Raw genomic sequence first — 288358 nt, 5'->3', positions numbered from 1 at the left:
TGGAGTTTAGAAGCTTGAGGGCTATCTCACTGGCACTTACAGAATACTGAAAGGCCTGGATAGAGTGGATGTGGAGAAGATATTTCTACTACTAGGAGAGACTAGGACCTGAGGGCATAGCCTCAGAGTGAAGGGATGACCCTTTACAACTGAGTTGAGAAGGAATTTCTTTCGGCAGAAGGTGGTGAATCTGTGGAACTCATTGCTGCAGAAGGCTGTTGAGGTTAAGTCATTGAGTGTCTTGAAGACAGAGATAGATAGGTTCTTGATTAGTAAGGGGACCAAGGGTTATGGAGAGAAGGCAAGAGAACAGGATTGAGAAACATATCAGCCATGATCAAGTAGCGAAGCAGACCTGATGGGCTGAATTGCTGAATTCTGTTGCTATATCTTATGATCTTCTGGTCTTTGTCTCAACAAGAATACTTGGGTCATGTGTGTTCAGTACATAAACTGGTCTAAGTACCCAAACAATATCTCAAACACCTTAGACCAGATATTTAGCATACACAGAAATGCTTCAGCTGAAAGTAGGCACCTCCAACTGTGCAGCACTCCCTCTGTCTGGCACTGCAGTGTCAGCCTTAATTTTTGTGCCAAAACCTTGGAAAACAGTATCTAAACCCACAATCTCCTAACAATAACAAGGAAGTATGAGCTATGAGCTACCAATGCATCACATTCCGCAGCAGCCATCTATAGCTGATGGCAAATGGAAAGTGTGAAGGAAGACTCTGACATTTACTCCAGATCAGATTAGTACTCTCCACTGAACCCTGGCTGACACTGACAGCACACTAAGATACTCAAATATCTGAAAACCCCGAAAACCTGGCATTAGAACTCTGCAGGAAAAAAAGGCATGATTGAAGAAATCTGAGTAGTGGGGAATGGCCAACCACAGGAAGTATGTGAAATCAAAAAATGTGGCACGAGTCAACTCCTTCTATAAATAAGTCATTTTCACGTAGGAACAAAAAATATTTATACACAAGTTCTGCATGATATAAATAAAAAATTTACAAATATAAAAACATAAACATTTAGGGCCACACATACATTATTTTCCTTTTCCTTCCTGGCTTCAGTGTCACTGCTGAAAATTTCTATTTATGGTTGAATCACAGATCTGTCTCATTTCTACTTTGAATCATCATGTTTGGTGGCTGTTTATTTCTGAAGTCAAGGACCAGAAACCAAGATGGTGGCACTGGCAAGGTAGGCAGTGTTAAAGCTTCTGGGTCCAGTCCAAGTGGTCAATTCCTCCCTTCTTTTGTTACCCTTTTTGTCTTCTTTCTTTTTCTTTCTTTAATTTTTTCATGTTGGCGGTGGCGGGAAGCTGACATTGTGGAGGAGGGCTGCCAGGGTGGGACTCTTTGCGAGGTGGTGGCCTGGCATAGTAACAGAGCCAGGGACTCCTCATTGTGGCAGGGCCAGAGCGGGGACTCCAGGCACAGGCAAGACGGGGGTTTCAGTAGAGCCAAGGACTTCTGGTTGTAGTAGGCCTGAAGCGGAGAATCCAGGTGATGTTGAAGCTGTGGCGGCAGTGGAGCCAGGGACACCTGGTTGTGGTAGACCTGGAGCTGCGGTATCCTGGTTATTGGTGAGGCTGTGACAGTCGAGCCAGGGGCTCCTGCTTGTTGGGTGAGTGTGGCTCCAGCACAGGGTGCGATATGGGCAGCTCATTGGTGAGGTGGGCCCAGTGACAAAGAGAAGGCACCTGAAGAATGGCAATATGTGACATTGGTGGGTGCGGTGTAGGCAGCTGAGGGGCGGTGGCACAGGTGTTATTGGTCAACCAGCTCAGGGCTTAGGACTCATGGTGGAGGCGATGGAACAAAGATGGACTCTCTCTTAGCTTTATGTTTTTATTAAAATATTCAAACAGCGCCAGATTGTGCTGACAGTTGAAGCTTTTCACTGTATTTTACTGCATTGGTCATTGAAGAGTATAAGTGACAATAAATTATCATTCCTTCAGGATCGCGGCTGACACCAGATACTTCATCAGTTTTTGAAAAAGCTATTCTTGGGATGTGGGCATCACTGGGTGAAGCTAACACTTACTGTCCAAACCCTCAAGTGCCTTTAAGAAGGTGTTGGATAAGCTGCCTTCTTGAACCATTGGAGTCCGTGTGGTACATCCAGGTGCTTTTTCTCTCTCCAGTGGTTTGATAAACTGATCAACATAGGCCATACGAAAGGTGAGGGGTCAAAACTGTTGCAATGGATCTGGAATCAGGGAGGGGTCAGCCGTCTGAATTATAAGACTCATAATGTTATAATTATACTTCCTCCCAGTAAATATACAGGTGCGCAATTGAATGTAAGACAATTGGTTAACAAGAAACTATATACCATTGAACTAACATCGCTGTCAAACTAGGGATCAAGTCACACTGAAGTCATCTGATCATTAAACAAGTCTTCATAAAGAGACGAATTTGAAACCAAAGCCTAAGCCAAAACCAAAGCCTTATGAAACTTAAGCATTAAGATGCAGTGTCAAGGCCTGGAAATATTGTACATATTTTGGATTTGAATTCACCAAAGTTTAGATTGCAAATGCAAAATAGTGAATGCAAGAATTACCTCAGCTTTTAACTTTTACTGAACGTGATATTAGCCAAAAAAAAATAGCCAATCCTATTTGGAGTAAATGTCAGACTCTTCCACCAAACTCTCCATTTGCCATCAGCTACAGAAGGCTGCTGCAGCACATGATGAATTGATAGCTCACATTCCCTTGTTAATGTTTTGCTTATGCTAGGAAAGGAACCATTCACATTTCACCAACCTTGGAACATCCTAATACACTTCACTGTCAGCTTTGTCCTTTTTCAAAGTAGAGCCACAGTTTTAATGCAGAGAAACACAACAACATTCCACAAATAGTGACCTGGCTAAATGACTGGGTAATCCATTTGACAGATGCCGTAGCAGAAATAAATAATGACCACATCCCCGTTTTAAACACGGACTGCATAGCTCTTTCATAGAAAGGCAGAAATTGCTGCACTTTTAAATGCTCACAAATTGTCATCGAGTACACAAAATTTGTGAATGATTTATGATAGATTAGATTAGATTACTTACAGTGTGGAAACAGGCCCTTCGGCCAAACAAGTCCACACCGCCCCGCCGAAGCGTAACCCATCCATACCCCTACATCTATATCTACCCCTTACCTAACACTACGGGCAATTTAGCATGACCAATTCACCTGACCTGTACATCTTTGGACTGTGGGAGGAAACCGGAGCACCCGGAGGAAACCCACGCAGACACGGGGAGAACGTGCAAACTCCACACAGTCAGTCGCCTGAGGCGGGAATTGAACCTGGGTCTTTGGCGCTGTGAGGCAGCAGTGCTAACCACTGTGCCACCGTGCCGCCCACAATAGGCTCGCATGCAAGTTGGCGAACCGATACAAAATCTGACAGTATCTTGATTCTAAATCTTTATTGTTGACAGTGGCATTTCCTTTGTTCTCTGCTCCAATCATTGTTGCTTGCAGCTTTGGCAATAGATGGTCATAAAGTCAGCTAAAAATCAAGAAATCCAAATTCTATGAAGATGTTTTGAAGAAGAGTCAAACTTGACTTGAACCATTAACTTTGTATCTATCTCCACAGATACTGCCAGACCTGCTGAATTTCTCCAGCATTCTAATTATATCTGGCATGAATTAACCATTTATGAAAGATGTTTAATTTTTGAGGGCGTGAATGCATTTGCATGCATTTATTGTATGCAGTAGTGAAAAGGAGCAAATATTCATAGTTTCATTATTAATTCTGATGAATGCTTTTTCAAGTAAAAATGCATAGAGGTCCATGGAGTGTTTTCTGCCCCTGAAAACGTGGTCCACAGATGAAAAGTTGAAAAAAACACTACATTGAAAGGATTCATAGAATCCCTGCAGTGCAGAAACAGGCAATTCAGCCCTACATGTCCACACTGACCTTCTGAAGAGTAACCCAACCAGACCCATTCCCCTACATTTACCCCAAACTAATGCACCTAACCCAGACCAGGAGTTACAGGGAGGTAGTCACTCCTCAGGTACAAGAAAAAGGCAGGTGGGTTACAGTCAGGGGATGGAAAGGGAACCGGCAGGCAGTGCAGGGATCCCCTGTTGCCGTTCCCCTCAACAATAAGTATACCGTTTTGGATACTGTTGGGGGGGGATCTTACCAGGGGAAAGCAGTGGAGCACAGGGCTCTGGTACAGAGTCTGTCCCTGCTGCTCAGAAGGGAAGGGGGAAGAGGAGCAGAGCAGTAGTCATTGGGGACTCCATAGTTAGAGTGACAGATAGGAGGTTCTGTGGGGACGAGAGAGACTCACGGTTGGTGTGTTGCCTCCCAGGTGCCAGGGTTCGTGATGTCTCTGATCATGATTTTGGGATCCTTAAGGGGGAAGGGGAGCAGCCCCAAGTCGTGGTCCACATAGGCACAATGACATAGGCAGGAAGAGAGATGGGGATTTAAGGCAGAAATTCGGGGAAGTAGGATGGAGTAGGTGAGGAATAGGGAGAGAGAGGAGTTGAACATGTGGCTACAGGGATGGTGCAGGAGGGAGGGTTTTCAATTCTTGGATAATTGGGGCTCTTTCTGGGGTAGGTGGGACCTCTACAAACAGGATGGTCTTCATCTAAACCAGAGGGGTACCAATATCCTGGGGGGAAATTCGCTAAGGCTATTGGGGTGGGTTTAAACTAATCCAGCAGGGGGATGGGGACCAAAGTTGTAGTTCGAGTATAGAAAAGGTTGAGAGTAGGGACGTCCAAAATCAAGTTTCAGGGACGCAAGATGGCACCGGCAAGCAAGTTGGTTTAAAGTGTGTCTACTTCAACACCAGGAGCATCCAGAATAAGGTGGGTGAACTTGCAGCATGGGTTGGTACCTGGGACTTCGATGTTGTGGCCATTTTGGAGACATGGATAGAGCAGGGACAGGAGTGGTTGTTGCAGGTTCCAGGATTTAAATGTTTCAGTAAGAACAGAGAAGATAGTAAAAGAGGGGGAGGTGTGACATTGTTGGTCAAGGACAGTATTACAGTTGCAGAAAGGATGTTAGGGGACTTGCCAACTGAGGTAGTATGGGCTGAGGTTGGAAACAGGAAAGGAGAGGTCACCCTGTTGGGAGTTTTCTATAGGCCTCCGAATAGTTCCAGAGATGTAGAGGAAAGGATAGCAAGGATGATTCTTGGTAAGAGTGAGAGAGACAGGGTAGTTGTCAAGGGGGACTTCAACTTTCCAAATATTGACTGGAAACACTATAGTATGAGTACTATAGATGGGTCAGTTTACGTCCAGTGTGTGCAGGAGGGCTTCCTGACACAATATGTAGACAGGCCAACAAGGGGCGAAGCCACATTAGATTTGGTACTGGGTAATGAGCCCGGCCAGGTGTTAGACTTGGAAGTAGGTGAGCACTTTGGTGATAGTGATCACAATTCTATTATGTTTACTTTAGTGATAGAAAGGGATAGGTGTATACTACTGGGCAAGAGTTACAGCTGGGGGAAAGGCAATTACGATGCGATTAAGCAAGATTTAGGAAGCATAGGATCGGGAAGGAAACTGCAGGGGATGGGCACATTAGAAATGTGGAATTTATTCAGGGAAAAGCTCCTGAGTGTCCTAGATAAGTATGTACCTGTCAGGCAGGGAGGAAGCTGGTTTATGAAGGAAGTGGAATCTTTGGTCAAGAGGAAGAAGAAGGCTTATGTTAGGATGAGATGTGAAGGCTCAGTTAGGGCGCTTAAGGGTTACAAGGTAGCCAGGAAAGACCTAAAGAGAAGAGCCAGGAGGAGACATGAGAAGTTGTTGGCCGATAGGATCAGGGTAAACCCTAAGGCTTTCTATAGATATTTAAGGAATAAAAGAATGACAAGAGTAAGATTAGGGCCAATCAAGGATAGTAGTGGGAAGTTGTGTGTGGAGTCAGAGGAGATAGGGGAAGCACTAAAGGAATATTTTTCTACAGTATTCACTCCAGAAAATGACAATGTTGTCGAGGAGAATACGGAGATACAGGCGACTAGACTAGACTGGGTGGGATTGAGGTTCACAAGGAAGAGGTATTAGAAAACCTGCAGAGTGTGAAAATAGATAAGTCCCCTGGGCTGAGTGGGATTTATCCTAGGATCCTCTGGGAAGCCAGGGAGGAGATTGCCGAGCCTTTTGCATTGATCTTTAAACCGTCATTGTCTACAGGAATAGTGCCAGAAGACTGGAGGATAGCAAATGTGGTTCCCCTGTTCAAGTAGGGGAGTAGACAACCCTGGTAATTATAGACCAGTGAGCCTTATTTAAGTTGTTGGTAAAGTGTTGGAAAAGGTGAAAAGAGAAAGGACTTATAGTCATCTAGAAAAGAATAATTTGATTAGGGATAGTCAGCACAGTTTTGTGAAGGGTAGGTTGTGCCTCACAAACCTTATTGAGTTCTTTGAGAAGGTGACTAAACAGATAGATGAGAGTAAACTAGTTGATGTGGTGTATATGGATTTCAGCAAGGCGTTCAATAGTTTCCCACAGTAGGCTATGGTACAAAATGCGGAGGAATCTGATTGTGGGAGCTATAGTTTGGATCAGTAATTGGCTTGCTGAAAGAAGACAGAGGGTGGTGTTTGATGGAAAATATTCATCCTGGAGTTCAGTTACTAGTGGTGTACCGCAAGGGTCGGTGTTGGGTCCATTGCTGTTTGTCATTTTTATAAATGACCTGGATGACGTCATAGAAGGGTGGGTTAGTAAATTTACAGAAGACACTAAGGTCGGTGGAGTTGTGGGTAATGACGAAAGATGTTGTAGGTTACAGAGAGACATGGATAAGCTGCAGAGCTGGGCTGAGAGGTGGCAAATGGAGTTTCATGTGGACAAGTGTGAGGTGATTCACTTTGGTTGGAGTAACCGAAATGCAAAGTACTGGGCTAATGGTAAGATTCTTGGTAGTGTAGATGAGCAGAGAGATCTCGGTGTCCATGTACACAGATCCTTGAAAGTTGCCACCCAGGTTGACAGGGTTGTTAAGAAGGCATACAATGTTTTAGCTTTTATTAATAGAGGGATCAAGTTCCAGAACCATGAGGTTATGCTACAGCTGTACAAAACTCTGGTGCAGCTGCACTTGGAGTATTGTGTACAGGTCTGGTCACCGCATTATAAGAAGGATGTGGAAGCTTTGCAAAGGGTGCAGAGGAGAATTACTAGGATGTTGTTGGTATGGAGGGAAGGTCTTACGAGGAAAGACTGAGGGACTTGAGGCTGTTTTCGTTGGAGAGAAGAAGGTTGAGAGGTGACTTAATAGAGACATATAAGATAATCAGAGGGTTAGATAGAGTGGACAGGGAGAGTCTTTTTCCAAGTATGGTGACAGCTAGCACAAGGGGGCATAGCTTTAAATTGAGGGGTGATAGATATAGGACAGATGTCAGAGGTAGTTTCTTTACTCTGGGAGTAATAGGGGTATGGAATGCTTTGCTTGCAACGGTAGTAGATTTGCCAACTTTAAGTACATTTAAGTCGTCAATGGACAAGCATACGGAAGTACATGGAATAGTGTAGGTTAGATGGGCTTCAGATTGGTATGACAGGTCGGCGCAACATTGAGGGCCGAAGGGCCTGTACTGCGCTGTAATGTTCTATGTTCTATGTTCTATTATAGGCAATTTTAGCAAAGCCAATTCACCTGACCTGCACATCTTTGGATTGTGGGAAGAAATCCACACAGACATGGGGAGAATGTGCAAACTCCATGCAGACAGTCACCCGAAGCTGGAGTCAAACCTGGGTCCTTGGCACTGTGAGGCAGCAGTGCTAACCACTGAGCCACTGTGCCACCCCAGATTAGAGGTACTCAATTAGTTTGCCAGTAAAAGAACAGCCAAACAATTGCTGTTTTGAATTAATAAGAGAACTCACATCCTAATTATAATTAGCAAGTTATCACATTGAGTATTACTGCGCACTCACCTCCCATGAAGGCTATTAAGGAATTCCCTCTTAATCCCCTCCACCTTGACTCTCCATATACAAAAGCTTACCACTTCAACAGCTCCTTTGACACATACGGTATAAATGCAAATTTTTTGGATTACATTTTGCTCATTACATCTCACAGACTTCCCAGAAACATGACATGTTCTTGGATATGTTACACAAACAATATCTCTTGCTGAATTCTTAAAAACAATGCATCTTACAGTGGTTCGTTTATAAAGACTTGTGATTGAAACTTGTAACACTTCTATCATTTCAATCTCAAATCAGGATTTCTTTTATGTTTACAAAACTACCATTGAACAGGATTCTTAGACCAAGGGATATATGTTTTTAGTCAAATAGAAAACAATTAGAAATGACACTGGGCACCTTTAATTTGATACGGTAAGTGAACATAGGTAAAATTTGACATTGAAGAGATGAAAAAAAGACATGCTATAGCACTGTAAATCCTCCAAGGTGCTCCATATGAGTATTATAAAATGAAGGAACATCGACATTTTGGGCAAAAGCACTTCCTCAGGAATGCCTGAAAAGTTGATTTTCATGCGCCTCAGAAGCTGCCCGACCTGCTGAGCTTTTCCAGCACCACACTCTTTACTCTAATCTCCAGCATCTGCAATACTCAGATTCGCCTATTATAAAATGAAGCATGGCACTAAGCCACATAAGAATATAAGTCAGATCATCACAATCTTGTAACAAGATATAATTTTTAAGGAGTGTTTAATGGAAGAAAGTGAGGTAAAGAGATGGAAAGATTTAAGGGGCCGAGGCAACAGAGGGAAAGGTCACAAATTAAAATCAGGAGTGCGCAACAGTCTCATAACTTATTTATTCCTGAGAATTATCCTGAGCATCAACATTCATTGCTCCACATATGCTTGGTAATTGGAAAATAATGTCACATTGCAGAGTCTGTTCATTTCATGGCTGTTGTTATGTCAATTTTAAAAACGTCTATAAGTGGTACATAACTCTTACACAAGATGGCTAACATTAGTTGCCCTGGAAAATTTGATATTGCACTATATTCTTGAACAATTGAGAGTATTTTGGGTACTTGGTGAAAAAATTATGTCACTGGCTATTATTTATTTTAGTGCAATCAGACATTGCCTTACAGGGAAGAGAGGGCATCGTTAAAGATGACCGCCACTCTTTTGATTGAAATGCCCACGCAGGGTGGACTGATTGTCATGTTTCATCACATGATCACATCACATCACATCATCGAGTTTGTAAGAAGGCCTATGGAATATTATCGTTCATTAGCAGAGGGATTGAATTCAAGAGTCGTGAAGTGATGTTGCAGCTGTACAGGACTTTGGTTAGGCCACAGTTGGAGTCCTGTGTGCAGTTCTGGTCGCCTCACTTTAGGAAAGATGTGGAAGCTTTGGAGAGGGTGCAGAGAAGATTTACCAGGATGTTGCCTGGAATGGAGAGTAGGTCGTACGAGGATAGGTTGAGAGTTCTCGGCCTTTTCTCGTTGGAACGGCGAAGGGTGAGGGGTGACTTGATAGAGGTTTATAAGATGATCAGAGGAATAGATAGAGTAGACAGTCAGAAACTTTTTCCCCGGGTACAACAGAGTGTTACGAGGGGACATAAATTTAAGGTGAAGGGTGGAAGGTATAGGGGAGATGTCAGAGGTGGGTTCTTTACCCAGAGAGTGGTAGGGGCATGGAATGCGCTGCCCGTGGGAGTGGTAGAGTCAGAATCATTGGCGACCTTTAAGCGGCATTTGGATAGGTACATGGATGGGTGCTTAATCTAGGTTAGAAGTTCGGCACAACATCGTGGGCCGAAGGGCCTGTTCTGTGCTGTATTGTTCTATGTTCTATGTTCTATGTTCTATGATAACTTACCTTCAATATCCAATTCCATGCGACCCCCGTTCTCCAAGAACCAATTGGACCATAAGAGGGCTCCAAAATACATGGCTGGATGTCCTTGCACCCCATCTAGGACCATTTTTATATTGCTGCAAAGATAGGCATGTTGCTGAAACCTTTCATCTAGCACTCATCAGGACAAATATAAAAATGTCAAATTGTAAACAATTACAACAATTTATATTACAAGATCAAATTACCAACCCATCAGTACACCTCTCTCTTATAGTATGACATTAATGATTGGATCAACGGTTTATATTACGAGAGAAAAGGGTGCTTATGGGTTGGTAATTTCACTTTGTGAAATAAACTGTCGTGATTCTTTGAAATTTGGAATTCTTGCATTTATAAAATCATGAAGGACATTGATAGTGTGAACAGCCATGTTCTTTTTCCAGGGTGCTGGAGGTCATTGGTTTAAGGTAAGATGGGAAAGATTTAAAAGGAACCTCAGAGGCAATTTTTTCACACACTAGATGGTGTGTGTATGGAATGAGCTGCCAGAGAAAGTGATGGAGAATGGTACAATTACAACATTTAAAAGGCGTCTGGATGGGTACATGAATAGAAAAGGTTTAGAGGGATATGGGCCAAATGCTGCCAAATGGGACTAGATTAATTTAGGATATCTGGTTGCTATGGAGGAGTTGGACCAAGGGGTCTGTTTCTGTGCTGTACAGCTCAATGATCATATGACTCTGAGTGTAAGATGAAAAACCTAATTGACAGTTCTCTGTAATCATCAATACTCAAGTTCTGCATTACCAAACAAATAACTTGATAGCTGATAGAAAAACACATACAAAGAAAATTTTTAAAGTAGGAAACAATTTCATTTTAATAGTCCAATAGTTTCCTCCTATGTTCCTTATTGAGATGTCCTGAAAAGGATTAATCAGCTCAATCCTGAGTGATTGAGACAGAAAGTCAGACAGAAACAGAGAGAGACACATGTACATACATGCACCTATCCATAAATAGGCTTTAAATAAATACTTAATTTTTGCCAAAGAATATATGGCATTAATAAAGAGCTGGATTAGTGGTGCTGGAAGAGCACAGCAGTTCAGGCAGCATCCAAGGAGCAGCGAAATGAGTAGGAAATAAAATTACACTTTATCTAAACCCATATTTTTGTCTTATAAATATCAATTAACAATTTTAAAATATTTAGGTGTAGCCAATAAGAGGCAAGGTTTGGCTTGCAATTTGCATCCTGTAGTAACATTGTTGAAGAGAAAGTGAATCTGTAGCAATGGGACTCCCCAGAGGGCGCCTTTGTGGAATATGCAAAATGGGATATTTTGATGAAACAAAATAGAAATGTCAAGAATTGTTACTGACATTATAGTATATCTGCCTTGGAGAATTTTACAATTGATGCAATTCCCTCTCCACCTAATGAAATATTGGAAGAGATTTTTTAAACTGTGATATTCCAAAATTTGAACATACCGCTCTTACTGTTTTTTTTCATTTTCTCCTAGTTGATTATGACCCAATGACTTGGTAATATATATATATATTTAATTTAAATTTCAGACTCACTCCATCAAATCTGTATTATTTCTTCCATGGACCTTGCTACATGAAATCCATGCTCCTGATTAAAAGACTTCCCTAATGCCTGTGCTTCATTGCCAAGGGAACTGGGCTGTGGATTGGTAACTAAGTCCTAAATGCAGTCAAACACAATGACTTGTCCTCTGAAGCATCCAAGGTGTGATTATATTTATTATCAATTCATTTCTTGTTTATAGTAAATGTAACCAATAAGGTGCAAGAGGATAACTAACTTGAGACTTCCTATGCTGGTGGCTTACTTAAGGAGCTTTCCTGGTAACTAGGTCACTGAGCAGAATTTGAACATAACATCCAGACTCAGTATTTTGCCTCGGAGAGTGCAGATCTGTCAATGAAAAACCCTGGATCAATTGGCAATTTGCATTAAATTCCCCCAACAGCTGCTACTTGTACTTGTTATGTCAAAAGGTATAGGGCTTGGGGGAGGGGTAGGGTTGGGGGCTTATGTAAAAGAGATTGGGTTGCATTTTGTTGCTATTAGCCCCTTTTCCTCTTTTATTGTCATTTGTTTACAAAAGCAATCACTGCACATTTATTTATAAAAACACCAATAATCCTTAACAAGTTTAGGGATCTAATCTGCTTTTGTGCTCCATATGCCTGCTTAGAGCGCTGACATACAACACAGCCTGTGGTTACCAAGTGTTAGCTCCTGACGACCCACACATTAATCCTCTGGGAGTGGAGGATGGTGGAATTACGGGGGAGGGTTTTGAGTCAGTCAACCATCAGCTTTAGTTATACCTTTCAGTACCTTTCATGGGAGCTTATTGCTGCTACTGTTTCTTCTAAGAGAGAAAACAGACAGAAATTTTATTTTAAAACACAGCTTTTCATGTTAGATTTTGCAAAACCAAAGTTGAATTGATAGACAGAGTTGGATTGTGAATTAGAAATCTCGAACTCCAACAAGAATGTACGTTGCCTGCACACACACATGAGCATCCCACCCCCAGAGATTACAAACACACACACACAGACACACACACACAGATTCTCCATTAGACAGGCAGAAAAATACACTCTCCCTAGAGACAACCAAGAATAGCTTTTGATGATGCAGACAGAGATTACAAAACCAAGAACAGGCTTGCTTTCCTCCTATGGTCACTATATAGTTACCCTTGTATCCAAATTAGATAAAATAAATACACCGATGATGACTCTTTTCTCCACAAGTATATTTTACATATAAAATTTGTAAATGTAGACTACAAACATTTCTGCTTAAAAATTCCAATAAGTGCAATAAAAACCAAATTGCCTCCATAAAGAATGTTTCACAATGACATACTTCAGTACAATAGTAATACTGTTAATATTTATAACATATATTCTATATTGTGCAAGTGGCCAAGGACAGAGCATTTCAAATTAAATATGATACAAATTTCAACAGATTAAATATTTCTTTACACCAATGTGTTATACGCAGGGATACATGTTGCAATACATTTTCAATATTCCAGCTGTGAACAATAGATAGCCCTTGTTGGGCATATAGCCCAAGGTATTTAACATATTTCCAACACCTTGGTATAGCATGTCTGAAAGGTCTGAGACATTGACCTTTCCCTGTTGTACTTCTGTGGCAGCTGTCCAAGCTTTACTGCATCCCTCAGCATGTAGTACTGGACTTTGGAATATGATAGTCTGTAATATATGGTCAAGGACAACTCTTTGCATTGGACAATCAACAGGTTTTGCACAGATCAAAGGGTGTCTGTTACTGAGTTGATGGGCCTCCAGTGCAGGGGCATGGGGATGAATGCCGTCGATCAGGGTTAGACGTGCTCGAGTTTCTTCGTCCAGAATGTGCACAGGGAGAGCTCTGGGCTCCGCAGCCTGAAGGGAGAAGATGGCTTGGTAACAGCATCACATTCTGACATCCTGAGCAAATCCTTTTATGTCAGACTTTATGAAACAAAGCCCACAGAGAGCCTGGCTCCCAGTCGTTCCAGTACTCTATCTCAGAGGTCTTAGAGGACAGTACATGGACAAGGCTGGACCAGCCGTTACCTCTGGATGAGCTGACCAAAGCCCTCGAGTCCTTAGGAAAGAATAAAACTCACAGAAGCGATGGCTTACTGGCCGAGTTGTATTTAGCTCTGTGGAACTTGATTGGCCAGGATCTGCTGGAGGTGTATGACACTAGGCTCCTGGCAGGTAGCATGTGCGAATCTATAGGAAAGGTATCATCATCCTCATCTATAAGGGGGAGAGGGAGGATGTTAGTAATTAGCTACCTAATAGATAGATTAGGTGAAGTTGAGAGCAGGACAATTTTTAAAAAAATTTAATTTTACTTCCTTACATAGTCATTGTGATCATTATCATCATCTACCCCCAGCACACCCAAACAAAATCTAAATCTCTCATTGACTTGTTGGTGGTACTCCATCCTGTCTAGAATTGTCTACAACTGTTTAATACAGTGGTGCCATCTCTGTTCCCCACATCCTATGATACTGCACTCAGGATCACTTCTTGCTTGGTTAAATCAATGCTTTGCTGCTTCTCATCAACGCTTCTTCAGATTTTCCGCTGTTATAAGATCTTAATTGATCTGCTCTACTAAAGACTGTCACTTCTGACTTCCTGTCTCTTAATTTGACCTTCAGTCCTGCTTTTAAAGTCAGCAGTGTTTTTGTCTTGTGTCTAGAGTTGAACCACTTTTGATGCTTCTCTTTGTTGTTGTGTTTCTCCATTTATTTTGCTTTCTCATGGTCTTGGAAGGTTGTGTTTGGCTTGCGGTTACACTTCAACACTAGTACATTCATTTTCAACCACTGTGCCATGAACAGTTTGGCTGTTGAAGGCCAATTATTCAATGGTGATATCTGTAACTGAGTACGGCTAGTGTCCAGTATGCGTTCTTACAATCAGTGACTTTAAGGCCGTGTCCTACTCATCTGCCCACAACCACCACCTCTCTCCTTCTCCATTCAACTGCGCACGAAATGGAGAACTTGTCACACCCAAAGTGAACATCCTGGAATTCTCTTTCATTTTGTAATGGAAATATGTTTTCAATGAGGACTAAACACATTTTCCCTTTGAAGTCAAACAAGTTTATTGCTAGCCTTCACCATGACCTTTCTGGAAATATTCAGAATATGAATGGGCTCTGTTGGCACTGGATTTTTACAGCACGTGGAGGGAACAGTTATTAGCTCCGAGCACAGTTGTATTGGCTCTGTCACTGATAATATGATCCTGTTTTCTAACTGATATTTAACCTTTTCAAACAGAGGATGAGGAATGTTCTTGGGAATGTACAAACAAATAGGCTTAGGAACTTGTTCTGGAGCAAAGTGATACTCTGCTTTAATTTGCCTAAGCTTCCAAACAGCTTTGGAAATTATTGCCAAATGCTTTCCCATTTTAATTCTGCAGCACTGTATCAACTGTCACCCAGAGACTTAGCCAAATGCATGCAATCTTGCTTAATAATGAAATGTTCTAATTCTTCAGCATATACAACGTTTCACTGATATCTTGTCCTTTATGACCAGGTTTCAAGGTGATTTGGCCAGACACGTGGAGATCTCTGCCTCCTGGAGTTAGAAAGTTTATGTTGATTGATTGAACCGACATAGTTTTCAACCATAGCAAGCTATATGCCAGCAAAGAAACAATTGCTCCTGTGTCGAGTTTAAATTCTATTTCATATGTTTGTAACTTTAACCATTTAGGCTGCTTTTGGAGTATTGTGTGCCATTTTGGTTGCCACACTACCAGAAGGATGGGGAAGCCTTGGACAGAGTGCAGAGAAAGTGCCTGATTTCAAGAGCACTGTCTATGAGGAAAGGTTAAAAAGACAAGGATTGTTTTCACTGGAAAGATGGAGGTTGGAGAGGAGACGCTGATAGAGGTTTGCACAATTAGAGTCATAGAGATGTACAGCATGAAATAGACCCTTCAGTCCAACCCGTCCATGCCGATCAGATATCCCAACCCAATCTAGTCCCACCTGCCAGCACCCAGCCTATATCCCTCCAAAAGCCTCCTATTCATATGCCCATCCAAATGCCTCTTAATGTTGCAATTGTACCAGCTTCCAGCACTTCCTCTGACAGCTCATTCCATACTCGTACCACCCTCTGCGTGAAAAGGTTGCCCCGTAGGTCTCTTTTATATCTTTCCCCTCTCACTCTAAACCTATGCCCTCTAGTTCTGGACTCCCTGACTTCAGGGAAAAGACTCTGCCTATTTACCCTATCCATGCCCCTCATAATTTTGTAAATCTCTATAAGGTCACCCCTCAGTCTCCAACGCTCCAGGGAAAACAGCCCCAGCCTGTTCAGCCTCTCCCTATAACTCAAATCCTCCAATCCTGGCAACATCCTTGCAAATCTTTCTGAAACCTTTCAAGTTTCACAACATTTTTCCGATAGGAAGGAGACTTGAATTGCACGCAATATTCCAACAGTGGCCTAATCAATGTTCTGTACAGCCGCAACATGACCTCCCAACTCCTGTACTCAGTACTCTGACTAATAAAGGAAAGCATACCAAACGCCTTCTTATGAGAGGCACAGATAGAATGTATAGTCAAAGGCTTTTTCCCAGGGTTGAAGTTTCAATTACAAGGGGCCACAGATTCAAGATCAGAGGGGAAAGGTTAAGGGAGATGTGTGAGGGAAGTTTTTCCACAAAGAGAATGGCAGGAGCCTGGAACTCACTGTCAGAGCAGGTGGTGGAAACAAGCACGTTGGTGACATTTAAGTGGCATCTGGATGGTTACATGAATAAGGAGGGAATAGAGAAATACGGACCGAATAAGGGCAGAAGGTTTGTTTTTTAGTTTAGTTTGGGCATGATGATGGGCACAGGCTTGGAGGGCCAAAGGGCCTGTTCCTGTGCTGTACTTCTCTTTTGTTCTTTGTAAATTGACGGTCCAGAGTCTGTGCTTATTCTCCTTGAACCCACCCAGGAATGCTGTCTTGACTTTTTGTTCCTTATCTTTAATTTCTTGAATATTTTTCTTGCTACATGCTTTTCATTATTCTGGTAATTTTCTTTTTGAAGAACTTTACTTATGTTTGTGTGTGTTGAAGATACTGTGGCTCTGAAGTACTTTTTTAATGTTGTCCAGTTGGTCACATTGAAATACACTCAGCACTCACTGCCGAGCTGTTGTGTTACTTTGACTTTCATTTTGAATGACCTAAATTGGTTAATGACTTAGATTCCCATGCCCTCGGCAGGTATACAGGAGGGTGACGATGACAACATGGACCCTATCCATCCAGTCTTGTCATGGAGTCACAGAGTCATACAGCATGGAAACAGATCCTTCGATCCAACCAGTTCACACCGACCATGTTCCCAAACTAAACTAGTCCCACTTGCCTGCATCTGGCCCATATCCCTCCAAACCTTTCCTAATCATGAACTAATCCAAATGTCTTTTGGACATTGTAACTTGTACTTACATCCAGCACTTTCTCTGGCAGTTCATTCCACACATGAACCAGTCTCTGTGTAAAACAAGTCACCCCTCATATCGTTTTTAAACCTTTCTCCTCCCACTTTAAAAATATGCCCCCTAGTTTTGAACTCCCTCACCCTAGGGAAAAGACCCTTGTCAATCACCTAATGATGTTATAATCATGATTTTATAAACCTCAGTAAGGTTATCCCTTAACCTCCTACAATCCAGTGAGAAAAGGTCCCAATCTTTCTAGTCTAATTTTCTATCTCAAACCCTCCATTCCCAACTACATCCCAGTAAATCTTTTCTGAACCCTTTTCAGTTTAATAATATCCTTCCTGTAACAGGGTGTTGATAAATGCACATAGTACTCCAGAAGAGGCCTCACCAACATCCTGTACAACATCAACACGACATCCCAACTCTGTTACTCAAAGGTCTGAGCAGTGAAGGCAAGTGTGTTAAACACCTTCTGAACCACAAATTTCAAAGAATTATGTGCCTGAACCCTTCAATCTTTCTGTTCTACAACACTACCCAGGGGCCCACTATTAATTGTATAAGTCCTGTCCTTGTTTGTATTACCAAAATACAATATCTCACATTTATCCAAATTAAATTCCATCTACTACTTCTCAGTCCATTGATACAATTAATCAAGATCTAGAATCCCTTGATGTTTCCTCTAAGTTTTGGGTCTAATTTCAGCCTGTGTGGTAAATTGGATTGCCTGCTTTAATGCCAAATTCTCCAAGGAATGAAAAAATACAATTACTTCGCATCTCTCACAATGACTATAACATGATATGAGACCTCCTCTCATCATTCTCCTCTCCAAGGAGAACTGACCCAACTTCTTCAATATACCCTTGTAACTGAAGTTTCCCATCCCAAGGATCATTCTTCAAAACCACCTCTGCATGCTCTCCAATTCATTCAAATCCTCCCTATAATGTAGTATCTAGTTATATCACCATTATTTGCATATTCCATTCTCCAACAAAGTTCACCCCAGTCTCCTTTTCCAGATTGGCCGCATCAAGATCAATGTGATGTGATTCTGGCAGTGTAGGAAGATTCTAACTGTAAGGACCTTCCGCATCATCAGCCAGGCTGTGTATTGATGCTTTTTTGAACTTTCATGTGGTGAGATATTCTGCCAAATGACTTAATAATTTGTTCGGGGAGATAGCAATGAATCTGTGTCCACTGGTTGCTGAATGGGCAGCATGCTGCTGAGTCATTTCAATGATTTCAGCATCCAGCTATCGCTAACCACACTGTTGATCGACCCTCACCCCATACATTCAGTCAATGTTGTGTATGGTTAGCACTTCTTGAAACTAGACTGAACTGGAGCAAGTTCAGGCAGTCATGCAAGAATGGAATCTGGTCTTTGGAAGTTTGAAGAATGCTACAACATGGGAGGTATCTTGTAGCAAGGTTATTTAATCCTGCTCTGGAGGAATTGTGATATGCTCCAGGTGACATGTTTAGAAAGTTATGGGCACAGGTAGCATGTGGGTGTCAATGCCAGGAGTCAAGCCTCATGGTCCTACCTGCAGCACTGCAAATAGTTCAATGACCCCATATGAGTGGCTAAGGCCAGCAAATGCATCTGCAGAAACCATCCCCTATCAATTGCACCATTATTCTTAAACACAGGTCAATGTGCCAAATGCCATTACGCACCTACCAACACTCTCTATTGTCCAGGACTCATTTGACTTTATCTCAATCTCACATTCTTAACATTATAGCAGGATCCATGCCCACAATTCACAGGTTTTGCAAACATTGCCTGCTGTTCAAATACTTATGTCATATAAATTTCACTGACACGCTTCTTTAGTTGTTCTTTGTCCTACAAGTAAAAGCAAGAGCTGACTGGAGGGTGACAGAAAAAAAAATCTCCATGAGAATTCAGATTCAAGTCACCCAATTAGACTACAAAACATTTACCAATTAACAAGCACTGCTCACCAGAGGCAATAACAAAAACAAAGGAAAGGTAGGAAGAGAAGGGGAGGCTAAATTAAGATTGAGTTGGAGGGAGAAATAATGCACGCCAACCCCTGCGGTGTCCACCTCTCTCCAAATACATGTTACACATTGAGTGTTTCCTCTCCAATAAACCCAGGCATGAATGTAGCCAGGGAAAATGAGCAGGCAGTTGTATACTATGACCCCGCCATAGTCTGCTGCCAGGACCTAGGAGCAAACTCATGTGGAGGTCCTCCAAACTGCCTGTGCCACTCCGCAATGGATAAAAACATCTTACACTGAATACCACCACCAAGGGATCTATCTGACATATTAAACAATGAATGAATTACTAGCCGTGTGGTAATGACAAAAAGGAAAATGAGGGGAAAAGAGTGGGACTAAATCAAAGCCAAATCCACAGCAGGAAAGAACATTAGAATGAATGCTGCTAGGCAGCCATCAGTGTAGGGCCTCAAATTGGGCCTGCTGCTTCCTAGTTCTGCCTGCTGACCTTAATTCGGATGGGAGTCCCTGAAAATTGCATTTAAATTTGTTGCTTCCCAGATGTCCAAAGATTTACAGATTGGGTGGATTGGCCATGCTAAATAGCCCGTGATGCCAATGGATGAGCAGATTGGGTGGATTAGCCATAGGAAAATGCAGAGTTTTGGGAATAGGCAGAAGGGTTGGGTCTGGATGGGATGCTTTTTGGAGGGTCAGTATGAACTCAATAGGTTAAATAGCCTGCTTCCGCACTGTAGGGATTTAAAAAAAATTCTAAAAGAAAGATTTTGTCACAAGCAAAATGACTTTCAACTTCTCAACATCGAGACTCACAATTCCAGTAGGAAATAAGGGGGGTTTTGGGGGTGGGTGGGGGGAGGGGGAAGGGGGGGGATGCGGGGGGGGGGGGGGGGTGGATGACAGTGGTGGAGGAAGAGAAAGAGAGTGAGAAGGAGAGAGAGAGCAAGCAAAAGAGAGATAGCGAGAGAGAGAGAGAGAGAGAGAGAGAGAATGATCTGAGTTTCTGTCTGGAATTAAGGCTGAGGTTAAATGATCTCAGAAAACTTAAGCTCTAGGATTGGATCACCATGTCCGAATGCATAATTTGGACTTTTAAAATCACTCATGGGACATGGGTGACCCTGGCTGACTAGCATTTATTGTTCATCCCTAATTGTCTTTGTGGTGGTAAGCTACCTTCTTGAACTGCTGCAGGTTGAGAAATTGAGACAACTGAATGATTTGCTAGGCCATTTCAGAAGGCAGTGAAGAATGAATTACATTGGTGTAAGTCTGGAGTCAGATATAGACCAGACCAAATAAGGATGACAGATTTCCTTCCCTGAAGGATATTAATGAGCCAGATCGGGTTTTCCAACAATCAACAATGGTTTTATGGTGCTCAGTAGATTCTTAATTTCAAATATATTCTTTTGAATTCAAATTCCTTCATCTGCTGTGATGGGATTCAAACTCAGAACCACAAAATCTCTCTTTAGCTGAGTTTCTGGATTAATAGTCCAGTGATAATATTACAAGACTATCATCTCCCTATATCACATAGCATGTTGACTCTACTGCAATGTTAGTGATACTTCACAAACATTGATCATCCTTGTAGCCTGAGTTATGGATTGTTTTCACTTATCATCTTTAATACTAATCATTAGATTTGAATCGATTGTTAGACACCATAGATGAATGTGTTAGAATGTTCCCTTTTAAAAATTTTAGATTTTAATTAATGCAATTTTTGTTTTATTGAAGTTTTGATTTAGAACAGGCATTATAAGGAGTGGAATTGGAAAACACAGAAAAGTGCAAGACTCAACTGTTGAAAAGATCATTAATTTTAAGTGGTGTCTTCACAAAGAGGAGGAAAGAATTAATTATATGTGAAACGTTTGTCGCTGTTTGATTCCTTGCCATATCTAGTTTCCAAAGATTTATCTTTCATTAATACCATGGAGCATTTGATAAAGATACTGTTAAGGGTTTCCATGGCAGGTTTCAGGAATTTGAATGTTAAAACACTGTTTGTGTACATCTGAAGATACAACTTCCTATCAAAATTGGATAGGTTACTTGTAGATAACTTCTTTAAGTTACACATATACATCATTGCCATCTCCATATTTCTAGACAGCAGAACATTCTAATTCCCAAAACCATTACATCCTGAAATTGGAATATGTATGATTTTTATTGAGATTATGCAATGGACTGGGGAAGATGGCAACTCATTCATTTTACAAATTCATGCTACAATCCATTTTCAATAAACTCAAAGTAGTGACTGATGCTAAGGATAAAGTTCTATTTGTGACACAATCCTCTGTTACCTCACCTCATTGATCTTAGGGACCATTAACACAATAGTACTGGATTGGTAGTCCCAGAGCGTAGATAAATGCTCTGGATGCATGGGAATAGAGATTATGGCATAAACTGATTTCACAACCTAACATTATCACAGTTGGTTGCTTACCAGTTCTCAATTTGATTAACAGCTGAAATGATTATAAAGTCTTTGACATGGGTCTATGAATATAAATGAGTCCTTTGTAAGGGATTAAACAGTTGAAGATTCAACAATGAGGATTTTTTTTCCCCAAAACAAGAAAGTCATTACAGACATTTGGAAAGTCATATTTCATCTTGGCCTGGATCCTCAAATCAGTTCATGGTAGAAATTAGATTAGTTGAGATATTTGGTGTTAAGCAGTGGGTGAAGCAGAATGGATTTGTAAGAACTGGCAATAAGTTGACAACAGGCTATAAATGCCCAGGGGTGAGTGAAGGGCATGATTTGTCATGGATGGGTCATGGGGAATGTGTGGGTGTAAGAGGTGTGGGGCTACAAGGAGTTGTTTTGTATTACTCTTATCTTTGTAAATCCCAGAGCCCTGAAGCTAGGCATTCACGCAGCACCATCTCCTTATCTAACAGTCAACATGGCAGCCTCTTCAGTTTCTGGCCTCTGCAGCAATTCCCATTGACACTTGCTCCCCTGATTGAAAATGATAACATATGGTACCCTTTTTTCTGTGTCAGGTTTGAAGATTTGAGAGTTTTCGTAATGTTCATTTCACATTTCATGATAAAAGAATATATTCAAAATATATTGTTTATCTCTTCAAGTGGTCAATCTGTTGTAAAAACAATCCACTATTTCACGAGCCACTTCAAGGACAGAAAATCCTTTGAAAACCTCTTAAAACTGTCAATCAAACTATATATTCAGCCTGCCCTGCAGAAATTGGACTTTTAAATTCAACTAATCATTCATGATAAGCTTGGTTGTATAGGGAATAACAAACCTTGGGAAATGTACACAATGAAGTCTATTGAAAACCCTTTGTTTTTTGAGCAACACAAGACATCCTATCAATGAAAGCAGTCCAGGTACAGGTGGGGCTTATTTTTCTTCTCTGTGAAAGTGCTTTTCATTTTACAAAGACTCTAGACATTTAATTTGTTTCAGATTATTACACTAGAGATTCCAAGTATTGTTTTTGTTAGAATGCATAAGAGCACTTCTCCCAATCAGAAAGTTACAAATCACACAACACCAGGTTATAGTTCAACAGATTTAATTGGAAGCACTAGCTTTCAGAGCACCGCTCCTTCATCAGGTGGTTGTGCAGTGATTTGTAACTTTGTACACCCCAGTCCGACATTGGCATCTCCAAATCAGGATCCCAATCAGAAATGTATTTCAACACTACAGAATGCTGATCAATGTTGAACTTACCTTAGCAGATCTTTATAATCACGGCAGCAAACTCATATGTAACTTTAATACAGCAAATAACTATTGTTCGTGGCTGTTTTAGTTTTGGTACCTTACCTGGAACTAGAGGTGCCCTGAGATTCATACTGCTTCTGAGGGGCCGTGAAGCTTCCTACTGAAGAACAGACGCAGGTCTCTCAGCCTTTCCTCATAAGACCTTCTCTCCAGACCAGTCAACATCCTAGTAAATCTCCTCTGCACCTTTACCAATGCTTCCACATCCTTCCTGTAATGGGGCGACCAGAGCTGTACACAATATTCCAAGTGTGGCCACACCAGCGTTTTGTATAGTTGCAGCATGATATTGCAGTTCCGGAACTCAATCCCTCTACCAATGAAACCTAACACACCATATGCCTTTTTAACAGCACTATCAACCTGGGTGGCAACTTTTAGGGATCTATGTACATGGACTCCAAGATCCCTCTGCACATCCACACTACCAAGAATCTTTCCATTGACCCAGTACTCTGCCTTCCTGTTATTCTTCCCAAAGTGCATCACCTCACATTTAGCTGCATTGAACTCCATTTGTCACATCTCAGCCCAATTCTGCAGTTTATTCAAGTCCCCCTCAACCTGTAACATTCTTCCAAACTGTTCACTACTCCACCGACTTTAGTGTCATCTGCAAATTTACTAATCCATCCACCTATTCCTGTGTCTAAGTCATTTATAAAAATGACAAACAGCAGTGGTCCCAAATCAGATCCTTGTGCAGACCACTAGTAACTGGACTCCAGACTGAATATTTTCCATCAACCACCACTCGCTGCCTTCTTTCAGAAAGCCAGTTTCTAATCCAAACTGCTAAATCACCCTCAATTCCATGCCTCTACATTTTCTCCATCAGCCTACCATGTGGAAGCTTATCAAAGGCTTTACTGAAGTCCATGTATACCGCGTCAACTGCCCTACCCTCATCTACATGCTTGAACCTCCTGCACCATTCATCACGATCATGGCTGATCATCCAACTCAATAGCCTAATCCTGCTTTCTCCCCAGGACCATTGATCCCATTTGCCCCAGGTGTTAATTCTAGCTACCCCTTGAATACATCCAATGTTTTGGCATCAACTACTTCCTGTGGTAATGAATTTCATAGGCTCACCACGCTTTGGGTGAAGAAACGTCTCCTCATCACTGTCCTAAATGATACACCCTGAATCCTCAGACTGTGATCCCTCGTTGTGGATGCACCCACCATCAGGAAATCTTTCCTGCATCTACCCTATCGAGTCCTATTAGAATTTTATAAGTTTCTATGAGATCCCCCTCATTCAAGAACTCCAGCAAAAATAATCCTAAACGAGTCAATCTCTTCTCATACGTCAGTCCCACCATCCCATGAATCAGCCTGGCAAACCTTTGATGTACTCCCTCGAGAGCAAGAGCATCCTTCCTCAGAAAAGGAGACCAAAACTGCACACAATATTCTAGGTGTGGCCTCGCCAAGACCTTGTGTAACTGCAACCACGTATCCCTGCTCCTATACTCGGAACCGCTCGCTTTTGCCTTCCTTACCACCTGCTGCACTGCATGCCTACCATCAGCCACTGGTGCACAAGGACCCCCAGGTCCTGCTGAATACTCCCCGCTCCCAATTTACAGCCATTCAGGTAGTAACCTGCCTTTCTGTTATTGCTTCCAAAGTAATAACCTCATGTTTATCCAAATTATACTGCACCTGCCATTGATTTGCCTACTCACCCAACCTGGCCATGTCATGCTGAAGGATCTCTGCATCCTCATCACAGTTCACCCTCTACCCAACTTGGTATTGTCTGCAAACATTGAGATGTTACATTTTGTTCCCTCATCCAAATCATAAATATATGTTGTGAATAGCTGAAATAAAAGCACCCAAAGGAAACCTGCACAAATGTGGGGAGAATGTTCAAAGTTCACACAGTCGCCCAAGGGTGGCATTGAACCTGGGTCCCTGGTGTTATGAGGCATCGGTGCTAACCAGTGCCTTGGAGTACTGTCAGCAGATCTGGGCAGCACATCTCGGGAAGGTACTTTAGCCTGGTATGGAGTTCATTACAGGTTTATAAGAATGATACTTAGACTTCAGGGATTAAGTTACAAGGAAGGTTTACATAAATTAGGTCAAAATTCTCCCGAATTTAGAAGGTTAAGAGTGATCTGATCAAAGCCTTCAATATATTAACAGGATGGGTGGAAATCCATCAACAGCTTCAGAAGCAGGTACAAGATTTGAAAACGACACAAAAATGTAGATATTAAAGTCTTCAAGATAAAAACAGTCTACAGTCCTTACATCAATGAGACTATTGTTTCTCTATCTGCTCTGCTCAACAAGCAAATGAGGAATTCAAACCACAAACAGATCGGCCATGATCTTATTGCATAGGGAAACAGGCTCCAGAGAACCAAGATCCTACTTCAGTTCCTAATTCCTTCAGTTCGAGCATGCTGACTCAGTGGTTTGTACTGCTGCCTCATGTCACCAGGGACCTGGGTTTGATTCCACCCTTGGATGACTGTGCGTGTGGAATTTGCACATTTTTCCCATATCTTTGTGGGTTTCATCTCACAGTTCAAAGATGTGTGGGTTAGGTGGTTTGGCCATGTTAAATTGCCCATAGTATCCAGGGATTTGCAGTCTCGGTGGATTAGTCATGGTAAAATGTAGGGTTATGGGGATAGAGAGGAGGGTTGGGTCTAGATGGGAAAGTTGGTGCAGAATCGATGGACTGAATGGTCTTTTTCTGCAATTATTCTACTTCACATGTCCCTATAATGTAGCACCTTTCATTTTCCCTGGACATACCACTCTTTTGTTTGTTCACCATATACACCATTGTACAAAATGTTGCAGACAAATTTGCACACAATATGAAAGCAATGTGATACTGACTAGGCAATCAGTTCTTGTAAAACAAAAACAAAAATTGCTGGAGAAACTCAGCTGGTCTGGCAGCATCTGTGGAAAAAAATACAGAGTTAATGTTTCGAGTCTTACAACCCTTCTTCAGAACTTATGTTTCCGTTTGTTTTGGAGTTTCCACATCTGCTGGTCTTTTTTTTGTAATCATAGAATCCTACTGTATGAGAACAAGCCATTTGGCCCAACAAGTTCACACTGACTCTCTGAAGAGTAACCCACCCAGAGCCATTCCCCTACCCTATTACTCTACATTTTCTTGACTAATGCACCTAACCTATACAACCCTGAACTCTATGGGCAGTTTATAGAGTCATAGACATGTACAGCATGGAAACAGACCCTTCAGTCCAACCTGTCCATGCTGCCCAGTTATTCCGATCCAATCTAGTCCCACCTGCCATCACCTGGCCCATATACCTCCAAACCTATTCATATATCCATCCAGACGCCTTTTAAATGTTGCAATTGTACCAGCCTCCACCACTTCCTCTGGCAGCTCATTCAATACACATTTCACCCTCTGCATGAAAAAGCTGCCTCTTAGGTCCCTTTTATATCTTTCCCCTCTCACCATAAACCTATGTCCTCTAGTTCTGGACTCCCCCCGACCCCAGGGAAGAGACTTTGTCTACTTATCTATCCATGCCCCTCAGGATTTTGTAAACCTCTATGAGGTCACCCCTCAGACTCTGACGCTCCAGGGAAAACAGCCCCAGCTTATTCAACTTCTCCCTACAGCTCAAATCCTCCAACCCTGGCGACATCCTTGTAAATCTTTTCTGAACCCTTTCAAGTTTCACAACATCTTCCCGATAGGAAGGAGACCAGAATTGCACGCAAAATTCCAACAGTGGCCTAACAAATGTCTTGTACAGCCGCAACATGACCTCCCAAGTACTGTACTCAATACTCTGACCAATAAAGGAAAGCATACCAAATGCCTTCTTCACTATCCTATCTACCTGCGACTCTACTTTCAAGGAGCTATGAACCTGCACTCCAAGGTCTCTTTGTTCAGCAACACTGTCTAGTATGGCCAATTCACCTAACCTGCATATCTTTGGACTGAGGGAAGAAACTGGAGCACCCAGAGGAAACCCACACAGACACAGGGAGAATGTGCAAACTCCAAATAGACAGTCACCCAAGGCTGGAATCAAACTCGGGTCCCTGGCGCTGTGAGGCAGCAGTGCTAACCACTGAGCCACCATGTCTCCCCTTTCTTATGATGTTGGCTGAGGAGGAAGTATCAGTGAATACTGGGGATAGCTGTTTTGCTCTTCTTCCAAATAGTGTCGCAGGACATTCTTTGTGCTCTTGAGAGGGCAGTCTGACCCTGGTATAAGATCTCATCTGAAATATGACAGTACAGCACCCTGCTAAGTACTTCATCAAAATGCAGTCTCTGTAAAGGCACAAAATCCATTACAGATAGTGATGTTGACTCATAGCCAATGGAAAACATGTTTCTTCTCAAGGAGAAGAGGAAGCTTTAGGATTAATTAAATGCATGCCCTATAGTAGCTAATTCACACTGACCTCTTCATTTCCAACTGCCGCCAGGACATTAACCGCTTCAACCTGTCTACCCCCTTCCCCCACTCCAAACTCTCACCCTCACAACATGCAGCCCTCCAGTCCCTCTGCTCCAATCCTGACCTCACCATCAAGCCAGCAGATAAAGGGGGTGCAGTGGTAGTCTGGCGCACTGAACTCTACACCGCTGAAGCCAGACGCCAACTTGAGGACACCTCTTCCTACTGCCCCCTCGACCATGACCCCACCCCCGATCACCAAACCATCATCTCCCAGACCATTCAGAACCTCATCACCTCAGGAGATCTCCCACCCACAGCTTCCAACCTCATAATCTAGGAACCCCGCACTGCCTGGTTCTACCTCCTTCCCAAGATCCACAAGCCTGACAACCCTGGCTGACCCATTGTCTCAGCCTGCTCCTGCCCCACTGAACTCATTACTACCTACCTTGATACTGTCCTAGCCCCCCTGGTCCAGGATCTCCTCACATATGTTCGAGACATCACTCACGCCCTCCACCTCCTCCAAGACTTCTGTTTCCCTGGCCCCCAATGCCTCATCTTCACCCCCATGGATATCCAGTCCCTCTACACCACCATCTGCCATGACCAGGACCTCTAAGCCCTCCATTTCTTCCTCTCCCGAAGTCCCCAACAGTACCCTTCCACCAACACTCTCATTTGTTTGGCCGAACTGATCCTCACCCTTAACAATTTCTCCTTCGAATCCTCCCACTTCCTACAGACCAAAGGGATAGCCATGGGCACCCATATGGACCCCAAAGATGCCTGCTTCTTTGTTGGCTATATAGAACAGTCCACCTTCTGTAATTACACCAGCACCTCTCCCCATCTCTTCCTCCGCGACATTGATGACTGCATTGGCGCCACCTCGTGCTCCTGTGAGGAGGTTGAGCAATTCATCAACTTCACCAACACATTCCACCCTGACCTTAAATTTACATGGACCAACTCTGACACCTCCCTCACCTTCCTGGACCTCTCCATCTCTATTAATGACGACCGACTTGACACCAACATTTTTTACAAATCCACCGACTTCCACAGCTACCTGGATTACACCTCTTCCCACCCTACCTCCTGCAAAAATGCCATCCCGTATTCCCAATTCCTCCGTCTCCGCCTTATCTGCTCCCGGGAGGACGAGTCCCACCACAGAACACACCAGATGGCCTCCTTCTTCAGAGTCCGCAATTTCCCTTCCCACGTGGTTAAAGATGCCCTCCAACGCATCTCGTCTACATCCCGCACCTCCGCCCTCAGACCCCACCCCTCCAACCGTAACAAGGACAGAACGCCCCTGGTGTTCACCTTCCACCCTACCAACCTTCGTGTAAACCAAATTATCCACTGACATTTCCGCCAACTCCAAATGGACCCCACCACCAGGGATGTATTTCTCTGCCCACCCCTTTCTTCCTTCTGCAAAGACCATTCCCTCCGTGACTACCTGGTCAGGTCCATGCCCCCTACAACCCACCCTCCCGTCCTTGTACCTTCCCCTACCCACCACTGGAATTGCAAAACCTGCGCCCACACCTCCTCCCTCACCTCTATCCAAGGCCCTAAAGGAGCCTTCCACATCCATCAAAGTTTTACCTTCACATCCACTAATATCATTTATTGTATCCATTGCTCCCGATGCGGTCTCCTCTACATTGGGGAGACTGGATGCCTCCTAGCAGAGCACTTTAGAGAACATCTCTGGGACACCCACACCAATCAACCACACCACCCCGTGGCCTAATATTTCAACTCCCCCTCCCACTCTGCCGAGGACATGGAGGTCCTGGGCCTCCTTCACCACCGCTCCCTCACCACCAGACGCCTGGAGGAAGAACGCCTCATCTTCCGCCTCGGAACACTTCAACCTCAGGACATCAATGTGGGCTTCAATAGTTTCCTCATTTCCCCTTCCCCCACCTCACCCCAGTTCCAAACTTCCAGCTCAGCACTGTCCCCATTACTTGTCCTACCTGCCTATCTTCTTTTCCATCTATCCACTCCACCCTCCCCCCCCGACCTATCACCTTCATCCCCTCCCCCACTTGCCTATTGTACTCTATGCTACTTTCTCTCCACCCCCACCCTCCTCTCATTTATCTCTCCACCCTTCAGGCTCACTGCCTGTATTCCTGATGAAGGGCTTTTTGCCCGAAACGTCGATTTTACTGCTCCTCGGATGCTGCCCGAACTGCTGTGCTCTTCCAGCACCACTAATCCAGAATCTGGTTTCCAGCATCTGCAGTCATTGCTTCTACCTGACATCTCAGGAAGTCTAAACATCAGGGCTATAAGGAATGCAAACATAGTTAAAGCTCCAGTGAGCATATTGGAGCAGAGAGGTTATGTTTATAATCCAGAAACCTGCAATAATGATCAAGAAATACAGGTTTAAATCCCCTTAAGGAATTTAAATTCAGTTCATAAAAAAGTAAACCTGGAATAAAACATTAGTATCAGTAAATTCATGAAATTATGATCATGAAATTCTAGGATTGTGCTAAAATCTTCTGTTTCATGAAGGAAGGAAATTGCTTCTCTTACCTGGTGTGACCTACAAGTGGCTCTCTGAAACAGCCTAGTCAGCCCTAAGATGTTAATGGGATGAGCAACAAATGCAGTTCTTGCTGATTACTTTCACTTCCTGTGAATGATTTGAGAAATACATGGAAAAGAGCCAGACTATGTCTCCACTCGATTTTAATGGGTGGCATGTCTGGTTTAGACCGGTGCACAAGCAGTTCAAATATCCTGACAGGGAGAGTTTTTAAAAAGTATAGAAGCCCTACATTGTGGAAACACGCCATTTGGCCCAACACGTCCACGTGGACTCTCCAACAGCACCTCACCCCTATCCTATCCCTGCATGTCCTGTGGCTAATCCATCTAACCTAACCATCATTGGGCACTAAGGGCACTAACAGCCAATGCTGCTGACCTGCACATCTCTGGACTGTGGGAGAAAACTGGAGCACTGGAGGAAATCCACACAAAGACGGAGAGAAAGTGCAACTCCTCACAGACAGTCACCTAAGGGTGGAATTGAATCTAGGTCCCTGGTGACCACTAAGCCACTGTGCCACCCCTGCTCATAGCTGAGGCCATGCTCATTTTAACCCCTTGGCCAGAACTGCCCTGAAATTGGTGGGAGTGAATCAGAACCTAGTGAATGGGAGCAAAATTCAACTCAGTTATTTTATCAAAGCAACCAAGTTAGTAAATTGAATATGATTTGTCTTTAACAAGTCCATGCTGGCTTTCATTTAATAAACCTTACTTTTCAAAGTGTCAATTGATTTTGTCCCAGATTAATGTCTGTAAAAGCTTGCCCAAGACAGAGGTTAAGCTGACTCGATTGTAGTTCCCAGCTTATCTTCCTTTACTGTTATGAACAGCACTCTAACACATTTTTTCCAGTCTTTTGACACCACCTCCATGTTCAAGAATGTTTGGAAAATTCCGGTCCGACACAATTTCTCCACTATGTCGTCCTTCACTGTAACATTGGCAGCATCTCCTTTAACAAAAACAGATGCAAAATGTTTGTTCGGTACCCACATCCCCGTTGGTACCTATGAGGCCCACCTTTCCTTTGACTATTAAATGAGTTCAAAAAGACTTGTGATTTCCATTTTATATTATACACAAATCCATTTCTCTGGTCTCTTTTGCAAACCTTATTTAGATCATGCCTCCATTGGTGATTGAGCTTTCAGATGTCTTGGTCTCTAATCTCTAGAATTTCATTCCTAAAAGTTTCCAGCTCTTAGCACTCTACTACCTTTTACAATGCCTCTTAAAACACACATCTTCAACTGATCTTTTGATTGTTTGGGCAATTTTGCCTCCAGCAGAGTGTTTTATTTGATACAGCAGATGCTTCTGTTTTCTCCCATAATAAAAGAAACTAGGTGTGGATCTGATAGTATTAAGGAATCCCACAGGCATTTGTTACAACTACAATGATGTCCCATCATTACATTGCTGAGGCGCACAAAGAATGGTCTCTTTGAATATTTCCTCATAGTGCTGGGTACCAAATTTTGTTTGATAACACTCCCAACAAATGCCTTGGGAATTATACTGTGTTAAAGGTTCTATTTATATACACACTGTTGTTATTACCCTCCCTGGTTACTTCTTTTTCTTATACTGCAGATCTCCATGTCTGATCTTGCCAGAATCTCAGGGTTGGAATACCCATATTGAATAGTTCTGATGTATAGCAGCATCAGCAAAGACATATCTATGGTAACTGACTTAACAGAGTATGGGCAGGAAAGCTAATGAAGAATGCTACAGCATGCTATCGGCAGTGTTTCTGGTGGATCACCCACCAAAAACTTCAGAACTGAATATAATTGCCTCACCTCTCACCAGACCAAACAATTCCTCCATGTTGTACAAGCACCCTGAGTCAGAATGAACAGTAGTTTGAGACATGAACACAAAATCTAGACTGATGGTCCACAGTAGTACAGAGGTAATGCTGCATTGTCAGAGACGCAGTTTTTAAAAAGATGAGAGGTGGATATATATAAGTTCCAACAATATTATTGATTGCAGAACCCTTAGGAACATTGAGATACAGAGGGATCTGGGTGTACAGATCCACAAATGCCTGAAATCGCCAGTCCAGATGAATAAGATGGTCAAAAAGGCATACTGCACACTTTCCTTCATCGGCTGGGGCATCGAATATACAAATTGGCATGTTATGTCACAGCTGTACAAAACTTTACTGAGGGCACATTTTGAATACTGTGTGCAGTTCTGGTCACCACACTCCCAGAAGTACGTGGATGCTTTGGAGAGAATACACAGATGTTTAACTAGGATGTTGCCTGGTCTGGAGGATTTTAGTTATGAGGAAAGGTTGCTTAAACTCAGATTAGTTTCACTGAAAAAAATGGAGGCTGACGGATGACCTGATAAAGGCCTACAAAATTATGAGGAGGAATAGATGGAGTAGATAGTCAGAGACTTTCTCCCAGGGTGGAAAGGTCAACTACAAGAGGGCACAGGTTCAAGGTGAGAGAGGGAATGTTTAAGGGAGAAATGCGAAGAAAAGTTTTCATACAGAGGGTGGTAGGTGCCCGGAATGCACTGACAGTGGGGATGGTGGAAGCAGGCGTGTTAGCAATGTTTAAGGCGTAACTTGATAGACACAAGAACAGGAGCCAAATAGAGGAAAAGAAACCAGGTATGGGCAATATGTAGTGGGTCGAATGGATTAGAAATTGGCACAGGCTTGGTGGGCCGAAGGGCCTTTTCCTGTTCTTGATTGTATTGTACTTTGAAGAAGAGTGCGTGCCCTGGAAGCTGTTATTGTTCAGCCGTCATCACTGAGAAAACCACATCATTGGATGGTTATCATGTTGTTGATTGTACATGTTTGCTGTACACATATCTGATAGGAGAAAGTGAGGACTGCAGATGCTGGAGATCAGAGCTGAAAATGTGTTGCTGGAAAAGCACAGCAGATCAGGCAGCATCCAAGGCGCAGGAGAATCAACGTTCCGGGCATGAGCCCTTCTTCAGGAAGCCCTTCATTCCTGAAGAAGGGCTCATGCCCAAAACATCAATTCTCCTGCTCCTTGGATGCTGCCTGACCTGCTGCGCTTTTCCAGCAACACATTTTCAGTGCGCAAATCTGATGTCTTGTTTCCTACTTTACACTCACTACTACACTTCAAAAGTATCACTGTCTGTAAACCTCTTTGGGATTTGACATGCCAAAAGGACCCAAACCAACTTTTACAGATGCACCATAGAAAGCATACTATCCGAGTACATAACAACCTGGTCTGGCAACTGCTCTGCAGGACTGTAAGAAACTACAGAAGGTTGTGTGCATAGCCCCAGATCACCACGCAAGCCAACATCCCATCTATGGGCTCCATTTATGCTTCTCTTTGCCGTGGAAAGACTGCCATTATAAAGACCTCTCCTACCCCGGTAATACTCTCCTACAACCTCTTCCATCAGGTAGAAGATACATAAGCTTGAACACACACACACACACACACAAACAGCTTCTTCCCTGCCCTTATTAGACTGATGAATGGGCTCTAACTTCAAATAATATTGCTGTGCGGATCCTGTTATGCACACCTCTTACGCAGTGTAACCTGTATGCTTTACTCTGTGTAAGCACCCTATGATCTGTATGTTATTCCTTACTATGATTTGCCTGAACTGCTTGCAAAATAAAGCTTTTCACTGTGCTTGAATACATGTGACTACAATAAATCAAATAAGATATTTGAAGTGTGAGAAGATCTATATTATTGCAACAAAAACAGAAGTTGTTTCTGATTTATAGCATCCGCGATTCTTTTGGCTTCTTTATTATTGCAACACTGTCTTCTTTACATGATTGTTGCTGGATTCCTATTTCTCACCAAATACTGCTATATGGACTTCAGTAAGGTGTTCGATAAGGTTCTCCATGGGGAACTGGTTAGCAAGGTGAGATCTCATGGAATACAGGGAGAACTAGCCATTTGGATACAGAACTGGCTTGAAGGTAGAGGGCAGAGGGTGGTGGTGGAGAGTAGTTTTTCAGACTGGAGGCCTGTGACCAGTGGAGTTCCACAAGGATCAGTGCTGGGTCCACTAATTTTCGTCATTTATATAAATGATTTGGATGTGAACATAGGAGGTATATTTAGTAAGTTTGTAGATGACACCAAAATTAGAGGTGTAGTGGACATGAAGAAGGTTACCTCAGATTACATTGGGATCTCAATCAGATGAACCAATGGGCTGTGAAGTGGCAGATGGGGTTTAATTTAGATAAATGAGAGGGGCTGCGCTTTGGGAAAGCAAATCTTAGCAGGACTTATACACTTAATGGTAAGGTTGTAGGGAGTTTTGCAGAACATAGAGACCTGGAAGTGCAGGTTCATATCTCCTCGAAAGTGGAGTCGCAAGTAGATAGGATAGTGAAGGACGTGTTTGGTATGCTTTCCTTTATTGCTCAGAGTATTGAGTACAGGGGTTGGGAGGTCATGTTGCGGCTGTACAGGACACTGGTTAGACCGCTTTTGGAATATTGCGTGCAATTCTAGTCTCCTCCCTATTGGAAAAATGTTGTGAAACATGAAAGGATTCAGAAAAGATTTACAAGGATGTTGCCAAGGTTGGAGAATTTGAGCTATAGGGAGAGGCTGAATAGGCTGGGGTTGTTTTCTCTGGAGCGTTGGAGGCTGAGGGGTGACCTCATAGAGATTTATAAAATCATGGGGGCATAGATAGGGTAAATAGATGAAGTATTTTCCCTGGGGTCGGGGAGTCCAGAACTAGAGGGCATAGGTTTATGGTGAGAGGAAAAAGATATAAAAGGGTCCTAAGGGGCAACTGTTTCACGCAGAGGGTGGTGCGTGCATGGAATGAGCTGCCAGAGGAAGTGCTAGAGGCTGGTATAATTGCAACATTTATAAGGCATCTGGATGGATATATGAATAGGAAAGGTTTGGAGGGATATTGGCCAAATGCTGGCAAATGGGACTAGATTAGGTTGGGAAAACTGGTTGGCATGGACAAGTTGAACCGAAGGGTCTGTTTCCATGCTGTACATCTCTATGACTCTAACTTGACAGGGTGGGGTTTGAAATCAAAACATGTGTTGCTGGAAAAGCACAGCAGGTGAGGCAGCATCCAAGGAGTAGGAGAATCAACATATCGAGTACAAGCCCTTCATCAGGAATATTGGGGGGGGAATGGGGGCTGAGATAAATAGGAGGGTGGGGCTGGATAGGAAGATAGCTGGGAAGGCGATAAGTAGATGCAGGTGGGGGGTTGATGGTGAAAGGGCAGAGGAGAGGGTGGAGCAGACAGGTGGGAAGGAAGACGAACAGATAGGGCAGTTCAAGAGGGCAGCGCTGAGTTTGAGGGTTGGATCTGGGATGAGGTGGGAGAAGGGGAAGTGAGGAAACTGCTGAACTCAACCTTGATGCTGTATGATTAGTTGGTTCCAAGGTGGAAGATGAGGCGTTCTTCTGCCAGGCATTGGGTGGCATGGATTTGGCGGTGGATGAGGCCCAGGACTTGCATGTCTTTGGTGGATTGGGAGGGGGAGTTGAAGTGGTTGGCCACAGCGTGGAGGGGTTGTTTGGTGCATGTGTCTCAGAGATGTTCTCTAAAATATTCCACACGTTGGCATCCTGTCTCCCCAATGTAGAAGAGACCACATTGAGAGCAATGGACACAGTTAGATGAGGTGTTTGAATGTGCAGGAAAATCTCTGCCAGATGTGGAAGGATCCTTTGGGGTCTTGGATGGAGGTGAGGGGGGAGATTTGGGCACAGGTTTTACCACCTCTGGTGGCAGCAAGGGAAGGTGCCATGAGTGAAGGGGGGCATTGGTTGCAGGGGGCGTGGACCTAACCAGGGAGTCGTGGAGGGAATGGTCTCTGCAGAATGCTGAAAGGGGTAGGGAGGGAAACATATCTCTGGTAGTGGAGTCTGATTGCAGGTGGTGGAAATGGCGGAGGATAATACACTGTATCTGGAGATTAGTGGGGTGGAAGGTGAGGGCCAGGCAATTCTATCCTTGTTGCAGTTGGAGGGTTGGGATTCAAAGGCAGAGTTGCGGGAAGTGGAGGAGACGCGCTGGAGGGCATTGTTGACCACATGTGAGGAGAATGTATGGTCCTTGAAAAAGGAAGCCATGGAGTGGAATTGCTCCTCCTGGGAGCAGATACTGTGGAGGCAGGGGAATTCAGAGTAAGGGATAGTGTTTTTACATGGGTCGGAGGGGGAGATGGGATAAGGTGTTGTTGAGGAAGCCATAGGAGTTGGTGGGTTTAATGTAAATGTCCTTATTGAGCCGGTCACCAGACGTGGAGATGAAGAGGTCTTGGAAGGGAAGGGAGGGGTCTGAGATGGTCCAGGTGAACTTGAGGTCAGGGTGGAAGGTGTTCATGAAGTTAATGAACTGTTGAACCTCCTCATGGGAGCACGAGGTGGGAGCATGAGTGTGGGAGCATGAGGTGGTGCATACACAGCCATCAATGTAGCGGAGGAAAAGGTGGGGAGTGGTGCCGGTGTAACTGCAGAAGATAGACTGTTCCATGTACCCGACGAAGAGGCAGGCATAGTTGGGGCCCATGGCTACCCCTTTGGTTTGGAGGAAGTGGGAGGATTCGAAGGGTGGGCTATGAAGGTTAGGGGAGGATGTGCCATCCTTTCTTGGTCCTGTACATGTGCTTCCAGGTATGCAGCAATGTGGTTAACTCTTAATTGTCCTCTGAAATGCCCAGCAAACCTCACAGCATAGGGTCAATTGGAAATGGGCAGCACATTTTGGCCCTGACAGCAATATCTATGATCAAAGAAAGAACAAAGGAAAAAAAACTGCAGAATATTTTTCCAGAGTTTTCTTTCAGGTTCCCAGCATTTCTAGTACAGTGCAGATACGCAATCCTTTATCCAAAATTCCAAAATCTGAAAAGCTCTGAAATCCAAAATATTTTGTGGAGTGTGGAGCATCATTTTGGCGTGCAAATAGGTGATCCAACTGCACACCCACTCGAACTGTGTGACTCAGATGTGATGTGGCGGAGTGGCCCAGCACTGGCAGGTGTCAATTGTGTCTCAGTGCTCATACTATTTGCATGTGCATCTGCTGTTAGGTAGTTTTTTTATTTTACTGTGAAAATAACATTTATTCTAAAATCCAAAAATTTCCAAATTCTGAAAAACAGCTGGCCCCAAGGATTTCAGATAAAGAATCGTGTACCTATATTTAGCTACCAGCCAATTGCTAGTTTATAAGAAGGATTCCCCAGTACATGAACGTGTGCCCATTGCAAGCATCAGGCAGCTCAGTGTCAATTCCTGCACTTGATAAAATAACAGACTTAGCACAATAGAAATAACAACAGGCAATCACGAGCATGGCACTGTACCTTGTGCAATGAGAGGTCGGTTGATAATCCAGGACTGGATGCCATGGAAGCTGGACAATGTCACTTATTTTAATATTCTCATGGAAAATTTGGTCATCAGGTCAGCACAGAGCAGAAAGAATTACCCAACCAAACTTGCAGCCTCAAACTTACTGGCAATGCGGGTCAGTTTTAAAAAAGCTGTATGAACATTCATGCAAACACTAAAGAAGACTCGGCCTCCTCTACCATTCAGTCAGATCACAGCTGATCCAATAAGAGCATTGGATGCAAGAACTGCATTAGGCTATTCAGCCCATTGAGCCTGCTTCACATGGCTGATATATTTCTCAATCCCACTCTCCTATCACATCATTTGTGTTCTGAACAACATTCTGAAGAATGGTCCCTGAACCTGAAACACTCACCCTGCTTTCTCTCCACAAATGTTGGCAGACCTGCTGAATTTTATCAGCAATTTCTGTTTTTGTTCCTCATATAACAAGCCCTTCATTCCTACGATCATCCTTGTACACCTCCACTGGACCCTGTCAAGCCGAGTACATGCTTTCCTAGATATGGAACCCAAAACGGCCTCAGCAGTACATCATTGCTCTTGTATGCTAGCCCTCTCAAAATGAATGTTAACATTGCATTTACATTCCTAACTGCCAACTGAACCTGCATGTTACTCTTAAGAGAATCCTGAACTAGGTCTCTGAAGTCCCATTGTGCTTCAGAATTCCGAAGCCTTTACCCAATTAGAAAATAGTTTACACCTCTATTCTTCCTAATGTTTCTCACATTGTATTCCACCTGTCACTTCTTTGCTCACTCACTTCCTCAAAACTATCTACCTATCATCTACAAACTCAGTAATAATGCCCTCAGTTCCTTCATCCAGATTGTTAATATATAACACAAATCTTAGAAATGACTGAGATCAAGCTAACTGGCCTGTAATTTCCCATCTTCTGCCTGCCTTCCTTCTTAAATAGAGATGTTATATAAACCATTTTCCAGTCCTCTGGGACCCTTACTGACTGCAGTGATTCCTGAAAGATCAACACCAATGCCTCCAAATTCTCCCGAACTATCTCTTTCAGAACCTTGGGGTGTAGTCCATCTGGTCTGGGTAATTTATTCACCTTTCTGCTTCCCTCGCACCATCTCCTTGGTGACAGCCAGTGCACTCACCTCTGTACCTGATTCTCTTGAAGTTCTGGTATCTTACTGGTATCTTACACCATGAAGACTGATGCCAAGTGCCTATTCATTTCCTCTGCTATTTCTTTGTTCACCATTATTACTTCTGCAGTTCATTTTCCAGTGGTCCAATGGCCATTCTCACCTCTTTCTTACCTTCCAGATGTTTAAACAAAAACTCTTGCAAAATTGTTTTATATTACTACCTAGCTTACCTACATATTTTATCTTCTCACCCCTTATTATTTTTTTTTAGATGCCCTTTGTGGGTTTTGAAATGTTTCCTAATCCTCTGGCTTCCCACTAATCTTCACCACATTTTTCTTTTGTTTTTATGTCCTTGTCGGGTCATAGTTGCCTGATCTTCCCCTGTGTATGTTTCTCCTTCCTTGGAATGCATTTCTGCTGTGCCTCGCAAATTACCCACAAAAACTGCTACCATTGCCACTCCACTGTCTTCCCCATGAGATTCCACTTCCAATCAACGCTGGCCAGCTCCTCTCCCATCTTTGTAGTTACCTTTATTAAATTATAATACCACCACATCTGATTCCATCTTCTCCCTATTAAACTCTAAGGTGAATTCTATCTTACTGTGATCATTGCCCCCTAGGGTTTCCTTCACCTTAAGCTCCTTAATCAAGTCTGCCTCAAGTTGTAAGTCCAGTATGACCCTTCTTTAGAATTGAAGGGGTCTGGAAATGATGTTTTTATACTGTTACTAAAGGGGGAGGAGGAGTGAGTAGAAATGATGTGCCCATAGAAAAAGGCAAAGAGAGTATTAATGGTGGTAGAGGAGTGATACAGATGCAGACTAGGTGTTAATTATAGGTATTAATGGGTAGGAAAGCAAACTCATGCAAGCCATGGGGTTTTTTTCACCTTCAGCTCCCTAATTAGTCTGCCTCAACACACTCACCAAATCCAAGTTAAAAATCACACAACACCAGGTTATAGTTCAACAGGTTTATCTGGAATCACTAGCTTTCAGAGTGCTGCTCCTTCATCACGTAGTTGTCCAAATCCAAAGTTGCCTGTTCCCTGCTGAACTCTACCACAAGCTGTTCCAAAATTACATCTTGTAGACATTCCACAAATTCCTTTTCTTGAGATTTGCTACCAACCTGATTTTCCCAGTATATGTGCATACTAAAGTACCCCCATGATTATTGTAATAGTCCCTTTCTTACATGCTTTTTCTATTTCCTGATTTATTTTCTTCCCCATATCCTGACTACTGCTCGGAGGCTCACATCAGGATTTCTTTCCTTTTGGAATTCCTCAACTCTACCCACACAGATTTTACGCCTTCCGGCTCTATATTCCCTCTTACTATCGACTTAATTTTAATCTTCAATACAAACTCATTTAGTTTGTCTTGTACACTGCTTGCATTTAAGTATTAAATATTGAGGTCCCCCGTATATATTGTAGTCGTGCCTTTCATGCATGTCTTTTCTAGCTCCTGATTTATTTTCTGCCCCACATCCTGACAATTGCTAGGAAGCTGTAGATTTGTGTGGCACATTGGCTCAATAGTTGTCACTGCTCACCAGTTTCAAATAACCTCCCTTCCAATCCCTGTCATTTTCAGCCGCTAGCTTGAGAGAGTTATAAATTCAATAGTTAGGGAACAGAGTTTACAGCAGGGTACAATAATAACTTTAGTCTTCCCCATACTGAAATGGAGGAATATTCTGCTTATTCAGCACTGATAAACTATCTGATAATGTAGCAACAGTGAAGGAATTGAAAAAGACAGTGATGAGGTGGAGTTGGGTGTTGTTAGTATTGGAGTGAAAATTCTTGAGCAATACTCTTGGATCAGGCTTTGGAAAGGCAGCATTTGGCTGACGAATAGGAAAGGTCAAGGACTGGTTCTGAGGGGATCATGTCAGTTCACAAGGTCTGTGAAGGGACAATTCATGGCTGCATATCATTGTGATGTAACTACAGCATCTTCACCCGTATTAGAAGGTTTTGGGTTGGACACTCAGTGAAGATTTGGACACATTAAGAACACAGTACTGAGACTGTAGCTACATTGTCACTGGCTCAGGATTTCAGATGGGAGGCACTCTTTGCCTGTTCAGCTGGGGATGTCAAGATTAGATTAGATTAGATTAGATTCTCTACAGTGTGGAAACAGGCCCTTCAGCCCAACAAGTCCACACCGCCCCTCCGAAGAGAAACCCACCCAAACCCATTCCCCTACCTCTGACTAACGCACCTAACACTGTGGGCAATTTAGCATGGCCAATTCACCTGACCTGCACATCTTTGCATTGTGGGAGGAAACCGGAGCACCCGGAGGAAACCCATACCGACACAGGGAGAATATGCAAACTCCACCCAGATACAATTTAATAGGACCAGGTTGTGCCTCTGGTGTCTCGGCTAATGCTCTTCCTTCAAATAATGCTTAAAAATAAAGATAATAAAATCTGGAAATACTCAGCAGGTGTGGCAGCACTAGGAGTTTCTTTGCTACATGTGATGCATCTTAAAATGAATGATCAATTAGTGTTCACTTTTTTTTTTGGTGGCTGTGTGATCTTTGACTACATAAAAGTGACCATATACTTAGAGTCATAGAGTCCTACAGCATGAAGACAGGTACTTTGGCTCAAACTGGTCCATGCCAACCGAAATGTCCATCCACACTAACCCTATATTCCTGCACTTGCATAACATAACACTGAAATCTCCAAGGACATCATAGCTGCTGTCTTTAAGTAATAATTTCCTTTCTGTAGGATGGGGTCTCCAAGACGAGGGGTCATTAGGGGTGATGTCAGGAAAAGGCTGTCGAAATGTGGGAATCTCAGCCTCAAATACAGCTGTGGAGTCTGTGAACTGAAAATTCCTAAGCCAATGATGAAAGGTTGTTGCCCCAAGATCACCCTGATTTTTCACTCTCACTAGATCTGCTGCGTATTTCCTGAAGTTTTCATTCATTCTGTAGATTTCCTGCAGTTGTATTTTGGTTGTAAGCTTATCAGGTGCAGGCAGAAATGTGGATTTGAGGTTACAATGAGGCCAGCCCTGACTTTATTAAATGGCCTACCCCTGCTCCTTATTTCTATGTCCAAAACAGATTGAGTGGTGAAATCAAATGCTGCAAAATTGGACAATCTGTTCCCATTAATCCAGCAGAGGAAGAGTTAATTTTGAGCAGCGCTAACGGCTCCTGTAGACTGGCAAAGGACAAACTTTCATCTCTACTTGCTCTGATCAATACCTATCACTGTGGATTAATTATAGTAAAAAGTGCAGAGCCTGTGGCTACTAACCAGAGAATATTAACAGTTCCCTTAGTGATTTCTGGAACCTGAAAGATTTGTATAGTGCTGGCAGCTCGCATACATGGCTGCTTTCCAGCCTGACTGTCTGTGCAATCAACAGTGAAAACTATGACAATTTGAAATGTATTGACATTCTGGGAACATATAACCATTCCGCAAACTGCCTGGTTGGTTAACTATCTCCTGGCACCAGAAGGAACTAACCAACAACCTCATTCATAAATCAGAATTGGAAGCACTTACTTCTTTCACCTGTGGTTTCTATGATTCTTTGCCATTTAGTGGCCACTCTTTTTCAAAACTATTGATCTACATTCCACCACTTAATCTCAAAGGCCTGACAGTATTGATACTCTGTACAAGCATCCTTCCACACCCATACATTAACCCTTTTAGCATATCCTTCTCTTGCTTTCTCCGTCATGGGCAGTTTAAGGCTCTCGGAACAGCCAAATTGAGTCTGGTTGAACTTGATGCTAACTGCAAACAGCCATGCTAAGTTTGGGTTTCCCACTGCATGATCCATGTCCTGCCCTCTGCTCCCTAGGTCCTGTTGATCAAATTCAGATGTTAAAAATGTGGGTGAGACCTCTACACCTGGGTCCTGCTCACTATTTTTAAAAGTCTCTGGAGTTGGAAGAGATGAAAACACCAGGGACTTTCAAGTAATTCCTCTTCAAGCCACACACCATCCTGACATAGAGCTTCATCACTATTTCTTCACTATTGCTTACATAAAAACCTGGAATTCCCTCCATAATGCATTAAGTGTAACTGCATGACATGGACTTTGGTGACTGGTGGTAATCACTACTTCCAGAGCAACCCAGACAAGGCAATAAATGTTGGTCTTGCATGAGATGCTTATATCCTATGAACATTTTTTTTTTAAATCACCCATTGGTCACTTCGAACAGAAGTCTGAAATTTTGCAAGTAGTCTTGCAAAAACTTTCTGAAAACCATGTAATTTTGCTTAAGGGGAATTAGTAACTGTCATTCTAAACATGAAACTGATTGTGTTGAAACACACAATTACACCAAGTCAAGCAAATACTTTGCTCAGTTTTCTTTCCACTGAAGTGGGTGATTTGGTAACAGAAAACTGATGGCGGCGTTTTGTTCCCCAACACCACAACTCAAACAGTAAAGCAACTCAGGCCAGAAGAGGACATAATATTGTAACTTCACCCAAAACATTAGTGGACAATAACTGAAACACCTTTACATTTAAAGTGAAAATGCCAAGTGTACCATCTGATTAACAATTGGATCTTTAATATTCTTTCAGGCTTGAATCAAGAAGGTAAATGACACTGGAATTGAGAATGTGGAGTCTGAGGTCATGACAACCCATCCACTTACTAAGCTTTACAGGAAAGATTGCTGGTTAGAAATGATAAGACTTGGCTCATTTTTATTTCTCTACATCTTGGTTTGACTGTACCTGTACCTACTGTCACCCTGGCTAGCTCATTGCACATCAAAGTTTAAATATGTTCTCGGTTAACTTATTCATACACTACACAGGACAGTAACTTGAGCCATACATCATCCATTTGGTCATTTAATGATAAGACAAATATCGAATTTTCCATTTTTCACCTCAGATTTCCGGTAGAGTTTTGCCTTTACAACATAAATACAAAGTCATGATTTGGAGATGCTGGTGTTGGACTGGGGTGTACAAAGTTAAAAATCACACAACACCAGGTTATAGTCCAACAGGTTTAATTGGAAGCACACTAGCTTTCGCAGCGTCGCTCCTTCATCAGGTGGTATTGGAGCCCTTCACTACCACCTGATGAAGGAACGACGCTCCGAAAGCTAGTGTGCTTCCAATTAAACCTGTTAGGCTATAACCTGATGTTGTGTGATTTTTAACTAAATACAAAGTCTTTTTTTTAAAACATGTAATACACCACTGAAAACTTTGGACTGAAACCTCCCAGCCCTTGAACATCATGGCTAGTGAGAAATCAGTTGAGAAAATATATTCTGAGATTGGAAAAATGGGATTATCAACATTGACGAAAGGAAGTCTGATTTTCTCCAGAAGGTTTTGAAGGCCAGCCAAGACTCTCGCACGGAAGTGTTGATGGGTCTGTTGGAATGCATTGACTTCTAATTGTTGCCCATTCTCACCTCATTTATATGTAATTTGCTATTCTCAAATGCTGCAGAGAGGGACTATACAGTAGTCGTTCCTGATATGAAAGCCTTGGTGGTATCTGGTGTTCCAGCTCCCTGCTTGCTCCTGTATTGGACCTCCCTGTATTCACATGGGTAAAGACTGCCTGCAACACCCCACTTCACATCCCCCTATTCATCGAAGTTTGCATCAGACAGATACCAGCCTCACCACATCAACATGGCACATTGTGGCTCAATTATGTTACACGTCACTGCTTCAACACTGGAATTTTGGAGCACACCAATAACTGACATTGTGATGCTTACTTACTTCTTTCATTTGTGATTCTTTGACATTTAGTGGCCACTCCTTTTCAAAACCATTGGTCTATATTTCGCCACTCAATCTCAAAGGCCTGACAGTATTGATACTCTGTACAAGCCTCCTTCCACACCCATACATTAACCCTTTTAGTATATCCTTCTCTTGCTTGCTCCCTCATGATGCTAGTGCCAGGCCACTTTACATACAGGGTGGGGCATCAATCTCAGGCATTGGAGTACGGTGCAACTCAGGAGTGTGTGCCTGCTTCTTTAGGTCCCACTCACTTTGCACTTACATGGATGCTCACAGCATCTCTTCCTTGCCATTTTACGCTTTGTAACCTTACTGTGAAACTGTAAATTTTAAGTTTGTACTTCTATACTGCCTTGCTTCGTAGAGCAGGCACAAAGACAGGCAGCACATCTTGTCTGCTAGCATTGACCAGTCAAGGAGGTGATGGTCATGCCAATCTTACACATACTTTGTACCAGCAGATTTGTGCTTCAGCCAAATGGCTGAGTCCCAATCTCTAAAACAAGTATAGGAGAACTGTTGTCAATCAGGAGGCACTGGCATAGTAACTCAAATATGTTGTCCAATCTCGGTACAGGACCTTGAATATAACTGCTTGGGGCATTCAGGGCCGGGGTTATGTGTCATTAAATTCCAGGTAGTGTCCAGTACTACCAGCCTGGGAATATGTGCTAAGTCAGTCAGGGATCACTGAGAATCAACCCTTAGATCAGTGAAAGTGTTGGTCAGCTACATGGAAAAAAGAAAGGATAATTTTTGGAGTGGGGGGTGTGGAGATGGGGGTAGAGGTCACGTAGATTGACAGGCGGAGCCTGTGACTCACTATGTGGAGTGTGACCAGTATTGCCTTCCATCCTCATTTGAGTCGCTAATGCACAACAGCAATGACAACTGGCTACCATCACCCAAGGAGAGGGCAGAATAAGTGCTTATTTGTTGCATATAGGGAGCAGACTAAATTTGTGAGTGACATCAAGGTGTAATTGCATTAATAAAACGTTTGCACATTATATCTGTAAAATGAAGACGTCTGTAATCATAGAATCCTTCACGTGAACCGTGTGCAATGACTGCTTGTATCAATTACAAAGCTGGCCACAGGCAACCTTGACCATGACATTGGCAATTATAAATTGTCCATAGTCACCTCTGTCAAGCAGCATAATCACAGGTGACAATGAAAGTGTTACCTGCAGATCACATTCGCAAAGACAATCCAAAGTGTCATAGGACACACAGAAGGCCCTGGAGTCTTCTGTTATCAATATCATTTCCTCAAGGTTTGTGAGGCGCAGTATTGCTGTAGACTGGGCCAGCATACTGTCACAGAACAATGCCATCTGTAGGAGCAAGACTTGTGACCTGAAGGGCTGGGTGGCCGTCCTAACTCAGTGTTCAGTAAAGTGATGGTTGCACTAAACTTCATACAGCTGGCTCCGTAGAGGAGCCATCTATGGGGATTTCTCAATCTTCAACCCACAAATGTACAAAAGCTGATGAAATTTGTGCCAGATCAGACCACTTGCTCTCGTTTCCCCTGATGCAGTCAGTGCTGTAGCCTGGGCAATGGGCTTTGCCAACATGCAGTGTCCCAGGCAAGACCCCAGGTTTGAATCCTGAATGGTGAAATTTGAATTCAATAAAAATTCAGAATTGAGAAACTAATGATGACCATGAAATCATGCTCAATTGTGAGGAAAGTCCACTGGCTTTGCAAATATCCCCTAGGGAAGGAAACTGTCATCTTTACCTGGTCTGACCTACATATGACTCCAGATTCACATCTAATGTGTTTGCCTCACAACTGCCCTCTGGCAATTAGGAGGGCAGTAAATGCTGGTCTTGTCAGCTATACCCACATCCCGTGAATGAAATCAGAAAAAAACGCTAAGAGAGGAAAGCTGCGCTGTGCAGCCATGACTGATGACACCACTCTGGCTGAGTGGAGCTAAAATGTAGCCCATTCTTCAACCAGGTCCATTGTGGAGCAGATGATGGGTCTCCTGAAAGTGAGGTTCTGATACTTAGATTGGTTTGGAGAGACAGTACATTTCAGTCAAGCTGTGTTGATTAAGCAGGGTACAGGGCGCCAGGATTAAGGATGTGATGAGTGCTGAAGAGCTGGGAGAGCAGCAGCAGTCTTCTGAGGATCAAGATGAGGACAGGAGGAGAAACATCACCTTCATAGAGCAATGCAACATTGGGTGCAACAAGCCAGGCAGGACTAATTTGACCCCCAATTTCAAGTTGGGTGTAGTGATCATTCCTTGACGGTAAATTTGTTGTTACTCAAAGGCAAACAGTTCCTGTCAGTTCCCAGAAGAAAATTCAGTTTTTCCTGGTTTGTTATTTCTTTGATTTCATCTTGCTCAATAAAATTTAGTAATTTCAGCCATTTGAAGGCTTTCCGACAAATGATGCTTCCACATTGAACAAAGACAAGATTTTATGCTGCACTGGGCATTAGGAAAAGAGTAGCTCTCCTTTCAAACATGCTATAGGTACTAAGGACTCTTAGCCTGTGTAACTTGATTCTTATAGTTGCTGATGTTGTGACATTCAGACTTGATGTAAAAATACATTTCCGAATGTGAGATTGCCAGTGACCCATACCATCTTTGTGCCCTCAGAAGCTTTTGTTTTTCCGTTTCCTCCCCCTCCATGTCTAAGTATACTGTGAAGGCTATTCCTGACTGAATGTGATTAAATTGGTACATAGTTGGACTTTAAACATGGCACAGATGGCATGAATCCTCGAAGATCTCACCAACATCTGGTACTCCTGTTGCTGGTGAGCACATAATGGTGATAGTTGCAAGTGTGGTGCCATAGGGGACATGGTGCAAATGTAATGACGCGAATAGCAGTAAATTACATGAGAGAACTGGCTAGGGTTCATGAATAGAAACTGTCCATGAAACTCCCCAAAATTGACACTTTGTCAAATTTTAGTAAAATCCAATCTTTAATTTCGTTAGTTCGCAATCCCTTAGGAATGAAAGCTTTTTTTTGCCTTACAATTCAAATTCCTACTCCCACAATCATTCCTGTCTTATTTTGTCTTTATGTACATCTCTATGACTCTATGTACATGGATAAATCTAGGAGGAGACAATTTAATTATGATTTGTATTTCAATGATATACGGATGCTACATGAATCAATTGCCTTACCTTCTTTAATTGTTCTTCATGAACAAGAATCACAATCGCCAATGGACAAATCCCTGAAAACCTAACATAATTCTTAATGATAGATTTTACAATAGACAACATTTTCAACAAAATACTTTGCCATTTGCTGTGCTGTCATGTTTTAAATTCCCTGAAATCCAGTTGTGTTAGTGTCTATCAAATGCTCGCAGGTAAACTTGCCAAAGTCCCTGATGAATTTTATAGGGAGCCTACCTCAAGAAACAATTGTAACACAATGGGTTTTTTTGTGAACACAGTTCATAAATCCCTGGCTGTGAAGAGCTGCAGGGAAGTCTAAAGAAGCCATTAATATTAGTCATCAAGCCTCCTGATAACTGTCCTGGCAGCTATTCTATACGGAGACGTATCCACTGTCCGAAAGGGGAATTTATACTGATTGGTTCACTCTTGATGAATCATGACAGGCTTCCTTTGAGACAGAATTACAAAAAAACAGTTCATGCATTGCCACAAGGTGCACATCTTGCTAGTATGACAATCCAGGCCAGTGCACAATTTGACCTAAAAGAAGGACTTATATTGATATAACATCTTTCACAATCTCAACATGTCCCAAAGGATTTTACATCCAGTAAATTATTTTTGTAGTCACTGCTGCAAAGTAATAAATGCAGCAGCCAATCTGTACACAGCGAAATCTCTAAAACAGAAATGTAATGGCAACATAGAAAAAAATTGTCTTTGTTTGAGTAATGAATATTTCTCAAGATACAGGGGAGATCACTAACGGCCCAGTAGGAAATGGTGGCAGGTGGCAGAATCATGTTGCGTAGGTGGGGAATCTCATTGTCTGGCTAGCCAATAATCTGTATTGTCCATTTTTGGGAAGGCAGACAGGCATTGTGCCTCCTGTGGAATCAAGACCTTAGAGCTGAAAGGCGAGCTGCCAGTCAATTAATGACCGGTACTTCTTCAACACAGCAGCATCACTGAAAGTAGTCACCTACGGAATGTCATGACCAGAGCCCCCAGGAGCAATGAGAACACAAAGCAAAAGTAAGTGATGGAATGGAGGTCGAGGAGAAGTTGGGGTGTGGGGGGCATCGTAGGCTTCAGCAGCAAGCATAGAAAGGGCAACTCCCAGGGCCTTCATCTGACTATGCTAATTGCCCTAAATTGAGGAAACTCCTCTCCTGCCAAAGTGACAACCTGCCCGCACAGTTTGACCTGTCAGGTGAGGCACATGATACCAGGCTCCCTTGCACCAAGGTTAACCGCAGCAGTGACAGATGAGGCCCTTAAATGGTCGCTTAGGGGTCTTAGTCACAGCAAGTGAGGAGATCAACAATGGGTCTTCACACCCTGTATGCCACCATTCTGTCTAATTCTGTGTGTTTTTTTCTATTTTATTCATAGGATGTGGGCATCACTGACTAGGCCAGCATTTATTGCCATCCCCAATTTGCTCAGAGAGGACTTTAAGTGTCAACCCCATTTCTGTAGATCTGGAGTCACATATAGGACAGCGATTTCCTTCCTTAAAAGGCATTTATGAGTCAGAAGAGTTTTTGACGTGACCACAAGTTCCACGTTCATCATTAGACTCATTATTTCTGATTTTTTAGTAAATTTAAATTCTACCATCTAGCATACCAGGATTTGAACCCTGGTTCTCTGGATTAATTGTTGAGCCAATAATACAACTGTGCCATTATCTCACCTAGGGAGTTGTCTTTCCCACCTCTAAACTCGCTACAGGAGATGTAGTGGATTTTGCCTAGAAACTCTGTTTGAAGAGTAGATAATTAGATTCTTCACTGTAAGACAGAAGCAAAAATACTGCAAATGCTGGAAATCTGAACCAAACACAGAATGCTGGAGAAACCCAACAGATTTGGCAGCATCTGTGGAGGGAGAAACAGAGTTAATGTTTCAAGTCTGGTATGACTGTTCTTCAGAAGTGAAACCCTGAGGGCACTGAGAGTACAGAATGTACTCTGGGTGGGTGTTTAAATATCCATCACTAAGAATAGCTCAGCAGCACTATGACTAACTAAGTTTGTTATATTGTATAGGAGTAGTTAGTGGACTGGATCTGCAGCAATTGGTGAAGAAACCAAAAAAAGGAAAAAATATAATTTCCCTCATCTTCGCCCAGCTGCCTGCCGCAGATTCATCAGTCCATGACAGTAAACAAGTGACCAATCCAAAGTCCTTGGGGAGATGCTGCCCTGTCTTCACATTTGGAATACCTTCCCCCCACCCCCCCCCCCACCACCGTCTCCCCCCCCCACACCAACCCCCATTGCACTGTGTGATAGATTTCAAACAGATCTGCAGCTCAATACTGAGGAATCTATCAGGTGCAGAGGGCCCTCACCAGTCGATTGTACTCCAATACAATCTGCAATCTCATGGCCCAGCATATCCCCCATTCTACCATTACCATCAAGCCAGGGCATCAACTCTGGCTCAATGAAGATATTAGAAGGACATGTCAAAAGCAGCACTAGGTATCACTTAAAAACGAGGAGAAAATTAAGTGAATCTGCAACACAGGTCCTAGGGAGTGTTGCTGAACAAAAGAGACCTTGGAGTGCAGGTTCATAGCTCCTTGAAAGTGGAGTCGCAGGTAGATAGGATAGTGAAGAAGGTGTTTGGTATGCTTTCCTTTATTGGTCAGAGTATTGAGTACAGGAATTGGAAGGCCATGTTGCGGCTGTACAGGACATTGGTTAGGCCACTCTTGAAATATTGCATGCAATTCTGGTCTCCTTCCTATCGGAAAGATGTTGTGAAACTTGAAAGGGTTCAGAAAAGATTTACAAGGATGTTGCCAGGGTTGGAGGATTTGAGCTATAGGGAGAGGCTGAACAGGCTGGGGTTGTTTTCCCTGGAGTGTCGGAGGCTGAGGGGTGACCTTATAGAGATTTACAAAATTATGAGGGGCATGGATAGGGTAAATAGACGAAGTCTTTTCCCTGGGGTTGGGGAGTCCAGAACTAGAGGGCATAGGTTTAGGGTGAGGAGGGAAGGATATAAAAGATACCTAAGAGGCAACTTTTTTCACGCAGAGGGTGGTGTGTGTGTGGAATGAGCTGCCAGAGGAAGTGGTGGAGGCTGGTACAATTGCAACATTTAAGAGGCATTTGGATGGGTATATGAATAGGAAGGGTTTGGAGGGATATGGGCTGGGTGCTGGCAGGTGGGACTAGATTGGGTTGGTATATCTGGTCGGCATGGACGGGTTGAACCGAAGGGTCTGTTTCCATGCTATGCATCTCTATGACACCGAACCACTTGTGTGCCAAACGGCATAAGTAGCAAAGGAGAGACAAAGCTAAGTGATTCTGCAACCATTGGATCAGATCAAAGTTCTGCAGTTCTGCCACATCCTGTCATAAATGGTGGTGAGCAATTAAACACTCACTGGAGGAGGAGGCTCCATAAATATCTCCATCTTCAATGATGGAGGATACCAGCGCAGCAGTTCAAAAGCTAGGGCTGAAGCGTTTGCAACAATCTTCAGTCAGAGGCACCAAGTGGATGATTCATTTTGGCCTCTTCTGTCAGTCACCTGTATTACAAATGTCTGTATTCAGTTAATTTGATTCACCATCACGCCATGTGATATCAAGAATTGGATGAAGGTATTGATAGTGCATGGACTGTGTAATATTCTGGTAAAAGTACAGATGATTTGTGCTCCAGAGCTCACCATTACCTCGGCCAAGCTCTTCCTGCCCAGCTATAACTCTGGCTACCCAACAATGTGGAAAATTGCTCAGGTGTGTACAGTACACAAAAAAAAGACAAATCCAACTCAGCCAATTGCCAGCCAATCAATCTACTCTTATTATCACTGAAATGATGGAAGCAGCATTTACTTCACAACAATCTGCTCATGAATGCTCAGGTTAGGTTTCACCAGGGCCACTGAGCTCTTGACCTCATTACAGCCTTTATCCAAACATGGACAAAAGAGCTGAATTCCAGAGAAAATGTGAGACTGACTGCTTTTGTTATCAAGGCTGCATTTCACCGAGTGTGGCTTCAAGGAAACTACAGTCCTTGTGAATCACGGAAGACTCTCTACTGGTTGCTATCACATCCACAAACATTCACTCCTTTGACCACTGATGTTCACAGGTAGCAGCAGTGTGTACCATCTATAAGATGCAGTTCAGAAATTCTCCAGGACTCCCTTGACACCAACTTCAAATGTCAAGACCACTTTGACCTAGAAGGAGAAGGTCAGGAGATATGCAGGAACACTAGCTCCCGCCCCCTCTCCCACCCCCACAAGACACTCATCATCCTGATTTGGAAAAATTATTTGGTGTTGCGAGGTCAAAATTGTGGAATTCACTCTCTAACTGTATCTTGGATATACCTACCAAAATAGATTGCAATGATTCAAGCAAACAGCTCACCACTACCTTCTCAAGGGCACCTGGGAATGAAGAATAAATGCAATGAAGTCTATGTCAAATGAATGAATACAAAATAGCTTTAAGACTTGTCCTTGTAGACTATCATAATTCATTAGGTAAAAAAAGAGTACTGCAGACGCTGGAGATTAGAGTCGAGTGTGTGGTGCTGGAAAAGCACAGCAGGTCAAGCAGCATCCGAGGAGCAGGAAAATCGACGTTTTGGGTAAAAGCCCTTCATAGGAATGAGCTCACGACTATCGACTCTCATAACAAACACTTGATTATCACAATTCATTGTCAAATCTTATACCAACAATTAGATCTCCTGCATCCTAATAAGCCCTTTACCAATACTCAAAAATGTAAATTGCTGGAAACGCTCAGCAGATCTGGCAGCATCTATGGAGAGAAATCAAAGATAACATTTTGGTTCGAATGACCCTTCCTCAGACCCTTCCTTTTCCAAGAGGCCTAGTTTGGTGTGAAGAAAGTTCTCATATGTACAAGATCAGTAAGGGCTAGTAAGACCATTTTCACACCTCCCTCTCTCTGCAATGCTATCAGAAAAATGGTTTCTTGCCACATTTCAAATCCTTATACTGCTTAGATTCTGCTTTAATTTTACCATTTTAATTAATGGATTAATTTTGTGATTTTCTTTACTGTGTTAATACCCAGTCTGAATTAACATTAAGTTATGGTCTGTCTCAATTGTACAGCTAAGTTAGGCAATTAATCCTTTGGGTAAGTGTATGAATGTTAACGGTATGCATCTACGTCATGAAACAATTTTGAATCTGGCAGTTTTGTTGGGTCGGACAAATGGCATCTCAATTTGGGTTACATCACAGTTATGAATTTGCCCAAGGGATTTGCCTTTTTTTTTATGATGTGGTGGTCTGAACCATGCCTCAAATTAGCCAGTCTGCATAATCTCTGCAGAGCAACATGAGCCTTTTGGTTCACTTAGCATCTACACATCGTACTTGTTTGATCCTTGTTTCTTTGTTAAAGCCCATTTGTAACCATGATGTTGAATGTTGACACACAACTGATTAATTACTACACTCCCATGGTTAAGCAAAGTCCCATTTGAACCATCCTGCTTGTAGCAATTTAAATATTCAAGGCAAGTTTACACTGCATGCCTTCAGATACAATAAAGCACCAAGGAAATGATTGTTTAATTGTTTGCTAAATATTACGTTTAGTAAATTGTATGATAACAGATGTAATAGATTCAATATTTATTTTCTGAATGTAATGTTCTTTCAACTTTTTGCTTTTTACATACAGGAATATTAGGCCAAGGTGTGAATAAGAGTGTTTAGTGCTGAACTATATATCTTGTCAACTTTAATTAGGAGGTAACTTAAATTTCACACATTAACCAGAAACAATTGATTATACTCAATTAACCAGCACAGTCCCTGGTGCAGACAGGAATGAATTGAACACATCAAATTGTGCTCTTCTAATTTACTGAACATGTTTCTGTGTACAGTCAGTAAATTGCTTCAGCAGACTTTCAATATTTTATGATTTGAAGGTCAATGTGCCTGATTTACTTTATATAAAGGCATTCATCCCTTACCTTTTGCCATCTTCAATGATTTTATATTCATGTACAATGACTCCTCCAGTGCACTTTTGAACTATCACACTCCTCATGGTGATCACTGAAGGACAAGTGGGCATAGCCTCAAAATTAAGGGGACTAGATTTAGGACTGAATTGAGAAGGAACTTTTTCACCCAGAGGGTTATAAGTCTGTGGAATTTCCTACCCAGTCAAGTAGTTGAGACTTCCTCGGTAAATGCTTTTAAAGCTAAGATGGATAATTGTTTGAATAGTAAATGAATAGATTAGCCATGATGTTGTTGAATAACTAAGCAGACTTGAAGGGCCAGGTGGCCTACTCCTGCTCCTGTTCTTATGAAGCATGAATATGATTAGGTTAAATTCCCTACAGTGAGGAAACAGGCCCTTTGGCCCAACAAGTCCAAACTGACCCTCCAAAGAGTAACCCACCCAGACCCATTCACCTACTTTTTACTAATGTACCTATCACTATAAGCAATTTAGCATGGCCAATTCACCTGTCCCCCACATCTTTTGGCTGTGGGAAGAAACCAGAGCATGCAGATATAGGCAGAATGTGCAAACTCCACACAGACAGTCACCCGAAGCTGGAATCAAACAGAGGTCCCTGGTTTTGCGAGGCAGCAGTGCTAACCACTCAGCCACTGTGCCATCCCTATCTGAAGATTTAATCCCTGCTTGCTGAGTTGGCTTACCTTATTTTGGGTTGTGCTATGGATGTTTCATAAAATCATAACGTCTGGAGGGAGTCCAGAAAAGATTTACCAGGATGTTGCTGACAAAGAGGGTTTGTATAAGGAGAGGTTGGATGGGCTGCGACTTTTCTCACTGGAGTGATGGAGGTTGAGGGGTGACCTTGTAGAGGTTGATAAAACCATGATGTGTAAATAAAGTGCGAAATTTCAAAACTAGGGGGAATATTTTAAAGGGAGAGGAGAAAGATTTTAAAAAGATATGAGGGGCAACTTCTTCACACAGAGAGTGGTTTGTGTGTGGAATGAACTTCCAGAGAAAGTGGTGGATGCAGGTACAGTTACAAAATTTAAAAGACATATGAATACGTATATGAATAAGAAACGTTCGGAGAGATATGGGCTTGTCCTATAATAGTAGTGTTGTCCCAGTCGAACCCATGTTGCTTGTCATCCGTGTGTGTGGCTACTAAGGATAGCTGGTCGTGTCGTTTCATAGCTTGTTGTTGTTCATGGATACGGATCATTAGCTGTCTTCCAGTTTGTCCTATGTAGTGTTTTGTGTAGTTCCTTTTGTGCAGCTGGAACGGACAACCAGAACTGCAAAAAGAGGAAGAAGAACACCTCTACAATGTATTCGCCAAAAACGGATACCCCGCAATTTCATCAACAGATGCCGAAGGGAAAGACAACAGAATGAGGACATGCTGCAACCCAAAGGACTAGCCACGTTACCATACATCAAGAACAGTTCTGAACTGACAGCCAGACTACTACGACCACTAGGACTCATAACAGCACACAAACCAACAGCCACTCTCAGGCAACAACTCACCAGGACGAAGGACCCGATACCCAGCATGAGCAAAACCAATGTAGTGTACAGAATCCCATGCAAGGACTGCACAAAACACTACATAGGACAAACAGGAAGACAGCTAACGATCCATATCCATGAACACCAACTAACTATGAAACAACACGACCAGCTATCCTTAGTAGCCACACACGCAGATGACAAGCAACAGGAGTTCGACTGGGACAACACTACTATTATAGGACAAGCCAAACAGAGAAGAGCCAGGGAATTCCTAGAGGTATGGCACTCATGCACAGATTCTATCAACAAACACATCGACCTGGACCCAATATACCGGCCACTGCAGCAGACAGCTGGAACTGACAACCGGAAACGGCAGAGACAAACCACTATAAATGCTGGAGGAAACAACACAGAAGCGCTTCACAAGAGGCTCCCAAGTACTGAGGATGTCATTTAGACAGGGGACAAAATGTCTGCTACACAAATTCCCAGCTTGGCAAACAGAACCACAACAACGAGCACCCGTGCTACAAATCTTCTCACAAACTTTGAACTCTGGGATAATGTTCTGTAATTTATATCAGTTAAACATAATTGCATATGTTGATCTTTTTCATGTGGGATAGATGATCATTCTTTTTGGAGTTGCATCTGAGTAACAGTTAAACCCAATGATCTCCACTGTTTAATTGTTAATTGTTAATTATGCTCAGGTTGAATATATTAATTCCTATCCTCCGGGCTGAGCTTGTGAGACAAAATACAATTCAATGATGTGGATGGAACAGTGCATGCTATTTATGAAAAGAAACTGCTGATCCTTGCATCTTGTGTTGATGGGATGTATGTTTTTATTCTCATAGTCTTTGAGGAGACTAACATATATAAGCACCACATTACAAGCTGCATAATTAGCAAAATTTGACAGCCTTAAAGTTGATTGGAAGTACAAATGTTGTGAGATTGAATTGTAATTGTTGACATCAATGCTCTTTTGCATGGGTAAAACCTGATTTTAATTGTTAAAATCTATCTCCTAGCACTGTAATAACATTAATCTTGCAATAACTATGCAAATTGAGCCATCACTCAGTTGATCATGCTTTTATTTCTCAGTCAGAAAGTAGTTCAAAGAGTTCAATTCCCCTTTCTGAGATTTTGCCAATTTGCCTCATCCAATCTCTGTGAAGGTTAAAATTTTCCATGAATATTGCAGTGCCTTGCTTACAAATGTCCAATTATTTCTTGATTTATACTCCGTCCTACATTGTAACTACTGTCATGAGGGCAATAAACTATTCCATTCAGTAACTCTTGTCCTTTGCTATTTCTTACTTTGAACCAAACTGACTCTACAGTTTGATCTTACGAACAAAAATGATTTCTCATTTCTGTCCTGAACATAGCCTTTGATACCAAAGTTCCTTCACCTTTCCTCGATACCTCTTGTGTTTCTGAAATATCAAAAGCTCTTTAATACTCATTATATATCCCATGACTTGCTGTTTTCTGTAAAGACTTTATTCCATTCTCCCAGTTCCTCCAACTCTGTTGCATCTGTTCTGCCAACTTCGATAAGGAGGCCTCCAAAATGCCCACCTTCTTCCTCAACCAAGGATTACCCAGCACTGTAGTTGACAGGGCCCTCAGCTGAGTCCACCACCTCACTTTTCTCCCACAACAGTAATAGGGTCCCCCTTGATCTCACCTACTATCCCACCTGCATCCACATCAAGAGAATCATTAGCTGCCATTTCCATCTCCTCCAGTGGGATGACCCAACCAGAACACATTTCCCTCCCCGTTCTCTTGTCAGCTTTCCGCAAGGACCGTTCCCTCCGGAATATCCTGATCCGCTGCTCTTTCACCCCCAGCAACACCACCCCAACCCCACCATAGCCCATGCAGTGCTTCACCTGCACTTCACACAATCTAGGGTGAAAGTAGGTACTGCAGATACTGGAGATTAGAGTCAAGATTAGAGTAGTGCTGGAAAAGCACAGCAAGTCAGGCAGCATCTGAGGAACAGGAAAATTGACATTTCGGGCAAAAGCCCTTTGTCAGGAATGGTTCAGGCTTTTGCCCAAAACGTCGATTTGCCTGCTCCTTGGGTGCTGCCTGACCTGCTGTGCTTTTCCAACACTACTCTAATCTTGAATTCACACAATCTAGTCTACTGCATTCGCTGCTCACAATGTAGTCTCCTCCACACTGGGGAAAGGAAATGCAGACTGGGTGACTGCTTCGCAGAACACCTACATTCTGTCGACAAAAAAGACCCTTAGCTTCCAGTTGCCTGCCACTTTAATACACCACCCTGTTTCCTGGCCAACATCTCTGTCTCAAGCAGGCTGCAGTGCTCCAGCAAAACTCAGCACAAACTGGAAGAACAGTATTCATTTTCCGCTTGGGAATTCTACGGCCTTTTGGACTGAATGTCAAGTTCAACAAGCTTAGGGTTTGAGGCACCTTCTCCCATGTCTTTACCCCAACCCCCATGCACTACGTTTGTTATCACACAATTTGCTATTACCCACAACACCATCGTTAGCACCAATAGTCCACATTAGTAGCTATTCATTCTCCTAGGCTGACCGTGGTCCATGCTTTCTCTGTCCAGCTGTTCTTCTCTCTTTTGGGCTCTATCTCCACCTATTGTTTCGTCCTTAACCCCTGCCCCCACCCTATCTTCTGCATAAAAACAAATCTTTTCCTTGCTACCATCAATTCTGAGGAAGGGTCACTGGATCTAAAATGATAACTGATTTCTCTCCACAGATGCTGCTGTTTTTCTTGTTGATTATTCAAGATTCGATTGATGTCAATTTACAACCCTGTCACTGTAAATGCTATTGTATCATATTAAATTATTTCTATTTGTGCTATCAACTCAACCACCATGTTACAAAATCTGTATTAATTCAATTAAAGTGCCTCTCATTTCTCTTTCTTTTTAAACAATTTTCACTTATTTTGAACACTCTGTGCCTACCCTTTAGTTATCATAATCCCATTGTGACCTTAGACTATTGTTTTGTCCTGTAACTTTCCATATCTCCTATCACCTAAACCCTCCTACGCCTTATTTAGTTTGAAGCACTCTCGACATCCCTGCTTGATCAAATTTGTCCTCACACAGTTCCCAATGCAGGCGAGGGCCATTCCAAAAAGTTATAATAAAAAGAACCCGAAAGAACTGCGGATGCTGTAAATCAGAAACAAAAAACAGAAGTTTCTGGAAAAGCTCAGCAGGTCTGGCAGCATCTGTGAACAGAAATCACTGTTAATGTTTGGAATCTAGTGACCCTTTCTCAGAACTGCCCAAAGTTATAACTCCCTCTTTCCACAGTAATGGCACCAGTGCCCCATGAATTTAACCAATTCTATCTCCCAAATTAACTTTTACTTTGTTTCAAAAAAAAAGTAGATAATTTTTATGAATAAAGTATGAGTACATACACAGGTTCTAAATCATATCTTTATAGACATTGCAGAGAAAAAAAACAAATAAAGCATTTGAACTTTGAAATTTCTCAGAGCTTCTCCACAGTTGCGGAAAACCAAGGCATTTTCTATTTATGCAGGAAACTACTTTTGTTCAATTTGAGGACTGACAGGGCCTGACAACTGAACGGACACTCATTATAGGCTCCCCACCATGTCTTGGCGGAAGATCTCCAAGCTTTAGTGCATCCCTCAGCACATAGTCCTGGACCTTGGAATGTGCCAGTCTGCATCACTCAGCTGAGGTCAACTCTTGACACCAGAAGATCTTGGGCTAAACAATCAATTCCCTGACTCACAAGATTCAAGATGGTGCTGTTTTGCGAACTGTCTACAGCAAATATTATTCTTACAACTCTTTTAAGCATTCTGCTCTTTGAAACCTCAATTCTAAGTCTATCAGAATTGCTGGCTCTCTCTGCAACTTTTCTGTAACCACAACATTGTATTCTATTACCCTAACGCACTTTGTCTGGTATGATCTGCCTGTAGTGCACCCAAAACAACACGTTTCACCTTGATACATGTGATAATAAATCAAATCAAATCAAATCTTATTTACTAATTTGCTCATAGTTCAGATAACAATATAGAGATACTATGTTTAATTATACTGGCAGCAGTATAGCTACACTTTTAAGAGATTGTTAACCCTTTTACGCCATACAAGTAATACTCATTTTAATATATATTACTGGACATATTCCTTGCTTTTGCTTACAAATCTACCAACATTGTGGCCAACTCCTGATTTCTGCATGTTCATCCTATAACTGATTTTATCAGCTCTGTAGCTTTTGCTTATGATTGAAGGGTTTGATGCAGAATTAGCATGGATGGTCATATTGTTCTTATCATCGTACTGCTGGGAGAAGTGTTTGCAACTGTGTCACCTCTTGTCTTTGTCTGGGCACATTGGACATTGGGAATTTGGTATAGATGGTCCACGAAGCATTCTGAACTAATCTTCAGTGCTTGACTTGAAGGATGTTTATCGACTTTAATGTTTTTCGAAGAGAGGTGGTATTCAATGAAGAATCGTGCCATGAATTTTTATATTTTATTAAAATCATGGGACTTGGGTTTACAGAAAACAAGCATCATGGCAGTGATGTATTGATGATGTAGACATTTATTCTGATGCAGATACTTTCAGGAATTATTGAATAAGTGCTTCTCTCATTATGAGATGCTCTTTGACATTGTGGAAGAGCTAATCATCATAACTCTGCAAGCTGTTGTAAAATAAGTTCTGCTGAATTAACAGCACTGTGATTGACTCAGTCACCAGGCGTATTGTAGAAAAGGCATATTGGAGAGCGGTGAAATGCCAGAAGCAACAAGGAAGGAGATGGGAGTGGGATTACATGGATAATTCTACCAAAGAGCCAGAGCAGAAACAATCTGCAGAATGGCCTCCTTCTACATTCTATTATTCTACAATTTTAAATTTCAATCAGAATTTGCTGTTTGAATTTAGAAGTAATCATTTTACTCCATTTTAAAAATTAGTCAGCAGTGAAAATCGAACCTTTATAGGGCAAGTTCCAAAGCAACTGAAATTATATTTTGCAAATGAGAAGAAGTTGCCAGGTTGCAGCCTGAAACTACCATCAAAATTTGGCTTTCTATTATGTTTTGGGAATGGCAAATCCTTGCAGTCTGAATGCGGACATTAGGGATTATAATATGCTTGTTTATACCTCAGTAAAGTATAAAATCAGAAATAGCATTGGGATTGCAGATGCTGGATCTGCTGACTATCTGCTTTGTGATTAATTCATATGTATCAGTTGTAAAAGATTGGTCACTACTCCATTGAGTAAACAAACCAGATGGCTATTAAAAGATCTTAAAGTAAAATAGCTCACTATAACATAGAACGTAGAACATAGAACATAGAAAAGTACAGCACAGAACTGGCCCATGATGTTGTGCCGAGATTTAATCCTAATGTAAAATCTAGTAACCTAACCTACTCACCCCTCAACTAACTGTTATCCATGTGCATGTCCAGCAGTCACTTAAATGTCTGCAATGACTCTGCTTCCACCACCACAGCTGGCAACGCATTCCATGTATTCACAACTTTCTGCGTAGAGAACCTACCTCTGACGTCTCCTTTATCCCTTCCTCCTAATATCTTCAAATTATGGTTTCTCATACCAGTCAATCCTGCCCTGGGGAAAAGTCTCTGGCTATTAACTCTATCTATTCCTCTCATAATTTTGTATACCTCGATCAGGTCTCCTCTCTTCCTCCTTCTCTCCAGAGAGAAAAGTCCGAGCTTATTCAACCTTTCTTCATAAGGCAAGCCCTCCAGTCCAGGCAGCATCCTGGTAAACTTTATTTGCACCTTCTCCAAAGCCTCTGTATCTTTCCTACAGTAGAGCAACCAGAACTGGACACAATATTCCAAGTGTGGTCTTACTAGGGACTTGTAGACCTGCAGCAAAACCTCGCAGATTCCCCTGTTAATGAAAGCCAAAATACCATATGATTTCTTCACAACCTCATTCACTTGGGTGGCAACTTTGAGGGATCTATGTACTTGCACACCCAGATTTCTCTGTTGCTCCACACTGCCAAGAATCTGTATTTAATCCTATATTCAGCATTCAAATTCGACCTTCCAAAATGCATCACTTTGCATTTATCCAGGTTGAACTCCATCTGTCATTTCTCAGCCCAGCTCTGCATCCTGCCTTTGTCGCACTGCAGCCTGCAGTAGCCCTTTATACTGTCAACGATACCTCCAACCTTTGTGTCATCTGCAAATTTACTCACCCACCCCTCAATCTCCTCATCCCAGTCATATATAAAAACTACAAAGAGCAGAGGCTCAAGAACAGATCCCTGCGGTACCCCACTATGATCAAGTAAAAATCATTAATATTTAAAACATATGGTCAAAGCCCTGGGTTTTAGGCAGAATCCTGCACCTTCAAAACTTAAAAAAATGAAAGATAGAATGAGTATGTGGGAAATACACAATGAGCAGGGCCTGGGAATGGAGATTGCTATCTGGGACTACTGTTCAGCCTGGTCTCCCAATTTATATCTCCTCTCCAAAAGACAGTCAATTGAAATCAACAGACCCTAGCCTGAGACAACTTTTTTAACCTCGGGATAGCCAGCACAGGCAGTATGAGGCCTACAGAGATAATGGACATTCAATCTCAATCAAAATTCATTCACACATATTCTAACCATTGGAAAGCCAAAAATCATACAGCGTCAGGTTATAGTCCAACAGGTTTGTTTGGAAGTACAAGTTTTCGGAGCACCAAATAAACCTGTTCGACTATAATCTGATGTTGTGTGATTTTTAACTTTGTCCACCCCCGTCCAACACCAGCACCTCCTCAACATTGGAAAGCCAATTAACTTTAGAAGAGAATATCAAGATAAAACTGCTAGTCCAATCTGACCTGGGTGTGGGAGAACCTTTTTCAACAAGAAGCTTCTGCATGAACAGCTTCCCCACGGGCTTCCACCTCTAACAAGCAGCATCCAAACCAAGACCCGCACAGGCCAAACCAAGAACAGGGAAGCCAAACCAAGGGCCTCATCGGAACAAAAGACATCTGAATGGGGGAAACCAATTGAGAGCTTCCCAAACAAGAGCTACCAGACACAGGCCTGCTCTGAACCTAGAGAACTATTGGCAAGAACCTCAGCAACTGGATCCACTTGAAAACCACATTTGGAGTGGTGAGCTTGTGTCAGTGGGACCGTATTCTCATGAAGGGCTTATGCCCAAAATGTCGATTCACCTGCTCATTGGATGCTGCCAGACCTCCTGTGCTTTTCCAGCATGACAATTTTCAACAGTGTTGTTACAGTATATATAGTATATAATATATTTATTAGTACTACTGTTCTCTGTACAAGGGATATTGCCAATTTCCTTGTTTATTGCATTTACCTATTTTTCTTGTATTAAACTTACATTTTGTATTTAAATAAATGCAGAGATGCTTTTGCGCTAAAACACCAGTCTACTGCCTCTTCATTTCACATCAACTAAATAGGTTCAATGTCCAAAACCAGGGATCTGGGGATGACTCGAACCACTTAAAAATCAGAAAACAACTAATTGCAAACCAGAACCCTACAAATACAAATTGTTTCTCCCAATCAGTTGAATTTTACATATCTATAAAAATATTAGGCGCAAGCGATACTTAATCAGAATGGAATTTTATTTTGGCCATTTGTTTTTGTAGTTCCTAATACCCTCCACTATGCTCGCGACATTGTTGTAATTGTTTTTACATTAAATTGTGAGATAGTTTTCCATTGGAGGATTGGGGAGCACAAGGCTCTAAATTTATGTTGCTCATCACCACTATCACCATGACAACACATTCGGGCTCATCTGTCTATCAACAAACAAGTTTGAACACATCAACCCAACTGTTATGTATGTCTAGGTATCATCTGTGGTTTACAAGGATAGGGTTCTTACCACTGTCTCTGTAAGTTGTTTGTTCAAGTCTTATTCCAGAGACCTTGCCTGACACTATTATATAGGCAAAAGCGAGGACTGCAGATGCTGGAAACCAGAGCGGTGCTGGAAAAGCACAGCAGGTTAGGCAGCATCCAAGGAGCAGGAAAAATCGACGTTTCGGGCAAAAGCCCTTCATCAGGAATAGAGGCAGGAAGCCTCCAAGGTGGAGAGTTAAATGGGGGGGGGAAGGCTGTGGAAAAGGTAGCAAAGAGTACAATAGGTGAATGGGAGTGGGGATGGAGGTGATAGGTCAGAGGGGATGGTGGAGTAGATTGGTGGGAAGGGAGATTGGGCAGGTAGGACAGGTCATGGGGACAGTGCTGAGCTGGAAGGTTGGAACTGAGGTAAGGTGGGGGGAGGGGAAATGAGGAAACTGGTGAAGTCCACATTGATGCCCAGGAGTTGAAGTGTTCCAAGGCAGAAGATGAGGCGTTCTTCCTCTAGGCGTCAGGTGGTGAGGGAGTGGCGGTGGAGGAGGCCCAGGATCTGCATATCCTCGGCAGAGTGGGAGGGGGAATTGAAATGTTGGGCCACGGGGCGGTGAGGTTGATTGGTGTGGGTGTCCCCAAGAAGTTCTCTGAAGTGCTCTGCGAGGAGGCATCCAGTCTCCCCAATGTAGGGGAGATCACATCGGGAGCAACAGATACAATAAATGACATTGGTGTATGTGCAGGTTAAACTTTGATGGATGTGGAAGGCTCCTTTAGGGCCTTGGATGGAGGTGAGGGAGGAGGTGTGGGCGCAGGGGAGAGTGCCAGGAGGGGAGGGTGGGTTGTTGGGAGGCATGGACCTGACCAGGTAGTCATGAAGGAAATGGTCTTTGCGGAAAGCGGAAAGTGGGTGGGGAGGAAAATAGATCTCTGGTGGTGGGGTCCGTTTGGCACCCTGACATTGTTATATGTTCTATCTTTTAGGTGAAATTTTAAATTCAGACCTGTCTGCACTCTCAAATCGTGTAAAATATCCCATGGCACTATTTTAAAAAAAAAGTAAGGACGCTCTCCTTGTCTATTGTTATATATACTGTGTTATATTAAAAAATACAGTGAAACAACGGCAATACTTCAGTACTTAGTTGGCTTTGAAGAGCTTTGGAAGATCCTGTGATTGTGAATGGTGTTAGCTAAAGATAGTTTTAAAATGAATATTGGAGAATAAAAACTTGGGCAAATGTTTAGTTTTTAAGTGCCTTACATTGGCAAAAGATTCCATCTTTAGTTCAAGTGCCAGATTGGAACAAGAGAAAAAATGTGGCACCCCCCTGCCTCAGATTCTTGCCCGAAAGTGGAATCTTATAATATGGAGGCTGCAAGGTTCTCCCTGGCCAGGAAACTCTTCTCGTCTTACTGCCTGCTGTGGGTATGTTGGATAGATTCTCAGCTTGATAATCTACTTGTTTGGCTGCATCACTTTCAAGTCCTGAAGTGGAACATGAACCCAGAGTATCTATCCCAAACGTGGGAACACGACTACTGCGCTACATGATCTTGTATTAAAAATATATTTTATTGTAGGCAACAAATAATAGTACATTGGTAATTTCACAATGGATATTGTTATGGACCAGACCAAGCTCCCTTAAAATATACAGAGGAACCTCGATTATCCGAATATCAATTATCTGAAAATCGGGTTATCTGAAGGAGATCTCGAGGTCCCGACAGAAACATTACGTCAAAGACATGTGTCCAACACTGATCGCGTCTTTTGTTTAGTGATTAAAAGTGCTGCTGAGAACAGTCCCGGACTGATGGGAGTGCAGGCACCGTCTCTAAATAACTGACCTCCCACCCTCTCTTGCTTTCTTTCCACACTTTCCCTGGAGTTCTACACTGGGGTGTATTCTAAACCCCCTTCCCCAGATAATCTCGCTAACATTGTCCTGTTGCAGTAAAAAGGTGTGCACGTGTATGTGTGCGCGCAACTCACCTCCCAAAAGGTGGCAGCAGCGGCAGTCTTGTTGTCCAGTCTGGCTGCCCTGAAGAGGAGCCGGGGGTGGAGGAAGTTGGAGGTGGGGCCGCCGGGGGTGGGTTGGGGGGGGGGGGGAGATGGAGTGGGCAGGGGCAGCGTTGGGGATGGATGGAGGCACAATATTTGGGGCGGGCCGGGGCGTGCGGGGGTGGACGGGGGAGTCACAGTGTTGGGGGCAGGCAGCAGGCAGATGGGGGCATGGTTTTGGGGGCGGGCAGGGGTCAGTGTTGGGGGTGGGTGGAGGGCGGACGGGTGGGCAGTGTTGGGGGCAGGTGAGGGGGCGGTGCTGGACGGGGTTTGGGGGTGGGCAGGGAGGCTGCGTTTGACAGGATTTGGGAGTGGATGGGGGGGGGGGGGGGCAGTTTTGGGGGTGGGCAAGGGCTCGCGCGCACTGTGCTGCTGCTAGTGTCCTGAACAGGGAACAGACTTAATAGAAAATTCCAAGCCCCAGATGAAAGGCTTTGAATCAATTAACTGCATAATCAATTATCCGAACAAAATAGTGCTCCCCTACATCTCGTTCAGATAATCGAGGTTCCACTGTCTTAAGAAGCTAGTATAGACCATAACATTTTCTTATTTTAAAGTTAAATATAAGGCATTGCATTCCAGATGCAATTTGATTGGTCAAACTACTTAAAAGCTAAACACACTTCCTTTTTACACTACAGTTAAAACACAGACAAAATAAAAATAAAATGATTTGTTTAAATGTAACTATCAAAATGCTTAACAAATGAAATGAATATACATACATTAACTACTAAAAATCAGCTGTTCCAATTTGGTAACATCCAATAAACATAGCCTTGGTAAATTCAGTAAAATAGATTGCAATTCTAGCAGTAGGAAGAGAACCCCAGCTTTTAGCTGTAACAGAGAGGAATAGGAGCTTCCACATCTCGTGTTAAGACTCCAACAACTGCTGAAAGCTAAAACTAAAAATCCTGGTTCTGTGGGAGCATGACCCCACCCATTCACGCTGCTTCCAATGTTCCAACTTAAAAAAGAACCCAAAGCCTCACAACCTGCTTACTTTATTGACTTTGAGCTGACCGTGCATTACCCTGAATTATATGTTCAATAATCCCTTCTCCGCTACTCTCAATGCAAGAGAATTTGAAAGACTAAACTGAGAAAGTAACTTCTTCCTCATCTCCATTTTAAATAGGAGATTGTTATTTTTAAAATGTGCCCCATAGTTCTACATTTCCCAAAGAGGAGAAATATCCTCTTCATATCCATGTCCTATCAAGACTCCTGAGGATGTCACATATTTCAATGAGATCACCTCTCTTTCTTCTAAAGTCCAGAATAGGCCCAATCTTTTCACCCAACATAATCACTTTATCCCTGGAATCAGTTCAGTGAATCCTCTCTGAACTGTTTAGAATTCATGTATTTCACAGCTCAAGTAAGGAGACTAAAATTGTGGATATTACCCCAGGATGTATGAAGGTTGTAATGTATCACATCTATTAATTCATCCATTCAATTTCTAATGTGATCAGATTTAGATATGATATCTTCTCTTTAATCACATACGCTCATAAAAATGCATAACCTGTAAGTTGCACTCTGCTAAATGGAGAGAAATGGCTTTATTGATCAAGGATGTTTTAGAAATTTAATGAGAGTGACTGGTTAATGGAATCTGTACTGGTGTGCAAAATTTTACACATTGATTTTCTTTTATTGCAAAGTAGTTTAATGAATATCAATTTTGGAGCAGGACATGAGGGCACTAGGCTTAAAACACTGGGAATAAGAAAAGTTGTGCAATTCCGATCGTTCCTGAGGACTTAAAAATTTAATAAGGCATTTTGCAAATGTGCTCACTAATGAGTGAAGAATGACTTGGCAGAAGATCCAAACCCACCGCCCTGTGGCCGAACACTTTAACTCCCCCTCTCAGTCCGACAAGGACATTCAAGTCCTGGGCCTCCTCCATCGCCAAACCCTAACCACACAATGCCTGGAGGAAGAACACCTCATTTTCTGCTTTGGGACCCTCCAATCACATGGCATCAATGTGGATTTCACCAGTTTACTCATTCCCCCTTCCCCCATCTAATCCAAGATCCAACATTCCAACTCAGAACTGCCCTCATGACCTGTCCTACCTGTCCATCTTCGTTCCCACCTATCCACTCCACCCACCATTACCCCCACCTTCATCTACCGATCAGACTCTCAGCTACCTTGCCCCCAGCCCCACCCCCCCTCCCATTTATCTCTCCAGCCCCTTGCCTCACAAGCCTTATTCCTGATGAAGGGCTTTTGCCCGAAATGTTGATTCTCCTGCTCCTTGGATGCACCACACTCTCGACTCTCAATTACAAAACTTCTTTTGTCTTCAGCCTCAGGATATGGGTGTTGCAGGAAAGTTTAGCATTTATTGTCCAAACCAAGTCGCCCTTTAGAACATGGTTGGGCTACAATCTTGAATCATAGCAGTCTATGCAGCAAAGATGCTCTCATTATACTGGAGGATGGTGAGTTCTAGAATTTTAACCCAATGATGGTAAAGGAACTTTGGATATATGTCCATTTTGGGTAATGTATGAATTTAGAGAAACCTAGAACTGGTGGTGTTATCATACACCTGCTGCTCTTCTCCTTCAAGATTGGGATGTGTTGCTGAATGGAGGACAGTGAACTCAAGCACTTCAGTTAAAGTAGATGCGTTAATAGTAATTTACCAAAATTCACTGCACTCCGGGTAGGATCCGGCGGACTGGAAGACAGCAAATATCACGTTGCTGTTTAAAAAAGGGTGTAGGCAAAAGGCAGGTAACTATAGACCAGTTAGTTTAACATCTGTAGTTGGGAAAATGCTGGAATCTATTAAAGATGAAATAGTGAGACATCTGGATGGAAAGGGTTCCATCAGGCAGATGCAGCATGGATTCAGGAAGGGAAGGTCATGTTTGACAAACTTACTGGAGTTCTTTGAGGAAGTAACAAGTGCAGTAGATGGAGGGGAACAGATGTATGTTGTATACTTGAATTTCCAGAAGGCATTTGATAACATACCACATGAAAGACTTATCCATAAGATAAGGATGCATGGAGTTGTGGGAATGTACTAGCATGGATAGAGCACTGATTAACCAATAGAAAGCAGAGAGTTGGGATAAAAGGGTGTTTCTCTAGTTGGAGATCAGGGTAAGCGGGGTGCTGCAGAGGGGTCTGCAGCTGTTCATGATACATATAAATGAGTTGGAAGAGGAGACAGAGTGTAACGTATCCAAGTTTGCCGATGACACTACATTGAGTGGAGGGACAAACTGTGCAGAGAATGTGGACGGTCTGCAGAGAGATTTAGATCGATTAAGTGAGTGGGCCAAGGTCTGCCAGATGTAGTACAATGTTGGTAAATGTGAGGGAGCTCCAGAGGTTAGGCCCTATGACTATGGAATGCAACAGAAGAACAAAGAAAATTGAAGATCTTAAAGTCAATAAACAAAAGTCACAGTCATGATGAATTAGTGGAATTATATAAGACAAGGTTTTCAATTTGGAAATAAAAATAGTAGGTCAGAGTATTATTTAAATGGTGAAGGTTTGCAGGATGCTGTTGTGCAGAGGGACTTATAAGTGCTCATACATGAATTGCTAAAAGTTGATTTGCATGTGTAACAGATAATCAGGAGGGCAAACGGAATATTGGCTTTCATTGCAAGGGGGACTGAATTTAAGAGCAGGAAGGTTCTGCTCTTGTAGAAGGTGTTGGTGAGGCTGCATTTGGATTACTGTGCACACCTCTGGTCTCCTTACTTGAGGATGGATAAATTGGCTTTGGAGGTGTTGCAGAGGAGGTTCATCAGGTTGATTCTGGAGATGAGGGAGTTACCCTATGAGGAGAGGTTGAGCCACCTGGGACTGTACTCACTAGAATTTAGAAGAATGAGAGGGGATCTGATGGAAACATGTAAAATTATGGAAGGGATAGAGAATATAGAGGCAGGCAATTTGTTTCCACTGGTGGGGGAGACTAGAACTAGGCCTCAACATTAGGGGGAGTCTATTTAGCACAGAGATGAGGAGAAACTGCTTTTCCCAGAGAGTAGTGAATGTATGAAATTCTCTGCCCAAGGAAGCAGTAGAGACAGTTTCATTAAATATATCCAAGACTCAGTTGGATAGGTTTTTGCATGGTAGGGGAATTAAGGGTTATGGGGATAATGCAGGTCGGAGGAGCTGAGATGATGGATAGATCAGCAATGATCTTAATGAATGGTGGAGCAGGCTTGACGGGCCAAATGGTCTACTCCAATGACTATGCTATTTGACAACATCACATTAATGGAACAATGTCTATAGCCCATGATTTAATCCATTCTTTCACAATGAATGAATAGTTGATCTTGAATTCTGAGTTTTTTTTATAGGCACTTTGAGGCTTCTATCATTTGACTCTGATAATAATCAAACCCAATTCTTTGTGGGGACTGAATTAACTTGAACTCAGTTTTTCATGCATGAGACTACTGGGTTTTTATTGGCATGGTTAAACCTTATCTTACATGCTTCCACTAATTTATCATGACTGTGACTTTTGTTTATTGATCTTGAGTTTTCTTTGTTCCTGTTGCATTCCATAGTCTAGGGCCCAACCTCTGGGACTCCCTCCCCAAAATGTTCTTCCTATCTGCAGCTCTCTTAATTTATGCCACTCTTTTAAATCCCTCTCTTTGACCAAGATATTAGTGTTGTTCAAATATCTTTTCATGTTGTTCATTGTCAAATTTTGTTTCTTTAACAACGCTACATGAAAGTAAATGCGTGTTGTTTACATGTTGAAAATGGAACAACCTTTATTGGAGCAAGATGTCTCTTTATGGATTATGACTAATTACTTATATTCTTCACACTGTTGGTTGCCTACAAGATAGCGACTATAACTGTTCACTGAAGTAATTGTCATTTTCTTCCCCATTTCAACACTTTTGTGAGTGGCACCTTGAAATCATCTGGAATCAGTGAAGTTAAAGGATGTTATGACCTTCACAGACACTAGGTATACTGTACCTTTGTCGTGCTTGGCTGCAGATTCCTTCTTAGTGCAGGTTGTTCTGCTATAATGCGTGTTTCATCAGCACAAATTGGCTATAACGCGATTGACGCATTGTGTCCTAGGACAAGCCAAACAAAGACAAGCACGAGAATCCCTAGAAGCATGGCATTGCAACTGGAACTTTATCAACAAACACAACTACTTAGACCCCATCTACCACCTCCTAAGAAAAAGGAATAGGAAGTGACTTCACCGCAGGGAATGACATCACTAACCTAAAAAAATCCAAACATATAAATAGAAAGCAGGACTTGTCAGCAGTGTTTTGCCTGAGGTCCTCTGAAGATGTTACCTAGATGTGACAAAACATCTGGAAATGAACCTTCCAGCTCAGCAAGCAAACCTACATCCAGCATTGTGGATGTTGTTTAGATAACATGAACTTCCTAATGAACGGCTGTAGAGATTTTCCATACTGATCCCCACCCTACAGCGGGGTTTTCTATTGCGGTTTCCCATAGTGTGATATTTTTATAGCATGAGGTTGCAGAGGAACAAAACTGTCACGTTATAGCAGAACGACCTCGACATGTCACAACAAACTCAACACAGGCACTTGTGAATCATGGACTGTAGAGGTGCTGGAAATCGGCCATGGAGAGATAGAATGACTTAAACATAAATAATGCTTTTCTCAACCTCTGGACATCCAAAGTGCTTTAGAACCCTCTAAAACAGCCCAAAAAGCCAGTCGCTCACATCAAACAGGTAAAAGGATGTCTCCAGGTAGACATTGCAGTGATTTACAAAGACTTTTCAAGGGCCAGTAAGGATGGGTAATAAAAACCTGCTTACTCTATAATGCCCACATTGTGCATGATTAGTTTGATTTAGCTAACAAGATGGTGCAAGGAGAGTTTTTGTTACTTCTCGTGTATTTTGCTGTAATTTCAGAAACACAGCAGTCTGTTTTCACACAGCAGGATTTCACAGTGTGATAATGGTCAGATAAAAGAAAAAGTCACTGTTTAAACTGTTTGAGTTCAAGCAGAAAGCCTATTAGCATTTTGTTTCTCAAAGTAAGGGGTCACAACATTGAGAAGAACATATGGTTTTCTTCAGAATACAGCAAACAATCAGGGTGGCACGGTGGCTCAGTGGTTAGCCCTGCTGCCTCACAGCACCAGGGTCCCAGGTTTGATTCCAGCCTCAGGCGACTGTCTGTGTGGAGTTTGCACATTCTCCCCGTGTCTGCGTGGGTTTCTTCCCACATTCCAAAGATGTGCAGGTCAGGTGAATTGGCCATGCTAAATTGCCCATAGTGTTAGGTGCATTAGTCAGAGGGAAATGGGTCTGGGTGGGTTACTCTTCGGAGGGTTGGTGTGGACTGGTTGGGCCGAAGGGCCTGTTTCCACACTGTAGGGAATCTAATCTCTTATATTCACCTGGCATGAAAGGCAAAGACTTAGATTAACATCTCGCCAAAAGGATGGTGCCTCCAACATTGCAGCATAGTGTCAGTCAGGGTTTTGTAATCAAACTATGAAATGCACCACCTGTCAGCTGCGATTAGCCCATCAATTGTGACGCAAACATTAAATAAAGATTGATGGTGTACCTGAATCTGCTACTTATTGCAGTTTCCCTTTGCTTGAGGCCAGTTAGTTCAATGTTCCTTCTCTTCCACTCATTCCGTAGGGAAACTCACATCAGTCTTTATAGACAAGGCCAAGAAAGAAAGCAAGAAATTTAACAATTGAGATATAAATTCTCCTTATAGTCATCAATGAATACACTTTTAGTCTTTGATTCCTTTTATTTATCCAGTCTTAGGATATGCATTGCTGGAAAGGTTAACATTGTTTCCTACTCCTCCTTGAGTTGGCCCTGAAAGCATTATGGTGAACCTTACTCTTACACCAATACAGTATTGTATGGCTTGTTATGACCAGACACAGAGTGGTACATTAGCTTCCCTCTTTTCAAGGTTAAGTTCTATCTAGTCTCCTGTTAGAAATGAAGGGAATGCATTAATACACTCCTTGTGAGATGTTTAGAGGACATGCTTATTACAATAGAATAGTTGGTGTGCAGTATGTAAGATGTGAGGTGTGGTGAACTGAAAGAACCACCTGATGAAGGACCAGCGCTCCAAAAGCTAGTGCTTCCAAATGAACCTGTTGGAGTATAACCTGATATTGTGAGATTTTTAACTTTGAAGAATGAAGGTAGTGTGAAGAGTGATACAATGAGTTGAGGAGGAGATTGAGTAGTGAGACAGGAGGTGTGGGCTGATTGTAAAATGTTACCTTTTATTTCTCATTTGATAACAAAAACTATGTCATTGAACTTATCCCAGCATTACATCCTGGGAACTAAGTTTTTGGCTTTGATCTCCTTGCAAACTCTTCCCCCTGGGATTGTAATTGTTATTTGGAAGGTTTTCAATGCTTAGGAGGATAGGAATCTCCTTGTTCTTATCAGCAGATTGACCAGATCCACCAATGGAGAGTACACAAGTGCTCTGTATCTCCACCTTCATCAGTCTGCTAAGTTTTCAAACTGTCTACTGTTAAACTACACTCTCCATCTTGTTAGAAACTGATCCAGGAAGACATTCTGCACATCTATTACATAGGCGAAAGTGGGTACTGCTGATGCTGGAGATTTGAGTCAAGATTAGAGTAGTGCTGGAAAAGCACAGCAGGTCAGGCAGCATCTGAGGAACAGGAAAGTCAGCGTTTTAGGCAAAAGCCCTTCATCAGAAAAACCCTCATTCCAGATGAAGGACTTTTGCCCAAAACATCGATTTTCTTGCTCCTTGGGTGTTGCCTGACCTGCCGTGCTTTTCCAGCACTACTCTAATCTTGACATGAAATACATACCAATTCTCTGTGGAGGAATCCAGTAGGTCTCATTCCCGGTTGCATCCTTATAGCCTGACAAATTTATTTCCCTCAAGTGCATATCCAGTTTCCTTTGGACATCAATATTGATCTCCACATCCACCATCTTGTGCATGGCAGGTCCAAGAAGTGGCATCAGAGGTGTCTGATTTCTCATCCACATCCCAATGAGCACAATCAAATTTTCCAGGCTCACTCTTCAAACTCTGCTCAGGTGGGGAGGAAGAGGTGAGTTGGGCAAAGTCGGGTAATACTGACTTGTAGCAAAATGTAAAATGAGTGATCAGGATTTGGTGGATGGTTTCATGTCTCCTGACTTTACTTCCATTGCCTGTGATTCACTTTCATCCTTTGCACTATCAGACAGTCAGAATTATGTTGTCTCTCCGCCCTTTCATGTGCTTGGAACAAAGCCACATCAAATTATGGGTTAAGCATTCAACCTGGATGCACATGATATTGTACAAAAGCAAGTATGTTGATTTTTTTTCTTGTATAAATAAAATCTTCGGACAAATAATTTAAAATATTGCACAGGATTTATTAACTAACTAATTTCATTTTTTTTTCTAGTCAAATTTTGGAGAGTTGACATTATTTTACTCAGAAATTTCTCAAGAGATTCCTTTCATTTTGTGGTCAAAGCACACACTGAACTAATCTTCAATTTTTGTGAAAGATCTGTTTAGACTAATTGCAGTGTTAGTCTGGAGACAAAATCCAACTTAAAAGAACAGCATAGTTATTATCAATTTTTTTTAAGTGGAAATTTCTTTTGGGCAAAGAATCTCTATAATTTCTTTTCAAAATAGAAACATGTGTGCTTTGATTGATCGTTTAAAACTTTAATTTGAAAGCACAAGGTCAACAGTTTTAGGCTGCAATCTTTTAATCACCTCTCTGTGGCACTTTTCACAGTTGGATATATGCTTAAGATATTTTAAAAAGTCACAAAGCAGAGAAAAAGAAGTGGAAAGTATATTTTTAAGATGTACCACACGATTCTATTATGGGCAGGTTTCTTGCGACAAGGGTTAGATTGTGGTATCTTGGGTTTTTTGCTATTTGTTACATCTGTGATTTACCTAATTTTGCATTTACCAAACTGGAACTTAGAAATAAAGCTTCAACAACATTCCCTGTTGGATGCCTTGACTGCTTTTCTATAATTTAACTGTCTATTTTTCTGTGCCATTAACATCTAGCCATCTGTAACAATGTTAAACTTAAATACCTTAAGAAAATGACAACCAGAAGCATTCGTATGAAATTCTCCGACCAAGAGAATACCTAAAATAAATTCCTGTATCCTTAAATTATCTAATTATAGCTATGTTAATGCATTCCAGAGAAAGAAACATTTGGATTGAGATAGACCCCCCAGAGCCTCAGAGTGTCCTAAATCACTTTACACACAAGGAATTATGTTTGAAAGAGCAAATTCTATTGAAATGCAGGAAATGTGGCAACGAATTTACTTACAGCAAAATCTCACAAACAATTGCATGACAATATCCAGATCATCTGTTTTACTGATGCTGATTCAGAATTAATGTTGGCCACAATACTAGGGATAACTCACCAGTCGTCAACATATACCCACAGCATCTTTTACATTTACTGGAGTTCATACATGCACTTTGGTTTAATGTTTCCAAGAGTGCGGTACTCACTTATTACTCTAGAAATTATAATTACGGCATTAAATTATCTTTATGTATTTTTTATTCATCTGTGGGATGTGGCTGGCCAGTATTTATTGCAAGTCCTTAGTTGCCCTTGAGAAGGTGGTGGTGAGCTGCCTTCTTGAACTGCTGCAGTCCACCTGCTGTGGGTTGACTCATTAGAGAGGGAATTCCAGGATTTTGACCCAGTGACGATGAAGGAATAGTGATACATATACAAGTCAGGATGATGAGTAGCTTGGAGGGGAAGTTGAAGGTGGTAGTGTTCCCACGCATCTGTTGCCCTTTTTCTTCCAAATGGAAGTGGTTGAGAATTTGGAAGATGCTGACTGAGGATCTTTGGTGAATTTCTGCAGTGCATCTTGCAGATAGTACATACTGCTGAGCATTGGTGGTCAAGGGGGTGGATGCTTTGTCCTGGATGGTATCAAGCTTCCTGATGTTGTTGGAGCTACACTCATTTAGGCAAGTGGGGGTATTGCATCACACTCCTGACTTGTGTTTTGTAAATGATGTCAAGAGTGTGGTGCTGGAAAAGCACAGCAGGTCAGGCAGCATCGGAGGAGCAGGAGAATCGACATTTCGGGCATAAGCACTTTATTCCTGATGAAGGGCTTATGGCCGAAACATCGATTCTCCTGCCCCTCTGATTTCTTTCCTCACTTTCTTCTTGTAGATGATGGACAGGCTTTGGTGAGTTAGAAGGTGAGTTACTCGCTGCAATATTCTGAGCCTCATGTAACTACTGTGTGTATGTGGGGAGTCCAGTTGAGTTTCTGGTCAATGATAAGCCCCAGAATATTAACAATGGGGGATTCAGTGATGGTAACACCATTGAATGTCAAGGGGTGGTGGTTAGATTATCTCTTATTGGTAATGGTCATAGCCTGGCAGTTGCTTGGCATATGTGTAACTTGCCATTTGTCAGCCTAAGCCTGGATATTTTCGAGATCTTGTTGCATTTGGACATGGACTGCTTCAATGTCTGAAGAGCTACGAATGGTGCTGAACATTGCACAATCATCAGATAACATCCCCACTTCTGACCTTATAATGGAGGGAAGATCATTGAGGAAGCAGCTGCAGATGTTTGTACCGAGGACACTACCCTGAAGAACATCTGCAGAGATGTCCTGGAGTTGAGATGACTGACGCCCAACAACCATGACCATCTTCTTATGTGCCAGGCATGCATTCAACCACCAGAGAGTTTGCCCCCAATACCCATTGATTCCAGTTTTACTAAGGCTCCTTGATGCCACACTTTGTCAAATGCAATCTTGATGTCAAGTACTGTCACTTTCACTTCACCTCACCTTCAGAATTAACCTCTTTCATCCATGTTCAAGAGGGCAGGAGTTGAGTGGCCATATATTTTTGGCTACTTTTGCACTGTTCACATTTAGAACATTTCACCTCATGGGAAAACTGTCTTAAAGGACTGAATTTTAGGTTTTGTTTTGGTTAAGTGAACTTTAACAGCCCAGTGTCCCAAAAAGATCAATGACAGTCACTGTACTGTACCTACCTCCCACTAATACTCTTGCTCTTCCACGCCCCCTCTCACTATTGCCTGCATGATCTTCTTTCACTTGGTATTGCTCCCACCCATCCCAATCTCTAACACCACTAAACCTGCAAAACTCACTCACTCACCCAAGACCCTTATCACCTAGTGACCACTTGCGCCAGCACTAACAGCTGAGCCACCCACTATCTCATTACAGGAAAATTGCACGTAAAAGGATGGAAAGAGCCAAGACAGTTGGCAGGTTCCTCATCCACTATCTCATCTATTTTTTAAATGCACATTAATGTCTCGATTCCATAATCCCAAAGGCCACTTGATCTCTGCCAAAGACCATCAAAACTCTTCAAAAGAGTTCCCCAGACCATATTGAAAAGAGTACTTCAACTCTGTAAAATGGGACCTTACTCTTCAAAGCACTCCAGTGCATTCAGATTACCTTCTACAAGATGTAAACTTCACAAATTCAGGAAAAGGTGGATGAACAGGCTGGATTTTGGAGATTTACAAATTAGATCTGACTGAAGGCAGACTCTTTGACTCTATCATTCACAGCTGTGCAAATTACAACTTGCCACATTGAAACACCTCCTCACCCATTACCTGTGAGGGGACCAGGTTTGGCCTCTTGCATCATTTTTTCCAGAGGTTGAACCTCCCATATTTTTAAAACAGCATAAAGTCAAGCATAACTTTATGCTTGGTCCTGATAATTTGCTTAATACCAACAAATTGCATTTATGCAAAGTATGGATAATGTTAATAGAAACTGTAATTTGGCCAAATAACAGAATAATTAAATGACAGCGGTCATTTGGTCCTTTATTAATGTGCCAACTTTTTAATAGAAGTATCCAATTAATTCTGGCAGGGCCCTCAAAATTACAGCAGCATGATGTGTAAAAAAATGTTTCACCATGCCACCTTTGTTCCTTTTGCGACTGGCCTTTAATCTACATCCACTGGTTACTGACCCTTGGGTCATTGGAAACAATTTCTCTTGATTTACTTAGAGTGAACTAATTGGAATGAAAGCTTGCTCAAAGAAATTAGTTTGAGAAAAGATTTTAAAAGAGGAGACAATGTTTAAAATGATAATGGTTCACATCCCACATTAGACTTTGGTTTGATATTTAGTACAATAATAGATCTGAATTGTACCTTGACTTGCATACTCAAGCATCTTGTAGTGAGAGGAATGTGGGGAGGACAGCACAAAACTATGCTGAAGGACAGAAACCATTGTGAATATAGTTCTGCTCAGGAATAATGAGTAATGACAGCAAGTAATTTGAAGATTTCAAAAAATGTCATTTCAAATTATTGTGCTTCCTGTATTCTTATATAATACATTAGAGTAAGGGCACCTCATCTTTCAATTAGACATTTTACATTCTCCCATCTCAACATTGTGGTTATGATCTAAAATAGTAAAAACCATTCTCAACAATAGATACTGATTATGATTCTGGTGTTCCTCCCTCCTTTAAGTTCCATCCTTTTTTTTTCTAGGTATCATTTCCGCTTGGTCTCAATATGCTACGGTTCCACAAAATAACACCTCAAATTGAGACAGTTTTCTCACAGCTATATGCATTTTCCAGTCCAAAATACTGGAGGAGTAGTAATAGTTCTCTACCTGGCTTAGAAGGAAACAGTACTTACATAATGTTTGCCTCTCGATGGCTGGATAAATATAAATAGAGGTTGCTAATGGACAACATATACATGATCACAGTGAAAATAGACAATTAATATTTAACTGTCATCATTTGACATTAATACCTAAGACTTTGATAAATTAAGAAAACAGTTGATAAAAATGGACACCACGGTCACTTGACAAGCCCAGACAATTCACATGGAATTTACAGAATTGGCCACTTTGAAATGATCATTTTAATTATGAAGCACTGAAACTCAACATGGCGAGAGGAAATGTTCTTGTTTCGCTCACGATTGATAATGACGTAATTTGGAATGAACAGCTTCAAGCGTGGAGAGTTCAGTTAAGAAAAGTATGTGGAGCTCAACTTAAAATGTCTAAAAAAACCTAATCTCAGATGATTGCTCAGAGCATCAAAGGGAAGAGAAAGCAACGTGGACTGACAAACAGCAAGAATATAGAATGCCTTTTTCACTACCTCCATGCCCCTTTCTCAATTCCAATGTTAGCAAACCTGTACTGGTTAAAAAAAAATCAATTTGGGGGAAAAAAGCTCAATTGACTGAGAGATCAAAAGTATTTGCGAACTTCACCATTTGTGAGGGAATAGGGTGATAGCTAAGTTTTTTGGGACTTTGAGTTGTAAGATTGAAATCCAAGACTTGAACAGTCCATGCCATCTCTTGCCTGTATTAGATCCTGCTCTCACCTTCTTGTGGGCTGAATACCTTAAGATTTTCTTTGCGTTTGTTGGCATATTTTATTTATTATCAGGTTATATAGTTCCAATCACTTTTGCTAAGAAAACCTTGATTTGGCTCTGCTTCATTTTGTTCTGGTTAACTAAGTTTAATTAAAGTGTAATAGCTGTGTGTTAAAAAAGGAAAAAACATAATGTATTCATCATGACTGACAGGGAGGGTTAAATACAAGAGAGCTGTGACCTCTCCTCAACTGGCCATAAAAATGTTCATGATGAAAGAGATAGGTACGATGATGCATTAATAAATTCCAGATCAGATAGGCCTGTACATTTAGGACAGTCACGTCACATCACAAAATGTGACAACTGGTACAAAAGTACAAGAATCACCTTCAGTTACCGTCTTTGAGTAAATGGAGTGTAATGTAATCAATTAGCTAATCAATCTTACTTTGTTTGGCTAAATGCCAATTCACTGAGTTTTTTGGAGGGTTTTTCACCGCAAGGCTGAGTGAGATTTGTCGCAGTATCTTAAACTCAATGGCGTTAACGACTTGTCTACTCCGATGGTATCCCCCTTGCTTGACTTAAGCCCCATCTTACCATGCACAATTTCTGCAACAACTCGCTGCTAGGTAGATATTAGACAAAAGACCAGCACACCTTGAGCCTGTGCCATCTTTAAAATGTGGACCTGTGCATCTGGATGAGTATTAGCATTCCAGTAGTACCCCTCGTTGGCAGAATTATGGAACAGCAGCCATAAAGCTGAGCGAATTAATGGATAATGCTAGCATGGCTGACACCTCCTTGTACATACATCTTCATTCTCTTGACTTAGTTGCTTGTTAATTACTTAGCCTCATAGTTTACCCATGCTAAGCTACATTCCTCTTGACGTCACAGCTATTCTGCCCCCAGGGTCCACTGGAGAACACAACTTGTCATGATCCAGTAGAAGACAGTAATCATAGAGTCATAGAGATGAACAGCATGGAAACAGACCCTTCGGTCCAACCCGACAAGATATCCCAACCCAATCTAGTCCCACCTGCCAGCACCCGGCCCATATCCCTCCAAACCCTTCCTATTCATATACCCATCCAAATGCCTCTTAAATGTTGCAATTGTACCAGCCTCCACCACTTCCTCTGGCAGCTCATTCCATACACATACCACTCTCTGCGTGAAAAAATTGCCCCTTAGGTCTCTTTTATATTTTTCCCCTCTCACCCTAAACCTATGCCCTCCAGTTCTGGACTCCCCAACCCTAGGGAAAAGACTTTGCCCATTCACCCTCACTTTTTGCCCTCCTGATTTCCTTCTTAAGTATACTCCTACTTCCTTTATATTCTTCTAAGGATTCACTTGATCTATCCTGTCCATACTTTACATATGCTGCCTTCCTTTTCTTAACCAAACCTTCAATTTCTTTAGTCATCCAGCATTCCCTATACCTATCAGCCTTTCCTTTCACCCTGACAGGAATATACTTTCTCTGGATTCTTGTTATCTCATTTCTGAAGGTTTCCCATCTTCCAGCCGTCCCTTTAACTGCGAACATCTGCCTCCAATCATCTTTCAAAGTTCTTGTCTAATACCGTCAAAATTGGCCTTTCTCCAATTTAGAACTTCAGCTTTTAGATCTGGTCTATCCTTTTCCATCAGTATTTTAAAACGCATAGAATTATGGTCGCTGGCCCCAAAGTGCTCCCCCACTGACATCTCAGTCACCTGCCCTGCCTTATTTCCCAAAAGTACGTCAAGTTTTGCACCTTCTCTAGTACATACACATACTGAATCAGAAAATTGTCTTGTACGCACTTAAGAAATTCCTCTCCATCTAAACCCTTTATACTATGGCAGTCCCAGTCGATGTTTGGAAAGTTAAAATCCCCTACCATAACTACCCTATTATTCTTACAGATAGTTGAGATCTCCTTACAAGTTTATTTCTCAATTTCCCTCTGACTATTAGGGGGTCTATAATACAATCCCAAGAAGGTGATCATCCCTTTCTTATTCTCAGTTCCACCCAAATAACTTCCCTGGATGTATTTCCGGGAATATCCTCCCTCAGCACAGCTGTAATGCTATCCCTTATCAAAAATGTCACTCCCCTTCCTCTCTTGCCTCCCTTTCTATCCTTCCTGTAGCATTTGTATCCTGGAACATTAAACTGCCAGTCCTGCCCATCCCTGAGTCATGTTTCTGTAATTGTTATGATATCCCAGTCCCATGTTCCTGACCATGCCCTGAGTTCATCCGCCTTCCCTGTTAGGCCCCTTGCATTGAAATAAATGCAGTTTAATTTATTAGTCCTACCTTGTCCCTGCCTGCCCTGACTGTTTGACTCACTTCTGTTCTCAACTGTACCAGTCTCAGATTGATCTCTTTCATCACTATCTCCCTGGTCCCACCCTCCCAACTTATTAGTTTAAATCCTCCCAAGCAATTCTAGCAAATTTCCCTGTCAGTATATTAGTCCCCTTCCAATTCAGGTGCAATTCGTCCTTCTTGTACAGGTCACTTTGACCCCAAAAGAGATTCCAATGATCCAAAAATGTGAATCCTTCTCCCATACACCAGTTCCTCAGCCATGCATTCACCTGCTCTATCCTCCTTTTCCTGCCCTCACTAGCTCGTAGCACTGGGAGTAATCCAGCTATTACTGCCCTTGAGGACCTCCTTTTTAAATTTCTGCCTAACTCTCTGTAATCTCCCTTCAGAATCTCAACCTTTTCCCTTCCAATGTCATTGGTTCCAGTGTGGACAATGACCTCTTGCTGGCCTCTCTCGACCGTGAGAACATTCTACATCCTCTGAGGCATCCTTGATCTTGGCACCAGGGAACCAACACACCATTCTGCTTTTTCTCTGCTGGCCACAGAAACGTCTGTCTGTACCTCAGACTACAGAATCCCCTAACACAATTCATCGCTTCGACGCCGACGTACCCCTCATTGCATTAGAGCCAGTCTCAATACCAGAAACTTGGCTGTTCGTGCCACATTCCCCTGAGAATCCACCACCCCCTACATTTTCCATAACAGCATACCTGTTTGAAATGGGTATATCCACAAAAGACTCCTGTCCTTGGTGCCGACCTCTCTCACCCTTCCTCGAGTTAATCCATCTATGTGACTGTATCTGAGACATTCCCCCCTTCCTTTAATTGCCATCCATCACATACTGTTGATGTTGCAAATTCCTCATCACTTCTATCTGTCTCTCCAACCAATCCACTCGATCTGATAAGATTCGCATCCAACAGCATTTATGGCAGATATAATCCACAGTAACACTTAAACTCTCTTTAAACGCCCACATCTGACAAGAAGTACATATCACTGTAAAGGCCATTTTTGCTCCTTCACAATCTACAGACCCAGAAAATAACACCATGGCATGGTGGCACAGTGCTTAGCACTGCTGCCTCACAGTGCCAGAGACCCAGGTTCAATCCCTGCCTCAGGCAATTGTCTGTGTGGCGTTTGCACATTCTTCCAGTGTCTGCATGGGTTTCCTCCGGGCGCTCTCGTTTCCTCCCACAGTCCAAAGATGTGCAAGTCAGGTGAGTTGGCCATGCTAAATTGCCTGTAGTGTTAGGTGAAGGGGTAAATGTAAGGGAATGGGTCTGGGTGGGTTGCTCTTCGGAGGGTCAGTGTGGACTTGTTGGGCCGAAGGGCCTGTTTCCATACTAAGTAATTTAATCTATTCCTCTACAAAACACTGCACCATGTTAAATTAATAGTTATAGCTTACATTTTAAGTTTAATCAAGAGACTTGTCTCCAAAAACATATAATCAAGAAAGAACCCACTGTACTCACTACCGCAGCCTTTCTATTGGACAGACTTAAAACAACGATTAACTTATTTGATTCTGTGCTGTGAACTTCGCCCAAACTGGTTCCTCCAAGATTAGTTGTGAAATTCACTTTGTTAATTTTCTCAGACGCACTCCGATGTCCAGCGATACATGAATTCAAAAACAGCAAAGGCAGTAACTGTGCAGGTTCTCTCTCTCTCTCTCTCCTGCACTGTCCTCATCTTGTGCTCCCTTTGTCTGTTCTTCTCCCTTTTAAAACTGCTGTTGTTTTGACTTTTTTCCCCCAAAGTTCCAAAACAATGCAACAGCAATATGAAACAGGAATTGCTGCTCCTGGAATTAGAGGAAATCACCTCCAGCACCTAAAATACCTCAAAAAAGGAGCAGCTGTTACAGCTAGAAATTTTTCCTGCCCTCCATCTTGGATTATCCAGATCTGAAGACTGAATAGAGCCTCAACACATGTTGATTAATATTAATTAATAAACTAGTGAGAGTCATCTCTGCTCCATTTAAGAGATTGTGCCCTTTCAACAGACAATCTGTAAGCTTCACATGGTCAGGAAGGGGACATGACATCTGGGAAGACACATAGCCTGATTGAAGATCTAGTTTGGAGATTTAGAAGGCAGTGTGGGAATTTGGTGTAGAAGGGAACAGCATTTTGCTTGCTTTTTGGCTCAGTTTGTAAGTTTTTCTAAAAACAGAATGAATTGAAGCGCAGGATCAAGGACCCAGAACTAAAAAAAGTGAGATCACAGGAAAACTCCACCTGCATGATATGGGAGCTGGTGAATCTATACTGCTGTTCAGAGTGACCACATCCATAGAAATTATTGGCTGCTTGAGGAGCTCCATCTCAAAGTTGATGAACTGGAGCCTGAGCTTTGAACACTGCAACATGTCAGGGACGGAGGGGCGGAGTTACCAGGATACAGTGTTTCAGCAGGCAGTCGTACCACTTAGATTAACCACCTCAAATTCAGTCAGTTGTCAAGGACAGAATGGTGTGACAACAAGTGAGACAGAAAGAGCGATCCAGGAAGAAGTGCTGAAGGAACCTTGGCCCTTCATCTTTTCTAACAAGTTCGAGATTCTTGCTTCCTGTGTGGATGAGAGCAGGGCTGAAGGGAACGTGAGAAAACTGACCTTAGTATTGTGGTACAGGAAACAATTTAGGAGAGGTGAGAAAAGAGAAATGTAGTTGTAATCAAGGATAGTATAGACTGGGGAATAGACTCTGTTCTCTGTGGCAAAGATCAAGAGTCCCAAAGGCTTTGTTGTTTGCCTGGAGCTTGGGTCAGAATCGTTCATTTGGGGTGCAAAAGAACTTGGAGTGGGAAGAATAAGATCTAATTGTTGTGGTCCACATAGGTACCCATGATATGGGTAAAAAAAGGAAAGAGATTCTGTTGAGGAATATGAGCAGCTCAGGGCTAAATAAAAAAGCAGAAACATAAAACTAATTTCTGGATTATTACCTGAGCCACGACAAATGAGCACAGAGTTAACAAAATTAAAGTGATAAAAGCATGGCTTAAAGTTTAGTGTTGGAGAAGTGGGTTCAAATCCATAGGACATTGACGCCACGACTGGGGAACGAGGTAACTGTTTCAATGGAAACCAAATCAAGCTGGAACTAGAGTCCTGGTGAATCACATAACTAGGGCTGTGGATAGGGCTTTAAACAGAATAGTAGAAGTGGGGGATTGGTTCAGTTGCAAGGACAATTATTGAAAAAGTTAAAGGCAGGAAAGGGCTCAGGAGAGATTATTAAAGTTTCCAGAACAAGTAAACGGACAGAAAGTGTGGAAAGGCTCAGGAATCTAACTACAAACACAGTGGATAAGGGGGCAACAGTCACTGCAGGACTGACTGTGTTTTACTTAAACATACGTAGTATACAAAACAAGGTTAATTAACTTGAAGCACAGATTGAAATAGACAGGATCAATGTTCTGGATACCACAGAGATGTGTTGGAAGGGGATCAGGGCTGGGAACTAAGTATCCAAGGATATGTGTCCTATTGAAAAGGCAGGCAGATGGGCAGGAGATGCGTTGCCTTGTTGGTAAGAAATAAAATTAAATTGATAGCAAGAAGTGATATAGAGAGAGAAGGTATAGAGTCTATGTGGATAGAGTTGAGGAACTGCAAAGGGAAAAAGATCCTGTCACGTGATATGTACAGGTCTCCTAGCAATAGTCAGGACGTGCGGAAGAACATAAATTAGGAGGCAGAAAAGACATACAAGAAAGGCATTATTAAAATAATCATGGAGTCTTCAATTGCAGGTGGACTATGAAAATCAGATAGTGGATCCCAAGAAAAGGATCGATGAGATGGATCTTTGAAACAGTTTGTTCTAGAGCCCACCAGGGAATAGGCAATTCTGGACTTGGTTTCGTGAGGTATACCTGATTAGAGAGTTTAAGATGAAGGAAATCCTTTGGGGCATTGACCATAAAATGATGCAATTCACCCTGTAGGAGAAACTTTAATCAGACGTAATGGTATTACAATGGAGTAAAGTTAACTACAAAGACATGAGAGAGGAGTTGGCCAGAGATTGGATGGGGAACCAAGCAGGGAAGATGGTGGAGCAGCAATGGCAGGAGTTTCTTAGAGTAATTCGGGGAGGCACACCAGAAAATCATCTCATGGCTGACAAGGGAAGTCAGGGATAGCATCAAAGCAAACGAGAAAGCATGCATTGTGGTGAAGATTAATGGGAAACCAGAGGATTGGGAATCCTTTAAGAACCAGCGGGGACAACTAAGAAGCAGTAAGGGGGGAGAAAATGAAAAATGAGGGTAAGCTAATTAGTAATACAAAAAAAAAATTGCAAGAGTTTATTTAGATATTCATAAAATAAGAGAAGATAGAGGCAAGAGTGGACCTTGGGCCACTGGAAATTGAGACTGGAGAAGTAGTAATGGGGAACAGAAAAATGGTGGAGAAATTGTACAGGTACTTTGCATCAGCTTTCATATTGGAAGATAACAGTAGCATTTCACAACTTAAAAAGAGGTGAGTGTAATGGTGCTGGGTAGGATGAAAGGTCTGAAGGTAGACAATTGCTCAGACTGGACGGAGTGCACTCAAGATTCTGAAGTAGACAACTGAGGAGTTTGTGTAGGCATTGCTGGTGAGCTTTCAAGTAGCACTGGAGTTAGGGAGGGTCCTAGAGGACTGGAAAGTGGAATACTGGAGGGCCTCCCACAGATAGGTCTGAGCAGTGGAACCACATTTTCAGCAGCCCATTATTCTGATCAACAATAGCCCTGGGGAATGTGCTGCACAAGCTGAGTAGCCAATAAATTACATCAGCAAGGGAGGACCTATAATACTTCGAACCCCTTCCTTTCCCAGGCCCATATCAACCATGGAACTTACCACTGCATTCAGTAAAGTCCATTGTCATTCTTAACTAACATATGATGCAGCAATGTTCTCGTTGTCCCATAGTACTCTTGAAAGTTCCACAAGTTAAGGGGGAGTTTTGGCCAACATGTACCTCTTTTCAAGTCATTGCTACTAACTGCTGCTTCTCTGAGATGCCTTGATTTTGCCCCTGTCACCATCTTTGTCTGCACATCTACAATTGCATCTGCTTCTCACCCTCAAGCTTGATTCCCCCACCGATTTTTGGCAGCATTCTCCCTGCTGCCCCTCCAGGTGATCCCAGCACCCTCCTCAATGATCACTGTATTGGTACCCTGGACTTTATTCACTCCAGACTTCTGATTGACTTCAACATGCAGTCCCAAAACATGACTGACCGCACTTTGACCACTGTAATTACAGGTCCCTAACTGGTAATATTGCAGACTGTTGGAGCTGATCCTGTAGGACTGACTTTGGCCCACTCCCCAGTCTGTCATCAAGCAGACCCCCTGAGCATGTCCAACGCAAATGGATGGCTGACTGTGGCCAAGTCCCTGCATTATTTGTAGATTGTAGTGTTGATTGACAGTGGCTGACAGCTACTATCTCTTGACTGTACTGAAGATTCGTCTCCACCCACATTCAGATGTCCATTTGGCTGAATGAACATACATGTGTTTGTCTCTCAGGCAGCTAGCTCATGCTGTAGGTGTTGTATTGACATCTCGATTTGCTCTAGACCAAGGTCTCCTCCACCTATGGACAGATCCCAACCGATAAGCATGACAGCAGCCAGTCTACGCATTTGCGCAAAACAGCATGTTAGTACAGCAGTCCTGATCATAGTTAGGTTCTGGCCTACGTGACTATGCGCTAACAGGCATAGTGCAGCAAGGCAAATCGAGGCATGACTTTGGCCGGTCTCCTCTTCCTAGTATGAAACTCACTTTGCCACTCGGCTGATACATAACAGGTGCAAGGTGTTGCTGCAGATATTGAGATTAACCTCACTGGCCTTAAGATCTATTTCTGCCACAAATCACACAATTGCTTATGTCATTAAGGTCCCTATAAGGTTCTGCAGGATGAGCATGTAATGTACAGTAACATGAGTAAACACAGACTGTGCGAAGTTGGTGATATTGCAGCCTTGCAAATACTTAGTCTTGTAACTAAGCTGTAAAATATCAGATTTGATAATAATCTGACTCCTTGTGGTTGGTGTTGCTTGGGTTAACTTATATAAATCTATAAACTGCATCACAGTACAACAACAACCTGCATTATTTAGTATCTCTAATGCATCTCAAGCTGCTGCATGCAAGTGTTGTCATTTGACTCCAAGCCATAACAGGAAGACAAGTGACTGAAAACATAGTCAAAAAGCTAGTATTGATTTAAAGTAAGATGAAGAAATGGAGAAACTTAGGGTAAACTTGAAAAAAAACTTTTTAAAATGAATCATTGAGAGTGATGGAGCAATGAAAATTGTGTATGTGCAATTGGTAGTGTGTAGTGATCTTGGAAGATTCTTGGGCTAGAAGAGGAGATACATAATAACGAAACTGCATCAAAAGCACAATAACTCATTGGAATTAATTCCAAGTGCAGAATTATAGATACGAAATGATCTGGAATTTGACAGATGTTGAATTATTAGATAGCCTATTAGTCTGTCTTTCATCTCCTAAAGATGATAATTCATCAGTGCTGGCAACCCTCCATTACTCTGTTTAGGTAGCCTATCCTTACGATGAGTCTGAGTAATGAATATTGGGCAAGATAGCTGCTTCTGTGGGCCATTCCTAATCCTGATTCTCATGTACGCTCAACATGCATTTTCCAGGAAGCTGTGTAGGTTATCCGATCATGATACTTTAGTTGTGCAGAATATCAGGAAGAGCACTGTGTGCGTAAACTACTGAGGATTGATTATCATGAGAACATGACAGGCAGGATACTGAAAGAGAGGAACCACAGAATAGGTTGTTAATGCACGGTGTCTGAGCAGAAGCAGTTGCAAAAGAACAAAGATGTCACTAAATTCAGGAGCAGGCAAACTGTACAGCTCCTACTGCTGCACTGGCAAATACAGCAAAGCCCAGGGAACAAACCTGTGATTGTTCTCAACCATAGAGTTTATTGCACACAAGGTAGTACATTTATACACTAAGCCAACTGAAAGTCATTCAATTATGAAATATTTCTTGGTATTTTTAACCTACACTTTATGGCTGGTATGAGTGTTGTTTGTAGTTTGAAAAAATAAGATAATAATTACTACATTAAAATGTGCGTCAGCATTCTTACTATGATTCATATTCTTTGCAGTTTGAATTAAAAACAGTAGCTGTTTTCACAACATTAAAAAAATTCATTATCTATTGTATTGATTTGCATTCTCTACTGTTCCATTGCCGGTAAATATGTTGAACTGTAGCAAATACAGGTCTCTATAAATAACTTGCCATGAAACAGTTGCCATGGTAACTATAGGCCCGAAGCCTCCGTGTGATTTATAGTGTTGATGCGTTTTGATGGAGTGAAAGGAAAACTGGTCAATCCTCATCGTAAATTGCACACACAAAAATCCTGACCCTCAGAAATACCACACCACTCCTCCCACGAGTGCAATTCCTGTAGAACTGGCAATGTACTATACACTGAATTTTTCGAGACCAGTTTATTACCATGGCAAGTCTGCTGAGAAGCTTATTTTTATAGAAAGGTTATATGTGAGATATGTTTGCTAAATTAGCAAATGAAAGGGCTTAGAAATAACATACATTCCATTGCTCTATGTCCTCCCTAAGAATGTGTGCAAATGGAGCAGCTACTGAGTTCAAATAAACTGAAGGGGACACAATGGTAAACATTGTAGTTTGTGTCCCATGTAAAAGAGCATAATGTTATATAACAAACTGCTTATTTTCTGATTTTTTTCCCTCTGGTATTTACCTCTACTCAATACCAGCTGGAGGCTTATTATAGATTGAATAATTAATATTTATTCATTACATATTTAACAGCCTCATTCTAAACATTCTCTTTTGACTGCTTTGGGTTCTAAAATTCTGTACCCTGTAACTTTCTCTCAATTGCTTTCTCAAACCAGAGTTGTTTTACTTTCTGTGGTGAAAGAGTTATCTGGAGTCCACGAAAAACTGGCTCACTTGCAGACTTCACTATAATGCAAAGTGACAAATCATCTTGCCTGTAATCCATCCTTTAACCCATAAGTGCATTGTGGCAGCAATGTGAATCATTACGTGAGCTGTAAGATGACTGATGTTGATTTTGTGCCCACTCTAATTTGGTTTTAAACAATGCAAGACTTGCTCTTAAAAAGCACTACAGGGGCAGGACATTGGCTCAGTGGTCAGCAGTGTTGCCTCACCAGAGCCAGGGACCTGGGTTCAATTCCAGCCTTGGTGATTGTGTGGAGTTTGCATATTCTCCCCATGTCTGTGTGAGTTCCCTCCCACAGTCCAAAGATGGGCACATTAGGTGAATTCTAGAATCCATTCTTATGGATGAGATTTCTAAATTCTTGGAAGTGCAGAGTCGAATTAGAACAAGTCAGCATGGATTTAGTTAGGGGAGGTCGTGACTGACAAACCTGTTAGAATTCTTTGAAGAGATAACAGGTAGGTTAGATCAGGGAAACCCAGTGGATGTTATCTACCTAGACTTCCAAAAGGCCTATGATAAGGTGCCTCATGGGAGGCTGCTGAGGAAGGTGAGGGCCCATGGTGTTTGAGGTGAGCTAGTGGCATGGATTGGGATTGGCTGTCTGACAGAAGGCAGAGAGTTGGAATAAAAGGTTCTTTCTCGGAATGACAGCTGGTGACAAGTGGTATCCTGCAGGGTTCAGTGTTGGGGCCACAGCTGTTCACTTTATATTTCAATGATCTGGATGAAGAGATTGGGGGCATTCTAGTGAGGTTTACCGATGATATGAAGTTAAGTGGACAGGCAGGTAGTTCCGAGGAGGTGGGGAGGCTACAGAAAGATTTAGACAGTTTAGGAGAGTGGTCCAAGAGATGGCTGATGAAATTCAATGTGAGCAAATGCGAGGTCTTGTACTGGCAAAAAAGAACACAGGCATGGACTATTTTATAAACGGTGAGAAAATTCATAAAGCCAAATACAAAGTGATCTGGAAGTGCTAGTACAGGATGACTTTCAGGTTGAGTCAGTGGTTAGGAAGTAAATGTAATGTCATTTATTTCAAGAGGACGAATATAAAAGCAGTGACGTGCTACTGAGACTTGGTAAAGCTCTGGCCAGGCCCCAATTAGAATACTGTGTCCAGTTTTGGGCCCCACACCTCAGGAAGGACATACTGGCACAAGAACGAGTCCAGCGGAGATTCACAAGGATAATCCCCGGAATGGCAGGCCTAATATATAATGAATGGCTGAGGATCCTGGAATTGTATTAGTTAGAGTTTAGAAGGTTGAGGGGAGATCCAATAGAAGCTTACAAGATAATGCATGGCTTAGAAAGAGTGGACGCTGGGAATATGCTTCTGTCAGGCAGTGATACTCGGACTTGTGGGCACAGCCTTAGAATTAGAGGGGTCAATTTAGAACAGAAAAGAAGAGACATTTCTTCAGCCAGAGTGTGATGGGCCTGTGGAATTCACTGCTACAGAGCGCAGTGGAGGCTGGGACGTTAAATGTCTTCAAGGCAGAGATTGATAAATTCTTAATCTTGCAAGAAATTAAAGGATATGGGGAGAGTGCGGATAAGTGGTGTTGAAATGCCCATCAGCCATGACTGAATGGTGGAGTGGACTCAATGGGCCGAATGGCCTTACTTCCGCTCCGATTTCTTATGATCATGTGGATTGGCCATGCTAAATTGTCCTGCAGTGTCCTGGGTTGTGTAGACTATGGGGGTTAGCTATGATAAATGCAGAATTATGGTGAAAGGTTGGTGTGGGGGGGTGGGGGGGGGGGGTTGGGTGGTGGTATGGTTGTAGGATGTTCTTTGGAAGGTCAGTGCAGACTTAATGGCTGAATGGATTCTACCTGCAATATAGGGATTCTGTGACTGATCATTATTGGATATTTCAAATAGCTGAATCTTATGTTTTTGTGGATGTGAGCTGTGTCAAGTTTTTTGGAGGGTTTTCACCATGAAGCCGAGAGAGCTTTCTTGCTTTATCTTACCAAACTCATCTCATTAATTACCTATCCAGTTCTTCCCACATGCTGTTCCCAGAACTACTCGCTACTCAGAGGCTACACACTGAGCAACCAGCAGTTCTTGTGTCAGCGCCGTGTCTAAAAAACTGCAGTTCACTGACATTCCAAAGTTGGGTCAGAGGAGGTGGTGCGAAGAAGAGTCCTCTTCCCAGAAGACCAGCTGAGGAGGCCGTGCAACCATACCCTGGCTTCTTAGCCCATGATCATCAGCCAGGTCAGTGCTGTCTCCGCAGTAAGAGTGCCGTAAGAAACTCATTTACATTCTTTGCTCTGCTAGGGTAAGTACCACACTTTTCTCTCTGCAACCTCACACTCACTATCTCTGCTACAGCCTCCCTGGAAGACCCTCTGCCACTCTCACTATTGCCTGCAACATCTTCCCTCACGTGCTCTCACCCCAACCCAACCCTCCCATCCCCTTTAAAGCTGCCTGCCCTAATCATCCACCGACATTTCTGCCACCTCCAAAAAGACCCCACCACCAGGGATATATTTCCCTCCCCACCCCTTTCCGCCTTCCGCAAAGACCGTTCCCTCCGTGACTACCTGGTCAGGTCCACACCCCCCTACGACCCACCCTCCCATTCTGGCACTTACCCCTGCCACCGCAGGAACTGTAAAACCTGTGCCCACACCTCCTCCCTCACCTCTATTCAAGGCCCTAAAGGAGCCTTCCACATCCATCAAAGTTTCACCTGCACATCCACCAATATCATTTATTGTATCCGTTGCTCCCGATGCGGTCTCCTCTACATTGGGGAGACTGGGCGCCTCCTAGCAGAGCGCTTTAGGGAACATCTCCGAGACACCCGCACCAATCAACCAAACCGCCCCGTGGCCCAACATTTCAACTCCCCCTCCCACTCTGCCGAGGACATGGAGGTCCTGGGCCTCCTTCACCGCCGCTCCCTCACCACCAGACGCCTGGAGGAAGAATGCCTCATCTTCCGCCTCGGAACACTTCAACAGCTTCCTCATTTCCCCTTCCCCCACCTCATCCGAGTTTCAAACTTCCAGCTCAGTTACTGCCTCCTTGACTTGTCCGACCTGCCTATCTTCTTTTCCACCTATCCACTCCACCCTCTCCTCCTTGACCTATCACCTTCATCTCCTCCCCCACTCACCCATTGTACTCTATGCTACTCTCTCCCCACCCCCACCCTCCTCTAGCTTATCTCTCCATGCTTCAGGCTCATTGCCTTTATTCCTGATGAAGGGCTTTTGCCCGAAACATTGATTTCGCTGCTCGTTGGATGCTGCCTGAACTGCTGTGCTCTTCCAGCACCACTAATCCAGTATTTGATTTTCAGCATCTGCAGTCATTGTTTTTACCTTGCCCTCAGTACAGCCTACTTAGTTTCTTTGCACTCCTCATGACCATGACATACTCAAAGGAAGGCAGTCATGTCACTGGACAAGTAATCCAGAATCACTGGTTAGTGTTTTGGAGATGTCCCAGTTTGAATTCAATAAAAGTCTGGAATAAAAAGCAAACCTAATAGCATCCATTTAACCATATCAATTTGTGACAAAAACTTGTCTGGTTTACTAATGCCCTTTAGAAAAGGAAATCTGCTATCCTTACCTGATCTGGCCTGCATGTGACTAAAGACACACAGCAATGTGGTTGACTCTAAACTACCCATTGGGGATGGACAGTGTTGGATATCCACATTCCGTGAACGAATTAAAAAATACTCTCACTTGCAGACACATAGACCCCTTAACTAAAACCATCCTGACTGGATGTTTGAATGCAGCCAGTTTCCTGAACTGATATTGGAGACTGTGCTTGGTCTACTGTGCTGGGACCCCCTGACCAACAGATGCCCCCATGGACCTTTTTGAGGACTACTCCCCAAACATTTTGAGACACTTTGAGGCTTGCTCCCCATGCAATGAGTTTGCTATTAAGCTGCTGGCCTATGGATTCGGTGTGAGATTGTTGTAGCTAACTGCCCTATAGACCCCCTTGACTGAAGGCTATTGACCAGGAAGGCAAGTTGTGTGTCTGCACTAACTGACACAGCAAGGCAAGCCACGGATGGTTTAAGCATGCAGGTAGATGCTAAATAAGTAAGCAAACATTTCCCATTAATTAACAACTCACAGCTGCTGAGCAAGAAATTCACCACATTATTTGTCAAAAGCACAAAAGGTGCAGTCAGATGCTCCTGTTGTATAGAAAGGTGTCACTGGACTTCTCATCTGACTCTGCCACAAAATTTACCCGTATAAGATTCTGCCAAAAATATTTTTTCAAGTGCCATCACCGTTATAAAGGGGAAAAATGCATCAGCCAAGTTGTGCACAGTAACCTCTCACAGGCAACCATGTGATAGTGACCAAATAATCTGCTTTTGTGATGTCAATCAAGGGTTACAAATCAGTGAGGATTATATCATCGCTCTCTTTCAAAATGGCACCAGAGAATACTTTATATCTATCCAAACAAGTAAAGGGAACCTTCAACAATTCCACAATCCCACTGTTCTTAAAATTCAGTAAAGAGCAGGAGTAGGCCATTCAGCCCGTTTACTCCACCTGTTATTCAATGAGATCACTGTAGGTTTGATAATTCTCAACTCCACTTTCCTGCCTTATCCCCATACATCTTGATTTCATTGAATAATTAGAAACATGTCTGTCTCAGCCTTGAATATACTTGCTGACCCAACTGTGACAGCCCTCTATGGTAAAGAATTTCATAAATTCACCACCTTCAGAGAACAAAGTACTCCTGACCTATCTTTAATGATGATGCATTATGCTGAGATTCTGTCCCACAATAGGAAACAATCTCTTTGCAAGTTCAATGTCAAGCACCCTAAGAATACTATATGCTTCAATAAGATCACCTCTCAATCTTCTGAACTCTAATGAGTACAGGTCCAACTTACTCAGCCTCTCCTCATTAAATCCCCACGATATCCAGTGTTACGAATTGGGAGTGAACCCCTCTGTTAATTAAAGCACTAGAAATGCTCACCTCATAATCTGTTGAAGTATGAGTGACAGAGAACTCCCAAATTCCACTACTTAAAGAAAATAATATCAATTTATTCTTTAACTCTAAAAGTGAACATTATGCAACAACTATTCACAACTCTAAGAACCCCTTTTCTCTTAACTGTTTATAACCCACATCTAACTCGATAACAATATGCTGTTCCAATAAACACTTACTTAAAAAATTACATTAATTGCAAAACGATATAGTGGCTGTTGTCTCCGATGTCTTCCTTCTTTCAGTTGAAGTTGTCCCTGGCTTGTCTTTTTCCTTATACTGTGATAATGTTTCATACGAAAAAGGTACCTTTTGAGTCTTTCTCGATGGCCGTTACTCTGTCTGACTTTCAAACTCCGTTTTTTTAATACCCCCAATATCAGATTGTCCCATTGGTTTGATGTTGGCAAAAACAATAAATTCAAATTTGATTGGGTTTTAGTATCCTGAGGCATAATTTAAACTGATTGGTTAAATTTGAATTGTTGTCAAAACAGCAACCAACTCAGGCATAGATTTCACAGCGAAATGTGACATATTTTAAATTTCCCAGTACACTCAGACTGCCAGCTAGTCATATGACAGGTGCTTGTTAGGTGCCAGTGCAAAATAACATTCACTCTCTCTCAAAAGTACAGTACATGCCTTCAACTTCATAACACCAGGATCAACTGGTTTGTTTCCAATGCCAGCATATCTTTCCTCAGAGAAGTGGAACAAAACTATCCCAACTGTAATCTAGACAGTCCCTTGCATACTCTTGCCAAGACTTCCTTATTTTTATACAATATTCCCTTTGTAATAAAGGCAAACATTCCATTTGTCGTTCTCATTTCTCACTGAATTTAGGTACGAGCTTTGTGTGATGCATGCAATTAAAACCCTGAACCCCTCTGTACTGCAGATTTTTGCTGTCTTTGTCCAATTAAATAACATTCAGCTTTTCTATTCTGCCTGCAAATGAACCACCTCACATTTTTCCACATTATATTCTGTTAAGTTTTTTTTCCCACTCACTTAACCTGGCCATATCCCTCTAAATTCCTTGTGACACTCTCACTACTTAACTTCCTGCTGATTTATGTTATTCACAAGCTTAGTGATAGTACATTCACTTCCATCATCCAATTCATTAATATATATTGTAAATAAGTGTGGTTCAGCACCGATGCCTGTGGTACTCCACTAGTTACAGGTTGCCATCCTGAAAACACGTCCTCATCCCAACTCTCTATCTTCTATTGGTTGGTCAATCATCTATCTCTGCTAATATACTACCCCTAATACCTAATACCTAACACACATTAAGTTACTTGAGTTATCAAATACCATTTGGAAAACCAAAAATATTACTTCTACTGGTTCTCCTTTATCTCACTTGCTTGTTACTTCCTCAAAGACCTGCAATACACTTGTTAGGCATAATGTCCCCTTCATGAAGCCATGCTGACTCTGTTAGCTGATATTGTGTGTTTCTAAGTATCAGTCTTGATTTTTGTGATCAAACCTTGTATTGAGGCAGAACCATGTGACTCCGATATAAAAGTCCTACCAATTGTGCCATGGTTGACACACAGTAGTTAGTGATGTCTTTCTGCTTTTGTTTTTAAATCCTTTTGGCTGTTAACTTGCCCTGTGCCTTCAAATATCCTCCTCCTAATCAGGATTTTGATACAGCACAATGACATTAACAATGAACTACCAGAAAAGCAAAGTGATAACTGTTGTGAAGCCAAGGTTAGTCATATCACTTCCAGTATATAGTCACATACAACTTAGGTTTGGATTGCAAATAACATAATTCCAGCAAGGTGCAAAGCTACATTTCAGATTCAATAGCACTGCTTCATGGGTTTTGAGCTGTTCTGCCTCCTTTCAATAGTTGCAAATTATTCTTTCTTCCAGACATCTCAACTCATGTAAACCAGTTGCCTAGTAAGTGCATCTCTGTCCATGTGAACATGCTGTCCTTTCCTCAGTGATGGCAGTGTGCACAAGATACATAACAGAAATTCACCAAGTCTCCTTAGACAGCACCTTCAACCCTAGCTCCTCAGTTCAATGTAAAAAACTCTCATTAAAATTCCTGTTAGTAAACAAGATCTTAAATCATTTCTTGCACTGTGCACAGAACAAATTTAAAATGAAACTAAACCATGTCTCCCCCTTCTTAACTCTCAAAATACAATTGAAAAATTCAACCTCAAGTTATATATTGTTTTTAACAGCTTGCTCACAGCCCTGCTGCTGCATATCTGGAGATCACCTTGACTTTGCATCCTATTTGCATTGTTACTGGGAAAGGGGAAATCCCTGCTCCAGAAACCACAAGATCTTCTTCGGAACTTTCTTCAAGCTCCGTGGAGAAACATCATTAACCCTTCTAACCCAACATATTTATGTCTGTTTGATTGCATGTTATATGAAACTGTCTGATCATTGCTGCTGCTATATTTTTTATCTATTTTGATTGTATGGTGCATCACAAATTGTGAATGGATGCAATATCATTTCTGATGCAATTTTGCTGATAATTCAGGGATGATTCCTTCGTGTTTTGATTTCTAACCCCTCTATTTTCTGCTCCTTTTCATTGTTCCAATGTGACACTTATTTGCATTGAAAGCCCATTTAAAAATAAGCTACAATTCTGTTTGAGCAATAGATTCTCCACCAAGTGACATTAGAAAAGGCCACATTGCTTTTGCCATCCAAAGCAAACATCACTACGTTTCAAAGATATAAATCTCATTTACACCAATGATTTTATGCTCATCTAAGGCTAATATAATTTAATAAGTCTCTGCGGTAAACCGCTAGTTTTAGAAGATGCTGGTATGAACATGACAAAACATTGGATTTACATAGTCTTTGGAGAGTATTTCCGATAGGTCATGTCTAAAAGACGCATTGCACCTTAGTGTTACTCAAAACATGCGTTGAATATTATGATTAAGTAACTATTGCAAAATGGCAAACATTTTTTAATTGATTGCCTCATTATATGCTAAGATTGTTATGTTCCTTCTGCTGTTCACATTGTTTGAGCTGTATTTCACGTGGCCAAATGAGAACATACACAATTCTGAAAAAGTACAAATGTAAGCAAATATTAATAATGGACAAACAAATCCAGAATACCCTGGATGAAAAAGGACTTAGGAATTATGAAGAAGAAAATATGACAGATCTTAGACAGAAATGCAATGGAGAACCCAAATGAATACAAAATATTCACAAAGTCAAATAAGAGAAGCCAAGATGGACTATTAAAAAGACAGGAAGTTAACGAAAGAATAATTCTAAAGTCTTCTATAAGCACAAACAGGGTGATAAAAGGACAGACTGAGATTTGAGTATAAGGCAGGGGACATGGCTAAAGTACTTAAGTGAATATTTTGTATTTGTCTTCAACAAGGAAGCAAATGTTACTCAGGCCGCAGTGAAAGTGGAAGAAACTCAGACACTCGAAGGGTTCAAAATTGATGATGTTGAGGAAGAGGTATGCTGTTGTTAATTAGACTTGACGTGAAATGTGGTAGCCATGGGCACACGTATGGACCCCAGCTATGCCTGTCTCTTTGTTGGCTTCGTAGAACACTCGATCTTCTGTAATTACACCAGCACCACTCCCCACCTCTTCCTCCCAGACATTGATGACTGCATTGGCACCACCTCGTGCTCCCCCGAGGAGGTTGAGCAATTCATCAACTTTACCAACACATTCCACCCTGACCTTAAATTTACCTGGACCATCTCGGACATCTCTCTCCCCTTCCTGGACCTCTCCATCTCCATTAATAACGACCGACTTGACACCGACATTTTTTACAAACCCACCGACTCCCACAACTACCTGGATTACACCTCTTCCCATCCTACCTTCTGCAAAAATGCCATCCCGTATTCCCAATTCGTCCGCCGTATCTGTTCCCAGGAGGACCACTTCCACCACAGAACACACCAGATGGCCTCCCTCTTTAGAGTCCGCAATTTCCCTTCCCATGTGGTTAAAGATGCCCTCCAATGCATCTCGTCCAGACCCCGCCTCTCCAACCATAACAAGGACAGAACGCCCCTGGTGCTCACCTTCCACCCTACCAATCTTCGCATAAACCAAATCATCTGCCGACATTTCCGCCACCTCCAAAATGACCCCACCGCCATGGAAGATATTTCCCTTCCCACCCCTTTCCGCCTTCCGCAAAGACCGTTCCCTCCGCGACTACCTGGTCAGGTCCACACCCCACCCCCCTACAACCCACGCTCCCATCCTGGCACCTTCCCCTGCCACCACAGGAACTGCAAAACCTGCGCCCACACCTCCTCCCTCACCTCCATCCAAGGCCCTAAAGGAGCTTTCCACATCCATCAAAGTTTTACCTGCACATCCACTAATATCATTTATTGTATCCGTTGTCCCGATGCGGTCTCCTCTACATTTGGGAGACTGGACGCCTCCTAGCAGAGTGCTTTAGGGAATATCTCCGGGACACCTGCACCAATCAACCACATCGCCCTGTGGCCCAACATTTCAACTCCCCCTCCCACTCTGCCGAGGACATGGAGGTCCTGGGTCTCCTTCACCGCCACTCCCTCACCACCAGACGCCTGGAGGAAGAACACCTCATCTTCTGTCTCAGAACACTTCAACCCCAGGGCATCAATGTGGACTTCAACAGTTTCCTCATTTCCCCTTCCTCCACCTCACCCTAGTTCCAAACTTCCAGCTCAGCACTGTCCCCATGACTTGTCCTACCTGCCTATCTTCTTTTCCATCTGTCCACTCCACCCTCCCCCCGCCCCCAACCTATCACCTTCATCCTCTCCCCTGCTCACCTATTGTACTCTATGCTACTTTCTCCCCACCCTCCTCTAGCTTATCTCTCCATCCTTCAGGCTCTCTGCCTTTATTCCTGATGAAGGGTTTTTGCCCGAAACATTGATTTTACTACTCCTCGGATGCTGCCTGAACTGCTGTGCTCTTCCAGCACCACTAATCCAGAAAATGAAATATGGTCCAGATGAGAAGCATCCAAGGATATTTAAAGAAGGGGAAATTGCAGATCAAGGCATCCACCATAATCTTTCAATCTTCTGTGGACATGAACATGGTGCCAGAGGACTGGAGAAGTACAAATATTCTAGTTGTTTTGTTGTACTGATTTTGAACCGATATTGAGGCCCTTGGTTTTCATGATTTATATTAATGATTTAGATAATGGTGCGCAGGGGTTGTAAACTGTGAGGGCAGTGCAAAACTTCAAAAGGACATATTCAAGTTGTTTGAGTGGGTGCCGGATGTAGTTCAATGTGGAGAAATGGGAAGTGACATATTTTTGTAGAAAAGACATGGAAAAATAAAGTTAAATATGGGCACTACTGTAAAGGTGGTACAGGAGAAGAGATACCTGGGTGAATGTGCATAAATCATTTGGTGGGAGTAACTATGTCTCCCACAGGAGCCTTGCCTGGCTAGTTACCAAGGCGATAGTTTTAAAATGCATTTTTACTTACCATTTTGTTGGTCGTGCCTCTTTGCTGTCCTCACCACAAACAGCAGCAGTGATCTCGCTGGCTGGCTAATTCGATCAATAATGAGAGAAAACGCGAGATGGACGTTGATCCACGGGCTTCTCAATATCCAACATTGATGAGTGTCAATGCAAAGAGAGAATTGAATGGTGTCTTGTAAAGATCCACTTCAGTCTGGATGAGCTGCGTCCCAGGTAAAAGTATCCTCCCTGCAGTATCATCGGTTGAAGCGATCCATGAAAAATTGGATGCCACATAGAAGCCAGTAAGGCCATCAATATCAGTAAGAAATCTGCCTCTACACAGATGGAAGAGACAGTATTGAGCCCACAAAGACTTTTTATTATCGCCAATACAGACTCCGCCCCAGAGGGCCCGATGTGCCAGTAAGTGCTGGACACATGTTATGGAAGGAGATATTGGGGGTGGGGGAGGTGGAGTGCAACCAACAAAGCATCTTTCAAATCACGGCAGATGCTGGAAGTCAGAGTCCATAAAACGTGGAGCTGGAAAGGTACAGCCAGTCAGGCAGCGGAGGACCAGGAAAGTTAATGTTTCAGTTGGGACTCCTCATCAGGATGCCTTTCCAGCTCCATATTTTATCAACACGTCTTTCAGATGTGAACCTTCTATATTGGTAAACATAAATAATTTCGAGGTCAGTGAAGAAACAACAAAAATGATGAATTGTACAGAACCAATCGTTACTGAACCAACATATGACTGTGCTAAAGTGACAGAGATCTATTATCTTGTAGATGGGCTTTTCTGTTTGCAAATGAATTACTCTTTCCCACAATTGGTTGTTTTTGTCAACATCTCTTGAAATGACATCAAATTAATTAACTGCACTAAGTGCAGAAAAAAGGGGGGGGAATACGATTCTTATAGCATGGCATTATGCTGAATGTGATGCTCAGGTGAACAGTTAGGAGCCAACAGCTGCCACGTATGTGAGCTTAAATGTATCTCCAAGATTGGCCTTGGCCGACACAACACTGTAGGTACCTGGAAGTATGTTACCAGAAGCACTTAGAAACAGTCAAGACTTGGGAGAAGAGGTTATGTATGGACAGAGGAAGAAATACAACTATTCCTCCAACTAGAGCAAAGATTTACGAGACATAAATTTATTAACAAGGTGATCTTGAGCATCCTTATAAGTAAAACATGAAGTTTCAGACAAGCGTAGGGTGTTGCAGAGATCCCACATGGTAACACAGACACCACCATCTGATGAGCCTGCAGAGGGTAATTTAGATGACAGATCCTCGTTAGGATGCTGGGACCCAGGAGGGAGAGTCCCAAGGACAGAAAAGGACTATTTGCCCAACAGCCAACAACACGTCAGGACATTAATGCCCAACTTACCCAAGCTGAGGAATTACTGAGTAGGAAAGGAGACCCTGAGGTCAAAGCAAGGGGGCTGGGGCTTATTGAGTGTATCATTAACCTAGTATGAACTGGAAGCGACTTGAACAGATTGGACCCCAGATCAAAAAACCGGTGATTCAAAAGGCATAAGAGAGGTAGGAGAAAGGTAAAGGCTACAGGACAATAGGTGAAAAAATGACTAAAACTCAGAAATTCGATGCTTTATAAAAAGGACAGGCATCAACTGGCTTACCAAATCTTACAGATTTCTGCTATTTCTCTATGTCTTCTCTTGAAAGTAGAGCTTGAAACACATTAAAATTATCACTGTCAAACAACAAGACAAATATTAGCCCTTTTTCCAAATATTTAGGTAGGAGAGAGGAGGGTGAACCAATGTACCCCACATAGATGAGAAAGAAGTCAATAAGGCCACTTCAAATGTAAGGCCAAGATGGTAAGATATTGGAGGATATCCAGGAGATCCATTTGGAAGATACTTCATGCTTGGTCTGTCTTTACTGGCAATGGATGAGATTGTGCACTATTTCAGACTCTCTCAAAATAGAACATAGAAGAGTACAGCACAGAACAGGCCCTTAGGCCCACGATGTTGTGCCGAGACTTAATCCTAATGTAAAATATAGTAACTTAACCTATGCACCCATCAACTCACTGCTATCCATGTGCATGTCCAGCAGTCACTTAAATGTCCCCAATGACTTCACTTCCACCACCTCAACTGGCAATGCATTCCATGTATTCACAACTCTGCGTAAAGAATCTACCTCTGATATCTCCTTTATGCTTTCCTCCCAATATCTTCAAACTATGACTTCTCGTACCAGTCAATCCTGCCCTGGGAGAAAGTCTCTGGCTATCTATCTATTCCTCTCATTATTTTGTACACTTCCATCAGGTCTTCTCTCTTCCTCCTTCTCTCCAGAGAGAAAAGTCCGAGCTTATTCAACCTTTCTTCATAAGGCAATCCGTCCAGTCCAGGCAGCATCCTGGTAAACCTTCTTTGCACCCTCCCCAAAGCCTCTGTATCTTTCCTATAATAGGGTGACCAGAAGTGGACACAATATTCCAAGTGTGGTCTCACCAGGGACTTGTAGACCTGCAGCAAAACCTCACAGCTCTTAAACTCAATCCCTCTGTTAATGAAAGCCAAAACACCATGTGCTTTCTTAACAACCCTATCCACTTGGGTGGCAACTTTGAGGGATCTATGTACTTGCACACCCAGATCCCTCTGTTCATCCACACTGACAAGAATCCTGTATTTAATCCTATATTCAGCATTTGAGTTCAACCTTCCAAAATGCATCACTTTGCATTTATCCAGGTTGAACTCCATCTGCCATTTCTCAGCCCAGCTCTGCATCCTGTTTATGTTGTGCTGCAGCCTGCAGTAGCCCTCTATACTATCAACAACACCTCCAACCTTTTTGTCATCTACAAATTTACTAACCCACCCCTCAACCTCCTCATCCAAGTCATTTATAAAAACTATAAAGAGGAGAGGCACAAGAACAGAGCCCTGCAGGACCCCACTCAACACTGACCTCCAGGCAGAATACTTTCCAACTACAGCCAATTCTGAATCCAGACAGCCAAAACTCCCTCTATCCCATACTTCCTGACTTTATGAATGAGCCTACCATGGGGAAACCTATCAAATGCCTTGCTGAAATCCATATACACTATATCCACTGCTCGAGCGTTATCGACCTATCTTGGCACCTCCTCAAAGAACTCGATAAGATTTGTGAGGCATGACCTGCCCCTCACAAAGCCATGCTGACTGCCTTTAATCACACTATGCTTTGCCAACTCGTCATAAATCCAATCCCTCAGAATTCTTTCCGCAACTATGCTGACCACAGACGTGAGACTGACTGCTCTGTAATTGCCAGGGATTTCCCTATTACCCTTCTTGAAAAGTGGAACAACATTCAATCCTCTGGTACGACTCCTGTGGAGAATGAGGAGGCAAAGATCCTCACCAGTGGCTTAACCACCTCCTTTCTCGCTTCCCGGAGCAGCCTAGGATAAATCTGATCTGGCGCTGGGGACTTATCAATCTTAATGTTTTCCAAATTTTCTAGCCCATCATCGTCATCAATCTTGATCTGGTCAAGACTGTATCCCAACTCCTCTAAGTTTTCATCTACAACAAATTAGATTAGATTAGATTACTTACAGTGTGGAAACAGGCCCTTCAGCCCAACAAGTCCACACCGCCCCGCCGAAGCAGAACCCACCCATACCCCTACCCCTACATCTACCCCTTACCTAACACTACGGGCAATTTAGCATGGCCAATTCACCTGACCTGCACATCTTTGGACTGTGGGAGGAAACCGGAGCACTGGGAGGAAACCGGAGCACCCGGAGGAAACCCACGCAGACACGGGGAGAACGTGCAAACTCCACACAGTCAGTCGCCTGAGGCGGGAATTGAACCCGGGTCTCCGGCGCTGTGAGGTAGCAGTTCTAACCAGTGTGCCACCGTGCCGCCCAAGGAAATTCTCTTTCCTTGGTGAAAACCAAAGCAAATAACTCATTTAGGGCTTCCCCTACCTGCTCAGATTCCAAGCACAAGTTCCCTCTGCTATCCCTGATCGGCCCTACCTTCTCCCTGATCATTCTCTTATTCCTCATGTATGAGTAAAATGCCTTTGGGTTCTCCCTAATCCTTCTTGCTAAGCCCTTATCGTGCCCCCTCCTGGCTCTCCTCTGTCCAATTAGAGTCATAGAGTCATAGAGATGTACAACATTGAAACAGACCCTTTGGTCCAACCTGTCCATGCCGACCAGATATCCCAACCCAATCTCGTCCCACCTGCTAGCACCCGGCCCACATCCCTCCAAACCCTTACTATTCTTATACCCATCCAAATGCCTCTTAAATGTTACAATTGTACCAGCCTCCACTACATCCTCTGGCAGCTCATTCCATACACGTACCACCCTCTGCATGAGAAAGTCGCCCCTTAGGTCTTTTTTTATATCTTTCCCCTCTCACTCTAAACCTATGCCCTCTAGTTCTGAACTCCCCCACCCCAGAGAAAAGACTTTGTCTATTTACCCTATCCATGCCCCTCATAATTTTGTAAGCCTCTATAAAGTCACCCCTCAGCCTCCGACGCCCTAGCCTGTTCAGCCTCTCCCTGTAGCTCAAATCCTCCAACCCTGGCAACATCCTTGTAAATCTTTTCTGAACCCTTTCAAGTTTCACAACATCCTTCCGATAGGAAGGAGACCAGAATTGCACGCAATATTCCAACAGTGGCCTAACCAATGTCCTGAACAGCCACAACGTGACCTCCCAACTCCTGTACTCAATACTCTGGCCAAGGAAAGCATACCAAACATCGTCTTCATTATCCTATCTACCTGCGACTCCACTTTCAAGGAGCTATGAACCTGCACTCCAAGGTCTCTTTGTTCAAAAACACTCCCTAGGACCTTATCATTAAGTGTATAAGTCCTGCGAAGATTTACTTTCCCAAAATACAGTACTTCGCATTTATCTGAATTACACTCTATCTGCCACTTCTCAGCCCACTGGCCCATCTGGTCCAGATCCTGTTGTAATCTGAGGTAACCCTCTTCGCTGTCCACTACACCTCCAATTTTGGTGTCATCTGCAAACTTACTAACTATACCTCTTATGCTCGCATCCAAATCATTTATGTAAATGAGAAAAAGTAGAGGATCCAGCACTGATCCTTGTGGCACTCCACTGGTCACAGGCCTCCAGTCTGAAAAACAACCCTCCACCACCAGACTGTCTTCTACCTTTCAGTCAGTTCTGTATCGAAATGGCTAGTTCTCCCTGTATTCTATGAGATCTAATCTTGCTAATCAGTCTCCCATGGGGAACCTTGTTGAACGCCTTACTGAAGTCCATATCGATCACATCTACTGCTCTGCCCTCATCAATCTTCTTTGTTACTTCTTCAAAAAACTCAATCAAGTTTGTGAGACATGATTTCCCATGCACAAAGCCATGTTGACTATCCCGAATCAGTCCTTGCCTTTCCAAATACATGTACATCCTGTCCCTCAGGATCCCCTCCAACAACTTACCCACCACGGAGGTCAGGATCACCAGTCTATACTTCCCTGGCTTGTCCTTACCACCCTTCTTAAACAGTGGCACCACGTTTGTCAACCTCCAGTCTTCCGGCATCTTACCTGTGACTATCGATGATACAAATATCTCAGCAAGAGGCCCAGGAATCACTTCTCTCGCTTCCCACAGAGTTCTTGGGTACACCTGATCAGGTCCTGGGGATTTATCCACCTTTAACCATTTCTAGACATCCAGCACTTCCTCCTCTGTAATCTGAACATTTTGCAAGATGCCACCATCTATTTCCCTGCAGTCTATATCTTCCATATCCTTTTCCACAGTAAATACTGATGCAGAATATTCATTTAGTATCTCCCCCATTTTCTGCGGCTCCATACAAAGGCCACCTTGCTGATCTTTGAGGGGCCCTATTTTCTCCCTAGTTACCCTTTTGTCCTTAATACATTTGTAAAAACCCTTTGGATTCTCCTTAATTCTACTTGCCAATGCTATCTCATGTCCCCTTTTTCACCTCCTGATCTCCGTCTTAAGTATACTCCTACTTCCTTTATACTCTTGTCTATACCTGACATATGCTTCCTTCTTTTTCTTAACCAATCCCTCAATTTCTTTAGTCATCCAGCATTCCCTATACCTACCAGCCTTCCCTCTCACCCTGACAGGAATATACTTTCTCTGGATTCCTGTTATCTCATTTCTGAAGGCTTCCCAATTTCCAGCCATCTCTTTACCTGCGAACATCTGCCTCCAATCAGCTTTCAAAGTTCTTGCCTAATACCGTCAAAATTGGCCTTGCTCCAGTTTTGAATTTCAACTTTTAGATCTGGTCTATCCTTTTCCATCACTATTTTAAAAACGAATAGCATTATAGTCGCTGGCCCCAAAGTGCTCCCGCACTGACACCTCAGTCACCTGCCCTGCCTTATTTCCCAAGAGTAGGTCAAGTTTTGCACCTTCTCTAGTAGGTACATCCACATACTGAATCAGAACATTGTCTTGTATGCACTTAAGAAATTCCTCTCCATCTAAACCTTTAACACTATTGCAGTCCCAGTCTATGTTTGGAAAGTTAAAATCCCCTACGATAACTACCCTATTATTCTTACAGATAGTTGAGATCTTACAAGTTTGTTTCTCAATTTCCCTCTGACTATTAGGGTTGTGAGCTCCTTTCTAGCAAGGCTGTAATCCTCTAAAGCTGTGCTAGATCCTTGCTTCCTCCACCTTATGTAAGCTGCCTTCTACCTTTTGACGAGAAGCTCCTCTGTACTCATCATCCAAGGTTCCTTAATCTTAGCCCTTCTTACGTGTCTCAGAGGAACAAATTTGTGCATCATTCGCAACAACTGCTCCTTAAATAGTCTCCACATGTCCGTGGTGTCCTTTCTGTGGAACAACTGCTCCCAGTCTGTACTTCCCAACTCTTGTCTGATTGCGCCATAATTTCCTTTTCCCCAATTAAATATCTTCCTTCGGTAACTGCACCTTTCACTCTCGAAGGCTATGCTAAATGTGAGGCAGTTGCGATCACTTTCACCAAAGTGCGCTCCCACCTCCAGACCTGACACCTGTCCTGGCTACATACTGAGTAAGGAAACCCTCCTGACCATACTGACAAAAACGGCTCCCTCCAAACCATCTGCACTTAGGAGGTTCCAGTTGATTTTGGGAAAGTTGAAATCACCCACAACACCAACCCTGCTACTTTTGCATTTGTCCAGAATCTGCCCGCCTGTGAGATCTTCAATCTCTCTACTACTATTAGGTGGCCTGTAGTAAACCCTCAATATGGTGGCTGTTCCCTTGCTGTTCCTAACTTCCATCCATACTGACTCAGTAGACAAACCTTCCTCAACAACCTTCGTTTGTGTAACCGTGATGCACTCTCTGATTAGCAATGAGAGACCCCCTCCTCTTTTTCCACCCTTCCTGTTCTTTTTAAACATTTCTAAACCCTGGGATCATCAAGCAACCATCCCTGCCCCTGTTAAACCCTCATCTCTATTATGGTCGCAACATCGTAGCCCCAAGTACTGATCCATGCTCTAAGTTTGTCACTATTATTCCGGACACACTTTGCATTAAAGCAGACACATTTTAACCGATCCCTTTGTTTCATTACATGAGAAACCTCCCTCATAGATTCAATATATCCTGTCACTGTCTTGTCTGCATCTGACCCCCTCTCACATGTGGCTCCGATTCCCACTCCCCTGCCAAACTAGTTGAAAGCCTCCCGAAACGCATGAGAAAATCTCCCACCCAGGACATTTGTACCCCTCCAGTTCAGGTGCAACCTGTTCTTCGTGTACAGGTCCCACCTTCCCCAGAAGGTATCCCAATGGTCTAGGTAGCTGAAGTCCTCCCTCCTGCACCAGCCTCGCAGCCACATGTTAAGCTGCATTCACTGACCGTTCCTCATCTCACTATCTCATGGCACTGGCAGCAAACCTGAGATCCCTACTCTACTCGTCCTGCTCTTCAGCTTCCAACCTAACTCCCTGTAGTCACTTTTCAGATCCTCAATCCCTTTCCTGGCTATGTCATTGGTGCCAAGATGTACCACGATTTCTGGCTGCTCCACCCCCCCTTCAGAATCTTGTAAAACCCGATGGGCGACATCCCGCACCCTGGCACCAGGGAGGTAACATACCTTCCAGGAGTCCTGTTCCTGACCACAAAATCTCCTGTCAATCCGTCTAACCATTGAGTCCCCTACCACTAGTGCTTTTCTATTTCCCCCCCCTTCCCTTCTGAGCCACAGTGCCACGCTCAGTGCCAGAGACCTGACAACTATGGCTTTCCCCGGTAGGCTGTCCCTACCAGCAGTATCCAAAATAGTATACTTATTGCTGAGGGGAACGGCCACAGGGAATCCCTGCTCTGACCGTCTGTTCCCTTTCCTCCCCCTGACAGTAACCCAGCTGTCCTTGTCCTATGTCTGCGGATTGACCACCTCCCTGTACATCCTCTCAATTTCCCCCGTAGCCACTCGGATGATCTGTAATTCATCCAGCTCCAGATCCAGTTCCCTAACTTGGTTTTTGAGGAGCTGGAGTTGGGTGCACTTCCTGCAGATGTAGTTGACAGAGACATGTGAAGTGTCTCTCACCTGCCACATTCTGCAGGAGGAACATGCAACTGCCCTGACATCCATATCCCGCTATTCTGAAAGCCCACCCAGAACTAAACAAAGTGAAGAGAAGAAGAAAAGAGAAACCTGAAAACTTACTAAGAGTCTGTAAACTAGTTAAGCTTAGAGGAGGTTGGTGGGAGGGAGGCCCTACAGGGTAGGGTCTCGGGTTTAGATCTCACCCACTTAAAAACTCCCTATAAGTTCTACGCTCCTCCCTTGCACCTCTTGGCAAATGGAGGCCCTGACACCTGAACTAAGGTTTTTAAACAGTTTGACTCACCTTCCCAGAAGTCCTTCGCTCTTCCCTCGCAGTTCGACTCATTTGCCGAGAGATGTCTTGATTTGGAAATCTGAAAATCAGGAGCGCCTTAAACAATTGGTGGCCCAGTACAACGGGCCCTATTCTGTTCTATACATTTACTAGATCATGGTTAAGAAGTTTAGATCGGTTATTCAGATAAAATCTCAGCAGAAAGTGTATCTAATTGCAAGCCTGGGCTGGAATGTGAACATCACAATCCTGAATAACATCATTCAGGCAGCAAAAAGGAATGAGGGACCTTGCAATAGTTTTTATTGATTTGGCAAAGGTGTTCAACTCTGTTTGTCATAATCTATTAACTAGCGTTCTCCAATGACTGCACCTACCTAAATCTTTTGTATACAATTGATCAATGACCTTAATACAATTTGTCAAGATCATAAAGATTAAGAGACACAAAGGATCGCTGCCAAATTATAATACACAGGGAAATAGGGGTGAATAACATAAGTCAAGCCACGATTAAGGGATGAGGCGGCTTATCTGTGGAAACCAATTTGGCCTTCAAAAAGGATCAGCAGAATTCGGGGCTCGACGTGACCGAGAGGTTTGAGGACCATCGTAAAATAATTCAGTCAGAAAAGGTACCAAAGTATAGGCATTTAGAGTCTGGCAGGAGGAATGGAAACCTTCTAGTTTGTTTTTACATTAGGAGCTCGAGAGAAGTGGTTTACTCAAAACAACAGTCTAATGAACTTCCTAGAGATTCAATGGCTCAAATTGTTTACACTGGAGATCTCTTGTTTGACTGTAGCCCTGACGCTAGAGATGCTTCAGATCTTCACTGGCAGGTGAGATATTAAATCCTTTTAAGGGGTTTTTAAGTGATTAGGTAAAAATGTTTAGTGAAGAATTGCAAAGGTACAATATGTATATTTAAAATGTGTGTGAGGTGGGTGAGAAGAAACAAAAATAGTGTAGATTTTGAACATACATAACTAAATGGTGGAGGAATCAGCATGTCAAATGATGTATTATTGGTAATCTACCCAGAATGGCTACTGATCTTAGTTTCTGAAGGGTGGATAGATTATTTTGCTTGGTGAGAAAGCCTCTTAACCCCTGATATGTCCGCAATCCTGCTTCTTTAATATCAGTGGTTATCTATTAGAGATACTTATACACTCACTGGCAATGAGATAACCTGGACAGGACATTCATTTGAGTATCCTTCAAATAATTGCGCAGGTGGAAAGAATGGTTGATAAAGCACGCAGTATCCCTGGCTTTATTAATAGTGAAAGAATACGAGAGCAGCGAGTGCTGAAAGTGTGTAAGACAGGAGTTAGAACTCAGTTGGAATATTGTGTACAGTTGTGGTGCCATGCTATAAGGAGGATGTGAATGCATTGGAGAGATTGCAGAAAAGTTCGAGGAATAAGATATTTCAATTATGAAGATAAATTGGAGAGGCTGATAGTCTTCACCACTCCAAGGAAAAGAGTAAGAGATTAGATGAAAGATTTCAAATCATGATGTCTGAATAGAGTAGACAAGCAGAAACTGTTCCCATTTGTAAAATGAGCAAGAATGAAATGGTTCAGATTGAAAATAATTTGAAAAAGAGGTAAATGCAATGTGAAAAAATAACTTTTTCACACAGCGAGTGGTTCTGCTCTGGTCTGGAATGCACTGCAGGAAGTGTTGCGGGGGCAGATTCAGGGGGAGGTATTCCAGATAGCAGTAGGTGATCATTTAAATAGACATTATGTGCAGAGTTGGGAGAAAATGGTACTAGAGTGATACTAAGTCATGATACTCATTCAGAGAGCCAGTGCAGAAATGATAGGTTTAATGGCCTTCTTTTGCGCTGCAACAATTATGCAATTCTGCAAAATATTAATCAAGAAGTTAGCTAGATTCACATTGTCTGTTTTCCCAGCATCAGCAGGTATATTTACTTGGATCTGATATTCTAACATTTATGCTATCAGACTAGTAACCGAGAGATAACAAGTTCACACCCTACTCTAGCAATGTGTGAAATTTAATTCAATAAATTTGGTATAATAAAAGTTGTTGTTTTGATATCAAATGGTTCATCCATAGCTTTCAGGGATGGAGCCACTACTTACCAGTTCTTGGCATTGCTGATTAACCTTTCTGACCTCTCGCAATGCAGCCTTTCATTGCTAACCTACCGAACCCTCCCCACCCACCTTTGCAAGGTTCACTGGTTCAAAAAACAGTGACAGGCTGTTGCTGATTTAATGTTGTTTACAGAATCAACTGCACAACATATGCAGCAGCTTCTTCAGCGTAAAAGCCTCATTGTAGAAACATTTGACTTCTACAATACTTGTCCCACATTATATCATACCCCACAAAACCCATTGTCTATTCTCTAGGTTTACTTTGTATGAAAAAATATAAAAGTACTTCAAAGATATCCCCACATGCAGATGGGTGTGTTCTCCACTACTGATTTGCCCACTTTATTTTACAAAATATGACCTCACATTTCTAGATTATTTAGTATTTGCAACTAAATAATCACCTTCTAGAAACAGCACCACACTCCTCCTATTCAGATCCATTATTCATTTTCTTTCTCTGTCACACCATGAAAACGCAGCACAGAAGGAAGCCATTCAACCCATTATGTTTGTGCCAGTTCCTTGAAAAAACTATCCAATTAGTCTCACACTCCTACTTTCACCACAGCTCTATTTTTTTCCCTCTTCAAGTACTTATCTAAGTCCCTTTTGAGAGTTACTCATGAATACTTCCACCACCCTTTAAGGGATGTGTATTCCACATCACAACTTGCTGACTGAAAATAAAATCTGTACATCATGGCTTGTTTTTGTTTTAAAACCAGTCATCTTAAATCTGTGACGTCTAGTAATGTACTCTTCCATCCGTCCAAATGCTTTCTCCTTACTTGCATTATCAAAATGCTCAATTTTGAACACCTTTCCCCTTAGCTTCTCTGTTCTAAGAAAAATCACTGCACTTACTAAAAATAGCCGCAAAAATCGTTCAACAGAAAGAAAGTGCCTTCAATTGCTCTGGAAATTACAAAGACAACCTAATAAATATGATATAGACCCTAAGTTGCCAGACATTTGGAGCACATCTTATCCAAGATTTTGCATAATTCTAAGGGAATCAGAATTCTGGACAACATTGTAAACATCAGTATGAGTAATCCATGTGGATCAGCTTTCACAGCAAGAAGGGGAGACTTAAGTGCATTCTTGGAAAATGGTGTGTGGGGTCGTGGACAAGCAGTGAGGCAAAGAGCCATTTCTGTTGATGTGCACAGGAGTCACATTATTCGTGCTTTCCTTCTCTCTTGTGTGATGTATTCGAAGATAAATATCCTGCAGAAAATCAGAGACAAGGCAGCAGCGATTCATTTAATTACAGCGTGGAAAACAGACTTTAGCTGTGAAGTGTGTCTTTATTACATTTTCATCATTACTATTATTACATTTGTTTCAGCTGTGGCTCGCTTGGTAGGCCTCGGAGAGAAAAGATTCAAGTCCAATTTATGTGGCTTCGGCAAAGAAAGTCAGCCAGGTTAACTTTCCATGCAGTACTGAGCCAATGTTGTACTGTCGTGATTCGGTCTGTAAGGTAGGCTGTTAAAGCAAGTGTCTGTTTGCCTGCAGTTAGAAGCATATGATCCCTTGGCAGCATTTGAATAAGAGTGAAAGACTAATCCCTAGTTGGTTTATTCCTTAATCAACAGCACGAAAAGCAGATTTTCTGGTCATCATCAAAATGCTTTTTATAGAACTTGCTGCGAGCAAATCGGCTGCTGAATTTCCTACGTTACAAAACGGAATGTACTTCAAAAGCCCTTCTCAAATTGCATTGCAGCCAATGAAGAATTATTTACTGCTGGTCCAAATTCCACTCATTGCACCCTGTGGTATCTGTCACCTCAACTATTACATCATGATTTGGAGACGCTGGTGTTGGACTGGGGTGTACAAAGTTAAAAATCACATAACACCAGCTGAAAGTCCAACAGGTTTATTTGGAAGGACTAGCTTTCAGAGCGCTGCTCCTTCATTAGGTGGTTGTGGAGAATTTTCAGCTATTATGTGATTTAGAATGAAGGTTGTTTGAGGTAGTTCATTGTCACCAATTCCCCCCCTTTCTATTCATTGTCTAGTGCTTATCTAATGATCTCTGGTGGAGGATAGATTGTAGGATCTTTACAGAAGAATCACACAATGGTGGATATTTCTGTGTATAATGCAGAAGTTGCAGGATCAGTTCATTCCTAAAAGGAAGAAAGATCCCAGGAGGAGACATGGGCGGCCGTGGCTGACGAGGGAAGTAAAGAAACATATAAAGTTAAAAGAGAAAAAGTATAACTTAGCGAAGATAAGTTGGAAAACTGAGGACTGGGAAGCTTTTAAAGAACAACAGAGGATTAGTAAGAAGGAAATACGCAGAGAAAAAATGAGGTACGAAGGTAAACTGGCCAAGAATATAAAGGAGGATAGTAAAAGCTTTTTTAGGTATGTCCAAGGCAAAAAAATGGTTAGGACAAAAATTGGGCCCTTGAAGACAGAAACAGGGGAATATATTACTGGGAACAAAGAAATGGCAGAGGAATTAAATGGGTACTTCAGATCTGTGTTCGCTGGGGAAGACACAAGCAATCTCCCTGAGGTAACAGTGGCTGAAGGACCTGAACTTAAGAGAATTTATATTTGCCAGGATTTGGTGTTGGAGAGACTGTTAGGTCTGAAGGTTGATAAGTCTCCGGGACCTGATGGCCTGCATCCCAGGGTACTGAAGGAGGTGGCTTGGGAAATCGTGGATGCGCTGGTGATTATTTTCCAGAGTTCAATAGAATCGGGGTCGGTTCCTGAGGATTGGAGGGCGGCTAATGTTGTGCCACTTTTTAAGAAGGGTGGGCAGGAGAAAGCTGGAAATTATAGACCAGTTAGTCTGACCTCAGTGGTGGGAAAGATGCTGGAGTCTATGATAAAGGATGAAATTACGGCACATCTGGATAATAGTAACAGGATAGGATAGAGTCAGCATGGATTTATGAAGGGGAAATCATGCTTGACTAATCTTCTTGAATTTTTTGAGGATGTAACTCGGAAGATGGACGAGGGCGATCCAGTGGATGTAGTGTACCTGGACTTTCAGAAAGCTTTTGATAAAGTCCCACACAAGAGGTTAGTGAGTAAAATTAGGGCGCACGGTATTGGGGGCAAAGTACTAGATTGGATAGAGAATTGGTTGGCTAATAGGAAACAAAGGGTAGTGATTAACGGCTCCATTTCGGAATGGCAGGCAGTGACCAGTGGGGTACCGCAGGGATCCGTGCTGGGACTGCAGCTTTTTACAATATATGTTAATGATATAGAAGATGGTATCAGCAATAACATTAGCAAATTTGCTGATGATACAAAGCTGGGTGGTAGGGTGAAATGTGATGAGGATGTTAGGAGATTACAGGGTGACCTGGACAAGTTAGGTGAGTGGGCAGATGCATGGCAGATGCAGTTTAATCTGGATAAATGTCTGGTTATCCACTTTGGTGGCAAGAACAGGAAGGCAGATTACTACCTCAATGGTATCAAATTAGGTAAAGGGGCTGTTCAGAGAGATCTGGGTGTTCTTGTCCACCAGTCAATGAAGGCAAGCATGCAGGTACAGCAGGTCGTGAAGAAGGCGAAGAGCATGCTGGCCTTCATAACAAGAGGAATTGAGTATAGAAGCAAAGAGGTGCTTCTGCAGCTGTACAGGGCCCTGGTGAGACCACACCTGGAGTACTGTGTACAGTTCTGGTCTCTAAATTTGAGGAAAGACATTCTGGCTATTGAGGGAGTGCAGCGTAGGTTCACGAGGTCAATTCCTGGAATGGCAGGATTGCCTTACACGGAAAGACTGAAGTGACTGGGCTTGTATACCCTTGAGTTTAGAAGACTGAGAGGAGATCTGATTGAAACGTATAGGATTATGAAAGGATTGGACACTCTGGCAGAATGAAACATATTTCAGCTGATGGGGGAGTGCCGAACCAGAGGACACAACTTAAAATACGGGGTAGACCATTTAGGACAGAGATGAGGAGAAACTACTTCACCCAGAGAGTGGTGGCTGTGTGGAATGCTCTTCCCCAGAGGGCAGTGGAGGCCCAGTCTCTGGATTCATTTAAGAAAGAATTGGGTAGAGCTCTTAAAGATAGTGGAGTCAAGGGTTATGGAGATAAGGCTAGAACAGGATACGGATTGGGAATGATCAGCCATGATCATATTGAATGGCGGTGCAGGCTCGAAGGGCTGAATGACCTACTCCTGCATCTATTGTCTATTGTCTAATGACAGAACTGATATAGTGCAGGAGGCAGCAATTTGGCCTGCCAAGTCTGCACTGGCTGTCTATACATTTTGATTCAGTGCCAATCTCCTGCCATTCCCTGTAACCCTACAACATTACTTAAATAGAAACAATTATCCAATACTCTTTTGAATGCCTCCACCAGACTTCCAAGGCAGTGTATTTCAGATCCTAAACATTTGCTGTGCACAATGTTTTTCCTCACATCACAATTGTTTCTTTGGCAAAACACTTTAAAATTTTACCCTCAAGTTCTCTATTCTTTTATGGGAACAGTTTCTCATCCTCATTTTGATAGGCCCATCATAATTTTGAAAACCATCAAATCCCTTCTTGGCTTTCTCCTCTCCAAACTAAACAGGCCCAAGTTCTCCGATCATTCCTCATAACTGAAATAAAGAGAAAAATATAACCAGGAGATTAGAATCTCCTTAGTGGAGGGCTGACCCTAAAAAAAGGAGAAAAAAAATAGAATGTACTTGCTCTCTATGTAGGCTAGTTAAAATCTCCATGCCTCCAGCCACAGGCTGTGTGTGATAACAATAGAATGAGTGGACTTCAATGTCATCAGAATTACATCAGGACAATTATCCCTTATCCAACATTTCCAAGCTCTCTGCTAGTCTCTGACAACACAAATACAAGTAGTCTGGATATTATGCAACATATAATCTCTTTAGACTGAGAGGAATGGTAAGACTTTCACTTGAGAACTGTTGATTCTGGTTCTGATTTGTGGATAATTTCTCCACTGGAGGATCTTCTAGCTTTTGTATATTATTTGAAGAAGGCATCATTAGTTGTAGGCTGGTCCTTTTACTATCTCTTGCAACTATACCCCATGGTGTTGAAAGAGATCAGCCTAGTATCGATAAAAGACGGTATGAAAGGGTCAGGGAAGGTGACAAAAGATGGCAGGCCAGAGGTACAGATCTGTTTAACAGATATCTTATGTAAAAGTACAGCAGGATGAGGTGGGTTTTCACAGAGGCAAAGAGAAAGCGAAGGTGAAACCTCATTTAGTTAAAGAGTCGTGGTGGAGTATAGCAGAAGGTGAATATCCACCTGATGGCAGTGGTCTTCCAGAAAAATCGGAATAGCTTAGGAGAAAACCCATTCCAAACAAAGATAAAAGGGAAGGGAAAGTACTTCGTAGCAGACACCACCAGTGGAATACCATTTATGTTGAGTTTTTTGCCACAAGGCCTGATGTATTTTCTCGTGATATCAAATCAAACTAACCTCTTTCATATACTGCCCTGTTCTTGTCGCATCCTTCTTGTCTGAGTCTGTTCCTACCTACCATGAGCCTTTCCCAGAACAATGTGCTGTCACTGGGATATTCCAGAATGACCAGCATCCTTAGTGCCACTGTCATCTTTAAAAGGTCACTGTGTACCTGGACAATCACTGTCAGCCTGGAGATGTACAACATGATTCATAACATTTGCGCTTGATAGGTAGGCAAGGGAGGTTTGGTGTCCCACTTTGTGGGCCGGGACCTGGAAGTCCTGTTGGATGTCTGGTGCAGACATGGGAACCAGCAGCAGAGATCATGCCAGCTTGGCCTGAAGTTGGCACTTGAGTCAGTGCAGAACAGAGGAGTCCATTGGCCTTCTTCTGACATTGGTGGGCATTCCTCCCACCCAAGCTCATTTTCTACCATTCTCAGCATTGCGTGGAACATCTTCTGTCCCATTGACATCCACACCAACCCTGTTTGCTCTCTGCACCGCCTACTCACTTGCTCGCTCAGGACACCGTCCCAGCTGAACCAAATGTTAAAACTATACCACCTTCTTCCATAATACTTGCCTCTCTCTTATTCCAGGAAATAAACTTTCTGCCCTCCTGGGAGCAGAGATAAGACAGATGATGGACTGACCAATTTTCAGCTCCTCACTCTCTACATTGACAGCATCCTGACTTCGACCTCTCAGAGTGAGTGAGTGAGTGACCGACAATGATTGGCCCTTGGACTGGTACTGGAAGCTGACCTTGATTTATTGTACTGGGACCCCCTGAGTGAAAGCTCTCTCTCCTCACTTCATTAAGCCTTTCTGACAACAATGACAAGCTTCCTGGCTTTGTGTCTGTACCAGGTGGCACAGCAATACCTTGTATGTCCAGCTGAGGAGCGAAGTGCACAAAGACAATAGTGAGAATATCCAGATAGGCTCAGAGTGAGTGAATGTCATGAGAGTAAATAATCCAAGCTAGTTGTGTGCCCCTGAGCACTCTCTGTCTTTGATGTAGCATTATAATAAAAGTTGCTGACATAGCCTAAGGGGCACCTTTGAAGTTCATTAGTGCCATGAGAGTCCTTGGAGGTTGCCATTGATTGGATAACCATTGTTCAACATGAAGGTCCTTTGGGACAAGTGTGAACTGAAATCACCTGTTATTTGCTCCATCTTCCATGTCAAGAATTCTTGATACTTAGTTTGTTTGGCAAGATAAGAAGCTGATTATTCGGGAGGCGAGTTGTGCCATTAATAAGCTTTTCAATAATCTATAATTTCTCTGAATTGGGAGCTTGCTGTGCCCAGTGAGAATTTCCTGTTGCTGCTTGGCAGATGCATAAAAGAGGTGACGATTTGCACCCATCGTCAAAATAGGCCTCATTAGATGCCTGGTTACATTTGGCCATAGCCATATCTTTCCACTCTTGTACGATTCCAACCTGATTTGTCCAGTTGGAGATCAGAGAATAAAATCACGCTTCAAACTTCAACCAGTCCCTTCAGGTTGATGTAAAGTTAAATGAGAGCAAGGTACACGTTACAAAATCAAATGTCCTTCAAGGGGCAAGCATCAGATTACCACACTGACTTCCCAAAATTTGTGAAAATGCCTGAATCTGTCATGTGGATTATAGAAGTGGGCAATAAAGGTTGAAAGCTTGGGAAATTAGCACAGTTCAGAGCACAAGTACAGTTGCTATGGAACAACTGTGGACCACCTGCTTTCTAGCACTCACCAACACCTGTCCAGAGTCCTGGCTGGTTGGCACACAGTCATCTCCCCTCTCCCCCTCCCCCATCCATTCTGAACCAACCCCATAGAGAGAAAGGATTGGCTATGATTCACTCTCTCTGGAGCATAGGGGTGCAGTCCCCCTGTGCAATGCAATCATACTGCATGCCTGACCATGGTTGAAGATCAGGATCAGTATGGGAGGATGCCCTGGTCATCTCTGTATGATGGGTAATGATTTCCGACAACTGGCTTTGAGCAATTTTTTTAAAAATATACAGGGTGAAGGATTCCTTCACATTTTCAAGGACCATACAGGACTTAAATATCGATAGCAATGTTATGGCACTGCTCATTTGACATTGCTAGCCTATTCACTAGTGTATCACTCATGGAAGCCATAGGAACTAGCACTGCTGCTCTACATCATGGGGGTTTTAGACCTTCCAACATTTGATGGTGCGGTCATTGGATCTGCCCTACAGACAGCTTTCACAAACGTCTTTGTTGGGTTCCTTGAGAAACAAATCTTCAATGGAATGGCACCTAACTTCCTAATGCTTGTATTTTCCAATTTGTAGATGATATGTATATTATATTTGTATACACAGTTGCATCCTGCACTCAAGTTCACCTTTGAATTAGGACAGTCAAATGAATGCCCTATCCTAGCCATGTTGGTTGAGAAATCTGCCAGGGGGTTCTCTATTACTGCCTACTACAAGCCTACCTTAATGGCTCAATGTACACATTGGGATTCCAATGGCTACAAAATAGATAACTTAGCAAATAAGGCCTGAGCTATTTGCTTACTATTTGTGCTTGACGCTGAAATGGGGTAATTCAAGTCTTCCTGTCAAATAATGGCGACCCCAATTAGATGATTTCTCACTGTCTGTTATTTAAAATTATGGAGATACATCCAGTTTTGGTCTCAAAAAGTGCCAAGTCTATCTCGGACATCTCAAATCTTTTGGGCAACAGAAGAACAAGCTATTATTATGAAAAAGCAATACAAGTGGCGGCCGCAACTAACAGAATGCTGCTGTTAATGCATAAAGATATTCTGTGTATCACACAAATGTATAATGAAGTTTTCATTTTCAGTGCTTGTGTAATGTGATGTATGGACACCATATGTCTAATGTAAGGCTGTCAGCCTGGCTCACTGTGTGGTGCATTAGAGCCCTGATCTTTGCAAACAGAAAGAACATGTACACATATTGCACCTGTTTCAACTTGAAAAAATAAACAACAGTCATTCTCCAGTTCATTCCTCAAGACTATGCCTTCATCAGCATAATCCTGCCTGGTTTAAATTTAAACAAAGCTTGGAAGATAACCATCACTCATTATCTAATTGATGCATTCTTCATGGCATTGTTTATATCCATTGTAGTCAACTTGCCAAACAAACAACACTTTCTTCCCATACAGTATGAATGCTATTGTTCTTTTTACATTACTATTCTTGTGAATATCCTGATGAGTCCAAGACTTCAACAAATGTGGATTTTTCATCAACATTCAAGTTCTGTACTATCAGGCAACTAATTGAAATATATCTCAACAGCTTTCTCCTGACAGCAGAGCACAGAAAAAATGAGAAAAAAATAATTGGGAACAAGCTCTCTGCCTCTACCTGTCTTTCTCATAAGCTTGGAAAACCACATCTGGTGATAAACTACACAGAAAAACAATCCCCCATGAATTGTAGATATCTAACAGATTTTTTTGCTATGGCTGTAGATACATGTCACCAATTAGTCAACAGATTTAAAATCTAACACCTTAGAACCCGAAGGACTGGTTTACTGTGCACCTGTCTTTTTATAGCACTTCCTTTCAAACTTACTATCTGTGTTGTACACACATCTAATGTCATTTTAAAAATTTTCTTTCCTTGGTAGGTAACAAAACTTTGTTCTTTCACTGTAGAAAACCTTGGTAATTGGTTCCTTCACTATATTGTGCTCACTACATTTTAATTGAAGTGTGATGAATGCAGTATTAGAAAGAAATAAAAATATATTGTTGAAACTGAGCCAGAGGGTATTACATAAAAGGGTAATCAACTCCACTCTGACATGATTGTAACAGACCACATTCAGAATACCATGTACAATTTTGGTGTCCTTATTAAAGAAATGACAGAGTTGTTTTGGAATTAATTCAGATTATGTTCACTCAGTTAATTCAGGAGATGAAGTGGTCATCTTATAAAGAAATATTGGCCAGGTTGGGTTTGCATCTATTGAAGTTCAGAGGAATGAGAGATGATCTAATTGATACATAAAGACCTTGAAGTGTGATGATATGACAAGGTGGATACTGAGAGAATGTTTCCCCTTACGACAGAGACTAGAGTTATGGTGACTCGGTTTACCCAAATTGTGACTAATAAAGCATGAGATGGAGGTTCAGATATAGTGCAAAATATAAAGGAACAAATATTGACAAGCTGTCAGTTACAAAGCAAAGAGGCAAGAAAAAAGTACGTCTTCAGCAAAGGGATGGAAGGATTAGTTTTTTAAAAAAATTAAATTGCCAGTATTTTCAATATTTATATCATATTAAGTAAATAAGGTGAAGGTAAGGAGAAATATTTTCTCTCATTGTGTAACACATCTGTAGAATTTTCTAGCCCAAAGAATGGTGACATAAAAATCATGAATATGTTTCAGGTGGAATTAGCTAGATTCTTGATTAACTAGGGAGTTATAAACAGGCAAGTCAAGGCCATGGTCTTACTGAATGGTCGAGCAGTGTCAAGCTGTCAAATAGAATCATAGAGATGTACAGCATGGAAACAGACCCTTCGGTCCAACTTATCCATGCTGACCAGATATCCTAACCCAATCTAGCACCACCTGCCAGCACCCAGCATATATCCCTCCAAACCCTTCCTATTCATATACCCATCCAAATGTGTCTTAAGTGTTGCAATTGTACCAGCCTCCACCACTTCTTCTGGCAGCTCATTCCATACATGTACCACCCTTTACGTGAAAAAGTTGTTCCTTATGTCTCTTTTATATCTTTCCCCTCTCACCCTAAACCTATGCCCTCTAGTTCTGGACTCCCCTACCCCAGGGAAAAGACTTTGTCTATTTATCCTATCCATGCCCCTCATAATTTTGTAAACCTCTACAAGGTCACCCCTCAGCCTCCGACGTTCCAGGGAAAACAGCCCCAGCCTAATCAACCTCTCCCAATAGCTCAAATCCTCCAACCCTGGCAACATCCTTGTAAATCTTTTCTGAACCCTTTCAAGTTTCACAACATCTTTCTGATAGGAAGGAGACCAGAATTGCATGCAATATTCCAAAAGTGCTCTAATCAATGTCCTGTACAACTGTAATATTACCTCCAACCCCTGTACTCAATAGTCTGACCAAGAAAGGAAAGCATACCAAACGCCTTCTTCACTATCCTATCTACCTGTGATTCTACTTTCAAGGAACTATGAACCTGCACTCCAAGGTCTCTTTGTTCAGCACCTTACCATTAAATGTACAAGTCCTGCTAAAATTTGTTTTCCCAAAATTTAGCACATCACATTTATCTGAATTAAACTCCATCTGCCACTCCCTCAGCCCATTGGCTCATCTGATCAAGATCCTGTTCTCATCTGAGGTAACCTTCTTCGCTGTCCACTACACTTCCAATTTCAGTGTCATCTGCAAACTTACTAACTGTACCTCTTATGCTCACATCCAAATCATTTATATAAATGACGAAAAGTAGTGTACCCAGCACAGATCCTTGTGGCATTCCACTGGTCACAGGCCTCCAGTCTGAAAAACAACCCTCCACCACCACCCTCCATCTTCTATCTTTGACCCAGTTCTGTATCCAAATGGCTAGTTCTCCCTGTACTCCATGAGATGTAACTTTGCTAACCAGTGTCCCATGGGGAACCTTGTCAAAAGCCTTATTGAAGTCCATATAGATCACATCTACCACTCTCCCCTCATCAATCCTATTTGTTACTTCTTCAGAAAACTCAATCAAGTTTGTGAGACATGATTTCCCACACACAAAGCCATGTTGACTATCCCTAATCAGTCCTTGCCTTTTCAAATACATGTACATCCTGTCCGTCAGGATTCCCTCCAACAAATTGCCCACCACTGACATCAGGCTCACTGGTCTTTAGTTCCTTGGCTTGTCCTTACCACCTTTAAGTAATGGCACCACGTTTGCCAACCTCCAGTCTTCCGACATCTCACCTGTGACTATTGATGATGCAACTATCTCAGCAAGAGGCCCAGCAATCACTTCCCCAGCTTCCCACAGATTGCCTGATCCAGTCCTGGGGACTGATCCACTTTTATGCATTTCAAGATATCCAACAATAGAGTGCTCCTGCTCCCAAATCGTATATTCATAATTTTAACCTTTATCAGAATATCTCGCAGTAGTAAGTGGCTTTTAAGTATTAAAGTATACAGTGCTCAGTTTAATGACAGCAAAACAAATTAGGGAGTGTAAATTTAGTTTTTGTTTTATCTGGAATCGCAGGGAGTGAAATCATAACTCAATTTGGGCACAATCTACCAATCTCACAATGAATTTTCTTTTCCTTCCATACTGCCATATCTACATCACTCATGTGGCTTCATCCTCAGCCAGTTAAATATTGGGAAAGTGCAACTCATTGTTCCAGGGATCCTACCACTCATCTTGCTGATCCATATTTATCCCCAGCCATTGCCTTTGGTTGAACAAGACAATTTGCATCCTGTTATTGCCCTGTTTGATTCTCAACAGTTTCTAATTTTTTTTTCTCCACTGATCTTGGTCCACTGATGCCATTATATATTCACTGACCACCTCTTGGCTCATTCATTTTAGTGGCCTCCTTTGGCGACCGCTCATCCGACAGCTTTTATCCCCAAAACTCAGCTCTAATATTCTACCCTGCATTAAACTTTTCATTTGTCCATTCTTGATGTACTTGCGATCTATATAGGTTTCCAGTTTCCTCACCCTAAACTTTTAAAAGTCCTTCTCCATTACATTGAATCAATGGCCTCAGCTTTCCATACCTCTCCTCCTGCAGCCAGAAATCTCACTATCTCTCCAACTCCAGTCTCCTGTACCTCTTGTCACTTCACTAGTGTTGGCCAAACATGCAACTTCTTCGATCTTACTGTCCACGTCTTAAACCCTTCTAGTTCTTAGGCTTTCTCCCGGCCCCCCACCCCATTCCCTCGAGACGCTCCTGAAATTCTGTCTGACTAATTATTTGATGTTCCTTCATTTTTTTTTACATTTACCATCAATTTTACCCACATGAAGTATCCATCAGATATACCCCACCTTACAAAATATTGTTGATGTAGATCATTAGAGGTAGATTATTAATTATCAAACTGATTGAACTGCTATCTTCCACAGATGCTGTGATCCTCTGAAGTAGAACATTGTGTTTTCTGTTGGCAGCCTTGTATATTAGAATCACATCCATTCTGCAACACAACATATACTCTGGGAGCAATAACCTCAATACATGGTGTGCACAAATACCAGCTTGAATCCACATCTTGGCTCTGATTAGAGCAAGAAGTTCAATGGTGACCGAATCATAAAACATTTAAGCAAATACCAAATTACAGCGCCAGAGCAGAGCGAAGATCAAATTAGATTCCCTACAGCATGGAAACAGGCCCTCAGCCCAACCAGTCCACACTGACCCTCCGAACAGTAACCCACCCAGACCCACTACCCTCTGACTAATGTACCTATCACTATGGGCAATTTAGCATGGCCAATGCACCTGACCTGCACATCTTTGAACTGTGGGGGGAGATCGGAGCACCTGGAGGAAACCCACACAGACACAGGGAGAATGGGCGATTCCATCCCGAGGCTGGGATGGAATCGAACCAGGGACTCTGGTGCTATGAAGCAGCAGTGCTAACCACTGAGCCACTGTGCCGCCCCGTGAAGCATGGGGTTTGAGCCAATGGTTCCCTACGTGTTGTTGTTATTATTCAGTTGTAGTAGCTTCAACATTTCTCAGACTACCAATGATAAAACATTAACTTCATCATAATATAGTTACAGCTGTAAGTACATTTTACATTAGCTTCTTTCCAGCTACCACTTGTTGACTCTCAATTTACATACATGCAAATCACTTCCTCCTGTAACATCAGAGATTGCAACTAATCTTTTCTTTGAACTTACACTAGCATGCTTCATTACACCACACTGTACCTGGCCTGACTTCCCTCAAAACATTTGTGTTTGAATAAGTGCCCTAAAGAAAGAAGAACTGGGAAAAAAGCTATGTCAAACCATTTCTTTCTGCTTTCCAGTCGGAGGGTATAACATGCTTATCTGAATTCTTGAAAGTGTTCAAAAGCAAATGGATAAATTAAAAAAGTGTTTCCAGTGACAAGTTGATCAATAACAAGACAATACTAATTTAATCTGACTGGTAAAAGACCAGGGTCTTGCTAATTGTCTTATTGTGACCTCGAATGAACTGCTTGAAAGGATTGGTGGAAATTAATTCAACAGTAACATGTTGGAAGGAAATTGGATAAATACTCAAAAAGGGAAGATTTTCAGAGCTTTGGGTATTGTATATGGGATTGGGACTAACTAGAACAGCTGTAAGTGTTAACATACATGGATCTTAAATGTCATCCTACTGAAAAGACAGATATTTTACTTCATGTAGTGAATTCATCAGGACAAATGCAAGAATGCCAAATTTCAAACAATTACCATTAGTTATTTATGGGAGAAAAAAAGTTGCTGATTCATTGTGAAGTTCACTCTTATTGACTGAGGTTTTGCCATGGAGATATCACCAGGCAACTAAAAGCCCCCAGGAGTACATGGCTTGAAAGATCACATTCTATGGCACACAAAAATGTTACTTGAACGTTTTGATAAGTGGTCATCAACTTTAAATGTTAACTATTTCTCTCCACAGATGCTGCCTGATCCACTGCGTATTTCCAGCATTTTCTGTTTTTATTTCTGATTTCCAACATGCACATCATATTGCAAGTGCTGTCTCAGTACTTTATCTATGCAATGTAGTCAAATGTTGCATGGGTTGCTAGAAAGCTTTTCTCAATTAATTCCACTTCAACTATTGGCTGATTTATTTGAGTTCAATTCAATCAGAACAAAGAAATATCATGTGACCAAGTGATCACAGACACAAATTGGATATTCTATATTGACCTCCAACGGTAGAAATTAGGTTTGACAGAAATTCAGCCAAACTAAATTAAACAGCAACAAGCTGTCATTGGCTACAGAGAACAGTAGAAAGCAAGATCAAAGAAGTCATAAAGGCTCAGGGGAAACCAGTTACAACCAGTTGAGGTATTGGAGGACTACTGATCAAACTTTCTGGGATCTTGACTGCCAGTCAGTGCAGGATATTGGCATGACCCCATTGAATGCTTTGAACCCTACACATGATCCCATTGGCTGAAGGTCAAAGAACATTCAAGAAGGTCTAGAGTAAGGGGATATAAAAGCACACATCTGCAAGCCACTCCATCAGTGAAAACTCATAGCAAGACTCATGGCAGAAGAACATGGCAACCAAGGAAGACCCAGGAGAAGATCTGCCCTGACCTGAGACCCACCTCCATGGAAGAGAGTCAGAACTACATCAGTGAGGAAGGAGATTCTAACAGCCCAGCTCTAACATGGATCTGTACAGGTAATATTCTTTCTCAGATGGAGACAGCTTGACAGAGAGTAAATAGTGAGAGAATTTGGGAAATGCTCATAAAGCATTTTTGACAATGAATGTTTTGTTAATAAAATTGAATTGTAACACAAATTGAATTGTCTGTCCCTTTGTCTGTCTCATCAGCAACAGTGCTTGGGTAAAGTGGTGTGTGAACTGGTCAAAGTGTCCAAAGTACGGACAATAACAACAAAAGGAGGTTGTTTAGTCTCTCAGATTTGATGTGCCACCATTCAGTGATATCATGGCCAATGTATGTTCCAACTCCAGTACTGCACTTTTGCCTTGTGTCCCTAACAATGATCCATCTTGGATTTAAAATGAACAAACGATTGTCTGAGTGTTAACTGTCATTAGAGGAAGTACATTCAAAATTTCCATTAAAGAATTTCCAATTGCGTCTCCTAAATGAAGTTAATATCAAGAGTGAGTGAACTTTTCTTCACGGGCAGCACTGGGAAGTTACACCCAAAATTAGGGCATTGTGCATCTTTTTTACCACTTTGGGTGTATACAGTCAGTCAATCTCATTAAAATACACTGAAAAATAAAAATCATAAGGAAAGGAATCAATGTAAATTGCAAAAATGCTTGATGACAATATATATTCATTCTTTAACTCGGAAAATTAAAGGCTTTTCCAGATTAGATTCCCTACAGTATGGAAACAGGCCATTTGGCCTAACAAGTCCACACCAACCCTCCGAAGCATAACCCATCCAAACCTATTCACCCTTGACTAATGCACCTCACACTATGGGCAATTTAGCATGGCTAATTCACCTAACCTGCACATCTTTGGATTGTGGGAGGAAACCCACGCAGACACAGAGAGAATGTGCAAACGCCACACAGTCACCCGAGGCGGGAATTGGATCCAGGTTCCTGGCACTGTGAGGCAGCAGTGCTAACCACTGAGCCACCAAGCTTCCCTTGAGTCATTTATTTATCATTCATGCATACCATGTTTATATGCATGGAGCTTTACAACTTATAGCAGGACTCATCCGGCAGAGAAAATAGTGAACACATCTAAAATGTGGATTTTTTTAAACATTATTTGTAATAAAACTGCAGTTGTGAAATCATATCAGACTGAAAATGTTAACTCTATTTCTCTCCACAGATGCTGACAGATTGACTGAACGAAAGAGCTTTATTTCTAGCTCCACCTGCAATTCACAGCTAAATTCTGCACTGGTTTGACAAGAAATGTGTGTTAGAGTCTTCAGCCTGTGCACAGAGCCAATTTAAAAAGCTAAGGTGCTTGATGGCTGAGGTTGATCGATGGGTGTTGAAGGACGACATTTGGGCTCAGCACAGTTCTGTTGAAGTCAGTGGGAAGGAGATGTGAACTTAAAGCATGGCGGATTCAATACCACATTTTTGTTTTCCAATTCCTTACTTGCTGAATTTTAATCCTATGGCTTTTGCAGAGGGGGAGAAAATGTTCATGTTACTCTAGACATGATGCACTCACAGCTCTGCCATCTGTGGAAGTTGTAAAACAAAGCTGCAGAGTAGATTGAACTTTGTAGAGGTAACTTTAATAGAATTGTCAACAGCACTTCCATCCACATTAGAATAGAATGACAAGTAATTCCTGACATGACCTCACCTGGTGTTGTATTGGTGTCCCTTGAACTATTGGTGTCCTGCATTCTGGTGTGGGAATTCCACACTAGGTCTCTGGAGATAGAGTTGGAAGCAGGTATTCCAATTATTCTAACATGGAATTGGTTGAATATGTGGACACCAGTTGAGAACGGGGTCAATCTCAGATGCCCTAATATCTAATAAACAGATGACAACTCATTGCCCAGGCAGTTCCAATGTATGTAATAGTAAATGTTAGTGCATCCAAAGGAGCAAAAGAACAGTTTGTAAAAAGTAGGTTTTCCAAGTACCTGGAGATTTAGTAATCACATTCAGGTTTTAGTGGAGTTTGACAGTATCGTCAAAGGAAAAGAAAATTGTCATGGGGCTTGGTAACATGAGGATATCTTTAAGATGGTGAAACAAGGGATGGATGCAGTGCTTTAGTTAAGAAATGCAGCAAATTGTTATAATCTGGATGTCCTGCCTGAAAGATTTCATAGTAACTCTCAAAAGGGAATTGGATATGTACTTAAACATTTCAGGCAATTGGAAAAGAGTTGGATTCATTTTCAGAGATCTGGTGGATTAAATGTCCTCTTTCTGTGTTGCGTAATTCTGTGATTACTTTTTCAAAGAGAGAGATGCCTTTTATTTTAGTTTGTTTAAAAAGCAACCGAATGAATGACTTATGGTGGAATAAAGCACCATGGTGAATTACCTGGGTTTGCTGAAATGTGTCAAAAGCAGCTGTCAATGCATCGTTTCTCTGGGTTTAACAAAAATGGTTTTTCTCAGCATTCCCGTGGGAATGAATAAACTCTCTGGTTGAGGGAGTGTAGTCCAGGAATAGTTTTGCTGCTCTTAAAAATGTTGAATTTGCAATGTTGTTGTTCTTTAGTGTGGAATGCTGTAGTGACTTGTAGGTCAGCCTGGTATCTTGCTTTTCCTGAGGTAGGATATGTTGAAGAATTCTTTGGGAAGCTGTAATGTGAATTATGAATTGAGAGTATTGAAAGAAACACAATGAAATTCATGTGACTTGTGGGTCAATTAAATCGCAAGTCTGTCTATATTATAGGTGAGTAGAGCACTGAACAGGTCCATTCATCCCACTATTTCTGTGCTAACTCTTTGCAAGAGCTGTCTAATTAGTTCCACACTATTCTTTCCCTGCAATGTTGCAACATATCCCTTTCAAATCCTTATCACATTCCCTTTTAATAAGGTGCTTTCGAATTTGCACTCACCACCCTTCCAGGCAACACATTCCAAAACATTACAATTGCCTGTGTAACACTTCTTTTTCTCTAATCACCTTTGATTCTTGCTGCCAATTATCATGAGTCTACATTCCCTGTTTAGCAACCTTTCTGCCATTGGAAACATTTCTTCTTATAATTGTGACAATATATTAAGGTGAGATTATTTTTTATTTATAGTATTATCACATATTACAAAACTTTTATATGCAGAAACAATTCAGGCCAACTCATCGATGCTCATGTTTATGCCCTACATAAGACTCCTAGAACCCTTCTTCATCAAATCCTGTTAGCATATCCTGTTATTCCTTAGTCCCTCACATACTTATCTGGCTTCCTTCTAAATGTACTGCTGTCACTTCTGCCATAGAGCAGGCAGAACCACTGGCACCTATGTGATTTACAGTCATAGAGATGTACAGCACGGAAACAGACCCTTCGATCCAACCCGTCCATGCCGACCAGATATCCCAACCCAATCTAGTCCCACCTGCCAGCACCCGGCCCATATCCCTCCAAACCCTTCCTATTCATTTACCCATCCAAATGCCTCTTAAATGTTGTAATTGTACCAGCTTCCACCACTTCCTCTGGCAGCTCATTCCATCCTATAGTGTTGTACAACTGCTTGTCAGCACCTCCCAACCCCTCATCATCCTGCATGCCAGTAAGCAGGAGAGAGTGAGAGCTAGTATTGTGTACACTTTTGTTTTTTTGTTAGATCTGCACCATTTTTTGATGCAGGCAGCTATCAGTAATGTCTCTGTCAGTGACACCGGAGACACTGACAGTATCTATGAGGAGTGCTCCCTCTGCAGTTGTAGCAGCCACAAAATGCAGCCTTAAATGTATCAATAATATTCATTCAATCACTTTGCGGTCATGTAGTTCTACATTTTCACCACCATTCAGGTAAAAAATGTTTCTTCCGCATTCTCTATCTGATTTACTAGCCACTTGCATGTAGTCGTACTACGGAATACTGGAGTTCAAATCCAATAAGACCTTGGATCAGGCAACTCCAGAGGTCCTGTATTGAACAACGCTGCCACAGTTACCAAAGGTGTGGTAAAAGTGTCATTTTTTGTTTTGGAAGCAAAAATTACTTAGTTTAAATTCAGTGTATTAAGTAATAAGTAAATTAATATTAAGTATTAAGTAAATTACTTATTAAGTATTAAGTAAATTAGTTTAAATTACTTAGTTTAAATTCTTGAGTTTAAATGGGAACATTTCCATGAAAACCACTCCAAGTTTACCAAAGTATGGGTCTCATCTCTGTTGGGAAGTATTAGCAGCTTAATACTTCTTAATGTTGTACTGTTTAAACTTAGAAATTTGTTTTTAAATGCAAACTTACAGAAACGCATTAGTTTATTCGCATTTTATTCCCCATAAGTTTACATTCTATGCCCCAGGGAATCAGATCAAAAAGATGACACCAGAAATTTTGAATCCATTGTTTGCCTCTGTATCTCTATCGTGCCTGTTTTGAGCTCAGATTTCAGTCCGCTGAGGAAGCCAGGGAGGGACAGGATGATGACTTCAGATTTTGTGCATGGCCCAAAAGGAAATCTTCAGGGCATAACTGACAACCACAGCTACACAGTGAGTGTAGATATTAGTAACAATCAAATAGCAGACCAGTGTAGCTTCTACAATATACAAGAGGATGGGGATATTCAGAAGAAGACAAGCAATGAAAATCACAAACAAAAGCCAAATACTACAGGTACAGGAAAACCAAAATTAAAAGAATAAACCATAAGGAGTGAGTGTCCACCTAGAGACAAAGGCCAGGGAGAGAGGAAAATATAGATTACGTATTTAGAAGTGGTCAAATCGATACGAACACAAGCTGGTACCAATGCAAAACAGTCCCACTTTATTAGGAACAAAATTACAATAATCTTTAATACCAAACATACAATCCCTAATCATATTTGGCACCTTAAGGTTACAACACTTCCTGACTTTCTTGTAAATGTACGCAGTCGCTCTCTCTCTCTGCCTCTGAACGGTCAGCTGGTCTCTGCCTCTTGCTATGCGGGTCTCCTCAGAGGACCTTAGACAATTCCAAGAGTAGTTCCAAGAGATTCCATGAGAGAGGTTTGAAGGTGAACCCCGTTTTTATACTTATAGATGGTTTTCTGTAACTTTCTATCGTTCTAGCCAATCTGGGACATACACTTAATACTTTGAAACAGATTTAATCACTGTTAGTTTCTTTGTGTAGTATGACCATAAGACATAGGAGCAGTGGTTAGGCCATTCAGCCCATCAAGTTTGCTCTACCATTCAATCGTGGATGATAAGTTTTTCCACCCCATTCTTCCACTTTCTCCTCGTAACCCTTGATCCCCTTGATAATCAAGAACCTATCTCAGTCTTAAATACACTCCATGACCTGGCTTCCACACCCTTCAGTGGCGATGAATTCCATAGATTCGCCACTCTCTGGCTGAAGAAGTTTCTACTAATCTCCATTCTAAAAGGTCTCCCTTTACTCTAAGGCTGTGCCCTCGGGTTCTGGTCTTTCCTACCAATGGAAATATTTTCCCAACATCCACTCCATCCAAGTTATTCAGTATTCCCTAAGTTACAGAATTAGATCCTCCTTCATCCTTCAACATTCCATCGAGTATAGACTCAGAGTCCTCAAACACTCCTCATACATAAAGCTTTTCATTCCTGGGACCATTCTCGTGAACCTCCTCTGAACACGCTCCAGGACTAGTACATCCTTCCTGAGGTATGGGGCCCAAAATTGTGCACAATACTCCAAATGTGGTCTGACCCAGTGCCTCTCTGTCTGGCTGCTTCTTTGTTTGGTAGATAAGTTGTTGGGGCAGGCCTGTCCAGAATAACTATTAACTTTAACATTATTTTAACTTCATTAGCACCTGGCTGCTGTGTGAGCACTGTGGCGGGTATGTCAGTTTTCTGATTTCAGAATTTTACTTGGCCAATGTACCCAGCAATCTTGCTACTCATGAGCTTGGGACCACCTCCCCCGTCAGCACCAAAAGGAACAGTGCCATTCGTTTCAATCTTCCTTAATACCTGCCTCCCTCTTATTCTAGGAGGAAAACAGACTACAATAGGCAGAGAGAGTCTGGTATCTGTCTGCCACAAGTTACAGACTGTGTCCCTGAGCATATAGTATTTTACCTGCAGCACTCGTCAGTGTTACCTTTTAGTCCTGATACACTGGAGGTGACTGCTACATTCCCTGGTGTACTTTTTTCTTTTCCTATGTAATCTATATTTTCCTCTCTTCCTGGCCTCTGTTTCTCGCTATCCACTCACTCCTTTCCACACTCATGCTCACACTCCCACATTCTCAGCAATAATTCCCCCCTTTTCCCAGCTGCTAACAGTTCTGAATAAAGGTCACTGGACTTGAAAAAGATTCTCTCTCCATGAATGCTGCCAGACCTACTGAAACATTTCTGTTTTGTGTTTCAAAATTAAAAGAACACAGTAATTCAATATTCTGCAATGAACACATGCTCCTGACCAATTCTCATTGTTGCTCTCCTACAATTTTGCACCATTTTTTATACTTTTGACAAGCAGTGTAGTGGGTTTCTCAAGGTGAGTTGCCAATTAAGGGAGATTACAGCTTCATTATTATTGATTTGTTAGGGGAATGTTTTGCCCTATTCACATTCAGCTCCTTAACTTACCAAACTCTCCAAACAATCTTAACATGGAGATCAGAGCAGGAACCTGATTACTTCAACTCGCCACTTGCTCTGAAGGACTTTATGTTGACCAATGGGAATTAACATCTCAGGGCATGGTGTATGGGTGCCTGCCATACACACCCTATATCCATGGAAATGTGCATCCAATATTTGCTAACCTCTCAGAACTTTCAAGGTACGTCATTGATCCATTCACAGGATACTTCTGCACTTTAAACCTACACCTTGGGCTACACCAGCAACCATTATTATAATACACGACAAGTGTTGCAGCAAAAGTACTGTGCGCTCAGGGACACAGACTGTAACTTGTAATTAGATCAGAGTGGTGCTGGAAAAGCACAGCAGGTCAGGTAGCATCCGAGGAGCAGGAAAATCGACATTTTGGGCAAAAGCCCCTCATCAGGAATAGAGGCAAGGTGCCTGCAGAGTGGAGAGATGAATGAGAGGGGGGTGAGGGTGGGGGTGGGGAGAAAGTAGCATAGAGCACAATAGGTGAATGGCGGTGGGGATGAAGGTGATCGGTCAGAGAGGAGGGTGGAGTGGATAGGTGGAAAGGAAGATAGGCAGGTAGGACAGATCATGAGGGTGGTGCTGAGCTGGAAGGTTGGAGCTGGGGCGAGGTGGGGGGGGGGGGGGAAGTGGAAATGAGGAAACTGTTGAAGTCCACATTGATGCCATGGGGTTGGAGTGTTCCGAGGTGGAAGATGAGGCGTTCTTCCTCCAGACGTCAGGTGGTGAGAGAGCGGCGGTGAAGGAGGCCCAGGACCACAGGGCGGTGGGGTTGATTGGTGCGGGTGTCCCAGAGATGTTCCCTAAAGCGCTCTGCTAGGAAGTATCCAGTCTCCCCAATGTAGAGGAGACTACATCGGGAGCAATGGATACAATAAGTTATATTGGTGGCTGTGCAAGTAAAACTTTGATGGATGTGGAAGGCTCCTTTGGGGCCTTGGATGGAGGGGAGGGAGGAGGTGTGGGTGCAGGTTTTGCAATTCCTGCGGTGGCAGGGGAGGGTGCCAGGAAGGGAGGGTGGGTTGTTGGGGAGGAGGGGGGGGGGGGGGGGGGGTGGGGGGGGGGGGGGGGGGAGAAGGGCGTGGACCTGACCAGGTAGTCCAACCAGAACGGTCTTTGCGGAAATGGTGGGGAGGGAAATATACCCCTGGTGGTGGGGTCCGTTTGGAGGTGGTGGAAATGTTGTCAGATGATGTGGTTTATGTGAAGGTTGGTAGGGTGGAAGGTGAGTACCGGGGGTGGGGGTTATGTCCTTGTTGTGGTTGGAGGGGTGGAGTTTGAGGACAGAGGGGCGGGATGTGGACGAGATGCGTTGGAGGGCATCTTTAACCACGTAGGAAGGGAAATTTCAACCCCCCCCCCCCCACCTGATGTCGGTGGTGGGCAAGTTGTTGGAGGGAATCCTTAGGGATAAGATGTATATATATTTGGAAAGGCAAGAACGGATTAGGGATAGTCAGCATGGCTTTATGCATGGAAAATCATGTCTCTCAAACTTGATTGAGTTTTTTGAAGTAACAAAAAGGATTGATGAGGGTAGAGCAGTAGATGTGATCTATGGACTTCAGCAAGGCATTCGACAAGGTTCCCCATGGGAAACTGACAAGATATTTCACTCTCAAGCACCCCTGATGTCCACCTATTTTAAACAACATTCTTTTCACCCTCTCGTCATCCAGATGGCCCTCCACTGCACCTCCTCCATTCCCTGCTCCACTGCTCTAAACCTCATCCCCACTCCTAAACATAAGACAGGGTCCCCCCGGTCCTCGCTTTCCACTCCACCAGCCTCCACATCCAATACGTAATCCCCAAACACTTCCGCCAATTCTAATCAGACCTCACTTCCCTGAACATCTACACCTCTCTGCCGTCTGCAATGACCGTTCCCTTCGCCACTCCTTGGTTTGCACCACACCTCCTTCCAACCACACCCACTCCATAACCTTCCCCTGTAACCATACAAAATATAAAGCCTGGGCACACCATCCCCTCACCTCCATCCAGGGCTGCAAACAGTCCTTCCAGGTGAGATAAAGGTTCACCTGCCTCTCCTCCAACCTAGTCTATTGCATCCGGTGTTCCGGATGTGGTCTTCTCCACATCGGTAAGACCAAATGCAAACTAAGGGAACATTTTGCTAAGCATCTCAGCCAGACCTGTAAGGGCCGACCTGACCTCCCACTCCCTCTCCGACACATCCGTCCGCGGTATTCTCCATTACCATATTCAATCAAACTGCAAATTGGAGGAACACCACTTTATCTTCTATCTGGGTAGCCTACAGCCTGGAGGACTCAACTTTGAGTTCTCCAATTACAAATAATCATCCCACACATCTTCTGATTCCCTTTCTAACCCCACCATCTCCCTTCCATTCTACCTACTGACCCTTCCTTCCAGCTATCATCTGGATTCACTCCTCCCATTGACCAACCAGATTGTACCCATCATCTGTCCACCTCTCAGTACCTAACTAGTCTGCCCTCTCTCCAACCAAACCCCTCCTGTTCTCTTATCTGCAGTTCCCCCTACTTACATCTCCATTCCTGAAGAAGTGGTATACCTGTAATGTTGACTTCTCCACCTCTTGATGCTGCCTGGCTTGCTGTGTTCTTCCAGCCCCCTGCTTGTCTAAATCTGGGACAAACGTCAGGAATGACACAGGGCAGCTCTGGTCTGTCAGTGGTTATCCAGGTACACAATGGGCTTCGAAAGATTCAGCAGGTTCAATGGGAACATGATGAATTCCAGGGTATCTGTTGAGTGGTGAATTGTACTGGGAATGGGATGTAATAAGATGGAGCTTGAGTAGTTTTGTGAGAAATGCCACTGGGCAGGGTAGGTAGCTCATGAGGCAAGTTGGTAAGATACAGCAAGAAAAATCAATAGGTGTCACAACCAAAAACCCTAAAAAATTTCAATACTTTTCCAACAAATTGTAAGATTCAGACCAAACAAACACTTTTTATTGGAGTATGTTTTGCATACTTTATTAATAAAGATCAGAAAATGACGACATACCAGTGTACAGTAATGGCAGCAACATTAGGAAGATGGTGACAACAGTGTTGCCTGATTAAGTAGAGCAAACTGGTAGGAAACAAGCTGAACAGAGTGCTGAGAGAATGCTGCTCTGTGTCAAGTTGTAATAAAGAGTTCTTGCAGAATGCTCCATGGAATCCACCAGAGTTACTTTGGTCTCTGGTGGCACAATAGTGGTATCCCTGCCTTTGAGCTAGGAAATCAGAGTTCAAGTCCCACCTGTTCCAGATGTAATAACATCTCTGAATAGCTTATTTACAAAAGTTACTTTGTGAGATCCCCAAACATGCAACATCACAACCAATAGATGCCAATTCCCTTACACTCTCATAAATGGCCATCTATTTTTAATAAGGGCCATTTATGTGTCAGTTATGGTTTTGTGAATGGTCACGCTGCATGACTTATCATTACTCTCGGTGAACAACCACAGCAACAACTTGCATTCAGATAGCATCTCTAATGATGAAAATCCATCCCAATGAGCTTCACAGACAGAATTTGACACCTTATAAAGGTAAGGAGATATTAGTGGATTTATATTTAGAACCACTAAAGATTTGATGAAAAGGGTCAGTTTTTATAAGTAGTGTGAAGAAAATGGAGAGGTTAAGGGACGAAAGTCCAAAACTGGGACTAGGCAACAACTATTGGTAGAGTAAACAAAATAGAAGAAGATGTACAAGAGGTCAGAACTAGCAGATTGCCAAGTTGTCAGTGGATTGTAAGGTTGGAAAAGAAGATTGTGCAATGCAAACATAATAACTTGTCTTTACTAATCATAGTCTTTGCCCTATGTTATGATATGAGATTCAGTAGATGTTAAATTATTATATGTCCCATTATTCTGTCTTTCATTTTCTAAAAGCAGCACGTCACCGGTGATAGCAACATTCCATTATTCTGCTTAAGTGGTTATTCCTTACGTGAGTCTAAATGTATTCAAGGTGATTGTGTGGGCATTATAACCACCAATGGTGCAGCAAATGAAATTAGTTCTGCATGAGAAGCCAAAGTGGGAGAAATGCAGAAATTCTAGCATTGCAAGTTTAGAGACAGCTACAAAATCAGGAATAAGCAAGGTTCTGGAGAGGTTTGAATAGTCAGATGAAAACATTTAATTGAGGTGTTGCTGGAAAGGAATTCAGCAAGCACAGGGCTGGGTAGGCTGAAGTGTATAAAGGATGAGAACTAGGTGGCCAGCAGTAGTCTATTGAAATATTTAAGATAAGGGATAACAAAAGCCAAGGATTCAGACAACAGCAAAGTGGAGACACAAAAATTTGATAAAGAGGATATTTCTGAACTATTATAATAAATAGGTAAGAGCAGGTGTGCTTACTAGTCAGAGAAAGCATGCTCATCAACTAGACAAGTTGCAAACAGAAAAATGCTCGCTTCATATTTTATATCTTCAATCAGTACTGCTTTGTGATTCATTCAGCCAGATTGGTCATGGTTTAAAGAAAGATTAACTGCAATTCGTTTCATCAACTTGTGATTCTGAAAAGTACTTTACAGTCAATTATATATTTTTTCTGAAGTATGGCCCCTGTATGTCAATGAGCAAACATGGCAGGGTTTCACAAAAAGTATGTTTTTAGTAATGTTGATTGAGGGGTAAACACAGTGACCTGGGTACTGGAGACAAGCCACCTGAGGAAACACTCTGAAAGAAATGGTTACATGCAACCACACATCAGTACTGTACTGGACGCATTACTATTGCTGCAATATTTGGCTGATGGATACTGATAAGAGAGAATGCAGAATGAAAAAGGATATGGTAACAAGATTGGAGAATTAGAACTGACTGTGCTATTGTTAAAGAAAGTTGATGGGCCTCCTTCAGTGGTATATTACTTTATGATACTATGATAATACTTCTGTATGAATCCTGTGTTCCTTTGTTTTACAGAAGGCAAAAGCTGTCTTTACATCTGGGGGGACTCTGACATTGAAAATAATGATGATTATGCCACTCAGGCCTTTTCTAATGGTTGGAGGTAGGGGTCTGCCTCCCTGTTGTGCCGATAACATATCGGTAATGTTGTATCAAGTGGATCTGAGTCTTGTAAGCCTGCTTAGTGTGCTCTTGAATTGACATTTAGTTTCACAGAGCTGCTGAGAAATAACAGCAGGAGTGAGCTACTTCAATGCTCTGATTGTAGCACAGAAGGTTACTCAAACCAAATCCATTATCTAAGGTAGAAAGGAGAACTGTATTTATTTTAAATAATGCTTCTGACAACCAAACATCTCAGGGTTTTACAGCCAATGATGTAGTTTTTTGATGCGCAGTCACTGCAGGAAATGCAACAGCAAACCTGTGCTCAGAAAACTATCCCAAACAGCAATAGAATCATGTCGAATGATCATTTTTTGAGATATTGATTGAGGGATAAATATTGATCAGGATTCCAGAGATAACTCACTGTTCTTCCCTAAAATAGTGCCATAAGATCCTGTACATCCATCTGAACAGACAGACAAGGCATCAGCCAAATGTCTCATCCAGAAGATGAGATCTTTGACTTTTAACTCGGACATTCTCAACTTGTTTTAAAAAAAAAGGTTTGCGATTCACGTATGAAAGAACTGAAACCAACATGATCATTCTAAAAGATGAGAGACTTAACAAACAATCCAGGTCTTTTTCAATATATAATTTCAGTTACATCACACTGTAAACCTTTGCTATAAATTCTGTGTCTTACAATTGTATTCTCCACAGACACCTGATGAAGGAGCAGCGCTCTGAAAGCTAGTGCTTACAAATAAACCAGTTGAACTTGAACCTGGTGTTGCGTGATTTTTAACTTTGTACACCCTTAATCCAACACCAGCACCTCCAAATCAGACCTCGGACTGATAGTCTGCAACCTGATCACATTAAACCAGCAGCAAAGGATGTGTTAGCTCGCTTTGCTGATGTTAAAGTTCTGTGTTCCTTATCATGGATACAAATCCATTAGTTCTCAAACATTTAAATATACAAGTTCTTGCAAAAATGAGCAAACTGTTAATAATACAAGAAAGTTTGTCAATGAACAACTCTTCAAACAAAATGCAACACCAATTATTTTTGCATGGCTTGTGTGTCAAACACAGATGAGGGATGAAAGATCACAGAAGAGGGTTCCACAGTTATTTCCAGAGTCAGGTCGATACAAAGTTGACTGCACATTTCTGATAGTTATCCCAGGAACACTTCCAAGTTTGAGGGCCTTTGTTGCTATCTTAATTAGTTGAGAGCAACAAAGCCATTACAGTTGGGAACATGATTTGCTTAAAAAAGTCAGAGATCACGCATGCACTATCAGAGTGATAGTGGCCCTCAACAGTGCAAAATGGACTGATAATGAATGGTCAATGTGTTTGTTACCAGGTCTGGCTTTCTTTTATGTGCCTTCTTGTGGGGAGACTATGACTAACCTAAAGAGAAGAAGTCTGCCTTTTAAGGCAGAGATGAGGGTTTTTTCCCCTCTCTTGAAGGGTAACTATAGTTTGTGCATTTCTCTTCTACAAAAAGCAGTGCAGGCTGGGTCAATTAATTTATCCTAAACTTAGGTAGATAAATTAAGTAAACAATTGAGACAAATCTTATTGGGAGAGGGAAACTGACAGGAAATTGGAGTTCAGACCACAAACAGAGAAGCCATGATCTTATTGAATGGCAGGGTAGACTTGAAAGGCTATCCTTCGCTTCTCGATTGGATATTCCTTTCTCATTGCAATCAGTGGAAAAGAAAATTAGGCACAATGTATGATAGCCAGCTGACTCACTGAAGTTGTATGTAATAGCTGTAAACAAGAGAGAGAGGAGGAGGAGAGGAGAGGAGAGAGAAGGTTGGCAGTGGATTGATGAAAGATTGTACATGAACATCTGGAGTAGGTTCCCTTTGCCCAAGTTTGATCTGGTACAATCAGACTTCAAATTTGAGGAATCCTAGGGCAAGATTTACACTTGGGACTTGTTATCATAGAATGAAACAAGGAGGAGGCTTTGTTTCACAATGTCAATGTTGGTTCTTGAAGTTATCCAATTTGTCTAACTTCCTTAATACTTTGTCCCCTTAACTCTGCAATTTTCTCTTCTAAATCTATATCTAATTCCATTTGGAAACTTCCTGTAAAATTAGTTTCCATTTCTTTCAACAGTGGAATTGAACTACATTATTCAGTGAGAAATTTGATTCCTTAAATTGAACTACGTAATGTTTGTCCTGGAAATTGCTAATAATGACTGAGTCCCAAAGACCAAAATAAAGTGCAATAATTCCTGTATGAATGACCCTTCTGTCTGAACTGAAAAACTTAAAACCAGGGTTAATCACTGAAACATTTTTATTGAAGGAAACGAAGGCTTGAACATTGTAAATATTCATGAGGCTTCGTGACTATAAGAAGCAAATAGCAAACAGATGTTGTGACAATTGTAGAGCAGTGAATGAAGTGTTTCAATCTGATTTTTTAAAGTAAAGAGGAACTGCTTCAATGCCATTATTAATTAATTTGACTGGCTTCATTTCAAGGCATTCTTTGTTCAAGCCCAGATGTTGATTAAAACACAATGGTTTGCAACCATGTCTCATACAAAGCATGTTAAATAGTGCACTATTCACAACTGCATGCAAGCTCCCTGTGTGGATTCCTCAAAGATATACATTGCGACATTGGGCAATTTAGAAATAACAGTCAAGTAGTCAAGACCTGTTGATACGGAATTGTTTGTCTCCATAATGTGACGTTAGCCATCATTATCCAACTTTGGTTTTTTTTTAGATTAGATTACTTACAGTGTGGAAACAGGCCCTTCGGCCCAACAAGTCCACACCGCCCCGCCGAAGCGCAACCCACCCATACCCCTACATCTACCCCTTACCTAACACTACGGGCAATTTTGCACGGCCAATTCACCTGACCTGCACATCTTTGGACTGTGGGAGGAAACCGGAGCACCCGGAGGAAACCCACGCAGACACGGGGAGAACGTGCAAACTCCACACAGTCAGTCGCCTGAGGCGGGAATTGAACCCGGGTCTCTGGCGTTGTGAGGCAGCAGTGCTAACCACTGTGCCACCGTGCCGCCCACACGGTTTTGTTGAGCATGATTTTCCTTCTGCTTGTTCAAATTGTTTCCCAAAGTACTTGTACCTAACGACTGAATTCAAAACTAAAATGCAAATGCTGCCCATTACACTGAGCCTTCAGCTGTGACACAGGCTAAACTAGTAACTATTGAAGAGATTATTGGAATACAAGAAATAAGAGAATTAGGCCATTCAGTCCCTCCAGTTCAACTAGATCACATCTGATCTGTTTAAATGCCATTTTCCCACACCATCCTCATATCTTGATACTCGAGAAATTTAATCAGTTTCTGTCTTGAATGCAGTTAATGACTAAATCCCCAAAGCCCTCTGGGTAGAGAATTCTAAAGAGTTGCTACTCTGAAGAAATGTTCCTAATTTCTGGCCTGAATGGCATATCTTCTATTGAGACTGCAGCACCTGCTTCAGACCTCCACAGCCATGGAAAATATTGGCCCTGCATCTATTTTGTAAAATCCTGGGTAATTTTATATGCTTCAAATGAGATCACCTCACATTCTTAACTCCACAGGCTCAAATCTCCTCATTCTCTTCTCACAAGGTAATCCTACCGTCTCCAAGACTAATCTGGTGAACTTAAAGTGCACTTCCTCGATGAAAAACATTCTTCCTTAGTTAAATAGATTAGTGTTGTCCTACTTGAAGAGATTGAGTAGGATACACCTATACTCGAGTCTAAAAGAATGAAACGTCATCTTATTGGAACACAATATACCTGAAATGGTTTGGTGTGTAAATGTGGAGAGACTGTTTCCATTGGATGGAAAGTCTGGATTTAGAGGCCATAGTTCACAATAAGGGATGAGCCACATGTGGCCGAGATGGGGAGAAAATCTTTCACTTAGGCAGTTGAAAGTCTTTGAGATCCTCTACGCTAGTGAGCTCAATTGCAAAGTCTACTCAAGATTGAGAGCAACAGCTTTTACAATCTATAGGTGGTGAGGGGAGAGAATGATTGTTCTTGACATCAAGGCTACATTTGACTGAGCATGGCATGAAGTGAGCCATAGTAAAATGAGAATCATGGATTTGGCAGGGTGGAGTTGGGGTTGGTTAGAGTCATACCTAGCACAAAGGAAGATGCTGTGGTTGGTAGAGTTCACTTATCTCAGCTCCAGGAACACACTGTACAAGTTCCTCAGGGTAGAGTCCTGGGCTCAACCATCTGCAGCTGCTTCATCAGTGACCTTCCCTCCATTATAAAGGTCAGAAATAAGGGTGTTTGCAGAGGATAGTACAAATGTTCAGCACCATTCACAACTCCGCAGGTATTGAAACAATCCATGTCCAAATACAGCAAGATCTGTATGATGTCCAGGCTTGATCTGGGAATTGGTAACTGACATTCACACCACACAAGTATCAGACAATGACTCTAGCAGCATCATGGCTGCTAAAAACACACACAGATTGTCAACTGGACCAAAAAGGGAAGGCCGCTGCATAAGCCACACGTTGGCAAATTGCAAACTCAAACGAGACACTGTGCAAACGTAACATTAATGTCATTAGTACATGGCTTTGCTATGTCAAAGAGGCACATCTTGACAAGTTAGCCTGGACAGACATATCCCCAATAATGTATCAACCAAAGGAGAAACATTCATCTTCAACCAAAAAAAAAAGACAAAGGCACTGCTCCACAAAGAGACAAATGATTGACAATATTTTGAAACATTGAGTCTCCCCACTTAGCTAGAACTATAGAAGATTGCAGCAAACCATCCAAAAATGTATAAGAGCAGGGCTCACCTGCAATTCAATCTCTTGGACCTTCTGGAGACAACGAAGTAGTGACCGGAGTGGCAAAGAAAAAGACTGTCTGACCGTCTGGAATGAGAGAGAAAGATAACAAGGACTTTGTGAACCCAACTAAAGTTACAACTGCTTGCGGAATGTTTCAAAGAACACCTCTGGGACACTCAGACCAACCAACCCAACCACCCCGTGGCTCAACACTTCAACTCCCCCTCCCACTCCACCAAGGACATGCAGGTCCTTGGACTCCTCCATCACCAGACCATAGCAACACGACGGTTGGAGGAAGAGCGCCTCATCTTCCGCCTGGGAACCCTCCAACCACAAGGGATGAACTCCGATTTCTACAGTTTCCTCATTTCTCCTCCCCCCCACCTTGTCTCAGTCAAATCCCTCAAACTCAGCACCACCTTCCTAACCTGCAATCTTCTTCCTGACCTCTCTGCCCCCACCCCCACTCCGGCCTATCACCCTCACCTTAACCTCCTTCCACCTATCGCATTTCCAACACCCCTCCCCCCAAGTCCCTCCTCCCTACCTTTTATCTTAGCCTGCTGGACACACTTTCCTCATTCCTGAAGAAGGGCTCATACCCGAAACATCGATTCTCCTGTTCCTTGGATGCTGCCTGACCTGCTGCGCTTTTCCAGCAACACATTTTCAGCTCTGATCTCCAGCTTCTGCAGTCCTCACTTTCTCCTAAAGTTACAAGAGACTCTGGGAAATATTGTAATAACTAAGAGGATCAGACAAGATTAAGAATAGTGTTGTTAGTATTAAAGTCTTACTGTTACTTACTCCCTAAAAAAGTTTGCAACACTTTGCATCAGTTCTAACTTGTGTCTGTAGTAATTTGACAGTATTGTGGGAGACTTGGTTAAATTCCTTTGCAACCTATTGGAGGAAATGTCTGTTGGATCCTAAAGTACTTGAACAACATTTGGGGTCGCTGGGAGGCCTTTGATAAGAAGTGACTATTGGGTTCTCTGAACTCAAACCGCCAACTAAACATACAGCATGAACCACTTACTAAGAGGGAAGGTGCCCCACGGGAACCCCAGGGTTCAAGTGAGCAAATGAGGCATTGAGATTAAGTAATATTGGGCCAGAAATCAGTTGTCCAGAAGTGGGACATGCAAAGCATGAGTTGCAAAGGAATAGTGGGGTCTAGAAGCAAAACAGAAAGTGTCCTGAATGGATAGAGAATCTAGAGAACCAGTTACAAGTAGTTATTGTCTGCAATGGTGCAAAACACAGGAGACTGTAGGGATTCAGATGCAAAGTAATCAATACAGACCCCATATACATCTACCAGGGAGGAATGTACATGGCAACCCTGCTACCTTCCCCTGAAACTGCAGGACTATCTGCCCCATAACCCCTGGTCACCTGACACAAAAGCAGCAAAGACAACTGCCATATACAACTGCCATATCAGCTGATTGAATCGCAGATATTGCTGTTAACAGTTTTGGACACTGATAATTATTGTGTGCTTAACCCTACAGTACACTTAGCTCGGTCATAATCACAGAGTGCAGATATCGGCACCCTGGGACAAATGAAGTCAGTAGTCCCAACCACCAGACAAGGGGAATCCCATAGGTGGTTTGTATAAGTGTCATGAGCAAAAAGGGGAACATCTGACCTCCTTTGCAGTGTCTATGGCTCCAATTTACTTCCATTCTCAGGAATATAGACTGCTCCTAACTCACTCCTCAACCAGTAAACTGGGTACTCAACTTAATAGCACATGCTGTGGAGAGCAGAGTCTAGATGTGAGAGGGATGGGACCCAACTGAGGTCCACCATATTGAAGCTTGGGCCTTCCAAAAATGAGTGTTGGCATGGGAAAATGTAGTTAAAGAACAGGACAAGTGAAAGAAAATGGTCTGTATAAGTGTGGTCCACACTATCCACAGCCCACCTCCAGTATGGAACAATAGTTGGGGCGGATTCGGGGGTTGGGTTTAGAAATAAATCTAGAAGACCAGGGATTAATCCCCCTCCATAAAAGTCCCTTCCCAAAGTAGTGACTTCTCACTGAACTGGCCATTTTGTTCGAGATAACCGTGGACCTAAGATTTGAACCTAGCAAGGGGAGTCCTTGGATGAAGGGCCACCACTCCAGTGGAGGAGCACCATCATGGCAGCAACAGCTAGAGCAAGTGCCCTTAGAGGATCCAGCCCTCTGAGCTGCCATGGCTTGTATCGATGAGGTAGAAACCAAAGCGACTTCCCTTTATACAACCACCCATCCCAATTCTCAATGAGACTACATGATGGCATGTGGTTGCACCAGTCTGAGTGTGGCACATGACATTGGACTGCGTCAGAAGACCCCTAGAAACAACTCAAATCGACAGCAAGCCCTTGGAATTTGTTTGGGACCCCCAGCGATCTGACAACCTTAAAACACAACCAGATGTGCTAATGCAGCATGGCAGATGAAAGGAAAAACCACCCAGAGTGGTTTCACTGAACACACACAACGGAGAAGCGAGACATACTCAGTACCATTCAGGTTAGGAAATTTGACTTTCCAGCGTCTGGTTATTCTACTCTCCCTTAAACCAGAACTGGATCACATCATAGGGATCAACAGCCTGTACAAATATACCCTTTCCTTGGTCATTAGTAAAGCAAAGATGTCAGTTCAATGCATTCCAACCGATACTCTAACACATCGATTTGGACCCCGTCTATCAATCTTTGAGAAAAAGAACAGGAAATGACTACACCAACACAAGTGATATCAACACCCCAAGGGAACCTAAACATACAAATGGAAAGCAGGACGTAACAACAGCACTTCACTGGAGGCCCACTGATGGTGTTATCTAGTATGGTGATGAAAAATCTGAAAATGAACCTTCCAGCTCAGCGAGCAAGCTTACATCCAGAACCTCAACCTGCGCAACAAAGCTTCTCAAAACTCAGTCAATGCATTCCTTTCTAGGACTGACAGAGTACTGCCAAAGTCACATTGATGGTTTTGCTACAAAGGCTGTGCCCCTAACCCAACTCTTAAAAGACATTCATTGGAAGTGGACAAAACAACACATTAAAGTAATGCTTAACTTTGTTCTTTCTTTCTATCGTGTTCTTAAGATTCTGTACCTAGGTACTTGCACCTAAGATAATGTCTTGGGTGGTGACATTATATTCTTTTCACTGTACTCCTGAACGTTTGTATTCGAGTACATGTGACAATAAAATCAAATCATAAACACCATTTTAGAACCAAAGCAAGTTGAGCATGGGGTCACCAATCTTGAACCACCCTCTGCATTAGGAGGTAGTGACCACTGACATTACTCTATCAGCTGCCCAGTTACAAGAACGACTCAACAGATTGGGGCCAGTAGCATATGCTTCTAAGCTATTAAGCCCAGTCAAGCAAGGTTTCTTACTTTGAGAAGCAATTACTCTCAGTCTTCTGGGCAATCGAAAACTTCTCAGTGTAGTCTTAAACCCCCTCACCATACGCTCAGAACATAAGCTTATCCATTCACTGTTAGATGGTGGAATCAAAGGAGGCACTGGACAGCACCATGGCTCAGTGGTTAGCACTGCTACCTCATAGCACCAGGGACCCAGGTTCAATTCCCACCTTGGGTGACTGACTATGTTGAGTTTGCGCATTTTCCCTATGTCAGCATGGGTTTCCTCTGGGTGCTCCAGCTTCCTCCCACAATCCAAAAAGATGTACAGGCTGGGTGAATTGGCTACACTAAATTGCCCATAGTGTAGGTTATTAGTCAAAGATAGATAAAGGATAGGAGAATGGGTCTGGATGGGTTACTCTGTGGAGGGTCAGCATGGACTTGTTGGGTTAGAGGGCCTGTTTCCACATGAGGAATTCTAATTCTAAAGGTGGACCCTCATGTTCTAAGGAAGAGACATCAATGTTAAACGTATCTTGAGTTCCACCTTTTTAAGCAGACAACCTCAACTACTGTGGGGAAGCACACTGATGTCAAACTATAGCATAAGCAGCCCCAAAGAGCTATATCTACTCAAATTAAAGGGTGGGCAACCAGACAGGGGGTGGAAAGAGCAGCTGAATATTTTCATTAATGCTCCTCCATAGTCAAGAATGGGATCAGGAAAAACAGGCATTGGCTTATGTGTCGAGTATCACAGGGCAACCCCTAATGGGGATTGTTTTCAAACTCCCCAGACAGATAATTGCATAAGCCACTGAGCTTGTTACAGTCATGTTCATTGCTGCCAATCAGAACTAGCTCCCACTACTGCTAAACGATCGTTCTGACAGCATGTACACAGGTATTAACAGCTTCACCGACTTCCTCCCACTATGGGAAAAGTGGTACTTTGGCAGAAAGCCACTCCTATTTGCAACTCTGAAAATACCTTTACCAGCAAGCCCAACGGCAGAAACATGGGGTCGTCAAAGTAAAAGCCCATTATAAGACAAGGACAACTCAGGCAGCCACAAATCCTGAACCAATGTAAACCATGGTCATCCAAATCAGACAGACACTGAGGATTTTAAACAAGCTCAGAGCTCCCAACTGGATTTGAATCACATCCTCCAAGGAAAATACCCAGGCAGCTACAAAAATGGGGAAAGTAAAATTTCAATCAATCAACGATGGCCTGGTCTTAAAGGACAGTCTCTATGTAGTACTACTTTGTGGCTGCAATCAAATAACTTATTACTGTCATGATGTCCACAGATATCAAAAGGTTGACATCACCCATTGCTCCATGCTGCTGGCCCAATGACCTAAAACATTACATTGATAACTGCTCAATATGGGGCTGGAACAATCTAAACCAGTACATTATCAAAGACAACACAAGGCACACAACCAATAGAGGATCGTTGGACCAACCTTCAGCTCAACTACATCTCACCACTTACCTACCTGTCCAGGGGGATTCAAATATGTTCTGATTATCATCGATACCTTTACCAAATAGGTTGAAGTGAAAGCACCCACTTCATGTAAGAATTCATGGTGTTCTCCAGTTTAAACCAAAACTTTCACATTGCCTTCCAGCCCCATTCCAGTGATACCCATGAGCACGTGGATTTAACCCTTAAAAAGCTTACTTAGAAAAATGCAACAGAATAGCACCACGTGCAATGTTGCACCATCCCACATCCTTATGATTTTAAAAATCTCGTTCTCAAGTTCCATTGGCACAATGGACATACCTGTACAACCCTGACTCAATTGGTCACCATTTGCTGAACCCCAACACTCATGCATCATATACAACAAAACTAAAAAAGGGGTAACCAGGAACAGCCGTCAATTTGACAGTTGAGTAATGCTACTAAAAGTGTGTCAGATGCTGAACAATATTTACAGATATTACTCTTGATCTCTTTCAGGAAGCCTGTCAGAGAAAACGTTCCGAGGCAACAATGAAGTTAATGCAAAGCCTTTTTAATTCCATCATGCGACAGTATTATTATTTTATGTAAACATGTTGCATGGACAAACAGAAAAAGGTAGAATCTAGGATATCTTTGGTATGACTCACCTAATGCCATCATTTAGGAGTGGGGATAGGATCCTTTGAGTCCAAATTGGTCAATTTTGGGTGTAATCATCAACTTACAATGTACAGAAAACCCACTGGGAGTTCCACACTTTGTTACATGAGCATAGGCATCACAGCCCATTAGTGGGGGTTCTCTGAAAATGAATGCATGGAGGTGAGATACCAAGCGCACAGCCCAGACAAGGGATTGGCGTTAGGCCAACGATGCCCCAGATGGATCCACTCGGGGGAATTGAATTTCAAAATGGACCAAGGCCAGAATTAAAGGCCCTTTTCCCATTTTATCCCACAAGGACTCCAGATCCATGTTAGGGATTGGTGATTAAGCCCATAGGCAAAACTTTTGACAATATCCACCATATTTTAATAACAATAATAGATAAGTCAGGGATTTAGCTACCAGAATGGTGCCCGTCCCCACTGAAATGGCTATATTCACGCTTGACTCATAGGATATTGGGACGAAGGACAGAAAAAGGAGGATAAACCACAACCTGTAACTAATAGGCTTGAGAGAAGGGAATTTCTTAATGATCTAACAACAACGTATGGAGTAGAGTGTCAACAGTTTTGCTAATTTGGGTAATAAACTCAGGATCTTAACCTAACAAGTTAAACAAGCCTTGGAGGAATTAAACATGGACAACTGACTGGAGAGAATTGTCTTAGAACCAGGCTCGCCACCACCTATTGACCACACTCTAAGGTCATATGAAAACTATGTAGTTCAATGATATCTACAAGGACACACTCAGTGAGGCTCCAGGATCGGTGCTAGGAATTCCAATCATTCTGAGTGACAGGCTGGGGTTGAGAACCTTTGTGGTCAAAAACATGGTCAGTATAAAGAAAGGAATGTGGCTGGGGCACCATGATACTCTCCCATATGCTGTAAAAAGGAAGGGGTCACCAGTAAGTGCAAACAAACAGATCATACCATTGTACGTACGTACCCTGTTTCTCCTAATGAACATGCCCTTTGGGCTTTTAAAACAAGTATTGATCTAAATTGCACTTGGAGGCTAGGAGTCTGAGGCCTGACATCATGAGAGTCTTGTATGGAGCAGGGGGAGGGAGAATATAGTGTCACCATTTTAATCAAGAAATACCAGTGTGGGAATTCAAACTGTAGCTACTTAATTGAACTGTCACTTATACCACCCTTAAACCTCACATTCCCACACAGATAGGGCCAAATAGATTTGATACATGTTGGTTAATTCTAAGTGGCTTTCATGAACACTAGAAAGTCACTCGTGTTCTTTCACAATCTCTTGGGAAATATTTGGAGAAATACAACAGGTATAAAATCTCTGCCAGAAAAGTCTGAATGCAGTTAATGAGCATTCAATAATACACCACAAGAGCAGTGGAAGGCGAGACAGATTAGATTAAACATGCCAAAATGGTGGGATGACATTTGAAGTTGAGGCTCAAACATGCACATTACTTTGTGAACTTGCCTCCTTTTGTATTTAGTTATAGTCCTAATTGCAGTTATTTTGGTGTCCCTCGCTGTACTTGCAGTTAATACGATCAGCAGGAAGAGACAGATACCATGACAAATGGATGAGCTCACTATGAGCAATGCATATCTATGCTCATGGGGGCTGCAGAGCAGTAGGAACTACCCTTACTTCTCTTGCTGTAATTACTGGATTTTGTATATCATGATGCAAGTTTCTTTTATATCCATGTAATTGAATCTCTCACATTCTGTTACCTCAGTGGATTTTTTCTTCTTGCAATCAGTACATGTAACCAAATAACTTATCAAATGTATAGTGATAGGCTTGACCAATGTATGCAATGCTTTCACAAAAACATAGCCAACCCCTCCCGGACAACAACCATGCAACCTTCTACAGTTAGATTTGAACTACATATGCATGAGTTTTCGTTCCATTCAACAAATGGTGGTGGGGCAGGGGAAGAAAAGAAATCAAGCAACCTCATGGCTGCTAAAACACAAAGTGTATTGCCAAATTGACCAAACAAGGAAGCATGTTGGGTATGGGACACAATGGCCAAGTAAAGCTCTCAAATTGCAAACCCAAAGACTGGACACCGTGCAAATACAGTTGCCAGGTATTAATGACATTAATAGTGTAAAAGGACATATCTCATCAACAGTTATCCTGGACAAATATATCCCCAACATATCAGCCAAAAAGGGAATACATATTTTCAATCAAAATCAGATAGACAAACAGTCAGGCCCAGTTACACTAAGAAATAAATATTAGCAACCCATCCAAATGGTTGACAATGTTTTGAACCACCAAGTGAGTCTCCCAGTTGGCAAGAACTATGGAAATCTCCAGAAAGCTATCCAAAATAGGTATAAGAATAAATCAATGTCTTGGATCTTCTGGAGACAAAGAAGTAGTGACTAGCATGGCAAATGAAAAGACTGACTGACCATCTGGAGAGGGAGAGAGAAAGAGAACAATGATTTTGTGAACCCAACTAAAGTTAAAGAGACTTCAGGAAGTATTGTAATGACTAATGGGATTGGGCAAGACTAGCAATAGTTTTATTAGTATAAAATCTTACTGTTACTTGTCCCCAAACAAAGTTGCGACTGCTTCCATTCGTGGCAACTTGCATCTGCAGTGATTTGGCCATTTCACTGTTGTGGGATACCTGGGTAAATTCATTTATAACCTATTGGTTGGAGTAAATGACAGGTCTTAAAGAGCTTGGACAACATGACCATCTACAATGAGAAAATCAAATCAAATCCTTGAATTGGACTCGCCATATAAACAATGTGTCCATAAGAGCAGAGGCCAGGAACCTTGTAAGCAAATAACTCGCCTCCTCACTCCTCAAAGCCACTATCTCCAAGGCACATGCCGTGATTGTGATGGAATACTTTCTACTTGTCTCATTGAGTGCAAGTCAAAAGACCCAAAAAGCTTAGCACTATTCAGGACAAAGTGATCTGCTCAATTGGAACCATATATACAAACAAACATTCAATCTCTCCACCACTGATGCTCAGTAATAGCAGTGTGTACTGCCTAAAAGATACATTTCAGAAGTTCACAAAGACTCCTTAGGCAACATTTTCTAAACCTTTGCCCACTTCCAGCTAGAAGCACAAGTGCAAAATCATCAGCTGCAAGACTAGCTTCAAGCCATTCACCATCCAGACTTGGAAATGTATCACACTTCTTTCAGTGTCCCAGAGTCAAAATCCTGGAACTCTCTCCCATTAGCATTGAGTGTGCATTGCCACCAGATGGATTGCAGTTCTCAACCAGGAAGTTCACTATCACCTCCTCAAAAGGTGACTAGGGTTGGACAATAAATGCTGACTCAAGCAGAAATGCTGGCGATGCCTGAATAAATGAAAAAAAAAATCAACAAATAAATGGGTCGTGACAATTTTGAGAAAAAACAATTTAAACTCAGGTGATTGGTCAGGTTACTATTGAACAGCAGAGCAGGTTCGAGTCACCAAATAGCCAACCCATCCTCTTTTTGTTAACCCATTCTCAACTATCAAAGATGTTAGACACAGAGTAATCATAACAATTACTGTTGGCAATGAAAATGTAATATGTCAACAATTGTAAGTCATTTGTCAGAATTAAAGTTTGTGAGTTTGAAATTGGTCTGATTTTCTCTCAGTTTTTGGCATTAAGTTGAATAGATTGAGCACTTGTTTCAAGTTTGATAGGCTATGGGTTTGTTTCCCACTCCTGTCATTTAAAAGCAAATTCTCAGTTAACACTCCATTGCTGAGCTGAGGGCTGCTACACTGTCAGAGTACATATTTCTAATCAGAAGAAACAGGAGTCCTGACTTACTTTTCCCTGTGACTGATCTCATGGTGCCATTTCAAACAAACGCTTACTGGTTAGCCCTGGATGATAGCTATTAACACCAAGTGAGAGTGAGTCAGGAACATTCCTGCTTAGTGTCACACAGTTGGCAACTCAAATACCTCTCCAGAGCTAAAGTGCAAAAATCATAACTAACATTCCGGTGCAGTTCTGAAGGAGTGCATCACTGGAGTACATGCCAACATTGGGCTGAGATATAAAGAAACAATCCCATTTTTTGTTTGTTCCTGACCTGCAGCATTGTATGAGTGTATACTTCTAGCTGCTGTCCATGACGAAGGAGAAGGCCTTTCACGGAATATTGTAGATCAACATGATCGATGGTCTCCAGAATAGGAATTGGGGTAGTGATCCACAATTGGGTGCAACTGCTCTACGTATGCTTCAGTGAGCAGTTTCAATCAATGGATGGGAACCAGAATGTTTTCAATCTAGTCTGGAGAAGGCAGGCTCCCATGTCCTGTTTGTGTTTAGCATAGTATCCTTTGCTGAGTCCAACAGGTATACTGGGGGTATCAGAGGAGATTCTCTCAGAAGTGAAGGCCCTGAAATCAAAACCTTTCTGCCTTACGTGCACAATGTCACAATCCTTTCCTTGGATTCACAGCCAACATGCAGATTGATGAGCATGTTTGTTCAGAGGCTAAGATTCCACCATGATATAGAGAGGAAAAAAAGTTTATTGAACTTTCTGTAATTTCCAATCTGAAATCACAAACAATCCTTGGGCTACATTCTTGACATGGATCATATTTAGTAAATGTAATGGCTATTACAAACACATCAGTGGAACACATTGTAGCCATATGTTGAACTTTCTTTCATGTTCAAGTAAAAATGCTTTCTGCTGTACTTTTATAAGCTTTTTTGAATGAAGTATATTTTTGGGGGAAACAAGTATGCATTATTTCAGTTAAAAGCTGTGAAGATATCCCTGTTATTCTGGCCTGTGTTATTACTCAAATACACAGATTATTTGATCATTGTTGTTTGTTGGACTCTGCTCTTTGCAAACAAAGCTCTTACAATATAAGAGCTATTACATTTTAAAGGTATTCAACTGTAAAGCTTTGAGATGTCTGCTGCTCATGAAGCAATTTAAATGCAAGTTTTTCTTTATACATTAAGCATCACTGAAATACCACATTGCTGTTCGTGGATGTTTGACATGCACATATTGACTGTTGCATTTCCCACATTACAACAATCATAGACTTATGCAACACTAGTCTTGAAAGAATTAATGTTCATATTCCCTTGGCTCCACCTATTAGACTGATACCACATACATTTTGAGGGTGAACCAAAGAGTTCTATGCTAGTTTTCAGCGAAAATGTATGCACACCACCTTCCCAAAGTCCTTTTAATTGTGCCTCTTGTGCGAATGGTCTAATATGGTGTATCTTGTACAACGACCCAATCAAGAGGCCAAAGGCAAAGCAGGAACAAAAGCAGGGACCATTGATAGCAGCAAACAATCCTTACCCAGTCAATACCATAGGGTACTGAGAGGAGTCATCTGGAGGAGTACCATAATGACTACACTTTAAAATTACTTAACTGGTTGAGAAGCATTTTGACACACCTTAAAGTTGTGAAAATGTGTCATAGAGATGAATATCTGGCTTTCTTGCTCTCAAATTCAATGGGCTGTACTTTAGGCTAATGTGGTGCCATTGTTTAAGAAAAGGTGGTAAGGAATAGCCAGGAAATGGTAGACCAGCGAGCCTGACATTGGTGGTGGGAAAGTTGTTAGAGTGAATCCTGAGGGACAGGATTTACATGTATTTGGAAAGGCAAGGACTCATTAGGGATAGTCAGCATGGCTTTGTGCATGGGAAATCACATCTCATGAACCTGATCAAGTCTTTTGAAGAGGTAACAGAGAGGATTGATGAGGACAGAGTGGTAGACATGATTATGTGGACTTCAGTAAGGTATTTGACAAAGTTCCTCATGGGAGGCTGGTTAGCAAGGTTAGATCGCATGGAATACAGGGAGAACTAGTTATTTGGATATAGAACTGGCTCAAATGTAGAAGACAGAGGCTGGTAGTGGAGGGTTGCTTTTCAGACTGGAGGCCCGTGACCAGTGGTGTGCCACAAGGATCGGTGCTGGGTCCACTGCTTTTGGTATTTACATAAATGATTTGGATGTTAGCATAAGAGGTATAGTTAGTAAGTTTGCAGATGACACTGAAATTTAAAGTGTAAAAAATCCCTCTTGATATGTGCTTTTTCCTCATGTGCTTAAGGTACTTAATGTCTTTCACCTGTTTGCCATTAATCTTAACAGTACAATTAATGTAATATTAATAAAGCTGCATCCCACCCTTTCATCATCAATAGAAATAGACATGCTGGCAATACTCAGCAGATTGCAAAGAATCTCTCTCACTCCAGTGTTGTTGCCCTACGGAGCATTTTCTATTAATATTTCAGTATTCCACCACCTACAATATTTTGCAGTTTTAAGTATCATCTCTCTAGATCACGCTTCAAGTTTTTTTTCAGCCTGCTACATTTTATTTAGCTCATTTTCCTTGGAACAATTCTTGTTTTCACAAATATTCACGATCTTCACATTCCCTACCTGACACCATTTGGGAACACTACAGCCCCTTCAAATGAGTAGTCTATCAGCATTCCACTAGGACAACAGGGATTGACTAGATCCAATGTTTAATTCTTAAAATTTGTATGCTTGGTTAACTTGCTGTCAAGTCATCTTTGGAGACAAGAAAAGCAAACATTCATTGTGCAGAAATCAAACAGAAATGTTGTACATATTCAAGGATTCAGGTATTACCTGTGGAATTGTGTGTTTAAACCTCTCCCCCCGCTCCCGCTCCCCCCCCACCCCTCCCCACCCCCACAGATTTCAGCCTATGCGCCTAGGCTTTTACCAGTACGTTGCTGAGGGAATGCTGCACAGATGGAGGTGTTTGGAGGTGGAGGCTCGAAACTCAAGTCCTGTCTGAATTCTTTTAGGTGGACATGAAATATTTCAAGGTACAGTTTTGAAGAAAAATGGATTAACTCTGATTTCCTTGGTAAATGTTTATTAAACAATGGAGTGGGTTTTAATCCTCTCAAAAAATGGGCAGGATTGGATCTTGGATTGGGGAAATTAAGGTGCTAAATATCTGACTGCTACCCATTTGTGTGATAATGGAGACAGGACCGGGCGTGTTGGTGTTGGTGAGTGACCGACCAAGCCCCAACAAGAAAAATGGTTGGTGCCTTAAAATATTATAATGCAGCTGGGTGCCTCACTTTTATTCACTCATTTATATTTAATGCTAGTCACATGGTTTCCTAAGGCTCAAAAACCTCACCATCCCCTCCATCCATCACCCAAAAGCCAAGGTCATTGGGATCTCCAACTCCACTGCAACCCTGGCCCACAACTGTTGACTGTAAAGATGTTGTCCTTAACAGGCCTATAATACTCTGCCTAAGGACTCTGAACAATCAAGGGCATTAACCAGACATCCCAAGACCATGCAAGTGCACGTTTTCAGGACCACCAGCTGAACTCCAGGTCACCAATGAGTGAAGGGCCCACATGGCCTATGGCCTGTGGATTTCACTCTTCCGCAAAATCCACAACCTACCTTTCCACTTCTAGATTCTGGAATTAGATAAGCCCCTCATAATGGAATGGGGTGGCCTTGACCTAGAGTTGGGTCATTGACATAATCTTTCCTCAAGGAATAACCAAAATTGTTTCCCCATTTGAAATGGCCCAGAGTGTGAGGAGATTCTATGAATTCTAGATTCTTCCTTAAGGGCTCAGGCAAGTTAAAACTCCCCACAGCAACCGTAAGACAGATGGTGGAATCTTGTAGGGGGCCTGACAAAATGGGCTCTGGAGAAATTGCAGCAGAGTCAGGTGACAAATTCAGCAAGGCTCATCGCAACCTGTCTGCCCCATCTTTTGTGTTTCACACAGGACATAACGCGATTCTTGTTGGGCAATGGCGAGATACCAATTGATGGGAATTACCACTTGTGAAACGCTCTGTTAACTGCTAAATTTGTCTTATTAATATTCCACCTCCCATCTCGCCAAACAGGCAAGACGTCAGACAGACCCAATCAAGAAACCAGAATGGATATCTGGTGGATTCAGCTAGATTCTTGCTCTGAAAAAAAAAACTTCAATGTTTGAAACTGTGCAATGACATCTTAGGTTAGGCTCCATTGGCATTCCTGATGAAGGGCTTTTGCCCGAAACGTCGATTTCGAAGCTACTTGGATGCTGCCTGAACTGCTGTGCTCTTCCAGCACCACTAATCCAGAATCTGGTTTCCAGCATCTGCAGTCACTGTTTTTACCAATCATATGCAACCTACTTCCACAGACATTGGCATCTGATGTTCCATCTACGCTGCTCCAAGGTCTGAAACATCACCTACAGCATTGACTTCTATTTCCATAAGTTACTGCCATGCTACAGTGGCTTAAAGGCTGCTGGATAGGAAATTAGAGGGAATGCCTGTTAGATACCTCATGGCACATCTTTGATTAATTTATAGGATGCTTCTGGACATCAATGTTGTATCAGGAGTTGCACTGACCTTTGGTGAATCTGCAGCAAGGACACTGTGCAGTCATGGACAGGACCAGGCTAAATCTTCAAGCTCTTCGCCAGCTGTCATCGTGCCTTTCCCTCCAACCCTCACAGCATCCCTACTTGATATCGGCTTTTTACATATCTCCTCCTGAGTCAGAGTACTCGGCTCATCATATTGCAATCTTGCCTTGTCATTTAGTGCAGAAACAAAGCTAGGAAGCTTATAGTTGTCAACAGTCCTCAATTATTTCAAGGTGGTTTAGCCTTCACCGAAGTAGTCCCAGCACGGTAAGTCAATAGCAGCCTCAGAGGGAAAGATGGTAGTGTAATGGGGCTTCTAGTGCTGCAGTAGTTGTCACTACCTTTGGACCAGAATGTCTAGGTTCAGGACCCAACTGTTCCAGTTGTGTGTCATCACATTTATGCAACAGGATAATTAGAAAAATGTTTTAAAAAAAAAAATGAGCAGGCACCGGTAACCACGGCCCTGCTTAGGGTTGTCAGAATCGGGATTCACTCCTCATTAGTGGTGTGGCTCACCTTGCCTCGTTCGGCCCTACTGTGGGCTGTTTAGACCTGGAGTGAGGGACAGGTATTACAGGAGACAAAAGTGGATGTCACAGATATTACTGTTGGTGCTGGTGGGGAGATGTCCTGAGCAAGTAAGTAGACAGCACAGAGGGCATAGAGGGTTAGTAGTGTCAGGGGCTTGGCTGGGGGATAACCAGTGTGAGGGGTGATAGACCATAAGCCTTGGTGGGAGGTGGGTATACTAGCATAGATAGAGTGAGTGAGTGAGTGTGAGGTATCAGCATGAAGATGCTAGTTCTTAAGCTGGCAAAAAACATTGACATTTCTCCTAAAATGCTGGGCATTCCCACACCGGTTCAAACTGCTTTCAGCTGGGTGGCAACCTCAGACCAGGCTGACATGGTCTGGTATCATGGTTTCCACTGCTGGTCTTGGGGAGGAGGAAATCTTACACTGGCACCACCCCATCCAGCAGGATCTCTAGGACAGCAGCTTCGATTGTAAGTATGGGAATATACAATTGCACCCCAAGTGTGTCCTGCTCATTGGAAATTGATTCTTTGGATGAATTTAAGGCAGGGTTTCTCCATCCAAGCTTTAGCACATAGTCATGGCAATAGAAGGTAATTAAAAACAATGTCAGATATGATTATGTTTAATATGGGTACAAATAACTAAATTAGGTTACTTCATTTGTTGGGTTGTCTTTTGGTCCTATGGAGATGAAGGATGTGTCATTCATCAGAAGGTTCAAATGGTACTGTTGGGACAATCCTTTGGATTTAACATGGATCTCTGAATTTTGCCAGTTTGGAAGTTTGTCTTTTTGGTGGCATTATAAAATACATTCAAATGGCAAAGTTAAAAATCACAACACCAGGTTATAGTCCAACAGGTTTAATTGGAAGCACTAGCTTTCGGAGCACTGCTCCTTCATCAGGTGGTTGTGGAGTATAAGATTGTAAGACAGAATTTATTGCAAAAAAATGTTTTGGTTTTCATGTACTGTACTAAGTTTTTTGTCTCGCAATTCAGCTTGGAAATAAAGAATTTAATAATGAATGGATTAACATGGAAACCAGACTCTCAGAAAGGGATAAAATCCAACTGCTTTTCATCTTGAATGCAACAGCCACAGATATTTCAGTGCAATGGCTCACCTGTTAAAATATTAATGCTTTAGCTTTACAAGCACCCTGTCCAAACTACACACATGTTGCTGGGACTCGACAAGAAGTCAAAATACTATTGCTTCATATTTGACTGCCGGGAATAGGATCAAAAGGAGGCTGTTGTGATAATTTGCAAACTCAGGTTTGTTTTAACTATTTGCTGGTGTTAGCCAGAAGGTCAATTTGACTATAAAGCAGAGAAAGAGTGATATAACTGTTGGTATTGGACAATGGAAAAATATACGTATCTTCTAGGCATTCTATGTGTATAGTTAAATAGACACTAAACTATCACTTGAACACACATTGCTTCAAAGATGTCCAAGTCATTCAAAACAAAAAAAAAGCCTGACAAATTCTTCCATTCACTTTATTTTCATGTTTCCAGTGTTATGGACCAGACCCCCAAAACATTTGAAGAAGGTAGCCCAGATCCTAACATTTTCTTAGTTTAAAGGCAAATATGAAGTGTCTGTCACCGATGCAGTGCGCCTGGTCAAACGACTCGATATTAAGAAAAGCAATTTATTTAAGCACTATGGTTAAAATGCAATAATAAAAAAAAGAGTTTAGAATTACTTAACTCTATAGGAAAATTTAACAGAATAATAAAATACAGTAACTATTACTAATTAATTGTTCCATTCAGTAACATCCCATAAGCATACTCCTTGGCAAAAAAGGAAAATTCAGACAGATTCCCACATGCAGTTCTCCAATCCAGGAGGAAAAAAAAATGAGAACATTGAGAGTAGCAGCAGCCAGGAGACACTTATGCTCCCAATTCTGTTAAAACCCTAAGAGCTTCTGATACTATTCAGAAATCTTGATCTGAGAGAGTTGGCCACACCCATTCAGGAGCTATTAAATAAAACCCAAGGCCTCCAAAGTGGCTTACTCAAGTGGTCTTCAGTAAGCAGCTCCATACTCCTCATTCCATCTCAAAAAAAAACCAGGACTAAATCTCTTAAAGCTACACCTTCATCATACCAGCAACAATCAGGATTAAATTACTCCAGCATCTGCCCTTGTTGCAGTATTTTCTTCTCCCATGTCCTATGACATAACATCATGAGTGGAGTTGTGTAGATTTCTGAACAATTTACACAAGTTTGTTTTTAAATGCCGATATCAACTTCAATCGATGGCATGGGACGAGGGGTCCTGACTCAGAGTGCATCAACCTGACTATGTTTTTCTTCATTTTTCCACTCTGTTCTTAAAAAGGAGTTTTTTCCCCTCTCTACTGATCTTCGGAGTGAGCTCGGTCATGGAGGCAGTGGTTGGGGGCTCAGAGCGGAGAGTTAAGCGATCAGTGGTTGGTGTGCCTGGGCACAACTCTGGTGGTTGGCAACATTGTGAGAATGGCTGGGGTCAAGAGCAGCACTAGAACAGACTCTGGTCAGCAGTGAGACAGAAGCATGAGGTAGGGAGTTTGACCCCACTGCTGAGAAGAGAGATCAAGCCCAGCTTGCAATGGGGTGCTTGGAGGGTGCTGAAAGAGGAAGAGAGCGAGAGAGAGTGAGAGATTAAGCCTTAGTGGGGAAAGCAGAGGCGTGAAGCGACTATAAGCCCATGGATAAAGGAGGACTGTAACTTTATTTCTTATTTACTCCCTTATACTGAGAAGAACTGTAATGTTGAACTTTTAACTTATTTATTTTTCTACTTTCTAACCTAAGATCTTGTACCTAAGATGGCACTGTGAATAGCGACATTGTCAACGTTTCACTGCACTCCTGAATCTCTGTACTTGATTACACGTAACAACTGAATTTGATTTCTAATTCTAGGCAGCACGGTGGCTCAGTGGTTGGCACTGCTGCCTCACAGTGCCAGGGACCCGGGTTCAATTCCTGCCTGTCTGTGTGGAGTTTACACATTCTCCCCATGCCTGCGTGGGTTTCCTCCAGGTGCTCCGGTTTCCCCCCACAGTCCAAAGATGTGCAGGTCAGGTAAATTTTGCCTGTAGTGTTTGGCACATTAGTCAGGGGTGAATACAGGGTAACGGGAATGGGGGTGGGTGCGTCACTCTTCGGAGGATTGGTATGGACTTGTTGGGCCAAACTGCCTGTTTCCATACTGAAGGGAATCTAATCTAGGGTTCCATTGAACTGTGTCTATGACTCAACACACTGGTTAAATGGTGTGCTGTGTAAGAAATGACAAATGTTTCAACTTCAAATGTTTGTATTTGCTGAGGCACAATTGGTAACACTCGTCTGTGCTTCAGCAACTTAAAAGTGCACCAGTCAAGGATGAACCAATGTGATAGAGTGTGTGTGCCATACTAATGGAGGTTGTGTTTCTTGGATTAGACATTAATTTGATATTTTGGTGAGACAGGAGAAATTGAGAATCACTTTGAAGATGAGAGAAGTTCATTCTGATGGCCTGGCCATTTCTAAAGACAGATTATTTAATTGTTTATCACATTGCTGTTTGTGGAAGCTTGCTGTGTGCAAATTGGCTATCATCTTTCCAAGATTACAACAGCAACTACACTTCAAAAGCACAGCATTGGCTGCAAAGCAGCTTGCAACATTGAGCCCTTGCAAAGCAAGTCTTGATACTGGTTTAGGGAAGACAACTTTTGAAGCAACACAGTACAAGGGGAAAGTGCATGAAATCCGCTCCTAAGTAAATAAACTTTAATATCCCATTACTGGATGAACAGAATAATTTAAACCCCAGCAAAAAAAAAAACTGTTGATTTGATTTTTAAAATCTACTTTAAAGCAATAAATCATGATGATGAGCTCCTGTCCCACACATGGATACAGCCATCTGGTACACCCATCAAGCATATTTTGTCACAGACCGGCTATGCAACCAGGGGAGCCATCTGAAGGCGTAAGAAATTAGATATTTCTTTCCTCCTATTATCTTGAGCAGCGATACATAGCCAAATGTTAGAATTGACTTGATTGCTATCAAAGTGCAGAATTCAAACACTAGAACTTGCATAGCCTGGTGCCATTAACCAACTAGGTCACAAAAGAACATCCATTTCTTACATTATTTGCAAATCCCCTGTTTTTACATCCCTCTGTAGCATATCTAGCTTTGAAAACTGCAGTGCTGCAAGGTATCCACACACCTCATTCTGGTCTCTTGTGAATCTCCCTCCACCACAGGCATCTTTGTTTTCACTTTCAGAGCAGAAATTGTCTCCTTAAAACTCTCCACCTTTCCACCACACCCTTAGAATTTAATTTTGCCCAAGCTTTAGGCCATCATTTCAGGTGTCTCTTTGTGCGGCTAGATTTTAGAGTTTGTCTGGGAACTCTCCTGTGTAGAGGTTTGGGTATGTCACTACGTGAGAGGTACTGCATAAATGTAAATTGCTGTTATTAACTATTTGTGTTGGCAGAAGCTAGTCTTACAATTCTTCATTTCGAGACAGGCAGTTTCTCGTGGATTCATGCAGGATCTAGTCAGACCTCATGTTAGTTTTGAAACAAACCATTCCTCATGAGTCGAAGTGTTTGGCAAGTTTGTTGGTGTAATGTGTACGTTGCCCTAATCAATCTGTTGGCATCGAATTGATGTAATGCGACTGTAGTACATAGACTGTCTGGTTTCCATTAGAACTGATATGCTCACGTTGTTTGCACATTGGTCACAACAAACCAATGGAATGTGGAGCATTTTATATTTGCAATGTTGGAGATTTTATTCAAAGGTCTACTTTCAATTTGCAGATATGCAATAAATGCCCATGACCCAATGTAATCTAAGATCTGTGAGAGCTCAGCTTAAAATGCGGCAGTGCCCTTTGGCAATGATAGCAATTAGGTAGGTGTGGATCAGTCAGGAAGCAATGGAAATGATAAGTATTACAGCAGGCAGCTGATTAGAAACGGCTGGGGGATTTCTGATTGTGTCTTTCAAATGGAGGTTTGTGGCCATTACATAAATTCAGATATTTTCAGGGGATTGCAAAGAAGTAGTTCTGTGACAGGATTCATTTTGAAATAACTGTTCTGATATAAATTGTAGAACAAAAATTTTACAGGAGTAACATGGTGACTCTTGACTAAAGAATAATGACAAAGCAGATACTCAAACAGATACAAACTAATTTGAAGCCCTCAAAGAAATCAAAAGAGAACTAATGTTCAAAATGTATTTAACTTATTACTCAAAAGGAAACATTGCATGTTGCTTCTGCCAAAATATTTATGTTGCTGTAAAACACTGCTGATTAAAACACTTGATGCAGCTAGGTGTCTTGATCAACTGTCTGACCCATATTTCAGTGTGAGTTTATGCTGCAACCTTTAATTTAATTGTTGGGAATGCAAACTGAACAAAATGTAATAAACAATTTATAGTATGCTGCTTTTGACTTGTGTTGTGATCTTATGCTCTGATTGTGCAGCTACACAAGAGGGGAGGGAAGACAGTGACGTAGTGGCAATGTCACTGGATTAGTCATCCAGCAGTCCAGGCTAACAATCTGTGGACCAGAGTTTGAATTATATCATGAAACCGGAATTCAATGAATTAATCTGGAACTAAAATCTAATCTAAGTGATGGCAAGCTTGAAACTATTGTCAAATTTTGTTTAAAAAAAAACCCATCTAATTCACCAACACCTTTTAAGAAAATCTACCTACATGTGATTCCAGACTCACATCAATATGGTTGATCCTTAACTGTCTAGCAAACCTGTATATAAATGGCAAGAGTTTGAATTAGGAGGAATGAAAACAGATGAATCACTGGCAATGACCGAAGCACTGGAAATGGTAGCAAATAGCAAAGCCTGCATATCGAAACAGCATAAATCTGGACCTCTGCCTCTCTTACAAGTTTGCAAATGTTTGAAAAAGGTGCAAGATCTGCCTTGTAGCTAACTTAACAGCATTAAAGTTAAATTAAATAAATTGATTTTGGGACTAGACAGAGAAATAGTGGCTTTTGAGAGGTTGATCCAGAGCAGCTCCATGGGCTGTTCAATAAAATAAATATCAACTGTGGCTGGAGCACCATTAACTTAGTGAGGGACAGTCTTTGGTCTGCCTATAGCCTGATTGTCTATGCTCTGGTATACTTTGTCCTCAACTGAATTTTGCAAACTGACACGTTCCAGTGCTACACACCAAAGGAAGTAAAGATGAGGGCTGCTGCCACAGAGGCTCAACAGGAAAGGCCACTGTTTAAGGCCGGTCAGCTGTCAAGAACCAAGAGACTGGAAACTGTTTAGAAATCTTCAGCTGTATGACATTATATATTGTACGTATGCAAAGTATCAATTTAAATTACATTGAGGGACCTTTGATTAGGACAAGAGGTACAAAGAAATGTTGAATTCAATTGCACTTACCGTAGTTATTTAAAAATATAGATGTCTAGGCCAGCATTTATCGCTGAACCCTAACTTTACAAGTGCAATTAAGAATCAATGTTGCTGTGGGTCTGGAGTCACATGTAGACCAGATCAGGTAAGGACAACAGATTTCCTTCCAAATATTAGTGGACCTAATTTTGTTTTTGAAATGACAATGGTTTAATGGCCCTCATTAGGCTAGCTTTTTTTTAAAATCCCCAAGGTATGTTTTATTGAATTCAAACTTCACTGTGTACCTTGATGAGAATTTAAATCTATGTTCCCCAAAACATCATCCTGCCGTTTTGAATTAATAGTCATGTGACATCTCCCTTACACCACTACCTCCCCTGATTAGAATTTAAAGTCTTGGGAATTTTTTCTTTTGTGCTCAAATTTGGAGTAAAATGTACATTTGGGGGAAAAATAAAGCAGCACAACACTAAAAAGATAGATCTAGGCAGCTTCCATATGATGTGAATCAATAACCTAGGGCTGTCCTTACATCAGATTTTACATTAGGGCATTGGCAGAGGCCCTGCCAATCATAAGTTGATGCATGGCATCAGGGATACACAGGTCTTCCACTCATTCTTCTAAACCTCCGTGAATATAATCCTAACCAATATATTATGTCATTGAATTCCTAATTTAAAATAATGGTTGACATTGTTACCTATTTCAAATCTAAGTGCTTCCCAGCAATTAATTTTCTTTCCACTTTTCTTCTCACTACTACCAGATTCATGCTGGGAAATTCTGATGAAAAATGCACATGCAAATACTCCCTCTGTTGAAACGTTCAATCTATTTTTAAATATGTGTAAGCAAAACCTTTTGATGGAATTTAATAGATAAAGGATAGGAATGGATTTGTGTTTGCTGCAAATGTTCTAAAGTAATTAAAACAAATAACACTACAGACATGGTCTGTATGTTTTCAGAGAGGTCTATTTGTACAGATAAGTGCAGGAGAGATAAACTGTTGTTAAAAAAAGAAAAATAGATTTGGTGGCCCTAGTGATTTCACCATAGGCTGCCTGAAATTAGTCATTTTTGTGCTTTTATTCCTAGTTCTGCATTTGCCAAAACAAAATATTGCATGGAAAGGTTTCAAATCTAGCCGTTTGAGATATTTTATTTTCACAGGTTCACAATCATCTTCCCTGCTGTGATATATTGGAGCAGCCTAGTCAAGAACTGGAAGAATTCTATTAATTAGGAAAATCAATTGGAGGACCATGTATTAAATGGAAAGGCAGACAGTCTTTCCATGACTTCAGGATATTGCACTGCACTTTGCCATGAAAATAAATGAGGAAAGGAAGGTATTTCACTAGCCTGTGAAGAATCTTGGCTTTCACTCTCCATTATAGAGAGAATTTGTTGTATAGCATGAAGAAGCTCTTTTGGAATGAAGTCAGTTTTAAATGAAGGAAACATGGCAGCCAATTTTCACTCTTTGACAATGCGTTTCAGTGATTGCTTTACACCTTTGAGATATGCAAAAATAATACACAGCTTGTGTGTATAACAGGAGTTAAAAGGACTGCTCTCATGCGGATGGTAGTTGCTAAGTTAGAAAAATAAACTAAGATGACCACATCTTAGCTTAACTAAGAAGGTCAGGATTGTCCCCGTAGGAGGTTATCTTTGCTTGTCTAACTAGCTATTAAGTTCTTCCCATGGAAAAAAAATAGTTGTATGGTGGGAAAAGGTAACATGGAACATAACCACAAGGTATTCAAAAGTTTTCTGTTGGTCATTCCATTTCATAATGAGACATAAGCATCTCTCACTTTCTCAGGAATTCTGTACCACTGTCAGTTTTCTCTCCATAAAGGTTCTAATGTTTCCTGTCTATCTAATCCCTTTCACATCTGGCCTATTCTTTCCTGATATTTTACCTTCCATTGTTTCCAATGGCAAACTCCCAACCCTCCTATTCCAACAGTCATATTTCGCATTTTCCATTTCTAACTTCAGGCTTAAAGCCCTCGGGCTTCGATTACCTGGCAAACAAATTAATTAGTTCATGGTTCTGTACATTCAGCTCCAAGGACCCTTCACAAACACCCCATTTGAAAAAAATATATGGCATTTGCTCTTTACCTTTGCATCACCATCATGGTGTATTCAGGTGACCTCTTCCTTGGTGATACCCAGTGAATATTTCCTGCAGCTACACATCACCAGTAGATGGAGGGTCACAAATTCCTGAACTTGTAGATCCCCAAACATTCTCATCCTTAAAGCACTGAGGGAAATTGGCTCTCTGCAAGCTACACCATTCAGGGAAAAACAATGTTATTAAAACAAGAACAACGTTTCCATGGGGTGGATAGTTGAGATAAGGATAGGAAATGTTGGTATTGCATGGCAGATGGATCATCATCTGTAAATATGAAATAAGCCAATGATTCAAGAACTGATGAAAAATTAATGCATTCATTGTGTTCATGATTATTCCATAACTTTGAATAAGGAAGAGACATTGTGAATCATGACAAGTTGCTGGGCAATTTGTGCTAAATCCACAATTAACCTCAAAAACCAGACACAGGAGAGGGATCAAGGGTAAAACTGACCAAATTAGTCAAGGAAGGATTAGAGGTTTGAGTAAGGCAAAAACACTAATATGAACCAATGGGCCAACTGATCTGTTTCTGTGCTGTCCATGCAATATAATCCCCATGTAAAACAGAACTCATCATCACCAGCCATGTCTATTTCAATAAGTTGCTGCATCTGTGCAATAACAAAGTATGAATTCCACTACAGCCATTTAGGGCTAGTACCTCAGTACAAGAAACCCAGCAATTCCATCACTTACAGTCCTGCAATGTCATGAAAACTTGTTGACCCAGAAGGGGAATAATTATAACTGAACTTGTAACTGTGCATAATTAAAACAATACTGAAATTCATAGACTGATAGAATCCCTACTGTGTGGAAGCAGGCCATTTGGCTCATCCCGTCCACACCAATCCTATGAAGAGCATCCCATCCATAACCAACCCCCATACCCTATCCCTGTAAACTTGCATTTCCCATGCGTAATCCACCTAACCTTCACATCCCAGGACGCTATAGGCAATTCACCTAACCTGCACATTTCGGACTCATTACTTTTCGTAATTATCCATTTTGTCTCCAATGCCTTATAAAATCCATTCTGTTCCTCTTTTCAGTCTGTGCCCGATTTTAATCAAACTTATTTTATTTCCTTTTCTGTCATTCCCATTATTGCCTTCTCTAAATTGATGAGTCTAAGATAAGAAAGCATAACCAAAACATTAGAACCAGACAGACAGACAGCGAAACAAGGAAGCAGTTCTTCAAAGACTGGCAAAAGTTTGGAGCTTTAATCTATTAAATAGCGATTCATGCTAGATCATTTGCCAATTTTTAAAACTGAAGTGCAGATAGTTTATTTGTCAAAGAGACATGGATGAAAGTGGGCATATGGAGCTTAGTCACAGATCAGCCATAGTCTAGCTGAACGTTAAAGTGAGCTCAGGGGGCTATAGAGTTCCTTCTGTTCCCCAATTAAATTGAGGTACGCTCTTGGACCAGATATTCAGCAGATTATAGATGCTGCATTCCCCTTGCTGTGTCATTAGCAGATCACATTTCAAACAGCTTTTGGCACAAAAGTAATAGATTCTGAAGGGTATGGAGAAAAATTCAATCATGGTGCTCTCTGGAGATGGGCCTGGTCAAACTCTTGGCCATTGTTGTGGCAGTGTCATTTTTCAGTGTTCAATTTGATGATGCTTGCACACTCCAACAGCTTGTTTACCTATAGTTCATTTGAGAAAATAAAATAATCCAGGACAAAGAGGAAAATGAGCACCAACCTACACAAGGACATATTAGGAAGCATGACTAAATGCCTAGAGACTGTTCACCTATGGACAGCATGGTGGCTCAGTGGTTAGCACTGCTGCCTCACATCACCAGGGTCCCAGGTTCAATTCCAGCCTCAGGTGGTTGTCTGTATGGAGTTTCCTCCAGATGCTCTGGTTTCTTCCCAGTCCGAAGATGTGCAGGTCATGTGAATTGGCCATGCTAAATTGCCCATAGTTTTAGGTGCATTAGTCAGAATGGGTGGGTTGCTCTTTGGAGGGTCAGTTTGGACTTGTTGGGCCAAAGGGCCTGTTTCCACTCCGTAGGAAATCTAATCTTTCCTTGATTCTGACCCACTTGAGCTCGGTTTTAAGGGTAATATGAAGTGGAGGAGCCAGTGTTGGATGGGTGTGGACAAAGTTAAACATAACACCAGGTCATAATCCACCAAGAAAATTAGGGAAGTAAACACGTGGCTAAGGGATTGGTGTGGGAAAGAGGGATTCCACTTCAAGGGGCATTGGCATCAGTTTTGGAACTGGGGGATTTGTACCGTTGGGATGGTCTCCACCTGAACCGATCAGGTACCAATGTTCTAGCGAAGAGGATAAATAGGGTGATCAGTAGGACTTTAAACTTTTGAGTTGGGGGGGGGGGGGGGGGGGGAAGAAGGGAAAGTGAAAGCGACAGGAAGTATGGCGTTAAATAGAAAGATAAGCAGCAGGATAGCATGTGTCCAGGCGAATTTAAAATTGAGGCAGACTGGGAATGCAGAAAAAAGCAAGGATAACTTAGGACATCATATGACTTCCAATATCTCTAAATGATAAGAAAGTTAGCATTAAGGCACTTTACCTGAATGCTCATAGCATTCATAACAAAGCAGATGAACTAATGGCACAGATCATAGTGAATGATTATGATGTGGTAGGCATCACAGAGACTTGGTTGCAGGGGGGTCAGGACTGGCAGTTAAACCTCCAAGGATTTTCAACTTATCGAAAAGACAGGGAGGTCGGCAGAGGGGGCGGGGTTGCCTTGTTAGTTTAGAACAAAATTAAATCTATGGCACTGAATGACATAGCGTCAGATGATGTGGAGTCTGTGTGGGTGGAATTGAGGAACCACAGACCTCCTAACGGTGGTCAGGACCAGGGGCACAATATGTACCGGGAAATAGAGAAGGCATGTCAGAAAGGCAAGGTCACAGTGATCATGGGAGACTTCAATATGCAGGTGGACTGGGTAAATAATGTTGCCAGTGGATCCAAAGAAAGGGAATTCATGGAATGCTTACAGGATGGCTTTTTGGAACAGCTTGTCATGGAGCCCACAAGGGAGCAGGCTATTCTGGACCTAGTGCTTTTCAATGAACCAGACTTTATAAAAGATCTTAAAGTAAGGGAACCCTTAGGAAGCAGCGATCATAATATGGTAGAGTTCAGTCTGGTGTTTGAAAGAGAGAAGGCAAAATCAGATGTAATGGTGTTATAGTTAAATAAAGGTAATTATGAGGGCATGAGAGAGGAACTGACAAAAATAGACTGGAATCAGAGGCTAGCAGGGAAGACAGTAGAGCAAAAATGGCAGAAGTTTGTGGGTATAATTGAGGACACTGTACAGAGGTTCATCCCCAAGAAAAGAAAGATTATCCAGGGAGGAAGTAGACAGCCATGGCTGACCAAGGAAGTCAGGAAATGTATTAAAGAAAAAGAGAGATCCTATAAAGTGGCCAAGAGCAGTGGGAAATCAGAAGATTGGGAAGGCTACAAAAACAAACAAACAGAGGATAACAAAGAGAGTAATAAGAAAGGAGAGGATCAAATATGAAGGTAGGCTAGCCAGTAATATTAGAAATTATAGTAAAAGTTTCTTTCAATACATAAGAAACAAATGACAGGCAAAAGTAGACATTGGGCCACTTCAAACTGATGCTGGAAGCCTAGTGATGGGAGATAAGGAAATAGCAGGAGAACTTAACACATACTTTGTGTCAGTTTTCACAGTGGAAGACATGAGTAATATCCCAACAATTAAAGGGAGTCAGGGGGCTGAATTGAGTATGGTTACCATTACAAAAGAGATAATGCTAGAAAAGCTAAAAAGTCTTAAAATTGATAAATCTCCTGGCCCCAATGGGATACATCCTAGAGTCCTGAGAGAGGTGGCTGAGAAAATAGCAGAGGCATTGGTTGAGATCTTTCAAGAGTCACTGGAGTCAGGGAAAGTCCCCGATGATTGGAAGATTGCTGTTGTAACCCCCTTGTTCAAGAAAGGATCAAGACAAAAGATGGCAAATTATAGGTCAATTAGCCTAACCTCGGTTGTTGGTAAAATTCTAGAATCCATCATTAAGGATGAGGTTTCTAAATTCTTGGAAGAGCAGAGTCTGATTAGAACAAGTCAACATGGATTTAGTAAGGGGAGGTCATGCCTGACAAACCTGTTGGTATTCTTTGAAGAGGTGACAAGTAGGTTAGACCAGGGAAATCCAGTGGACGTGGTCTATCTAGACTTCCAAAAGGCCTTTGATAAGGTGCCACACGGGAGGCTGCTGAGCAAGATGAGGGCCCATGGTTTTCAAGGTGAGCTACTGGGATGGATTGAGGATTGGCTGTCTGACAGAAGGCAGAGAGTTGGGATAAAAAGGTTCTTTTCCAGAATGGCAGCCAGTGATGAGCGGTGTCCCGCAGTGTTCAGTGTTGGGGCCACAGCTGTTCGCATTATATATTAATGATCTGGATGAAGGGACTGGGGACATTCTAGCGAAGTTTGCAGATGATAAGAAGTTAGGTGGACAGGCAGGTAGTACTGAGGAAGTGGGGAGGCTAAAGATGGATCTAGACAGTTTGGGAGAGTGGTGAAGGAAATGGCTGATGGAATTCATCGTGAACAAATGCGAGGTCTTGCACTTTGGCAAAAAGAATAAAAGCACAGACTACTTTCTAAACGGTGAGAAAATTCATAAAGCCAACGTACAAAGGGATCTGGGAGTGCTAGTCGAGGATTCTCTAAAGGTAAACATGCAGGTTGAGTCAGTGATTAAGAAAGCGAATGCAATGTTGTCACTTATCTCGAGGGTTGGAATATAAAAGCACCGTTGTGCTACTGAGACTTTATAAAGCTCTGGTTAGGCCCCATTTGGAGTACTGTATCCAGTTTTGGTCCCCACACCTCAGGAAGGACATACTGGCACTGGACCGTGTCCAGCAGAGATTCACATGGATGATCCCTGGAATGGTTGGTCTAACATATGAGGAACGGCTGAGGATTCTGGGATTGTATTCATTGGAGTTTAGAAGATTAAGGGGAGACTTAATAGAGATGTACAAGATAATACATGGCTTGGAAAGAGTGGACGCTAGGAAATTGTTTCCGTTAGGTGAGGAGACTAGGACCCGTGGACACAGCCTTAAAATTAGAGGGGGTCAATTCAGAACAGAAATGCAGAGACATTTCTTCAGCCAGAGAGTGGTGGGCCTGTGGAATTCATTGCCGCAGAGTGTAGTGGAGGCTGGGACGCTAAATGTCTTCAAGGCAGAGATGGATAGATTCTTGTCTCGAGGAATTAAGGGCTACGGGGAGAATGCGGGTAAGTGGAGTTGAAATGCCCATCAGCCATGATTGAATGGCGGAGTGGACTCGATGGGCTGAATGGCCTTACTTCCACTCCGATGTCTAATGGTCTTATGGAAGTACTAGCTTTCAGATCGCTTGCTTCTTCAACCAGTGGGGCAGGATCACACACTCTTCCCCCACCCTCCTCCCCCCACACACATGTCTGTAGGTGGTGATTTTGCATTTGCAGACATGTTCTATTTTGTCTAAAAAATGCACACAATCTGCAGGCAGTCAGTCCATATAACATTTTATAAATTCCTACTTTGGAAGTAGAACCAATCTGACTCAAGGCTGAATTACAAACAGACTCTAACCTCACACCTTTAATGCACTGTCTGAATGGAGGTATCATTGTTTTTTAAAAAAGTAAAACTTTAAGTTCTCAGGAGTGTGACTTGAAAGACATTTGGGATTTACATATTAATGAATCAATACCTGCAACCCGTTCTAAACGATGAAAGAATTAACAGCAATCTGGGTTTGTTCAATATATCCTATTAGTTGCATCTTTTACTATAAATTCTGTGTCCTATCATCCTGCCCCACTAGTTGCCTGATGAAGGAGCAGCGCCTTGAAAGCTAGTGCTTCCAAATAAACCTGTTGGACTATAACCTGGTGTTGTGTGATTTTTAACTTCAGTCTATTACTCTTGAGTATCAATGGACTTAGTACACATCAAACTTGTCTAACTGAATGGTGGATAAGACTCGGGGGAAATGCTGCAGACCCTCCACATGTTCTTGCGTGTACACGAGTAAGAAAAGTTCACAAAAAAGCCGTAGGTCACACCTCAAGAGCAGGCAAGACTTGAACCCAGTTAGAGACAAAAAAAACCCTGCAGATGCTGAAATCCAAAGTAGACAGGCAGGAGGCTGGAACAACATAGTAAGCCAGGCAGCATCAGGAGATGGAGAAATCGACCTCTCATGTATGACCCTTTTACAGGACTGAAGCAGCGTTATACCAGGACTTGAACCTCGACATTCTGGCCCAGGGGGCGAGACATCACAAGAGCGCCTCCCAAAGAAACTGAAACCCCTAAATTAAATTGTCAGTTTAAGATCAACAAAGGCCATTTTGCAAATTAGACTAAAAACACAAGTCTGTGTGCGAGAGAGAGGACTCCTGATTGAACGTGTTATGTTTCTGAGAGCACATCATCTGTTGTATCGCCTGTGTCTGTGCACACGTGTGGGCATAGGAAAGCAGATTCCGTTTTCAGCAACTTCTGTGACTTGACTGGCTGGTGATCCCGCCTCCTTTAAAACCCCTCCAAACAGGAAACGAGACGTGAATGGCAAGGGGGTGGCAGCAGAGGGGCAGTTCTGTGGGATGGTGTCGCTGTGTTCGGGTAATCAGTGAGGATGAGCTGCTGGAGGGAGTAAGGCAGCGGAGTGCAGGAAGCTTCCTACCCCCCCGCTCGCTGTGGCAGCTCTTGGCGTTTGTCCTGATGGTGCGTTCGGTGAGGCAAAACAGGGCTGGTCGACGAGTGGCAACAGCACAGGTAGGGAGGAAGATCCAGCTCATTGCCTCGCTCTCTCCGTCTGTCGCTTCTTTTGTTTGTAAGGACCAGACATTCTCACAGCAGAGCCACATTGACTCAGCAACAGTCAATAGAAGCAGTTCTCCCTTGCTCAAATCTCAAATGCTGGATAAAGTCTTTGTTTCGTTTTGTGTTGAGTAATCCAACCTTGTGGAATCAGCAGATTCACTATTTTAACGGGGATTGTCACCTATTGTTCGAGACAATGACGGTAGATTGTGCGTTTTGTCCTACCCTAGCAATTGATTTAATATTAAATACGGACAAAAGGCGTTTTATTTCCTCGGATTAAATGAGCAGTTTTATTATTTTGCAGTTTCTTTATGGTTTTGGTGTGTTTTCACATTTAGCTCTCTTGAGGTCCCTGGACCTTGTATTGTTTGATTGGGACCATTTTTTTTGCAAAACCTGCTTTTGTTGTCAAAGCGATGAGGGACAACATACGCTCCCTCTCAACGGGGGAATCAGTTCAGGATCTTCCCTTTATATCTGTAGAAACTTTCCGTCTGACTTGTGTTTTTGCCTGAAATGAACTTGAAGGTTACAGACCTTCCAGTCAGTGTTATTTTGTGTGACTACATTGCAGTTAGAATCAAACGGAGAGAATAGTCTTTGGATAGTGGGCGGCTGTTTGTTCTCACAAAGAGATCTCTTCACTTGTGTAGAAATAATCGTGTGTTCTGGGATATCCTAACTATGTCCTCTCGGTTAAAGAGAACTGACAATGCTGTATTAGATCGGTGTAGCGTGAATCCTGTGCAAAGCCTGGATTTTACCTGCACACCCAGTTACTGGAGAACCCTCCCTCAGTGATCCATTCATATAATAGTGTCGTGATTTGGGCCCCTTTAGTTCGGCGATAGTAGGGGAATTACATGCGTGACTATAGTTGACCTACATTTTTTTTTCCTCTTCCGATAAAAGGATTCAGGAAAACGTGTACCTGCCCCTGCACGGACCACTTTATATTAAGTGATGCCAAAACGTGAGATTTAATTTGGACGATGAACCAGCTGACATGTCCAAATTGAACATTATAGGTTGGAAGACATTTCTTAGAAAATTGAGAAATTTAAGCAACTTTTTTTTAAAAAAGTTTGTTTTTCTCAGTCATTAGATGTATTGATTCTGGTTGTCTATGCACAAATTGGGCCACTAGTATTTACTACTGATTTTATTCAAACACATTCATCTGCTCAAGGAGACAAACAGACAATAAATGTCTTCTTTAAATAAATTAGCACTAAGTATGCATGGAGTATTAATACAGGAATTTACTGTTCAAATGCAACATGCGATAGGGTATATTGGACCTGGCAACTTTAAAATCCAACGTAAGCATGAGGAAAGAATATGAACTGTCAAAACGTCAGTCATTTTTTGGATTACTGTAGCATTTTAAGCATTGTAGCCTTAAGTTTGCTTTTAATTAACTTCAAGAATTCCATGTGTTTAACAAATTTCCCTGCTCCCATTATTTACATTTCATTGGGTTTTAGTTTGACATAATTGTCAACAATTGGAAAACAAGTCTATGAACAGGAGCAAAATGTTTGAAACATCTTTTTAAAAAATGGGCATTCCTTGTTTTGCCATTTTTCTAGGTAAGCAGAACCAAGAATAAAACAGATAAGATATGATTGGAGAACACTAATTTATGTTTTACTAAGTTTAGCCAATGGATGAAAATAGCTCAAAATAATTAGGGGTAATTTATAGTTTTAAAATTGAGAGAGAATACTCAGTTTCCTTTGTAATAAATGCATTACTAATAAAAAGAAACACTGTTTTTAACCATGCAGAAGCTGTCCATGTGCTTTCCTGAGCAAGTTATTAATTATGGGAAACAAAACAACAGGCAATGGTTTGCTAGTCATTAAAGGAGCAATCGTACACATTCATTTTATGATAACATCTCAGTGATGTAGAAGAATGTGACTCAACATTCAATTGTGCCCTTTTTCCAGACAGTGAATGGATCAGTGATGAAAATCAAGAAATCATGGAATTTGTGCAAGTCATAGCAACTTCAGTTAAACTCTAGAAATATGCAGAAATGAGTATCCCTTTATAGTTATTTTAAACTCTTACAAGGATCAGTTTGCCTTAAAATGTTAGATTTATTGAGAAGACTACATATTAACATGAGACTGACATAATGCATTTATAACAGAAAAGCCAGGTAAACCCATGAAAGAGTAAGGAATTGAAGACTACATCAATGGAATGAAAGAAGACTGCCTTCTTATTATATTCTTCATGACCACAGGAGGTTCCAAAGCACCATTTATCAAATGAAATACTTTGTGTATCACGACTGTCACAATTTAGCATACACAACAACCAATTTGCATGCAAAAAGGTCCAAACAGCAATGTGATCATGAATAAATAATCTGTTTTAATGCCATTGATTGAGCAATAAATATTGGCCAAGGGCACCGGGGTAACTTTCCTACCCTCCTTCAAAACAGTGCTGTGGGATCTTTTACATCTACCTGAGGGGGTAGAGGAGACCTTAGTTTAAAATCTCACTTGAAAGTCAGCAATGCTGATAATGCAGCACTCCCTCAGTAATGATGTGCAAGTCTTAATATTTGTGCTTAAGTCCTGCAAAGTGTGCTATCCAGTGCACCACAGATGAGGTGGGAGGAGACTCTTACAAAATCATAGAATACAGTGTGGATTTAGATCATTCAGCCAATCAAATCCACACCAATCCTCCGAAGAGCATCCCAACCAGACCCTTCATCCTATCCCTGCATTTCACACAGCTAATCCATCTAACCTGCACATCCCTGGACATAGTAGGCAATTTAGCATGGCCAATCCACCTAACCTACACAATTTGGACTATGGGAGAGAATCTGAGCACCTAGATGAAACCCACACAGATTTGGGAAGTTTATACAAATACCAACAGACAGTTGCTCCAGGGTGGAATTGACCCCAGTTTCCTAGCACTGTGAAGCAGTGCTAACCACTGAGCCAGCCACCCAAATACAGAGAAACACACTGGCATGGGATAATTGGGCAGAATAGCCAGTTTCTGTGCTGGAGATAGTGTTATTTGATGCAGTATAAAAGCTGAAGCAGTACTTTCTATGATAGTAAATTCTATGTCTGGTTTGAGTGAGCACTCACTCAGTTTAAATATGTAATTAAAATATCATTATTGATTTGCAGGTGTGATAGACTCAAACTCATCTCTTTGCCAAGCGTGATCTGATGAATCAGAATGGCTACAGAAACAAGCAATATTCAGAGGAGTTACTCCATTATTCCATGCTTCATATTTGTAGAGGTAAGGGGGTGTCTGCTTCAGAACAGCTGGAAATGCATGACTCACCATAAGTGAGTCAAGCAAATGCGAATCATGGAATGCAAGCAGATAATTCTGGAAGTACTCCACAGGCCAGGAAACAGCTTAAAGAGAGAAATAGTTAACCTTTCAAATTGTTTTGTCAGAATGGCTGTCGGGGCATTGACAAGGGAGAACGTTCCCAATGCCCGTGCACCAAATCAAATACTTTGATGTAGAAGCCAGGACATGGTTTCAGAATAAGGAATCTGCTATTTTAGACTGAGGGGTGGAGAATTTTTTCCCAAATATTTGTGAAGCTTTGGCATTCTCCTCACCAGAATACTCTGGATCTAAGTCACTGAATATATACAAGAGAGTGCTTTAGATATATTTGGATATTGGAAGTATTGTAGGGATTGGTGAGGAATGGGCAGGAAATTGTCGTATATGTGGAAGATCAGATGTGACAGTGGATAGGATGGTGGAGCAGGCTGGAATGGCCTATTTTACTTCCTATTTCTCATGTCCTTCTATCCTTCAATGCTTCCTGAAATGTCAAGCATCAGCCATTGATTTGTTTTTATATCAATGAATTAAGATGGGAGGAGTTTTGAGAAAAATTGCAAGCGACTTACAATTGAAAGCTTCTGCTGTAAGTGGATTAATATGCACGTGCAGGACACATGTAGTCAAGTCATAATTGGCTCAGGGTGTTTCCAGATCCAGTGAAGCCTGCAGCTTATCTGGTTTTGTCTAAATAGCAAAGCATACTTTACTGGAATATATTTTAAAAGAAACGGTTTGGAAACATCTGACCCACACAACACTGAAAAGGTGATCAGAATGCAGCAGGATTTTAATTAAGTGTATACTGCATTTTAGCATGGTTTTAAAACATTGTTGGATTTCCTCAGGTTTTTCTTGCACAAGGGAGTTTGTGTCAACGGGAGCAATTATACATCATGGTCAAGATGAACTACCCAAGGAGGAAGCTAATAGAGCTCTAGGTGTGTTAGGGGACTCATGTAGCCACTAACAAAACAAATTGAACACATTGCTGTAATGCCCGGTTATGCGAAAGCTACGTGATTTACACATGGGACAAGTTATGTGGGCATATGGCTGTAATTATATTGTTGATCTGCCCAAGGCAGAGGAGACCCTCTGCTGGATGACTAGAGATATAATGAGACTCTGGTCAAGAAAAAGCACGTCAGATATAGACAACTGGTCTCAAGTGACTCCCTCGAGGAGTATCAGGGTGTATGAGTACACTTAACAGGGAAACCATGAGGGGAGAAAAAGGGCATATGAGATAGCTTTGGCAGATAAGGTTAAGGGAAAATTCAAGGGCAAATGAGTAACTGGAGAGAGAGAATAGGGTCCCCGAAAGATCAATGAGGCAAACCATGTAGGAAACCACAGGAGATGGGCAAGATTCAAATGAATATTTCATGCCAGTATTTACTGTGGAGAAAGACATGGAAGCTAGGGAACTCTGGGAAAGAAATAGTGATGTCTTAAAAAGAGTTCACATTACAGAAGGGGTCTTAAAAACACAAAAGGTAGATAAACTTGGAACCTGATCAAGTGTATCCCAGGACATTGTGAGAAGCTAGGGAATAAGTTGCAGGGTCCCAAGCAGAGATATTTGTATCATCGACAGCTATGAATGAGGTGCCAGAAAACAGGAGAGTGACTAAGGTGGTGCAGTCTTTAGCAAATAACGGCAAGGACAACTACAGACCAGTGAGCCTAAAATCAGTGGTGGGGAAGTTGGAGGGGATTTTGACAGACTAGGCTTACATGCATTTGGAAAGGCTAAGACTGATTACGGATAGTCAGATGCCTTAGTGTGTGGGAAATGTTGACTCAAACTTGATTGAGTTTTTTTATTAAAATCAGGTGATTAAGAAGATAGATTAATGTAGAGTTGTAGATATTGACTTTAGCAAGGCCTTCACAATGTTTCACATAGTAGACTAGTTAGTTAGTTAGTTTAAATCATGAGAGATTGAGGGAAAGCTAGCCCATTTGATAATAAATTGGCTTCATGGTTAAAAAAAAAAGTGTGGTAAAGGGTTGTTGTTGAGATTGTGGCACACTGTTGGTCACGAGCCTCCAAGGATCAGTACTAGGTCCACTGTTGTTCATCATTTATATAAACGGTTTGGATGATAATATAGGAGGCATTGTTAGTAAGTGCTCATGATGAAGGGCTTTTGCCCGAAACGTCAAAATTTCCTGCTCCTCGGAAGCTGCCTGACCTGCAGTGCTTTTCCAGCACCACTTTAATCTAGAGTCTGGATTCCAGCATCTGCAGTCCTCACTTTTGCCTAGTAAGTGTGCAGATGACACCAAAATTGCTCATATAGTGGACAATGAAGGAGGTTATCTAGGGATATAATGAGATCTTGATCAACTGCTCCAGCTGTTGCGAGTTGGTAAGGCAAACAAGGACAGGACTTACACAGTCAATGGTTGGGCCCTGGGGAGTGTTACCAGAGAAACCTAGAGGTGCAGGTACATAGTTCCTTGAAAGTGGTGTCACAGGTAGATAGGATGCTAACATGCAATAAGCAATTTCTAGTTAGACTAAATGATGTTCCATGACTATGCTACACCAAACGTACCCTGTTAGTTTCCACACTAATAGTGGATGGTGCCAATAAACTGAACAAGGTAAGGTTCAGATTCCCTTTAGCTAGATATACAATAGCTGTGATTCTCTATCTTGCTTCATTTCCTTTCTCCCTTCAAAGAAAGGATTGAACTGCCTCTCCTGTTAACACCACATGGTCTGCCCCTGTACATATCAGGAACTGTATGGGAGATCACAGCCATAGATCTGCTGTACAGGCAGTGGGGCATTCATTAAGAAATGGGCTTGTACAATGGACTAGACATTGACTTTTGAATTCTGAGCTCGTTCAAATCCAGTTTCCTTGCTCATCTGGCTGTAAAGGCTCCATCACACTTTGATTTGAGCCGGCCCAACCCAGACTTCAGCATAGACAAAATTTTAATGAAATCGTATGAATGCCATTCTACCCTTGGCACTTTTGCTGGCAATTTGAATGAGCCATCCAACTCATTCCACTTGCCATCTCCTGCTCTAACACTCCAAATTAATTCCTTTTTAAGTAGTTATCCCATTACCTTTTGGTTCTTATTGAATCTGTTTAGTCATCTTGTAAGGCCGTGCTCTCCAGGTTATGAGAATTGACTAAAATAAAAATTCTTCTCATCTCCCATTTGTCCCAATGGCCTCAAGCCATTGTCCTTTGATCACCATTGGAAAGTTCTTCTTTCTCACTCTTTCATGAATTGAAACTCCTCTTAATTCTGTCACATTCATTCTCACTTTCAGAAGAATTTTCTCCGCAAAGCTAAAGTCCCCATCCTTCTGGAGCCTATCCTATATTGTGGTGACCAGAATTGTACACAATACTCCAGCTGATTATCTAATGCTGCTCAAAAAGTGTCTAGCATTACAAACATGCTTCGGACATGTGCTTATTGGACAGCTCTACAGACTTCAATTTACATTTCTACTGATGTGCTTTGCAAGAATGGAGCACAATATGTTCTTTGTGGGGTATGCCCATCGTTAACACCATTCTGCTGGTTTGGAAAACCTGTACCATAATCAGGTATAGTGCTGTCTTCGTTTGGCAAATTCTGGTTCGTCGATACTCAGAAGAACATGGGTTGACTATTCAGTCTCTAAATTAGAATCAACTAGATCCTAATAGTTGTCTAATAACATTTCAATGCTCGCTAAAGTTGTGGCAACCGAATGATGGAGTGGACTCGATGGGCCGAATGGCCTTAATTCTAGTCCTATGTCTTATGGTCTAATCATGTCATATAGTATAATATGTGCAGAATGCATTGCAAATCCACGCTGTCCTGCCTGAAAAGGACAATGTGCACAGTGTGCATGCCAGGTGGCACAACCTGCAAGTTCCATTCCAAGAAACATACCATTCTATCTGGAAACAGTATTGCCATTCCATCATCATCACTGGGTTAAAATCCCAAAGTTTCCATCCATATAGCACTGTAGGTGCAGCTGTACTAGACAAACAGCAGTAGTTCAAAGATGGCATCTCACCACAAACCACTCCAGGGAGTGGCAACAAATATTATGTCAAAGGCAGCATATGTATGTATTGATGTAGGTGACAGGGCTTTGATTTTGTTTCTCCTGCAGAATCTCCTACTCAGTTTTGAATGTGGTCATGGATCGTGACAGTTTAGACTCTCATCTTCATTTAAACAGATTGCCACAGGATCCTCATGCCCATTTAATTTTAATATCACACCCGACAACATTAATTCATCAGATCTGTCAATTCCTCACGTGGAAAATGACTAGCATTTCAGACCAGTTCAGTAGTTGCCAATCTAAGCCGACTCTATCCACCCTTTACTCCATGATCCTTGTTAGCTTTACACAATAAGTCTTCAGCGAGGTCAGTTGTATTGGAAATTTCAGTTGCTCCCAACCGTCCACAGACTTTTGGCAGAATGAGCTTCAAATTCACTACACTGTTTGAAGAAATGCTTCTTAAACTTCTCTGAACAAAGCACTGAGCCCTCACTAAGATTATGCCCTCTTGTTCCAGATTCCGTTTGCCCAAGAGCAAATAGTGTGAAAACTAATTTGAGATATAGAGAAACTATGAAGGACCTCTGTTACATTGCCACTTAACCTGCTAAGCACACAGGAGTACAAATTGTGCAACTTTTTTGTTTTTAAAACATTTTAACCAGGTTTTTTTTTAAAAAATGAATTTATATTGTAACTTGTCTAAGGCTGAGGCATTGATGCTGAGGTTTTGAAAAGGACATAAATTGGTAGGGAGGGCAGATACGTAGCAGGTGAAGTTCAATGCAGAGAAGAGAGGTGATGTATTTTGGTAGTAAAGAACATATTTAGGTGATTTAAAATAAAGGTGCACAAATCTAGAGGGAGTACAGGAACAGAGGGACCTGGGTAAACCTATATAGGTCATGTGGCAGGACAGAACAGTTAATAAAGCAAACAGCGTCCTTAGCTTTTTTTTAATGGACATACAGTACAAGAGCAAGAGGTGATGCTGAACTTGTATAAGACACCCTCTCTAGGCCTCAACAAGAATATTATTCACAGTTCTGGGCGTTACCTGCAGGGATTGGAAACTTTATAGTTATTGGGATAGATTGGAGAATTTGAGACTTCTCTTTGGAGAGAGGCAGAGAAGAGATCTGTTCAAAGTCAAGGGGTCTGGATAGGAAAGAGTGAGAAATTGTTGTCACTCAAATGCAATTGGATTTATGAGCACACAGGTTTAAAGTGATTTACAAAAGAAGCAAATGAGAATATTTTTCCCTGCACAAATGGTTCAGGTCTGGAATGTATTGCCTGGAAATGTGGTGGCAGCAGGTTCCTTGAGGCATTGGTTAGGGCTTTGCATGATTTTTAAAAATAGGAACAACATGCAGGGGAAGAGACTGACACTAACTCATGATACTCATTTCAGAGATCCATTCCAGATAGAATGGGCTAAATGGCCACCTTCTGCACTGCAACACTTAATTCTGTGATTCTGAGGGACAGATCCTTAAACTGAGCACAATAAAAATCAGACATCACTTCTGTCCAAGTTTCAGATCCTGCTGATCAACATAGCATTAGTTTTACTACTTGTACATCTACACCAGATTTTAGCAATTTGTATACAAAATGATCTGAGTTGTTTTGCTTCTTCACAGTCCCTAGTATCTCATCGTTAAGAACGAACAATTGGGGCAGGAGTAGGTATCTGCTACATGGCCTCTTCAAACCTGCTTTCAACAAGGCCATGGCTGATTAGATTAGGTTAGATTAGATTAGATTACTTACAGTGTGGAAACAGGCCCTTCGGCCCAACAAGTCCACACCGCCCCACCGAAGCGCAACCCACCCGTACCCCTACATCTACCCATCACCAAATACTACGGGCAATTTAGCATGGCCAATTCACCTGACCTGCACATCTTTGTGACTGTGGGAGGAAACCGGAGCACCTGGAGGAAACCCACGCAGACACGGGGAGAATGTGCAAACTCCACACAGTCAGTCGCCTGAGGCGGGAATTGAACCCGGGTCTCTGGCGCTGTGAGGCAGCAGTGCTAACCACTGTGCCACCGTGCCGCCCAGATCAACTTTATGTTCCCTCCCTATCCCATATTTGCGGGTTTCCTTCATGGCTGAAATGGATGTTTTTATGCTCCTACATGAATGAGCTATTAACCACTAAATAACAAATGCAACCCTAATAGTTAATGAGGGAGAGAGAAACAGAGCACTACAGACTTATTAGCATGTCAATAGTAGACTAAGTGCTAGAATCTATCATACAGGACATTTAGGGAGGATTAGGCAGACCATGAACTAAAGTGAAAACATTTGGCAAGCCAGTTGGGAATTTTTGTTTTTGAGGATGTGATGAGCAGAAAAACCAAGGGGGAAAATCAATGGTTATTAAATGTTTGGATTTTCAGAAGGCCTTTGATAAGGTCCTACACAGGATACTAGGAAGAATAAACTTGCAGCACACTAGATTGAGGTAACATACTGATATTAATCTGAGAATAGTTAGTGGGTAGAAAATAATAGGAATAAGTATGATATTCCCACTTTGGAAAGTTCTGATTAGCGTGGGACCACGACAACTAGTGCTTGGGCCATAGCTATTCGCAGTCTATCAATGATTTGGATGTGGAGATCAAATGTAATATTTCCAAGTTTGATAAGGACACAAAACTAGGTGAGAACAGAGTTGTGAGGAGGATGCAGGGAGGCCTTGAGGAGATTCGGACTCAAAAATATGGATGACATATAATTTGGAACAAAGATGCCGTCCACTTTGGTAAGGCAAACCAAAATGTAGTCTATTTCTTAAATGGCCAGAGATTGGGAGATGATGTCCAAAGGAACCAATGTGCCCTTATGCGTTACATTACTGAAAGCTAACATAAGATACACAACAAGCAATAAGGAAGGCTTGAGAGAGAATTGGAGCACAGAAGTGAAGACGTCTTGCTGCAATTGTATGGAAAGTCACATGTGGAGTATTACATATGGCTTTGATCTCTTTACCCAAGGAAGAATATATTTGCTGCAGAGGTATTGTGAGAAAGGTTCACTAGACTGATCACTGCAAGGGCAAGATTCAATCATAACAACAGATCGAGGAGATTGGCCCTTTCTTCTCTGGGGTTCAGAAGTTTGAGTGTTGATCTCACTGAAATAGTCAAAATTCAAAGCTCAACAGGAAAGCAGGAAGGATGTATCCACTGGCTGGAGACCTAGAACCGAAGGAGTCAGGATAGGAGGAGTGTGCTATTCAGGATTTAGATGGATGAGAAATTTAGAGGGTGACGAATCTTTGGAATTCTCTGACCAGAGGGTCATTGAATGTATTCAAAACAGACATCAGTAGATTTCTAGATATCAAGCATAAAGGAATATTTGGGATAATGCTGAAAAATGGTGTTGAGGAATAAGACCAGCCATGACCTAGGTTGAATGAAGTTCGCTTGAGGAGCTGAATCGCCTCCTGCTCCTATTTCCTATCCTCTTAATCTAATTTGCTTGTCTCAGTTTCAAAGGGGCGGGGGGGGGGGGGGGGGGGAAAGGAGAGAGAGAGAGAGAGAGAGAGAGAGAGAGAGAGAGAGAGAGAGAGAGAGAGAGAGAGAGAGAGAGAGAGAGAGAGAGAGAGAGAGAGAGAGAGAGAGAGAGAGAGAGAGAGAGAGAGAGAGAGAGAGAGAGAGAGAGAGAGACCAAAGCTAGAGGGCATACACTTCCTGTCAGAGGGGGAAAAACTCAAAAAAGGACCTGAGGGATAATGTTTTCACACAGAGGGTAGTGCATATGGGAAGAAGTGGAGGAGGTGGGTACAATTACAGTATTTAAAATGCACCTAGATAGGTATTTGACTAGGAATTATTTAGTGGCATGGAGGCCAAATGCTGGTAAATGGGATGCCTGCTTAGAGACATGTTGAAATGGCCTTTTTCTATGCTTTATGACTGAGTTGTATAGTCTGACAGTGGGGAACAGTTTAAAAACAAGGGTATTCCATTTAAACAGAGATGTAGAATTCCTTCTCTCAATTCTGTTCCCTAGACAGCAGTGGAGACTGGCCTATTAAATATTTAAGGACAATTTAGACAGCTTTTCAACTTACAAGGTAGTTGAGAATCAGGGTAATGGAGATCATAGTAAGATCAACAGTGAAGAGGTTGGAGGGGCCAAATGGCCTCCTATCCTCCTTTGTTATCTTGGGACCTTATGGATTTATTTAATCCTCCAAGAATCACTTGGAAACTTGGATGCACAACCCTTTTCCTTCCTTCAGGTCACTGATGTTAACACCGAAAAGGGATCCAAAGTGGGCAAGGCTAGAATAAAAAGGGGTTGCTTGTGTGGTATTTAGGACTAGTCATCCAGCAGTCTGGATTGGTGAGAGCACAGGGGTTTGAATTACACCATGCCAGCAGAGGAATTTCAACCAAGTTAATAAATCTGGAATGTAAATGCAAGTCAATTTGATAATTATGATGAAACCACCAAAATGCATTTCAACAGAGGAAATTTGCCACACTCTCAATAAAAGGAATGTGCTCTGCTGGGACCCAAGTGTCACCCTTGGATCCACAGTAGTGTATCTGGACTCTTCACTCTGTTCTGAAATGGCCTGACAAGCCACTCAATCCTGTTACAATTGTGACAGAATAAAATAAAACAGTGTGACTACCTCACGTCACAGGGAATGCAGCAGTTGAAGAAGTGGTTCATCACCACATTTTTTAAAAGGCAAATGCAGACCAGTAAATGCTGGTCCTGTCAGGAACTCCCAAGGTTTAGAAACACACGGAGAATAAGAACAACATGGATTTACAGCAAGCTTCAGATGAGGGAGAAAAGACTAGAAGCTAATTGGGTTGGATGAAGTTGGGAGGAGGGGGCCTGCATGGCTTGGGCCGAATTGACTTCAGTATGACTGAAAGGCCATGTCAAGTATGCAATGAGAACCTGGGAGGCCAGGACAGTTCTCCAGGATAGATCACCTGCCCCGTACCATTAGAGCACATTCCCTTTATCGCGACTTTCAGCCTTTAATCTCCTAGCCATTTTAAATCGAAGAAGTTTCAGTCAAGGAAAAGCTTGTGATTTAGCCTTTTACTTCGAGACTGGTTAGATATTGTGGAGTTTTCTAATGTAGATTCTCTGCTGCCTGATGCGAATTTGGCAGCTTTGTTCAAATCACCCGAATACGGTCGCGGAACTGGGAGCCAGTGTGAACCGTTTGGAGGTTCACTTCAGTTTACAGATTCCCCCTTATTACCAAACTCTTGTTGCTTGAATTATTTCCACCCCCAGGTTTAGTTTGGCAGAGCTTCCAGCTTTAATTAGTACCTTCCTGACATCGAACAGTTGAAAAACTCCTGCCCAGGTTATGTAAAGTTAAACCACTGATTCACTGACTCTCATACTTGTTATCTCTGTTCAAGATAGATTTTGAGTGACCTCAAAGGACAGCTCCATATTCACCGTCCATGGTCTTTAAAGTAGACTTGGGCAAACTTCGGAGGGTCGGTGTGGGCTTGTTCGGCCAAAGGGCAGGTTTCCATTTTGTAGGGAATCTAATCTAATCAAATTATACTCAGAATATAATTTTAAAAATATTTTATATTTAAGTTTTCAGCATTCGAACAGAAGTGTTAGAATATTTGAACCATGTTCACTAGGAACAGGATATCTCCATAGCTTTGGCATAAAGCTGAAAATGTTTTATTCCTTACGCATAATGCAGGGTATTCTGAATGTCAGGAGCATGTCCATGTCAACAATACCTTGATACAGTGGTTTAGTTAGGTGTGTAACATGGTTCTGCAGCCTTCAATAAGTGAGCAAAACTAAGAGTTTCAAACTTTTAGAAAAACCACAACATGCCTTGTTCAAAAAAAAAATCAGATCCTCACTAAAAATTGAGCGGTTGGACATTAACTTTCAACAGTGCCAGCAGATCCATGGCCCCTCACTCTTGTCGCGGAGTGAAGCCACGATCAGTTCCAGTATCCCACTCGGGCACCAGCACACAGTCTGGACTGACACTCCATGGGGTGCCGAGGAAGCACTGACAAACACCTTGCCAGTTGAGGTGAAACCTCCAAGGGTGTGCCCATCGTCGTCCTCAGATGATCATAAAAGACTCTGTGTGGTGTAAGCTTAATTATTCTGGATTTCTTGCAAGTCAAATCTGTGAGCACTTCCAACATTTACTTGCTGTTGTGGAATATATGGAAGCTAATTTAGCAGTTAACTTAGCATGCACATGATTATCTTACAGGGGTTCAGCAACAGATAATGGTAGCACACCATGATAAGCTAGTTAAATCACTGATAGATGAGCTAATGCTCAAGATGAAAGTGGTGTAATGTGATAGGTTAAGTGTCAGAAGCAGACCAGTGTGGCAGAGGATGACTAGTTTAGAAAGACAAAGCATAACCAAACATACTAGCTTGCTATCATATAAGCACAGGAACAAGTAAAGTAGTTAGGGGCAATTGGGTATCCATTTTCTAATTGTCACAACTTTTATTTGCAAATAAAAGTTTAACTTAGTGAAGAATTTTCTGCGTCTCCTGGTAATTCTGAGTATTGGGTTATCTTTCCACAACACTGTATAACTCGACCTAAATGTGAAACTCCCCAAAGAACTGTGTTGATGATATTTTGAAAAGAAAGGCTTCATTCATCTGCTGCCTTTCATGACCTCAATGTCCCAAAGCTTTTTTTCCAGCAATTAAAGTACTTTTGAACTGAACTGTTGGAAAGTGAGAACCTTCAGTGAAACTGAGTCCAAGCCCAAGCTGGAAATCAAAATATTTGATAAGGCAATATTTGTAAATTCTTTGCAAATGGATGCGTGAACTATGAAACTGCTAAATATTAAAGGTTTGGTTGTGGCAAAGACATCTTGCACTTTTTCTTAAAATGATTGGCATTCTGTACTTTGCAGGCAGCTTTGAGCTCTCTTTGCTTATACCAGTCTGCCATGTCACAGCAATGAAGGCCATTTGTCAAGAGGCCTCAGACCATTGTATCAAAATGTTGTTTAGATAAAGAGTCTCACATTAAAAAAAAACATGCATTATGGATAAAGAACAAAGTGATTTCAGCTTTACATTGAGGAATAGAGATGTGAGCCCAGAGTTTTTTGAAATTGCAGTTCAAATATTGCACCATTTTGATGAGAGCTGAATTTTTAAAGAGAGCCCGGAGGGCAAAATTATTTGCATTTATTGCTCGCAAATCCTATCATCTGTTGGCCACAGTTTAAGTAACTTGTGACGCTGCTGCCATCTGGTGGTAACATGATCTAAGGGGCGACTAAATCAGTGATTAAGTAGAGTCAGAGATGTACAGCACAGAAACAGTTCAACTAATCCATGCTGACCACATATCCTAAAATTAATCTAGTCCTATTTGCCAGCATTTGGCCCATATCCTTCTAAATCTCTTATTCATTTAGCTCTCCAGATGCTTTTTAAATGTTGTAATTGTACCAGTCTTCACCACTTCCTCTGGCAGGTTATTCCATACACTCAACCGCCTCCTTCATGAAAAAGTTGCCCCTTTGATCCATTTTAAAATCTTTCCCTTCTCATTCTGGACTTCCCCATTCCAGGGAAAATACCGTGTCTATTTATCCTGTCCATGCCCTTCATGATTTTATAAACCTCTATAAGGTCAACCCTTAGCCTCCAACGCTCCAGGGAAAACAGCCACAGCCTATTCAGCCTCTCCCTGTAGCTCAAACCCTGGCAACATCCTTGTGAATCTTTTCTGAACCCTTTCAAGTTTCACAACATCTTTCTCATAGCAAAAAGACCAGAATTGAACACAGTATTTTAAAAGTAGCCTAGCCAATGTCCTGTTCGGCCACATGACCTTCTAATTCCTATATTCAATGCACTGAGCAAGAAAGAAAAGCATAGAAAAGCCTTATTCGCTATCTGACCTGTGATTCCATTTTTAAAGCACTATGAACCTGCACTATTCAGATAGAAATTTAATCCCCGCACTGTATGATCCCAGCATCAGCTCCTTCATGCACCAAGTTGGATGAGGAAAAAGGGGCAATAAAGATTAGATAAGGTTTTAAGTTAAAAGTGGAAGAGTTGATAGGGAGAAACTGTTTCCAAAGGAATTAATGACCAGTAACCAGAGGATGCAGATTGAAGATAGTTGGCAAAAAGAAAACTTGGAGAAACATCACAGAACTCTTCCAGCAGCGCAGTCAACATTATTTACTTGTCACCCTAATTGGAATGCAGTTGGATACTAGCTGATCATAATGGGGTATGGGGCATTTCGGTCAAGCCTAGATCTGCCCCCGATGTCTGCAATGGTACTTTATTTGAAAACTCAGCTAAAGGAGCTCGCTTACCTGGCACACCATAATAAGGATCAATTACATTGAACCCCCAGCTACACAGCAGTGCATCCCCTCAGCTTCTATATCCCTCGAAGTGGACGTTTGAAGAGTTGCATTTTAGCTCCCCTTCCCTCAATAAGACAGATTGTAGGCAGAGGTGGGGAGGGTTTGAGGACGGTGTAATTAAGTTGGAGTGGCAGATTTATTACGCAGCCTTTCCCACCTTGATTTGTTCATTTAAAATGCAGGGATTCATGATCTGACCGTGTCTGCTTTAAATGTTCAGACGAAGTTGCATGTACACCACGAGGACCTGATTTTAACCTGGAGTGAGTGGTGGAAGCTCTGGGTCAGATTGGCTGCTAGCAAAGACCAGGCCAAGTAAGCAAAGCTACCAAAAAGTCATATGAAGCAGCTCTGAACCCACAGAGCAAACTCAAACTGTTTCAATTGATACAACATTTGAAATGTTGATATAACATTTGCAATGAACTCTTACCACAAACAAGCTAAATGCTCAAGAGCCTCACAAAACCTCCTTTTTTGTACATCAGCAACTCATACACATTGGCTTCACTTGAAAAATTTGTGAAGGTACTTGATAGGAGCTTCAGAGGGAAAAAAAAAGTCTTGCTGAACAATGTTATCAACATTCAATCAACCTGCACTTGCATAGCAGCTTTAGCATAGAATAATGTCTCAAAGATGCTCCACAACCAAATGTTATCAGACATAATAGGACACTGAGCCACGTAAAGAAACGTTAGGAGAGTATATTATTATTCGAGAGGCTGAGAGGGTGATCGATAGAAGCTACAGGGACATAGTTACGCTGGAGAACAGAGGTAGCTGGGTAACAGTTAGAGGTGGGAAGGGGAAGAAGCAGGCAGTGCAGGGTTCCCCTGTGGTCGTTCCCCTAAAAAATAAGTATACAGCTTTGGAAACTGTTGGGGGGGGGGGGGGGGAAAACAGCCTTGCAGGTGTAAGCTGCAGTGAAGGGGTCTGTGGCTCTGAGCTCTGAGACTCAGAAGGGAAAGGGGGAGAGGAGGAGAGCGCTAGTTATAGGGGACTCTCTAGTTAGAGGGACGGACAGGCGGTTCTGTGGACATGGGCGAGACTCTCGGATGGTTTGTTGCCTCCCGGGTGCTAGGGTCCGAGACGTCTCGGACCGTGTCTTCAGAATCCTTAAGGGGGAGGGTGTGCAGCCAGATGTCGTGGTACACATTAGCACCAACGACATAGGTAGGAAGAGGGGTGGGGAGGTCATTCAAGAGCTCAAGGAGTTAGGCTGGAAGCTAAAAGCTAGGACAGAGAGTCGTCATCTCAGGGTTGTTGCCGGTGCCACGTGACAGTGAGGCAAAGAATAGGGAGAGAGTGCAGTTGAACACGTGGCTGCAAGGATGGTGTAGGAGGGAGGGCTTCATATATTTGGACAATTGGACTGCATTCTGGGGAAGGTGAGACCTGTATAAACAGGACGGGTTGCACCTGAACCAGAAGGGCACCAATATCCTGGGGGGCAGGTTTGCTAGCACTCTTCGGGGGGGTTTAAACTAATTTGGCAGGGGGATGGGATCTGGACTTGTAGTCCAGAAAGTAAACTAGCTGTGTGTCAGGATGCCCAAGACTGTAGGGAGGCTGTGGAGAAGGCAGCACTGACAGGGACTACTTGCGGACACAGAGATGGGCTCAAGTGCGTATACTTCAGCGCAAGGAGTATCAGAAATAAGGTGGGTGAACTTAAGGCATGGATCGGTACCTGGGACTACGATGTTGTGGCCATCACGGAAACATGGATAGATGAGGGACAGGAATGGCTGTTGGAGGTTCCTGGTTACAGATGTTTCAGTAAGATTAGGGAGGGTGGTAAAAAAGGAGGGGGGGGGTGGCATTGCTAATTAGAAATGGTATAACGGCTGCAGAAAGGAAGTTTGAGGGGGATCTGCCTCTGGAGGTAGTATGGGCTGAAGTCAGAAATAGGAAAGGTGCAGTCACCTTGTTGGGTGTTTATTATAGGCCCCCCAATAGCAGCAGAGATGTGGAGAAACAGATTGGGAAACAGATTTTGGAAAGGTGCAGAAGCCACAGGGTCGTAGTCATGGGCGACTTCAACTTCCCAAATATTGATTGGAAGCTCTTTAGATCAAGTAGATTGGATGGGGCGGTGTTTGTGCAGTGTGTCCAGGAAGCTTTTCTAACGCAGTATGTATTGGATTTGGTACTCGGTAATGAACCGGGACAAGTGGTGGGCTTGTTAGTGGGTGAACATTTTGGTGATGGTGACCACAATTCTGTGACTTTCACCTTGGTTATGGAGAGAGATAGGTGCGCACAACAAGGAAGATTTTAAAATTGGGGGAAGGGAAATTACGATGCTGTAAGACAGGATTTGAGGAGCATACGTTGGGAGCATAGGCTGTCAGGGAAGGATGTGGTGGAAATGTGGAACTTTTTCAAGGAGCAGATACGACGTGTCCTTGTTATGTATGTACCTATCAGGCAGGAAAGAAATGGTCGTGTGAGGGAGCCTTGGTTGACGAGGGAGGTTGAATGTCTAGTAAAGAGGAAGAAGGAGGCTTACATAAGGTTGAGGAAACAGGGTTCAGACAGAACAGTGGAGGGATACAGGATAGCCAGAAGGGACCTGAAGAAAGGGATTAGGAGAGCTAAGAGAGGGCATGAAAAATCCTTGGCGGATAGGATCAAGGATAACCCCAAGGCATTCTATGCGTATGTGAGAAACCTGAGAATTACGAGAACGAGGGTAGGTCCGATCAAGGACAGTAGTGGGAGACTGTGTATTGAGTCGGAAGAGATAGGAGAGGTCTTGAACAAGTACTTCTCTTCAGTATTTACAAACGAGAGGGACCGTATTGTTGAAGAGAGTGTGAAACGGACTGATAAGCTAGAAGAGATACCTGTTAGGAAGGAAGATGTGTTGGACATTTTGAACAACTTGAGGATAGACAAGTCCCCCGGGCCTGACGGGATATATCCTAGGATTATGTGGGAAGCAAGAGAGGAAATTGCAGTACCGTTGGCAATGATCTTCTCGTCTTCACTGGCAACAGGGGTGATACCAGGGGACTGGAGAGTAGCGAATGTCGTGCCCCTGTTCAAAAAAGGGAATAGGGATAACCCCGGGAATTACAGGCCAGTTAGTCTTACTTCTGTGGTAGGCAAAGTAATGGAAAGGGTACTGAGGGATAGGATTTACGAGTATCTGGAAAGACACTGCTTGATTAGGGACAGCCAGCACGGATTTGTGAAGGGTAGGTCTTGCCTTACAAGTCTTATTGAATTCTTCGAGGAGGTGACCAAGCATGTGGATGAGGGTAGAGCAGTGGATGTAGTGTACATGGATTTTAGTAAGGCATTTGATAAGGTTCCCCATGGTAGGCTTATGCGGAAAGTCAGGAGGCATGGGATAGAGGGAAATTTGGCCAATTGGATAGAAAACTGGCTAACCGGTCGAAGGCAGAGAGTGGTGGTAGATGGTAAACATTCAGCCTGGAGCCCAGTTACAAGTGGAGTTCCGCAGGGATCAGTTCTGGGTCCTCTGCTGTTTGTAATTTTTATTAATGACTTGGATGAGGGAGTCGAAGGATGGGTCAGTAAATTTGCAGATGATACGAAGATAGGTGGAGTTGTGGACAGTGAGGAGGGCTGTTGTCGGCTGCAGAGGGACTTAGATATGATGCAGAGCTGGGCTGAGGAGTGGCAGATGGAGTTCAACCCTGCCAAGTGTGAGGTTGTCCATTTTGGAAGAACAAATAAGAATGCGGAATACAGGGTTAATGGTAGGGTTCTTAGTCAAGTGGAGGAACAGAGGGATCTTGGGGTCTATGTACATAGATCTTTGAAGGTTGCCACTCAGGTGGATAGAGTTTGTAAGGAGGCCTATGGAGTATTATCGTTCATTAGCAGAGGGATTGAATTCAAGAGTCGTGAAGTGATGTTGCAGCTGTACAGGACTTTGGTTAGGCCACAGTTGGAGTACTGTGTGCAGTTCTGGTCGCCTCACTTTAGGAAAGATGTAGAAGCTTTGGAGAGGGTGCAGAGAAGATTTACCAGGATGTTGCCTGGAATGGAGAGTAGGTCGTACGAGCATAGGTTGAGAGTTCTCGGCCTTTTCTCGTTGGAACGGCGAAGGATGAGGGGTGACTTGATAGAGGTTTATAAGATGATCAGAGGAATAGATAGAGTAGACAGTCAGAAACTTTTTCCCCGGGTACAACAGAGTGTTACAAGGGGACATAAATTTAAGGTGAAGGGTGGAAGGTATAGGGAAGATGTCAGGGGTGGGTTCTTTACCCAGAGAGTGGTGGGGGCATGGAATGCGCTGCCCGTGGGAGTGGTAGAGTCAGAATCATTGGCGACCTTTAAGCGGCATTTGGATAGGTACATGGATGGGTGCTTAATCTAGGTTAGAAGTTCGGCACAACATCGTGGGCCGAAGGGCCTGTTCTGTGCTGTATTGTTCTATGTTCTATGTTCTATACCTGGACTAAAGGCAGATCTGATGGCTGGGCTGCTCACCTCAGATTTCCATTGGAAGATAGCTTCAAAATCTGGGTCCAAGTTGGGATATCAGGGCCTGCATTCGGGGAGCGCATAATGAAAGAGTCAGGGATGAGGACAGACCAACCATACATTAACTTTTTTTGTTGTAATGCAGTGTCATAATGAACACTATCATGTTGTCGATCAAATTTCAGGAGGAAGTGAACGGGTTGGGGCAGAATCATCTTGTTCCAGCCCATAGGTGTAATGTTAATGACTAATGATTAACTCCCAAAGCTGTGTCAGTTCATCTTTGTTCTGGGGGATTGCAGAGTAGGGGCAGTGGTGGTGGGGTGAAATTGAGGTGATTCGAAGCTGGGGTAGAGTGCTAGCGGTAGTTCAGAGGCTCGGGTTCAAGCCACGAGACAAGGGTTCAAATCCCATCATGGCAGATTGATTAACTAACCTGGAAATATAACTGAGCTCAGTAAATGGTGCCACATGGCAATCAATTTAATTTTAAGAATAGATTCCCTACAGTGTGGAAACAGGCCCTTCAGCCCAACAAGTCCACACCAACCCTTCAAAGAGTAACCCACCCAGACCCATTATCCTCTGACTAATGCAATTTAGCATGGCCAATTCACCTGTGACCTGCACATCTTTGGATTGTGGGAGGAAACTGGAGCACCCGGAGGAAACCCACGCAGACACGGGGAGAATGTGCAAACTCCACACAGACAGTCACCCGAGGCTGGAATTAAACCTGGATCCCTGGTGCTGTGAGGCAACAGTGCTAACCACTGAGCCACCTGAATGAGCTAACTCCCTGATGCTCTTTTAGAAAAGAAAATAAACACTGTCACCTGTAGGAGATTCCTGATCCATGCCATAATGTGGGGTAAACTGTTCTCTGAAACAACTGAGCAACCACGGAGCTAAAGGGCAATAAATGCTGGTGTTGTCAGTGATAAAAGAATAAAGAAAGGTGATTAAAGTTTATAGGCTTGGTAGACCAAAGCTATTTCCTCTGGTGGGATGAATCCTGAACAAGGCCGCACACTTAAAATTAGAACCGGGCTGTTTGGAGATTGTCAGGAAGGACGTCTGAGCCAGATTCATGATTTCTGTTCAATTATCAACCTTCAGTTTCTTTCAAAATGGATGTGGATCAGTAGGTGAAATATTAAGTGTGGCACCACAGCAGAGATTGCATTGTTAATCAGAACCTGTTCTGCATGATACATGGAGAAATGACAGCCTTCTATGGAGACAGCTGGGAAGGTTACCAAGGGAAGGCCTTGTGCTCTCCATCCTCCCACTGCAGAAACAAACAACTTTCCTTTGAGAACACCAGCTGCCACTTGGCTTCTACTGAGTCACTGTCAACACAATCTAAAGGCTCCCTTTTGTAGTGCAGCCTGCAAAAAGCAGAGACATTTAAAACATGCCCATATGAAAAAGATCGTGCAAACACAATTAAAACCTACTCATGAATAGTCACACATATACATGAGAGATGTTCTCTCCAAAATGGGCTTTGGGGAGGGAATCTGCAATTGGATCAGACTGCTCTACACCATTGTGAATGCAGTCTCAATCAACGGGTCAGAATCGGAAAGCTTTCCAATCTGATCGGGAGTCAGGCAAGGCTGCCCACTCTCTCCTGCCTTGTTTGTGTGCTGTATGGAGCCACATGCCGAGTCTATCAGGAAGGATGTGAGCCTGAGAGGGGTGACTATTCTTGGCAGCAGGGGCCTACATGTTAAAGCCTCTCTGTACGTGGATGACGTCACTGTTTTCTGCTCCGATTTGCTCTCCGTGCACAGACTCACGTGCATCTGTGACCAACTCCAGCAGGTCTCGGGGGGCCAAGGTAAACTGAGGCAAGAGTGAGGCCATGCTCTTTGGAAACTAGGCTGAGTAATCCTCTATCCCCTTCACAGTCAGGGCAGACCACCTGAAGGTACTGGGTATTTGGTTCAGAGGGGCTGGGGTGCGCGCCAAGTCTTGGGAGGAGTGTGCGTCACTAAGGTGAGGCAGAAATTTGGCAGATGGGAGCACTGGTCGCTCTCCATCATGGGTAAAAACTTAGTCATCAGGTGTGAGGTATTCTTAGTGTTGTAGTATGTGGGGCAGGTCTGGCCTATTCCCCAAACCTCTGCCACTGCAGTCAGCTGGGCTATCTTTCACTTCATGTGGAGATCAAAGATGGACTGTATCCAAAGGGATATAGTGTATAAAGATCTCGAAAAAGGAGTTAAAAAAACAAAAAACACCCAACGCTACCTTCACCCTGATGGCTATTTTATGTGCGGCTGCATCAAGTTGTGCGTGGATCCCTGATACGCAAACACTAAGTGTCACTATGTACTGAAGTTCTACCTGTCCTCGGTGTTGCGAAGAATGGGCCTGGCCTCGTTGCTGTGGAACACTCCAAGTAGCTGGACCGTTCTATATCACCTGCCCTTAGTGGAGAAATTTATGAAGGAAAACACCTTTGACCAAGTCCATCAGGAAGTGGTCAGCACGTAATGTCCTTGAGACCCTTTTGGGAAAAGGAGAAAGTGGATCCTGTTGAGCAGTTCCCTGGGCAGACTGTCAAGTACTAGGACATGACTCGGCTGGTGGTGAGAAGGGCTCTACCTGTGAGATCCTTTATGCATGGCCAGACACTCTACGCCAACAAACGCTGCCCTTGAAGCGGCTGTGGAGGGGAAACACCAACTTCTGGAATGTGCCTATGCAAAGGAAGTCTGGAGATGAATGTAGTGGTGTTTGTAGAGGTTCATCCCGAGCAGCTCGGTGATGCAGGACTCAGTGCTCCATGGTTTGCTCCCTGGGATGCACACCGAGATGATCAACAACTGTGCCTGGAGGACCTTGAACTCTGAAGGACACTCTTTGGTCTGCCCAAAACTTGGTCTTCAAGCTGAATGAGTTGACCCCGACCTAGTGTTACATGCTGGCACATTCCAAGGTCCAGGACTATGTGCTGAAGGACACACTAAAGCTTGGGGCAGCTGCCGCCAAGGCATGGTAGGGAAAGACCACCATGTAAGGTCTTTGGCCAAAGGATAATGGGGTGGGGGGGGTCTATTCAGTAATTGGGCCCTACTGACTCCTCAGCTAAATACCAAGGAGGTGGTTAGTCAACAGAAAATTGTGAACATCAACGACTCAATTTGTTCTTGGAAAGTAAAAACAGTATACATCTGAACAGCATCAATTGTACATACACCAAAGATTTCAACGAATAAAAGAATATTTTTAAACAAAACCCACTCATGAACCTTGTGGGGAAATAGCCTATGGTTGGTGCGAGCTCTGCATGATGTGGGATGCTTCCCCCTTTCATCTCCCCACCCCACTCCCCCACCTCCTCATGGTGTTTTAAAGATTTTGCTGTGGTAGTTAGAGTTAAACATATCTTTGGGTGGGGAGCTCAGAAAAAGCATTATAATATTTGAGCTTGGCCATTCAAGGATAATTTGAGGAGAGACATTTTCACATAAAAGCAAATCTCAAACACACTCCCCTGCAAAAAGCTAATGTTAGTTTCTTAGATTGTTCATTCACCTGGAAATGGTGATTTTTAAAAAAATTAATATTGTTTCACAAACACAAGGATTCCAGAACCAAGGTTTTTGGTTAAGTTTCGACAAGAATCAGACACAAGTCAGCAGTGTGATGGAATGCTCTCCATTTGCCTGGATGGGGAGTGAGTCTGAGAGAGATGTTGTTTTAGAGGGTCACTGTGGATGGGCCAATGGCCTGCTTCCACACTGTAGGGATTTGATGAAAGCAAGCCGTGGAGTCTCATTCCTTAAGTTAGTCAATTGTTCCTTAAGACTTTTCAAAATTTTAATGGTTAGACTACTTTTCATTATTTGTTACTTTTCCATCATCTCTTTCTATATGTGACTTACTTCTAACTTACTATTTCTATCTCCATTGTCCTTCTTTCTTCCTTAATCTTTACATTTCACTGGTTAAGAAGAACTCCCAAAATTGTTACCAATTTGCAAGGAAATGCAGTCTAGGTCAAAGCTCATGATGCCCCATTGCAGTGAACAGTGGGATAATACTGTTCATTGTGCCATTGCACGTGATCCTTTGCCTGGATGGAGAAAGGTAGCTTTATTTATATCTATTTACTGCAACTCCTGGGGAGATTTTGTTATAGTGATGTAGTGTTTGGAAAGAGGGTTGAATGGATCTCATTTCCTAGGAGCTCCTTGACTGGCCCCGGTTAACAACCCCAGTCAGGGACTCCTGGCTGATATAAACAGGAATCTCAGTCTCCTTATTCTCAGGACCAGCTCCGAGATGGCTGGTCAGAGTCATGTATTGCCCACATGGTGCTGGGATGCTGGCCTCTGTGTGGTTATTTATATGGAGAGAGAAAGCAGTACGTTCCTGGAGAAAATTTGCGTCCAACAATCGTCTTTGAGTTGTAATAAGTATCCCTGTTATAATGTCTTTATTTGGGAAGCTTGATTGATTTGATTCTGCTGAAGACTGGGCCCAGCCTCTTCTTCCTGGGCAGATGAAAAGCAGCAAATAATCCTTCTGACTGCTTGCAGACCTGTAGTATTAGGAGCTTAAAATCTTCCCCAGGGCACCACATACTAAAACTTGTCAAGATTTGATGGATTTAGCCAAAGTACATTACAACCCCAAACTCCCCCCTAATTCTGACACACTATTGGTTTTATTCAGCAGTTCGAGAACTGGGAGAATCTGTATCAGGATTTTTGACAAAGTTACGATAGACAGAGGCATGTGATTTTGGGTTAACCTTGAATGAGATGCTAAGAGACCATTTGGTATGTGGAATTAATGACAGAATGCAAAAGTGCCATTTGAAGGCCAGCTGGATATCAAATAGGCTTTGTCATCATTAGAAAATGTGGCAAGTGGAACATGGGAGCTACAAGGATCCGAATGGAAGTGGACTCCTTCACCTGCCCAACTGAGCTTGGGGAAACACCACTTGAGCGATTGCCAAAACTCAAGAAAGATATATGCTGAGTGGAGAGATGCTAGGCTAGCCCACAGTAAAATCCCCGAAACAAAACTGAGCTCAGCCAAATGGCTAAGATGTTCTTCAGGACCCAGGCCATTATTAGTTGCTGCCTCAAGTCCACTTAGAGGCAGCAAGAGAGACCCACAAGACTTCAGTAAGAGAACTTGTAGACCAGTATTGAGGAGAGAGAGCGCACACCATGGATAGTCCACTTACATTTGGTTTGAGACAGCTAAATTGCTTAGCGACATCCAGATCCGAACCAATCAAAACCAACATCTTATTAAATGGTCACCTGGTTCTAAAGGACGTCTACCAGCACAGTTGTATCAGTGGTTGCAGATTCATTCTGGACTCCAACCCTTCATTTTGCGCAAGACCTTGACCAGACTGAGAACATAGTGGTGAACGGTTTCACATTAAGGGTACAGCTTTAGTTCTGGTCTTCTATGAGAAGCAGTTGGTGCAAGTTACCACCAATTGTAGTAAAAAGCTCGGGCCTAAGCTTGAGTGGGTGCTATTGGTTGGCAAGGATTTACCCGGACAGGCAGCCATTTTCTAATCACAAGTTGTTGAGCCAGAGCGAAGTCCTCATTATATACCCAGATGTTTTCAGAAGGTTTTCAGAGGGACCATCAAAGGAGCTAAATGTTGACCAGGAAACAATTTTGCAAATCTGCAAGGCTTCCCCAGTGCCATTTGGCTTATGGGCAAGCGTAGAGGCAGAAATCTGGAGACTGGGAAGTGAAGGAATCTTCAAACCAGTGCAGTTCGCGAAATGAGCAACACCAGTCATACCAATAATGAAGCCAGATGGGTTGGTTCTTCTTTGTGTTAATTTTAAGCAAATGATAAACCATTTCTCGCAGCTGGATTAATACCTAGATTCTCACATAGAGGAGTTATATGCAAACTGACAGGGGGCTGTCCTGCTTGAAACTGGACATGAGCCATACTTACCTGTAGTTGTGACTGGATGAGAGATTCCACAGGTATGCTACAATTAATACCCACAAGGGCCTGTACTGATATACAAGATTGTCATTTGGGGTAGCAGCTTGTACCCTTTCCCTGCAGATAATGGAAAACATTCTGCAAACTTCATTCCAGACTGCCATTTGTATAGGTGTGCTAATAACAGGGAAGACCAATAAAAACTCTTGGACACAATCCTTCAAGGTTTGTCCCAGATTGGTGTATGTCTTGGAGAAACGTGTGTTCCAGGCACCCTAAATGATGTAATTGGGCTACAGAGCAGACAGGACCAAGTTACGCCCATTGGAAGATAAAATGAGGGCTATCAAAGGTGACCCGGCTCCCAAGTCTGTGCCAGAGCTTCCACCTCCCCCACCTTCCAGAGATGTCGCTGGACAAGTAATCCAGAAGCTCATACAAATTGATGGGTGATACAGGTTCAAGTCCCACATGACATCTCATGGGATGGAATTTTAATGAGTTTAGAATTATATAGTAACCAGAAGTGTGATCATTTCAAAGACAAGGAAGTAAAACCGTTATGATGCTTCAGAGTGATGGAATTATTCTATAACGTTATTTAGACACTGTTTAGCAAGGTGTCATTTCAGGTGAAGATTGTGCTGTAGGTTGGTATTGCAGTTTGGAGAGGACAACATATCACATTCAGTTGCAAAGCCCCTTCAGTTTAGCAACTAGGGTGGTTTAAGGACTCCCTGTGCTGTGGCTGAAGTTGTTCAGAGGCATTCCTCCCATGACATTTGGCTGCTGCCACATTCATCATCTTTCTGTATTTTTGGATCACATCCCAGGTCTTCAAAGGATGAAAGGCAAGAGCTGAGAAAAAGCACCAATGTCTGAGCTGAACTGTGAACTTTGGTCTGAATGTTGGGGTGGGGGGGGGGGGGGGGGGTGGTGGGTGGGTGGGGAGAGATGATGGAGCATCGTAATAAATGAAAAAGGAAATCAGTGTTCTCTGAATACTGACCAATATTCAGGCTGGTTAAATGACCAATGCAGGGTATGTTTGTATTGGAAAATGTCAATGTAACAGAATCCATTACAGTGTACAGATTCATTACAACAATTCTCTGAAGTTTCTTTTTTTAAAAATGAGAAACCAGTCTAAGCCGCTTTCTGAACAGATTAACAATTAGTAATATATTGTAGAATTGAAAGTCGACCATTTGGCCCCTTAAATCTGCTTAACTATTTGACTATTTGAGAAGGTCATAGCTAATCTGGTTGTGGCCTCAACTCTCTTCTGTCTTTCCCCGATAACACTTGCCTCCCTTGTTAATTTAAACTCTAACAAGTCTTGGATATAGTCAAACGTCTCAGTCTCCATTGTTAATCTCCATGGATTGTGTTGTTGCAGTAAAATGCTATCATTGAATTTTGATGCATTTAAAGATTTGTAACTGAAACTTCGGTTAAAATGCTCTGGAAACATTCAAGTAAAAGAAAATGCACAAAAATGCTTCCATCCAAACAATATTACCCCCTCCCCCCACACGTTAGAGAGTTTATGCCTTTGAGGGGTTTTGTGCTGTTGCAGAGTTTTATGAATTACAGCACAGAAACAGGCCATTCAACCTAACCAAGCTGAAGTCTTGCTGCTCCAGATATGCATCCTCAATTTAAACCTCTCAGCATTAACGTTCCACTTGTTTTAAGCTAAATACGTACAAGGAAACATGTCTGTCATTTGCTGTACAACTGACTGGCTTTTACACAGTATTCGAGAAGACCTGTAGCTCAGGTTGTTGACTTGCTTGTTGAGCTGGTAAGTTAGTTCACAGACGTTTCATCACCATGCTAACATCATTAGTGAGCCTCCGGTGAAGCGTTGGTGTTCTATCCTGCGTGCTGCAGGTGTGTCTGCTTCTGCTGGGGTTGGTGGTGTCATTGCCAGTTTTGTTTGGTTCTGTTTCTTAGTGGTTGGTGTATGGGGTCCAAATTTACATGTTTGTTAATGGAGTTCCAGGTTGAGTACCAGGCTTGCAGGAATGCCTGTGCATGCCTCTGTTTGGCTTGTCCTCTGATGGGTACGTTGTCCCAGTTGAATTGGTGTCCTTCATTGTCTGTGTGAAGTGATGCAAATTATAGCTGGTCAGGTCTCTTGGTGGATAGTTAGTGTTAGTTTATCCTGGTGGCTAATTTCCTGTTTGCCCTATGTAGTGTTTTTGACAGTCTTTACACAGTATTTTGAATGCAACGTTGGTCCTGTTGGTCAGTGGCCAATCTACTTTATTAAATCAAATCTTATGTGCAATCTCACAGCATAATCGATATAACTGTGGTTATAACGTATACGCAGCTGAAAAATCAGTTCAATCATCAGTTCGGACCTTGCAGGCAGGGTTTAAAAATGTGAGCGAGCTAGGAAGCAATAAGCAGCAAAGATTTGCTAGGAAGATAGAATACAGGAGCAAGGTTAGGAAACAGGCTATATTGGAGCAAGATGGCCCACTGGGATAACATATGCTGTTTATTGTTAATTATTACACAAAGACATTAAGGATCATTTGGTTTTATAAATTAAGGTATAAAAAGGTAAAAATCATACTACGTTAAATCTTTGAAATATTGTATAGACCCCTAGGTTAAGTAGTGTCCCCTGTTTTAGTCAATACATTTTAGGAAGATTAGCAACATCGTTGATAGGGTGAAGAGATTTACCAGAACGGTAAGTCAATGACAATAGACTGCAGTGTTGTATAAAGGTTGGAGAAGTTCGTGATGTTCTCAGCCAAGCAGAGAAGGTGAAGGGGAGATTTGACAGCTGTTCAAAAATCATGACAATATATGAAGTTAAATTGTGTCCAATAGCAGCAGGGCCAGGCACCAGGGGACACAGATTTAAAGTAACTGGCAGAAGAGCCTGAGGCAATGGAGGCATATAAATTCTCATGAAGTTATGAGCTTGAAAACAAGGGGGTGGTGGAAGCAGATTCAATAATAACCTTCAAAAGGGAACTTTATGAATAAGTGGAATGGAATTTGCACACCATTACTGTGCTGCAGAGGCAACATCATTGATAGATTAACAAGTAATTCTAATGTTCCATGTTAGGATTGTCATCTAGACTTGAAACAAATTGACTTTGAATGCAAAACATTAAAATAGAATATTTATGATTAAGCTGTCATATTTATTGGATGTTTGATCAATTCAAACATGACCAAATCAGGAACTCCATGCTTACAGAGGCACTCCCTGTCAGTCTCTTTCAAAATGAATGAAGAAAGTCCCTTTATATATGGACAGTTCATTTTGAGTATTTTGCTTGCAAGATGAATCACTGCTACACAAGGAGGCTGGGATTGACTGACAAGTACATTTACTAATTGTACACTAAACACATTAATTTGTCATGCTTCATGAAGGATTCAGGTCTGCAGGGCTGCTGGTATCTGTACTGTATGAGTTGGGAGATGAAAAGGGCAGGAGGGGTCTTTTATCTACTCCATCCAGTTACACTGCAGCCTGCATCAGTCTTTGAAATCAGGAAATGTGAGTTTTTTTAACCTGCTGGAAACATGCAGTGAGTAAATTGTTACACCAGTTGAACCCAGAGTTGGCCCTCAGCCTGTCATTTTGGATATCTAAGGCAATGTTTGTGAACTCTCAGACCTGTGTAGCCAAATGAGCTCTACAATGGTATGTGGATCCCTACCCCCGTTAGTCACCAAGTAACTTTTGGACAAAGGAACTTTGCAACCAGGTACCGTTGTTCACTTGACTGTTTCTTGGCACTGCAGTTTATGAGTAAAGGTTGACAAAGTTGTGTTTAAGCCTATTTCTAATGGAGCTTATAACGAGAAGTGGTCTTATTGAAACATTGAAGATCCTGAGGAGAGGCCGAGAGGATGGTGCCCTTGTCAGGCATTATAGTACTAGTTTAAAAATAAGGCTACTCCCAAATGACAAGTTTTTATTCCCTCTTAATAAGATATGTCTAATATTTGGAATTCTCTACCTGGGACACCACTGGGGGCAGTCATTGAATATATTTGAGATTGAGTTCAAGATTTTTAATTTTCAAAAGTTGTCGAGTGTTGAGGGACAGATACGAAGTTGAGGTCAAAACCAAGTCAGCCATGACTGGTATCTGGCACAGCAGGTTTAGAGGGGCCAAATGGCCTCCTTCTATTAGGGCTGAAGTTGGTGTGAGCAGAATACCTTAAAAGGCTCCAGGCTTGAAAGGCCTTAAAATGGAAAACTTGTCACCAGTCACAGGAACATCAGTCGCTAGAGAGCTTCAGCACGATGTGGAAATGGAGCAGAGAAGGGGAGCCAATTGTAGGTGGTGGTGGAAGGTAACCCTGAGCAGGAGGCCCTACCGAGCCAAGGCCTTCAAGGAGCTGTCCTCAGCAAGAAGGATGTCTGATGTGACCGTCCTTTACCAAGATGGCTTTACTGAGATAGTGGTCACAGAACAGGGCCACCTCCTCCAACTGGACCTGAAGCCACAAAGCAGGCCAGGATGGCACTGCCAGTGGATGTCAGGATCATCATGGCCCTCCATTTCTGTGCCTCAGGATGATTCTAGGTGCCAGAGGTTCATGTGGATCAGTCCATCACCAAGGCCCTTCAAACAAGCAAAAAGGAACGGTCTTCTCTAAGCAGAGAGAAGAGGGAGGAAGGGGCACACCACTTTACTGGGGCTTCCTGGCAGAAGCAGCAGTTGGGAGCAGAAATACTGTCATATCCTAAGAAAGGTCTGAAGTTTGTGCATCACGAGGCTCTTGCCGTTCTCCACCAGAGCAACTAAGAAATCAGGGTAATGCACTGGATTTGATGAGACTGTGCGCTCTTTTGGGTACTGGTATCCATAACCATGAAAACAGGAATCTGAGCCTGCACAACATGAAGCAGGATTACATGCAGAGATCACACACTCTCTCCATCTGCAGGGAGACAATTTGAGGCATGTTAAAATTCCAGGCAGGTTAGGGCCACCTGATACCTACTAGATGCACCCACAAAGGGTAAATGCATTAAACTCAAAATAGAGACAAGAGAACGACTAGTCGCAGGAACAGGATTGCTAAGGAGGACGCTGGAGGGCTAGACTTTAATTTCAGGAACAATTCAATGCTATAGTGATAGATTTGGGATTCTTGAAGGAGGAGCTAAAAGAGGGCAGAAGGAACATTCTTGAGAGAGTATTGCTGGCAAGCTCAGCATTTAGAGCCCATCTGTAATTGTTCTGGAGAAACTGATGGTTTACAGCGAGTTAGTAATCCAGAAGCAAGACTAATGTTCTGGCTCAAATTCCACTACAGCAGGGATTTGAATTCAATTTCAAAAGGGAACTGAAAGCTAAATCCAGTGACTGAGAAATTAACCGTTGATTGTTGTGCAAAGTCATTCAGTTCACTAATGTCCTTTAGGGAAGGAAATCCATCTTTCTTCACCTGGTCTGACCAACATGTGACTCCAGATGCAAAACATGGCTGATTATTAATTGCCCTAAGAAATGGCTAGGCAGGTCACAGGGCAGTGGTTATACTCTGCACTAAGGTAGTCCACCCTCAGCGTATCTCCGGTGTCTGCTAACTTTCCTCCCGGGAGTTACAAACAATCCTGCTGTACACTTCTGCCCAATGCTCTTAAGTAGTTGGGCAGACAATGTCCCATTGTCTTGAAGGTAGGGTTACCTACTGTTGATTTGGCTATATCATTGAGGACATGGAACAGATGATTTTGTGATTATGCCTTTGTTGTGAAAGAGAGACTAAGGGTAGGGACTGAGAGGAAATTCCATGCACATGGAGTGGGATTATCAATGACTCCAGAAAGCTGGATGAGCAAAGCTTATAGTTGATGTGAGGAAGTAGGAGTGCGCGAGGGAGAAGAAATGCAGCCTTAGGGAAAACTGGATGATAGAGAAAAGCGATGGAATTTGCAAACTAAGTATACCTGTCTGTCATGTCTGCGAATACATTGCAGTCGTGTCTGTGCTATAAATGTAGAATTCAAATTCACTGTTTTGAAAACAATCAAGCTGTGACTGTGGGTGTGACTGAATCTGGAGCTCATCCGAATCTGGAGCTTGTGGATTTAAGTCGAGCACAAAACGCAGAGGTTGATATTGCAGTGCTGCACAGACAAGAGTTTCACCTTTTAGGTCACACATCAGACCAAGAGTCCATCTGCTGTCTAAAGTAAAAACTGAGCATGATCGCTGGTATGCAGCACAATATTAATTCAATTATTAGTACAAAAGTATTAGCTTTCAGTTATTTGGTAAAGTCACTGTAGTCCTACTAGACTAAAAGGGCAGTTGTCTCGAGAGAGACAGAGTGCGACTGATGACTGGTAGTTGATTTAACCCAAGGGTCACTACGCTTCAAGTGAGGGACAAGGTTCAGACAGAGTTCTTCATAGTAACCTCAGCCAGTGCAAGAATTGCACTCATGCTGTTGGTATCACTGATTAGATTAGATTCCCTACAGTGTGTAAACAGGCCCTTCAACCCAACAAGTTCATACCAACATTCCAATGAGTAACCCACCCAGACCCACTTCCCTTTTACTAACGCACCTAACACTATGGGCAATTTAGCATGGCCAATTCACCTGACCTGCACATCTTTGGACTGTGGGAGGAAACCAGAGCACCCAGAGGAAACCCAATCAGATACGGGGAGATTGTGCAAGCTCCACACAGACAGTCGCCAGAGGCTGGAATCAAACCTGGCTCCCTGGTGCTGTGAGGCAGCAGTGCTAACCACTGAGCCACCGTGCTGCTCTGCATCGCAAACTGGCCATCCAACCAATTTACCTTTATTACAAACAGTGACACTTCGAAATTGCTATATTAACGTCTAATAGCTTGGGACTATAAAGGCAAGTCTCTCAATCTATAGTTCTGCTTATTGTCATTCTTTATCAATTCTATGTTCAAATCGCTACTGGCTTATTTTTTGCTATGCAATCTATTCATTGCTCCAGGAAAAGGGGAAGTTAGATTAACACATGGAGAAAGGAATGGAAGAATATTTTGATAAAGGTGAGATGTCATAAGAAATAAGTAGGCTCAAGTGGAGCATACATTGAATTGAATTGAATTTGTCACGTGTACCAAGGCACAGTGAAAAGCTTTGTCTTGCGAGCAATACAGGAAAATCATAGTTAAGTAGCATAGATAAGTAAATAATAGGTAAAAACAAAAACAGCGATACAGGCGAATGTTAAGAGTTTGAGAGTCCATTCAGTACCTAACAACAGTAGAGTAGAAACTGTTACAAAACCAGCTGGTGCTTCTGTTCAGGCTTCCGTACCTTCTCCCATTGCCAGGGTGGAATGGATCTTTGAGAATGCTGGCAGCCTTTCCTTGACAGCGGGCCTGGTAGGTGGATTCTATAGGTGGGAGGTTGGCCTTTGTGATTGTCTGGGCCAAGTTCACCACTCTCTGTAATAGTCTTTGATCTTGAATGGTACAGTTGCCATACTAGGTAGTGATACACCCAGACAGAATGCTCTCGATGGCGCACCTATAAAAGTTGGCAAGGTAATTTGCCGTCATGCCAAATTTCCTCAGCTGCCTGGAGGAAGAAGAGGCGTTGTTGGGCCTTTGTAACCAGTGCATCCACATGAAGAGTCTAAGAAAGCTTGTTGTGGATGACCACTCCCAGGGAGATTCACACTCTCCACTCGTTCCACCTTTGTGTTGTTAATGTGTAGGGGGGCATGATTGTAGGTCCTGTTCCTGTATTCTAAAATTTTATGCATTTCTCAGTTTTAAAATGTCTCTTGTAATTTAAAATTGTAAAAAAATGGTTTGCCACATTTTCCAGAGAGGGGGTTTCACCTATAGGCTTTGTTATACAGAGTTAAATGCGAAATTTTATCTGTACCAGGAAAGTAATTTAGCTAATACATTGCTATTTTCATCTCTTTTACTCTGAATTGCAAGCAGAATTTAAAATGGGCACTCAAGAATTCAGGCAGTGCGGTAAGCAAGGGGATAAAGTAGCTGGCTTCATTTCATTGTGACTTGTAAGTAGTTCCAGAGCAACCCTTGAAAGGTGTTAAAAATATACTGTTATTTTCAATAACTGTTGGTAAAGCTATCGATGAACTCTTGATAATGGATAAGTTATCTTCATAGGAAATAATAATGGACATTAGACATCACAGATGCTGTTCACATAACCAGCTAGTCATAAATGATTTATGCATATATCCAGTGTATCATATCTTTAATGGTTTCAGGGACTCCCTCCTGAACCATTTAGCAGTATTGCATCTCACGAGCTGGCAGAGCTCCAATACTTTCTCATTGTTTCACATTTATATTGGATTAAATTTAATAGCTTCGATATTATAGAATTTGTGCTGATCTGCAATGTTTCAAACACGGAAACACGAATAGGCCATTAGCCTCTGGGGCCTGGTCTTCCATTCAGTTATGATAACTGATCTGTATCTTCACTGCATCCACCCACTTAGTGTCTGTAACCCTTAATTCCTTTTGTACAACATAAATCTGTCAATCTGGTTTGGTATTTTCCATTGGCTTCCCAAACCTCAACAGCTTTTAGCATGTCCACTGTCCTGTGTGAATGAATGCTTCCTGCTCATCCTTGAGTAGCCCAGCTCCAATTTTTCAGGTTATGCCCCTTTCTACTGAACAACCACCCTCCTCACTGGACTGAGCTTTTCTTTATCAACTTGATTAATGTGATGTGACACCCCTCTGTGGGTGTCATATCTAGATAAGCTCTCAGACTCTCGCTCAGAGGTAGCAGCATTATTATTGTATCAAGATCCTGATGAGATGGAAGGTGAGTCTTTAACAATGCATCAATTTATGTAAAATATCTACAGAGGGCAGTAAAATGGGTGTCACTTGTGTGGGTCCAGAGTTTCAAATCCCACCACAATAAGTGTTGTAACATAACTACATTCTAAAATTGGAAATGAAAGCTAGTCTTACTAAGATGAACATGGAAACTGTTGTACTCCTATCCGTTCAGAAGGAAATCAGTATTACCTGGTCTAGCCTACACGTGGCTACAAATACAGTTCTTAACCCTTAACTGCCTCTTAAATGATCCAGCAGCCCACCTCAATTCAAGGGCAACGAGGGATGGGCAAATTTGCCCTGTTTAATGTGAGCCTCTCTCCTTATGGCTTGATGTCTTATTTTGTTTATAATGCCATCAAGTGCCTTGGAATCTTTTCATGTGCCAAAAGAATTAGATAAATATTTAAGTTTTGTAGAAGGAGAATAATAACAGGTGAATGAGAAGCATCTCACCTTCCTGTTACCTATTTTACTTCAGTGTATATTATCTTTATTCATAGTTTCTGGACAGATTCCTGAACACTACCAACTATAGCACCCTCACCACATGTACCATATTGGTTCGAGATAGCAGCCCATTGCCACCTTCTTTAGGTTACTGGTGATGCATAAAAAGGCACTGATAACTATGTACTAGGACTGGGTAGCAAAAGCACACTTGCCACACTTACCTTTAGCAGAGAACGGCTATTTCCTTTTGCATATATAATAGACTTTGTATGAACTAGAATGCTTCTAATAAATAAAATGTGCAATAATTACTCGACATAAAGGAATTCTGCTTAGAAGAAACATTTCGGTTAAATGAAAGATCTATAGCAGGATCGCCAGAATCATAGAATATTAACCTGTTCTGCTATGAAATAGGTGAGGACATATAGATGAAAAGGAGAATGGGGGTTACGGTAGCAACACAAGTTATAAAAATGGGTCAATAAGACTACTGAAACAATCATTAAATTGCACCACTATCATGTAGGATTTATGAGCAGATTTTACCAGAAGTAAAATGTTTATTTAATATGACACAGGTAACAAAATGTCTTTTCACAGCATGAAAACTGAAAATGACTTTCATTCATCGAGTGACCTGGGGTTTCAATCGTGAATATTTTAATTCTCTGGCTGTCACACCAAACTAAATGGCTTTTGCAAGAGTGACTGTCATCTGTGCAACAAATTGCTGCTAACATATCTTTGGGCCCTTTCTGAATTATTATAGCAGGGCAGCATGTAGATGAAAAAGAGAAATGGGTCATGAATCAATTTTTGAAGGATATCGAAGGTAATGGTGCAGGGTTGTGAGAGAAGCCATCAAAAGTAAGTCTGTTGTTTTGATGAGATAGACAAGTCAGAATCAATTGGGAGCAGTTCTGCCCAACTGGATTACAGTGAAGGGATATTGGAAGAGGACGGTGTGTCCAATTGTGCGTCAAAGGCTGCAGGCAGAGAGAAAAGCATGAGAAGGGAAAATTCAAGTCTGTCAATATCACACAGCATGTAACTGGATACTTTGATAAGAGCCATTTCAGTATTGGTCTGAGCAGAAACCTATTTGGAAGTATTCACATGAACGGGCACAGGTTTGGGAGACATTCAAAATCTTTAAAGAGAGAAAGACAAGTGATGGGTGTGGAAGTGACAGAATTTGCAACGACAAAGGGAGTATTTTTCAGGTAAAAAATGGACAATTTGAAGGAGAAAGGGACAATACCAGGGGAATGGGAACCATTAACATGCTAGCTAACATTGGGGACAGGGAGAGAAAGCTGGATGATAAAGTAGTTTAATATGTTTCTTGTTAAGGGAGATTACATAGCTCTTGTTCTGAGCTCATCTTGTCCATAGAAAAACTAGAGAAGGATACAAGGTTAGGTTTCTGTGAGGAGAGAGGATGTTTGGCCAAGTGAGCAAGTGGAATGAAAATAATAATATTGCATGCCACTCACGACAGTTTTTAAAAAAGGTACATAGTGGGAGATATAGTCCAAAAGGAATCTTCATGTAGGGGATCACACATCAGCTATCTTTCCATCAAATCAATAATGCCAATACAATCAGCACCTGAGAGAGAAGAGAAAGGAGACACGACAACAGGAGACAGTGGCAATTAAAAACATGCAGGCAAATGGAAATGCAAGTTTTTTTCCCCTTTATTCATTCTTTTAGGAATGTGTGTGTCACTGACTAGGCCTGCATTTATTGCCCATCCCTAATTACCTAGAGGGCAGTTGCAAGTCAACCATATTTCTGTGGGTCTGGAGTCACATGCCATCCAGACCAGGTAAGGGTGGCAGTTTCCTTCCCTAAAGGGGATTAGTGAACCAGATGTGTTTTTCTAACGGTAGATTCATAGTGATTGTTAGACCCTTAATTTACAGATTCTTTATTGAATTCAAATTCCACTATCTGCCTTGGTGGGATTAGATTCCAGATATGTAGAACTTTTGCTGCGTTTCTGGACTAATAGCCTAGTGATAACACCACGAGGCCATTGCTTCCCCTAAATTACTGCTGGGTTATTCAGCAGTTATTAGGATGTATAAAAACATGGTAATCATCAAGGAATGAGACAATGAGGAAATCCAGTTAAAACCAGAGATCCCATGATAGGGTAAAGGTGACAGTGAGGAAGAAGTCAGCATGGAATGTCCATAAGCAATTGCCCACATTCAGAGACAGATGTGATAAGCTACTGAGCTCCTGAAGATATTAGGTAATATATGGGAGCATCAACTGATTTAAAGAATCAGCTCCAGGAAGGTGTCGATAATTAGTGGTAGATCCGACAGGCAGGTTAGAGTTAAGGTCCTGCAGCAGCAAAAGAAAATTACTCCAGGCCAGGTTGACAAAACTGACCAAGAACAAGAGCGTAGCCACATTTTCAAAACTAGGACACACATGGTTCAACAAGAAATAACAGTATTAGCATGGCTGTAAGCTGTTTAAAGTTACCTTGAAATATAAAGCAACAGAGCAGATCAGAAATGCAATAGCTGAGTCTTATGCTGCAATAGTGTAGCACAGTACAGAAATGTAGTTGCAATTTCCAGGGATATTCAGAAATTAGGGAGACAAGTTTGAGAAAAAATCTTGTCTTACTGAGGAAGCTCATGGTTGGGGGATTCAGCAGGGATGGTTTCAACCAACAGTTAACTTATGATTAGAACTGAAATGAGCACCATTTGAGCTAGGACTGTGTATAAGAGGAAATTATAGAGAGAGGACAGAGGAATAGATGACCAATATTTGAGATGCACTGAGCAGCAAGCTACACAGCTGACAGCTGAGGATCTCATCCTGATTCATGCAAACAAGGTTTTGCCCACTTCAACTGGTGTGAGTATGTCGTCAACAGACCACAACTTCCCCTTTTCCCAAAAGTTCAAGAAAATTATGCCAAACAAGCAGATATATGTTGTTGCACATAGGTATGTGTCATCAATTGATTAATTGTAAAACAAATAAAACAAAATTTACAAGACGAACAGTTCAAAATTGAATGTTAATAATTGAGGTCTAACAGCTCATCCTAACTAGTGATTCAATGTATTTCTGGAGAGGTACATTTTGTATCTCTTGCCCTTGATTGACAGCTTAATTGTTTTGCTGGTTAGTGTCACACATGGATTGGAGTGTTCTTCCTCACTCTGTACATGTCATTCATTGATCTGAGTTTATTTCTCTTCCTTTGCAATGTAGCAGTAATGACTTGTACATTTTGAGCATTCTAGAAACTTTTGCAGGTATCTAATTAATAGTTTTTGTATTTCTAACTTTGCTTTGTGGATAGTTGTGGTAGTTCTCTACCTACTTATTCCATCTCTGAATTTCATTTTTCTATCTTTTAAGGAAGGCTGTCTTCGGGTTCAGAATGGTTAAAATAGTTGTTTACTGTTCAAGGCTCTTCACATTTACCTTCCAATCATTAGGGGTGTCAGGGATTGTAATCTCTTTATTGCAACAAGGCAGTGTGAAAATCTTGCTTTGTTGTTTGACAATTAAAAATTACTGATCTGATAATAAGTACCATATTTTCTACTAGATCTTTTCTTTCACATTACATACAGTGTGGAAACAGGCCCGTCAGCCCAACAAGTCTACACTGACCCTCCAAAAAGACTAACCCACCCAGACTCATTCCCCTACATTTACCCCTGACTAATGGCACCTAACACTACAGGCAATTTAGCATGGTCAGTTTACCTGACTTGCACATCTTTGGACTGCGGGTGGAAACCGGAGCACCTGGGAGGAAACCCACACAGACATGGGGAGAATGTGCAAACTCTACACAGACACAGTCAGCTGAGGTTGGAATTGAAGCTGGGACCCTGGTGCTGTGAGGCTAACCACTGAGCCACCGTGCCCCCCGCAACAAGTCCACAAACATGGATAAAGGGGTGATGTAACAGGATCACTCCTCAATTAGTTCTTCTTGAAATGTCTAGGCCAGTGCACTTCAGTCCATTGTCAAACACACTGTTGTGGAATAGTGAATAAACTGAAAGTACTACTCAGCCTATCAGTGACAGTCACACTTGATGTGTTGCTAAGTCAAGCAATAGGAAATACAGGGGAGTAATTGATAAGGATGTAATCTTCCCTGTCTCCTGTAATTATGTTGTTTCTTCTGTCCATGGAGTGGATAAAATATCACGTGGTTGCAGAAACTCCTTCCCTTTCTGGGGTTGATACATTTGGAATGCTTCACATGCACTCAAGTTGTTGAATGTTCTGATCCAGTCGTCGTCAGAATACAGATTCATGTACTAATCACCCTATGTATTCAAATCCATGTATCGCTGTCATAACATTGTGATATCTTGGCATATGCTTTTGATGTTAGAAAACGTTTGCCATTGAAATTGACTTGTGATATACGAAGTTTGCCTTTGTTATGCCAAAATGAACAAATGCTCTTAGGTACTGTAATAGTGTCAGGCCATCCCTAGATAATGATTTTTTGCAACTCTGGTTGTCGTCGCTTACTTTCAGCAGTTGTCAATTGCAACTGTGGATACTGGCTCTGGCCACAGAATAACAAATCAGCCTTGATAACCTCTCTCTCTCTCTTCAGGGTCAGAAACATCAAATATGTAGAACCAGAGAAATATCTAAGCAGATTACCCAACCCACACAGACTGAATGTTAGACATAACCACCTGGTGCCTAGCTTATACCTAACTTCAAAGTCAAATCCTAGGAGATTGTTGGGAGGCTGGAAAAGCACAGCAGGTCAGACAGCATCCGAGGAGCAGGAAAATCAATATTTCAGACTGAAACCCTTGTTCAGTCCTGAGGTCAGACTCTGGACTTCCAGCATTTGCCTCAAGTGATCAGAGACAAGATGCTGATGAGACCGGTATCCTCAGGTCACATGCTATGATGTAGTGATGATGTCAAGAACATGTCTCTTAAAGGGTGAGCTGACATACTGACACTACACTTCACTCAACAAATTCCCCAGCAAATATCAGAGTGTGGGATATTTTACTATTCACTCCAGTACCCCATATTGGTTGTGTGAGCATGTGTACATGTCTATGTGAACTAACAACTAAGAAGCTTAACACTAATGCAGGCTATTCATCTTTAAAAGGCAAAAAGTGTACATTTATGTAAATTGCCTCAGGGTATTGTAAAGTGCTTTGCAACAAACAAATAAGCAGTCTCATAGGATGTGATTATTGCAACATAGGAATGCAGTAGTCAATTAGCATGCACAAACAGCAATGAGAAAAAGAAAGATTTGTTTAGAGAAATGTTGGTTGAGGGATAACTATTGGTCGGGAGAATTCCCTGCTCTTGTTTGAACTATAGCTTTAGGGCCATTTACAATACCCTAAGAGGGAAGGTTCAGTTCCATGGCACCTCTGACACTGCAGCACTCCTTCAGTAGCACACTGATCTGTTTGAGAGCCAGACTTTGCTGGGTGGTGGGGTTGGTTGGTGGCAAACTGTCCACTTTTGCTGTCACTAGTTCTCCGAAAGTGAACCTCAGCTTCAGGTGGTCAGATATGCATAGATCAGTATAAAAGGTCCTGAAGTTGGGATCTGTCACCCAGGATGAGGATCCTTCAGAACCAACAATCATGGAAATTAGCATGAATCTCAACTTGTGCCCACACAACACTTTGATTCAAATCAGGAATAACTGGTTTTGAACATCAATTTTAAAATTGACTCATGGGATGTGAGCATTGCTGGCTGGACCAGCATTTGTTGCCCATTCTACTTGGCAGTGAGAATGTGGTTGTCAGCATCCATCTTGAACATCTGCTGCTGTAGCGAGACTCAGTGCCATTAGAGAGAGAATTCCAGCATTTTGACCCAGCAGCACTGAAGATATGGAGATATATATTTCTAAGTCAGGATGGTTAGTATGAAATTAAAGGTGATTAAACGGAAGAATAAATCCTGAAATAGATTTTCAGTGGCATGTTAGTAAAGTCTACGTGATGATTTAGGTTTTAAAAAAAAAACAAATGTTTGCATATAATGTTTGCTTAAATATCTTTCATAATATTTCAGCTAAGATCACCTCACATTGTGCCCCAAACTTTAATCTGATCCTTGCAGGAAAATAAAGTGATCTTGCATTCTTTTGTTTGCTGGCTGGCTGGCTGGCTGGCTGGCTGTTTGTGAAAATCCCTTTTCCCCCCCCATGTAATAAGCTGCTTTGATTGTATTGATTTTGAGATCACTCCTTTATAATACAAAATTCTCATCATAGATTGCTAGACCTCAAAGGCTTTTCCTTGTGGTCAGCAACCCCCTTTCTTCACAACTGATCACAATCCCCGGCCATTGTGTTTAAGCCCGAAGGGGACTTGAACCTATTAATTTCTGGCTCTCAGGCATGCCCACAAGTGACTGTAAATGTCATTCATTTTTCCAAACTGCTACCAAGGAAGGAACATCAAAAAAGTTTATCTTCATTGTTTGCTGCACATTCTGGGTATCTCATCACAAGTGTGGCAGTCCACTTAAAATGCATAAACAGCGGTCACTTTTCTGGCTCATGTCTGCAAGATGGATGACCGACATCCATTCTGAGGTAGCTAGTGTCAGGAAACTATTAGAATGCCTAAAAAGGTCCCTTCAAGGATGCATCCTAGTGTTACATGAAGAACCGATATTGATTTTCATGCTTAGCAGCCATTAGTTGGAAGTAGTGAAACGGTGACAGCACTTTTGGCTGATAAATGCTACCATATTGATGAGTGGTTTATAGCAATTCGGGAACAGCCACCAACACAAAATATGGACCCAAAATTATACCTAAGAACCATTTTATATGCACTTTTGGAAGAGCCTCTCTCTTCAGTCATCAGAAAATGTGTTCTTTACCAAGGTCCCCACCACCCTCCAGGGATTTGATTTGAAGCATTTTAATCTTTAAAATCTGGGGGGGGGGGGGGGGGGGGGAAAAGAGTGGGGGGAAGGATATTAACAAGTGTTATCTCTTGGCGTTTGAAGGCTGTTCATCAAAACTGCAGTGAAGCCATGTCCACAACCTGATTTATATATCAAATAACTTGTTTGAAGGACCCTTCTGTCTCCAAAGTGCAGATGTATTAATTCTAACTGAAGATATCCATATGAAAAATGGCAGTCATAAATTCAGACATAATTGGGTAATGTTGAGGAACACGAATTGTCACTACGCCCATTTGTAATTCAACCCGTGGCCTACCCTTTTGTTCAAACATTTACCTCTTACTGCTGTCCAATTCCATCTCAAATCCAGTTATTCTGCTAGCTTCAGTGGCCTTCCTTGTAGTTTATTGCACTGCTTTATTAAATGTCAGACAAGCTTCTTCAGTTAACAAGTCCCCAGGACTCCCTAACTTCCTAATTAGTAACAACCTTTAAAAATATTACCAAGACTGGAAGCTAATGAAGCTCAACTATTTATTAGGGTAATTGCCAGCTGTAAAGTCCACAAGGAAAGAAATTTGCTACAACTTTTAAGTCTTGACCTGTAGACCTTCAGCTCTTATGCTTCATATTGGGAGCTGATAGCTAAATTAACTTCTCTTAATTGAATGTACTGCTGTGTATAATTAAATGAGATCCCTGCTAATCAATCTGGGAGCTGAGCCCTGGAATAGGTTGCATTTGACTGCAGAAGTTGCCTTTAGATCCAGTAAAATGAAAATTTTAAACTTAAATTAAATCATCAGGTTAGTTGTTTTTAAACACCCACACAGAGACAACCACTGTCTTTATTAAATCAGTTTAAAACACATCCTTACTGTGTATGTAATTTTAGTATTCACAATAGAATGCTGTACTTATAAAAAAAGGCAAATTTAGAGAAATAAAGATTAATAGTCTGACTATAACTCATGGTAAATAAAGGTAAAATTGCCATAGTCTCGGAGGAGCAGTCTCTCAAAGATTACTGGTGTTGGTTTAACCAGAGGGTCACCATGCTTCAGGTAAAGGGAGAGGTAGAGAAGGGGGGACTTTAATGGTAACTGGTACAGGAATTAAACCGCACTGTTGGCATAACTTTACATTACAAATTAGCTGCTAGCCAACTGAGTTAGTTAAGCAACCCCAGATATGGAAATTAAATAAAATCAAAGATTTGAACTTATATAGCTTGCTTCATTACCTTGGAAGTCCCAAATTGCTTTAAAGGCATACATTTTAATGTGGTTACTATTATAAAATCTAATACAACCAGTTTGTGAACAGCAAGATCCCATAAAAGAGGAATGAGATACCCATAAAAGAGATAATGTGTCTTCAGAGTGCCACATAGGGGACCAGAGATACAATTCCATTTTTAAAACAAAATAGTTCCAGCCAGCTTCAAGGGCTAATTCGGTTCAATATTTTACCTAAAAGATGCTACCATCAACAATGCAGTCTTCTCCTAGTATTGCGCTTTTGCTCAAATCTCAGGAGCAAGGACTTGAACACAAAACCTTCTGAATTAGAGATAAATGTCCTGCCTACCAGGATGGAAGCGACATAACAAAAAACGGGGTGAGTGGAATAATTTTCCTAATGATATTTTAAAATTTTAAAAGGATTAACACAACTTTATGTATTTCTCTCCACAAAGCTGTGATACCAGTTGTGAAGACATCAAACAGTATGTTTTCACTTCCAAACCCAAATGAGTCTTCAAATCCATTTTTAGAACCCAGCTAAACCTGAAAAAAACAGAAGGATTTTAAATCCTTGTAGCTTTAGGTTGAAATTTGCTGCATATCTGATCTTGCCATCTCAGTAGTGCATTGGATAATGCATCTAAATCAAACAAAAACAACTTTAGTTAACTTGATATCACATTTGTAAAAAAATGCTTTTCAAAATCAATGGTTCCGCTATTTAATTCCACTTTCATTCAGAAAGTTCCCCTTCTCAATCTATAACTGTAGGCATTTGTTCTCCTTTAAATTTATCTTCCAAATCAAAAGGTTGTTTCCAAATCCTAATCTAGAATCTGAGTTGATATAGCCGGTGCAGTTCTGAGGGAGGACTGCACGGTCAGAAGTACTGACACATTGATGAGATATTACACTGAGGCCCGGTCTGTCCATTAGGACTGAAAAAACATCCAAGGACACTCATTTTGAGCAAGGGTACTGTATTTTATCCGGTGTTCCTGGTCAATGCTCCTCCCCTCAAATGTCATCCCTAAAAACAGATTACCTAATGATTTGCCATATTGCTTTTCGCAGTATCATGTTGTTCATAAATAGTTCCTGGTAACTCATGTTACCTGAAAGTTACAATTTATCCAGGATACCAGGGATAGCATTCCTGATCCTTCTCAATGGTGCCATTCATTTTTTTTTACATGCACTTAGAATGAGAGAGTCACAGATATACAACACGGAAACAAACCCTTTTAGTCCAACTTGCTGATGCCTACCAGATATCCCAACCCAATGGAAATGTTTACCTTTTATATAAAAAAATCTCAGTTCTAAATTTCTCTTTCTCGTATCTGATTTATCCTGGATTACAGCTCATGCATGCTTATGTGGTTCAGTCACAATGGGGATATGTCCCACTTGATCTCTTGGGGCAGAGGCCATGACAGTACATTTGGGAGAAGGAACTCTGGCTCATTTGTTTTTTTTTAATTTCCCTCCTTTACCGAGACATACAGAAACAGAGGAAAATTCTGGAAACACTCTGCACCCAGCGGGTAGAGAAACAGAAGCAGAGGTCAGTGGCCTCATGTCAGAAGTGGGAGATGTTAGAGGACTTAAAATGTATTTGAGCCAACGATGAGGGGGTGGGGAGTCATGAGAGAAAGAGGAGGAAAGTCATTGAGGGGTGGAAAGGCAGTAGTGTTTCAGTGATGTAAGGGATGACAGCACAAGGCTAAAAAAGGCAAGTGCAAACCACAGAGGAATGGATCCAAAGAGGATGTAGTAAAAACCTCCACAATTTCTTGCATCTGTAGAGTCACATGAGCCAGGTGAAGCTATGCTTATGCATGTGTTCTGCTTTTCCAGGAACAATCTGAAGCCAGAGGTTATAGTTCAGGGAGCACTACTCATCAAGCATGGAGTCTCTGCTACCCTGACCACATGCTGCAGGCATGTAGGAAAAATGTGAACATCGATAATCAGCCAGGCTTGACTGGGTTCTGAACATATCCTTTCCAAGGATGTTGCCAGGGTTGGAGGATTGGAGCTATAGGGAGAATCTGAATAGGCTGGCAGTGTTTTCCCTGGGAGTGGCAGTAGCTGAGGGGTAACCTTATAGAGGCTTATAAACTCATGAGGGGCATGGATAGGGTAAATAGGCTAGATCTTTGCCCCGGGGAGGGGGAATCCAGAACAAGGAGGGCATAGATTTACAAAAAGGGACTGAAGGGCAACTGTTTCATACAGAGGGTGTTGCCTGTATGGAAATGAACTGCCAGAGGAAGTGGTGGAGGCTGGTAAGTTGCAACATTTAAAAGGCATCTGGATGGGTATATGAATAAGAAGGATTCAGAGGGATATAGGCAAGTATTGGCAAATGGGATTAGATTAGGATATCTGGTTGGTGTTGATGAGTTGGACCGAAGAGTCTCTTTCTGTACTGTACATCTCTATGACTCATAAGTAGAGGGCTGAGATTCAAACCTGGGGAGTTTTCCAGCCTAGAGGCAGGGCCTCTGAACCAAGGCAGCACAAGACAACCACATGTAGCAGGGAGGGAGCCGAGTAATTCTGACTTGAGGCGATAGTATGAAAATGGCGACATTGGATCAGCTTGTTATACATTTTTCCCCAAACTGTTATCACCCAATAAATTGTCATCCAGAGTTAAAATTGCCACTTTCCTTAAGGTTGAAGTACTAGCTGGATTGTTAAACTCGACTCCCAGGTGAGGTCAAGGGGAGACAATTGCCTAATGGTATTATCACTGGACTGTTAATCCTGAGGTTGAGGTCATGTTCTGGGGACTAGGGTTCGAATTTCACCATGGCAGGTGGTGAAATTTGAATTCAGTTTTAAGAACATCTGTAACTAAGAGGCTAATGATCATGAATCCATTGTCAACTATTGGGAAAACCCATCTGGCTCACTAATGTCCTTTGGGGTGGAAAAGTGCGATCTTGGACTACATGTGACTCCAGACCCACAGCAATGTGGTTGACTCTTAACTGCCCTCTGGGATAGGCAATAAATGCCTGCCTAGCCAGTGATGCCCTCATTGAGTGAGAAAAAAAAAGTGTCCCTTTAAACTGGAAGTGAATTATGCTGAGAGGAGAGCAAAAGGAAATAAGGAAAGTAGATTGGGGAGCAAGGAAAGTGATTTGACCTGTCCCGTCTGTGCCGGCCCTTTAAAAAAGTAATGTTTTCTCAACATCTTTAAACCTACCCTCTTTCTCCTCTCCCTAAAGTAATTATCCAGTTCTCTTGAAATTTATTAAATCGGCCTCCATTATTCCATAATGAAATAATTAATATCCTGCAAAATGTTTTGTAATAAAAACAAAGTGCAGGAAATAATCAGCAGGCCTGGCAGCAACCGGAGAGACGAGAGAATTCAGCAAATGGGAAAACACGTCAGTCCTGAAGAAATCATATTGGACTTTATGTTAACCCAATGCCTCAAAAATGTTAGCTCTACTTCTGTCTCCACAGATGCTGAGTGTCTGCAACGTTTTCTGTTTTTATTTCAGCTTTCCAGCACCTGCAGTTTCATATGTTCATCCCCACCACTGCCGCCCAAATTATATTCAACTCAATCAGAATAGTTGCTTGCATTCTCTGGAAGAGTAATAGATGGTGGCAGTTGGCTGAAGGGGTGGGGTGGGGTGGGGGATAAAAGGAGGAAAGACTTATGGGGTTAGGCTGGAAAGTGGAATTTCAGGTCATAAAATCAGACTGGGCACAATGTGATTGATGGCCAAGCAAGTTAGAGCGCCTGCTCATTTTGTATGTGTTCTTATGATCGACATATTACAGCAAAGTATGGCACCTTGCTAAAACAGACGACAGCCTAGAGTCAAAAATCAATAGATCATTATCCATGTTATACTGTGGAAACACTTTTTGTCATTTACATAAATGATTTGGATGCAAGCATAAGAGGTACAGTTTATAAGTTTGCAGATGACACCAAATTTGGAGGTGTAGTGGATAGCGAAGAGGGTTACCTTAGATTACAACAGGATCTGGACCAGATGGGCCAATGGGCTGAGAAGTGGCAGATGGAGTTTAATTCAGATAAATGTGAGGTGTTGCATTTTGGGAAAGCAAATCTTAGCAGGACTTGTACACTTAATGGTAAGGTCCTAGGGAGTGTTGCTGAACAAAAAGAGACCTTGGAGTGCAGGTTCATAGCTCCTTGAAAGTGGAGTCACAGGTAGATAGGATAGTGAAGGTGGTGTTTGGTATGTTTTCCTTTATTGGTCAGAGTATTGAGTACAGGAGTTGGGAGGTCAGGTTGCAGCTGTACAGGACATTGGTTAGGCCACTGTTGGAATATCGTGTGCAATTCTGGTCTCCTTCCTATCGGAAAGATGGTCTGAAACTTGAAAGGGTTCAGAAAAGATTTACAAGGATGTTGCCAGGGTTGGAGGATTTAAGCCAGAGGGAGAGGCTGAACAGCCTGGGGCTGTTTTCCCTGGAGTGGAGGCTGAGGGGTGACCTTCTAGAGGTTTACAAAATTGAGGGGCATGGATAGGGTAAATAGGCAAAGTCTTTTCCCTGGGATCGGGGAGTACAGAACTAGAGGGCACATGGTTTGGGGTGAGAGAGAGGGGAAACATAAGAGAGAAACCTACGGGCAACTTTTTCACACATGGTGTGAAGTGTATGGAATGAGCTGCCAGAGGAAGTGGTGGAGGCTGGTACAATTGCAACATTTAAAAGAGGCATTTGGATGGGCATATGAATAGGAAGCATTTGGAGGGATATGGGCTGGGGGCTGGCAGGTGAGACTAGATTGGGTTGGGATATCTGGTCTGCATGGACGGGTTGGACTGAAGGGTCTGTTTCCATGCTGTACATCTGACTCGATAACAACATAATCAATCCCAGTTGTTATTACAGCATGATTGACAGGGAAATGATCCAGGCCATCATTCTGACCAGGTCTTACAATGCCAATCTCAGACATCTTTTCACGATCCTGAAAGGATGTCTGTCTGTGTCTACACCAGAGGCTGTCAAAATAAGTAACATTGATAAACCATGTCAGAAATTCAGGAGAAACATGTTTACAGTGATTAAAATGCAGAACTCACCTCCACAGGCAAATTGGTGAAATGAATTGCATAACTGATTTGAAGGGGAAGTCATTGATCAGATTGGGGAAAAAAAAGGAAAAAAGTGTGATAAGGAGCAAGTCCAAGTGGAGCCAAAACGCTGCATGACTGAATGGTCATTTTGTCTGGGATGTTCCATGTAATTTTATGTCATGCTTTGTCACATCTGAAGTTCTCTGGTCAGATGATAGTTGGTTCTATTTCTGCATTTACCAAGTTCATTCAATTATTTAAATTTCCTTTTCAACACATTGAGAATTAGGATGTTTGACAGATTTCCAGAGATGATAGGTTTACTCTCCAAAAAAAATTACTGGTTCTCCTCCCTCCATGCTGCCTGAACAGGAAATAAAGTGCACCTCTTCCTATAATTGTCTGTCCCTACCATACACTACCTCAGAATCGTGGTATTTCTGTGTCTGTCTATTTCCAGTTTGTTTTTGTTGTCTTGCCTTCATAGCTTGACTTTCTCCCAAGATAAGTTTGTGATTTCGTCTTCTATACGCATGCATTATTAAATGAAAAAGAGAGGAGTTGTCTGTTCTTTGTAAAAAGTCATCAAATTTGCATATGCAGTGTTATTGGTAAAGAGAACATTCGTTGCCCAATGCTCTTGAACATGATGGTTTGGTCTGTCCTTTGAGGGCAATTAAGAGTCACCTGCATTGAGTGTCTGGAGTCATGTACAGGTCAGATTAGTTAAGGGTGACCAAGTTCCCTCCTTAGAGCATTAATGTACCACACCTTTTTTATATTAAAAAATAGTTTTTCAGTTTTTGATTCCAAGACTAGCTTTCAAATCTGACATTATATTGATTTGAATTTAAATTCCACCAGTTGCTATGTCTAGGCCTCACTAACAACATTATCACAACACCATTATATTTCACAGAAGAATGTTTCACGAGTCCTTTCTCTGTTGGTTCCACTTTCAAGTCTGTCTCACATAATTGCTTGCCATCTGTCTCTTGTATTTATACATCTCTTACTTCCTTTACTCTTGGTGTGTCATGCTGATGCAGAAGGGGACAATATGGGGTTTCAGACTTGGAACCACGATGTGTATTTAATCTTGAAATGCCCTCTGAAGTGGTCCAACAATAGACCCAGTTATCTATTTTGTGTTCAGAAATACTAGTGCATACCTCTTGGGCAGGTAGGACTTGAACCCAGGCTTCCTCACTTAGAAGCAGAGACACTATCACTGTATCATAAAACCCTCTCAACTCAGCGGCATTCAAGATAGCAGCTCTATCACCGTAAGGGCAATTAGGATGATATTTAACATTACATCATGTCAAATAAGAATGAGAGAATGTGTTCTGTCCAGTTATTCTGTGTTTAAGAACAAGAACCTGTTTACTACCAATGCTGATTATGCTCGATATGTTAACCTGGGTATGGACTTGGGGAAACTGAACAAAGCTGTCAAGGGCACTGAAGTGTGGAGAGGACATATTAAAGCATTGTGAATAAACATGTCATACACATGACAACTAGAATCTTCTCAGCATACATCCAAGATGTTAAATGTGTAATATGATCTTAGCTGGGTGCTACCTTGTTTCCTTTACAGGAACAGCAATAAGAATTGTGTTTGGGTCATGAGCAGAGGCTGGACATGAAGAATCTTATTTTTACACAGATATTTTTAAAAAAAAAAAAGGGGGTCTAGCACAGTTTGAAAGCTCCATCAATGACTGTATCAGTGCTACCTTGTGCTCCCCTGTGGTGGTTGAAGAGTTTATCAACTTCAACATCTTTCACCCAGACCTCAAATACCTCCTCCCCTTCCTGGACCTCTCCATCTCTGGTGACTAATTAACCACAGATATGTCCTACAAACCGGACTGTCAAAGCTACCTTAACTACACCTCTTCCCATTCTCTGGTGTAAACACACATCCCTTAGTGCCAATTCCTCCGCCTCCACTGCATCTGTTCCCAGGATGACCAGTTCCACCTTAGAAAATCCCAGATGGCCTCCTCCTTCCAAGATTGCAGTTTAAGAAAATTCAATGGCCAGGCACTCAGCACAAAGAGAAGATAATCCCTTTATACACTGATGATCTAGATTAGTATTTTATTAATTTGCTTGTGGGATGTGGGCCTCACCGGCTAGCCAACATTAAGGCAACGAGGCAGTCAGAGAAGGTAGTGAGCTGCCTTTTGGAAACACAGTAGTCCACCTGCTGTGGATTGATCCACTGAATATGAGCACGAGTGAGAACACAAAACACAGGATCAGTCTGACAAAGCCATACGACAGAACTCAACTACAAACACCATTGGTTGCAAAAATAAATGTCAATATTAACTTCAGGCATAAATTCAAACATTTGTTTGAAGGTGGTCTGCAATAACAAATTTATGGTGAAGTCACCGCAGTACAATGGACCATAGTGCTACTCTGCTGAGACAGATGAGTAGTATTGGCTAAACTGGAGGGTCACCATGCCTATGGTGAGGTGAGATGTTGAAAGGAGAGTCCTTCATGGTAACCTCAGCGAGGGTGGGAATTGAATCCACGCTGTTGGTATTACTGCAAGCCAGCTGTCAAGTTTGCTAAGCGAACTGACCTTCAATATTTTGATCACTGATTTAGAGAGCAATTGTCAGCATTCAACTGAAGGATAACTAATTCTGAGTTTGGTTGGAATTATGCTGGATTTGATAAGAATAGGCTCCCAGGCATTTTTTAAAAAAAATAAGATATTAATTAATACTCCGCTGGATAATAGATCAGCTGATACCTCTGGGAAGAGAAAACAATTGAAAATTTGAAGATGGAAGTTCCACTTGATAGATGGAGTAGGTTTCAATAACACTATGACTCTCTTTCTGGGGGTATAGTTGCCAACTGTGACGTTTTCACGTATTTTTGGCGCAGAGTTTGTGTCGTGCCTCCCTGCTGGCCTCGCCGGTAAGCCCAACATTCCTGGATGTTGGGTGACCAAACAACCAGAAAAAGTACGAGACGGCCGTGGTCTGGACAGACCTGCTTTCAAAAAACCAGTATAAGTCTTCCATATTTAATGGAGCAGTCTGGCTGGGAAGAGTCCCGGAAAAACCACCTCCCCTCAGCCTCATCCGCAACCGCGAGCTGTGATAAGTCATTAGGTTGTAATTGTATAAAACCCACAACAAAAGGTCCACCTCGGTCCAGACTGAGACAGCGACCTTGAGACATTACCTCCTACCTTACACGGAGTTGAGACAGAGAACCCCTCTCAGGGAGCCGGCACACCCTGTAACGGACAACATAGATAACGTTGATGAGGGCAGCCCACCTTAAGGTCGAAATAAGCATAACCACCCAGACCTTCTACAACAAAAGTTAGAGATATGAAGCAGGGCACAGACTTGGAAAAGACTAAATGAGACTGGCAAAGAAACAACTGATACAACGGCCTTCATGGAAGGAGTCATTATTGAGCCAGTATGTGACAGAATGTCTGCCTCGGCGGCAACCATCCACTATTCCAATGATGGGCTGTTTTGCAAGAACTGCAACACCTTCTTCCCCACAGTGACCATGTTTAAGACCCATGTGACTAAAGTGCACGGGATAAAGATCATTCGTACAAGATGTTCACGCTGCAATAAGGCGGGAGAATACCACTCAATAACCTGCCATTACCCAAAATGCAATGGAAAGAAACAACCCCCAACTGGGGACTTTGCATGCAGTGCATGTGACTAACGGTTTTCAATACAATCAGGCCTTGGTCAACACTAGAGGCACAGACACCCGGTTCTACGAAACGAGAAACGCCTCAAACCGGCACCCAAGGTCCAAAGCAAACCTGGGGAGGAGCGACTGCATATGGTCACAGGAGGAGGTGACACTCCTGAGGGAATTAGAAGTGAGAAGAAGTGAGATTTGTTGGATGCAAATTCATAAACAAGTCCATCAGTAACATCCTGAAAACTAAAACACCAAAACAAATCTCAGACAAACGTAGGGTGTTGGCAAGCACCCCGACGGAGGTCAGGAACATCAGCGAGCCAACAACAGGTATAGACTCGCACGATTCTGGAGGCAGAGAGTATCCAGGAGAATTCCAACAAAAGCTCAGCACCAAGGAGCCAGCCGAGAAACACCGGCAACGTCCCGATGTTTTGGGGTCAAAGACAACCAGCTTACACAAGCTGAAGAGCTCTTGAGCGCAAGGAATGACCCTGGAGATGCTCGCCCTCTGAATTGGACTAGTAGACAGTATTACCGACCTACTAATGAATAGTAGGAAAAGGCAGGACAAACACAAGAGGCCCCAAAAAGATCGGGCCAAGAAAGACAAAAGGCCTGGGAGCAACACTGGAGCCAAAAAACGGTGGGCAGCACGTAAGGCACTGTTTCAAGCAACACAACAGCTTTACAAACCCAACCGGTGCTAACTAGCTCACGAGATCATGGGGGCGCTGACCTCATCCGCTTGTCCTTGATCAAAGGAGGAACTGGAGACATATTTCCGTGAGAAACTGTCAGCACCAAATAATAAATCAAACGTAAATACGTATGCCCCATACACTGGCAAAGTCTATGACGGGGCCTTGATGAAACCCATCGAGGTAGAGGAGGTTGAAGCGGCCATCAAGGGAATAGACGAGAACAGTGCCGCCGGACCAGAGAGCCTGAAAATACAGGACATACGAACGCTCCATGAGCAGGAGGAAACCAGTCTACCCCGTCTCTTCTCCTTATGGCTAAAGTCAAGCACGATCCCAGATTCATTGGAAAAGAGCCGAACGGTCCTGATTCCTAGGTGAGAGGACAAGGAACGCTCGAAAAGCATTGATAACTGGCGACCAATAACCATCGGTCCAATGCTGCTCTGACCGTTCACTAAAATATTGGCTAAACGCCCAAGTGAGACAGTCAAGATAAACCCCAGGCAAAAGGGATTCCTAGCAGCAACTCCCAGATGCAGTGAAAACATTGTAGTCCTCGAAAACATCAACGGACGAAAGTATAATCGGAGGGACCTCGCAGTCGCCTTTGTTGATCTAGCAAAAGCGTTCGACTCAGTTGGGCACAAACTACTGATCAAATCTTTATAAAGAGCGAAACTATGTAAAGCCTTTGCAAGTCTCATCGCGGACATATACACTGGCAACACTACAGTGGTGGAAGGGAACAGAAACTTAACCACCCCAATAACTATCAAGAGGGGTGTAAAACAAGGCGACCCACTCTCACCAATATTATTTAACATAGCTTAGGATCTGTTGGTGTGCTCCCTGGAGAGAGCCAACTCAGGGTCTCCATGCCCCGGGTGACAGAAGAGGCCACTGTTCGACTTTGGCCTTCGCGGACGACTTTGCCCTTCTAAGTGACTCACACACCAGTATAGCTAGGAACCTAAAGCTGCTCCAGGCTTACTGCGACCATACAGGTCTCAGTATTATGACAATGAAGATGAAGGGATTCCATTTCACTTTCAAATGGAAAACCTTCTTGTACAACCATCTCGCCAACTGGAAGCTGCGGGACGAATCCATAGCCTACATACCCCCAGGCGAGACAGAAATATCTGGGTGCCCGGATCGATCCATGGGCAGGTGTGGCGGAAGGGGAGTGGGTGGAGAAGCTAAAGTCCTGGATTAAAAGGGATTCAGGCAGCATCTCTCCGACCACAAAATGGCTGGAGGTCTTAAAGATACATGTCATCCCCTGATTGTACTTCCATCTGATCCTGACAGAAGCGTCACAGGCTACCCTCAAAACTGGACCAATTAATACGCAACACCACCAAAGAATTCCTACACCTACTACCTCATACCACAGATGGAGCGCTATATGCTAGTAAAAGGAACGGTGGTCTAGGCATCCCAAAACTGGAGGTGCAAATCCCATCAGCGATCGTTCGCAAACGTGAGGCACTAGACATGTCCAGTGATGTAGTCATTCGGGCCTCCTTTCAATGTAAAGGAGAGAGCAACACACAGACTGTTGTGGGACTGTGAGAGCTGAAGGTCCTCAAGGAAATTGAAAATTTCCAACCCAGTAGCCGCAGCAGTGAAGGGGAAATTGATCCGATGATTACCATGCACGACATCATGCCTGCACTCCAAGAGGCAAACGCGGGAACCGAAACCACCAAATAGATATGCGGGCTGGAGAGAGTGGGAATTCGAAAAATGGCAAAAGCTGGAATGTCAAGGGGCAGGCATCCAATAGTTTAGAGATGACAAGATCTCTAATTCTTGGACAAAAGCCGGAGTACAGTAAAAATCCTCTAGATTCATTAACAGCGTGCTCTTGTGGTGTAACCTGTACCCGACAAGAACCACATTATCTAGAGGACGGCCAAACCGAAACAAACTATGCCAAAGGTGCGAGATGGCAAATGAGACCATAATCACACATCTCAGGAAGCTGCCCATTCGTGAAAACTGCTCGAATAAAACGCCATAACAAGAGATCGCCAAACAGTTGCAGAAGCAAGTCAGTAAGTACGGCTGGACAACACACATGGAGCCAAGGCTGTTCGCCAAAGACTGTTCCCTATGGAGGCCAGATCTCATATTTAGAAAAGACCAGAAGATCGCAGTTGTGGATGTCACAGTTCGAAAAGAGAATGATAGCAAAGCACTCGAAACGGCATGGTGAGAGAAACAAGAGAAGTATAAACACCTGAATGCCGAGATCATTCTGAACTGACGGGAGGGGTGGACCCCAAATATTTTGGCTTCGTGATGGGCGCACAAGGCAAGTGGCTGGATATGAACAACCGCCTCATGAAGTTCCTTGGCATCGAAAGATACGATGCGTTCACCCAAAAGACATCTAGACTCACCCTGTCGCTGACACTGGAACTCTTACAACTCTTCAGTGACAAGTGAGTAAATGACAAGGACCAGTTGAACCCCACACACAAAAAAAAAAAAAATTGGAGGAAGCCGCTCCAGAAAATCCTACAGCATCAACAGCGTTAGTAGGTCCCCGCTGATAATGACGATAACAACCAGCCTCATAACACCAGTATCATCTGGTCCTTCGGTCTGTGGTGATGCTGGAGAGTACACAAACATCGACGAGCGATGTAAAGACTCGGAAAAGGCACTCCCCGGAGTGTTCCAAAATTAGTGCAGATTAGATAAGGTAATTTTTATGCCCAAAGTTATTCAAGACCCCACAATGTTGGAAAAGACAAACGTGAAAAAAATCCAAAATGTATTTTGCCTTTGATGCTTGTGCGCCTGCTTAGGGCTTTCCTTTCAGATTGTTGGTTCATTTTGTTTGAAAAGGTGAAGAGATATCAAGTATGCTGACAGTCTGAACGACAAACCACTGCACTTGCAATGTGACTATGTTGTTGCAGGTCTTATATTGTGGTGCTATTTTCCATTAAAAAGACCTCGAACCCCTGCCTACAGGTTTAAGCAGGCAGAATAACTGAAATTTACTGCGTGGCCTTCCCACCGTCTTCCTGCCCATGCCCGACTTGGCTTTTTTTTTTTTTAAGAAAAACATGGCCCTGAGAATGGCTTGCCCTTATCCCAATGGGACCTTTAGGCAGCTAAATATTCTCCACTGAAGGATTACTCTCTGCCTGAACAAAAATTTGAGGAATGCAGGAAAACTTCAGGGACAGGGAGATGCCCAGTCGGACATCCCACTCAGGCCTTGATGTGAAAAGGTGCGGTTTCAGAGCTTGGGTGGAGGGTGGAAAAAAAAGATTGTTTAAAGGCCTGTTTCCATGCCCAGTGTCTCTTCATCTTTTACCCTCAACCCCTTCCATTTCAAATATTTCCTTTCGACCTCACCCTCTCCATCAGGATTTGCAACATGCTTTCTCCACCACAACTACTGAACACCCCCATTCCATACCTAACTGTTACTGGACTTCTGCATCACTAAGCTGAAAAGAGATGCCAACCTCAGCGTTGGAAGGCTGTGGTGACTACACTTCCTATCTATATTAGGAATGATTCATCAGCTTTCACTAGTTATCTCGGTTACTACATGCATAGGACATATGGTAGTTTCTCAGGGGACCATTCTGATACTTGCGACATTTACCAACCTTGCACTATTTGGCATTAGGTAAGGGCCGAGAGAGGCTATTGACTGCTGCGTCTCTGCTTTGTCTTCATCCCTCTATGCTCCTGGATTAATGAGTTCGACATGTATCACGACCTTGAACATTTCTTCCGCTGTCTCAGAATCCAGGCCCACATTTTCAATTGAGACTCCCACGGAGGGCCCCTTCTCTCACCTCCAACACATCCCATCCACCTGGGCACCATGTGCTGGCCTGTTACTTGCCCTTGACATCTTCATTTTTAATTGCTGCTGTGATATCCACCCCCCACCTCAGCCACTCCAATCTCTTACCCTCAACACAGCCCTCCACTCCAACCCCAACATCAAACCTGCAGACAAGGGGAAGGGGGGAGAACAGTGGTAGTTTGGCACACCAACATCTACCCTGCTGAAGCCAGGTACCAACTCGCAGACACCTACTGCCCCCTTGACCACAACCTCACCTCCCATCACCAAACCATCTCCCAGACTATCCAGAACCTCCACCTCTGGGGAACATCAATCCATAGCCCCCCCCCCCCTCATTGTCCATGAGCCCTATACTACCTGATTCTACCTCCCCCTGAAGATTCACGAACCTGACTGCCCAGTTGACTCATTGTCTCAGCCCGCTCCTGCCCCACTGAAGGCATCTCCACATACCTTGACATCGTCCTGTCCCCCTTAGTCCAGAAACTCCCCACCCAAATTCAGGACACCACCCATACCCTTCACCTCCAAGACTTTCGTTTCTCCAGCCCCCAATGCCTTTTCATCTTGGACATCTAGTCCTTGTCCACCCCCATCCACCTTGGTGAAGGCCTCCAAGCCCTTCGTTTCTTCCTCTTGTACCATCCCAAACAGTACCCTACCACTGACACCCTCGTCTGCCTGGCTGAACCGGTCCTCACCCTCAACAATTTCTCCTTCCAATCCTCTCACTTCCTCCAAGCCAAAGGGTTAGCCATGGGCACCTGCATGGGCCACAGCTATGCCTGCCCGTTTGTCAGGTATATGGAACAGTCCATCTTCCACAGCTACACTGGCACTGGCACCACCACTACCACGACCTGTTCCTCTACTCCATCAATGACTGTATCAGTGCTCCCTTGTGCTCCCCTGTGGTGGTTGAATAGTTCATCAACTTCAACATCTTTCACCCGGACCATCTCAGATACTCCCTTCCCCTTCCTGGACCTCAATCTCTGGTGATAAATTAACCACATATGTACTACAAACCTGACTGTCAAAGCTAACTTGACTACACCTCCTCCCATCCTGGGTAAACACACATCCCTTAGTCACAATTCCTCCGCCTCTGCTGCATCTGTTCCCAGGATGACCAATTCCACCTTAAAATCCCAGATGGCCTCCTCCTTCCAAGATTACAATTTGCCCTCCCATGTGGTAGAAAATGCCCTCCAGCACATTTCCACTTCCTGCACCTCTGCCCTTGAACCCCACCAACACAGCAAGGACAGAACGCCCCTGGTCCTCACCTTCCACCCCACTGACCTCTGTATACACAGCAATATCCTCCATTTCCACAACCTGCAAACAGACCTCACCACTCAGGGTGGGGAGGGAAATAATCTTATCAGCATTCCAGAGAGACCATTCCCTCTATGACTCACTCGTCAGATCCATGCCCCCACACCAGCCCACACCCCACTCCCGGCACCTTCCCCTGCCACTGTAGGAAGTGCAAAACCTGCATCCATACCTCCCCCCTCACCTCTGTCCAAGGCCCCAAAAGGATCCTTCCAAATCTGACAGATGCTTACGTGCACCTCCAATGTCATCTACTGTATCTGTCGAACCCAGTGTGGTCTCTTCTACAAAATCAGGGAGACAGGATGCCTTCTTGCAGATGGTTTCAGAGAAAATTTCTGGGATATCTGCACCAACCAACCCCACCGCCCCGTGGTTAAACATGACACCTCCCCTTCCGCCAAGGACATGCAGGTCCTGGGCCACCTCCATTGCCACACCTTTACTACCTGACACCTGGAGGAAGAACACATCTTCCACCTTGGGACCCTGCAGCCACTTAGGATCAATGTGAATTTCACCAGTTTGCTCACTTCCCCACCCCCCACCTTATCCCAGTCCCAAGCCTCCAGCTTGGCACTGCCCTCCTGACCTGTCCATCACCTTTCCCATTTATTTGCTGTGACCTATCACTTTCTGCCCCATCTTTATCCACCTCTTGCATTCTCAGCTACCCCCCCAAAACCTCACCCCATATCTCTCAGCTCCCCCCCCCCCCCAAGCCCACAGGCCTCATTCCTGAAGGGCTTACACCAGAAACATTGATTCTTCTGCTCCTCGGATGCTGCCTGACCTGCTGTGATTTCCTAGCACCACACTCGACTCTGATCTCCAGCATCTGCACTCACGTTCTCCTTTGGCTTCAGCCTTCCCAGTGCTTAGTGGTAGAGGGTGCATCGTTGTAGAGCAGAGGCACTGTTCTTGAAATACAAGATGATTTACTGCATGATAACACCAAGTCCAACGATTGTAGGTCAGGCGCATTTACTAAGACCTTAGCATGCTGGAACAAATGGACTTGCTCCTCTGGAAGCACAAGTTATAACTCCTTGATTCTACCCAGAGGTCAGTGACATCAGTAGATTGGTTTAAAGCCAATGTAACAGGAACATTGAGAGGTGGACTCCAGATGTTTACAGATCCAATAACACAAGACACTTCACACCATCCAGGACAAATTGCATGACACCCCATTCTACACTTTCAACATTCACTTCCTCCATCTTTGATGGATTGTGGTGGCAGTATGTCCACCATCTACAAGCTGAACTTCAAATGATTGAGGTTCCTCTTGTAGAAGAGGTTAAATGCCTGACTTGGATCATTTAGAAGGACAAGGGTAATAGACAAATAGGAACATCATCTTCAACTTCCCTGCCAAGCCTGACACCATCCTAACTGAATTATACTGCTTCACTGACATTGGGTCAAAGCCCAGGGATTCCTTTAAAAACATCCCTTGGTGTATCAACAGCACATGGGCTGTAGCAGCTTTGGAAGGTAGCTCAACAGCACCTTCTGAAGGGCAAACCAGGAATGGGCAATAAGTGGCCAACATTGCCCACATCCCATGAATGAATTTTAGAAAAGGTTTTGGATACAACTGACTCTATACTGTTGATCAGAGTGACTGAATGACTTGACAAAATTGCAGAGATAGAATACAATATCATTGTTTTATGCTTGGAAAGTAGGATGTTATTTTAAGATTTGCGTGAGAGGGGGTGGAAAAGCACAGCAGGTCAGGCAGCATCCTGTGTGAGTAGGAGAATCGATATTTTGAGCAAAAGCCCTTCAGCAGGAATCGATGAAGGGGTTTTGCTCAAAATGTCGATTCTCCTGCTCCTCGGATGCTGCCTGACCTGCTGTGCTTTTTCTAGCACCATACTAGTGGTGACTCTCACTGCCAGTGTCTGCAGTCCTCACTTTTGCCCTGTTGTTATTTTATAAGAGCCAGAAGCTATTCACCTTGAAACAGATGACAATTATTCTGCAGTCAAGTTGGATCTCAAGCCCATTCCATTAGAGGCCCCAAATCTAACAGTTTAGACAGAAATGGAGTGATGTTTGATGCAAAAATGTTTGCAGATTCAAAAACGTGCGAATGATTTCAGTGATTGTCTTGATGTGTGGTAACTGTCCTACAAAAGAAAGGGTTAATGCTGGAGATTGCCTTAAGCATCAATCTGATGTCACAGTCTTGATGGGAAATGAGAATAGCTCTGGACTTTAAACGGTTCCCCATAGTCTTAATAGCAATGTTGAACTAGCTTCTATAACTTGTACACAATTGCTATCATATAATAAATTACATTTTAAGACAAAAGCCCCTGTACCACAAAAACCACATTAACATGCTTTCCTCCCAAAGCAGTAGTCCAGCTGTGTGCGCCAGCATGACCATAGTAAATACTGATAAATGTCTAGTGAAATATCATCTTTTGAAAGATGATTGCTGCTGTGTGGAAAATAAATAAGTCTGACCTGTGACTGTGAGATTTTGACACGAAGGTTTTGAGGGTGTGCTGCATCTGCTCTTAAGAAAAGCAAAACTTAATGAGCCCAGCAAATGCCAAGTGTTGGAATTGCAAATCTTCCAGCACTTCATCAGACTTAATATCTACCAAAACAGATGGGGCGATAAAAATAGAACTGATTTTGATGTTTAACTTCAAGACATTCTGCTTTCAACATTGATCAGTTAATGATTAGTGACACTCCAGCATCCTTTGATAAAGTTGCGATTGAAAGCATCAGTTCTTGCGTGTAACAGGCTCTGGGCCCAGAGTTTCAAATGAAGCATTTATTCATGTCATCTGCCAAAAGAATGGACATAAAAAAAAAAGGGAAGATCAAAAGGGAGAGCACATTGCTCAGTAGAAGAATAAGTGGGTTGCTGGAGGGATCATGCATTCTGGGACCACACAGTCTGAGGCAGAATTAATGACCACTCATCTCTATGTTAACTATGCTGTACTTTCAGCTTGTCATAATGGCTGGGACCGTGCTGCTCGCCTATTATTTTGAGTGCACAGACACCTTCAAGGTGCATATCCAGGGGTTCTTCTGCCAAGACGGTGACTTAATGAAGCCATACCCAGGACCAGAAGACGACAGCTTCATCTCACCACTTGTTCTGTACTGTGTGCTGGCAGCTACTCCAACCATCATTGTAAGTAAATTAAGCCACATTGTCTGGTTCTCTCCAGTTTGTGAACACATCTTCCTCTAATCGTCTCTCAATCTGTTTCACTTGTTGCTCCCCACCCAGCTCTCCTTACCTTAATCACAACTGTGCTCAGTCTCCTATTTTGACAAAGTTTTCTTCCCCCTCCCACCCCCACCAACTTTCTTGTTCCATCTTCAAACTAGTGATAAGTTATATCATTTGCAACCTCATGTCCTTTAAACAAAAAGGAATCACGAGTTTTGGATTACAAGAATGGATTTAGTTCCTCGGCCAAAAATTAGAATTATGCCACTTCTTGATGTTGCAATTTGTAAAGGGTCTTGGACAGTTCCCAGGTCTAGTGCTGCTGTTTGGTCTGGTTTAGTCAGTACTCAGCCTGGTAACCAAACTGAAGCTCTCACTTGGATAAAATCGTTGATTCTTCATTGGCCTTAAATCAAGATTCAGTTGCCTGGGATCCTCAAATCAATTCCAGTCTTGCTGTACAAGCAGCATCTAACATTCAGATAACATTACTGTCAATGAGAGACATGGACCAATTCATTTTCAATCATGGGATTTCAGCAATTTTTCATAATTTAACTTGAAAAACAATTTCTTTAGAAGGCTTTCGTTTTCCAGTCTGATACGTGCTCGAAATTCCTCCAATATGATAGATTAGGTTAAACCTATTTTGAACAGGAAAGGTCCCATCAATGTAAAATCATGTGTCTCAATCATCTTCGATACATTCCTGCTTGTTGCAACATCTACCTTTTGTAGTTTAGCAATGAATTAGTTGTTCGTAAATTACTTAATGTAGATTGCGTATGAATGGTATTCAGTCCCAGTATAGCACTAATGTATTTTTCCAGTGGCTTTTTTAAAAAATTGCAATTTTAAAATATTTTGGAAGTACTGTGTTCCGAGTGCTATGACTCATTATTTATGTTCTCCTGCAAGTTCCTTCAGTAAACACCTTTCAAAATATAAAATCTCTGTGTGTGCAATTTCCCACTGATGTTTGGGAGCAAAGATGGAGATATTGGAACACCAAAGACTGTTTTGTAGTCCAAACCCCATCTCTTTAGGGAAAAGAGAAATTACCCTGCATTAGCTGTTTTCAAAAGTTTAAAATAGAGCTGCAAGGCCTTTAGCAAGATGAATGCACAGCGGTGTTGGGAGGTTCTAGAGGATATGGGAAAGTGAGAATTAGGATTTCAATGCCAGGCACAGCACCACTTTGACAAGAGCAACGAGAGATGGACAATAAATACAGCACTTACTATAGAATGTGTGTGTCAATGTAAGAGTTAAAAAGATATCACACTTGGGAAGTGTGCAAAATATTTGAACACTGCTTCAGTGTCATCTATGTAATTTTATAGCATGGTACCAATATATCCATCCTCTCTCTCTCTCTCTCCTCTTCCCCAGCCCCAGAGTCAGGGACAAGCTGGAATAGTGGGTACGGGTGGGGAGGGGAGACAGGGGAAGCAAGGCGTTTGGTGAGAAAAGGTACTGCCTTTCATACATTGAGCTCTGGACTCCTTGTCCTGCTGTGATTATCAAAAATTGACAACTCTGGTTATTCATAAAAAGATATGTGCAGCAGATGCTAGGTGACTGAAGTAAAACTCCAAAATACTGGAGAAACTCAGTAAATCACAGAACTGATACAGCATAGGAGGCCATTCAGTCCATGTCTGCATGAGCTCTATTATCTTATTCAGCTCCATTTCCTACTGCCAAATTCCTGCCTTTTCTTATAATCCTACACACTACTTCTATGCAATTAATCCTCCAATGCCCTCTTGAATGCTTCAAATTTGAATTTAAGGTTTCCACCACATTTCCAGCAAGTGCATTCCATGTATTAATATCCTGTGACAAAAGCTTTTTCTTGGGGTATCCAAGATGGCGGCAGTCAGAGTGGTTTCCTGTGCTGGGCTCTGTACTATACCCTGGCAAGGTGAACCTTTACCCAGCCTCGTTAACCACCCCTAGGGTAAAACATTGCTAATATAAACTTACTGAACATCTGGAGCTGCTAAAATTGTGGTTTGACAGCTTTAAGATCAGGATGAAAAGGACGTAAAGGAAAGGGGCTGGAAAGGAGTACAGCAGGCAGGGCACTCCCCTACTGCCTCTGGGACGCGTGGAGCCATTGCTCAAATTCCCGGGGCGGTACATTTGGATTTAATGGGGCAGCAGCAGTTACTCTCAGTTTGGCAAACTCAGACAAGATTGAAGCAGCAATGGAACCACTAGCTGCCATGCTGAAAAGGCTTGAGCAGGAAATTCAAACACTGGACTGAAGAGTAGAAGCAGTGGAGCAGAGGACTGCTGCATTGGACACCGGGCGATGGCCTCAGGAGGAAGGATCCGACTGTCGGAAGATCAGGTTCGGGTCCTTCAGGAGCAAGTGGATGACCTGGAAAACAAAAGTAGAAGTACCAGCTGACAGCTCATGGGTCTTCCGGAATGCGAGGAAGGCGGAGACCTCGTTGGATTCCAGGAGAAGTAGCTCCCGATGTTTCTGGGGGTGGAGTTGGAGTTGGAGTTGGAGTCGGAGTTGGAGTCAGGTCTGTTGGGTGTGGAGAGGGCCCACCGGGTAGCAACGTGCAGGTCAGAGTTGGACCTGTGCCTTCTGCATTGTAAGGAAAAACAGTTGTGATTGAAACAGCACGACTGGGAAGAGATCCACATGCTTTAATGCACAAAGGCACAAAAATAATGTTTTTCAGGACTTCTCAGGAGCCCTGAGGAAAGGGCATTTGATGAAGTTGAGAGAAAACTAAGGGATCTGAACATTCAATATTCCTTGAGATACCCGGCCATGTTGCATTTCGCTGACAGAGGGATAGTATATAACTGATTCAGCAGAAAAAGCGAAGGACTTTGTCAATTCTTTGAATTAAAGGACTTTGGTTGCAGTTGGGGGGGCGGGGGTGGGGGCATAGTTATGGACAAATGGTACAGTTGGTTTTGCTCTTTTTCTCATCTCCCCTTTTTTGTGGTTATTGGCATTATTCGTACTGCCTTGATGTAAAACCAGAATTACTTAGTATAAATTGGTTGGTTGGGTATTATCTGGGGCCTTTTTTTTCCACTGCTGACCTTTTGTGTTTGGATTGGAGGTGGCTATGCCTGTGGTTAGGATGTATGGAGAAGGGGTGTTGGTGGGGCGGGGGATGGTGGATGGGCATCCATTGTTAACTCTCAGAATATAAATAACGTTTTTTAAAAATCTGGGGCTATGGCACGGCCTCAGCTGGAAGCTGGGATGGTAGCAAGGATTGGGAGGAGTGCCCCCTATGGACAAGAGGTGGGGGAGATCTCTTGAATTGGAGGTTATTTGGGTGTTTGCTTAGGTTAAAAAAAACTAGCAACTACATTTTAAGTTTTAGTAGTTGTTACAGGAGTAGTTTTCAGACTTCAGAGTCTTTGTCGCTCTCTGCACCTCAGCTAAACTTCCTCCACCTGGGAAACCACTAGTTGCCTTGGACGACCATGGCTAGTGATTCGTTCAGGTGGTGCACCGGGAATGTAAAAGGGAGCCATTCCCCCAGTAAGAGAAAGAAAGTGCTGTCAAGTCATAGGAAGTAAAGAGTGGACATCACCCTGCTGCAGGAGACGCATTTAACTGATAAGGAACATCTGAAGCTGCAGCAAGGGTTTAAGTATTCTTCTCCTCCTTTAGCTCCAAGAGTAGAGGAGTGGCTATATTGGTAAGAAGGAACCTCCCTTTCCAGGTAACTGAGCAAATTAAAGACTAACATGGACGGTTCATCATTCCTAAAGCTATAACACATGGAGAAGAGTATGGCGTCCTGAATGTCTGTTGTCCCCCAGCACACCATAAAATTTCTAATTGATGCAGTTGTTAAATTGAGCATTGGGGTGTACTGCACGATCAAAAGGAGGGGATTTTAATCGCCTAATAGATCCCAAGGTAGACATAGTGCCAAGGGGCCCAGCAGGTATGCCCGTGCAATCTGAGCAGTTGGTGGACATGTGTGAAGAGTTGGGATTAGTGGATGTGCCACATGTGAATTGACATTTTCTTTTATATATGCTATTGGGATTGTTTAGACAGAACATTGGCATGCAAAATTGGGAATATAACTATCTTAGACCATGTGGCAGTGTATTTAGATGTTAAAATCAAGGATGGCGGAATGGATGCATAGACCCATTGCTGTTAAGGGATAGCAAATTCGTTGAGTACATCACGAGAGTTCAGGGCCTTCTGGGATATCAACTCTTGTATGGCCAGTAATCAGACAATACTTTGGGAGGCTACTAGGCATATTTACGAGGCCTGATCATTTTGTAGTGAGCAACTAGGAGGCACAGGGAGGAGCAGCTGCAAGGGATGCTGGAGACTTGGTTGCAAATAGCTGAAGTAGTGTATTAGGCCTTCACGAGTCAAGTTGCAGGGGTCACTTCTGGTCTGCTCTTGACTCATTGCGCACACCGGTGGCAAAAAAAAGTCTCCTTAACTAAACAAAGATGTCTTGAATTTGGAGATAAGCCAGGTAGATATTTGGCATATCTGGCTAGGAAGAAAAAAAACTGCTTCCAAATCCATTATATCGGTCAGAGAGAGGGCTGGCAGTTACCAGTAAGTTGAAGATGATGATCAGTGTTAGATCTAGGGAATACTTTGCAGAGTTATAATCGGCCGGAGGGTGACTAACATGGTGCAGCAAGAATGCAGTCTTTTTGGGAACCTGGGCCTCCCCAGTATAAAACGTGGAGCAGATTTCCCTGTTGAATGCACCTAGAACAGTACAGGAAGTGTAGGAAGCAATAAAGCATCTCCAGGGTGGCAAACCACCAGGGGCCAGATGGATTCCCAAAGTGAATTCTATAAGGAATTCTTAAATGTGTTGGAGGAGCCACTTCTGGGGATGTATAGCTATTCATATGTACAGGATTATCTGCTAGCCTCTCAGGAGGCCAATATCTCCCTCATTTTAAAAAAATGGAGAAGACCCTAAGAATGTGCTTCCTACAGACCAATTTCACTGTTGAATGTAAGTTTTAAAATACTATCCAAGATGCTGGCCCTGAGGTTGGAAATAGGTGTTGCCTTTATTATCAAAGATGATCAGATGGGTTTTATCAAGGGCCGTAGCTCCTCCAATAATATCAGTAGGGGACTGAACATATTACAGGCATGCCAGCAAAGATTGATCCCGCAGAGAAAAAAAAAAAAGAGGTTTGACTGGTTAGAATGGTCATACCTGTTTGGGGTCCTAGACCGCTTTGGTTTGGGGGGAATCCTTCCTTAGATGGGTGGCAGTATTATATAATGATCCTAAGGCAGCATTCATTAGAAACGGTACGAAGTCTGATAACTTTAGTATTGGGAAAGGTAGTCGACAGGGATGTCTTCTTTCACTGTTATTTACCTTGGCAATTGAGCCGTTAGTTGAGGCAGAGGTCATCCAGGAGGGATCCTGAAATAGTGATGTCAGGGGTAGGAATGGGGGAGCACAAGATCACCCTATATGCTGATGGCATCCTTTTCTTGGATAATCTTGGAGTCTGTTCCTTGATTATTTTTTTTTAATCAATTTATTTGGCAGTTTTTTGGGCTAAAGGATCAACTTTATAAAATCAGAAGCCATGCCAGTGGAGGGGGGTGGAAATTAGTGAAGGTGCCTGTTCTGAAGGATGGAATGCAGTTCCTGTTTAGATGGTCGTCAAAAGGTTTTTTTGGTATTTGTGAATTTTTATTACTCTTGCCTTCCTCCAGCTGTATAAAGCTAACTATGCAAAATTACTGGAGAGGATAAAACCAGGTTTGCAGCAGGGAGAGGGATTACTGTTAGCATGGTAAGGCTGAGTAGCCCTGATTAAAATGTATGTTCTTCCTCGCCATGTTGAATGCCATGAGAATTCTTCTGTTTTTGCTACCCAGACGAGTTATGGGGACTCAATGGCTGGCTTGGGTCTTTCATTTGGCGTCGCAGGCGCTCCCAATTAAATTGACTAAATTGCATCTTTCGTAGGGTGGGGGTCGGGGGAGGGGGAGGGTGCAGGTGGTGTGGACCTTCCAGAATTGGAGATATCAAATAAGCGTCTTGTTAGCATACGTGGATGACTGGGTACAGGGGGATTCGGGGTCAATTTGGCTTGACATTGAAGCCTCACAGTTGAAATGTCCCCTAGTTAATCTATTTATGGATAATGTGAAATCCGTGACTGAGCAGTGCAAGAGTCCAATCATTTTAAATACAAATGAAGACCCTGGAGGATAATGAGGCAGGACAAGGGCAATTGTCAATAGACCAGTGAGAGCCTGACCTTGGTGGTGGGCAAGTTGTTGGAGGGAATCCTGAGGGACAGGATGTACATGTATTTGGAAAGGCAAGGACTGATTCAGGATCGTCAACATGGCTTTGTGCTTGGGAAATCATGTCTCACAAACTTGATTGAGCTTTTTGAAGTAACAAAGATGATTGATGAGGGCAGAGCAGTAGACGTGATCTCTATGGACTTCAGTAAGGCATTCAACAAGGTTCCCCATGGGAGACTGATTAGCAAGGTTAGATCTTGGAGTACATGGAGAGCTAACCAATTGGATACAGAAGGTAGAAGACAGAGGGTGGTGGTGGAGGGTTGTTTTTCAGACTGGAGGCCTGTGACCAGTGGATTGCCACAAGGATCGGTGCTGGGTCCTCTACTTTTTGTCATTTATATAAATGATTTGGATGCGAGCATAAGGAGGTACAGTTAGTAAGTTTGCAGATGACAAAAATTGGAGGTAGAGTAGACAGCGACGGTTACCTCAGATTACAACAGGATCCGGACCAGATGGACCAATGGGCTGAAAAGTGGCAGATGGAGTTTAATTCAGATAAAGGAGGGGTGCTGCATTTTGGGAAAGCAAATCTTAGCAGGACTTATACACTTAATGGTAAGGTCCTAGGGAGTGTTGCTGAACAAAGATCTGGGAGTGCAGGTTCATAGCTCCTTGAAAGTGGAGTCACAGGTAGATAGGATAGTGAAGGCGTCATTTGGTATGCTTTCCTTTATTGGTCAGAGTATTGAGTACAGGAGTTGGGAGGTCATGTTGCGGCTATACAGGGCATTGGTTAGGCCACTCTTGGAATATTGCGTGCAATTCTGGTCTCCTTCCTATTGGAAAGATGCCAGCAGGTGGGACTAGATTGGTCGGCGTGGACGGGTTGGACCAAAGGGGCTGTTTCCATGGTGTACATCTCTATGACTATGGCTGTCAGACCTTGGTGAGAGTCCCAGGATTTAAACCTGGGGCAATGGATTCTGGCTTTAAGGCATGGGAGAATAAGGGAATCTCATGTTTGGGAGATTTATTCAAGGGGAAGTCTTGATGTCGTTTAGTTAACTAAGTCCTAAATCTGGATTATCTAAAAGTACCTTTTCTGGTACTTTCAGATAAGGGATTATATACAGAGGAAAACCACGCTCCTGGTTCAGCCTTACAAGTCAGACATGGAGAAGAGAGAGTGCTCCAGTGTACGGGTGCTCTTTCAGTTAGTACTTTGTATCCTTTACAGAAGGGACTTGCCTTAAGGGACATGGAGGGACTCTGTAGGATGTGGAATTCAGAGGATAGAATATTTCATGGAAGAATGGGAAGATATGGAAAAATATAAGGAAAATTTCACTATGTAACAAAGCACAGGACATGCAATTGAAGATTTTACACAGGGCTGATATGGCACCAGTGAGGCTAGCTAAGTTCAAGAGAGGAGCATCACCAGGATGTTCCAAATGTAAAGTTAGTATAGGCACTCTTGCACACTGCTGCTGGTCAGGTTTTAAGAACCAGAGATACTGGAGTGCTATCATTAGGGAGCAAAAGGACATCCTAGGGATGGAAGTTAATGTGGATCCAGTATTTCTTCTGGGGTTGCCAAATTTGCCCCCTTTGGGGGAACATGGGAAGAGACTGTGTAGGATTCTTACCCACTTTAATAAAATAGATGTTGGAAAAAACTTCCAGGTCTTATGGGTGGCGTAGGCTTATGGGTGGAGCATTCGCCCCTAAAACTACCTCACAAATATGGTGCACCACAAAACGGAGTAGTTTTACAAGATGTGGCGGTCCTTTTTAATTTAGATTGACAGACTTATCAGCAATATTAATTAGGGCTGTGGTGTAGCCGTGGGAATCAGTATAGATGCCTGTGGGGCCCTGGGGGAAAAGAATACAGGTAAAATGACTGGTGCCCTCAGTAGAGGTGTGGTGAGTGAAATAGAATAAAGTAATGTGGTATAATTTAAATTAATTTGAATTCAGTTTAATCTTTACTTAATTTGATTGTAGTTTAGTTTAAGCTTATTAGTGAAGTTTGTTCTTGTAGAATAGTAGGTAGTTCATTATTAGTTATATTGTGATGTTGTACTGTCTCTTTCTGTATTTTGTTTTTTGTATACAGATGTTTTGTAAAAGATTTGAAAAAGGTTTCTAATAAAAAAAAGCTTTAACTTCATCCTTGCTTTGTTTGCAAACCTGTACCTTCTTGATCTTTATACAACTGGAAACAGCATCTTCCCATCTACACTGTGCAGCCCACTCATCATTTAGCAAACCTCTACCAGTCCTTCACTCAGCCTCATCAGTCCAGTTTCAAGGAAAACAGTTCCATTCAGTCTATCCTCACAACTGAAGATCCTCATTCCTGGAACCATTCTTGTGAATGGCATCTGCACTCTCTCACCAATGGATTCCCATGAGGTGCTCACAACTAAATACAACACTCCAGCCGAGGTCTAACAAGTATCTTGCACAAGTTCAATAACAGCTCCTTGCACTCGTACTTACTGCCTTGATTAATAAAGCAGAGAACGTCAGGTACTTGATTCACTGCGCTCTCTATCTGCAAAAATGAAAAAGTCCTGATTTTTCAGGACACCTCTCAGCTCAGAGATCCTGACCAGACAAAATCCCCCCGAACTTTGTAGGTGTGCACTTCTGGCTGGCCGGCTGGCTTGGCAGACAGAAACACATCCGACCCATCCAGGATTGATAGCGAGCTGGTTGGAAAAGCCTGCCTCTGAACCAGCACTTGGTTCAAGATTTACAGATTAAAAAAATTCCAGCCCTCACCCCACCACATGCCCCTTCCCCCATACCAACCTATGCCCAGCACGCCCTCACCATGGCTTCTCGTACTCAATCCTAATCAACGGTCTCTATAAAAAGACTTTTCATTGTCACGAAAATTCAGGCCAGAGTGAACACTGAATCGGTGAGGTTCTATGGAACTGAAGGTGGGCAGGGTTATTGGCTGTGGAAGAGAGGGAGGAAGAGGGAAATAAAAAAAAAGAAAAATTCAGGATGCACTAGAGAAGGTGGAAGAGGTTGAATGAAAAAGGCATAATGTTTTGTCATCATAAATGGTAAAAAGAATGGTAGTAGTTGCAGAAAAGGCAAAGCCTTTAACCAGAGCAAGTGAATGATAGACAACTGTTTCAGGGTGATATGAAAAGGACTCCTGACACAGGTGTTCCTGGTAAACTGCTTCACAATCCTGAAGGCAGCATATGGATCTTAAACAGTGACTTACCTTTAAAAATTTAGAATTTAAATATCTGTCTTTAAAAAGTTTAAAAATCGAGAAAACGTACAGCTGGGACATTTTCAAAAAGGGGAACTTCGTACCATAAGTTGTCCTCTATTTTCAGAAGAGATATAAGGAGCAAAGTGAATAAGCAGAGGGAGGGCAAAGTTGGAGATAATTCATCTAGTCAGTCATCCAACACGGCAACAGACCCTTTGGCCCAACTCACCCCATGTTGACCAGGTTTCCCCAAACTAACTTCATCCCATTTGCTTTGGTTTGTCTCATATCTCTAAACTTTTCCTATTCATGTACATGTCCAAATGACTTAAATGTTGTAACTGTATCTGCACCTACCACTTCCTCTGGTAACTTATTCCACATGTGAATCACCCTCTGAAACCGTTGCCCCTCAGGGCCCTTTTATATCTTCTCCCTCTAATCTTAAAATTATGTCCTTTAATTTTAAACCCCTTTACCCTGGGGAAAAGTAGGTTCTCTACTTTTTGTGCCTGTCATGATTTTATAATTGTCTAAGGAGGTCACCTCTCAACCTCCTACACTCCAGTGAAAGATGGCTCCAGCCACTCATTATAACTCAATCCCACCCTCCAGGGACCAGTAACATCCTTGTAAATTGGAGAGAACGAGGTGTGACTTTATTTGGTCTATCAACATGTACTGCTTGGACCTCGATCTTTTTGGTCACAACCTATAAAAGAAATCAAGTTAGGAGACACAATTTCACATGCACAAAGGCATGCTGACCGTCACAAATCAGTCCATGCCTTTCCAAATGCACATAAATTTTGACTCAAATAAACCCTTCTAAGTTTACTCACCGTTGATGTCAGACTCACTTGGCTTTTGTTAAAAAAAAGAGACAACATTAGCCACTCAGGGCCACCTTGCGAATATTAAAATATTTTCCCTAGCTTTTCCCAAATACCTAGAAAATGATGGTCCTTGACAGTGCCCCTTGGACTGGAGGATACCGGTGACTGCTCCACTATCATTTCAAATGGAAGCCCAAAAGATGTTGTTAGTTTTAGTCTTCCCAGTGAGAGAAGTTGCTTGATCATTAACACTTATCAGATTGATGTCAGTGGAGCCTAGAACAGAGGAGATTAAACCATTGACACTTTATCAATAGACCTAGTGACACAAGACAAGTCCATTCTCTTTGGCGAAAGTGAGGACTTGCTGTGCTTTCCCAGCACCACACTAAGTCCATGCTCTTTAACATTTCTCAGTCATATTTTGGTTGTCAGGAGGTCAAACGTGGACAGGGCTCAAATTGGCCTGAATACAGGTTTCACACCACTTCCCAATGCTAAATATTTTAGCTGAGCTGGGCCATGGCTTTCTCCCTTCTGGAGATAGCATATACTATACATAAAATAGACACAAACAAAGCAGGTTATCCCATCATCGATCCTGTTGCTTTGTGATGGTTTGCTGTACATACATTAGCTATTGCCTTTCTTACATCAGTAACTGCACTTCAAGAGTATTTTATTGATGAGAAAGTACTTGGGCTGTGAAGGTCATGAAGGCACTCTTTGTGCAGGTTTTTTTAAGTCATCGAAGTGTTAAAAACGTTGCTTTTGTTAATGAATGAACTATATCATGAACTGGAAGTGTATGACTGATTTAAACAAATTATTGTAATCAATGAATCTACAATTTCAGCGAGTTTTCCATACTTTATATATTTTGTGACAACCATTTCCATGAGACAATATTCACATTAGTATAAGTATTTGTAAAGCATGAAAAATTTCAGACATTAAAAAATCCAAAATCAAAAGCAACAATTAACAAATTCTGTTGACAAGAAACAAACATTTTATTTTTGAACCAGCAATACTGAACTCGGTGTAGCAGCTGTAATTTTTCCAATGTGCTGCTTTGGAGAGGGTTGAGTACAAAAACAATTTGAATACATTTACCTAAAATCACCACTTGCTCAAAACAGGTTTGAGAAAATTTAGTTTCCAGATTCTCTGGTGGAGCTTTCATCTTTTGATGGAGGGGCATAGAGTGGACAATATCTTGTAGAACACTACATTGACACTGCTGCCTGGATAAAGGCTGAGCCATTTTGGACTTAGAGCATATTCTTCTTGTTGGATCTTCGGGGCTGCCTCAGAATTCCAGAGGCTGTGTATATTTAAACTCAGTCAGTATATTTGAGCGAGGGAACAAGATCACATGGCAACAAGAGAGGGACAGATCAAATATATTGCTGGACTATAAAGAAATCAAGGAATTTTGAAAAAGGCAGTAAGCTGGAATTTAGATTGGTCAGCTATGATTGAATAATGGACAGGTGCACAGGATTTGATTTGCTCCCATATCTTAATGGAAGCACATTTACTTGTCAAACTCTCAGGCAGTTCTGAAGAGGTTAAATACACCTTTAGTTTTTGATCACATATTACAGAATTTCCCAAACTCTTCCCAATTATTTCACATTTCAAACTAATTGGTGTGAAGCAATTGTCTAGGAGGAGTCTATTTAATAGATTGAACTTCATCACCTTAAGTTAAACATTTCATGACTAAAGAATAATTAAATTTTCATTTTGGGTGTTGCTAACTTTCAATAAAAAGAAACGATCCAAACTTTTGAAATGCACATTTATAAGGGTGTTGCACAGCACCATCCAGTGGCCAGTATTCAGAATTGCAGACCCAAACGAAGGAACAGAGACCATTCAGTCCTTAATCCCATTCAATTATTTGATTAAATCAGAAGAGTATGGCTTAATTAATACAAATATATTAATTGTTATTGCAATTAAAACATGCATGCAGACCATTCACCCCAACCAGACGGTATCTATATTTACTCAGACCATGAGAAAATTGTTCTAATGACATTATCCTGTTTTTTTCCCCATATTCTTTCATAATTTATCTGGAGTTGTGACATAGTTCCTGCATCTACCACCAACCCAGGGAAGAAATTCCACAGCCTCAAATTTGTGTGGTCACTTTTGCTCCTTGCTCCAACTGTCCTACATTTAATTTTGCATCTTTCGCTTCTTGTTCCAACCCCCTTAGCTATTGGAAACAGCTTGCTTTTGTCCAGTTTAATCCTGTGTCTATTTTAGATACTTGTCAAGCTGTTTCCTAATCTCCAAGATACAGTGACCCCCCTCCCCCCTCCAATTTCCTAGGTTTGTCTAGGATGGCATGCTGTATCGGTTACAATTTGACATCAAATTTGGTTCCTGGCTGGCAGAGAATGTTCAGTCCTGTGTCAGACACCCCTGAAGTTTAAAAAGGCAGAAAAAAAAGAGGAGGAATCATACCTGATGAAGGACTCCTGCCCGAAACATCAATTTCCCTGCTCCTCTGATGCTGCCTGACCTGCTGTGCTTTTCCAGCACCACACTCTTGACTCTAATCTCCAGCATCTGCAGTCGTCACTTTTGCCCAGGCTCTTAGCTATGCTATTTCTTCTCTGAACCACTGTAACTGTCCTTTCAAAACCTTACTTTAATCCAAATCAGAAATTACTGGAAAAACACAGCAGGTCTCTGTGGCCTCTGTGGAGATAAAGCAGTATTAATGTTTGGAGTCCAGTCACTTTCCTTCAGAACCGAGTAATGTATTTTTTGTTTTAGATTTCCAGCCTCAGGTTTTTTTAAAACTTGACTTTGGTTTAAGTTGTCATCACCTAATATTTTAAAGGGTATTAGTTTCGCTTAGTTGACTGCTTCACAAACCGTCCATCCAGTGTGATGCTAACAGGTTGGGTTCAATCCCCACACCAGTTGAGGTTACCATGAAGGATTCTCCTTCTCAACATCTCCCCTTGTCTGAGGTGTGGTGGCCGTCAGGTTAAATCACAACCAGCCATATGTCTCTCTCTAATGGGAGAGCAGTCCCATGGGTCTGGTAAGTTTATGGAGACTTCACATTTCGTAATAGGTTATATCTTAAAAGTGTTGAGGCAAAACAAAATTAACATAGCAAAAATGACCCAAAGTGCTTCACAAAAGTGCTGTATAAATGAAAGCTATTTGTGTTATTGGTCAGTGGCTCCATTGAACCAATGCTGAGGAATTGCCAACAAATTTAAAGCAGGAAAATACGAGAAAGTAATGATTGCAGTTATTATCTAGCCCAGCAAATTTTAGATTAAAGTTAAATTTGATGAAAGAGGAGGAATGAAGCCTGGGAGATTACCTAATGATTAGAATGGTCACCGGTTTAAGCGCTTGTGTTTTGCTGAATAGTTTTTGTTTACATGAAACACTGTACTGAACAGTCACAGTAACTCGAGAAAAGCTGAAGTTTTGTTTAAAATAGTGGGCCATGGGATAATGAGGGCTATTCAGCTGAATTCAGGATTGCTGTATTGTGCTGTGGATGACAAAGTGAACAGCAGCAAGTGTAAGGTAAAGTGAGGTCAAAGCTCATGAAAAGCAAATGATGAGCCTCTTCCCAGGGACAGGCAAGCAAATCCTAAATCAGTTAATTGATTAAACTGGGCACAATTGAGATGTTTAACCAGTGGTCAAAATTGATTTGCTGGACAATGTAAATGTCATGTGTTCAGCTCCTTTGTGCTGAACACAATAACTGTAGGATATGTGAAACAGTCTATCTTCCGCAGCTACACTGGCACCACCCCCAACCTTTTCCTCCGCTACATTGATGACTGTATCAGCACTGCCCCGTGCTCCCATGGAGGAGGTTGAACAGTTCAACCACTTTACCAACACCTTCCACCCCGACCTCAAATTTACCTGGACCGTCTCAGACTCCTCCCTCCCTTCCTAGATCTCTCCATTTCTATCTCAGGTGACCGAATCAACACGGACATTTACTATAAACGGACCGACTCCCACAGCTACCTAGACTACACCTCCTCCCACCCTGCCCCCTGTTAAAAACACTATCCCATATTCCCAATTCCTTAGTCTCCGCCGCATCTGCTCCCAGGAGGACCAGTTCCAATACTGTAAAACCCAGATGGCCTCCTTCTTCGAAGACCGCAATTTCCCCCCAGACATAATCGACGATGCTCTCCACCGCATCTCCTCCACTTCTCGCTCCTCTGTCCTTTAGCCCTGCCCCTCCAACCACCACCAGGACAGAACCCCACTGGTCCTCACCTACCACCCCACCAACCTCCATGTACAGCGTATCATCCGCCGTCATTTCTGCCACCTCCAAACGGACCCCACCACCAGGGATATATTTCCCTTCCCTCCCCTATCAGCGTTCCGAAAAGACCACTCCCTCCGTGACTCCCTCGTCAGGTCCACACCCCCCATCAACCCAACCTCCACTCCTGGCATCTTCCCCTGCAACCGCAAGAAATGTAAAACGTGCACCCACACCTCTCCCCTTATTTCCCTCCAAGGCCCCAAGGGATCCTTCCATATCCACCTGCACCTCCACACATCATTTACTGTATCCTCTACACCCGATGTGGCCTCCTCTATATTGGGGAGACAGGCCGCCTATTTGTGGAACATTTCAGAGAACACCTCTGGGACACCCAGACCAACCAACCCAACCACCCCGTGGCTTAACACTGACTCCCCCTCCCACTCCACCAAGGACATGCAGGTCCTTGGACTCCTCCATCACCAGACCATAGCAACACGGCGGCTGGAGGAAGAGCGCCTCATCTTCCGCCTGGGAACCCTCCAACCACAAGGGATGAACTCAGATTTCTCCAGTTTCCTCATTTCCCCTCCCCCCACCTTGTCTCAGTCCCAACCCTCAAACTCAGCACCACCTTCCTAACCTGCAATCTTCTTCCTGACCTATCGGCTCCCACCCCCGTCACCTGAACCTCCTTCCACCTATCGCATTTCCAACACCCCTCCCCCAAGTCCCTCCTCCCTGCCTTTTATCTTAGCCTGCTGGACACTTTCCTCATTCCTGAAGAAGGGCTCATGCCTGAAACGTTGATTCTCCTGTTCCTTGGATGCTGCCTGACCTGCTGTGCTTTTCCAGCGACACATTTTCAGCTCTGATCTCCAGCATCTGCAGTCCTCACTTTCTCCTCACAGCACAATTAGCCAGCTTAGGGAAGAGGTCATCTGGTCAATGGCTGGTAATTGAGAGCGCAGGATGACCACGTATTCATGAATGATCTTCAGACAAATCCACAAAAAAGGTTCACTTGCCATTGTTAAAGTAATGACTAATGCTTTAGTTTTTTCTGATGTGAACTTTTTGGAACTGCCTTGGGTTACTGATATCAGGAGGGCAAAAAGGAGAAGAGATAGACTTGGCAGATAAGATTAAAGGATAATCCAAAGAGTTTCTACCAAGTACATTGAGCAAAAGAGCAACTAGTGAGAAAATAAGGCCCTTTCAAGATCAATGAGGTCCATCTGTGGAACCACAGAAGATGGGAGAGATACTAAAATGAAGATTTCACATATTTTACTGTGTAAAAATGGAGGCCAGGAAACTCTGGGAAATATTGATGTCTTGAAAACTGTCCACACATTATGTAAGAGATGGCACTGGAGGTCTTAGAAACCAAAGGTAGATAAAACTTCGGGACATAAAATGTATCCCAGGATGTTATGGGAGGCTACGGAAGAAATTGCAGGGTCTCTAGCAGAGATGTTTGTACCATCTACAGGCAGGGATGAGATGCTGGAGGATTGGAGAGTGGCTGTCATGCCATTATTTAATAAAGTCTGCAAGGAAAAGCCAGGAAACTATAGACTGGTGAGTCTGGCTTCAGTTGTCAGTAAATTGGAGGGGATTTGGAGAGATAGGATCTACATGTATTAGTGATAGTTAGCATGGTTTTGTACATGGGAAAGCATGTCACACAAACTTGATTGACTTTTTTTTCAGGACGTGACCAAAATGATAGAAGATGAGGGCAGAGAAGTAGACATTGTCAATATGGGCTTGAGTAAAGATTAGATTACTTACAATGTGGAAGCAGGCCCTTTCAGCCCAACAAGTCCACACCAACCCTTCAAAGAGCAATCCCGCTACATTTACCCTTTCACCTAACACTACGGGCAATTTAGCATGGCCAATTCACCTAACCTGCACATTTTTGGACCGTGGGAGGAAACCAGAGCACCTAGAGGAAACCCACGCAGACACGGGGAGAATGTGCGGAGAATGTGCAAACTCCACACGTAGTTGCCGAGGTGGGAATTGAACCTGGGTCTCTGGCGCTGTGAGGCAGCAGTGCTAAACACTGTGCCACCATGCCACCCCAAGTAAAGCCTTTGGAATCCCATGTGATCTAACTTTACTAAAGAGAACTTGTCAATTAAATTGAAAGTTGAATTGATGGTAGGAGACAAAGGCTGGTGGAGGTGGTTTGTTTTTAGGGCTGGATGCCTGTGACCAGTGGTGTCCTACAGAGATCGATTCTGGGTCTACTGTTGTTTGTCATTTACAAAAATGATATCAATGAGAATGGTTAGTAAATTTGCAGAGACACCTAAATTGGTGGTACAAGTCGACTGAATGTTAAAGATTACAAAGGTATCTTGATCAGTTGGACCAATGGGTTGGAGGGGCAAACGGAAGTTGGACAAATGAGGTATGGCATTTTGGGAACATGAATATAGGCAGACCTTGTGCAATTGATGGTAAGGCTCTTGTGTTGTTGAACGGAGATCCCTAGAAGTTCAGGTATATAATTCTTTGAAGTGTGTGACACAGATAGACAGGGTAGTTAATGCAGCATTCAGCAAGTTTGCCTTCATTGCTAAGACCATTGAGTGTAGCAGTTGGGAAGTCTTGAGGTTGTACAGCATGTTGGTGAGGCCACTTATGGACTACTGTGTATAGTTCTGGTGCTACAGGAAGCATATTATTAAATTGGAGGATTCAGAAAAGATGTTGACAGGACTGGAAGGTTTGAGTTACAAGGAGAGGTAGGGACTTTTTTTCCCCCATTGGAGTGTAATAGGTTGAAGTATATGCAATGAACTGCTGGAGAAAGTGTAGATGCAGGTACAGTTACAACATTTAAAAGTCATTTAGACAGGGGTATGACTAGGGAAGGCTTAGAGGGATATGGGCCAAACACAGACAAGTGGGACTAGTTTAGTTTGGGAAACCTGGGTCAGCATGAATGAGTTGGAGGGAAGGATCTATTTCTGTGCTGTGTGACTATAATATCTAGAGTAAACCAGATAGACTAGGGAGACTGGGAATAAAAGTCTACATGGTGGGCTGAATTTTACCAAAAATTGGATGAATGTCAGTTTTGGGGTATTTCAGAGATGGTTTATCTTCGTGTCCTAGTAAGACTTCGCACTATTCTCCCAAAATTCACTGACCTGTACACCACGCTCATCATATCTTCCCTCTGAGGCAGAAACACTTGCCAGTTCCAGGACCTCCCACAATTCCCAGTGGTGCCATCCTTAAAGCCCAGTCATGTACCACATCAAGTGCTGTTTTTCATCATGCACTTAGTGGGTGGGTGGGGAGTGGGGGTAGAAGCAAGAAAAGGAAAGCTTTAGAGCATATTAGGTGGCATGGCTGACATTTCAATGCAAATACAAATGCACATTTGCAAACGTTTTGCTGTTTTGGGTCCAAGCCATACAGGTTACCCAGCCTTAGCCTCATCCTAAATTGGAGAGAAAAAAAAAGAGGACAGCAGATGCTGGGGAAGGGCTTATTCTGAAATGTCGATTCTCCAGCTCCTCAGATGCTGCCTGACTTGCTGTGCTTTTCCAATACTACACCCTTTACTCATCTTAACTTAGAACCCTAATGGAATGTTAATGTCTCCCCTCAATGCCTACAGCTTATTCATACCACCAAGTGTTTTACATTGTAACCCCAACCCAAAGTTAAACTAAGGTTGGCTGTGATTGTTGATGGGCTTACTGCAAGACAGGGGCCATGTCTTCCAATGTGCTCTCCCCTCCCACCTTGAATGTTTCCACTCTACACATTCATTGCCCCTCTGCATCCCAGCATGCTACCTCCAGTTCAAACAATTTAACTCCCCAACATTCTTGCTACACTACTGGCTGTTGTTAACCCCTTTAAGCTGATCCCGACCTTTAACATTCACCCATCTCCCAAATGATCGCTGGCCTGACTCCCTACTGATCTGTGTGTAGCTTCTTGACAGACCTCCCACGAATCTCCAAACTGATTGAAGAGCTGCAAGACTGCCTGTAGCTCATTGCCCAGACAGAGCTATGAACCCTCTGGTCCTGCATCCTAAGTGGCCAACTGACCATTCCCAAGCCCCAGGACAGATAGTGGATGATTCCACTATCTTGTTGTGCCATGACTGACTGAAGGCTTTTAATCTTGCCCTTATTGATGCTCCTCCATAGACAGAGACATGGCAATTTGGCCAAAGCACATGCAGTACATGTCATGCAGGCTGCTGGCACATGGTGCCGATTGAGATTGGTGGAAGTGCTGTACAGAAACATATCCACTGCTCTGACAACCATGACAAACTGTCTCTCTGCTAAACAGTGAGGAAATTCTGAAGTGCTGGAAAGTGTTAATTCTTGGTTGTGTGAAGTACAAAGGTAAACAAAGAGCTGTTTGTGCATCCAAATTGGTACAAAGAAAGCAAGCTCTAAAGATGGCACTAGCTGAGATATTCCCTGGTCCATGAGTGCAGTACCTGTCCTTGTTCGGTGTGTCCTGGCAGCACAATAATAGAAGGTGCCAGTGCGACACTGGATAGTACCTACAACAGCAACTACAGCAGTTCAAGGAGGCAGTTCACCAGCTTGCCAAGGACATTAAGGATGGGTGATAAATGCTGCGCACAAATGGAGGAGGAATAGTCGACCAGAGTTATTGGTTAAAGTAACAAGATGTAATTCACCACGTTGGTAGATTTCAGTTCAATCTGTGTAGGGCCAGGGTAGGTGGGGGAGGGGCCTAATCAGAGACTGTCAAGCAGGGGATCATGGGAAAAATATGGGTGGTTATTTGATGGGTGACAACACATTCAGGAACTTTGCCAAGAGAAGGGAATTTTCATTCAGGAAGGATTCGGGTTAGTGTTAGGATTAAGGATGGAAAGGCAGTTGTGCTCCTATCCAGAGGTCAAATTTAATAATTGCCACCCAAGTGATTGACCTCCCAACTTCCAGCAGTGATTTACCTGGCCTCCATGTTTTTGTTTTCATATTCCAGCATCACTTGAAAGAGACTTTTGATCAAGAGATGACATTTGTGAAGGTGTCCAAAATCAAAACCATCACACAAACCCACCACTCTTGAAATGAGCATTATTCTTTCGACCAGGTTAAAATGTACAGCTTTAGTTTAAACACTGACTGGGTGCTAGAATTGTTTTAAATACCTTTTAGCATGCCTGTCATTCCTACATACTTGTGTTGGGGAAACCTGTTCTTATGATGCAAAAGGTCTGGGTCAGCTGGTGAGAAACCATACAGAGATTCAACTAAAGCAGAAGTGGCTGAAAAACTCAGGTCTGGCAGCATCTGTGGAGAGAAATCACAGCTAACGTTTCAGATCAAGTGACCCTTCCTCCGAACACAGATTTAGTTTATCATTCAAGTTGCGCTTTAAAAAATTGAGATGTGGGTGTTGCTGGCAAGGTCAACATTTGTTGCACATCCCCAAATATCCTTTATCTGAGTGGCAGAGGGCTGCCCACATTGCGCAGTTCTGGCCAGATCAGATCAGGAGAGATGGCAGGATTTCCATCCCTTAAGCAGAAAAACCAAGGGTCATCACTGAATTGGAGACTTTTCTGAAAGTCAGTAATATTTTCATGGGCACCATTCTGCAGACTAACTAACTTCGATTCCATTTTTCTTCTCCATGGTATGGAATTTAAAATTCCCCTTCGTTATGAAGGGATTTGAAACCATACTGCCTCGCCTTGATAGTTAGCCTGGACCACCGACATTACCAGTACCTATCTACCAGTGTTAAAAAGGTGACCAAGAACTGAGCAAACCAAAATTGGATTCTGACCTCTAGCTGAGGGGTGACTACATAACACCCTGAACACCTACAAAAAAAAAAGGACCTCACCACTAGCCTCGCAACTGTAACTTTCATACTGTGACTAATTACATATATTCTGCCATTGCCTTACAATATCATTGTGTTGTTACTCATCTGTTGCCTACAGTTCTTCAGTTTGTATAGCTACAGGCTCATCCTATTCATAAACAGGGATGTCACTTACTTTGTGGGTTTTTACAAATGTATTTTAACCTGTAAGTAACAGGCAAACCATCTGATACACACTGCCTGTTTATCTGCCTTAATATTGTTTACAGAGCAAATCTGATTAGTCTGCATCATGTTGCTCGCACCAATAATCTTCTGGGTTATTGTTTTTTTTAAACTGCAGATATTCATTGGTGAGATATCAATGTATTTTATAAAATCAACAAGAGAAAACCTCCTCAATCAAGAGAAGACCATCGTAACAGGAGACTGTTGTTATTTGAGTCCTCTTTTTCGAAGAGTAGTACGATTTATAGGTGAGTCAATATACAAAATTGCTTCGATGTTAGTGAACAACACTCAAGCAGCTTGACACTATCCTAGACAAAAGCAGCCCACCTGATTGGCACCGCATGCGCAAAAACATTCAGTCCTTCCACCACCTAACCTCAGTCGTACACACTGCTGTTATCTACAAGGTACACTGCAGAAATTCACCAAAGATTCTTAGACAGCTCCTTCAAACCTATGAAGGTCAAAGGTTGCAGATGCATGGGAATACCATCACCTGCACATTTCCCACCAAGCCACTCACCATACTGACTTGGAAACATATCTGCTTTCCTTCAATGTTGCTTGGTCAGTATCCTGGAGTTCTCTCCCTAATAGCACTCTGGGTCTACCGAGAGCAAATGGACTACAGCAGTTCAAGATAGCACACCACCTTCTCTAAAGCAACTAAGGAGGTGGCAATAAGTGCTGACCCAGTCAGTGATATTCATATCCCACAAGTGGATTTTTATTTTAAAAATCTTAGTTTTAATCCCATCTAGTGACAAAGGTGACAAAATCCATTTCCTATCTTACAGTAAAAGGTGGTTCAGGATAGTTTGACTTGAGTAGTTCCAAGTTAGTTGGGATTTAGAGTGAAAATAAAAAGGAGAAATTTTGCCATGACAGATGAATCAGTAACCAGTGGTCAGATTGACAGTAATGGGCAAAAGATCAGACAGGAGATGAAGAGTTTTTTTCCTAAAAAAACCAAGGTGGTGAGTTACAATGATTTGCAAGGGAGATAGATCCAATGTTAACTTGCAGAAATAAAAAGAAATTGAATGAGTATTTGAACGCAGAAAGTTTGCTGGGCTTTTGGACCCAACTGATTGCTTTGCCCTTACAGAAGAGCAATCACAAATCCAGGTGCTGATCAACACTGAGCTTAAAAATGTGTTACTGGAAAAGTGCAGCAGGTCAGGCAGCAAAGGAACAGGAGAATCGATGTTTCGGGCATAAGCCCTTCTTCAGGAATGTTTTTAAGCTCGGATCTCCAGCATCTGCAGTCCTCACTTTCTCCTAGCTGATCAAACTGATCCAATTGTCTGCAATTCTGCCAAAGGGGAAGTGACAAAGCTTCAAGGAGGTTGACACCTTGAGGGGACCCAAATGGAGCCAAAAGTCAATTCAACTGCATTTTGTACACCTCTCCCAAACCAATCACAATCTCTTTTTGGGTCAAAAAACTGAAAAAAAAATCAGTATGGGAAGGAACAGACTCAAGAGGAAGCCTTTTTGTCCATTTAAGCCTACTGTGCCATTTAGCAAGATTGAAACTGATCTGCCTTCAGTCCATTCAGCACCTTGGTTCCCGAACCCCAAATACCTCTGAACCAAAAATCTATAACTAAACCATGGAGTTCAGTAAACCTTTCATCTCAAACATTTTAGTGGTGGGATAGTTCCAGGTTCCCATTACCCAGTCCTCCCTTTGAGTTTAGTTATCCCTGCCCCATTGTTCTCAAGCCTCACGACAAAAATATAGTCTGCCCATCAACTCTTTTCATCAACTCAAAACATCTCTTCAATAAAATTTCCATCCTGAATGGAATGCCAGCTGAGTTCAGAGTCCTCAATGCTGGGTGACCACAAATCAAGTTTGACCATCTGCTCGTAAAGTTATTAGTGTGCAGTCTGACCGATTAGTTACCAAGAGTTACAATAGAGGAAGTAGAAATCTTAACACTTGATTGAAAACTTACACAAACCATAGAAGCACATTGTATTTTCAAGTGTTTCTTTTATACACTTACTCCTTCTGGAAGGAATGAATTGAATGATAAGCTGTGTCATGATTTTACAGTTAGGAGTGACAGCGTGCATTTGAAAACCAAATCTGTTGATCTTTTGGAGGGAAGCTGTATGGATTTCAGTCTGCTGCACACTATCTTGTCATACTCTGCACACAACCACAAGAAATAGTCTAATGTTTAATTAAAGGAGATTGTTACTTTTTTAAAAGGACATCTTTCCAATGCCTAGCATTTTTAAACTTTGGAGTGTATTATTGTGTGGAGCAGTAACTAAACTCCCATATACAATGCATGTTGGCAGCTTTTCATCCTTTAATGTTTCTTGCAGCAAGTATGCAATTTTATACTGCAGCACTGGTCCTGGTGGACTGTCGATATCCCAATCTTAGTTCTCAAATCAGAAAAATATATCCCAGTTTATAGTTAAAAACATCAAGGCACTTTGGGAAGTGTAATCAAATAAATATGCTGCTGAAACACGAAGTTAACTAACCACAAGCTCGAAAGAAAAACCTCCTTTTAGTAAAAGGAGCATCTCACAGAGGAGTGTGACTTGGGAAAAGATCAGGATCAGGGAAGCAGAAAGCTCAGCTGCTAATGATGGATCAATGGAAATTGCTTCTCTGAACAAGAGAAGTTTTGGAGACCAGGAACGAATGCAAGGCTGGAGAAAAGTTTGGAAAACGATGATTAACCACCTTCACGGGCAACTAGGCAATAAATGCTGGCCAGCCTGCAACAGCCACATCGCACAAATGATTAATAATAAAAAAAACAAACAACATCTTAGTCTGCACCCAGCTTTTGCAATCACAATTGTAGTAATAAGACCTTCCTGTGGAACTACAAAGTGTCAAAGAAAGGCATGAAGGTCCATTTGGAAAACTAACTTCTTGCACCCTGATCAGTGCCTTAAAGACTCTACCCAAAGTTGGCTCTGGTAATTTTTCAGGCAACCCTGTTAACCATCCCCAAGACAAATATTGCACATATTCAGGGAAATTCTTCCAAAATAGCATTTTTAAACAACATTGTTAAAATACACCAATGTTTTTAATCCAGTCTAACTGCACGACAGTAACCAAAATGTATTTATATGTAATGGTTAAATTGAATCTGGAAAGCATGAAGGATCAAAACGGGGACTCAGATGCCACTAAATACACCCATCTGTTACGGCTGTCTGTTTGTGTCATTTGGCCCTCCAGTAAGGTCATGACTGATCTGCTTGAGAAATTAAATTCACACTCCCGTTATTTTAAACCTTAGATTCACTTGCCTTACAAGAACCTACTGTCATGTTGAAAATACTTCATGATCTTTCCCCACCTTCCGAGGCTGGGAATTCTTTAGGAACAGAAGAAATTTCCTCTCAACTGTCCTGAAAAAGGGAACCTATAATTTTACAATAGATAGCAGCACATGCACCCTTATCTCCATTGCTGTCACTTATTAAAGCTTCATTAAACATGATAGGGGAAATTGTTCAGAGTTCAGACCCCTCTGCTACCACAAGACTCAATGCAGGATTTCACTTTTGCATGCAGAGGATCAGGTACTTCAGTAAACCTGATGCACAAACTCCCAGAACAACAGAATACAAAGATTACAAAAAGTAGTGGTTATATTCAGATACCTGCCAGGAGTTGACTATTGAATAGACATGACTAAACGGTCCCTCACATATCTGAGCAGGCTTCTCTTGTTACAGAGCACTGATCTCAGCACTGCTTCAATTCCAGAGTGCAAAGTTCTGGTTATTCATTCATCTGACCCAACCTATAGGAGCATGGTAATTCTGGCATGATGTTTCCATCACAGCTAATAATCCTGAGAAGTCATATGCAAAGAATTCCATGGTGGCAGCAAGAGTTTGGACTTCCTAGTTCTAGCTAACCCATCTGGTAGCAATATCACAGTATGGGGACATGCAGTTTTTTTGTATCCAAAAGTGCTTAAGTTATAGCATCTTATTTATTGTCAAGTCTAGCATATATTTACACAATTCTTGACAATACTGGTCATCCAAAAAGGTTCCAAAACACATGGGAATCGGTCTGTGCAAACAACAATTAGAGTAATCCTTGGCCCAAGACATTACAATCAGATTGAGATGTACAAGATTGAGGGGCATGGACAGGGTGGATAGAAAGTGGCTGTTTCTTCTAGCTGAAGGTTCAACAACAAAAAAGGGGCATAATTTACAAGTGAAAGACAGGTGGGTTGAAGGGGATTTGAAGTGAAAACAGGTGGTGGGAACTTGGAATGCATTGCCTCGGAGCGTAGTTGAGGCAGGAAATCATAACCAAAAAATAAAGTAGTATAACTGGATCAACACTTGAAGATTATAGACCAAGTTCTGGCAAATGATATTAAGAATAATGGTAAGTTACCATCGACCTACCAGACAATAGGCCCCCTCACAGAATAGGAGAGCTGGTGGTATAAACAAGGTGGCGGGGGAACTAGATGAGAAGGAGAGTCCTTCATGGCAACTTCAGCCAGTGAGGGAATGAAATCCATTTTGTTGACATTTTTGTGCATCATAAACCAGCCAACCAAACTATCAATGCCTTTGCATGGTTAGGTGATGGTTTGTTATCAATACTGACTCTGCCTTTTCTGCACTGTATAAATATAACTAACTCCATTCACCAGAAAAAAAAACAGATTATCTACTTTGAACCTCCTGATCTTCATTTAAAGTTATGGCCCTTTGGTACTGACCCTTTAACTGAGAAAAACTGGTGCTTTCTATCTGCCCTGTCCATGTTTCTTGAAATCTGGTTCCCTCAGTCTTCTCACATGTGAAGGAGAGAGAGAGTTTAGTCTAGCCATTCTCACATTGTTGCTGGAGGGAGCCTGCAGTACACCAATTGGTTGTTGCTTTCTGTATTATATAGTGTCCACATTGCAAAGTTAGTTAATTGGTGCTTTAAATTGTAAAGATTGCAATTTAATGCAAGTCCTTATTTTACTTCACCCCCAAACACACTAAGCTCTGCAGATTAACCTTTTGTGCTATGTTACTATGACGAAAAGGAAAGACATTAAATGCCAGAAGATTCCAAGAAATCATTACCATATGGTTAGTCCTATTGGTGGTTTTTAATTAAAGTTATTTAGCGGATTTTTGTTTTTTTTTAAAAAAGTGAAACCTAGATTACACAGGCAGCCTGAACAAAAAGATGGTCAATTGACACCATTGGGTTAGTCAATGGATGTGGCAAGAGTTTGATCAACACAGCAGCAAGTAAATCCTAGTTACATACAAACTGAATTCATTTAAACTGCACACTTTAGTGGTGTACATAGTTTGCTTGAAATTTGTACTGGTGTCTATAGAGGATTGAGAGAGTCGACAGCAAAGACAACTTATGACCAACTTCATCCAAGTACAACAATGATTTCTCCTGGAAAAGTGGAGTGTCTGGAGAATAGTTACATAACAAATGCATGTCAATAATCTCAAGGCATTATTTAAGAAAAGTCGAAGTTATCCTCAGGTGATCTGGCCAATATTTAACCCTCAATTAACACCATGTGTTAATTGAGGGTTAAAAATCCTAACTGGTCATCATTCTGGTTTGCTGAACTCAAATTAGCTGCTACGTTCCTTCTACAATAACTACAGTTCAAAAAAGTACTGAGTTAACTGTAAAGTATTGGAGGTATGGTTATGAAAGATGCCATGTAAAGGTAAGCCTTTTCCTCTACACCATGATTAAGTCCACAGCATTAACACTTCAACAATTGAGGTGGTACAGGTAGTTCTCATATAAAGTGTTCTGGCAGCATGATTTATATATAATGTTGCTGAAGAATTAAGGAACAATATTTTTGAGAATGCTTTTCTCAATAGTGCAATTCCAGTAGCGATCATTTTGCACACTCCATCCTGCGAACGCACTGAAGTCTGCACTCCATTCTGCTCATGCACCCATGTCAGCTGTTTAAAAGGTACAGTTCTATACATTAATTTTGAGATGAAGCTTCTCAAACTATTGTTCATTGCTGTAAGAACATTCTCAATTCGTGTATAAGCCCTGTATAATTCCTGTATCACTCTGATACATATGATTTGCCTTTAATTTGTTGCATATCACAATCTACTCCTAGATTATGCCCCTCCATTTTAGCAAAAGAAAAAGGATAGTGATAAAAACTTTAGTGAGCAGCATCCTGATAAAATTGCAGGTGGTGAACACAAAACAAAGGCTGTAATACTGGAAGAGAAGCTTAAATGTTATAAAAAAAAGAGAGTTTTCAGCACAAGGGTAGAACATGTGATATAGCTTGCTTAACAGGAATGAGGGAGTCTACCTTACGCATCATTAGAGCCAACAAAAAGATTAAAGCAAACTGAATTGCTGGAACAATGCTGTGTACCAGCAAATCTGAGAGATCACAGTCAAAGGAATTTGAGATTAAACAGGCTGAGTGTTTGGATAGAAGATCAAACAAACAAGTGATCTGGGACAGCCTTATCATTTATGAAGAAAAATGCTCAAAATCCTGCAGATGTGCCTGCTTTTAGTGCAAGCAGCGAGCGGTTTGCTGGTTTTAAAGAGTCACTATGCATTCCATAATGTAAAGTTAATTGGCGAATCTGCCTGTGCAGACGAGGAGCACGCGCTGACATTTCGTCCCATTGTCCAAGATGAAAGGATGCAAACAGTCAGGAACTCCCAAACATTGGAGCATTCTGTTGCCCTTAGCAAAGCAGGTTGGCTTTGAAGAAGTGGAAAGCGAGAATATTAGAAGAGTTGCTTGAGTCCCACTGAAGATCTCTCTACAGCTGATCTGCAATAGCTTGTCACTGAGGGTAGAAGTAGTAGCTGGAGATGAAAAGAATGAAGTCCAGGATGCAGCACCACAAGAGCTCTCCACATCTCTTGTCTTCTATCCTGAGGGAACTTGAGGCAGTTGGAGCTCTTAAGATGACGATTACAACACAGAACACAGCATGGTAGTTTTTTCAATAAAGATATCATCTGGCACCCTACGAACAGCTTCTTCAAGAGAGAAACAAGGCAAAGCAGCAAAAACTACATTTCTTAAAACCAACCCTCAAAAAAAAAAAAGTCAAGACAAAAAAAAAATCAACCACAGCCATCCATTCTGCAACCTCAACTGCACCTGAAGGTGATGACGACAACCTCCTGTTCCTGCATTAACAGTATTTTTTCAATGTAATGTTAAATTTACTTTGTTTATTAATATCATATGACTTAAACCTTTATTTAGGCTGTGCTATACTTTGTTAGGCTTTTGGGTGGTTGTTGAGCAAGTGATTTTCTTTTGCTGATCAGCCCCAACCCCACTTTCCCCAAAGGCCCATTATTTATATTCAGAAAAGGTTTCACTGGAACAAAACCACTGTGTTAAGGAGAACTATTTAAACAATCATTTTCCAGCTTTATAATTTCCAATTCAGACTTGCTTCCAAATGTGATCTTGATCCACCTCTGATTCTACATTAGAGAAATAAGCCTCTGTATGAACATAGGTGTGTATTTTTCACCTCAACACTACATTCCTATGCTATCCCTGATAAATGTTTGAAAGTAATACCGAAAAAGAACCTTCACGTTCATCATTTTGTAAAAATAAATTGACTTTAAAAAAAAATGTTAGGTGACCATGAGAATGAATGAATCTTGGCACAGATTAGCAGCTGTCCTGTTTCTCAGGAAGTTGCCACAGCAGTTGCTAATGAAACCATGATGCTGTGACCAGAACAAGATAGTTCCCTAGCTAATGACATACATATCCCTGAATAGTTGGTTTGTTTAACATATGTGAAAGAATCCTGGACGTATAGCAGCATTGGGAATGAGATGAGGAACATTCATTTATGTAAATAATGGAAAACATCAATGGCTTTGGTTAAACAACATTAAATTATCTGATGAGAACCTATTTAATAAACATTACATGGTGAAAAATCAAGAAGATAGTGAAGACTAAAGGCTATAAATGATGCTATGTTTCAGAGATCAGTTACCAATCAGGGTCATCTGATCGATACCTTGGATTTTTGTGTATTGATCTCTTACCAGTTTATTTACAATAAAGAGTGCTATTTTGCAATCTACAAGTGGTCTGAGAATTTCTAAGTTTACATCCCCATCTTCCTAACATCATGGATTAGAAATCTAAAAATCACTAACTTGCTTCATGCAAGTGAACTTCCACAGCCTTCTGTGGTAAAGATAAATGATCCCATGTGAAATAGGGGGAAGGGGGAAAAAAAAACATCAGTTTCCTGTTTCTACTGCCCCTTAAAGGATTTTGCATATTTTTTATGAAACCACGGCTCAGTGTTCAAACCTGCAGAGATAAAGGCCCAATCTTCCCTCAGAACTAATTTGCCATCCTTACCTCACAGCTTTCTTGGAAACTTCAGGGCCTTGCCAATATGGCTGACTTTTCTGAGCTCCAAAGTGGCCTAGCAAGTCAGTCAGTTGTATCTACATCATAAACAAGGAGAACTTAAAAAGTATGAAAGTAAAGCATTTAGTTACCTGGTCATGCAAAATGCCATGAAGTCTTGGATTTTTCTACGCCATGATTTAAATTCCACAATATTATCACTTTAAAATGAATGTTGAGGTACACGTGTTTTCCAACTTTACAATTTCCCCTGTCAGACTTCCTTCCAAATAGAAGTGACCTTGTGCGACCTACCTAGGCAATTGGAAATTGTCAACACATGCACACATCCTGATCATCAAGGAAACAAAATCAGGATGCATCTTGTCTCCACACAGGGTTTCACACATTTAAAGGGTGGTGTTGTAAATATTATCAAAAATTTCAATGGGGTGGGAGGTGGTGGGGGAGGGAGGGGAGGGGGGGGGGGGGGGGGGAGGTGAGGGCACAAGGGGCAGGAAGGGTGCTTGAAAATTTGACGGAGAATGTGTGGATTTTCACTTTATGTAAGCGCTTACTTTCTTGCATGGTGACTGTTTATAATACACTATTTCAAAATTTGGATATTCAAAGTAGTGAGATACTTAAAAAATGTTTTCAATTCTGTGAATGGGACCTCACAACCCCACAAGAGGTCAGAAACATTTCAAAATCAGTGAATTGAAAATTACATTTCCCAGAAATAAAAAAAGGTGATTTTCACTACACAACTAGATAAGCACCCTGGAGAGATAATTACGAATGTTACCAAGTTGAGCTTTTACAACCCTGAGAGAGGCCAATAAAAGGTTCAGATCAGAAGAATAAATCCATGCCAGTAGATGTTCTGTTTAGCGGCCTAAAAGTATAGACAAAGTTATTGAGAAAGAATATGGTCCTTAGAATTCAGTCGAGAAATGCCAGCTTGTGTCTGTGCATCTCAGAATCACTTGAGTCATGGAAATTTTTGATATCTGTACAATTGGTGATGCCATTCAGATGCACACTTTTGGCCTCTTTCAGGGTTGTAAAAGCTCAACTTTGAGGGCCGTGCACAGTGGCGGTGAGAGTCCGGGCATGCATAAAGGATCTCACAGGCAGAGCCCTTATCACCAGCCAAGCCATGTCCTGGTACTTGTTGGAAAGTTCTGCCAAATGACTGAGTCTGCCCAGGGAACTGCTCAATAGGATCCACTTTTTCCTTTTCCCAAAAGGGTCTCAAGGACATTAAGTGCTGACCACTTCCTGATGGACTTGTGGTCAAAGGGGTTTTCCTTCATAAATTTCTCCACAAAAGACAGGTGATATGGATGGTCCAGCTACTTGGAGTGTTCTGTAGTAGTGAGGCCAGGCCCATCCTTCGCAACACCAGGGACAGGTAGAACCTCAGTACGTAGTGACACTTGGTGTTTGCGTTTCAGGGATCCACACACAGCTTGATGTGGCTGCACATATAAGGTGGCCATCAGGGTGAGGGTGGCATTTGGTGTGTTTTCTCCCCCTTGCCCAGATATTTATACATTGTTTCCCTTCGGACCCGGTCCATCTTTGATCTCCATAGGATGTGGAAGATGGCCCAGGTGACTTGGTGTCACAGGTTCTGGGAATAGGCCAGACCTATGCCACATATAATACTGAGTACCTCACACCTAATGATCAGTTTTCCCCCAGCAATGGAGAGCAACCGTTGCTCCCATCTGCCCAGTTTCTGCCTTTTGTGACACTCCTTCCAAGACTTGGCGCATGCCCCAGCCCCTCCAAACTAAGATACCCAGCGTCTTCAGGTGGTCCATCCTGACCGTGAAAGGCAGAGAGGATTGGTCGACCCAGTTTCCAAAGAGCACGGCCTTGCTCTTACCTCACTTTACCTTGGCCCCAGAGGCCTGCTGGAGCTGGTCATAGATGCACATGAGTCTGTGCATGGACAGTGGAGCAGACAAAACAGCGACGTCATCCATGTACAGGGAGGCCATAACTGTAGGCCCCTGCTGCCAGGAATAGTCACCCATCTCTGGCTCGCATCCTTCCTGATGGACTCTGAAAATGGCTCTATACAGCACACAAATAAGGCACATGAGAAGGGGCAGACCTGCCTGACTCCAGATCTGACTGGTCAGCTGTCAGATTCCCACCCATTTGTGGAGACTGTACTGACAATGTTGGTGTAGAGTAGTTGGATCCAATTGCAGAGGATTCGCTCCCAAAGCCCATTTTGGAGAGAGCATCCCTCATGTGTGTGTGATATCCTGTCAAAAGGGTTTCTCCTGGTCCAGGCTGATGAAGCAGGTGTTCACCACCCTGTCCTGCATGTAGACAATCGTATCTCCCGACCCAGTTGGCGATGACCTTTGACCAGATTTTGCAATCCACATTTAGCAATGAGGTTAGTTGCCAATTTCTAATTTCCTCCCTCTTCCCCCTTCTGCTTGTAAATGAGGGTGATGCAGTCTTTCCTCATGGATTCACTCATAGTACCTGCCAGAAGCATACTGACATAAACCTCCAGCAGGTCCTGACCAATCGAGTCCCATAAAGCAGAAGAGTACTCGACCGGTAAGCAGTTGCTTCCAGGAGTTCTATTCTTTTCAAAGGACTAGAAGGCCTTGGTCAGCTCATCCATAGAAAGCAGCTGGTCCAGCCTCTCCTGTGTTTTAAGATGTCTGTGATAGAGGACAGGAACAACTGGAAGGCCACACTTTTGGTAGGCTTTGAGTCAGACTTGCAAAGAAGGATTTTGCTGATCCTCTGTCAGCCTGAGAGGATGTTACTGAGTCATCTTCCTTCAGGCTGCTGAGCAGAGCTCTGTGCACCTTCTGAAAGAAGAAACGTGAGCATGTCTCATCCTGCTCCATGGAACAGACCCTGGATCAGAAGATTATCTTGGAGGCTTGAGAGTCAAAGAGCAAGGCTTCCTGGCCCTTCACCTCCTGGGAGGCCCTCAGTGACAGACTCCCATCTTCTGCAGGAGAAAGTTCTGCATACTTTCCTGGAGTTTTGCCTGCCTCTGTCACCTCCTGTATACCTTTGAAATTGAAGAACCTCTTGATGTTCCCTTTTACCATTTTCCACCAGTCCGTTGGAGACTCAGAGGGGTGTCATGGTCGTCCAACCTACGTAATCTCTTGTTTTCTGGGGTTGCAGTTGACCTGTACAATAAGGCAAGTTAACTTGGTTGATGTGCAAAATTTACAGGATATACCAGTTCGAAGGTCATCACCGGTTAGCTTATTGTAACAAAGTTAAAAAAAAAATCCATGAATTTCAATTACTAGCCAAAAATCCAGAATCATTTTTATTGCACAGGCAAACTGTTTGACTTGATCATTCTTTTGTCGAGTCTTTGAAGGAACTATTTAATTGGTCTCACTATCTTGATCTTTCCTCAACATTTGCCTTTTCAAATATCTCTAATTTAATTTTGCAAGTTATTATTGGCTGTTTGTGCATTGGCCAAAGACACCAGAAAAACATTTTATCTCATCGATTGAATAAGTAGTTAAGTATGATGCTTCATTGGGCTTGAGTGACTAAAAAGAACATTGCTGGGGCAAAAAAAAAGTTTATGAAAAGATCTTTCCAAAAGCTCAAGGTTATTATGCATAAATAATGTGCTTTTGTTTAAAAAGTACATTGGAGCCTTATGAATATTTTGATTTGACTAACCATGGTAGGTAGCTTGCAAAACTAAAACTTCTGGTCTATGAAGCCAGGTTTCACTATGGATTCTGCCATCTCCAGCATCACCATCAGCTGGGAATCATAACCCCTGTATTGGCGACCAGTTCTTGTGCTGGTGGGTTTGGGATGCTGATTGGCAGATTTGAATGCCTGTGATTCTACAAAACTTGTAGACTTTAGCATTGGGCTTAGTGTACAGCAGTCTCATGTGGTCTATTCACTGCAAAACGAGAGGGGGAAAGATTTTCCTGTTTTAATATATTGGCCTGAACAATGGGAATGCCTTGAAAAGCTAATAGGAAGCTGGGTTGAGATAAATTTCAGAATGGCTGAGCGAAGCAACATTGTGTTTGAACCTCAGCTCACCAAAAGTCAGCGTAAATGACTTTTCACTGGTTTTGTGTTTCTTTTTCCCCCCAATAGGTGTGTTCGCTTTTGGACTGTTTGCAACTGATATATTTGCAAACGCGGGCCAAGTGGTCACAGGGAGCCTAACCCCATATTTTATAACGGTTTGCAAACCCAATTACACAGGAACAGATTGCCGTTCCCGATCCAGATTCATAACTAGTGAACACATCTGCACCGGGAACCCTGAAGTCATTGCAAATGCACGGAGATCCTTTCCATCTAAAGATGCATCTTTGAGCATCTACTGTGCCTTGTACGCTACGGTAAGAACATATTTCTTCAAATTGGCTGCTTGTAAGGCAGTGGCTAGGCCTCACTTTCACATAGAACATTTGCTATTCCACAGTCTTTTGATTTGCTTGTGGCGATCTTCATGTAATGTAATGACTTGAACTTATATGATGTCCTTAATGCAGTAGATGGCCCCTAAATCACATCACAGTAGCGTTTCAATGGAATTCAGAGTCACCATTTGTCCACTAATTACTGGGACTAAGATCCTGGACATCCCACACAGACAGCACTATGGCCCCAAGGACGGCAGTGATCTAAAGGGCAACTCATCACCATGTTTAAGGGCAATTAGAAATGGACTGTAAATGCTCCTTAGCTAGTGATAGCCATATTCCATTAAACAGACAAAGTAACCAAATATAATTTGACAGCTGTGCAAGGGGATTAGTACAGATGAAAAACCAGGTGTTAAAAGGATTGTTGTAGAGGAATGGGTGACATGGTTGGTAAGCTTTAGGAAGATGATTGGGGGATCATTGTCATCAGCAGTCCCTTGCAGACAAGGATGACACTGCCACTCACGGCAAGTCTGTAGGTGGCTGTACAGACCAATACAGGCTTTGTTATATATGGGGCAGAAGGTGGTTGTGGGAAGGTGTGGTTGGGGCATTGGTGTGGCAGTGAGCTCCTTTTGCTCTTCTCGCCTGGCTTCTGATCTATCCAAGTCTGGAGGTGCCTGACACCTTCCCAGATGCTCCTTGTCTACTGGAGTGTCTTGGGGCCAGTGGTTCCCAGGTTTCTTTGAGAATACTGCACATCGCCATTGAGGCCTTGAAGGGTCACTGAAGTGCTTCCTCTGTCCAACTGGGACTTGTCTGCTTTTTCACAGCTGGGAGGAGAGTGCCTTCTTGGGGAGTCTCGTGTCAGTCATGTGGACAACGTGCCCAACCTATTGTAACCACTCAAGGGCTGTCAGTACCTCCATGCTGGAGATGTTGGCCTGGTCAAAGATGCTGGTTTTGGTGTGTCTGTCTTCAGTGGATTAAACAGGATCTTACGTAGGCAGTGTTGGTAATACTGTTCCAGCACTTGTGAGCTGTCTGGTGTAGACAGTTCACTGAGCCATATAGGAGGGCAGGAACCACTACAGCTCTGTATACCACGAGTATTGGGGATACACAGCTCATGACTAGCAGTTTTGTTGGTGCTGTAAATCAGATGGATGAGATGCCAAAATTGGAAGTACATAGAGACTAAGGTTGGAGGGAGGTGGGAGGCATTAGGTAGTTATACAGATTGGACAGGAGATTTGCTAATGAAGATCAGGAATTTTAAAATCGGGTGTGGCCAGACTTCGAACCAAATGTGTGTCAACACAACTGGGAGCGATGTGTGAATGGGACTTTGTTTGAATTATAGCAGCAGGATTTAGAAGGAGTGGAGTTGAATGGAAAGAATGTTGGTCTGAGAGCCAATTAGTTGGCAAGAATATAATCCCCTCCTGTTGTATGTTTGGCATTGGGACGGTGTTAGGTAGGGATCAACCTTCCCTCAATTTGGGTTTTGTTTTGGAGTGGCAACTCCGAGGGACTTCAAAAAAATATTCAAATTACTGTTTGAGCACAAACTAAGATCATCTGCAAATTATTTTCCCAAAAAACCAAATGTACCAGAATTCCTCATATCTATACATAATATTGAATTTAATTTCAGGGCTCTCGTGATAATGATTATTATTCCATGAGATCTTGTTTCATTAAGAAACTCAGGTGAGGGACCACCGTACAAAACAATGCTGAAAGGACAAACAGTGAGAACTTAGACACAGCCACAGAGTCAATGGCTTTGAATTGATGGTTTTAAATATCATAAGTTAAGAGTTGTAGAATTAATAACACATTTAACCTAATGGAATAGAAAATGAACTCGAGTTTTGAAGTGATTGGAATGAGGTTGGCCAAGTGGAGATCATAGAGTAGGAGTCCCTTGATTGGAGAGTCTTTGATTCTCCACACTCTCGGGACCTCGGAGTTGCTGACCAGAGTCGATGTACTGTGCATGTGTAAACGAAGGGTGACTTGGTGAATGGGTACTGGCCTCTGGAGTTTTCAGATTTAAATGAAGCATCCCAAGTTTTTAAAAGCAAGGGTGAAGTTAGAATCTGGTGAGCTGGGAGTGGAGATACAACATGGTCAAAAATGGCACGTTATATTTAACTGTTTAACCTTTGAATGTAATTCTTGCAGAAGCATGATCCTCTAACACTTGGTGACATTAGTCCAGGGAGGATTTTTTTTTTTTTTTTTTTTTAAAAAGTTTTTGGCGATGTCAATGCAAATTGAAATACCATTCTTGGAACATGCCAATAAATGGCTATGAATGTTAATGAACAATGTTTAAAGAATTTTTATATTAAAAAAGTACAACAATTGCTAGCAGGATGACTAGCAATGAATCAGTGATTATTGCTACATGAAACAGACAGTCAACTATATGGTTCAACTCTGCCTCTCAAATGTTATCCCTATTGGAGCCAATTAAACATGACTGAAACAAAGTGCATTAACTTCACAAGCAAGGAGACATTGCCTGAGTGTGTGTACACCCTTCTGGGATTTCAAAGCAGTGTGGAATTTGGTGCAGAAGGATAAAAGATCCTTTTTGCTTTTGTTTTGTAACTTGTAAAGTCTTTAGCTGGGTAAATTGAAGCCCAGGATCAGGGTGTCAGCACAAAACAGTGGCATCACAGGGAAACTGTAGGTTTTTTGGGTTACTGATTTGACTATGAGTTGCTTTCAAATTGAAAAAAAAGGTAAAAAGAAGAAACATTCTACAGATTTCAAATGTAATACTGGTCTTCAGTTTGTAAGCTAATGAAGGACTGAGTAATTAAAATAGAGATGCAGGGCCAGGCAATGTGTTGTAACTGCATGATATAACAGCCAGTGGACCCGGTTGTTCTTCATAGTGAGTGCTGTTTGCTTGAGGAACAGAGTTGATGAGGTGGAATCAGAGCTTCTTACACTGACAGAGTTGGTGAATTACCCAGTTCAGTCCTTAGGCCCAACTCTATTTACAAGCTATAATAGTGACTTGGATGCAGGGAGAAAGTTCAGTATCCAAAATTTGCAGATGACATGAAAATAGGTGAGAAAGTACAAAGTACAATTGCAATTGAGGAAATAAGAAGTTTACAAAAGGAATAGGGATAGATTGGGCGAATGCCAAAATTTGGCAAGTGAAGTTATCAACTTTGGTTGGAGGAATAGAAAGGCAATTTATCCTCTAAAATGGAAATAAACTCAAATGCAGAGTGATGTATTTAATTGCAGAAAACTAGTATGCAGACTCAACCTGAAATAAAAAAGGAAAGCAAATGGAATTTGAGCATTTATTGCTAAAGAGGAGAACAAAGCAAGGAGCATTGCTGCAGTTGTACAAGACATTGGTGAGGCTGCATCTGTAATATGGCGTACAGCTTTGGTCCCCTTGAGGAGAGAGATAGTTGCACAGGTGGCAGTTAAGAGGATATTCTAGGATGGATTCCAGAGAGGAGATCTTCGAGATTAACCAGTTTAGGCTTATACTTTGTGGCATTTGTGGATAGAGCAATTTAATTGAGGTATAGAAAGATGTTAAAAGGTGAATCGACAAAGACAGATGTTTCCTCATAGGGTAATCAAGAATGAAAGCTCATCTCTTTTAGATATAGAAATAGCAGATTTGCAACAAGAGAAATTCTCTCAAACAAATTATGAATCTTTGGAATACACTCACCCCACCACCCCATTTAACCCTGAATGCAGTGGATGCTGGTACATTTAAAAAGTTCATTTACTTAAATTATTATTGAGTTGAAGGATTCTAGAGTTGAGGCTGAGAGGAGATCAGCCATGATCTTGTCAAATGAACTAAATTTGAAGTTCCAAAGATTCTGATGCAAAGCAGCCACTGGGTGGAGCACTTTGCTCAGTTTGGGCAGACAGCAGTTTGGGTCTGACCCAGTACCCTCAGAAAAGGTCTTTCCCAGTACCTGGCAAAAAAAAAAGGGGCCCCCCCAATGAATCAGAGCTGTGGCTTGAGGGCCAAATGTGCTTGCAGCAGGGGGAGGGACACTCTTTGGGTCAGGGTTCATGTTTATTATCCCTACCCATAGTCTAACCTCTTAATACATTAATTCTTATGCATCCTAATTATTACTAAGTTATGATCTGTAATAAACCACATCCTCTTAGTAGAAGATATTCTAATTGTTAACTGAGACATTTGTGGCTCATCCTTTCCCACAGACAACTAAAAGGCCCATGACAAGTATGACATTGGAAGTGGCACGCTATCACAACCACAAGTGGTTGGCACTCAGACCTTCACATTGCTCTTAGAATAAATGGCTTTGTGGATGGAACTCTGATGATTCATTGGACTTGAGTGGCAAAAGGGAAATAAAAAACAGGAAATAAAGTATTATTAATAACAGTTTCCAGAAGTGCAGTGAGAAAATATGAAAAATAAGTTGACATTTTGAATGAAGTTGTATCCTTCAGATGATTCCTTATTGTCGACTGGTGCTCACAGCACTTCAATTGTTAAAGGGATGCAAGCATCATTGGTCAAGTGTTTCTCGCCCACTGATGCAGGAGATTTATTCAGTTTATTTAAACAATACCTGAGAAATCATTGTTTAACCATATTTAGGAATTACAGGAATTCTGTGCGTCAGGGACCACCAGCAGACCCAGACTCTAGGAGAATAGGACAACAGTGTTGTCTTAAATTAGTTTTTATTTGAAAGGTTCCAGATTGAAGAAATCACTCTGCTGTAAAACTGCAGGGACCATAATGCTTGCTTTTGTGCATTTTCAATCAGTACCACTGTATTGTAAGTAGCAAAGTGCCCATAAAAATACAGCTCCAAGGATGAAATTAAAGCACAATTTATTTGAAGCTGCTCAAACCCAATTAGATTGGCATTTGACATTAAACTATTTTGGTAAAAGTGATTTACTCTTACAACATTTGTATGTGGTGTTATACAGATTTCCCTTCACAAACCGCCTGCTGGACTGCATTGTACAATCTACCATCTACCTTGTGGTCACTAGTTAGCAAAAACTCAATTTGGGATGGAAGATATCAGTTCTCAGCCAAGCGTGCTGTAACATGATTGCAAATTTTGTTTCTCACCCAGGTTTTTGCAAATAAAGTTACATAAACAGTGTCCAAAAATGTTCTCACCTCTCAGAACATCGATAAGTGATGGCTCTGACTTAAAATATTGTCTGTGATTTTAGGGCTAAAATAGTTTCCTAAGACTAAAGCTAGAGTTGCATGTCATTGTTAAATTTCTTTAAAAATGTCTTCATCCAGAGGCACCAAAAACGGACTTGGTGATTTATCTAGCTTACTGAACTTACATGCCTACATCATGCCTTCTAGTGGTCAAACTTTGGTACTGTTTGCTGAAACAAATGAATAAACCATCTTGCAGATATTGTACAAAACAATTCATCTTTGTTGGTGCTTTTCTTTAAGCTTTACTGAGCTTTATTTTCTTTGCATAAGTGGGTGAGCCAAGTGTTGTTTTGCTTGCAATCAATTAAATAATAGACATTTTATATTGGATTTTCCTGTTGGAGATTCAGGAAGTTTTGGAAAAAAATGCTGGGTGGGACCAGATTCCAGGGTTCCCAATGTTAGTTTATTTCACATCCTCTACAGCCTGCACTCAACTGGATTGGCTTTGTTGCGGGTGGTAGACATCCTCTATTCTACCATCCTTCCACCCCACCCTAAGAATTGAAACAGTCAGGCCATTTTCTTTGACTTAGTGGTTTACACCATCTGAAATTATAGTCTGAAGGAGTATTAAAAAGGCAAGTTCATAAAGGTGTTGCTGATGCCCCATCCAGCTCCATGGCATCTCATTCTTTCAAGAATCTACATCTCACCACCCATCCTTCATAGCATACCATCCCATACCAAGTCATGCCCGTTCACTTAGTAATAACTCCATACAGAACCAGTGATCCATACTGGAATAGTAGTATGGAAAATCTTTATAAAACAGACATTCAGGTGTGGAGGTGGAAGCTCAGTGTTAATGTAACTAGATTTATAACCAAGAGGCCCAAATTAGTCATCAAGAGGTAGCAACTGTAGCTACTGAATTTATAATTCAGTTAATACATCTGGAATATAAAGCTAGTGTCAGGAAGTGGTGCAATGAAACTACCAGTGTCAAGATGTCAGTTGGTTCACTAAAATCCACCAGAGAGGGAAATCTGCTATCCTTACCTGATCTGGCCTGTGTGATTTCAAATTCAGTAAACATTGACTCTCAACAGTTCTGAAATAGCCAAGTAAACCATTTGGTTCAAGGATCATTAAACTGATCAACAAATACTAGCCTTGCCAGCAATGCTGACATTCATAAAAAAAACTAAAGTCATTCATAAAAGCACTGTTTGTGACAGTCCTGGAAAATTTAGGCTTTTAAAGTATCAATAAGCTCTTGAATCTTTGCATCACTTAAGAGAACATTAAATCTATTTTCTTAATTGATGAAAGAAAAGCTGTCTATCAAGCACGGTTTCCCATCGAGTATAGCTGTCTTAATACACTAATGGATGACAGGGCTCTCAGCCAAGAATGCTGATTGAGATTTAACTGGGAATGTAGCAGGTACTTGCCTTTATCTAGCCCCTTTGGTGATCCTGAAGCTCTTCATTGCTAAGGAAGCACTTCTGAATGGTAGTCCCCATTTTATAAATTAAGTATTACATTGGGATCCATATTAATTATTTTTGCACAGACCTTTAAATTGCTAAGCCTAGGTAAGTGCACCCATGCAATTGATCTGTGTGTGACATCATTCTGTTTCAGATGTACATCACAAGCACAATAAAGACCAAAAGCAGCAGGTTAGCCAAACCAGTGTTGTGCTTGGGGGCTCTGTGTGCTGCTTTTTTAACAGGATTGAACAGAGTGTCTGAATATCGCAATCATTGCTCCGATGTGATTGCAGGCTTTGTACTGGGCAGCACAGTAGCATTGTTTTTGGTAAGTCCATCTTATCTTTAGCACTGAAATTATACAGGTGTATCAAATTGAAAGTCTCCACTGCTGGGTGGCTTGGTCAAAAGGAAAAAAAGTTAGACTTTAAAATGCACATGTCCACTGAAATGTTTGGTCCTCAGCAGGGGCTGAGACATAGAACATAGAACATAGAACAATACAGCACAGAACAGGCCCTTCGGCCCACGATGTTGTGCCAAACTTCTATCCTAGATTAAGCACCCATCCATGTACCTATCCAAATGCCGCTTAAAGGTCGCCAATGATTCTGACTCTACCACTCCCTCGGGCAGCGCATTCCATGCCCCCACCACTCTCTGGGTAAAGAACCCACCCCTGACATCTCCCCTATACCTTCCACCCTTCACCTTAAATTTATGTCCCCTCGTAACACTCTGTTGTACCCGGGGAAAAAGTTTCTGACTGTCTACTCTATCTATTCCTCTGATCATCTTATAAACCTCTATCAAGTCACCCCTCATCCTTCGCCGTTCCAACGAGAAAAGGCCGAGAACTCTCAACCTATCCTCGTACGACCTATTCTCCATTCCAGGCAACATCCTGGTAAATCTTCTCTGCACCCTCTCCAAAGCTTCCACATCTTTCCTAAAGTGAGGCGACCAGAACTGCACACAGTACTCCAAATGTGGCCTAACCAAAGTCCTGTACAGCTGCAACATCACCTCACGACTCTTGAATTCAATCCCTCTGCTAATGAACGATAATACTCCATAGGCCTTCTTACAAACTCTATCCACCTGAGTGGCAACCTTCAAAGAACTATGTACATAGACCCCAAGATCCCTCTGTTCCTCCACCTGACCAAGAACCCTACCATTAACCCTGTATTCCGCATTCTTATTTGTTCTTCCAAAATGGACAACCTCACACTTGGCAGGGTTGAACTCCATCTGCCACTCCTCAGCCCAGCTCTGCATCATATCTAAGTCCCTCTGCAGCCGACAACAGCCCTCCTCACTGTCCACAACTCCACCTATCTTTGTATCATCTGCAAATTTACTGACCCACCCTTTGACTCCCTCCTCTAAGTCATTAATAAAAATTACAAACAGCAGAGGACCCAGAACTGATCCCTGCGGAACTCCACTTGTAACTGGACTCCATGCTGAATATTTACCATCTACCAGCACTCTCTGACTTCGACCGGTTAGCCAGTTTTCTATCCAATTGGCCAAATTTCCCTCTATCCCATGCCTCCTGACTTTCCACATAAGCCTACCATGGGGAACCTTACCATGGGGAGACATATCAGGGTTGCTGGTTGTAGACGTAGCTTCCCTGGTCAAATAGCCTTTTGTTGTGTCTAATGCTTCCCCATTGTCAGTGGAGCAGCATTAAGTACAACAGCAACTTGATACTTTAACCTGGGTAGAGGCAAGGTCAGTGGTGGGAGGATCTTGCTAAACTTAGAAGAATTGTTTTCCCTTCCTGCTTCACATTCCCAGCTCCCTCCATCTGAGGAATTGAGCAAACATTGCTCTTGGCTGTCTATTTGTTTTGCAGTCTTTAATAAAAAGCACAAAAATAGCACCATCTTCTGCCTGTTAAGTTGAATTGTCATAATTACTGTGCTACCAATCAATCCTTTGTTCACTGTAATCTTGCCCAGTCAACAGACAAGGAATAGTCCCATTTGACAACATAACAGCGGATCTACATCCTGCACCCCAACATTTAAACAAATACCCGATGGACAGGAAAGATCATTTGGTCCATCAAACATATTTTATACCAAAATAGTCCAGGTCAGAGCATTGTAACCAAACACTTCTGCTATATGAGCAAGTGGTGGGGGCAAAAGGAAGAGAAGAGAAAATAATTTTTTTTCAAAAAAAAAAAAAAAAAAGGAGAAACCCAGGGTCAGTCAACATTTCTCAAAAGTTTCACTCCAATGGCCTCGAACAATTGAAGCTCACCCAAGAGACCATCATGACCATAAGTCTGCTCTATGGGCATATGATACAATCCTGATCCCAGGCAGTCCATCTTCCTGGTGTTCCTGATCATCCAACACTACATTCCAGAGGCTGCATAATCTCTGGGAATGAAAACAGTGATTAGTCTATTCCTGCTTTTGTCTAGATTAAAATTAAGTCATGGGGTGGTCAGGTGACATTGTGGCAGTGCGAAAGGCGAAAATTGAAGTTCAAATTGAAGTGTTTAATTGTTGAAAGACGACGAGAAGACAACCCGACCCAATCCAACAGTGGGCTAGGCAATATTCAGGATATACAGTGATCTTCTCAAGTCCCAAAATGGAGGAGAGGGGGAAACAGGGAAGCATTTCTAGTAGTGTGTGAAGCCTGCCATGTATTGAGGAATGACAAGAGGCATCTGAAATAGAGATCATGAATTAGTAAAAAAAAAAAGGGGTCTACCCTGTTCTTCAGGGTCACTGGTGCAACATTGGTCTTCCCTACAAAACTTCAGAAATATCACATTTGACAAGATTTAGTAGATAAACAATCCAGATCACTTCCCACCTTGCCAAATTCACCAAATGAGCTTGATGCCAGGAAAACCTGATAAAGAAACCAGAGCAAGTGCTTAGTACATTCATCATGCTGCTTGTTCCAAACAACCAGCATGTCAGAAACTAGGCACCAATATCTTAGTGTACACTCCATGGGCAGTTTCATACACCTACCTCTATAGCTATTAGCATCCATGTACCAGCATCATGGCACATTTGGATTGGACTTACAGGTCACATCGGCACTTCAATGCCACACTAGCAATTCTCATTGTAATGCTGCAGCAAGGACACCATGCTCAGAGACACACACTGCTCATGGAATGGACCAGGCAGTATTCCCAAGTTCTTCACTCGTTATTAGACTACTCACTCACTGACCCTCACCTGGATGCTTAGCTTCCCTGCCTTACTGTTTTGTACTTCACACACTTAACCAGTGATACCAGGCTCAAATTATTACTGTCTTGCTGCACTGTTCAGCACAAAGTCAGAAAGCTTGTCCTAGGTGGTTAGTCCCAACAGAGCCAGTTAGAACAGCCTCTGGTACCAATCCAGGCCTTGGTAGGTGTGCAGAGACAAGATCCTCTGGTCATAAAGGGATGAGGAGCTGAATAATCAGGTGATCGCCACACATTGTCTCTTTCTGCCCAATTGCAGGCTGCTTCCTTCCAGAAGGATAGAGACACATTGTGGGAGAAGAAAGTGGGGGGGAACAAGCTGTTTCTTTTGCTCATCTGCACCAAAAAAAAGAGAGTGTCAGAGTATGGTGGCTAAGTGCCAGAGAAGATGGTGGCACTTACTGGCTGAGTGGACAAGAATGTTGATCATCTTCCTATGTGCTGGGTATTCGTCCAGATAGGAGATACTGGTCCAATATGATTTCTAACTGCAGGGCAGACTAGTAGTGTCCTCCACTGCCAATCCTGAAGGAAGGATGCAATTCCATGTTGGCTCCACCCCATCCAGTAGGACCCCTGCCTGTAAAGCATGGCACCAATTTCCCCACCTAACACGTTCAGAAACTGTGCAAGCAGCTCCAGACTGACAGTACTTGTCTGGGTATCTAAGCATTCTATAAAAGACAACATGGGTGCAAGGTATGCTGGTGATGTCTTAGATATCCCATGTGTTGGAGAGTTGTTCTGGCAACAGTGGCTGGTAAGATGGGATAGAAATTGGATTAGAGATGCGCCATATAATGGTGGGGTAGATAATTAAATGAGGAATTTGGTAAGATCAGTGAAAAAAAAACTTGCTTGGCCTTACAGCAACAAACTTCCAAAAAGAAAAACCCCACAAGATTCAGCCTCTTGTCTATTTTGTGATCCAGAGGTTTTTCTCCTTTCCATTGTGAACCTAAAAACTATTCACTTGCTCAGGAACCAGAGACTTATCATCCAGCACAAGTCCTGACTACATGAGCCAATCAGCAAATTGTCACTGGGCAAAAGTTCACTTTGCAAAAGTTCACTTTGCACACTCCCACTCCATCCAATGCAGTGGCATCATTGACCTCTATCCCCCAGCTATGGAGCAATATCAAACTGTATTCTGGTAACTTTTTCCTCACAAAACAGTGCAGCAACTCTTTCCACAGCTCTTGGTTTGAAGTAGTCTTTACATATTCCAATTGAATTGTTCCTGACCCTAATCTGCATTTTTTTGCCAGGGAACGTGTGTCGTTCACAACTTCAAAGGAACACAGGCCACATCTGTTAAACAAAAACCAGAGGATCCCCATGGAATGCCATTGATGACATTCCCTCGGGTGGAAAGCCCACTTGAAACATTGAGTGCACAGGTAAGCTACAAAGATGCCCCTCTTTATGCTTTGCTTTATGACCCTACCTTCACAGTAGGTTATTCAATTTATCAGAGTCACCTTAAAAATCAGTAGGGGGTGGCCCTTTAACCCACACAAATCAAATAGTTACTCAAATGGATGGTAGTCTTCAAAACAGGAGGTCTCTTCTCATTAAGAAACTAGAAAAGAAGGCGGTCCACAAGAAATCTAACCAAAAAACATTTGACAAACTTCTCAACTTTCCTGTCTTTTTCCTGTCCAGTGCCAGGCAAGAGGAGAGATGCTTTGTTCAGCGCGGAGCCTGGTTTCTCTATCAAGCAGTGGCTGTCAATTAGAGTGTTTAATAAAAAAACTTGAATTGGCACAACTATGTCTCAATTACAAGTGGATACATTAAGCTGCTTAAAAGACATGAGTTGTCATTTAGCAGCCTGAGAGAATGAAAGTTGAATACAGAACAACCTTGGTTATCTGAATGTCAATTATCCAAATTTTGGATTACCTGAACCTCACGGTCCCATAAAAAACGTTTCAAAGAGGTGTTACTGACCCCAGTGAGACGATTGAGTCTTTTGTTTACAGTTCTCTAGTTTGATCTCAGTTGGTCACTTTAGACTTAAAATTATTTTAACAAAAATGACTGACATGAAAGATTTAAAAGAATGGCAAAATCAGTGAAGTTTTCATTCACTCGATGACTTTGTTCCTAGTATGTATCTGTTATAAGTGATAGAGGTTGTTGCTGTTACCATGTCTGTGAAGAGAAAGCGAACAGCTTTGACAATCGAACAGAAGAGATTTTACAGTATCTGGATGGAGGTGAAAAGGCAAAAGATTGCACAAGGAGTATAACATTGGAAAAACAACGCAGTGTCCAACATCAAGAAAGCAAGACTGACAATTGAGAAATTTATCAACCTAAAAAAAAAAGTAACTTTGTATGCATGAAGGAGAAAATCCATGAAGCTAGCAAGAACAAGTTGACCAAGCTCTATTTTTATGGTGTTCACAGCAGCATGAAAAGGGGACTCATACCTAGCCCAATGCCAGTTTCCAGGAATGAATCCACACCAACGAAGCAAAACAAGAGTCTGATCACAACGCATCATCGAGCTGGTTACAGCGTATCAAAAGATCATCACGGAATTAAGCAACTCAGCATTTTGGAGAGTAGCAGTCTATGGAATACTGTACTGTGGAAGAATTCAGGCAAATTATTTTCTTCAGATGGATTGTAATGATCTTGAACAATTGTACAAAGCTGATGAAAGTGGATTGTTTTGACGTGCACTGCCGGACAAAACACTTGCGTCCACTGCGGAAAAGCAGGTATCAGGACACAGTGCAGAAGGATCACATTATGATTTTTCTTTGCGTCAGTGCCCACACTCAAATTTCTACTTGTTTGCATCGGACATTATTCTAATCCACGTGGCTTCAAGAACTGTGACAAGAACTCGTTTAGTGTGAAGTACAAATCACAAAAGAAGGCGTGGATGACATATCCACGTTTTTCATCCTGATTTCAGGAAGATTTGTACCTGCTGTCAGATTACATTTAGCAAGTGTTGAACTCTAGCAACGTGCCCTTCTGCTTGTTAACAATGCACGATCACACACTACGAAAGACAGCCAATTAGAGTTGTCAGATGGAGCTGTCAAGTGTTTGTTTTAAACCACCAAAAAACACTTGAAAAGTTACAGCCACTCAATCACGGAATCATCGTAATAATGAAGAAATATCATCACAGCAAAATGCTGCATGCCGAAGACAAAAATGTAGACAAAGCGTTGCTGCAAATCAAGCCAAAGACGCTTTGTTCATGATCGCTGAACCTTGGGACCACATCAAGCCATTGACAGTCGGAGTTTGTACAATGGCTTGTGTTGGTAGCAGTGACAGCAAAAAGGACAGCTGTCCAGGTCAAAGGGTAACCACTGAATCACAGATCTGCAGACAGCTGGGATTAGGAGACTTCGTAGAGGCGGAGATTAATGCTTGGGTAAACTGTGACAATGACATTGGAACAGGGACACTCCGTGATGATCAGATTAAAATCAACAGTGACAGAAAAACAGCGGGAAAGTACGGACGCCGTGGATGATAAAAGGGAAAAAAAAATCAGATACTGACACTACCTCCAGTCCCAATTAATGAAGCTTTTGATGGTTTGCAACTTTACACAGAGTGGTATGTAACACAAGACAATGTTCAATGCCGTTAAGTTGATGTATCTTCGTAAAATGTCATCGCTGGCACAAACAAAGAAACAAATACCTCAAGCAAGAGCGACTAGATGTTTTCTTCCAGAAATGATAGCCGACCTCCACCTCAAGTGATTTACACAGTGATGTTTTGTAAAATACCATAAATTTTTAAGCAATATCAAGTGTTTCTACACATTTTATCAATTGAATGAAAAAAAACTCGAAACTTGCTTTTTCTGAAACGTACTTATGTTCAGTATAGCTTCCTTTGTTTAGGATCAGATCAGTTATCCGAACAATTATCCAAACAAATTACTCCCTGCCCACCTCTTTCAGATAAGCAAGGTTGTTCTGCATTTATGTTTTATATTGATTTCTGCAGAGTAGAGTAATGTGGAGATAACCCCAGTTTCCAAAATGTATTAGGAGCTAGGGAGTATAATACATGTGTTATGGAGAGGCCAGACCCCCTCAATATTTTAAAGGTAACCTAGACCCTAATGTTTTCTTATTTTGAAGGTAGATGTGAAGTCAGCATTCCGGGTGTAATGCAACAGGTAAAACCACTCCGCTTTAAGCAAAACAATTTTGAATACTAATGTTAAAACATGAATAAAAAGATTTAGAACATCTGTTGGAAAACAACGAAGTAACTGTTCCAATATAGTAACATCCCATAGACAACACATGGCAAAAAGAAAGTTCAAACAGATTTTTTTTACAGGCAGGAGGGAACAACATCCAGAGAGATTTCCAAGAAAAAGTCAGTTAGGAATCATTTACTGAAGCTTGCAACACTTCTGAACTCAAAACATTTTTGATCCTGCTACAGCTATATTTAAAAAGTTAGAAAAACCTGAACTGGAAGAACTGGCTACTCCCCTTCCATTGTTAAACAGTTTTAAAACCTAGAGGATCTTTACATGGATTTAGACTAGATCCCTAACCACTTTGGCACCTACCACCTTTCATTAGTCCCTTCAAGAAGAAGAAAAAACCCACCAGGTCAAAATAAAGGTGACTGTATCAGCACAGGTATTCAAAACATCTAGACCATCCTCCCAGCTCGGTTTTTCACCACTTCTGTAGCATTTGTTTACGTTCCTTTAATACTCAAGCTCAGCTTAACTCAAGCACAGGAAGCATGAATCAGTTTACAGATTCAACTGCAGAAAAAAAAATAGAATCCCACAGGCCCCAGTCAACCCCATAGTTCTACCAAGGCAGTCACCAGCTTGGCTCCATGTCTGGGTTCCTCTTACTACTGGGGAGATCAAAGCACTGACAAAAAGCATACAAACCCATTACTTGGGGGAAAAAAAAGGGGAGAGGACAGAAAAACCAAACAAAAAAGTCAAATAAAGTTATTTGATAAAAGCAAATAATGGATACAAAATGCTGCAGTTAAGGAGGTGGAAATCAAGACAAAGATTAAAAATAAGAAAACCCCAAAATCTTTTATTCGTTATTTGATTTCCCAATGGCCTGAGGGGCCAGAATTTACTACTTTAACCATGGCTTGTGCCTTTGGCTTGAGATAAAGAACTTTCAACTGAAAATCTAAAATGCTAGGGCTCATTCAATACAGACCCAGGAAGAGATAAACCATCCAGCAGGTTATTGATCCCATGGAAGCATCAAACCTTGAACCATGTGAGCTTCCATCCCAAATCCAGTTTAAAGGTGTTATTGTAATGCTAAGTCATAAGGGAAAATATCTTTGTAGGTACTTCCCATAAAACAATTTGTTGATTGAATTCAGTGGGGGGTTCTCAGTCAAAATATTTATGCTCTATTAATATAAGCATTTAGCTTCATTGCTCATCTTACAAAATCACTCATTGCATATTTATTATTCGGCAATCCATGGCACATTAACTGATCCATTAATGACTTGGAGAGCCAGATACCTTTTTGTTTGGCACACTGAAGAATTGATTTAATAAATACAAAAAAAAGACAAAATAAATAATTAAAGACAGCAAAAAAGTAGTGTGGTGAAGAGTTTTTTTTTTTAAAAAAAAAGTGATTTGATTTGGAATGCAGTGCCTCAAAAGATGATAACTGTGGATTCATGCTTAAAGTTTGGAAATGAAATTGATCAAAATATTGGAGGGAAAACAAATGTGGGGTTCTGGGCAATGGGCAAAGGAATGGGATTAATTAGAATGGGCTCTTGTGTAGCATCATCCCATGATTCTATAAATACTTAGACGCTAAATTAAAAATATAGTGGTGCGAAGAATACAAATACAGCATCACAATGAGAAGGAAAGAGAGAGGCAAGTATGATCCTTATTTTAAAAGTGAATTTGTGAAACTTAAAAGTATCTCTGGAAGCAACCAGGAAAGATGGAGTGTGAAAGGAATTCAAAAATGTATTTCAACAAGTCAGTGACAGTTAGGTTTTGGTGTATGTTAATGAGGCCACATTTGCAAAACCTAAAATTTGAGTGGAGGGACAAAGGGTTCTTGGAGAGCAAGTCCACAAATCATTTGAAGTAGCAATACATGAATTATCAGAAAAATACTGAAGCAACTGAAGAATTATGCTAATTTCTTATTGAATCTTTGAGACACCACACTTGGAGCACTGTTCTGGTCACATGAGGGTTTGGAGTGGCACAAAAATTGTTTTACAAAATGCTAGAGCTGAGAATTTCCTTTAGGAGGGAAAAGATAAAATAGAGTCTGATTGTGCCAGAGGGATAGATCGTTAGATAAAACATTACAAAGGGGAAGCATAGAGGGTTCTGACAAGAATTCGATGAAGCTTTGAAGGAGGCTCTGAATTAGCACAGGCCTGGATTTATTAGGCCAATTGGCCCATTACTCTATTCTTAGTTATATTGGTTCCATTCATGAACGTTGATGACATTCCCAGTAGGTTTGATGCGAATTGTCTAGCTGCCCTTCTCTTTTAAGGGATTGTTGCCCAAATACTAGACTTAAATGACACTTTAGTGAACTTGAATGGTCCATGCTTATTTTCCAATTTATGCTTACAAAGGTATTCACCAGAGAGAGATTCAGTGTCAACATTCTGTTGTTGTCATCAATATTTCAACAAACTGGCAATTTGAGTGGACACAAAATGGGCTAAATTTCAGTGAATTTCAACAGTCTTCCAAATGAAAGGGTTAATAAAAGAAATCCATACTCCTGAAAATGAAAGCTTAATAAGCAGAATTGTTGTGGATCAACCAACATGGAGAGTATTGCACATCTTCTGCAGTTAGTTTACAAAGCAATATCATTACCACACTGCATTACTATTGATTACATTGATCTCACAACGTGGCTCTTTTTTCCCTTAATGCCTGCATGACAGCAAAGTGGGAGACATCGCCAAACCCCCCGAGAGAGGGTGTTTCGTCCCAGGGTCATTTTCCAGGACCAGCCAGACACCCAACACACCAGGAGGTATATGCTTAATAATGACGCAGGGACGGGGGCTCCATTGCGAGCCCAAGGGGGTTCATGAGTCCTATATTGGAAGAGGTTCTGCTCTCTGTCTGTCCCCCTCTGCTGCTCCTGGATGGATGGCCGGCCTTCCTCCAGTGTCCCACGTGAATCTGGCACCATGCAACTGTTCACATTTTCAAGCTTACATTTTAGTGTGCTTTTGGTCACGTCACCTTGGTTGCTGTTCATGGTGAGCCACTGTGCTTGATTGTTTGACATGAACCACACCTCAGAGCTGCTTGCCTGGTCTACATGGCAGGGTCACTAGACCAACTCAAAGTTGGCACGGTCAAGGAGCTTACCTTGGTGTCTGGCATAAATCAGAACCATACAGACTTGTTCTAAAACTATCATTGTTAAATGTCAACATGTTCATTTGTGCTGCATTGCTATATTTTAGTTATTTACCCTAAGTTATTCTCGAGCTAAAAATATTAAATTAGGAGGAGAGGCTGCACAAAAAATCTCAAAAAGATGATTGAAGGATTTGATTTGGATGTGACAACAGAATTTATTCTTTGGACAACAAAGTCTAGTACAAGATGTGAGAACCTAAAAGTTGGTGCTAAGCCATTCTGCAAACATTCCTTCATGCAAAAAGCTCATTGCAATCTGGAACCTTCTGAGGCTGGACATCAGATGAAAATTTCAAAACAGATGATGATTGCTACTTTATTTGACAAGTGAGGATATTTAGGGATTATGGGACTAAAACTGGTAAATAGCATTTAAGGTAAAGATCAGCTATGAGGTAATTGTATGGTGGAACACATGATCTGGAGGACCCGAATGGCTTCTGTGCCTATATTCTGATGTCTCTTTATATTGCATCAGTTGGGTCCTGTGAATGAAGTTAGTTTAAATTTCATGCAAGGGAGAGGTGACCAGAGACATATTTTTGCCTGCACTATATAGCAGTAGCAATGAAGAAGTGGCCAGCCCATACAAGTGTGTGGTTCAGAGCCATTAGGTCGTCATCCTGTCCATTATTCTGGTTCAGTACAAGTTTAGCGATTTGAGATTATTGATATTCAGCAAGTGTTATTACAATGCAAATATACTCAGCAGCCCTTTGCAGAGTTGTTGATATAATATATAAAAATATACTTTAAAAATGGTCTATATTGATTAGTTTGGTTTGTTAGTTTTTTTATTATTGGATACTAGTGAAATAAAAGAAATGGGGATAGCTTTTCTGCATTTGTATAAAATTACACACTTAAAGAAAAAGCTTGCAAATTTATCACATGACAAATTAAAATCCCCCCACCCCCCCACCCTCCTTGTCCTGCATTAGATTTGTGTAGTGCAGTAAAATGCAGATCAACCTAGCTAAGATCCACAAAGTATTAAATGCTCCTGCCATTTGTCAAAAACTTATGTTCTTTGTTGGGGTAAAATAAAGAGTGAGGTGGAGCGTAATGACCTGTTGTGGTTCTGTTCGCCGAGCTGGGAATTTGTGTTGCAGATGTTTCGTCCCCTGTTTAGGTGACATCCTCAGTGCTAAATGCCGGAGGAAAGACCACAGAAGCGCTTCAGAGGAGGATCCCAAGCGCTGAGGATGTCACCTGGACAGGGGATGAAACATCTGCAACACAAATTCCTAGCTTGGCGAACAGAACCCACAACGAGCACCCGAGCTACAAATCTTCGCACAAACTTCGAGTGTAATGACTAACAGATTGTTTGCATTCCACATAAGGTTTTTTTTTCCCCCCACACTTATTTTAAAATTAGAAAGTTGAGTTTTTGAAAATAGGTTCCAGACTAGAATGGTGTGACTAGTGGATGGTAAATCACTTCATTCATAGGGCCTGTGCTTAAATCCAACAGTGTTGCGATTTAAGTGAGATGCTGTCAGGTAATTTTGATACACATCACACTGGATACAAATATGTAGCACAAAATATCTTGCAAGTCAATGCAGTAGGTTGTTACTGGCCCTGGAATAGGAACAAGGCACATTTCTGTCAAGAAGAAAGGGAACTTCACTCTGTATCAAGTCATCTTGTACTTGACCAAAGTGCTATCAATACCAACACCAATTGCTTTCAAATCTATGCCCCTGAAACTTACAGATATACAATTATAAGTCAGAGGAACTAGATGACTAAACAGGTAAGTGATGAATGACCAGCTTTGTTTATGTTGGACTTTTCTGTAAAACCTTTCACAAGTTTGAGGCAGGAACTTTTTTCTGTTTCAGGTGATTAGGTCGCAGAGATGATTCACATGGGTACTTTCATCTCCCAAATGAAAGCAGGGGGAGCGTGAGTGTGCATGCGAATGCCATCTTGCCCAGGGCAAGATGCATTTTCCCTGCCCTCCTATGTGTTATGTCAGTCCCTAATAGCATGTGGCAGGGTGGGTTAGCAATTGAAAATCTACAGCAATTTTAAAAAAATTAAACACTAGAGGAACCATTCTTTGACCTGGCAAAGTTGCACAAGAGCAGTTTATTTAATCCCACTTTTATCCACCCACTAAAACAAACAACAAAAAAAAGAGACTCATTGATCCTTCTACACCTCACCTGATGCAACAAATTAACTAGGACTGACTCAGTTTATTTTGTCTCTATTAAATGCCTTATTCTATGCCTGGTGATGAATTTAGAGGCTTCTAGTTGGCATTACACAGATGTTTAAAGAATTTGTCAACTGTAAAATGGTTCTCCATCTTCATTTCTCCCACAAATACCTCTCCCTCATCTGTTGATGAGGGACAATCCTTCAGAGAGAGTGTCCTTGGCGGACACCAGCATATGTTGAGATCATGAGGCCGAACCCCCAGTGTGCACTACCGTGTTATGGAGGTATCACTTCAAGAATATATCTGGAAGGCCACCATTATTTATTCATGAATGGGAGGTCCACCTTTGTTAGTTTTCACTTTGAGACTTGACTTTTTCCATTAGCAAATCCTCTTCACACAAGATTGAAATTAACTTCCATTTTCCTCTGTGCTGGTCACTGGAATGATGCAAGGGTGTTTCAAAATAAGTCACCATTTTTCATGACTGCCTCTGTTTGCCTCAGTGGCTGGGAGGGATAAGTACAGGGCTTAGAGTCAACGACAGACCTCACTAGTCGTTACTATTCATTGATCCAGTCCAGGCACGATGGGCCAAATGGCTGCACTCTACTCCAAGACCTGACACTTGTGTTCAAATTCTGCAATGACTCAAGGATTGTTTTTTTTTTAAAAACATTTAATATTTTCAATACATTTCCAGAAGTCAGTCTTAAAACAGTGGCCAATGAAAGCTACACTTGATCAAATTAACATCATATTGTATAGATTAGTTTGCAACATAGTTAAAATTGATTATAATTATACCACCAAGGATTCTTCCAGACTTCTATTTCATCCCAGCTTGATATAAATTGAAGGTCCACAATTATCACACACACCAGTGACAGTTGTACAAATCACCCTTAGCAGAAGAAGTAGTGTGAAAAGATTGATTGAATTTTGTTGCATAGCAATTAAGAAATCCTGGCTAGGGGCTCCCCGTTTTCTAGTGCTTTGAACGTTAACCTCCGTCTGTTTTAACCATCAATGCCTGTTGTACTGTTTGTGGATCCCACTTTTACCAACATTTCCCCCTTTGCAGGATGTTTGGTACCGTCCACGTCTGTCAATAAAATAGTTCTCTGCACGTGCACACTGCAAATTTTACATCCATGGTTGAGGTGCCTCTGGTGTTGTGTACTGTGACTATGTGGTTTACGTACCAGTCCTACTTGGCTCAATTGTTGTGGAATTAACTTAAACTTTTTAAATCTGTTTAAACCTCACTGGCAAAATGCATTTGCAGTCTGCACAGTTTCTAACCGTAACTGAATTGCTTTATTCTGTCAGTTGAAACATTTATCAAATGCTTTCCTTTTGTCCTCTTACAGAATCACTCTACTTCAATGACAGAAGTAACTTGAAGAGAAAACCTTTCCTTCTAAAAAAAAATTTAAAATACAAATTGGTACTTTTTTTAAAACTAAGTGTTAAACTGTGGAAAGTGCAACACAAGAACGTCTAGTTAGTATCAGATGTTTTGTACATTTTGTATGACAATGGTGTTGTAGCTGACCTTGATTTTTTTTTGCCTGTTTCAGTATAATTAAGCATTACATGTAACGGTTTCTAATTTCTTATGTAAATTCCAGTGATGTTGTGGTATTTGTACAATAAAGTGTATGGTCTGATTTATAGACACCCTACCATTGAGGTGATTTTGTATTTCATACAAGATATAACTGTCACTGTTCAGATCTAGAAATTCCTCTGGTCCTGCCTGCTAGTCTCCCAACATAATTTACCAGACAATGTAATTTGCAGTCAGCCCTCTTGGAATTCTATCAGTTTCTGTCCAAAACAACCCAGTGGAAGACCAAGAGAACCTTCGCTAAATTCTAGGATCCTCTTCC

General features: G+C 42.2%; 1 protein-coding gene across 7 annotated transcripts; it reads left to right on the top strand.

Moving 5' to 3' along the window:
* The first annotated feature begins 171396 nt into the window (after positions 1–171396).
* On the top strand, positions 171397–288154 carry plppr1 (phospholipid phosphatase related 1). Of its 7 annotated transcripts, none has more exons than XM_072587828.1 (9): positions 171442–171703; positions 174928–175045; positions 233157–233345; positions 254244–254376; positions 266662–266912; positions 273766–273942; positions 278124–278255; positions 283798–283889; positions 287837–288154. In XM_072587828.1, the coding sequence occupies exons 2-9, from the start codon at positions 174980–174982 to the stop codon at positions 287853–287855; spliced, it is 1059 nt and encodes a 352-aa protein (XP_072443929.1). In that variant the 5' UTR covers positions 171442–171703; positions 174928–174979; the 3' UTR covers positions 287856–288154. The 7 variants fall into 7 exon arrangements, with proteins under 7 accessions (XP_072443974.1, XP_072443984.1, XP_072443929.1 ...); XM_072587837.1 differs by lacking the exon at positions 287837–288154 and adding an exon at positions 286138–286156 and having other exon boundaries at positions 171443–171703; XM_072587863.1 differs by lacking the exon at positions 283798–283889 and adding an exon at positions 286138–286201 and having other exon boundaries at positions 171450–171703.
* Positions 288155–288358: the final 204 nt, after the last annotated feature.

Source organism: Chiloscyllium punctatum, chromosome 2 (genome assembly GCF_047496795.1).
Source record: "Chiloscyllium punctatum isolate Juve2018m chromosome 2, sChiPun1.3, whole genome shotgun sequence".
Classification (NCBI taxonomy): domain Eukaryota; kingdom Metazoa; phylum Chordata; class Chondrichthyes; order Orectolobiformes; family Hemiscylliidae; genus Chiloscyllium; species Chiloscyllium punctatum.
This window is presented reverse-complemented; position numbering and strand designations above follow the sequence as displayed.

Coding starts and splice junctions, on each gene's coding strand:
- plppr1 (XM_072587828.1), top strand. CDS start 174,980: ATGGCTACAGAAACAAGCAATATTCAGAGGAGTTACTCCATTATTCCA. Junction 273,943..278,123: donor GCACAGTAGCATTGTTTTTG/GTAAGTCCATCT, acceptor TTTTTTTGCCAG/GGAACGTGTGTCGTTCACAA. Junction 278,256..283,797: donor TTGAAACATTGAGTGCACAG/GTAAGCTACAAA, acceptor CCTGCATGACAG/CAAAGTGGGAGACATCGCCA.